The sequence below is a fragment of the Gavia stellata genome, chromosome 3 (genome assembly GCF_030936135.1).
Source record: "Gavia stellata isolate bGavSte3 chromosome 3, bGavSte3.hap2, whole genome shotgun sequence".
In the NCBI taxonomy this organism is placed as follows: domain Eukaryota; kingdom Metazoa; phylum Chordata; class Aves; order Gaviiformes; family Gaviidae; genus Gavia; species Gavia stellata.
In genome coordinates this window covers 103714324-104001956 of record NC_082596.1, presented here as the reverse complement: position 1 = coordinate 104001956, position 287633 = coordinate 103714324, and the positions used below count along the sequence as shown (strand labels likewise).

Here is a 287633-nt window from a genome sequence, read left to right as displayed (position 1 = left end):
TGAGCAAACTATAATTGTTGTTTCTTTCTTGGTTTTTTTTATTCTTTTTTTTAAATTAAATGTTGTGTAGAAGGTACAGGTGTTTTTGCAGCCTCTTTTTGTATGTCGTAGATGTTTCCTATTACTGTAACTGATAAAAAGGATCCTATAAGTAATGTATAAGATGCAAGTATTGAATCGGGATTGCCAGAATGTTTATTTCCATGTCTTTACAAGTTGAGTCTTTTCCCTCACCCATTTTTCCTAAACCTCCTTCCCTGGCTCCTGATTGTTGCACAATAGAAGCGTTTCTTCTCCGATTGCTGAGAAAGGCTTCGGGGAGGGGGGGAACACACAAATTTTCCACCCATCTACCTTTCCCTCACCAAGCGTGATTTGGAGTCGGACTGATTTAATGGTGTCATAAGAAATAATCTTTCCATATAATAATCATAGGGCTAATTTTGTTTCCTGCTCGGTTTTCCCAAGCAGCAATTACAGAACTAGTGGGACGCGGGTTTGACAGTCGCCTGCTGTCTCAAGTTTTGAGTAGCATTTAGTTTCACAACTCCTAGGGAGTGTTTATTTTAATTCAAAGCCTTGGCAAGGCTAAGGGCAGTGAGAAGGTATTAGCATGCCTGGAAAGTAAGGAAGGCGATGCCGATTTGCTTGGAAATTTCTTGCAATAAATATTATTGAACAAAGTGGGTGGGGTTTGGGTTTGGTTTGGGTTTTTTTAGAAATGGAGATTTTGGTCTCTCATGTTTGTTAGGGGAAACTTTCATGTGTCTCATGCAAATTGGAGATTGGATTTTTCTAGTCTCTAATTAAAGCAAAGAAATTAATCAACAAATTTAACAAAAGGTCTCAATAAAAGTACAGCTTCCAAAGGCGGAAGAAGTAATATCTCATGGTTTTATATGATTACTGTAAAAGCAAAATAATCTTCTTATCCCTTGTATAAAAGTAACCAAAAATTTCTGACTTGCTAATTCTAGAGATCAGGAACTTTGTCTTCCTGGGCTGTTTTCCAGCCTTGGGAATATGCTACTTCTCCTGTGAATTTTTGATAGTGTTATGCATATTTTGCGGAGAATTTATGCATTTCACATAAACCTTATTTTAAATATTTTTTAAACTCAAATAATATGACTACAGAAAAAAAAAATCCTCAATAACACGTAAGGAAAAGCGAACGGGAAATGTCATTTTTTAATGGTAGAGGGGGAATTTGGAACGATCATCTAGTGCTGGTAATACAGGCAGACATGGTTTGGTAGAACAAGAGGAAATGGCCTCAAGTTGCGCCAGGGGAGGTTCAGGCGGATATTAGGAAAAATGTCTTTCCTGAGAGAGCAGTGAAGCACTGGAAGAGGCTGCCCAGGGAGGTGGTGGAGTCACCATTGCTGGAGGTGTTCAAGGAACGTGTGGACGTGGCACTGCGGGACATGGTTTAATGGGCATGGTGGGGTTGGGGTGATGGTTGGACTGGATGATCTTACAGGTCTTTTCCAACCTTAATGACTCTGTGGTAGTGCCATATGATGGTACAGCAATGGAGATGAAGCGTCACTGTACAGATGTCACCAAGGGCGTAGGAATGGTAGACATCTCAAGTACAACTGAGAATGACATGAGACTTTTACAGCCCTACCAAACCTTTGAAGATCACTAGTGGTTCTAGCCCTGTTAGATGCACAAACTGGATGCCAACTGTCCAAACAGTTCTGCTTTCCAGATAGTCATTACAGCATATGTCATGCTTTTAGTCTTCTCTTCCTCTGGCTTACTGTGTATTTTGGCATACTGGGGCAAAGACCTTATATAAAAATAGTCTCAATAAATAAAAATTACTATGAAATATTTTATTCTGCAATTTTTATTTTTAGATAATGATCTTCCATCTCAAAAATACTGTAGAAGCTTCAAGAATGTCACTTGTGGTACCATGTTGTGTTTATTTTTTTATCATCATATTTACATATTTTAATGACCCAAAACTGTGTGATTAAATATAAGAATAGCTTTATACTATATTAATTTCACTTCGGCCAAGTAACCATAGACAAAAGTTTTAGGAGGGGTCATTACCAGAGTAATCTTTTGTGAGCTGACCGGGGGAAGCTAAGCGGTAGTGACCTCTTTTTTGCCTGATGTGCCCCATCATGGAAGGCTGAAGCCCCCACCCTTCAACTGGAGCTTTTCCAAACCAGAGGATGTGACAAGTTGGCAGAGGTGGATGCCAAGTGTCAAGTCTGTGACTGACACCCTGTAGTTTCTTACAAATGTGGCGTGAGCTCTGAAACCACTGATTTTGTTCATTCTGGCTTATTCCGGCTGGAGGCTAAGTCTGTCAAATTTGGAAGTGATGTTAGGTCTTAATGACTGGCTCTAGATAACAGTGAACGTGCCCGTTTGCCGGAACGTCTGCCTTCGTACACGAAGTGCGGGATAGCTGTATGAAATCTGGGGGGTTGGATTTATGTTTTTTTCTTTAGATTTTCTGATGCGTGGTGCAAACTCTTGCGTTGGCTTTTGAGAGTCGGTTCCATCCAGATACTGTGTTTTCTATCTTTCATATGAAGAGAAAAGTTTTTATCTTTTTTCGAGCTTGTATATTTAGTTGTGCTGGCAGAATCAGCTTGAAGGTGGAACCGGTGATTTCTTCCAGTATGACTAACCCTGATCTTTCTCCACAAACATTCCTTTAATTAACTAAACTGATGCTAACTTATGATTCATTCCCTTCCAAAAGAAAGATTTTGGGGTTGGGGTTTTTTTTTTTTTTTTGGTGGCCTTCTCATGGTATTTTTAGCTGCTTTGTGATATACTTCTTCTTTATTACAGGAACACTTACCCAGAATGAGATGATATTTAAGCGCCTCCACCTAGGTACAGTGTCCTATGGAACAGACACAATGGATGAAATTCAGAGTCATATTATAAACTCTTATTCACAGGTATCTCATTTCATAAATTATTTACCTTTAATATTGAGGGGGTTTTTTTAACAGCATTGAAGCATTGTTATTACGGATTATGTCTAGAAATTTGAGGTGCTATGAAAGTTCTTTCGTTTGTAGGTATCTCTTAACAGATACGGTGACAGGGAAAATGTGAGACAGTACGTAGTTCCCTCCTGATTCTGAAGTTCCTCGTAATACCCCCTTAAAGGAATTTACTTTTCTATTCCCCACTAACAGAAATCTGTGTTAACCTGTCTGGGCAGTGCAGTCTTTCTCCTGCCAAATCATCTAAGAGTAAGCTATTCATTACTGAGACTACAAATTACAAGTAAGTGTCCAGAACAAGGTGAACAGGAATTATATCTTTGAAGATACTCATCAAGGAAGGCTCCCTGTCTGTCTGTGGGTCAGTTGTGGGATGAAGGAGGAAGGAATTCTGCAAGCATCACTTGCATCTCCCATGTATGTAAACTATTTGGGTGCTTTCTGCAAACCTTTCGAAGCACACGATTCCACTCTGAGATTAGGAAGGATTTTTTTTACTTTCTTTTTGGTTTCTATTCTTTGAAAGAAAAAAGAAAAAAATTGACAAAAGGGGAAATAAATGATAGATTAACTAATATTTGCATATGTTGCATACAGTATGATAATAAAACTTTATACCAGAGTTCTTTTCCATAGTTCACTTGGATACGCAAGCATGACTGGCTGACCTAGTTAAGTTTGTAGACTGACCTCCTTGTCTGTGTCCTCATTTTCTCTTGTAAAAGGATTGTAGGATCAACAATTGATTTGAATCTTGCCTTGTGCTGTGTTTTCAACTATGGCTCCCTTCTCATTTGCTTAAAATAAAAATCAAAAAGTAGCTGTGTGACACCACCCTGGACTCAATTAATATCATGTAGCTTTTGGGAAGAGAGGCAGGAGGGAAAGCGGTGAATAAGCAATGTACGTTACAAGTTTTTAGTCTGCAACTTCAATTTCTGTATTATTTCCCATCTAAACAGATCAACAAATCCACTTCTTGAATTCCCTTTCCTTGGATAAATCTATTTCAGCTTAATTCTTAGTAGGTAGTGCCATGAATGGGAACTGAGATGCAATAATACGGCTTGGAAATGAGAGATGGAGCTCTTTTACCTAAAGATCAGCAGTCCAAATTTGGTTCAGAATGGATTCCTGAAAATAATTGCTACCTGACTATGTTTATAAAAATCACCCATAGTTTTGTTATAATGGGTTGTTTGGGTATTCACAGCAACAACAGTAGCAATAAATCATACTAACTGTTGGTCTTGAGCTGGCACCGAGGTCGGACGGAGTTTGATGCGTCTTCTAGAGGAGGCGTATTCATTAACACTGTTTTCGTATTTTGCGGTTAAATATGGTATCTGAAAAGAATTGCGTGATTCCTGGAATTCTTCCTTCCTTAAAGCTTTTACTAGTTTGCTGTAAAATGTAACGAGCGGTCCCCATGGTTAATTAAGCTTTTAATAACTGTAACGTATTTGGCACTGAAATTTTTAAAAGAAGTGAGAAATGTGAGGGAAGCTTCTTTTTGCTCAATTGTGGGAAAAGATTTCCGAAATCTAGGTTTGCTCTTAGTAGCTGATGAAAAGAACTTTCGTGGAACTTCCTTTTTTTTTTTTTTCCGCAGCTTCTCTATAACACTACTTGATGTTTAAATAATGCTTTAATTACGCGTGTGTTGGTAGCAACTCTTTGAAAACAGAAAAATGAAGGAGTCTCGGTAACAAAACAAGCGACTATTAAACAATTGTTTCAATCTGAAAAAGTATGGTGAGGTTTTTATTTAATCTATGGTAATAGAAGCTGCCAGTTAGCTAGGCAGTGGTTCTTGTGCAACATTGATTTTATCCCTTGTTTGTGTTCTGTTTTATTATTACAGTGGACCTACTAGACTATTGTCATCTTAATGTAACACACAAATCTATTATAACCTGATTATATTTCCCCACTGGAAGCATTTTGTGATAGAGGGCATAATCTTTAATGGAATTTGTGTGAAATTAAATTATACAAGCATCAATAAACATAACATAATTCAGAAGGAGTAAATCAGCTTAATTTATTTGCGGCTGTAATGGCATCAGCGTTAGCAGAATGCAAATGCAGAGGTTTAAAGCAGTAGCTGAAAAGCAGTGCCAGATGAGCAGAAAGTTAAACCCTTTATTAGACAACACTGTAATTTGATGGGCAGAATGTTCACGGTTCAGCAGATTGCAGTCAGGAGGAAAAAAAGCGTGGTTTCCGAAGAGATTTTTCTGAGTTACCCTGGAGTGAACAGAAGAGCCTTCGGTAGTACTGCTGATATATTTAATGTGCTGACTTAAAAAAAAAAAAAAAAAAAAAAACAAACAAAAAAAAACACCAAAAAAAAACCACAAACAAAAAACCACCAACAAACAAAAAAAACCCAAACCGAAAAAACCCGAATCCACTTATTTTCAACTAATTATAAACCTATAGTACTTTCTCTTAAAAGACTGTTTCAATCGTGTGCTTGAGCATTTCTGAAGGATAACTTAAAATAGTGCGAGTTTAGTGGTTATGCGACAGGAATGTGATCTTCAAATATGTGTCAAACTATTCTTTTGCGTGATTATTCCATTAGATTATTGCATTCTTGTAAGGACAAACAAATTTCAGCCTGCAGCAAAAGCGTACAAACTGCATTAGTTCACAGATAAGGTAGAGACTGTGTAGTTTATAAATTAAATCAGCAATATTTGTATTTTAATGACTCCTAATATTTATACTTGATACATGCTTTTGTTTGTACCAACGTGGCGGTCTTGAAAATACAGAGATTTAAGTGAAGATTTAAAAGAAAAGGTCGTTTTTAATTTAACGGCATCGGAGTTTCCAACCTCTGAATATACACGGGTGACGAGGAGACTAAAGACCACCAAAACACCACCCTCGCTATTTTGTTTTGGTGGTCCTGAACTCATCCAGTTGGTTGCTGGCTTAAATACTCTTGAAAAAAACAATTCATAGAATGTAAAGGGCGTTAAAAGACTATAGTGAGGGATCGCTGGGGAAGGTAAATTCTGAAGAGGGGAAGCAGGGTTTTCTGCAGAATCCACTCAGCCTGTTCACCCCCTTTACTGCACGCTTGGTGTCATTTCACGTTCTTCAGTTGTCTGCAGGCTCTGTTACTGAAATCTGCCTCCGAGTGCAAGGTGGTGAACCCACCGTCACGTATCGGTTTTACAGAAAAGTAGAGGAGGGTTTTTACGACTTACAAACTGAATGAGTTAACAGGAGGTTATATTAAATAAATAAATAAATCCTTATCATTTATCAGCCTTTGTAAAGGGAACAAGGGGATATATATATATTAGCATTCACGGTTTGTTTCCATTATCGGACTTTGGTTTACTGCTCATTGTGTTGGGTCTCCAAGGTGCACTCTCAGAACAGCGGGAACAGCACGAGTTCAACACCGTCCAGGAAACTTCAGTCGTCTGCACCCAAAGTCCGCAAGAGCGTCAGCAGTCGGATACACGAAGCAGTGAAGGCCATTGCACTGTGCCACAACGTGACCCCGGTGTATGAATCCCGGGCTGGGGTGTCTGGAGAAACAGAATACGCAGAGGTGGATCAGGACTTCAGCGATGAAAATCGAACTTACCAGGCTTCCAGCCCTGATGAGGTTAGTATGCAAGGGTGAAAAAATTACTATCTCATAAAGAACAGGATAAGCGAAGTTAAAAAGAGCAAAACTGTGAAAGAAGAGCGTTTTGGGCTGGGGTTTCTTTAAAATTAGCTGTAAGCTGGTTTTATTTCCTCTACAGCTGTAGGAAAGACCTGGTGTTTCTTAGTTACATAAAAGTGTTTTCAATTATTTGACTAAAAGGTGTGCGAAGTCAGTGCTTTGGGATCAGTGCTGTGTTGCAATTAAAGTTTAGGTGTATTCTCGAAACATTAATCCGTGTATGAATCATAGCGTATACATGCAAAAGGGAATATGAAATGGCTTTGAGTGATGGACAACCAGGTACGTTAACTAGAGCCACTATCAGTTAGTGGAATTTATAGATACTTAACAGGAAAAAAAAAACCACTCAAATACTCCTGTAGAAAAGCTTTTGAGCTTCAAACCCTAAGCATCTTCAGAATCTTCAGGGTTCAGTCAAAATTGCATCAAATTTAAAACCCCATTTCAATAAAAACGTGCATTTGACTTCCATTGAAATCCAAATTTTAAACAAATCCCACTGCTTTCAGTGGATTTGAGTTATTGTTCCGAGTAATCCTGTTTTGGTGCCTAAATTGATTGCCTAAAACTCAGTCTGAAAAGATATTAAGAGAGAGGCAAAGGTCAGCTTTCAAGATACCGCGAAGTAAGCGTAAAAAATAATTATAGCCCATTCGCTTTATAAAAACATGTACGTACTTGATACAGTGAATTAGAGTATTTTGAGGCTGATTTGGCTCTGAAAGTGAGCAGGTTGAGGGGTGTCTTGGTTTTAAAGACATTCTAGCAGTGTCTGAAGCGCGGATTGGTGGGGTAGCCATGGTAGCTTAATCATAATCAAAACAAGGTTGTTATAAGATGTGAAGAAGAGAATGTGTGTCTGAAAACCTGTATATATTTTTCTAGCTATGCAAGCTGATGTAATAAGAGATAATATTTCTTCCACAAAACTCATCTTGCCACAGCATAGCCTATTATTCTTGGTATGCATTTGGTTTACGTGTCTAAATCACCATACGTATTACTAACAAAACTTTAGCAAGTCGAATTGCAAGCTGTAATTGCTGAAAGTAACAAGTCTATAACGAGTATATTCAGGAATGCAAGAAATAAAATTAACTCTGTCTTCATGTAGTACCGAACTAGCAGGCATTACATGCATTTCAGATGCTGTAAACACAGTTCATAGTGTCAAAGGTTTGTAGAATATACGAAGTGGCTGGTATTCAGTGATTAAAAAGTGGCAGTCAGAACATTATTTTTAAAAATAAACTCTAGGCAGGACTTGAGATGCTGCTCTTTGGCTAAAATCAATAATCCATAATACTATATGTGGCGTTACATATGTATAATACTATATAATTAGTATTAATATAATACTATATGTGGGTTGATCTGCATTATGAATTGAGAATGCTGCAAGCGCATTTGTTTATGCCAGAGATACGCTGTAAATGTAGTTTGTTAGTGTAGTCGTATAATGTTTGACTCATGTTCTGCACACGTGTACGGCTTTTCATGTGCACGTATGTTCACATTCGCTAAATAGATCAGTGTAATGAGCCTGTGAGGTAGTACTAAATATGATGGAAGACTGCATGAGCTGCTATCTACCTATGAAGGTACGATGACAGCTACAGATTAAGTAAACATTCTGCTTTAACAGCCAAAGGTATTACGAAATCAGGTGAAGAGACGTGCAGCTGAGAGAGACAATGTGAGTTTTTTCTCCCACTTGCTCTTCTCTCCTTGTGGGCTTTTGTATATTCATTCAGTTGTTTGGAACCTGAAAATATTACCATAAAGAGCAATTCTCCTCCCCTATTGCTAAAGGAAAGAGCTGTAATGCTTGAGAATTATGCGAGTGGTGCCCTGGGAAGACAGTAGGGAATTTGACCTTGGAAAGAGGAAAGTTAAGTTGATACAGTGCTAATAGGACAGATCTGGGACTCAGCGTGGAAAGGGACGTGGAAGAGGAAATCAGCAACAAAGAAACTGCTGGTGCTTCAAGGAAGAGGAAGCACAGGTATCGTTTTAATAATGATGATTATTTTTTTATCATCTCGACTCATACATTCAAACTATATGACAGTGAAATGAAAAACTTACAGTTTAGAACAGACAGCATTAAATTTCCTTTTCATTCCTCAAAGATAACGCTTGAAACACTAGTAAAATTATCATATTGAACAAATATGCTTTAATATAATGAGAAATTGATGCTAAATGGAGTCTTATAAAAAGATGAAGCTACAAAAACATTTAAACAGCATAAAAATTGCAGCATGACAGCAAAAAGCCTGAGAGTTGAAAGACTAGCAGGTCTTTATCATAATTTTTTAAAGAGTTCTATCGATGCAATGTTTGCAAATCACTGGAGCCTAAGGAAAATAATGTAAATGGTTCATTATTTAGCTTATTGAACTTTCCTGCAGTTAGGTTGACGGATGATGCCAATGTTTCCCAATCACCAAAGTACCATTTTAAAAGCATTTTTTATTGAATAAAGTGCTTTGAATATTGCACCCTGGAGCTTTATTTAGGGAAATGGTTCAATTGATGCTTTCTGTTTAACCTCAGCACTGACCTATCACAACATACTTGGTTAATAAGCGACATTATCATTTAATAGACTTAACCAGTTTTATGCATTGTACTTTCTCAACATTACAACTCTGTTCTCTTAGATTTTATTTATGGATCTGGCTTGATGGCAGTCTTTTGAAAGAAGATGTTATTTGCACAGTTGTCGGTTGCATTGTATAATACTGCATGATACCACCAGAGCCTATAAAGAGCAGAGAACAACGTGTAAGTGTAAACTATTCTTCCATGTAGGAAGCTATAAGAAGCGGCTTAGCAATACGTTGACACACTATGCACCGAATGAATTGACTTGAGGAATTCATTTGAAATTCTTCACGTCTTTGTGTGTGTGTGCGCATCCATATACAGACAAAATATAACCATAACAAAGTATGCACATTTAGAAGTAGGTGCATTCATCATAAAAGATGTATTTATCTATTGTTAGAGTAACCTGAGATAAGTAACTGATTTTGTATTCATAATGCGAACCCTACTTATGCCAGGCTCTTTGTTTCTTATGATAAGTGATCAATATTTCATTTTCTCTGAAAGAGTGGAAAGTTTCATTTGTCTGTCACTTGTCCTCTACAGCTGTAGCATAGCAAACATTAAACATGCACTGAGAACCCACTGGAAAAAATGAAAACGGCTCCTACTTGGCCATCGTGGGCGTGCGTTCAGCTCATCTGGAGGAAGCCAGCTACCTTAATGTAATGAACAATCATGAAAGGATATAAGCTAAGTAGGTAAAGCAATGGAGTTCACAGGTCACAGACCCGAGCAATTCAGGGGCATGCTATGAACAGGAGCCTTTGAAGACCTTTGCTCCCCTTGGTCAGAAAAGATTGATCGGTCACGATTTTTAATGACCGCTTACTCTCATAAACCAGCTATTTATTGGTGATGCTTTGTCCTGCACTGTTATATTCTCAAGCATTTCTAATCGCGGGACTTTGAATATTTAAATACTACCTTAAAGTGCGGTCAGTTATCTAATTCCAACGTTTCTGTCCAGAGACAACAGAGTTGCTAAAATTAATTACAAGGATACAAAGCCAATCATTTAAAAACAGACAGGGAAATGATATGCCCTTAGTGAAGCAGCTTTTGTGTTTACAAAAGTGAAGCTGTAATGTATGAGACATGTTGTATTGTTTAATTCATTTTATTGTGTGTGCTTATTGAAGCGAGACTAATTGTGTTGTTTTGTCAATGTATTGTGAAAAGCAAATCACTCAGTAGCATAAAACCATCACTTTCATGACCTTCGAGACCCACAAAGAATAACTACTCCATAGCTTGTCTTGAATATTGATCGGCAGTTTTTTCACATGATCAAGCTGTATTTTTAAGTTAATAATTTTATTTTCATTACGAAGTTTCTCGATGAAAAGCGATGGACTGCAAGTGTTAGTTATCAAATCATTCTTTATAAATATAAACAAACCAGCGCTGATTGGAAACATATGCGAGTTGTTGTTGAACAACCCAAACAGAAACTGTTGGGAACGCTCGGGCAGTGGGAAAAAGAAATCTCGCTGTTTCTTCCCTGCTTCCAAACCAATAGCCTTAACTTCAAAATACCACATGTATAACCTCTGTATACCTTACCCGGCAGCCCGATTTTGAAAGTAGATCCAATTGTCTGAAGTGAAGATGCTCTTAAATACTCTGAAATGAATGAAGGTTGGGTACATGAGAATTCTTCTAAGCCGCAAAACTAGCTTACAAAGTTTCCATCCCTAGTCCTTCTTTCTCACCCTGCATGTTGCTCCCTCATATACGCCAAAACCTTCGAAGCCTTTATTTACGTGGGTCATTTTTCAGTTTAAGTGGTCAGGTTCATAGCATGGCTCCAGAAAAGCTGTCAGGACAACGTGGGGGGGGAACTCCCAAACTGCCAGACGGGGTGGAAAAGAACTGCCAACACCAGCCGCGAGGTGGTGGATCTTCTTCTTAAACCGATGTTAGCTCAAAAGGGAATAGTGTGTGGGGCAAGTGACAATTAGTTGGTCATCAGCTGTTGTGAGCAACACTTTGTAAACACTGAGCACTTAGATATTTCTGCTAGGGAGCAGCAATGGCAGGCTGGCCCGCACGGAAAGGGAAGCCAGGAGCTGGGCACAGTAGCCAGGCTGCTGGAGGCAGTGGCCACAGCAGTGAGGTGTCCAGCCCCGCGATATCCAAGCAAGGCGAAAAGAGCACGTCCCATGATGGAAACCAGAGACAGTCAAGAGTATAGATTGGTGTACAGGTCTGGGCTGGTGAGGCACGTCTGAATTCAAGCCAAGAAGTCAAATCATTACGTCAGGATCAGGTCCCGAGACAGAAACCAGCATTAGCCACAGTCTGGTGATTGCAAGGGAAGCTCACGGCAGTCAGGCCAGCCCAAAGCCAGGCGCTCGTGTCTGCCTGCCGGGGCCAGGTCAGCGGGGTGCGTGGCCAAGCGTGGGCATACCTGGAACGTGACCGCGGCGTGGCTCTTGGTGCCGAGCGTGAGAGCCAAGTGAAAAGGGGAAGGACAGCCTCTGTGGAGGCTTCTTCAAGCTGCTTCTTCATCACAGCTCTTAACAGTGAACCAGCCTTGAATGCCGCTGCTTAAATTCCTAGGAATGAGCATGCTCTCAGGGCTTTGACGGTTTCAGTCTAAATAGGGTTTTGAGTATTTTTTCAGAGAAATACATCGCTTTTCTGTCTTGGGTGATAAAAGGTTATGTTTGAGTCAAGTATATATCCAATCTCTGTTTCAATTTACCCAAACTAAGAGTGGGGTGGGTTGTTGGGTATTTTTTTTATTTCTGCTTTGTCTCTCAAAAGATTTTATTATAAAAAACAAAATTAGTGGATTAGGTTCCTAAAACCAGCTAAGTTCCAAACAGCCCAGAATTCAAAGGGAGCAGTAGTAGTATGATGATTTGTATGTTCCAGTCCTGATTGATGTAGTATCTGAAGTGAGCAAGAACAGCCTTAGGGCATTTTTTGGGGTCTTCTGCCAAGCAGTAACAGCCTTTTAGGATTGGTGCAGTAACTGAAGGTCTTCGGGATTCAGCAGGGTGCTTCAAATACCTCACTTTGTAGATTTATGTGCCCAAAGGGAAGGCGAGTTTCATTTTTTCAAGTGACCATACCAGCTTTTCTTTAACTGGGGCTTCTTCACGCCATCACGCTCCCAAGATGACAAGTACGGAGCAAAGGGACTCAGTGTTGCAATTCCCCAAAACAAAATTAGTTAAGACAGCTGGGCGATAATTGATCTTTCCTGTTGGTCCAGAGGAAGCTGAGGAAGATGTTCATCTGAGAGGGAGTGAGAGTGCCCTTCCTTGTGTGAGTTTTTCACCCTTATAGGGAATGGTCAAGAGAATTCAGAGATGGGCTTCCGTTGGGCTATGTAAGGAACATATACCGATATGTCTATATACTGATTGAATGGCCTAAAGCTGTCTAACACCACTCCAGGGAGAAGCAAACTCCTGTTATTTGATAGGATGGGGAGGTATTAACTCTTTCATCCTCAGAGTTGAAAGTAAATAAAGATATGGCTGTTCCTTTAAATGCTTTCTGTGGACAATCTGTTTCATCTTACATGTCAGCCTTAATTTTGACTATTGACGCGTGTGCTTAGATACTTGTAGCATTTTCTGCCACGTAATTATTTTCATCGAGGTTATTAAGTGAGAGTCATAGGCTAATAGAACTTATTGTAGAAGAGTTTTTTTCCTTAAAAAAATAAATGTTGGCACCATAGTTGAAAAAAAAATCATTTAGAATCACACAGAATCACTAAGGTTGGTAAAGACCTGTAAGACCATCAAGTCCAACCATCAACCCAACCCCACCATGCCCATTAAACCATGTCCCGCAGTGCCACATCCACATGTTCCTTGAACACCTCCAGGGATGGTGACTCCACCACCTCCCTGGGCAGCTTCTTCCAGTGCTTCACCACTCTCTCAGGAAAGAAATTTTTCCTAATATCCAGCCTGAACCTCCCCTGGCGCAACTTGAGGCCATTTCTTCTCGTTCTATCGCTTGTCACTTGGGAGAAGAGACCAACACCCACCTCACCACAACCCCCTTGTAACTAGTTAATGAAAAAAATTAAATATACCAAGGTTTTTGTGGCCTATCAGTTTACATGTTTTCTAAAGTTTTTAAAAATTGTTGATTATTACTTATTTTAGGTTAAAATCAGTCTAATGGTCTAACTAAATACATAGTTCTGAATCCACAACAGGAATAACGGGTTTGGGCTTTTTTCTGTGCTCGATATGGGGTTTATGAAGTCCTTAACTATTCATTTTCCTGACTCTAGTAGGCTTAGGTTTTGTGACTGATAAAATAGGTAACCGCATCGTTGTTACTTAACAACCTTCTGTACTTTATGGAACTTTCTAAAAGCTACCTGAGATATTTATAAGCTGCTTGTTTCGATTTAGTTCTGTAAATGAGTATTTCTAAACAAATGGGATTATTATGTCCCCAAAACATGGAATTAGTATGCAGGGCTGCCATGGTCTGTAACAACAGTGCTTCTGAGGTTTCCCCTCTTCACGCCCCTCTCGAGACACACACGCTGCTCAGGCAACTGAGCTAGACGTGCCGTCCCGCTCGGTGAAGCTACATCCACCTCCCGAGCCAGTGCTGCTGTAGGTTAGGTTGTGGGTTGCACAGTTCCTGCTTGAGTTGAGGGAGTATCCTTATGAAGTGTCTGAATTTGACTTTGACTGGAAATCCGTGCTGTAGTGATTGAAGAGTTTGATGTTTGGGGCTGTGAACTATGGAAGCTCTGAGGGTCGGGTGGCCTCTAGTGGAGAGACACTGCTGACGGTGGCAACCAGAGCTCAACAGTGAGCACGTGGTAAATAGAAACATCTGAAAGATTTTGGGTAAGAAGCACCAAACGAGGCGTTTCTCAGTAGCTTTTGTCAGATCTGTTGCGTTTCTGTTTCATAATGCAACTATTTGCTACCTTCCTTCCTAATTTGGAAGTTTCTACATTGAGCTTGTCACACGAGAGGTGGATAGCCATCTCTACCCTTTGGATTGCTACTGAGGAGGAAGACAACTAGCAAGTTAGAAACCGCAGAAGCTCTCTTTGACTCCACCTACCTTACCTGTCCTGGGAACACTACACAGTGAGTGCACAGCTGTGACTCAGTAGTGAGAGGACCCTGACTCTACCAATGTGCTTCTGGCTCCCAGGCAGCCAGTTTCCGAGCAAGGGAAGCTTGGTGATAAGCCAGACAAGATCCACAAAAAATTCACCTAAGTCCCTAACCTGGATTCAGGGAACTCGACACATTTCATCTGTGCGTGTTAGAAAATCAATGCTTATCGGCAAACAAATATTATAATTAGAATGGGTTTTCTTTAAAGCAGAATGGTTGCGTCACCAGCGAAGGCTTTTGTGCTTGTCCAACCTTTGATTGCTTTATCTGACTCCATCAAGTATGTCAAGCTCTGTAGAAGCCCCAGCGGCTGCGTTTACCTGGCATTCTAGGGGTTCTTGATGTATGCACACTAGATGGCAAGACCGTTTTAATGTAAGGTTTCAGAAAGGATGAAGAGAATATACTTGGAGAGGGGAAACCTCAAGAAGAGAGACGTACCTAGGAATCCTTTTTCTGAACTCCATATAGCCAGCCATTCAGTATATATTTACTTGTTACGATTTATAATTTAGATTTTCATGCCATTTGTGAAATACTATTTAAATTGTATATTCCAGAAGCTTCAGATATTTAATGGTAAGGTCTGGCTATATTTTCTGGATGCTGTTAAGATGTAGCTGCTCTGATTAATTCTGAATGACAAGAGTCAAACTTCATGTCTTGCTCTCAAGTTTGTTCAGTTGCCTTTTAGGCACCTGGATGACTCTTGAGCCTTACTGACTATTTCTGCTATGGTATTTACACTGATGGATTTAAAAATAAAAACAAGAAAATATGCAGTTGCGTGTAGGCCAGGTATAAGAATCCAAAATGACTGTGCTGCAAAATGCTCGTTCAAATGGTAGGTGAAGCCAAGCATAAACGAAATAATAAACAGATGTGAGTCACCAAATATAGAACACTTAAGTCCTAGCTGCAAAGGGACACAAGTGAGATGATAGGGTATTAGTAGAAAGATGCAATTTACAGGTCAGAATGTAATAGTAACCTTTCACTGTGAAAATTGAAAATTAACCTTGGGAGTATTGGATCATTTACAGCTTATATGGTACTTTCATTGGAGAAGAAAAATCTCTAAAAAGACTTCCTGTGATTTTCGAGATTTTGACATGGTGCTTTTCAAAGTGTATTCTTTTCTTTTCTGTAACTGCGTCTCGCTGTAGTTTCATTTGGTGATGCCTACACAGATGGCACTACTAGGGGTTCGCACAATTGGGTTTTTCCAATTTTAGGTTTTCGTAGAAGCTACGGTGATTTAATTGCCTTGGGTGAAATTCTTAGTGAGCATTAGTCATCATGTCTGTAGAATTTATTTAGGGATTTTACTATTTGCATGTCTTCTATCACACTGCTTGATTTTTATTTTTTTCATCTTACCTGAGATGACTAGCAGAGGCAGGTTCCATAAAAATCATGTGAACGTTTTAGTCATTTTAAAATCTGGTTTCCAATATTGATTAGCATTTGGAAAAACAAAAATAGAATTAAGGAGGAGATTTTTTCTTTTATCAGAAACTTCCCATTCAGATATGGAATACAGCTTGTATATAAATTAACAGTAAAGCAATTTTCCTAAAGTATTAATTTTTTGAAGGTACAAACCATATGGTGGTGGTGATAGAAAAATATGTAGTGTGTTATTTAAAGCATAACAGAGAAGAAAGTAGAAGCTAGCTGTCATGCACTTTAAAGCAGTAAAATTAAAAAAAAAGTGAACCTCTAATGCATGCGTTTCAGATGCCATGCAGCGGTAGCTAATAGTGATTATTGTATAATGTAGCATTTCTGCTTTGTAAAAGGGACTTGCACAAGCGTATTTGTGGGATGCAGTATTGTAAGCTTGGTTTCCATCTCGTTTAATATGGTGAGAACTCAGTTGTTGAAACAAAGTAATAAAATTATGTGAGTGAACAAAGTAAGTTAAAAATAAGATCCTTTGCTTATCTTTTTACTACACATTAGTGTCTCAACTTGCATGTAATTGTAGATCTAATAAAATGTTTTATATGGAAATATTCCCGAAATCTTTTACTTACATAGTGGTGTCATCGGTACAGAAATTGTATTCTGGTTTTGCATAATTTCTACTGGATGTCCTTTAAGTATCGTTGAATAGGTATCTGTTCTTTTTATTAGAACTGTTATTTCTGAACAATATATTCTAAATACCTCATTTGCAGGAGGACGTTCAAATAAGCTTTGATATCCTTCATGAGAATTTTTGTAAGCTTTCTGAAGGAAAATACTCATTTGATGCATGAAGATTTTGTACTCACGTCTACTGCTATTCACTTTTTTTTTCTTAGGTTCTTGGAAGAGCTTAGACTTTTACCCTAGCAACAGTTGTTTGACTTTAGCCTAATTTATCTAACGGTATAATAGACCTTTCACACTTAACCGTGTCTCTCCTTTCCTTTTTTTTTTCTTTCCATAGGTAGCTCTGGTGCAGTGGACAGAGAGTGTCGGTCTCACTCTGGTTAGCAGGGATTTGACCTCGGTGCAGCTGAAGACCCCGGGAGGACACATCCTGACCTACTACATTCTGCAGATCTTCCCCTTCACTTCCGAGAGCAAGCGCATGGGGATCATAGTTAGGGTAATTTGGGGGAGTGGTGTCTGGGTGTTGGTTTTTATTTCTCAAAAAATGTTTTTACTGAATGGTTATTTTTATAAAATTTAATAAAACTTGATGCTTCAGGGACTGCGTTTCACAAGATTTTCGAATGGAAGGTGTAGCTTTGTCACAGGTACGCATGAAATACTAGGCAAGCAATTGTAGAAAGATCAGGCTAACCTGACGTTACAGAGAGCTTTGTAAAGGACAAACTGTTCTTTTTCATGGGAACACGTTCATTTCACTACTCCACACTTAGCCTCTGATGCTGCAAGTTGCATTTAAGCTTTTGCTTTTAATTTGCCATTTCTTTCTTTCGTACAAAATATGTTGCCTCTTCAAGGGATAAATGAATGGCTGAAATTTCTTAGAATAGTAGTTAGCGTCTTTCTGTACTACTAGTGCTGCTGCTTTTCCAGACCCGGTATCGGTACCTGAATGGGCGTGCATACACAGCACAACCCACAGGGTCTAAGATTTCCAAGATACCTGCTTAGTTGTCTCCTAGATGCCCAGTTAGGAGCATAGTAATGATCACTGAAACCTCAGACGAAAGGAAGCCACAACACCATGCTAAAAGGAAGGTTTAAACCTCTGTGAATGTTAAGCCATCCACGCTACATACTTCTGCCTTCTCCCTACCTAAAATCAGACACTGTAGCAGAACGGCTTCAGACAGCGTTGTTAGATGGTTAGATCAGTGCCATGTCCCAGTTGAATAGGTGTCACACTCATGCCATTTTTTACTTGCCCATGAGGATGAGCCAGGCATGCCATCAGCCTTAGGCAAGGATACTTCAGGCAGAACATGTGCATGCTCAGGTCTGGAGAGACTTTGGCAAGTCTGTGTTTCATTAGGTGAGGTTGGCACCAAGAGCCTCTTCAACAGTGACATGTTCAGAGATATTCTAAGCAGCTTGCAGATCAGACTAATCCATTCCTTCTGCGACAGACCGTATCTCAGAAACTCCCGATTTGGAGTATATTTGCCTGCATGTGAATTCTCTGACTGTGCGATGAACGTTTCATCATTAAAGCATCTGTAACAAGCATTGACACTAAGTTATTTGTAAATTTTGAATTACTTAAGTATTTCAAAGATACAGAGCAAACTTTCTCTTGTGGGTTAGATAGTGTGTGCCACCAAAGAAACAAAATAGTAGCTAGAGGGGGCATAACAGTGATAATTTAAAATTTAGACAGGCAGTTTAGGGATGCTGAGAATCTGTTACGTTGACTTCACTGGGAACTGATCCTCTTATATGAGAAAGTAGGGAATACGCATGTCGATGGAATCAGAGATGTCGTTGGAAGTAGTAACGTCAAGTAGTAAAACTTGCCCAACTCTTGGCAAGGTTCTTTATCTTTGATAAATGATAATCCATTGACTACTTCAAAAGACAATCAGGCTATTGGTAGGTAGTTGTTTTGATGGTATAAACAGATATTATTTTCTTCCTCCATTTCTTTTGTAAAATTTTAGGATGAATCTTCAGGAGAAATTACATTTTACATGAAGGGTGCAGATGTTGCCATGTCCACTATAGTACAGTACAACGATTGGTTAGAAGAGGAGGTAAGAAACAAAATCAAAATTTATAGAAATTAAACTTTCGTAAAAACTAAAAATGTAAAATCAAAATAGCAGGTATTATTGGAATAGGTTTAAAGGAGAACCTGAGCCAATGCAGTAATGGGTTTTGAAGTTCAGTTACATATATCCTGAATGGGTTTTAAGGGATTAGAATTACTTCCAATTCTTGAATAACCCACAGGACAAGTGAAGCTGGTATTCATAGCAGAGCACGTTCCTACTTAAAACAAGGAAATTTGTTTTTCATTGACTGACCTTTCACATAAAACCTAATTACTTCTGGGAAGTATTCTGCTATAAACCTATTTATCCTGAAATGCCCTTGTTTTAGCAAATTCTGCAGTGAGGTATGATTATGAATTACGAAGTTTAATGAGGGTTGCAGCCAAATTGAAATAGTGTTTTGCCACATTTATTAAACTTAATGTAAAATAGCTAGTGACTGAATTTCAAAACTGAGAAATATTTTTTACTGTGTGGCTCTGGTAGCTACCAGCAATCATCTTATTTTGACCCTACATACAGACAATATGTTAATACAATGATTACACCATGTATGTTCATAATGGTATTGGCAATATGAATCAATATCTGCTGCAGGGCAGTTTGATTTATTCGGGGACATGAATAAATTAAACTCCCTCAAGACCTAGCAAAATGTCATAAAAATTACATTTGGCGATAATGATGCACAATTAATTGTAAAATACTTGTTTAATTTATTTAGCTTTATGAGGTCAAATCAATAAGTGTTTTGCACTGGACAGCCTTGTTTTTCATTAAGACGTGTTATTCCATGGCTATTTTTAATGTGTAGATATTTTTCTGATAAGATGTACGTTCAGTGGAAAAAGAAAACGTAGCTCTGTTACGTGCCTCAAAAATAGCTTTAATTAATTTTAAAGCTTCAACCTAAAAGAGATTTCCTTTAAGCTAGGGGAGGAAATTTAATTGATTTCCCAGCAGCATACCACGTAATTTGGGGGACCTGAAGTATAATTGCTTTTTATTCTGTTTGTGGCTTCTCCAAAATGATCCTAAGAGGCTAAGGAAACACCAAAAGTTACGGTGCAGATATCCCCTGTTAGCATATAGTATAAAACACGTACGTACAGTTGAATATTTGCTTAACTGTTCTGTGGTTTCATCCATTTAGTGTGGTAATATGGCCCGAGAAGGACTGCGTACGCTGGTCGTTGCCAAAAAATCGCTGACTGAAGAACAGTATCAAGATTTTGAGGTATGAACGGACAGAGGGATCTTGTGCTTCACCGTATTTAGTTACTTCAAGGGCAACGCTCCTCTTTTTTATTCTATTAAGGTGGCAAAAAAGATGATTCATATTTGAAATATTGCACACAAGCTATTAGAGATTTTGTCATTCGTTGGTGATTGTTCTGCAGTCATACGTAGGATACTGTTTTGCTTTATTATGTGACTGGACGGTGTTTTCCCAGAAGCTAGCATAGCGTTAATTCTGTAGCTTCAGCATGACCTAAAAAAAAAAAACCTACTTGTTCTCAAAGGTAAGGGCAGTTCCTGCTTAGACGCCTAATTCTTAGTAGCTCTTCAGAAGGCATTCTCTTGAGGTGATTGGTCAGAAAAAACCATGTATAACATTGGGTGTAAAGTAAAATTTGCTCTTTTAATCTTGTTCTTCATTAAAGATATTTAAAGACAAACATTTAGCCTAATGAATCCGTATTATAACTGATTGGTAGACTGAATGGATACTTGGAGTCATAGCAAACTCTAAGCGGTTTTGTGTTTGCGCAAACAGAGTCGATATAACCAAGCGAAGTTGAGCATACACGATAGAAACCTGAAGGTTGCTGCTGTTGTAGAGAGTTTGGAGCGAGAAATGGAATTGCTGTGTCTCACTGGAGTAGAAGATCAGCTGCAAGCAGATGTTAGACCAACTCTAGAGATGCTAAGAAATGCTGGAATAAAGGTACTAAACGTATACTGCTGACATAACAGGTTACCGTTTATTAGCATTTTTTAACAAGACATGAATTATATTTGTCTGGATTCAGGTTCATTCAAAGAAAGAAATACGCCAAGCCCTAAGCACACTCTGGGCATGAGCTAGCAGAAACAAACAAGTCATTGTGGTGGACAAGGGAACTTGACGCACAGGTTCCGTTGATCTTGCGCTTACTTCAGTAGGGAAGCTACCAATGGATAAACGTATGCGACTCCCAGTCGTTTATCCCCTGGCTGTCTACAGTGAACTGTCCTAGCTGGCTCTAAATGAGTTTGGCACACGATTCGTACGATAGCAACGTTTTCAGGCTTGGCACTCAGGAGAAGTCTCAGCAAAGATCAGAAGGTGAATTGTTTCAACTGGAATTCAGAAGTGCCCTTGCAGTTTGTTCAAGTCATGTTAAAGTGACCGTGTCGAAAGCTTTGCACAAGAGCTTGTGCTGTGTTTTGTTGGTAGGCAGGCTGTGCTAGACAGCTATCAATGGCACGTTTAGAAGTCGTGCATTTGTTTGAGAGAGGGTTTGAAGTAAAGGTAGGAGCAGTATCTGAGGGGAGTGGGCAAGATCATACGTTTTGCTTGAAGCAGAGTGTCAAACTGCACGGAGAAGGTGTGTTGACTTTGCATCGGTTAGACTGAATCAGATACAAGGGGTTTTTTAGCCTGAGAAGGAGGGTGAGTTATTTTGCGTTGCAGCAAACATGAGAAATCTCCCCTCACGTGAGAGAGGAGCGAGAATGCATGGAGCTCTGCCTTGGGGCAAATAATGAGCCAGTTGAGAATTTCTGGGTTAGAATTAGTGGGCAGACCAATGGGGACGACATTATGGTGAGGGTCTGCTACAGTCTGCCTGATCAAGAAGTAATAGAAGAGGAGGCCTTCTTCCGAGAACTGCAGGAAGCCTCACATTTGCACGTGCTGGTCCTCGTGCTGGACTTTAACCACCCCAATATCTGCTGGGAGGGCAACACAGGAGGGCAGAAGTAAACCAGGAGAATTTTGGAGTGCAATGACAGTAATTTCCTGACACAGGTGATGGAGGAGTCAGCAAGGAGAGATGCTCTACTAGTCCTCGTACTAACAAACAAGGAGAAATTCGTCAGGGATGTGAAAGTTGGTTGAGGGGACGGCCTTGGGCACCCACAGTAGTTACGAGAGGGTGAAGTTCAGCAGGCTCAGGAGGATCTTGCTAATGTCTCTAAATACCTGAAGGGAGGGTGCAAAGAGGACAGAGCCAGGCTCTTTTCAGTGGTGCCCAGTGAAAGCACAAGAGGCAACGGATGCAGACTGAAAGAAAGGAAGTTCCACTTGAATGTAAGAAGAAAATTTTTTACTGTGAGTGTGTTCAAACACCAGAGCAGGTCTTCCAGAGAGTTTGTGGAGTCTCCATCCTTGGTGTTGTTCAACACTGTCTTGACGTGGTCCCGAGCAGCCTGCTGTAGTTGACCCTGCTTTGAGCAGGGGAGTTGGACTAGATTATCTCCAGAGGCTCCTTCCCTTGTCTGCTGTTTTGTTATTCTGTTTTTAATTAATCCCTGTTCCCCAGAGGCTTTCAGGTGAATTAGCTGGTAATGCAGTGGTGTGCACAATTAGAAAAATATATGTATGGATTAAAGCCTTATGAGTACGTCAAATTTCTTTTCAGTACAGTGTGACTGGTGCAAAGTACTTATCTATTACTACTTAATGTTTAGTATTTTCTCATTTGCTCTCGATATTTTTTCTGTATGTGGTCACTTCTGACTGTTAGGTATATCCTGCTACAAATAGGTATAGAACAGTGTGACCATTTTCAGGTTTTGGGTTTTTTTTTTTTAATGATTAGTTCTAGGATTTCAGAGCGTTTAATTACAACCGACATTATAGTAGGCTGGAAATACGATAGTAGCTGTAGATAGGTCATAAAATTATAGATTACTCAGTTACTGATGAGAAAACATGAGTCTTTTGTCCATTCGTTGACCCACATGGACACTAATGAAAAGGGTCTTACCCGAGATGTACAGGAAAAGAGGGAGACAGAGGCTTAGAGTTTTAATAAAATTGCAACTGTTAACTTAGTAAGTACCCAGTAATAACTCCTGCAGCTTAAGTCATTCTTCCTGTGTGGTCTGTTCTGTTTGGTCTAGGGCTAATGGTATTTCATCCAGATGTCCTTCAGCTTTCTTGGTGTTAAGGGGCTGAGGGAGAGCAAGCTGTCTCACTTTAAGAATGGATGGATCCTCAACCTTATTCCTTAGACTTAAAGCCCAGTTCTGCGCGGGCAGGATCTCTTTGGGGCATTGGGACTGTAGCTCTTCCTCCAGGACATGCTGCCTCATCGCTTGGCTGCTGCTTGCTGATAGATTCTCACTGGGGTCGCAGACTGTTGTGTCGCATCGTTTTGCCGACAAATGTTATCTCTTGGTGTAGTCATCTGCATCCTCACTCTTTTTTGATCAACGTAGTATCGGGGCCATAGGCAGAGGCTTTTATGCTTTCCCTGCTCTTCAGCTATGCCAGCGCGTTTCCGCAGAGTTTCGCCTTGTTTTCATGTAAATTGAGACATTGGCCCTTGTGAGAAGGGAAGGGGAATGGAGCTGCCTGAAGTAAAAACAGTTCTTCTCTGCTTTGTATGTTACTGCAGTAAAAACAGCTCATTAATTTTAGTTAGAAACGCACATATCAGTATATTTTGTCTGGTAATCTAATCCCAAAAGGTACCAGAAAAAGGTTGGAGAGAGATGTCATTCAGATTTGGAGAACAGACGCGTTAATGTCCAATGGAGTAAACCTTTACATTATTTTGCAGATATGGATGTTAACAGGAGATAAACTGGAGACAGCAACTTGCATTGCGAAAAGTTCTCACTTAGTGTCTAGGACTCAAGACATTCACATTTTCAGACCTGTAAGTACTGTTCCAACTTCTTTGTTGGTTCATCGAAGGATGGCTAATAACCATGTTGCTTTATTTGATTAGTAGTTGGCTGCTTGTTGAAAATCGATGGGTTATGGTACCGAGTGTCATAATAATGGTCGAGAGAGTAGTACTTAGGTTGTTTTTCAAGGATGTAGAATTACAAAGCATCGCTTCTGTTTAAGGGTGCTTGTTTCTAGATTTGTTGATATGCTACAGCGATGTTCGTAGGCATGTTCGGGTGACCCAGGTTCAACATGTGTTTTACACTCTTCACTTACACAATGGACATAGTAAGATACCTTTGAATGATGGAGAGGGGTCTGTGGGAGCCAGTAGGAAAGCGTGTCCAGGATTTTAGGCTATCTGAATGTGGTTCTTGCTTGTTCTAGCATTTTCATTAATAGAACTCTTTAGACTCAAGCAGAATTAATCCTGAATTAAACTGTGATGCCGACATCGTTCGTCATCAACGATTTTTTTGTATGTCATGATATATATTTGCATTTTATTAACAGACTGTTTAAGATAATTATTAGAAAGGTAAACTGAATATCTTTTTCTATACATTTTGGTTATATTTGCATAGCATCAACTCTACTGAAGCCAAACAAAAATAGATTTTCCAGACCTTGATTGATGCTGTGTGATCAGACATAATATGTCTGTGTTTGTTCTAAATGAACCACTTGCACCTACAGAAATAATTATATGAATATAATTTACATGTAAATGTAGTTTCTTCTGAAGCATCGGAATGGTAAATTAGGCCCTGCAGACTACTATTTGCAATTAAATTATTAATGCTTCTGATAAAACTTCAGATCAATTTTTGTTGACCTTTCCATGTTGTAACACCACAAATTAAGTCTTCCTGAACAAAATCTATTTAGTTGAGTCAGATTTTTATTTTCATTACCTCGACTGGTAATAAGAGATCAGCATAAAACTGTGTTAACTTAGAGTAGGCAAAGTTTTAAATTAGTTAGAGAATGGATTCATACAGAGTTATTTCTGTGGCTGTATTTGTTGCAAAGAAATTACTCCTGGATTAATGTAAGAAAATACCAAGCACTCTAACACTTCTATTTTAGTTATAAAGTAGTAAATAAAAAATTATTTACTACTTTGGCTTCCCGAAAAGATGCTTTTTGGTTTTAACGCTCTTCCTTTTTACTCTTAGAAGCCTCAGCTTCTTTGTTTTGTAATAAAATTAACTGATACTTTGTTCTAGAGGTCTTTACAAATTACAAAAAAAACCCCAACTCTGTTAGGTGAAAGAACAGAGGGCAATTACTGCTCATCAGTGTGTGCCAAGTGCTGATATCTCTTCATCTCCGTAATGCAGAAAGATTATAAAGGGCCAATGCAATCCGGCGTTCCTAACAGTTGGCAGGCAAGGAGCTTTCTCTTTACATGGTTAACTGGGGGAAAGGAGGAAAAAAAATCTGAACTGGGGGCATGTGTATGGGGTTTTCTGTTTGCAGGTGCTTTGTAATGTTGCAGGTGCTTTTTAATGTGACACAAATTTTATGTGTAGTAGAGCCCATCTGGAGGGAGGAAGGTCTTTGGACTGCATCTGATTCTGGGTGGTAGTGGCCCAAAAACAAAACTTCACCTTCAGTGTAATTAAGAGTGGTATATTTTAAAAGTTACTTAATCAAAGTGCTGACCGAGCCCAAATTAGAAGTGTAATCAGAGTTTGTGTTTTATTCTGTGCTTGGAACTTTGTCTTGCATGATAGCTCTAAAATACATCGATCTTTTATTGGGAAAAAAACCCCAAAACTGCCAGTCTCCTCAAAATCTGATTATAATTTAAATTTTTCATGTTCTGTGTTCTTTGGTTCTTTGACCATTTTTTGCATTTCACAGCTGGGCCTTTCTGAAACAATAATTATGTAAATAAATAAAAAAAAAAATCTATGATGTAGTTCTTTTGTATTATGCCACTTGGTCCTGCTTGCATACTCATGCAAGATCCAAAAGGATTAGTAGTAGTGAGCATTTTTATGTGCCTTTTGAAATCCGTGTCTGCTTACCCAAACTGAAGGAACTATTAATATGAACATTTTGCATTATTCTAAGAACATATTTTCCCGGTTAATAAATAAAAATTTGGGGGGTTGTTAGGGTTTTTTTGTCTGTTTTTTCTCTAGCCCTGCCAAGATGGAAAGACTCAGGTCAGCTTGAACTTAAGGTATTTTAATGTCATTAATTCATGAGATTTCTAGCCCTGGTCTACTTTGGTGCGGAACCAGTTCAGCTGACTACGTAGGTTTTCCTTGTTTGAGGATTGCTTTTCTTTCACTCCGTAAGATTTGAGGCTTGTAGTCAAATGCCATGGGTGATGGGCTTGCACCGGGATAAAACACTTGTTGAAGAACCAAGGCCTTCTGGTATGACTTCTCAAAACCTGATTTAGTGAGGCAGGTTTTTTTTAAGAATGTAATAAAATCTTTTAAGTGAGTGCTTTTTATTGAAGGTTACCACTCGAGGAGAGGCTCACTTAGAACTAAATGCCTTTAGGAGGAAGCATGACTGTGCCTTGGTGATATCTGGGGACTCACTTGAGGTAAGAACTTGGTTTCTGTCAAATTACATTTATCTAGATGCTTATGTTCAGTAAGTAAAGTATCGGTGTCTTCATGCTCTTAAACTTTTTTTCAATATTTGCCCATACTTTAAGTTGTCCTTAGAGAGACTTTTGTTTTTCACTGGGTGCTCGTTAGAAGATAAATGTTGTAGGTGGGCAAATGTTATTGGTTCTGTTCTCCCCTGCTTGGTAACGGAACGGAATTTGTATGCGGCATGCTTTAATATCATCTCTTCTCTTAACCCCAAAGCATGTTGGCTCCCTAAACGACAGAGAACATCAGTTTAAAATAATAAAGCCACAGTCAGGAGAATGTGGCTTTATTCTTCCAGCAAGCAACGCTTCATAAAATAACTCTTTATACTGTGTTTTTGTGTTAGACTACATGTAGTAGTATTTAATCCTAAGTAAATGAGAGTGTACTTTTCTCCTTAGGTTTGTCTGAAGTATTATGAGCATGAATTTGTCGAGTTGGCTTGTCAGTGTCCTGCTGTAGTGTGCTGCCGATGTTCTCCCACCCAAAAAGCCCATATTGTGAAGCTGTTACAGCACCACACTGGAAAACGCACGTGTGCAATAGGTAACTGTTGGCACAATCTTCCTTTGCAGTAGCTAAAATCTGTAATGAACTTCAGCAGTAGATGGCACCATTGGGAAACAGTTGAAACAAAACCAAAGAGACTTCTTTATCCACGGCCAGGTATTATGTAGCTGTAGCAGAAAACGCCATTCCGTGAGAAGGGTGTGGATATCTTCTTTATTCCACAGGAAAAAGTCTTGATTGCTTGAAGTAATTAATCATAATCCATAGAATAATTGTAAGAATTTAAAGTTATATGAGAGGTTTCTAAAATACTGTAAGGCCAGGAGAGTAAAACCTCTGAAGAGCTGAATATTGCAGTGACATTTTCCAGGTGATGGAGGAAACGATGTCAGCATGATCCAAGCAGCAGACTGTGGAATCGGAATTGAAGGCAAGGTAATGTTAACAGTTTTATTGTCAAACCTATGCTACGTGGTAGTATAGTAACGTGGGGTCCGAAGTTTTGTTCTTAAACAGTAGTGAGTTGGTCATTTCTAATTAAAGCGTGCTGTAAGATGATAAAAATGCTTAGTCTTTGAACTAATATTTTCTTTGCTTCTATGTCCTCTGCTTTATCTTTTTAAATAGAAAAAGCAAAAACCACTCTAGTTATTTCTGTGTAGCATTTACCTGAAAGAAGCAGGATAGGCGATCTGTTACAGCCACTGCATCTTAGAATACGCACAGAAATTGTCCTTTCTGTCTCATTGCAGGGTCGATTTCTGACGCAGGAGCAAACTTGACTTTTAAAATCACTTACCACTTAGACTTTTGAAATTTGAAACACATCTTTTACACTGGGTTTCATACTTGGAATATTTTTATTTTCTTCTAGGAGGGAAAACAAGCTTCCCTAGCAGCTGACTTCTCTATCACACAGTTTAAACACATAGGCAGGCTGCTGATGGTACATGGTCGAAACAGTTACAAGAGATCAGCAGCACTTGGTCAATTTGTCATGCACCGAGGCCTTATTATTTCAACTATGCAGGTATTTAAAACTTTGTTTTCTGAATAGTTAAAAAGACTATGTCTGTCTTTGAAATGTCACAAAATCTTAATCAACCGGTATTGTTATTTTTTTCTTTATTCTAATGTTTGGTGGATAGAGTTATATTAAATATATATTTATCTGCTTTTTGTAGGCTGTATTTTCATCAGTCTTCTATTTTGCATCTGTTCCCTTGTACCAAGGATTCCTAATGGTAGGGTAAGTCAAAACCAACAGTTAACTATATCTGGTAATAAATACAGCAAACTAACTTGTTAAATAATGTCATGTAGTCGGCGTCTGCCGTGTTTGTCCTACATTTGTCATTGGTACCCTACCAAAACCTGGAACGAGTCTACGAAGAAAAAGTCTGCCCCACAGATTTCCGTTCGGGTGAACGTACGCGGGATTAGGAGCAGCCTGGTCTTGTTGCAGAAGGTGCTTTAGTAATGTGGTTCCCCAGGTCATACAGTTGAGGGACGTGCATATATTCGTGTTTGTCCCTGCTCTCTGCCCCTTCTGTCCTAAGAGCTTCCTTTTATACTCCTTGTAAACAATAACAACTTAAACCAATAGTAACTTAAATCAAGGTCTGATTACACCAGACTCTGCAGAGACAAGCAGTAGACCCCTCCAAAACATTTGTAAACAGTTGTGTTAAGTTCTAGGAAAGTACCTACCAAAATACACATCTGGCACGTGCGTGCTAGCATCCAAAGCCACTTACAGAGCTGTTAAGACTTCTGTTCGTCCATCTACCTATACCATGATGTCCGGAATATAGTGCTTGTTTTTTCTTCAATTTCCATGCCATCATCTGTGGATGAATTTAAACGTCAGGTCTTTGAACTGGTTGTCCAAAGTGCAAGTGCACAGGGAGTATGCTAACAGGCGATAAGCTTGGGTGATATATATATAGAAGAAAAAAATGTATTTACTGTTCTTGAATGTATAAAAGCTCTTTAACTTCTCATGACGGGCAGCTCTCAAAACACAAGAGCAGGTTGCATGTGTAAAGCTGTGTTGGTAAGCTGCTTCAGTACTGGGTAGAAGAAACAGTTTAATTCCACTTACGTAAAAAAAAAATAATTGAACTCAGTAGATCAGTTTAAAATCGTTTCATACAAAAGTGTCAATTTATGTGCTTTCTTTTCGCCTAGGTATGCAACCATATATACTATGTTTCCAGTCTTCTCTCTAGTATTGGATCAGGATGTGAAGCCAGAAATGGCATTGCTATATCCAGAACTTTATAAGGATCTCACAAAGGTATGCGTGTCCTCAGTGCTCAGATACGAACAAATGCCAAAATCTCCCGTGTGCAAAACTGGGAATTCTTGCAATCATTTTCTTAAGGTATTCCATGCAAGACAGATGCACAACTGATGTGATGCAGACTTTTGTACTATGAAAATAATCCATGGCACCAAATGTTCCACTCAGTTTTATTAATACATTTGTTAAGTCAAAAATGGTTGAGCTGAAATAATTCAAACATGAAGGTACGTTGATATAAAAGTTGCTTTCAGTCTGGCCCCGGGGTCTCTGATCTAGAGTTATTTATGCTTACTTTTGCACAGCTCCTTTTTCCTTTTTAACTGGTAAATTATAGATTTTTTTTTTTTTTTTTCCCCCTCTAACCCCCAGCAATTAATGCTGACCTCTCCCAAAGCTGACTTTAAATAACAGATACCGGTAACTGATAGATCTTAACTGAATCATCTGTTGTAGACACTGCTTTCTGCGTGCTTGCGCATACCTGCGAACAGTGAAAGTGTATAATTTCTTTACCAGCAAAAGTGAAACAAATCTCAAGATTCTGTTTTCGTAAGTTTTTTGAAAAATACTTCTGCTCCATCATAAACTGTCAGCTAGAAAAGTTATGATCCAAGGCAGAAGCAGATGGTCTTTTTAGGGATAGTAGATTCTTTGAAGATGTGCCTAAAAGTTCAAAAGCAGACTGTAGTCGAAGAGGCTCCAAACTTTTCAGAGCCTTTGCCTTTTTAATTGTACTAAGTTAGCTATTAGCTAGGGAGAATTTTTTCTCATCTCTTGGAGGTCTTGATTCTCTTTCTCCTCTTCAGAATCTTGAAAGTTGCTTTGTGAGGTTTCAGCCTATGATTAATCTCAGAAGAGCATGGCTTTATACCTGCTAAAGGCAGTTGTAAGCTCGCCGGTGGAAACCTGTTGATGGAACTTGGAAGCATCTTATTTCCAAAGATAGAAGTTAACCTGTACTCAGAAACTGCCCGGGATGGGTGGTAGGTGAATACAGGCTAAGTTATTTGTTTAGGCTTAAATGAAAGTTCTTGGAGATGCTGAATCACCGGCTTTCCCAGCTTATGTTGCACCTCTATGAATATTAAAAAAGTAGAACCCAAATAATTGTCTTCAGAAGAAAAAAAAAAAGAGAATGTGGAGAAGCAGGAGAGTACAGTTCAGCGCATTGTGTGGGGCAGATGATGATCAGTGAGCGATTATGGATGAGTAGTACAAAAAGATACTTACGTGCTATGTTTGACTTCGCTATTACAAGGTAATCTTGTTGCGAGCGTTTATTACAACACTTTATGATCATGCTGCCTTAGTCATGACACTCTGAAGCCTACGTATTTGTGCGCATCATTTTTCAAATTATGGACTCTAAATGCAAATCTCTACCAATGCTATTCAGCTGGTGTTACGTGGACTATAATTGCATTCCTAGGAATTGGTTTCTTTTCTGGGACATGCTAGTGATGAAAATGTTTTTTAGATTTTTAAAAGAACAAGATGTGTTGGCACAAGTCATTGACAGGCTCTTGCTCTGTTCAAGAAGAAGAGAAGATTAGCAAGGTTCAGAGAGACAGGAGTGGCCACGTACCCGGGCGGACACACCGATTCAGTGTTACTGTGGCTTCTACGGAGTTACAGCTAGAAAAGCTGATGGAAATTTGAAAGGAAGTACAAGTAAGAGGGCTCCCTGCTTTCCTGTGAAACTGGCTCTCAGCCTGTCGTGCAGCATTCCCCAAAGGCTCAGGAGTGACTTACCCCTTCTACTTCCATAAAGGTGAACCAAAACTCAAGCTCATTCTTACGTCACAAATCTCACTAATTGGGAGCTCTGGTGGAAGGTGGAAGCAGTGCCCGGTACTCAAAGGAGTAGGCAGGCATAGGAGAAGAAAAAAAAATAAAATCTAATGTTTCTTTGTGCCTGTACGAGATTTTTTTCCCATACGTGCAGTCCGTCACCAACATTCTAGACTATATACAGAATTATGAAAATGTCTTTAGCACCTTGCCATGAACTCTGTCTATCCAAGAAAATCTTTTAGCCTATACAGAAGTAATAGAAAAAGTTAATTCATCCCTTTCTGCAGCAGTGAAGCACGTTACTTTGTAAAGTGCTGATTCTTCCCTGTTCCAGAGTGATCACTTCCTTTGTGCCAAAATAGCCTTTTACCCTTTTAAATGCGTATCCTTTCAGCCCTGCAATTCTAACGTATTTCATCAGTCCCCTCACAGAACGCACGTGTGCAGCGTTTATTCTTTGAGTGACGCATATGTTTCAGGCCGTAACATTCACAATCACAAAAAGATTTAAAACGTATTTGGGAATAGTTACTTGCTGAAAACTTACAGTAGTCATGTGTTTCTTCTATGAAGGGAAGCGGATGGTTCATCCAACGTTTAGAAGTGACTAGGAACTACGGTTTTGCTTGAGGTGTAGCTCAGTAGGCACACAATGCTCATTTTCTTGAAGACTCCGTTTTACAAAACAGACCTAAAACCATTTTAAATAAAAAAGAAACTAATTTTACTGTAATTCTCCCTCTGAAAACCAGCCAGAGCATTGCAAGGTAAAGTATCTTTGCTGTTTAAGACCTTAACTGTCCTACCCCCAAATTTAGACTTTGTGCTATACAAGTTTGCGATGAAGAATCGTAAGAACAAGTAGAAGCTTTTTAGCCTACACCACTTCAAAGACAGCGTATTTTACTTTTCAAATGTCTCTCTAGTGGTTCATATATTTTTAGTAATTAATCAAGTAGATTTATTTTTTTTAAGTTGTGTTTAACTGTCCTCTCACTTGTTTCCCTTAGGGAAGATCTTTATCGTTTAAGACCTTCCTCATCTGGGTTTTAATCAGTATTTACCAAGGTAGGAGAGAGTCCTCATTTTACTGAACTGAGAATTTTTTGTCTGCTATTAGCAATAGAGTTTTTCAGCTGCAGGTTGAATTCCCAAAGCTTATCATTTCATCAGCAGTTATATATATTGCTTTCTCTTTATCTCGTCAATCGATATTCCTGTAGTGTGCCAGGCCTATTCAAAACACGGCGTGGATTGGTATTTTTATTGATGCATGTCGCATTAAAAAAAAGACACGTTTTTTAATTAAATGCTAATCCAGAAAAATTTTAATGAGTGCTTATCACATTGCATATATTTACACAGTAGTTTTCTTTCATGGAATAACAGAAGTACTGTTGGAGAAATCTGAATTATGTAATCAGTTAAAAGTAATTACACTTTCAACAATATCTCATTTATTTGTAGCACTTGACAAAATGAGGTTAATTACCAGTTCATCAGATCTATTGCACTGAAAGGTGTTTAATTTTCTAATAGTTTTATTTCTTTACAGCTTTACTTCGGTTGGTTTATTTCCCATGCACAAAATACAGTAAATATTACTTCTCTTCTTTTAGATCAACGTTGTTACCTTACAAAAAAAATTACCGGGCAAGTTTTCATAATATGCAATCAAATGTTCGGTGGGCAGTTGTAAAAACTGGTACGCTGAAATTCTGTTGCTCAGTGTATTATTACCTTTCTGTGCCTTTCCTAGGTGGTATTCTGATGTATGGAGCCCTGCTGCTTTTTGAATCCGAATTTGTACACGTCGTTGCCATTTCCTTCACCGCCCTAATCTTGACTGAGCTCTTGATGGTTGCACTGACCATACGAACGTGGCACTGGTTAATGGTGGTGGCTGAATTCCTCAGTCTTGGCTGCTATGTGGCCTCTCTTGCATTTCTAAATGAATACTTTGGTGAGTAATAGTACATGTATTTTAGCAAAGAACTGTTCTTTTTAATTATGGTATTTTTTATATTTTATTTTTAATATTTTTTTCGCTTTTTTTAACTAAGAATGGGTGATGTCGTGCTTTGTGAAATACAGCTTTCTCCATAAGAAATATGACTGAGTAGAAATTAGGTTTTAATTAATGTTGGGTTAAAATAGTCTCTTATCCTTTTCTCCTGGAGTTTGACAATCTTTATTCCTGTTAGTAGGATTTACCTAGATGATAAACTTTACTCAAACCACGCATGCTTTTCCCATCCTTGATCTGATCTTGACAGTCCAAACTGCATACCTTAGATTGGCTTTGAGACTTTCACTATTGAAATGGATAGGATTTTAAAAAATCAGGATCTTTCACCGAGTTGGTGAATTATTTTGTATGCCAGAGCAAGTGGACCTCATTAGCTCTAACCCACAAGCTTGAAAGAGCTGAGTATCTCTAGGGAGTGAGGCAAAGGCTATTGGATAGATACTTCATAGAAGAATCGTTGTTTCATAATTATATTAAGCTTATATTAAGCTTGCTGTGCTTTAAATTGCAGTATGCCAAACTGTGTCTTAAAGTTCCGATTGTTCATAGTTCACAAGATGAAAGAACACATTTTAGCTGCAAATCTTAGCAGTCAAGGATCTGAGCATCAGAAGAATACATTATTTCTTTTTATATCAAATTATCCTTCAGTAAAAACAACCGTCTCCGTCGTAGCGTGATTTTACAAATGTAACTTTTACAGAAATATAGATATAAGAATTTTGATTATACTGCACAAGGGGTAGAGTCCAGCTCCTTCTCTCTCTGTTTTCCAGGAGCTGATGAGTAAGGAGTTGCCCTTCTTCAGTTGTCGCTTCTCACAGCAGAGTTAAATGTTACATGGTAGTTTCTAGGAGTCTCATAGTTCTGCTTTCACTCTCTCATGTCCCAAGTGTTCAACACCAGGGTGGTGTATTTACACGATAGAATTATTTTTTTCATCAGTAAATGCTTCGCTGCCTGTGCCGGGTGTTCTGTTACTTCCCAGATTTCTCAAGAGTCGAATTTTAATGAAGAAACCACCCCGCTGGGCTTGGTACTTGCGTTGTACCTTATTTCAGGTTTGCCCCGGTACCTTTTCCTTTTCTCTGACACTGATGCACAGCCTCTTAGGTAGAGATTATTGGGTTGATTCCCGAATCTCCCCAGCCAGATTACAAATGAAAGGAAGAAGCAAGAACAGACCCGGGTGTTGGCTCTTTAGTCCAAACCTCCAGGAACTTCATAAAGCAGAACTTGCTGCTTCGCCTTTGTAAGTCTTTAGCGTTGGTGACAGCCAGTCCTTCCATCCTTTGTAGGGGTTGTTCGGTGCGAAACACCTTGTGGTGGAGTTCACAGATGTCTAAAAACTGCAGGGATTTTGTTTCTTGCAAACCTTTCTGTAAGGGGGAGCGCTTTACTCTCCTCGTGTATTTGCTGGACAGGTCCAAGCAACTGAGTAAGTAAATGGTTGCGTGGCTTCTTGCAGCCTGGGGACTTCACCTCTGTGCTTTTCATCATTAAGGGTACTGAAAAGGCTGCAATTTCATCGGCTTTTGTAAAGATGCGTGGTGTTAGTCTGAGAAAATGCGTTCCAGTTAGACTCACTTCTGCTTAATGCTTTACTCTTGTTTGATCTGTCACGTTATAACGGGGCGGGGAGGGAGCCTTTTTTTGTGCATATAAAGTAGTAGAAACCTAAGTTACGGTTTACAGTTCAAGATGTAGAACAACTTCCACCTGTCGGGGAAACCAATCCAGTCCAATAGTGCTCGACTTCATCGGCAAATAAACGGTTTCTTTCAATGATGTTACTTCTCAGCGTCATCTCCTCCTAAAGAAATGATATCATAAGTGTGACAGGGCACCCAAATTAGAAAGGCAAAAATATCCGATACTGCTCTCTACAGCTCTGACTCATGGAAGGAAATGGGTTTTTAGGTTTCAGTATTAATTGCACACAATGGCCTTATTAGGTCTGTCTCTGTGATATGTTACATAGGCTTTTGTATGCCTAAGCAGGCTTAGGCTATAGCTGTATGACAAGTTTATACATGGAAATCTAATATACGAAGTATTTTTAATGAGTAAAGTTGGAGCAGTAAAAGCATTTGGACTTGATGATCTTACAGGTCTTCTCCAACCGTAGTGATTCTGTGATTTCTTGACTACATTTTCTGAAGTGAATTTGCATTCACATTAAAACCGTTCTGATCAAGTTGTTTATACAGTAATTTATACCTTGAAGTCAAATGTAAGAAAACTGCCTGCCTACTTACAACCTCAAAACATGACCACGTATAAAATCTCTGTATTTTCAAAATGTCTTGGTTTAATTGTTGGATAAAATATTCTGATTGTCATGTGAAAGGCAATGATACTCTGGCTAATGCTACTAACATCTTTTTCACTTCTTTTTTGTGTAGCTAACCTGGTTGGGTTTTTTCACATAACTCTTGTATTTTCTGTAAATCTATCCTTTCATTTTCCTTCTCCCTCTTTGTGAAACAGGTATAGGCAGAGTGTCTTTTGGAGCTTTCTTAGGTAGGTGAAGTTTAACTTTTCTTGAAGTTTTTTTTTAAAGTCTTTAAAAATTAATTAAAGAGTAGTAAATCATTTAATATACACATTTATGAACAATGGAAAAAAGAAAAAAAAACAGTTCTCAGGTTACCTGGGTTCTGGGATCTCCCCGTAATGATTAAGTACGACCCAACCGTTGCAAATACGGTCAAAAAATTTCAGTAGCAAGTGTCAGGTGTCACCATCCTTGTTAATGTTTGTCACAAAAAAAATAGCTTTTTACTGTGGCTTGTGGCAATATCACTACATTGTTTTCCCTTTAAATTGTTGGGCTCTGATTTAAATTCTAAGGTTTTTAGAATCAGTCAGTCTAGTTGTTCTGACTGTTTCAGAGAAAAATAATCTGAATATGGACGAAAAGATCCAAAATGGTAGGAGAATTTCTGGTTGGGAACTTGTATTATAGTGGGTGAAAATCGTTCTTACTAGTAGAAAAATAAGCTGGTGTAACTTTTTATTGTGAGAAAGTTGCTTTTACACTGAGATTCTGTTTTCCCTATTTTGTGCTGCAAAACAGTGTAAGGAGCATAAAGGAACTCCGAAGTTCCTGTCTAAAGAAAATAGTTGGCAAAACCAAAATGTTGAGGTTAACTTTCTCTTTCTGTTGTTTTGTTGCCCCCCCCCCCTTTTTTTTTTTAATTTTGCATGGTCTTGAACAATAGCAGAAGCAAACAATTAGGAGAGTTTTATTGACTTTGCACTATGGAAGTTCCAGGTTCCATGTTATCAGCTCCCATTACTTATTTTCCCTTTTTCTTTCTGCAGATGTTGCCTTTATCACAACTGTGACCTTCCTGTGGAAAGTGTCAGCAATCACTGTTGTAAGCTGTCTTCCACTTTACATTCTCAAGTACTTGAAGCGCAAATTCTCTCCTCCAAGTTACTCCAAGCTTACCTCGTAGAAGTAGTTACATTCCTATGGTTTTTCACTCACGCCAGTCTGCAGATTGCACATTCACTGTGCTTTAGTGTCTATGGGTTTATGTTGGACTAAAGAAAATTAAAAAATTAAATTTAAAAAAAAAAATCAAGAGTGATAGTGAATAGAGCACAAAAAGAGGAGGAAACATCTGACAGGGACAATAACATGGAAGTACACTAACACAACTAAACTAAATTTTCTTCATGTTGATTTTTTTTTTTTTTACTTTCAGTTGCTATGATTATAAAATAAAACTGAATTACCTTTGAGTTGACAGTGCTTCTGAATGGTTTTATTGCTACTGTAAAGGATTTTTTCCTACTGTACTAATCTTCTGCAAGTTGAATTGAAACTTTCGTTATTTATTACATAACTTCCCTTCTTTAATTATTATATAACTTCCTAATTCAAGTCCTTTCCTTTAATGTTTCTATATGGAAAAGTTCATTCGTCCATACTTACTATAACAAACCTAATACCTGTGTCTGTATTAAGCGGCTAACTATTATTCCTGATCAGACATTGAGTAATATGCACTATTTGAATTCTGTACAGATGTCTGCATAGCACAGTATTATTCTAGGAGCTGTTGTCCTATTCTGTACTCTCCATTTCTGGCACCAGTAAATATTAACAGATCTGTGATGTTGACAGCAGTTCTTCAAATGCACATTACAGCCAGGTTGCACAAAAGCTGTTTAAAAATTAAGTGATAAATTCTGTACATAATTCCACTGCACCTATTGATCTGTACAGATATCAAAGACATGGCTGCTCAGTAAATATGTTTTAAAATTCTTATTCATTTTGTATTTGTAAAACTGCAAATAGTGTCAAAGTACATTTCTATATATGAGAAGTCCAGTAAACCTTGTATTAGCTAATATGTTTAAATTGCCTTGTAATCTGTTTACTTAGGTTACTCAGGTAAAAGAAAATAAGACGAACACACGAACATTATGGTAGGGAAATCGATCATCTTCCAAGTTGTAAATGTCATGGTTTTATAACTCAGTTTGGGTGCAGATTTGTTTAAAAAAAATCAAAACATTTTTGCTTGTTGTAAACTGTCGGAGTTGGGTATCTTGGCTGAGTTATGACGCTTTACAGCGGTTGAAGATTTGTTCCAGAAACTCGCATACTCTGATACAATCTTGAAGGGTCCAAGTCTTGCATACTCTACTGGAAAGTAGGACATATTATTTTGGTTTTCCATTGTGATATAACTTTGCTTTCTCAAGAAGTACGTACAAGGGATTTGGCATAGTCTATTAATCAGTGGAAAGGAACAGCGTAACTATCCATGCTTTATTTATTAAATACTTCTGTGTGTTTTTAAAAAACACTTAACACGGATGCCATTTTTACGTTTGACTGTATGCCTTTGCAACATAATTCCTTCTTTAGTCTCTTACAACTTTGCCCTTATGCCATTATTATCTTGGATGAGTAATATTTAAGCGATAAATATAACTACTTCCTGGGAGAGCAGAGGAAACTGCCGCAGAGCTGTTTGGACTCCACTCCATTAATTTTGGGTTTGAAAGTTTTTCTTACTAGCTATTTATCTGCTTTTTTTTTTTTTTTTAATTTTCCTTCCTCATTATAAAAGCAATAAAGCCTAATTTCTACCAAATATTATTAATGGTATATGTATTAAATGAGCTACGGAGGTAGTGTTTCTTTTAATTACCCAACATTGCAGCCTGGTTTGCTCCGTCCCTCTGTAAACTCACTTCTGTAAAACCCCCACACGATGTCACTGTTCCTGCACACTAGCAGAAGCCTTTCTTCATTATACGTGGCTTTTGGCAAGATACTCCTTGTTTCTATTTTTAGTTCAGTCCTGTGATATTTTTGTCGCTGGTTTGCTTTAATTTTCTATTCTCCCCCAAGGAGTGGTGTAATTACTTGGAATCAACTAAGAAAAGTCACCAGTTGTTCTGAAAACGTTGATGATGTTTTCCTCAGAATTTTTGTCTTGTACAGCGTGAGCTCGCAACCGCGTGTGTAAGATTCAGTAGATAAGCGAAAGCTTAGAGTTGGTCGTCCTTCATCTATACGTCACATCTTTGACATTAGGCAGAAAATGGGAAAAAAAACAGACTTTAAACGAGCGGTAGGAAAGAGATAGCGTTGCCGCAGTACAGCTGTATGAGATACAATCCTGTCCACGTGTACAGAATTTATAGTGGACGTGTATTACTCCTCAGCGTTAAGACTGCGACGTTGGTGTGCTAGCGAACGTATAGATCCTACACACAGATATAAGCCTTTCAAAAGTGGAGGCAATTCTCTAGAGCGCCTGCTTTCTTCGAGCGTTTTCGACGTACAGCGAAGGTCTAGTTTCAGCTAGCGCTGTATTTGAAGACTGCCTAAGTCTGATTCGGGTGGCTTACCGTGCTTTTGAGGTTCAGTCCCTGCTAAACTGCGTATTCCAGGGACGTTTGCTTTCCATTCGTTCAGCCCTGCAAAGGGCTCCCAAATCCCGGTGGTTTACGGGTCACAGTACCAATACAGAATTTAAGTTGTCGTAATACGACGTCTTTCAGTAGAAAGCTTGAACAATTGTGGCTTGATGGGCATGGTGCTGTGTGGTGTTGGGTGGGTTGGTTTTTGGTGTGTTGTGGTTTGTTTTTTGTGGTTGTTTTTTGTTTTTTGGTTTTTTTTTAAGGTTGGACTTGATGATCTTACAGGTCTTTTCCAACCTTAGTGATTCTGTGATTCTGTATTGTGGATTTCAGTACAAAGGAAGCGAAGTACCATCACAATCCCTGGCTCTTAAACCAGGCTGGAATGGTAACGAGTGTGGCGTGCAGGCGAGTAAGTTATTCCGTAAGAATCTCGCTCTGTTGTCATTTCGCGTCAGTATACGTCAGGAATAAGTCTGGAGCGCCAGATCAGCTTACGAAAACACAGATTTAGGCCTTGGATCTGCGAGTTACACCCAGAAGGAGCTCAGTTTTATTTGGTATTAAGTAAATGTTTACTTTTGTGAGCTGCTATGTCAGGGACGTATTTCTGAAATGGTAATCGTGTCTCTTTGAAAACGTATTTGGGGAAACAATTTCGGAATTGGGATAGGATGGAGGAGCCAGATGTGAACAGGAAATATGTCTTCACCAAAGTAACACACGTAACAATACTGACTGATTTGGACCGTGTTTAATAAGTATATGAGCCGAACATCTGCTGGATTTCCTATGTAGTTTGATGGAAGAACACAGGCAAAAGGAGAGATCCTGCGAAAAAGGAGTACTGGTAATTATTGCACTGGTTTCTTCTGCTGCTATTCTCAACTTACGTGTTCATGTAACTGCTGGAAAACATTTTACTACACAAGGTATTAGTTTGCAAATGGAAGCCAAAATTAAGTCCTTGCATACTTAACATTAAATCTGTACACTCTTCCATGAACGCGAGTGTTTACAACAGTGTTTTTTATGTTCAGGCTGAGCTTGCTGACACATACCATCAGAATTCAGCTGTGTGGTAGCTCCTGCTTTCTTCCTAAAATCTCTGAGTGGTTGTCCAAAAACATGCCATTGCTTTTGTACGTATGGAGGAAGCGTGTATTAGCTTCATGAGCAGCATCCCTTTGAGCCAACCTGTATCATAAATGTCCTCCTACCCTGTGTCCTCAAGAGAGTGCGAGCCTAAACATTTTTCAGTCTCCCTTTAAAACATGCCTGCAAGCGGGAACTCTGCAGTCGGGAGCCTTTTCAGCCCGGACCCCAGTTGTGCAGGTATTTAAGCAAGAATTTTTATATTCACGTGTGTAGTTATACAGCTGTTAGTCACGGGGGTCAACTTCTGTAGACAAGGAGGAGATGATTTCCCTACATACTGCTCTTCTGCCCCTTTGAGCAGTATAGCCTCCGTGCTCCTCTGCAACCTTCTTGCTCTCTCAAGGCATTCAGATTGCTTTGAGGAAGAACTGGCCCCAGATCTTCCGCTGGTGAGCTAGGCAGCGCGTTCCTGGGGTCATCCTCCATCCCTACGCTGATGTGCACCTCCGCCTCACTCACACGGGGTACGTTGGCAGGTTCCTTCGTCGCTGGAGGTTGGGGCTGTTCCTGCCTGAACCACCTTTGCGTATTTACCACAGGCAGGATGGTGAGTCAGGCCTGGGGAAGGGCTTACTGTTGAGATGACAGTACAGACTTCCTCAGAGGCTTTGGAGACGCGCTCTTAACCACGGCATTCTGGCGTGGCCTCTTCTCCCACTTCTGCAGAGCCCTGTATCCCCGGGGATTATATTGGCGAGGTAACTTGAAAGAGGTCTGCCTGCCTTTCACGCTTGCATCCCTTCACGCGTCCCAAAGTCTTAAGGAGGCTCCAACAGCCCCTGCAGGGTGCGGGAATTTGGTGCGGAGTATGTGCAAAGGGACAGTTGACTCTGGGCGGAGAGTGCTCCCTAAAACGGGATGGCCACAGGAGGAGGGGTGGCTCTTCGCTCTCCCAACTGGCGCAGAAGCTGTTCTTGCAGGTCCCGCTTACTCTGACATCCATTTGACTTTTACCTTCCATGGAGTTTCTCCTTATTTTTGCCTGCTGGAAAGGAAAGAATGGGGCCAGCAGTCTCTTGTAACACTTCATGTAATAACCTTTCTGTATCTAGGCTGTTATTATTATAACTCGATTGAAACTTGAAGTCAATCAAAAAAGCCCTTCAATACATTAGCCCCCTGTAGGGAGGAAAATCAGTGCGCCTCAACAAAGACAACGTGGATCGAACATTATATGTCAACACACGGGAGGCACAATATCTTTAACACTGTGTTAAAAAGCGTAGGAATTCCTTATGTAAACGAAACACACTTAAAGCGAGATAACTTCCCAACAAGTATTAACTACCCAACAGATGCCCTCAGCAGGGTTCACAGCTGTTACTCTGAGTGGGAATTTGCTCAGCCCATTGCTAACAAAATCCTTCTCAAAGAGGGAATTGCACCGAAAGACCTATTCGCTACTTCATCAACCAAATACATAGTTTTGATCAAAACATTTTACAGCAGAGGGTGTGAAAACCGGATGCCTTGAACAGGGTAACGAGAGCGCTCCCCAGTTGACTTGGCAAATTCTACTTTATTCTCTCGTTCCTGACCAGGTTTTAGCAAAACTGCAGCCAAGATTCCTCCTGGTTCTCGGCTCCTCCTGTCCTCCAGCGTGCTTTCAACTTGAGATCGTAATCGGCACTGGTGAACCTCTAAATTGCTCAGGAAAAAAGCAGGTTTGAGGAATACTTAGCCTTTTTGCATTACTGAGCTAGAAGAAAGATCATCATCTGCCTTGAGAAGAGGAGATACTATTTTCTATATCTATATGGTGCATGGTACGTATTTATGGCCCTGCCTTTATTTCTCTAGCAGTAAACTACGTTTATTTTCTCTCCTCTTGACAAAAGTAGTAAGAGTCAAAAGGCCTTTGGTTATAACGTTCTTGTAGCTTTAAGCAAGCAGCACACAAAACAGACTATTATAATTCTCATTTGTAGAATTACTTTCCATTGTTTCTCTATAATGTACACATGTAATTTTTTTCCATGGGCCCGCTGTGTTTTGCTCCGGGTTCTAAGCATGAATTTGATTTTGCAAAGTAAACACACGTTGCGTGGAAGCGAATTACAGAGAACCGCTTCAAAAGTCCGTTGAAAAGGAATTCCGGGGCTGGAAGGCTGGGGGATGCTCATGGACGAGCAGACCTGTAAGGGGTAATGTGCGTACATGCGTTTTGTATTTACCGCAATCATCTAGAGCCTATTTGAAGGACAGATCTGGGAATTCTCAGTCAAGATGTTCCCTTGGGGAAAACCTCTATGCCGCTTGTGCTCAGTAGAGGAAGATGAGCTGTTGTCTCCCCTGCGTGTAATCGCTGCTTGCTGCCTTCTCTCGCCGTTGAATTCCAAACTCGTTGCAGGAAGACAGCAACCGATGCGCGTCCCCCCCCCCCCCGCAGCTTCTGGTTCCCAGAGGACCTTCTCCCTTTGGCAGGATACTGACTCTTCCATGACAGTCCTTTGAATAGAAGAGTGTTGCTTATCTTGATCCCAGCTGAACGGGGTTTGTCCTAGTTGTAGGAGGTAATTTTTTCCATCTGAGTCTCATGAGCTAAATAGATGACACAGGTGTGGTCTAGTACCTATTTATCCCTGTCCAAAGGCGACTAAAGCAATCATAGGCAATCTGCAATTTAAAAACAACCAACCAACCAGACACACATGTACAATTCTATCAAATTCTAGGGAAGAGGTGAAGGAAAACAAGTTTTATTGGCTTTGAGACTTCTACCCTGTGGCTGCAGTGGTTTTGCCTTGCTGATGGGTACCTTTCAATTTTTGGCGTAAACTTCTTCGCTGTGAAAAAATGGTAAAATATTTCAAGTTACTACTACTAATAATAATCTAATTTTTAAAAATATCCTAGCTGGAGGCCTTCACGTTACCTTCCTACCTGTGCGTGGCTAGTTATAATTCTGCTAGGTCCTTTTACATTATTCTTGGTATTAGAATAGATGGAGGGGTGAGAGTTGAAAGCGATGTACGAGGACATCTGTGCATTTGTTAGGGATTGGATGTTACAGCGAAGGATGCCAAGATTTAAGAAATAAGTATCTTGAAGTGTTTTAAGCTTATGTATATTGTGTGAGCTTAGAAATAAAGGGGGGGGAAGCAATCTGCTGCTCACAGTGACTTAGGTTTGTGATGCCCTTAACGTGTGCAGACTTCAGAGCAAAAAACCCCACATGGAAATCTTATTAAAGAAAAAATTCGGTGACATTTTTGGAAAATAAGCCTTTTAAGACGACCCACACCTGAATGCCTGTTACTGCTGAGGGAAATCACATTTTTAACAAGCCATCTCAGGAACACAAGCCTGAAAGAACCAGTTTCAGAGAGCTCCGCTCTCAAGCCTGGCCCTGCTTGCATTAGAAGAGACTTTTCCCGACCAGGATGGGCTCTGCTGGTAACATCAAACGGGATCCCTGTGCCGCCTTGCGCGTGCATTGTCGCGTTAGCCTGAGGACAGCGATCGTACGAAGGGGCCTCCCTGCTCCGCTCCAGCTGTACCCACTTGCGTGTCGAGGGCCGCAGGTGTGAGCAGTCCCTGGCCAGAGCCCTTCTCCGGCCGTAGAAGCCATCAGCTTCTGCCTAAACTGGTTTGTAGCGCTGGAAGGGAAGCAGGGCAGAGAACAATAAGCTATCTCTGTATAAGGTGAAGCGGATTTCTTTTGGGGGGAGTGGGAAGAAAGCCAAGCTGCTGGTCGCGTAACCACGCTACTAGCTTACCATCTGTCCAAAAGCAATTACTTGGAAATGGCAGGTGAGGCGGGAGAACGAGGTGATAGCTCAGCGGTAACGCGGAGCCAGCCCGAGCCGCTGATCTAGCGCTCGGCAGCGTGAGAGTCTCTCTTCTTGACACGCAGGTAACTCACTCTGCCAGTTCGGACGTACCAGCACGGTGAGCGATGGAGTTCGCTGTTGGAGATTCAGGGAAAGGCTTCTTAAAGGCAAGCCTGCCCTAGAGGCAGCTACCGCGGGGCGTGGGAGCGGAGATGTCCGAAACTGCAGAACTTCGCGTGTTCTGGTCAGCCCCAGGCAATGCCTTCAGAGGCAGAAGGCTGGGGGAGAAAACGAAAGCATGTGGGGAAACTTAATTTTGCCTGAGACCCAACAGAACCATCCCCTTTACCCTCACCCCCCGCCCCAGCCCATACTGCGTTGCTCGGTGGGGTGGAAAACCCAGGCTGTGCCGTGCTGCGGGGTCAGAGCAGCTCGCCGCGGCTGCCGCCTCCCGTTCACCAGTGTGGCAGGAGTGGGGTTTTTACCCTTTGAAGGTGCTGAATTCCTGCTCTTTCTGCTTCACCCTGGACCCGGCTCCTTTGCCGCCTGCCGTGGTTAGCAGAGGGAGCTGGTGACTCCCAGTCCCTCGGGGGGAAAACCAGAAGGCTGCTTGCAGTTAATGGTGAAGGAGCCCTAAGCCAAGTCTGTGGGGCTTGTCTGTCTGGTCCTGCGCTACCCAACGCTCGGCAGGGAGGTAATCCCTTAAGCACGACGTGCTGCTTTGCCGTGGGTTGAAGCCAGACCCTGCAGTCACAGCAAGCCGCTTGGGGCCACCCTGGGGACATCGGGAGGTCCCCCTCATGAGCTGGTCTTCCTGCAAAGCCATCTTGTAGATCGTTTCATTGCCCTAGCCATTCCTCAGCACCTTCTTGTGTCCTGGTGTCCTCCTCCTCTGAGTAACCTGGGTGTCTAGGGCCTCTTTGAAATGGCAGCCTGCTGATCTCGTAGCCGTTGACTCAAGCATAGTCACATCTGCGCGCGGGTCAGGGCTGGTGACTGTAGTCAAGACTTCACTTCTTTGTGTTGTATTTATTCTAAAGATGGGACACAAATTCCATGAGAGGCAGACTCATCTGGTGATCATGTGAAGAGGGTGACTGAGCAGCTGCTCGTGGCTGAGCTGCTTTCGGGCAAGCTGAATTCAGCACGTGTGCTGCCAGGTCAGCTAAGGGAGAAGTTTTGGAGGGATGACACCAGATCAAGAGCCCTCCAGCAACTCAAAGAAAACATGAAAAACAAAGGCCTCTCTGTAGTCTTTCTTCTTACCTGCCAGTCCTGTTTGAGTCCCAGACGTCTCCCAGCTCTTCTACTTTGCATCCCTCCTTTTCTGGTTTGATACTTTTCCAAGGCATAAAAAATGTGGGAACTTTATTTCTTCTTAAGAGAAGGAAAAAAAACTGGAGCTGCTTGTGAGTCTGGAAGACGGCAGAGTTTGTCAGCTTCGTATTAGGCAAGTTTCAATGAGCATATCAAAACTCGAAGCAGGAACTAAGAACCTAAGAGACTTGAGGCGGCTGAAGGGGGAAGACTAATAATTTCCATGTTTTTGCCCATACAATAACTCCTGTTCCCGGTTGGAGGGGGTCTCCGCCAGAAGTGATTTTAAATGCTGCTATTTTTAAGATGTTTCCTTTATGAGTAGGAGCCTGGTTTCTAAAAAATGCAAAGTACTCACTGTACAAGCCCTCAGTCTCTTGACAGATCTCAAACTGGGCAACCCAAATGATCGGTCAGAAGGGACTAGAAAGAAAAGTATAGGAGCAACAAATAGATAATCGTTATTGGCATCGCATTATGGGCCCTGAGCAGGATGCTGGAGAAGATGAGGCAGGTTGTTCGGAGAGAGGGAAAGAGCCCCTTTATCCATTAATTAAGAGATCGTCAAGGGAGAAGGTTTTTCCATCACTGAGAATGGGTGGAAGCAAGGAAAGATGACAAGAATGGTGAGATGGGGCTAGAGCCCGCGTGTCAGGAGGAAGGTCCTAGGACCCTCCCCTAAGTGACCTGGGAGGAAAGCAATGGTACCTTTTTCTTACCAGGAGGCAGAACTTTCATCAAGGTGGTAAACCTGCTCACTTAAAATCTTGGGTATATGGGGGCTTGGTGGCGTCATGTACACAAAGTGTGAAGGAAGGGCTTCACTTTTAACCTGAGACTTGATCATCCCACTTTTGTTTGAGTGGCACTTCACCTCAGGGATTGCTTCACTTGTCTTTTAATTTTTTTCATGAAAATACAGCGTGATTTTTTGCTGTATTCAGGAGTGATCACTCTAGAAGTTCGTTGGTTAACTTCAGCGTAATTCCATACCAGTCGCTCAATTTTCTTCTCGTCCTCCCGATTACTGCAGTCTTATGCAAATACGTGCACTTCGGACTATCGGAAATACATCCACAGGGGCTTCTGTCCTGCTCAAAGCTCTGCCTTGGGACTGCTTGAACAGGTCCCACCTCCTGCTCTGCCCTCTTGCCTTGCCCCATGAGTCCCGCTGCCAGAGCCTGGCTATCTGTTCTTTGCTTTGCCTGTCTTCCAGCACGTGAACTGCTTGAACGCTTCTTGATAACCCTGGCGATGGAAAGCACGGCCGCACCGTCAGAGGTGATCGGCGTGGAACTTAATCGATAGAACTGAAGTTTCTTAGCATAGGCATTATGATTGAAATAGCGGTAAACTACTTCTAGGGAGTCAAAGGCGGCGAGAGAAAACGACTGTACAGCTCTCCATGCCAGCACGGTTTCACAGGCCACCCGCCCTTTTAACCCAGCCGGGAGCAGCACCTGCATCCCTTCCCTTCTAACTCAGTTTGAATGACTGAGGCCTTTGAATGACTGAGGTCAGAGTCAACATCAATTTTATTTCTATTTTATTTCTAAGGAGTTGCAGGAAGTTTCTTGTGAAAGCTGGTATTTTTACAGAAGCCAGGAGGGGGCGGTGGAAGCTAACAAATAAATGAAATCCCGCATCCCCTGTCATCATAACCAACGAAAAAATCCCCTCTTCCAAGGTACGCAGCGCCCCGTTGCCTAAAATTGTGTTTCAGTAGGATGGGAAAGAAAAGTTTCCTTAACGGCTTAGTCTTAAATCTCCCAGGCGAGACAGAAATCGCTGTCGGGGAAAGGATTTACTTCCAGTGCAGTCGTTGTCAAACACCATCGTCCCAAGGTCTGCTGCTGGGGATGCAGTCGCCACCTGACAGGCTGATTTATCAGTGCGGGCGTTGAAAGTTGGAGGGGTTTCCGAGCAGCCAACTAGGCTGGCTTCAAACAAAAGTCTCAGGCGTTCGGAGCCTTCCCCCTCTGAAGCAAGTTTGTGGTTTCTATTGAACTTTTAATGGGGTGAAGGGAGGAGAAAAAGCCCTTAAGAGAAAACTACCCCAGGTAGTGTTTACTGTGATAACCTATGGACAGCATTTCAGTAGCAGCAGAGAGAGCTGGGTCAGGACAGACTTCATGTCAAGGCCCTCCTTAATCACTTTTTGCCAGATTTGCCAGCCAGTAGTGCCGACCATCGGAAGCAACCCATTCCCGTGCTCCTAGCGGGGCACGATGTTTCACCTCAGCAAGACGGTTCCCCCCCAGCACCACTTCCGAACCATGTGGATGTACACGGGACTGCTGTGCCAGACTCAGCATTGTGGTTGGGTCCGTGAACCAACATCCTGGCAGCCCTTCCCCTGCCTACTCCTGCCCCGCTCCAGATCTTCGCACCAATGGTCCCGAAAGACCCTCGTCACTGAACTGGGAGCTCATGCTTTGGCCCCTCCATACTTATCCCAAGTGGATCTCTTACTACCCTCCCTTTACCCTCCTCTGATCTACCACTGCTACCAGCCTTAAACCCTAACTTGGCTCTTCATCCAAGCCAATCCCAGGATGTAAGAGGTGTCTTTTACTGGGCTTTGTACCCGGGCAGCAGTCACCCTGAACCACCTTCAGATCCCTCCTCAAGACAGATTTTCACCCTGCGCTCACCAAGTCCAGCCAGCCATGAACTCCAAATGGAGGAGATAGTTATGCGTGTGTGTGTGCGCGCACGGCACGTATGCCAATTTCTGGGGCCTCTTTCTGTCTAATCCCTTGGGTCATTCTATACCTGTTGGCATTCAGAGAGCAGTGACCAGAGCCTCCAGACGAGCTGCTCCGGAGCTCCATGCAGCCCTGGACCTCTGCAGCCCAGCAACAAGTGGAGGAGCTTTCCAGGGGTGGGAGCAGAGGCTATGTGTGGGTGGGAACAGCCTTTCTTTGTCCTGCTAGGGGTTGCTGGCCACCTCCGTAAAATCGGGTTGCTTCCACTTATTGGAGTGCAGCCAGCCAAACTTGGAGCCAAATCCCAGTCTTCCAGGCTTGACAGCTTTGACTCATGTAACTTGAGAAACACCAAGATAAGTATTTCATTGTGGCACAGCTCTTACGGACTGCTCAATACATCAGTGCTGGGCAGCAAGCAGGCAGCAGCCCTTCAGCAGTAAATGCAAGTGGATGTCATTGCAAAGACTCGCCTCTATCAGCAGAAGTCCCAAAGTGTCCCGTGAACCAACTTTCAGCCCTAGTCTTCGGTCTGTCTTTTCACACCTGCCTATCCCAAAATAAGCTTGGTGGATAGATCCAGCCTGCATCGGTAGGTCAGGGAGGTTGTTCTGCCATTGCTCTCCCTCTTAGCTTAACAAAGGCATTACTGTCCGCATGTACCTGTCTACGCCGCTTGTTTTCCCTCGCACCACACACATGTCTGTGAGGAGCCTCCTTCTCACACGCCACAGTTGAGAGGCTTCTTTAATTTTGTAATTTACTTAGTGTGCTTAAATAGCAACCTGAAAATAAATTTAATTGGACTCTTGGGAGGAAGGAAGTAGGGAGAGGAAAGTCCTAGAAGCAAAGAGGACGAGATTAATTCCCATCAGCTTCATGGTTTTATTTAACTGTTCCAGGCTTGCATTTGATGTATCTGCATTAACCTAAGGTGGAACAGTCCGTTGAGGAGACCTGAGCCACAGTGCAGACCCAGTGCCGGGTGTGAGGAGGTTGTGTGGTTTCATAACGCTCATAGTTTCACTGTTGCGCTGGAACACGGCTTAGAGCAATTGTGAGGTGCGTTCTGGCATTTTTCTTAACGGTGAGGAAAATGATTCTCTGGCTTTGCAGAGCTGTGAGTCTCACGTTTGAACTGCAAGGGCTGAGGTGTTCGTCCTGAAAAACTTTTGCACAGCCTTTGAAATGTTCTGCTCTGCAATGCGTGCCAAGCAACTGCAACGACCTTGCAGTTGGGTTGATGGTTGGACTTGATGATCTTATGGGTCTTTTCCAACCTTAATGATTCTCTGATTCTGTGACCGAACACATTTGCGTTTGAGACTTGACTGGGGGATCCTAGGTAGAAGTTTGACCCTACTAATGTTTGCAAATGTGTCTTGTTCTAGTTGCTAGTGAATTTGCACTCTCACATACAGCAACAGATGCAAGAGAAGAGATGGGGTTCTTCCTGAGACTTTCTGGTTCTGCATACTCATTTGGAAATCAATTTAATGCATTTTAATTGCCTATTTTTCTCCTTGGTTTTCTCTTTATGGCTACACACCAGCAAAAAATAATAAGGTAGAGTCTAGCCAGGCGGGCTGCTAATGAGGAAGCTTGACTCAAGAAGATTTTCATTTTCAGCATTTGTTCTTCAAGATATGGCTATTTCAGCATGCAGGGATGTCGCAAAACAGGAATGCTGCCGTGAGCTAATGGAACAAAGGCACTGGGCTCGGACGTTGTTTTGTCACTTGAAGAACTAAACACGTACATCCTTGACCAAACTATAGGAGTCTGGCAATCCGTTTCAGGATGCTGGTCGCCTCAGCTAAATCATCCCTACAAAGAAAACACCCATTGTGCATGGAATATGGTGTGGGAAGAATGAGGGAGATGATAAAATTCAAGCTGTGAAGAGGGAAAGGTATATGTTAAAAGCCCAATCTCTTGCCAGCCTTTCATGATCCCCCTGGTAAAAAGAAGCTTCTGGCTCTGCCACGCTGATCAAAGGGCTTCTCAGAAACCCCTCATCCATGGGACATTTCTGCGAAAAACAGGATTTAGCCAAGGTCCATGGCACCCCCGGACAGCCGGAGCAGGCAGGGTTGCACAAAGTTGGACTGGGAGTTGGGATCAAAGCCAGCCCACCACTGAGGTGCCCCCAACTCCGCAGCTGGCACGGTTCGGCCGTGACCTAGGTACCTCTGAGTACCGTATCTGGAACTTGCCATTGCTGTTGAAGTAGTACGCTGCAGGCAGCCGGAGACTTCTGCATTCAGCATCTCCATCACAACCCTTCATTTCCTATCATTTCATCTTTTAGGCTGAAAAGCTCCAAGTTTCGTCCCTGTCCAAGGCCACTGTCTTTGGAAAGACTGAGCAGCTCAATGTTCATTGAAAATAAGAGGGGAGGAGAGTATATGGCTTTACACCATTGGGCTGTAGTTCGTCATTACCTACTTTACGTGAAATGTAAGGGATGCTCCTCAATAGCGCATAGCCACGAGTGAGTGAATAAAACCTTGGCACCTCATTTCATCACCTGGCAAATATTTCCTTTCTCCCTCAGTACCTCTCATCCCCTGGGTTGTCCTATCATGCTGAAAGTACTGGGGAAAGGGGGAGCAGGGACTGGCGTTTGCAAGCATCTGGCACAAGGGGCCGTAGTCAAAATCGCTGCTAGAGTAGTCCAAATCCTATTCATAAAGTTTGTGAAGGTGAGGCCAGAAAAGTTGAAAGCGATGATTTTGTGTTTGCTGGAGTTTAACAAGGTTACTGACTCTGCAGCAGAAAATGAGGTCAGTAAAAAGTGTACAAGTATTGGAGTATCGATATGAGAAGGATCAACTTGGGTTAGAGAAGAGAGAAGTGCAATAAATAGGACCGTGCACACGAAGGGAGTGAGCAGGCCAGATCTCCCGGGGCTCGGTGCCGGGACTTGTTCTGCTGAAGACTTTTGTACAAATGAGCCCGAGGTTGGCGCGATACGCCGGGTGTCCAGATGCGGATGACCTCATGATAGGAGGGGAGGCTGCTGATAAATTTCAGGAATGCGCCAGACTCCAGGAGGATTTGGAGACGCTGGGGGAACAGGCTAATACAAGGGAATTCGATATTACACAATGGAAGGTTATTCGTTTAGGGAGAACCAACAGCACATTTAAATGCAAGTTTAATGAACTAGAGCAGGAGGAAACTAATGAAGGAAAAGACTCGGGCTGGTGCTGAGGAGCGGTAGGGATAGCAGCAGCCCGACAAGTAAATAATAGCGCAGCTGAGATTTTAGAAAAGAGGGCTCGTGCTGCAGCGGGGGAGTCCGGGACTTCACATTGGGTCACTCGTTTCACGTGGCAACCAGGGTGCTCTCAGCATTGAACTCCGAGTCCAAAACTGGCCGGTCCCTGATTACGGAGAGGGAGGCTACAAAGGGTACTTCACCACTGCCGGACCTGTTCTGCGCGTCAGGACGTGGAGCCTTGGATCCAAGAGATGTTACCGTAGCTCACGTCTTGGCGGAGACAGCTAAGGACATGTTTGGGCGCCTGGGGCACTTGGGTTGTGACCACAGCTCAACAACACATGCCGCCTTTGGTGTAAATCAGATCAGTCTAGGTCTCCTCTGGCTGCTGGGGGAGATGCACTCGGGGACCAAGTCGCGGCAGAGGGGAGAGGAGGAGAAGGAGTTACAGGGCCCCGTCGCTAAAAGCAGACCTCTCAGGGGATGTAGAGCTTACGGGCTTGTCAAGAGGGAAAGGAGCCCCTTTTGCAGTGGAAGAGACACGCGCAGCCTCTCCCAGCTCCTCACCATCACAGGCTCAGCCGCTGGCCCCTGGGCTGCCGGGCGAAGCAGCACTGCTGCACGTGCAGCCAGCCTGGGCCTCGCGTCCATCCTCCTGGGTCACCGCTTCCACAGAGCCTCCTGCAGATCCCCGCTCCTGCAGATGAAAGACGGACATCTGGAAAAAACTGCTTTGCGCTGCCTGAAAATGAAGGTGCGATGCCGCGCCTCGGAGGATGGATGAGGTGAAAGCCGTCATCCCCGTGGCGTGTAGGAACCGATACCTACCACGGGTCCCAGCCTCCCGCAGACATCGTAAATCTGACGTTTCCCTTCCCCTTGCCCTGGGGAAGGGTCTGCTCTGCTGCCAGCTTCAGTCCCTGCGTACCCAACCAGCCGTCCCTTCATTAGGTACTTTGGAGTGAGGCAAAAAACTCACTACCACCCTCCGTACCAGCAACTGGGGAAGTCTGAAAGCCGTGAAATATTTCCGGAGCTAAAATACGTTGCCTGTTAGAAAATTTTGTCACTGCTCCTTTGCAAGCCTGTCTACGCTGCACAAGCATAAAAATTTGCCAGTTCTTTAGTACTATTTTACAAACGGAGCATTATACATGCTCTTATTTTTTAACCACCCGCTGTATTGCAGGTTTCATTGGTAGCGTCCAGGAAGAAATGCAGAACATCAGTATTTTCACTTTTGATGGTTGTTTTGTCGTGGGAAGGGAGGACCTGGATCGCCGTGGTGCGAGCCCAGGGTCGCGCAGCAGAGCCGGGATTCAGCCCGCTGCTGGCACCCACCTCAGCCGGGACCAGCCGCAGAGAGAAGGTGCTGCGCGTTGACCCCCGCCAGCAGCGAGGGGCCCGCCCAGAGCGCAAGGCGCGTACCTGCCCGCGATCCGGGTTTGCGGAAGGGGCAAACCCGAAAAGAAACAGAGCGGCACCGACGCAGCGTGTATCATTATGAAATTATTCCTCTGAACTAACGCCTCGGTTTAATTCAGTCGCAGCTTTCTGTGTACGGGTCTGGTGTGGCTGTCTGATGTCTGTCTTGATTGTAAAACGGCGGTGTCTGAACGGGTGACTGTAGCTCCAAAAAGGTTTAAGGTCCTTTGCCTGCAGTTCCTGGCTGCGTTCCTAAACAGTCGTTTAAAAAGAGCCCACTAAATCAAAAGCCAGGTAAATCAACAGAGCTCTCAACGTCGTAATGAGGCCGGTTGTAAGGTAAATTACAACATTATTCAAGCGCACAAAATTCCTCCTCTGGCATTTGTCCTGCTAAGTGCAACGCACCTTGAAAGTGGTGAAATGATTTCTGGCAGCCCGTGAAAGAGGCTGTGTCTGGGGGATGGGAGGCTGAGCCCAGCCCCTGCCTTCGCATCGGCTTCGAACCCCGGCGGGGGCTCGGGGCAGCGGCTGGCCACCGCTCAGGTGTGCTCTGCGCCGTGTCCGAAAGGCTCGTGCGGGTGTTTTCAAAATGGTGCGGTACCGGCCAGAAACACCGGCCGTGTGCTCTCGCGCTTTCCAGCAAATCTTGTTACGATTTTGAAAGCAGGGGATTAGACAGACTTTAATTAGGGACTCGGTTAGGGATCTTGAGACTTATAAATCTTTTGTTACAATGAATGAAATTCTGAACAGATGCTGAGGCTTTTGAAGCTGCCAAGACCCAAAAGATGGGCGCGCAGGCCCTGAGGAGATGGCCATTCTTATATATGTTAGACATAAAAGGCTGTAATGGGTATAAGGGCAAGAAGCCCAAAACAGAAGACAATTTCTGTGCCGAGCATGGGTGGCTCCTTCTGATCCGTATCTTGGACTATGGGGTTCTGTGCATTTATTATAGGAAAATGCTTGATATTGGTAAACCTTGGAGACAGAGGTCCCCCCCGCCCAGCTTCCAAAACACTTTTGTGCCGACGAAGCTGTAAGATTCTCATTTTACAGGCCGCCGCGCGGAGAAACAATTTGTCCAAAGTCTTGCAAGCGGGTCGGGGTGCAAGTCAGGAGCAGCAGCCCTGCCTGCCTGCTGTGCCGTGCTGCTAACCTACATCCGCTGGTGAGGCGGGAACTGAGGTGTGGTGGTTGAATTCGAGGTTCCCTGAGAAATGTCGTAGCTCCCGTGCACAAAGCTCCACGCAAACCATCCCTCCCGGTCCGCTGCGGCCCAAAGAAAAGGAGAGAAAAGCAAAATGCGGGAGGGAATACACACGCTCACACGACTTAACATGAAACTAATCTAGTGAGCATGAATCAGACTCTTCGGTGATTTAAACATCCTGTATAAATAGTCCGCCGGTTTGGGGGTGTTTTTTTAAAGGATAGCGCTACATTTACATGCAAGAGCTGGGGACAAAGGGCAAATTTATGGCTTTGCTTGCCAAGATGAACAGAAGGGGTAAAAAGCGATCAAAAAGTGCCCATTCAGGCCTGCGGCATTTGGCTCCTTCCGCAGCAAAGGAGCGGTGCGTGCGGTTTGGCGGAAGCCCGTGTTGGACGGCCAAGCTGCGCCGGGAAAGCCAACACGGGCCCCAGGGGCGGCAGGCGGCTCCAGCGTTGGAGGGGTGCAGCCGAGCAAGCGCCGTGACGCGGGGCGGTGGGAAGTACGGCAGGGCTGTGCCGGCACTCCTCACCCACCCCGCGGCTGGGTGGGAAGAGGGAGGGAAGGCTCCTTTCCTACTCCTGCCCTCCTTCCTTTTACGATGCTTAGATGTTTTTCTTCTGGCGATTTCTCCAGTGATTGCCGTCAGGGCAGTGGAAAATCAGTGGGAACCCAGAAAGGCTGTGCCCTAAGACAGAGGCTCCGTGGCCTGCTCTGCTCCCCGCTGCGCCACGTCCCCTTCTTCCCAACCTCTCGCCCCGGTCCGGCCGCTTCCCACGAGGGAGAGCCATGCCACGCCACCTCCCACCAGCCTCGCCTCGGCACGCAGCCACGCGGACAAGTTTCTCGGCCTGACCCGTGCCACGCGCGCTGCCGTGCGCTCAGTCTCAGCCGAGGCGGAGAGGTAGAGCGGGGCAGCCAAACTCTCCCTGGCAGTTGAGCTAATGACTGGCTAAAAGCAGCAAGCGCGTTGTTTTCTAGCACAGCTGCCACAGCACGAGGGAAGGGGAGCACGGGCTCGCCCCCTCCTCCATGCTGCGGGACGCGTGGATGGAGAGGGACTGCCCGGGGAGCGCGTGCAAGTGGCTGTGGCGGAGATGCGCTGTGATAAAAGTGGGGCCAGGGGAAGCGCTCGCGTGGAAAGCCGGAGACGGCTGGCTGCATGGCGGTGAAGGGGGCCAAGACGCGGCCCGGCACAGCACCGGTGACGAGGGAGGGTTTCTTGCCGGGGTACGCGTCTGCTCCGGCCTGCGTACCCGGCTGAGGTCCCACCAGCTCTGCTGTGATTTACCCACGAGGGATTAGGGGTGCTCGGCGAGGGCCTGGCCTTGGGGGCGAGGAGCCCCGTGTCTGGTCTTAGCGGGCGAGCTGCCACGCAGGGAGAAGAGGGGTGCTGGGGAGTGAGACAGCGGGCGCAGCCGCATCTCCCCGGCGCGACTGCCGACCTCTCCCTGCGGGTGGGCTGTGGCGGGCAGCGCCGTCACCCTGCGGCCTGCTTGGGGTGAAGCTAAACGCGGAGACCTGCCTCTTGCATCTTGCACCTGGGAGGCAAAGTCCCGCAGGAGAGCTCGCCCTGCCTCAAAAGGCGAGGGGGATCCCCGTCCAGGTCCCCGCTGACCCAGCGCTGGAGTTCTGCTCCAAATACTCCCAGACGGGTTTTTTTTCTTTTGTTTTTTGGTTGTTTGGGGTTTTTTTTTCCTGCTTCTGTGGAGTTGTAGGTTTGTGTGTCGGAAAGTCCAAATTAGTTAAGACCAATTGTAGCCGTAGCAATTACGGGTAGGGTTTAGGCATGCGGTGGAGGAAAGCGAGGCAAACAACGCAGGGGCCGGCCGGGCGCGCGCGCGAAGAAAGGACTTGGCATCTGGGAAGCGGCTTTTAAAAACGGCCAGGGTGCGCTTGCTACAATAATCCACTGAAACAACAGCCGTCTAAAAATAAGGTTGTTTTCTGTACTAAGCTCCTTTTAACTCCGTTAGTCATCACCAGCTCCCAAAATAAGCTCCCTCCGACAGTCGCTCCTAGTAGCGGCTGTAAACAAACTGGGGGAGGCGGGAGGGAGGCGCGGGGGAAAGGGAAGAGGAGCAGCGGGCGGAGGCGGGGCGGCGGCCCCGGGGCGGTGGGGGCGGCGGGGCCGGGGCCGGAGCGGCGGGGCCGGGGCCGGGGCCGGGGGCGGGGGGCGGTCGCGGGCCCCGCGCTGTGCCGCCGCCGCCGGCCGCCTGCGCCGGCTGACGGGGCCTTGGAGCGGAGCCACGGTGGTCCGGGCAACGGCATTAAACAGGAGGAAACAGACGGGGGATTCCGTCATTTCAGCGGGGCGCGGGGGGGCGGGCAGGAAAGGAGAGTCCCGCCGAGGGGAGCGCGGCTCACCCCCGCCCCCCCCCCCCCGCTCCGGCCTCCCGGGAAGGCGCCGGGATCTCCCCCCTCCCCGTGCCCGCCCCCCCCCCCCCCGGCAGCCGCCCAGGCGCACACGCAGGACCGGGGGGGAACGGCCCCCCCGCCCCGCCGGTAGCGGCCGAGCGCCGCACCGGGGCCGCGCCGTCGGGTGGGGGGGGGCGGCGCTGCGGCACCGGCCCGCGCCCGCCCCGCAGCGCCCCCTGGCGGTGCCCCGGCGCGGCGGGGGCCCCGGCCCATCCCGCTCCGCGCCCGCCGTCGCTCCGCACCTCTGCGCGGGCGGCGGGCGCCGAGCTCCGCGTTCGCCACGTCCAGGCGGCCCACCCCGGGTGCCTGTGGGGAGACCTGAAGGTCGGGGACGATGCCGCAGGGGGTTGAGGGGTTTTCCCGCTTTTGTCCCGTTCAGTTTTCCTTGAAAGAAAAGCGTCGCCCCTTTGGGGGGGGGGTTAATTTTGGTTTGTCCCCACCCCAGGAGCCGGCTGGAGGGGGGGGGCTGCTCCTCACCGGGCGCACTCGTCGGTGGGGACCGTCTTCCCCCGTGATTTAGTGGAGGAGCTCGCCCCGAAAAATCAGCCGCGGCCTCCTGTTCCCCAGGAGGAGACAGGATTTCGTTTATATTGGGTTTATTTTCAACCACATATGGGTGTCAGGCACTAGATTTATGATTTTATTTTTTTTTTTTTCTCTCTCTTTATACACCAGATACGCTCAAAACCTCCGCACGCCGCCGTCCAATTCCAACAGGAAAGTATGGTCCCCTCCTGCCAGCTGTGGGGGCAGGGGGAGGCCGGAGGGGGAACGCGGGGGGGCCGGGGCTGGCAGGGGGGGGGGAGCGGCGCGGCCCCTCTCGGCAGCCCCCGCCCGTGCCGGGGTGTCCCGGCCGCGTCGGGGGTCGGGACGGGGCATCCCGGAGGTGGGAGGAGGAGCGGCTGTGGGTTGCAAACCTCTCCTTCCCCCCGCCACGGAGTGATGAGATACAACTGTGTTGCTGAGATATTTACAGAATAATAATAATAAATAATAATAATAAATCTGGAGCGACTGAAACCGAGTCCGCCGGGCCTGTTAGTAATTTAGCAGAATGGGATTTTCCTTTCTCTCGCCTGCCAGTTGATGCTCTTTTCCAAATTTCCACAGCGGGGGAAGCCTGCGACTCTTTACATAATGATTTCAGCATGTGAGGCTGCCTCGCTTCTCCCCCCCCCCCCCCCCCCCGCCTCCCTCTCTCCCCCGTCTCCCCTCCCTCCCCTCCCTCACTTCGCGACCCCGCCGCGCCGCCCGCTCCCCCGAGGAGGGCACCCGGCTCCCGCGGGGAAGCCCGCAGGCGGCGGCGGGGCCGGGGGTGGGAGGGCCGGGCGGCCGCCGGGCCCCGCGGAGGGGCGGTCGGGGCCCGTCGGTGCCCGTCGGTGCCCGCCTCCCGCTGGCCGCCCGCCGGCGGCGGGGCCGGGGCCCGGCTGACATCACGGGGCCGGGGCGGGGAGAGGGGCCGGGAGGGGAAGGGAGGTGGGGGGGGGGGGGTGTTTTCCAGCTTTAAAAAGGCGGCGCCGGGCGCGCAGCCCTGCGTCAGAGCGAGACTTCCCCGCTCCGCACACTCAGTCGCCCCCCGTCCCCCGCCTGCGGCACCCGGCGGGCGGGCAGCGCCCGCCGCCCCGTCCCGCCGCCGCGGCGCGGGCAGTGCCTCCGAAGTCCCCACGCACACCCGCCCTCCTCTCCATGCCCCGGCCCCGGGGGGGCGGCGGCGGCGGCGGCGGCGGCGAGCTCCTGTGCCTCCGCGGGCGCGGCCACCACGCCGGGGGCGGCGCGGCCCCGGTCCCCGGGGCGTGAAGGCGGGCGGGGGGGGCGCGGGGCAGGCGGCGAGGGGCCGGCAGCGGCCCGGGGCGCGGCGCCGGGGCTCCGCCGCCCCGCCGGGTGGATGCCAAGCGCTGCCCCGCCGACCGCCGCCGCCGCCGCCGCGCCGCCGTCGCGGGACGCAGCCAGCGGGAGAGAGAGGCCGGCGGCGGCCCCGCAGCGCGGCGCCCGCCCGCTCGGCAGCACCATGAAGGCGGCGGAGGAAGGTAACGGGCGGCGCTGCGGGCGGCGGGCGGGCGGGCGGGCGGCGTCCCCCGGTGTTTCCCCGCGGCGGCCCGGAGGCTCGCCGGCGGCCGCTTGCCAATGGGTGTCTCCTCCGCCTCTCGCACGGCGCCGCCTCGGCCGCCTCCCCCCGGGCCCGGGGCCGCTGCCGGGGCCAGCCCGGCCCGGCGGGGCAGCGGCTCCGCTCTTCGCCGCCCGCGCGCGGGGCTGCGAGGGCGCCCGGGGGTCCGGCCGGGGGGAAAGGCTGCGAAGCGGCGCGGGGATTCCCTCCCCAGACCCGGGGTTGATTTGGGGGGCCGTCCCTCGCTCGCGGGGAAAAATGAGGGAGCCTCCTCGAAAGAAGCGGGGCCCGGGCAGCGCCCGCCGCCGTACCGGCGGCCAGTCCTCCCCGGCGCACCGACAGCAGGCGGGCACGCCGCGGCCGGCTGCGGGGCTCCGCCGCCCCGGGTCCCCCGCGTCCCCCCTCCTCCTCCCCGGGGGTGCGGGCTGCCCTCCCGCCCCCCCCCACCGCCGGCCCGGCTCCGCGGCAGCGCTTTGCCCCGCGACCCCGGGTCTCTGTCGCGACTTCTGTCGATGCCCCCGTAGTAACCTCACCGCGCAAAGGGCGCTGAAAACACCGCGGCCAAGTTCCCGGGGAGGAGGACGGCGGGCGCGGGGCTTCGCGGCTGTCCGGGCTGTGCGGGGCCCGGACAGGGCTGTGCGGGGCTCGGGGAGGGCTGTGCGGGGCCCGGGGAGGGCTGTGCGGGGCCCGGACAGGGCTGTGCGGGGCTCGGGGAGAGCTGTGCGGGGCCCGGACAGGGCTGTGCGGGGCTCGGGGAGAGCTGTGCGGGGCCCGGGGAGGGCTGTGCGGGGCTCGGGCAGGGCTCTGCGGGGCCCGGGGAGGGCTCTGCGGGGCCCGGGGAGGGCTGTGCGGGGCTCGGGCAGGGCTGTGCGGGGCCCGGGCAGGGCTCTGCGGGGCTCGGGGAGGGCTCTGCGGGGCCCGGGGAGGGCTGTGCGGGGCTCGGGCAGGGCTGTGCGGGGCCCGGGGAGGGCTCTGCGGGGCCCGGGGAGGGCTGTGCGGGGCCCGGGGAGGGCTGTGCAGGGCTTGGGGAGGGCTGTGCGGGGCCCAGGGAGGGCTGTGCGGGGCTCGGGGAGAGCTGTGCGGGGCCCGGGGAGGGCTGTGCGGGGCCCGGGCAGGGCTCTGCGGGGCTCGGGGAGAGCTGTGCGGGGCCCGGGGAGGGCTGTGCAGGGCTTGGGGAGGGCTGTGCGGGGCCCAGGGAGGGCTGTGCGGGGCTCGGGGAGAGCTGTGCGGGGCCCGGGGAGGGCTGTGCGGGGCCCGGGCAGGGCTGTGCGGGGCCCGGGGAGGGCTCTGCGGGGCTCGGGGAGGGCTGTGCGGGGCTCGGGGAGGGCTCCGCCAGCCCGCGCATCGCGGAGGGAGAAAGCCGGGAAGGAGTGGGGAGAGCGGAGGGGGGGGGGGTCGCCTCCACGTCCGCCGTGTTTATTCCGCAGCGTGGGACAAGGGACTGCCTTCCCCGGGTCTGTCCCCGGAAAGCTGGACGGGCGCTCAGCACCCATCTTTTTTTTGGGGGGGAGGGGGTTTAACACTTTTTCACTGCGGGGGTTGACAGGACCCCACCGATGCAAAAGCTCCAAGCGCGGCTGGGACCGCTTTTGAAGGGTGCGAGCGCCTTTTTGGCTGAAAGTTAATTACAGTTTTGTTTAACAGCGTTGGCCTGCGGATCTTCCGCGGGCTCGGACCTCCGAGGGCTGCACGCCCGGCGTTTGCAGCGCTCTGGGCTCCGAGGGCACTGAATGAGCCAACTTGGAAAAATTAACACCCAGAGGCAGCGCACACAAAAAACTTACTGGAGCCTCTTAAAAAAAAAACAAAAAACAAAAAACAAAAAAATTGAATCCCCCCTTCTTTATGTCCCTGGCACTGCTGATGCCTGTGTTAAAATGTCGCCGGCCCTCGTCGATAGTTCTCTTCTCTCGTGATGGATTTTGTAAGGGACTCAGAAAATGAGGCCAGCCAGAAAGTGTGACCCAAGCCAGGGACCAGGCCGGGAGCGCTGCGAGGCAGGAGCGCTGCCTGCAAACCGAGGTGCCCCTCGCTTGCCAAACTCCCACGATCAAAGAAAAGACTCCATTTCTTCCTTAGCCCGGGAAGAAACTCCCGTGAAGTAGCCCAGCGGGAGGACCCCGCTTCTTCCTTGGGGTCCTGGTGAGGCACACCGGCCGTGCGCCTCGGAAAACGACCGTCCGGTAACGCCGTCGTGGGGTTCAGTCCCCCGCCGGGCTGTGGGGCCGCAGCTGGGGCTCAGTCCCTCGGCCGGGGCCCGGCTGGGGCCTGCGCTGCGACCAGGGGAGCGGGGACAACTCGGGCTGAGGACGGGGGGTGGCCCCGGGGTGGGTAGTGCCCTGGGGGTGGCCTCGCCGGGGGACGTCGGGGCCGCCCCCTCGCTCGTTGCGCTCTCCCCGGTTTAACGGCGCTGTTTTAAACCGGGTTATCAATTGGTACGACGCTGTTACTCTGTCCCCACACGCTGCATCACTTCGGTTTTACCTTTCCGTAGCGCGTCTTCCCTCTTTCTCCGAGGGAAGGGGGCCAGTCGAAATGTTTCGGGGACAACACCGCTATTTATGGCACTCGCGAGTCGAACCGTCCGTAAACAGTTCGGGACAACTCACCCGTCTCTCAGGTACCAGCCGCGGGAGAGGCAAAGGAGGGAGAGCAGCGGGAGCTCCTCCTCACCCCCGTCCCCGTCCCGCAGACGGGGAGCGGACGGCAGCCCGGCGCGGAGGGGCGGCAGGGGGGTGAGCCCGGGGAAACCGGGGGGCTGGGGGCCGGGGCGAGGCTGCTGCCCCGCCCGGATGCCCTGGGTGGGGGGCGGGAGGCGCGGCGGTCCCCGCCGTCGGGGCGGAGGCTGCGGGACGGGCGCGGGTAAAGCGGGAGGCTCGTCCCGACGGCGCGACCCCTCTCCCGGGCTGGGGCGGGCTGCGCCTGGCCTGTCCCGGCATCCCGGGGCGAGCACGGCCCCGGTAAGCCGGCAGCCGCCAGCGGAGGGGTTCCGCGGCTGCCCGGGCCTCTGGCAGGCTGGGGTGCCCCGGCACCCCGGGGAAGCGGCTGCAGGCGGGGGGACCGAGGGCAGCCCCGGGGCGGCCGCCTCCCCTCCGCCCCCCCAGCAGGCCCCGTCCCCTGCGGGGCAGAGCCCAGCCCCGCTGGCAGCACCCCGGGGCCGGGGGGTCCTGCGAGCCCCGGGGCTGCCCCGTCGGCCCCGGGGGGGCGGCCGGTGCCCGGCGGCTCCGGTGAGAGCCGAGGCTGGTCCCGGCGAGGAGGGGGAAAAAGCCTAACGGGCTCCCACGGAAAAAAATTGTCTTTTCCTGGCACTTTGTGACGGAGATTTCAGCCGTAAGCCTGGAAAATGGTATTCCCTGAGTTTGTAAGGGAGTACCATTTCCATAACCGCTTTTAAAAAAAGAAATAGTCCTTTTGAAATCCGGCCTGAAGCTCGGGGAGCTCAAGAGCCGGGGCGAGCCGAGCTGCCGGGGCGGGGAGCGCCTTTCCCCGGCGGAGACTTTCCAACGGGACGGTCTGACAGAGGCGCATTTCTGAGCGGAAACAAAAGTGTCTCGTTTATTTTTTTTCCTTAATCGATACTTAATCCGTACAAGCGGGAAGGGCGGCAGGGCTGGGGAGCGCCGTGCCTGCCCCGTCCCCGTCCTCCCCCTCGGGGCGCGGCCTCGGCCCCGGGACCTTTCCCTCCCCGGCGCACGGAGGCAGCCGGGAACATCACGAGTCCCGCTTTAAGGCGCTTTTTATAGCGGTTGGCACTAGTGGGTGCTGCAACGAAGTGAAATAAATAATTAATAAATGAAAAGCGAAGCCTCCCGGCTCGCTGGAGGCCCTCGGAGGAAGCCTCCGCGAAGAGGGGGGACACTCCGGTGTCCCGGGTGGGCAGGGCCGCCCCCCCCCACCCCGCTCCGTCCGCACCCCCGCGCCCCGAGGGCGGAAAGCGCCGCTGCCCGCCCCGCTCCGTGCGGCGGGAGCCCGGCACCTGCGGCGGCTGGTTACCGCCGGGCGGGAGCAGGTGAAGTCCCGGCTACCCCCGGCCTCCCCATCCCACCGCGGGGAGCCGTCGAGCCGGGGGTGTGGGGTCCCCCCCCCGGTGCCGGGTCCCCCGCGGACGGGCGCAGCCGCGGCCTCGGAGGGGCTCCCCGCGGCGCGGCAGACTGCGCTGCAGGGGCAGAGCCCCGGCGGGGGCGGGGGGGGGCCGGGCACGGCGGTTGTTTGCATCGACCCGGAAACATCAACAGCGGGAGGGAGGGCGGGTCAGAGGCGGCGGCAGCGAGATAGGCCGCCCGTCGGGGCCGGGGTCACGTTACCGCCCGCAGCGGCCGCCGTCCTGCGCCTTGCCGGGGCTTGCGCGCAGCCCGCCGCCGCCGCCGAGGGGGGCTCGGCCCGGGCCGCCGGCAGCAGGTGTCCGGGCGCGACGGGGCGGGCCCGACGGGGCGGGCCGGGGGCCGCGCCGCCTGCCTGCCTGTCTGCCTGCCGGGGGTCGCGGCGGGAGCCATGACGGGCGTGGAGGCCGAGCAGGAGTTTGACTTCGATTTCCTCTTCGAGTTCAAGCACAGCGATGAGGGCGGCGGCGGAGGTGGGTCGCGGCGGGGCGGCCGGGGCACCTCCGGGGGTGCTGGCGGAGGGATGCTGCGGGGAGCCCGGGACGGGGGACGGGGGGAGGTTTCCCCCCAGGGGAGCGCGGGCGGGGCGGGGGAACCGGCAGTCCCGCCCGGCGGGGTCGGCCCGGCCCCGGGCGGCGCTCGTCGGCTCGGCCGCGGTGGGAAGCGGCGAGCGGGGCCGCGGTGGCCGGTGCTCGGCCCTGCGGTGCCCTTGCAGCGGCAGCCGGACGAGCCTGCAAGGGGAGGCGGCTCGGGGGGCAGCCGGTGCCTCGTTTTTGGCAACTTGGGGATTGCTCGAGCTCTTCAAAGCCCCGCGTTGCCCGCTGGCGCGGCCGCCCCGTCCACCAACAGCCTGTGACCCGGCCGGCGGTCCTGGCGGGGGGCGACCCCCTGGCCCAGCCCTCACCCCCCCCAGAGCCCCCGGGGGTGGAAGTGGGGACCTGGGTCTTGCCCGTTTCAGAGATGAGCCGGTTCCAAAAGCGCTTCTGCCCCCCTCTCCTTTCCCCCCGTGAGCTGGAGCTCGTTAGGCTCAGGGTTTAGCTTGAAGGTCATCCGTAAATAAAAATAACGGGCCTGAATTTATCACGGGTCGCACCGTTCCCAACTCTGGTGTCTCGGTCTGGCTGCCTTTCTTTTTTTTTTTTATGACTTTTGACAATACTTGAGGTGGAAACAGGGCGACCAAGTCTGGAATTGACAGAGAGAGAGAGAAGGTTGTCATTTCCCAGTATGAGGTTGACTGCTACGGCGTCGGTGATAGCTGGTCGCCATAAAAAGCTCTCGTACGAGTAGATGATTTAAGGCAGCCTCGGAGTAAGGCTGTCTCTGTCTCTGCGCTTCATCCTTTGCCTTTAAGTTGAAGCAGGTTCCCAAATCCTTGCCTGCGGATCGCAGCCTGCCGGGATGCAGGTGAAGGCGTCGCGTTCCCCTTCCGAATGCTCCCCAGGTGCCCAGCTCTCTGGCACGTTGTCAGTCTGCAAATAGTTGTTAGGAGCTTCTCTGTTTTTAGAAAAAGGCAAAGAGTTTACCACCAAGCTTTTCAGATGAGTGTCCGAGTAATTAGACACCTGGGAAGCGGAGGGGCCTAAGCGAATTAAGTCTTAAAGTCCTAGTGAGGAAAGTACCTAATTCCATTAGGCAATTCTGAAAGCATGAATTTAAACCCAGCCCTAGACGTGGCTTCATCTTTCGAAATGTAAAATAGCCCTCACCCTCTCTGAAGCCTCTCTGAGCTGCAGGTGTTCAGCGTTCCTATTTAAAGAATGTAAATAAAAACTGATGGTGCCCAGTGCCTTGCAGGATCAGCCCGTTAATGATAGAAAGGAATAAAACCTTCGCTCTGTGAAATGAACCGGAGGGGGGAAAAATAAAAAACAATCTGAATTTTTTACGTTGTCACAAAGTGAAATGTGGTACGTGAAGATGCGCTCATAAATGAAGGTGTCTAATTTCTCGTCCTGGTTATACTTCATGTAAATGTGGGATTTGTTGGAACAGAACAGTTGCAGACCTGCACCGGTCTATCTGATACTGGGGTTTGGCTCGAGGTGTTAAAATACATATGGAAAGTGCCTTGGTAGTAAGCGCACAGGTCCTGGGGGCCACTATGGATCAGGGTCGTGACAGCGACTCCGTCTTAAAGCGTTACCTTCCGTTCGTCCCTGTCAGCGCTGTCAAAGCCCCCTGCCCAGCTGCGCTGCCCGGTGCCGTTTCACCTCCACCTCCCGTCCCTCCAGCCCGGCGTTTTATTTCTGCATGTCTAATTCACCCCGGCGAGGGAAGCGTCAGCGTCTTACAAATGCTGACTCTGTGTGTGCATTTGGTGAATTTTGTGAGTACGGGAGTTGTGGACAAGAATGTGCTTTTTCAGAAGTTGTAGCTGGTGGTTTGTAGCTCGCAAACCAAGGACTCGCTCCTGTTCCTAGTTCTGGCTTTGGGGCCTTTATATTTGGCGGGCATGTTTTCTACATGCCGCCTGAAAATTTAAGGTACCTAAATATATTTGGAAGGCTTTGGATATTGCTTCTTTCAATTTTGAGTACTATTGTGTGAGAAGTTGTAGGACACGTTATTGTTCTTGGCCCTTTAAAAGTGGACTTTGTAAAAATACGCGTGATAGTTCTAAAAGAGGCTATGCCTTGCCATGCGCATTAGGGGAACTCGTTGCTTGGAGCACTTGAGGCTGTCTTTTAATTTTATTTTTAAAAGAAAAAACCGGATTCCAAAGGCTGGTCTGAGCCTTTATATTACCTGTTCAGCCGGGGCAGCAGATCTCCAGCAGACTCCACTGTTTGAATTCCACCCTAGTCGTGCGTTAGATTTCAAGAGAGCTGCTGGGTTCACAGTACCTTTCACGCAGGTAATAATTATCTCTGCTATTTTGTTTGTTTACCTGTTTATTTTTCATAAAAGCTCTAAAGGCCCCGATTCTGCAGTCAGCAGATGCTGGCGTTGCACCCCGTCTTGCAAAGCCCACCTGGTGGGCGCAGAGCCGGGGCAGCCCGCGGAACCCGCCGTCCCCTGCCCGGGGCGTCCGGCTGCGCCGTCGGGAACGGCTGGAGGCGGCGCCCGGCTGTGCCATGTCACCGGCGTCGTCCACCCACGTGCTGGACCAGGAGGCTGTGGAAGGGCCCGTGGGGTGCACGTGGCAGAAGAGCCTAGCCCGTGTCCCGGCGGCAGCGTGGTGCCAGGGACATCACCTTCCTCTGGAGCCGGAGGAAGCAGTGAAGGGGTTGAAGGTGCCTTGAAGGCGCTGCTTAGAGCCTTTCCCTGAGCTAATTTCTGAAACGGAGAAAGTCTTACCGCTGTTGTACCGCTTTGGGCTTTTTTTTTTTTCCATGAAGAGTGGGAGGGAAGCGGTGGTGGTTGCGGTGACGCTGAGCGGCGTGGCCATGCGGCAGGGCAGCAACAAAAGGGGACTGATTTTGGAAGGAGGGCACTCTGACCCCCCCAGGCAGATCTGTGCCTCGCTGTGACCATCGCGGTTGGGTTATCCGTGTCGAAGTAGCACCTCTTTCTCCGTAGTTCCTGCCTGCCTTGTTTGAATAGAGTGTGAAGCTGCAGCATGTTTTGAATAATCCAGTTTTATTTGTGGCACGCTCCGGTGTAATTTAATGACCCTTCCTCAGTAAATGGCCGGTCTCTGGAGGCAGACTAGAGAGTGAGTTCGAAAAGGTGTTGTGGCTCATTGTTCCTGACATGACATACATCAGCTGAAACATCGCCGAGTTGCCGTGAAACTGCGACAGCACCTTAATTTTTCCTAAGTACCCTTTGCCTTGGAGTTATTGCCAGCGAGAAAGGCGAGCACGGGATCGCCGGAGGATGACACCAGAGAGGGCTGAGCTGATAAACAAAAGAAAGAGAATAGCTGGCTGCGCTGGTGTTACCAGCTCGGAGGCTCGTTTGCATCCGCAGCGCTCCCGGCGAGCGGGTCGCGTTGGGAATAACAGCTGTAATAATTAAGACAGCTTTTCCGTAGCTCCCTAGGGAAGGTGGGCAAGGGTGACTGCCAAGGGAGCTTGCCTCCGGGGAGGGGAGGGGACCAGCTCCCTGTGTGGACCAGCTGTGGCCAGGGAGGACGCAGAGTTTCCCTCTATCCTGCAGGAAAGTGCCGCTGCCGTAATAAACCTCGGGGAAGGCTGATGCGCTGCAGGCACAGCTTGGGGCTGGAGCTGGAGCTGGGTGCGTTTCCAGCCTGCTGAGAGGAACCTGCAGAGCAGCGTTACCCAGACTCAGAGTTCAGCGGCTGTTGACCCTGATAGAAAGGTTTTGTTGTCTTTTCCCAGGAAGGCAAGAGGTGCTGGTGTTAGGGGCTGTGGCCCACGTCTGCTGGTGATGCAGAGCCTCCCTCTAGCAGGAAGCACGGGGTGGATGAGTCCTGATCCCACCACTGCTCAGAGCACCAGGGCCACGTTGCCCTTGGTTGAGGGCTGCCCGTCTCCCCACGCGTGGCCCACCACTGTCTCCGGGTGGCAAAGAGAATCACAGAATCGTTAAGGTTGGAAAAGACCTGTAAGATCATCAAGTCCAACCATCAACCCAACACCACCATGCCCACTAAACCATGTCCCGCAATGCCATGTCCACACGTTCCTTGAACACCTCCAGTGAGGGTGACTCCAAAACTTCCCTGGGCAGCATGTTCCAAACTTCCAAAAGAAATTTTTCCTAATATCCAGCCTAAACCTCCCCTGGCACAACTTGAGGCCATTCCCTCTTGTCCTTTCGCTAGTCACTTGGGAGAAGAGACCAACACCCACCTCACCACAACCCCCTTTCAGGTAGTTGTAGAGAGCGATGAGGTCTCCCCTCAGCCTCCTCTTCTCCAGACTGAACAACCCCAGCTCCCTCAGCCGCTCCTCATCAGACTTGTGCTCCAGACCCCTCACCAGCTCCGTCGCCCTTCTCTGGACACGCTCCAGCACCTCAATGGCCTTCTTGGAGTGAGGGGCCCAAAACTGAACACAGCATTCGAGGTGCGGCCTCACCAGTGCCGAGTACAGGGGCACGATCCCCTCCCTACTCCTGCTGCCCACACCATTTCTGATACAGGCCAGGATGGCGTTGGCCTTCTTGGCCACCTGGGCACACTGCTGGCTCATATTCAGCCGGCTGTTGATCAACACCCCCAGGTCCTTTTCTGTGGGGCAGCTTTCCAGCTGCTCGTCCCCAAGCCTGGAGCGTTGCATGGGGTTGTTGTGACCCAAGTGCAGGACCTGACACTTGGCCTTGTTGAACCTCATACAGTTGGCCTGGGCCCATCCATCCAGCCTGTCCAGATCCCTCTGCAGAGCCTTCCTGCCCTCAAGTAGATCAACACTCCCGCCCAACTTGGTGTCATCTGCAAAGACGGAGAGACACATACGGAGCCCTGGGATGGGGGAGCAGGGCTGACGGAGTCCCTTCAGCAGGCCGACAGTGAGGCGAGGCAGGGATGGTCTCCGGGCCAGCTTTGAGATGCCGGTCCCCGTCACACACCAGGGGTGGAGGCACGCGAAGGGCCGATTATTCCCCTGCGCTGGGTCGGGGATCCCATCGGCGCAAGGCTGTGATGTGATCTGTCACCTTCCCTGTTTTCCACACTGACTGTGCAATTCTGCTGTTGTTTTCATACACCCGGAGCTGTAAAACGGTTAGACTGTTGGCCAAGAGTGCACTGCTGGCAGCGCTCGACGTGGCGCGCGCAACAACCAGCAATTTCAGTGGAATTTCAGCTGTCGCGGAGTAGTGAGACATCCATGTTTATCCTTCACCTGGCCTCTGCCAGTTGGGCTGGAGGATAAGTGGTCCCAGAAACCAGAGCAGGTCAATAGATCCGTCTTGTTCCAAAATCCTAGTTAACTGGAACCAGTTGGAAACTTGCTGTAATGGAAATTTCGGTTGTGTATAATTTTTTAACAGAATGCAGTCGATCACGTTCTTCGCTTTAGTCTGCCTCCACTTTTGGTTTTTGTCCGGTGTTTTTTGTGTATTCCAGTGTTTCAGGGAGGGAATTGGGCTCACTTAGGGAAAAGCACATCTCTTGAGCAGCCCTGCAGTCTCTGGCTGCTGAAGCAACGTTGTTTGAAGACTCGATTTTTTGCGCTGGAGGTTCACCTAAGAAGAGTGTCCTCGAGACAGACTCAGTCCGTGTACATCCCCCTCCCAAGATAGCTTGTCTCGCGCTGTTCAGTCAGTGGCATTTTCAAGGATGCTAGTCCACAGCTTCTCCCCTAGCGTGGCACGCCTGTGGGCCGGGTTGTTAAGGAGAGCTGTGCTTTTGTGTGTTGTGCCATGTCCCTTCCCTCCAGCTGGGTATGTTACTAAGTGAGTATATTTGTGCAGCACCTCATATCGTTCTTTTTTGTTTGTTTGTTTTCTCCAGAACACTATAATTATACATCTTCAAATGTAAATGCTGGCTTGCCTCTAAATGTGGCACATTCCTCATTGTCAACTCCATGTCATGGCCTTCAGACATCAAATCCCGTCATTTCAGTTGTCCCATCGACAAACCATCCTTCTGGATACGGAGGACACATCGACAGCGGGGCCTCCGAGTATTACCTGCCGCCAAACGTCAGACCTAACGGGGCTCCGGCGCTGGAGAGCCCTAGAATTGAGATCACTTCTTACATGGGACTTCATCATAACAACAACCAGTTTTTCCACGATGAGGTTGAGGACGCCATCCCAAATGCCAAGCGGTCACCTTCCACTGCCACTTTGAACTTACCGAACATTGAGGCGTACAGAGACCCGTCCTGCCTGAGTCCAGCGAGTAGCTTGTCTTCCAGAAGCTGCAACTCCGAAGCGTCTTCCTACGAGTCCAACTACTCGTATCCGTACACTTCACCCCAGACGTCTCCGTGGCAGTCCCCGTGCGTCTCTCCGAAGACCACCGACACAGAGGAGGGCTACCAGCGCAGCATGGTGGCCTGCACTTTGCTCAGTTCCCCGAGGCACTCTCCATCGACGTCTCCCAGGACGAGCATCACGGAGGAGAACTGGCTGGGGGCTCGCAACTCCAGGCCTCCGTCTCCCTGCAACAAGAGAAAGTACAGCCTCAACGGCCGGCAGACCTCCTACTCCCCACACCACTCCCCCACACCTTCTCCGCAAAACTCGCCGCGGGTGAGCGTCACGGATGAGACATGGCTGGGGAACACCAACCAGTACACCAGCTCCGCCATCGTCGCCGCCATCAACGCCCTCACCACTGACAGCACCATAGATATGAATGACGGGATTCCCATCAAGTCGAGGAAGACCGCCATCGACCACACCCCGTCCATGACTCTCAAAACCGAACCAGCTGGCGAGGATCACGGGACCATATCGCCAACTGCCGATTTGTCGCCGGAAGACTTCTCCAGCTTTCAGCACATCAGGAAAGGAAACTTCTGCGAGCAGTACCTGTCCGTGCCACAGCATCCCTACCAGTGGGCCAAACCAAAGTCTCTGTCTCCGACATCCTACATGAGGTAAGGAACCCCGACTTCGAGGGCAATCCTGATGGTATCTCTGTTGCATGCTTTTTTCCCCTCCTTCCCTTTCCTGCCTCTGCTTCCTGCCAAATCTGCTCATCCACTCATTCCGCTTAGCCGTATCTCGTGACGCTGCCTCTGTTGTTGGTGTGGCGTGACCACGAGTAAAGCCTTGAAAGGTTAAAGAGGCTGTTGTAGGAGCTGGCCGTGCGTGGGTTGTAACTGGTTATCTGCTTCCCAGGGGACGAGCCCCAGCCCGGGCAGTCTGGAAAGGGGGTATTCAGAAGCTCGTCAGGCAGCAGAACAATTTGGTGCCATCAAACCGGTGGCTTTACTTCACTAGTTCATCATATCTTAGTATGTTTTTATTGCAGGATAAGGAGATGGTCTCATTATTGTGGCTGTTACGGGGCCTTTTACATTTACGCTTTACAGACAGTGAATACGAACAGAATAGGGATATGGTTCCTTTGTACATGATTTCAGCTTTTACTTCACTTCATCTGAAAGCTGCCTATCTATCTTCTTTTCCTAACTGCGTTGGACAGTGATTTTCTCTTTTCCCCCTTCCCCACCATTGTTGTGTTTAAAGAAGAAAACCGTATTTGTCAGCTGATAATACTCAATATACCGGTCACATTTATTTATCGCAAGAGGACTCCGGGTAGGAAACACCACAGAATAGCCAGAACTTGAGTTACATCCATCGCTTTCTCTTTCGGTCTCAGTTACGATCTTTATTTTGAAGGCTGTATACGCAGAAGCACATGGTGCAGGAACAGAGTTTGGCTTTCCAAAAGTCTGCAGGCTGTTCCCAGTCCCTGGCTGTGATGGCCACCCCCTCTCCTCTTCCTCCCCAAGCACACCTGGCTTCTTGCTTTTGGCAGCAAAGCTGCCTTTCTCAAAACGAAAGAAGCGGGCCCGTAGCTGAAGTGTTTTAATGAGCGATACATTCCCTGGCTCTCAACCTTGCCAGTCTCGCTTTTCGCCAGCCAGCACCCCTCTGCCACGTGCTGTCTCCCAAAACTGAGATGGAGCGGTCCATGGCCCTTTGTGTTACAGCAGGTAGTGCTGTGGTCCCCTTCCTCATCGTTCTCCTCCTCCTCCTCTCAGCATTGCCCAAGCTCCTTGCGGGACCCTGGCTCAATTCAGCCCTGGGAGATGCAGCAACCCCTTTGGGTCTGGCCAAGCCATCCAGAGGTAGGCACTCGCTGCCTTTCGGAGCTGGGATAGAGACTTTTAACATCGGGCAAACCCTTCGGAGCCTTCCCGCGTACTTAAAAAGAGCCTTTTACGTTCTCCCACTGAAGTGCTAAGTAGCCCGCGTTCGTCAGAGAGGCCGGCCGTTGGCTTTTGCGGCGGGGGGCTGCTTTTTGCCGAAGACTTCAAGGGCGGTAATAGGACAGTTTGACCAAACAGGCTTTTATCTTTCCGTGGCAGCGAGCGGCCCGTAGTGCCGTCCGTCAGGAGGCACCCGGCATGCCTGCGCGCTAACACAAACAAGAAAGGTGAAGCGTACAAAACGGAGCCCCGCTACGTTGTGTATTTAACATTTTTTTCCACTGTTTTGGTCTTGTATAAAATATGTTTCCTGGTTCGCAATATGTTTCCATGTGATCTCATTAACTCGTGCTCTAGGGCAGTTGGAAGTTACTGTCGAAATGTGATTTTAAGTTATTTTACCAATCAGATACACTGACCGTGCTTCCTTCCACCAAAAATACCTCACGTTTTATGTATATGAAAGTGTTGGGCAAGTGAGCACGGACGTCAACAGGATCACAGCCTACGCAACAGAAACTATGTTATTTTAAGTCTTTCAAAAAAAATGGGTTAAGAATTTGTCACAACAGAACTGGATTTTTTTCCTGTTATGTTACACATCTGTTCTATTTCAAACGCGAGGGCTGGAGGGGTGGGTTCCAACAAACAACTCGGGCTCCAAAAGCTACCCGGTCATAATGATTTCGAGATAACCAGATTTGATTACCTCCTCTGTCTCTTCCTGAATACGCGGTACGATTTTCATCAAAAGCCAGCGTGCCTTGGAAAATCACTGACGCCTTTCCCTCCCTCTCCTGCGTTCCCATCTCTTTGGGGGCAGGAGGCAACAGGCTCAGGCGGACCGTCGGCCGGGTGCTGTCTCCTTTCCCGGGGTTTTATAGCGGGCATCAGTCTAAAAGAGAAACTGCTTTTTTGTATTGTTTCTAAAATTGATGATGTTTTTCATTTCTCGTAATTAAAGCTCAATCCGCTTTAGGCTTTTGAAGTCCCGCAGCAAGGGAATAATAACAGTATATAACACTAAGAGTATAATTATGCCTGCCTTAACAGAAACACCGTCTTTCTGACCCTCATGCTTCTCTTGCTTGCTCACGAGGACGGTGAGATCGGAGGCTCAGCCCAGTCCCCAGGCTGTGGGCTCTTCGGAGCAGGTTTGGGCTCACGCATCCCCCTCAAGGGCTACGAGCGTGTGACTCCTATTCCTGCATGGGACTGGGCAGGCAGGTGCTGAGGATGGCAGGATGGGGTCGGAGGACAGAGCCCGACTCCGCAGCCGGGGCTGAAGTTGCCCAGGGTAACCCGGGTCTGCTGGGGATTTGTCCGCGGTGCTTCGGTTGCAGCCCGGGGCCTCGCGCCAAATCTTTGGGGGTAGAAAATATTTACAGAAGCACAGAATCACAGAATCATTAAGGTTGGAAAAGACCTGTAAGACCATCAAGTCCAACCATCAACCCAACCCCACCATGCCCATTAAACCATGTCCCGCAGTGCCACATCCACACGTTCCTTGAACACCTCCAGGGATGGTGACTCCACCACCTCCCTGGGCAGCCTCTTCCAATGCTTCACCACTCTCTCAGCCAAGAAATTTTTCCTCATATCCAACTTGAACTTCCCCTGGTGCAACTTGAGGCCATTTCCTCTAGTCCTGTCACTAGTCACTTGGGAGAAGAGACCAACACCCACCTCACCACAACCCCCTTTCAGGTAGTTGGAGAGAGCGATGAGGTCTCCCCTCAGCCTCCTCTTCTCCAGACTGAACCACCCCAGCTCCCTCAGCCGCTCCTCATCAGACTTGTGCTCCAGACCCCTCAACAGCTTAGAGACCAAGCAGAGGTTTTCAGGGGAAGTTTTGGAACACACCCCGAGGTAGCGATGGGAATCGTACCTTTTCCAGACCAAAATGGGTTACCTAAATGTACCAGTCTGCCTCAAAAGCTACTGGAAGTAAATCGTTAGGCGGAAAGTCAAGAGATGGTCTTTGTGAAATTCTGCTTTAGCTGTTAGCTCCAAGTTCTTCTTTTATTTCGGTATTTAGGCATTGTGCTGCCTCACTCAAATGGAAGAAGTTTCTGTCTGTAGTCCCTCTCTTACAGTTGATGTAGCAAGTAGTTTAAAAAGAAGCGCTCACCAGGCAGTGACCGTATGAGCGGGTGATGCTCTGTGTTTCTCCAGCCCTTGCTCTCCCAGTTGCATTCCGTTCTGTGACACTTCTCCATCACTCCTCGGTGCTCTGTAATGTAGGATCTCCCATGGGCAAACACCTCAAAGCCAAAATGGAACTACAGCACTGGACTTCTGCCCTTGGGTAAGGGGGGCAGTCTTAGTGACTAGTTCAAAAAAAAAAAATCCCATTTTTATTTTTTAGCCGCTCATTAGCATGTCCCAAATCATCTTATGTTACAACAAAAATACAGGTGCTCATGAAAGTGCCGGATTTCTGAGTATCTTACACATTTTTAATTACTTCCTCTTTAGCCGCTGTATTTGACTAAACACAACCTGAAATTTCCTAGACACGGTTTCTTAACTCGTTGAAAAGTAATGCATTGTAGTTACTTCAAGTGTCATCAGTTTGATCCAAGAAGCGTGTTGGCCTGTAACACTTGAGTTTTCATTAAATGTAGTGTTTTGTGGGCAGAGGGGGAAGAGATATGGTTGGGTTTGGTGGTTGGGCGTATGGCATGTATGACGTCTACCACACCAAAAGGAGCTTCCAGGAATAGACACCCAGTTCCAGGTGGCTTATAAAAGCTCCCTACTGTATTTTCTTGTACAGTTTATTTTTTTTAACCGTTGAAAGCCACATTTTCTTTAGCTGCAGTCTCTCTTTCAACCTCAAAAACATACATGTATGTCCTTGATCTCACAGGCACGGGGTCATGGACTTTTACTTACGGAGGCTGTAGTTTGCACCCAGAGAATGTATGCCTGGGTACCTGTCTGCCAGTTGCAAAAGCACATTTGGCTTTTCGCTGCATCAATGGGCTTGTTTATTTTTTGTGGATTTTTTGGATTCCACTTTTGTGACTGTGACAGCGTTAAACTCAAGCGTGCAAAAATCATTCATGGAGGCCCCAAACCATATGATTTCCTTAAAAATGGTGATTTTAAAATGTTGTGTATTTTTTCCTTCTTTCTTCTGGTTTGTGGACCTTTCAGATGCTATTGATGCTTTTTTTTTTTTTAAAAAAAAAAAAGAACAGATGTTTTGATCCAGATCATGAGATAGAGGACAACCTTCCTTGGGAGAAGTTGAGTTTCTCAAGAAATTGGGGTTTTCTGAAGGTGGAAAGGGGAACCAGCTATCTTGAGATGAGATAGTCACCAGCGCAGGAGTGCCGGATTTGCTGACCTGTGCATTCACGGCAAACCCGTGTGTTTATGGCAAGCGAGAGGAAGTTCCTCAGACAAAGCAAAGGCAGGGCTGTCTGGGCAAGACCCCGTGAAATGGGGACTAGTGGCTGTGTGTCGGTGACCATCTCCTGGGACTCGTTAGTGTTAATTGCGGGGCGGGGGGGAGTGGACAGGGAAGAGCCCGCGATGCCTCTAACCTTTTTCTCTCTCCCGCTAGATTCGTGCTGGATGGGGATATTTAGATGCATCAACAAATTCGGTTTGCCACCCCGTAGCAGTGGCTTTTGGTTACGTGAGGTTGCTGTACCGTAAGGCTGAAGACTGCTTGGAAGCCTGTCTCAGTGAACTGATTCTTTGTTGGTTTGTTTGTTTGATGTAATCCTCGCCACGCTTTCTCCTGACTGTTCTTCAGTTCATTCAGAGGCCCCTGTGAGCATCTTATTAATGGCCTTCCTTCACCAGCTCGTTTTAGCACCACGTGATTCTAAATTCAGATGGAGCAGAGACGCGATGCCAGCCGCTTGTTATCTCCATTCCCGCGGCAATCATTTCTTGTTCTTTCTCGAAGCCAACAAATGCAAAATTTCCCATGCAAATCGACCCCCGAGTGTGAAATTTTAGGGCAGTGGCGTTAAGTATTATCTGGGAGTATGGCGACGACTCGCGTTTTCAGACTGTAGCGTGGGGAATTCCAGTGCGCCGCATGCGCTCCGCGGAGGAGCTACTTGCTCCGCACGCCGGCAAAATACGGCCAAGTCTGGGGTGGGATGCAGCATCTATTTTAACGGCTCGCAGCCAAATTGCTCGATTGTCAGGCAGGAAATTAAAAAGGGAGCAAAATCTACCCACATTAACTCATAGGTGAAATATAAGGCGGGTTTATTTTTCTGACCACAGTCAAGTTGGTGGACACGTAGGCATTATCGTTGTTTTCTTACTCTTCCAAAAAACACACGAGGATCTTTAACCGGCGCCCGCTTCGATGTGAGACGCGGGTAGTAAATAATAAATGGTAACCCTATTTGCATTTGGTGCGCCGTTGGAGCGGGGGCAAGCTAGCAGCTTGGTAAAAGTTTCAGCAGCCCTGTGGTTTCTCTAGTTTATGTTTTTGTTTCCAAAAGAAGACCGCCTGTTAGAAGAAATAGGTTTAGTGCAGGGCGCCTGGTCTCAGCCATGCTCCTTCTAAGTCCCTCGATTTGCTTCGGGCGCGGACACACGCTTGCCCTCCTGCTCTTCCAGGCAGCGGCTTGTGCCTGGTGGTGACTCCGTGCTGCGGTGCTTGGCCGAGGAGCAGGGTTAGTCCCTGCGCGAGGCCGGCGTTTGTTCTTGACACCTTTTGCACGGCAGGGACAAAAATGTTTGCAAATCTCTTTTTCAAGTGGCCCTGGGCATCTAGTAGCTTAGAAAGTGTAATGGTAATTTAATTCCTGAGTGCATAGCAGTCATGTGAAAATGGGGCTTAAGCACCTTTGCAAAGTTTAGGAGAAGTTTTTGGCTTTGTTTCCTCCCTGTCTATATTCCAGTGTGCTGCTTAGTATCTATCTTTTTTTTTTTTTTTTTTTTGGGAACTTGATAAATCTTTCTGCTAAAGGCAGAAGTCAGCCAGACTGGATAATCTGTTTTTGATTTAATCATAGTGTGTATCTGGTGTATGCAAAATAAATCACTATTCATCTGTTTTGTAATCTGATTTATGTAGGATGGAGTTAACATTGAGCGAGTTTTCTACGGCCTGACACCAGGCTTTGTGAACCCGCCTTGAAACAACCATCCCTCATCACAGCATTTGGGAGGACTACAGTTAGATTTATTACGGCGTAGAAAGGAATGGGACAGGTTTTCGGTTGGTGGAAAATTTGATCTGCGGGAACTACGCCGATGTCTATTTGGTAGGAAGGCTGCGTGAAGACCTTTTATTTCTCTTCTTGACCCCCGTGGAGGGGCTCTTCTCCCCTCCGCGTGATGCTGGCTGGGTGAGGTACTTCGGGCCTTTTCAAATTGATAAGGTTTATTTGCGGCAACCAGATCTGATTTTACCACTACACCATTTGCTTGGTGACTTTTTCCTTTAGCCACGTTTAGCTGCAGGAAATTAAGTGCATGATGAAGATAACCTAGCATAGGAAATAGCTCTGACAGCCCCAGCCCATGACACTGTTAAATGCATCACTCTGCTTCCTTTATCAGGAAAACTGCCATTAATTGTCAATTTATAATTGGGCAGGTGGTATTTTGGAATTTCGATGATAGATTGCAGGCTACCAGCAAAACTGTATTTTTATTTTCAGGCTTTAGTTGAGAACATGAATTTTACAACTTAATTATACTGACATTTTCAGATGCTGATTTGAAAGGGGTTTTTGTGGGTTTTTTCCTTTGTTTTTTAAAGAAATGTAATTAGTTATGGAACTATTGCTTCCATGTATCTTAAAAAAAAAATCCCTCTTCGCTTGAGGGCTACATGCTGCTGGTCAAAGTTGTCCTTTTTAATTAAGTGTTAAAAATTTCTAATCTGATAGTTGTTGTGTCCTCAGAAAAAAAAAAAAAAAAATCCATTCAGTGAGAATTTACTTAAAACCAGAAACATCTGTTTAAAAATGTGCGCTGATCATCACCAGGAGAGAGACAGCTGTTTTGCTCTGCTCTTTGTCATTTATCATTAGTCAACTATGGTTTATCCAGAATTTTTTTTTTTTTGTTGAGACTTTCTCAGACTCAAGTACGTGGACCTAATGTGCTAGGCAAAGAATAGCAGCTATATACAACGGCCAATTGCCGGTTAATTTTTTGCCGTCTCTCGGCTCTTTGTATGAGCATCTAGTAGTGGAGGAGCTGCTCCTCGCCCCCAAGGTGGGTCCAGGTCGTTTTGGGGGAGAGGCTTGCACAGGAGCTCCGAAGACGTAGCGTCCTGTCTCTAGCCAAGGCTGGGGCTCCCATGCTTGGGGGAGCAGTAGCCAAATTGAGGATTTGCCCCTGTCTTGCCTCTGCAGAGGGTGTCCCGCCGGCTCCTGCTGAGTCCAGATGTTCATGGAGCTGGGAGCCCTCAAAGAGGCAACATCTTTTGGATGAGCTCATTTGGGCTGAGCTGGGAGCTGGATGGCTACTTCCTTCACAGAATCATTAAGGTTGGAAAAGACCTGTAAGATCATCAAGTCCAACCACCAACCCAACCCCACCATGCCCACTAAACCATGTCCCGCAGTGCCATGTCCACACCTTCCTTGAACCCCTCCAGGGATGGTGACTCCACCACCTCCCTGGACAGCCTCTTCCAATGCTTCACCACTCTCTCAGGAAAGAAATTTTTCCTAATATCCAGACTGAACCTCCCCTGGCGCAACTTGAGGCCATTTCCTCTTGTCCTGTCGCTTGTCACTTGGGAGAAGAGACCAACACCCACCTCGCCACAACCCCCTTTCAGGTAGTTGCAGAGAGCGATGAGGTCTCCCCTCAGCCTCCTCTTCTCCAGACTGAACAACCCCAGCTCCCTCAGCTGCTCCTCACAAGACTTGTGCTCCAGACCCCTCACCAGCTCCGTCGCCCTTCTCTGGACATGCTCCAGCACCTCAATGTCCTTCTCTCCTCCTCTGTTATTTTTGAGGCTGCTCCACATCCTGAGGGCTGGAGAGAAGAGCAGCTGGAAGTTCGGAGCCTGGGACTCGCCAGCGAGCCGTGCTGGGGTCGCGGGGGGTGCCCGGGGAGTGAGGGTGGTCCTGGTCCTCACCCGGGGCTGGGACTTAGTGGCTGCAGCTGACCCCTGTGATGTACGTCGTGCGTGTCTACGGGCATTTAAATCACGTGGCTTGAATTTATAAGAGTGAAGAAAGGTAATGTAGAGAAACTTAGCACCACCTGAGGTCCTGTCAGTGTATCTGCACACGTGTGCTAGCAGATATGAGAAATTTGCCAGTGATAAAGGGCTGGATAAGCACTTAAAAAAAAAAAAAAAATAAAAAAAAGGCAAAGAAAAAAAAAGCCAGGGCAAGCGGTTAAAGTCTCTGTCCTGCAGCGGGAGACAGCAGGGATGCTTTGGGGGATGTGAGAGCTATAATGCCTGAGGAGCCGCAAGCGCACTGGGTTAGCGTGTGGATCGCTGGGACGGTAAAATGGAGTGTTCGGGCTCCAGCTGAATATGTGCTTGTAATATACGCATCCGGTGCGGAAGCTCTTCTGCATCCTTTCCCTCCCAGCCAGCTCATTTCGGCCGTGATTCACGCTGCTCGGGCTGTCCTTGCGCCAGGGCTATGGCAGGGAGGCGGGGAGCCGGTAAATCCCCCGCGGCCGGCCTCCTCGCGGGCTGGGGCCAGGGCTAATTAGCCCTTCGGCTTCTCGTCCGCGTGCTGCGGCGGGACGAGCCCTCTCGCCGTGGCGGGTAGCCCCCGGTCCGTGGCGACAACAGAAGGTCGAGGACCCTGATTTTCTGCGTGCTGGTTGTCTTCTCCAGGCTGATGGGAGGGATAATAGAAGTTTGATGTAAGAGGGCAGGGTAGTACCTTGCGGTTGTGCCGCTTAACTACTTGTAAAGGCTTTTGCGGGATACCTGGTACGGAGAATTCCCCAAAGGAAAGACTATACGCTAGACATAAAACTGGTGTTTTCACCGTGAAGCTTTTTGCTTCAATTTTAAGATCAATAAATTTGTTTCAGCCCTACTATTTCTACAGTGCTTGCTTGTTTCTTTTTTTTTTTTCTTTTTCTCAACCCAAAGCGTCAGCTTGGCATTTCTTACAGCCGAGCTCTCCTGACTATTTTCAAGCGTGGTTTTACACTGGAAGTGGGTTTCTAACAAGGACCCTTCCCCACCGTCACACGCTGTCGGGCCTCCTTGCTTGTCTGATGGTAACGAGTCCTTAATATTTTAGTTAATTGCGGAGTCAATACAGGGCCGGGAGAGCGAGCTGGGTTTTCTTGGGGCTTGCGCGTCATCGTTAGTAGGGTTTGTAAGCAAGTTCTGACTTCAGAGCTTGCTCCCTTGCAGTGCCTGAACCAGAAAGAGATTGGCTTCACTTTGAGACTCTCTGACGTGTTGTGTGTCGGGAAGGAAGCTGGGAAATGGCTTTTTTCCTTCTTTGTGCCCCCTGTAAACTCAGCAGATTTGTTGAAATCCATTAGATTCATTAAATGCAGAGCTCCTCCAGAGCTGGTTTGGCATTCACTTTCACAGCAGAAATCCTCGTCCTTAAATTCCTCTGCCTCTTTCTGCCTACCTTTCTCCTTTTGGTTCAAGAATCGATGTATTAAGATATTTGTAAGCTGTGTCTTAACATTTTTCCATCTTGTTTACAAATCGGATGGCATCTGGGCCATCAGATATGCTCAACCCATAAATCTTCGTAAAATAACCATTACCTTCTAAATTACTTGCGTTGTGGCATTATCCATACTGATGAAATGTTAAATGTAAGATGGTGAAGGATGAACTGCGAAACACGGTCTCTAAAGTAATAGTGCTGGATGCTTGTGGTTTGTCATAGTGTACTTGACGTTAATTTTTAATACGTTTTCCTTTCCATTATAGCCCATCCCTGCCTGCCCTTGATTGGCAGCTGCCATCTCACTCAGGACCTTATGAACTGCGTATTGAAGTGCAGCCGAAATCCCACCACCGAGCTCATTACGAGACGGAAGGCAGTCGAGGGGCTGTGAAGGCATCTGCGGGGGGCCACCCTATTGTGCAGGTACCAAAACGTGTAACGAGCAGCACAGGTTGTTTTATCTCGGCGCTCTGTGGTGAACACCCTTTCTTCTCCAAAACCAAAAAGTGACGGGAGATTTTCCCTGTCCTCAAAGATTACTGCACCTAAATGCGCCGTAAGAGCGTGTTTTAAACTGGACGGACCAAGCCTTTACTAAAAACAAGGCAAGAGCATCCACTTGCTCTTAGCCACGTGAATAGGGCTGCTCTGTCCGTGTACGACGTAGCAAGTGTTCAGCTGGCAAGCGGTGCCCGGGGACCTATCTGTGCAGTCAGATTCCAGACATGCAATTTATACTCAAATCAGCTGGGGACGTGCCTCAGTACACTTAGTCCTTAACTTGTGGTTGGATTAATCAGAGCTGTGAACATGTGTTGGAGGGCAGAGCCGTAGCAGCAACGTGGAAGTATGTCGCTGGTTTGGGTGTTGCAGTGAATGCTGAGCAAAGTTTTTTTGAGTTTCTGCTCAAAGAAGAAACTCTTTTCTTGAGTTTCTTCAAAAAATTGCCTTTTGAGTTTCTTCTGTTTAGTTCCTTAAGCCCTTCCAGCCACTCTGGAAAACATCTGAGGTCTGAATCTAGTTTTGTGAATTGTACCGGCCTCTTCAGTTACTGTATATAAAGCATTTAATTTAATAACGCTGTAAGCTGACCCTTAATTCATTTACATGACTGGTCTCATTCATTTTTAAAGGACGGGAGTGGGAAGAATAAGATTTGGTTGTTTAAAAGAAAAAAAAGAAAAAATCGCGGGACAGAGCCAGCTGTGCCTGCCCCTCCTCAGCTGCATTTTCCGCACCCAAAAGTTAAGCTCGCGGTGCCTTCTGCCGGGGTTGTGACCCCCTGGGCAACGGAGCCCAGGTTTTACCATTGCCCAGACGCCGTGGGACCCACGGGTGTCCGGGCACTGTCTGTGGGAGGGAGGGAGGCAGGCGCTGCCGCTGCCTGGGTTTAAGCCACGGCTCTTCCCGTAGGAGCAGCGGCTTGTCGAAAGACCGGATGGCTCAAGTCAATGTACAGACCGCACGTGCAGGGCTCGCGCGCGTTTATTTGCTGTAAAACCCTGGTAGCAAAGAGGTCGTTGGAAGGAACGATGCGCGTTTGAGATGACGTTGAGCAGGGAACGCCACCGCAGAATTGCGGTGGTGCTGCGGCGGCTGGAAGAGGAAAGCGAGGGGAGTTGTCAGCGACAACACAGTTCGCTCTTTAGCTCTGCCAAAACTCCTCAGTGACACGGGATTATGGAAGTGATCTGCTGAAAGACGAAAGGTTTTAGCAGAACGTTTGTGAATGATATTAAAGAGGGGTTTGTGGCAGAGACGCTTGATGACAATTAATACCTGCTCCGTTTGTGGCTTGATGCAAAGAAATGTAAATGGGGAGGCATCAATTCGCAGCGGCCAGCCTGGCGTTTAAAGTTTCCTACGTGCTTTTTGGAAAGACCGAATGTGATGCCAACATTTAATTGGACTAAATGCGTCCAGACATTTCCCCTCTCATCCCCTGTCCCAGTCTGTCGGGAGTGAGCGTGCTACTTCCAAACAAAAACAAGTGTCAGAAAAGAGGAGAGGAAACTGCGGAAGGGCATGAAGGGAGAGGGGAGGAAACAGCCAGTCCTAGCCCTGTCAATTGGCTCTACCGGTTTAATAAAGATTAATGTATTTTTCAGTCCTTTTATTACAACCTGAACATCCTTTTCTCCAAAAAGAACAGAAACCTAAAGAGGGCCAGAAAAAGCTTCTCCATGCTAATATTGCCATCCCAGCCAGAGTTATCTGTCTGAGGAAATACTTAAGAGCTTCTGACTTAGACCAGAGTTGGATGGATGGATGGATGAAAAGTACTTCCAAAAAGATAGAAAATACTTATGAATACTTTTTATAAGAGAAATAGTAAGTACTTATAAATAAAGAAGTACTTCAAAAACCAGAAGTACTTCTAAATAAGTGAAAGGACGAGGAGGAAATCTAAGGGGTAACTTCTGATAAATCGGTGACTGACAAAAGCTGTAAAATGCGCCTCTGAATCAACATATTTCCAGATGTTGCAGGGGTTCGGGTCGGGTTTGATTCAGTCCGCTATGTTACACAGAAAGGAGCCCAAGCTTTGAAGTTCACACCCAGGTGTTAGCTCAAACAGTATCTGAGTGTCTTCAGGTGAGAGATTTTGAATCAAGCTTTTCCCTCTAATATTTCCCGGTGTTTTCAATTGAGTTGACTCAGGGAAGCCCCTCATAAAACTGCTCCGACCTCTTGCACTACCCTTTTGCGTTATTGTTTTTGCCTCCCGTGGGCAGTCAGGTCTTTCTTATGTCGCTGCTTTGAGGGCGTTTGCTTAAATTCTGCTTTTCTTAAAGCTTTTCCCCTTTACCTTCGACAAGAGGAGAATGCAGAAGAGGTCTCTTCCTTCTCCATTTCAAACCCCATCTCGCTAGCATCCTGCTTCCCAAACCGGGAAATCTTCTCGCACTAATACCTCCGCATATCTATAGGGCGTGCTAAGGCAGAGGAGAAGTAAATCCAAAAAGCATCCGCTGCTCATGGCACGGTTCCCCAGCAAAATTGCCAGGAGGTTGCTTTCTCTGCAGCCGGGGTGTGTTTTATCTGTTTTTTTTTCCAGGCAACATTAGCTTCCTTGCTGCTGCTACATCTCTTCTCCTAGGAGGTGGAAGGGTCCGGGAATCAAAGTTTTCCGAGGCAAGCATGCTGGACGAGGGGAGCGGTGGTGTAGGAGGGCAGGAGTCTCTCGCGGGTGTGACATGAAGTCTGGGGCTGGAGACCAATTTTTCCCTCGGCTCCGGTGGCTCCTCCAGCCCGTTGACTTTTCTCTGGAGCTGGAGCGGGTCGCACGTAAAGCTGAAGAGCTTTGCACTGGGACCCAGCAGCACGCTCAACGCCCGCCGGTGTGTGAGATCACTCTCCTCTCCCAAACCTGAGCCTGGGAAAGGGCAGGCAGTGCTGAGCGTGGCGGGGTGCCGTGGGGTTGATGCTGACCCGCGGAAGGGGCAAGGGTGGTGGGTGCTGCCCGTGGCAGCAGAGTCTTGCCCCGACCTGGTGCTGGAAGGCGCCACTCGCTCCTTATCATCTCTCCATCATCTGCATGGGGCTTGATCACTTGGAGACTCCTGCGGGCGTATTTCGTGCCAGCAGGATTTCCTATGGCTTTCCTTCTGTGGGGTGCTGCACCCTCCCTTCTGCACTTAGCAATGATACGGTTTTGAGCGCTTCAAGTTGCCCGTGCGGGCTAATGAGCGCCGGTAACGCAATATTCCTCTCTCTCACATTTCGCCTTTGCCTGTTCGGGTGTTTGGCTGCTGTGGCAGCCCCAAGCTATCGCTGTTCTCGATTGCTAAACGTCTTGAGAGTGGGACGAGCCGGCACACCTAGCAAGCTAAAAATGTTGCAGAAGATTGGCAAGCGAGGGGTGCCGGGGAGCGGTGCTGGTGAGCTCACGGCTGGCACCGGCTTTTACCCCTTGGCTCGGGGAAGTATTTTGCGAGTTGTCGTTGCCTTCGGTGATTTCAGACTGGGGTACTCCCCGCTCTGAGTCAGAACGGGGCCGGTGCCCCAGCTGGCGTCGGGCGTTACGAAGCTGCCCGCCGTGCCGGGCGAGGGTGAAACCTGGGACCACTTTGGGGGGCGAAATCACGCCTGGCCCCTCCGCAGTTGCGGCTAGGGTGAGGATTTCTCTGAACGGAGCAAGGTGAAGTGAATGGGGACTTTAGGAAACCCACCGCGTTGGGTAGCTACAGCCACATTTTAAGTGAGGTGAATTAATTCAAGGGGTTTACATCCAGAACGTCTTAAAAATGTCCTCCATTTAGACCTATCTCCCATTCTTCATCTTAAAAGTGGTGGTAAGGACTTGCACAAGATGGGGGTTACATTCCAGTCAGCTGCAGGTAAGTAATCTGGCAGATAAAAGTTTGGGATCCCCGGGGAGGGATGGCACCAGATTATAAATACATGGTCTATAGATATTCTAATTAATAACTCATCTTTGGAATAAGTCAAGCACTTTGGCTGTCTGAGATGGAATTTTTACAAGCAGGGCGCGGTGTATCTGTGAGATAAAATCCAAATACTCAAGAATGTTTAATTAAAGGGTATGATTTACTCCCATAGAAGACTGGACTAAAGGGTGAAAGAAAATACTCAAATGCACAGAATAGTCTAGTAAGCACTTTCAAAAGTCATGATTATTACTCAGGTTTTTGACGCAAAATATGCCAGGAATTTTCTTCACGATCACTCTTGACGTGAGGTAGATAAATTGGTTAGAAAAAGGGAAGAAAAAGAGTTGCAGGGTTTTTCCTTTTTTATCTAGGTAACTGGTACTAGCCAGAATTTGTTTTCCTCTTGGAAAAATAAGTTAATACTGAAGATACAGTGAATGCTGCCTTGCCTTTTACTGTATCGCTTTGCAGTGAGATGGTAGAGGTTGTGTATGGCTTGTGCACTCCAATATAGAATTTAATCTGAGCCTGTGAACAGATGAATAGTCTGAACTCCCTCATTTTACAGGCAAAACACAATGATTTGTCTGCTGATTTACATAGTCAAAATGTTGTCTGTGCCAGGAGACTGGCTCACAAGAGTTGGCTTGCGTCATTTCTCAACAAGATCTCAAGTAGGCACTTTGGGTCTGATTTTCAAAGGCCTTGAGGCATATATTGGGATTTTTAAATCCCCTTATGACTAACAAGTGTCAGACTCTTCTCTGAAGGAATTGCTGTCTCAGTATTTCCGTACATCTCCGTGTGACCATAATTGGCCACCAACATGCCTCTGAGGTATTTGCCCACCCCGGTAACACATGGAGCGTGTTATCGTTTGCTTCCCAAGGATCCGTTGGTTTTGTTGCTTTCGGATAACGAGCCCAAGTAGTCCAGGTCCAGGTGCTGGCCACTGCAGGTGTCTATCAGAGTCCTTTCATCTTCCCGACCCAAGAGCTATGAATACCTTTTGCAAACCCCTTGGGGAGTAGAAAGCCTTGTCGATGAAACGGTTGTAACTTCAGGCGGCAGCAGTCGGTCCGGCGACCTGCGAATGCGTTCAGGTTGGGGCTTTATGTTTAACATCACAGTCTCCTATAGCACTTCTCATACGCACGGCCTCACAAATAGTTAACAGCGGGAGGTACCAGGGTTGTGCAGTTACACAGAAGGCAAGATGGGAGGAAGAGAGAAATGAAGAGCTAAAGGAAAAGCCTGGAAGGAGGTGTTCACCATTGATGACAGGAAGGAGATGAAGGGATAAGAAAGCGGAGAGGAAGGCTCTTCCAGACAGGACAAGAGGAAATGGCCTCAAGTTGCGCCAGGGGAGGTTCAGGCTGGATATTAGGAAAAATTTCTTTACTGGGAGAGTGGTGAAGCATTGGAACAGGCTGCCCAGGGAGGTGGTGGAGTCACCATCCCTGGAGGGGTTCAAGGAATGTGTGGACATGGCACTGTGGGACATGGTCTAGTGGGCATGGTGGTGTTAGTTGATGTTTGGGCTTGATGATCTTACAGGTCTTTTCCAACCTTAGTGATTCTCTGATAGAGTCCTTCGCAGCAATGCCCTGATGCTGCACAGCAAAAGCGAGCCCGTGGTTAATTTTTAAGTACGTAACACGGGACTTCTTATATACCTGCGGTGCGTGCGTAAGTGCTTTTCTTGGTAGGGTTCCCCCAGTGCTGCGAGCTTGTTTTAAGCAAGAGGGCTGCCACCATTGCTAGGTGAGCCAAGGGAGCTGGAAGGAAAACAGCCCCTGGTGGGTCCAGCTCATGGCCATCTGACACCTGACCAAGAGGAGTGGATGTGGAAAAAATGGTGTTGGTCGCTTTCCCCTTCCCTCTCTGGGTCTATCAGAGCAGAGAAGAGGGCATATTCTCATTAGTAAGCAGTGATTCAACTTGTCATGCCACAGTGGACTTCCTCTCTGTGCTGCTCTTAACTTCTCTTTAGAAGACAACGTCATCCTTTCATCCAGATGGAAATACAATCCTTTCTTATGGTGAGGATATAAAGACGTTGGCAAGCACCTGTTAGCCAGGTTGCAATTAATAGCACAAAGCCATGCAACCATGCAGCAAACCAGACAGGGAGCCTCCATTTTATAGCCTTGTTTTAGACAGCCGGTACTTCTTAAGAATAAATCTAAGCTGAATGGCTTTCTCACTTCTTGCATCTGTATAGTTAAAGCTAACCTCAAACTAGCAGACAGATAATCAAAACTGAAAAGGAGAATGATTTGGCAGATGTTTTTAAGGCTGCTGTTGCTTCTATAAATCCAACAAATGGAAGAAAGCCCATTGAAAGCTTTTTATCGCGGTTTTTCGTCGTTAGAAGATCGTATTTTGGGAAGGGGGGAGTTTCTCTTTTTTTTGGTATTTCGCATGAGGTTGGTCCCACAGGGCAGCTCCACGAGCACAGCCGTATAGATAGCTTATGGCCTCCCTGAGAAGAGCCAAGTCCAGAAGGGAACCGTTCTGGAAAGCACGCTGCTGTCAGCCGGTGAAGGCTTCACAACCCTGAAAAAGCAACTTCAGCTCTGATTTACGAGCAGTCCTGGGGACAGGCCTCTGCTCTTTGGCGCAACGGCCCTTTCCAAATGAAAAACGAAATTTCCACCAGCCAGCGCGTGGGGGATGGACTCCGCTCTCCTTTAAAAATGATACCTCGCCCACGCTCGGCCTGACGGACGCCGCAGTACATATCCCGGCTGTTAGGACGCCGAGATACTCAATCTGGCTTTCCAGCCCGAAGGATTTAGCCCAACATCCTACGTTTGCCTCCAGCTTGGACTCGCTGCCTGCCGGCTAAGCAGAAGTTGGTGGTGGCCTTGAGGGAGGAGGGGATGGAAAGCATTCCCACTCCTCCGGTGTTGCTGTCTCCGTTCCCTCGGGAAAAGGGGATGATGATATCAGCTCCCGGCTTTCCTCTTCCTTGGCCTCTCCCGGTTTCCCTTCTGCCTCGTCCTTTGCGACAAGGGAGTTGGTGGCATTGCTCTTGCCGTGTGGGGTATCTTCTAGCTGTCCTCTGGTGGGGGTTGATAAGGCGAAGACTTTCTAGGTTAGACCTAGGAAGGAAGCGGAGGAGTCATCTTTATCTCCACGGCTGCTCACAGAGCCATCCTTTCTGCTTCCCTTCTCGGGCTGGTTTTGGTGACCAGCAGCACACACGCACTGCGAGTCGAGAAACGATGTGATGGAAGTCGCTGCAAGACCGAGAAAGACAGAACATAAATGTAGTAGTCTTTCTTCTCTTAATCCTTGTTTACTTTGTCCTCAGGTCTCACGCTGCATCTTTTCACTTGGTGAATTTTTTGCAGTGCGGACAGAGTTTTTTCTGCACGCTGTCTGAAAGGGCGATTCATCATTATTTTGGAAGCATACCTCAAAATCGTGTATCACTTCTCTCCGGGGAGGAATCAGGACTCATCCTTGAGTATTTGAGTGCTGTGATTTTTTTGTCCTTCACATCGCTTTTGCCCCCTGCTTAATATTGCATCACTCCTGCTAAAAGTTGCAGACACCGTGTCTCTTGCTCTGTCTCCGAATTTTCTTTCTAGAAGTTGCCATTCCCCTTTCCCGCAAGCGATCAGGTCCCAAGCAAGATAAGAAAAATCCCCCGTGCCTTGTTTTTTCTACCTAACTAAATAAAGTGCAAGCGTGTCCGTGGGCTTGGGGAGTATCTGTCAGTGGGTGGTGTTCAGTGAAGATGGAAACAAACAAATTAATGTAATCAGCAGTTGAGATAGGTGATTTCTCTGCAGCGGTGCGCTAGGAAAATACCTGCACAAGCCGCAGCAGCCCGGCAAAGGCGTTTGCGGTACTGCTAGCGAGGCTGCTGCAAATGTGCTTACGGAGCTAAATGTTCCCAGTTCCTTCCTTTGTACTCTCTGTCAAGATCTGCCAGAGCTCGGGAGCCCATAGTGTGATCTGTTCTCTCTTCTATTTCTTTTTAAAGGAAGTATTAGAAAGAAACAGTTCAGCTTAAGTGATACAAGAAGAGAAAAACAACAGCCAGTGAGATTCCTGAGGGTTTTGGCACATTTGAAAGCTTAAAAAATGGTCATAATGTAAAAACAAAAATTGGCAATTGCTTAATTCATGCTCTAATGGACCTTTGTCTTTTGGGAACATTATTTGAATGCCTGAGCTATTCATGTTAACAAATGGCCCCTGCATCTGCATAGTGATCGCTCTCTCACAAGGAGAATTAGTGGTGGGGGTGGCGGGGGGGCCCAGTAAATCAGTGGTAGAAGCACCCTTCCACTGAAAACGCATGTGTCAGGGGGAACACCTGGAAGTGATGAGAAGCACAGAATCAGAAGGCTGCAGTTCTGCAGACCTCTCTGAGCTTCAGCAGCTCTTCTTCTGCCCTCCCGGCGTCCGAGAAGGAGCTGCAGATGCTTCTGGTTAGCCAAAAGAGGCTACCAGTAGTCACACAGAATCACAGAATCACTAAGGTTGGAAAAGACCTGTAAGATCATCAAGTCCAACCATCAACTAACACCACCATGCCCACTAAACCATGTCCCGCAAGGCTACAAATAGGTACCCACCTCTCTAAGGCAAAATACAACATGGGTAGACCTTTCGCTTGCCTCAAATTACCAGACCCAAGTTCCAAAAAAAAAAAACACCCAACCACCACCCAAACCAAACCACATTCAAAGCAGTATTGGGGCACTCCTGAAGTCAGGCAGCTTAGCCTGCTTAATTCAAGCACATGCTTAGGAGATTGCTGACTCCCAGTCAATTTAGCTGTTTTTAAGAGAACAAGACTGTGGATGGGTAAGGTGTTGAGGACTGGGTTTAAAATGGCTTTACAGGGAGGTTCAGAGGATACGTGAGGCTGTGGTCTGGGCGTGAACCACGGTTGTTACTTGACTTAGTTTTGGTTGCAGTTGAGAAGACCTACACCAAAGTTCCCAATCAGCAAATGTGCTCCAGACTTGTCAGATTATTGCACGTTGACATGCGCCCAAAAGCTGAAATGAAACACGGTTAAAATTAAAATGCAGCTTTACCAAAAGCCAGATGCTTCATTACGAGCTGAGCTAACCTACCTGCCAAATACTGCTAACCTGCATGAGGCAGGTGATTAATTTTTTACAAGTCTGCTTTGGCAACTAGACATCTGTCCTCTATTCCTAAAAGTAATATCTCAGGGCAAACTTTTTTTTTTTTTCTTCTTGGTACTCCAAATTACATAAAACATATATATCATGAAAATTATATTGTGCGCATTCTGTATGAAGATATACCAGGGGCCAGTTCATATTTCAGATCGCTTTCACACCCACGTAACTCCATTGGAACAATTTCTGGTTTTATACTTTCTAATTTTTATATGTTAGAAGAGTAAAAAAATCACATCCGTAGCATACCTTGTAATCTGGAATGTCAGTATATGTGGTTATAATATAGATTTTCCATTTTAATCAGTCATTGTTCCAACTAACATGCTGAATCAGTGGAAAATACGGTGTCAAATTACTCAGTTGCTCTCTCGAAGTACGTTGCAGCTTTCATTATGAGCAGGGGTTTATCATTTCTTTCCTTGTGAAGAATAGCTCGAGACCTTCTTTGATACGTGCCGTGAAAGGGAGATGATCCATTACAGCCTCTGCTATACACATATGTGTGAGTAAAATACGTCGCACGCTGTCGGTGCAGTGAAATCAAATCTACTTTCTCCTCCCTCCACATGTTTAAGAAATAATTTAGCAGGAGTTGCATATTTTCACTGAAACAGTTGAAACACACTAGTGATCAATTTACTTGCACGTGGTAAAAATAATACAGGTTGCAGACAGATTTGTAATACAGTTTTTAAACACCTGTTTTTAATGTTTCAGTACCCAATAAAGCGGAGGAACTCCTGCTTTTGGTTTGCATGCAGACGTTATGTACATTGGGATTTAAAAGTCTGCTGCCTAGGACTACCCATCGTCCTCCCCGGAAAGGGAGCTCCTCCCTTGCCACTTGCAATCCCTGTAAAAATATTGCTGGTCCGGTTCTGCGTAATATAAGGGAAAAAACGTAAAAGAGGTTGAGTAAAGTGATCTTTCTATTACAGTGCAACAGAGCGCTTAAGAACGTCCTTAAATTTTCATAAAGTGGGATTAAACGTTGAACACGTGCTTAAGTTTTCTACCGAGCGAGGATGCGTTGATCAACTGGCAATTAGTTGGGTCACTTATTGTCGCTCAGGTTGCTCAGCCGCAAAATCTGGATTAAGACACTTTCACTGCCATGCCACGGGTGTTACAAGAGATTGGGTGTCACACGCGAGCGTGTGGGGCTGCCTGAAAACGGCGTGAAAAAGGGGAGCAAGGTGCAGAATCTGTGCTCGGTTCTTGCAGACCTCTCCGCTGCTTTTCAGGAGATCCATTAAGTTTTCCCTCTTAAAGATGTGACGCGCTTTGGGCATCGGTTGCAGGTTGCCCGTGTGTTGCTGCTTCCTTCTGATGGCTTTCAGGTGAACGCTATTAACTGGATCCTCCTTTTCCTCTGCCTCCGGTCCCTTGGATTTTGGGATCCCTTAGGATGATTGCATCTTCTTTTTGTTCCGCCACCGTTATACCTGCACAGGTCTAATGGGCATGAAGTCCCTGAGTCTCTGAAGCTTTTACTGGATGCCTTGAGAGCAAGTCAGGCGTAATGATGCTAGAGCCAAGCTTCCCATCACCGTCCAGCATCTTCCCAGTGCTTTCCTCTGTCTTTGGGCAAACTGTACCTATCTTCATGTCATTTAAGTCTGTAATTTAGACCGGTCACTGAAGCCTGCTATATTTAGCTGATTCCTGTCCCTGTGCCTGCATCGAAATAGCGGGATCAGCTTATCATGCGTGTTCTGCACAGGACATAGACACCCGCGTTCGCTGTACTTAATAAGCCGCACCTTCCCGTCCCCTCGGCTCTCTGCCCGTGAAAGGACAGTGGGCAGCGTTCGGGAAGCCCGCAGCATATCGTGGCTGTGCAAGTAGATAAATAGCTAGAAGGGAGTGGGTCGGAAGAGAGATGGCGTTTTGTTTCTGGAGAGCTGCTCAGAGGCGAGCTGTGCGTGAAGCCCGGGCACAGCTCAGGCGCGAAGGGTTAGACCCGGGTTTTCATCCCCTTCCTAACGCCTTCACCCGAGGCTGCTGCCTGCTTGAGCACCGCAAGGAGAGAGACCTGAGCCCGAGATGGTTGTGGCATGTCAGGATTAAGAAGCTCAAGCAACGTTGCCTGTGCTTGCCCGGGGCCAGGACTACCAGCGCCGTGGCTCTCCCGCGTCTGCACGCGGGGACGTAACGCTTCGCTCAGGAGCGCGGGGCGGAGAAGGGATGCGAGCGACTCTTTTGGATGAGACCGACCGTTGCCAACGCGAGCACCGGCGGGCGGGGTGGCACGCACCGGCGGGGTGCTGGATGCGGCCGTGGGGCGAAGGGAAGGGTGCTGCGTGGGTGCTGCCTGGCGCAGCGGGCAGCATCGGGGCCGGCGGGGGGGCCGAGCTCCCGCCGCCAGCCTCCCTCCCTGCACATCCTGGCCTGGCATGTTGTTGTTATGATTGCTATGGAAATAATTTCAATATGTTTTGTAGTTCTGAGATGCTGTGTCTTGCATTGTTTGGCTGGAAAGCTGCTTGACTGGTTTCAGAGGGTGGCTGTACATGCACGAACGCTAGCTGGGTTTTTTTCGCGGTGGAAAGTAGGAGATTCGCAGCATGGTTTTAATTAGGATCGCTCATTTAGTCTTTCACTGCAGTGTGTTCTTTAGTTGAAAGATAATTTAATTTTCTTTGTTTTGGAAGATTTTCGTGCTTGTCTGTGTGAAACGTCTTTATTTACTGTGCCTCATTGTGCTTTGTGCATAGCTTTGATTGGGAGGAGAGTCAAAACCAAAAACTTCCCTGGGCTGTATTATTTTCCACCTGCTGTGGCTTTTAATACAGTCTCACTGCTATATATGTACCAAGTCCCTGCATTTCTAGGGGGAAAAACACCAGAGAAAATTGGCAAAGCATGCAGGGTTAGATTCAGCTGTAAAACTCTCATTGACTTGAAGAGGAATAGCACGTCTAAAAGTTGCGAAGCGCTGAAGAAGTGTGACGGGTATGGGTTTGGTTTTTCACCTTGGAGAAGTCCACAGAAGGTAAAGCTTGTTGAAAAAAAGGCAAAAGCCCCCCAAAATCCTGCCGCTCTTCGCAGAACTCTGTGTTACGATCTTGTAACACCTCCAGTGCTATGGAGACTGTTTGGTCCGATTCAAACACAATACAGCGCGGAGCAGTTGTGTTTATATGTATAACAATATTTAGGTAGTGCCTGTCATCTCAGAATAAAAAAAGCAACATAAAATGTGTAAATCTCTCCCCATATATGCAGGAATTCGTAAAATGGCTTGGAACATGCAGCTTCTTCAAAAAAAATTTATAGATGGCATTTATTCATCAATAATCCTTAATAATCACAGAATCATTAAGGTTGGAGAAGACCTTTAAGATCATCAAGCGCAACCATCCTGCAATAATTTTCCAAATGGCTTTCAAATTGATTTTCAACCGCTTCTCTTGGCGATGATGCTGTTTTCATTATGTGGGCCTTATGTGTCATAGCTCTTATTCTGCAATAATACAATATTCCTCAATATAGACTCAACTGTTGTTACTGAATAGAGGTTGTAGAGTGTTATTGGCTATAAAATGGCACACAGTGATAGAATTTTACACAAACTCCACCCGTAGCTGCAAACACGAGCTGCCGGGGACAAACAAATTTAGACCACAACTTGCAGGCACATGTGCTAGCATCTAGGTACACAAGTAATCTCAAGCACATGTCCCGAACACATCAAAGCCTCATTTTCTAATCCCTCCCGGTTGTGAGGAAAACCTTAAAATATGCGAAGTGACGTAGCCCCGCTGCTGGCTGCAAGGGCCCTCCTTGAAATGGAGGCAGGTTGGAGAGGTTTTGCGAAGAGCAGGAGGGTGCTGGCGCTGGGCTCTGGGGCTCTGCAGCTCTGCACGCGTAAACGAAGCCCCCGAAACCTTCAGCCCGAATAGATTTTACGTGGGGAGTTGCTCGAATCACGGGGCAGCGTTACCCTGGGAGCCTCGCTGTAATAGCATGTGTTTTTAGGAAAATTGCCTGATGAGTAAAAGCATTCTTCTGTTCCTCCAGTCTTGAGTAAAATAGCATAAATAAAATAAAGAAAAATATGATCCAATTTGGCCTCTAGCCTCGCGACTCTCCAGTTGTTAGTGAATGCTCCTTTCCCTTTTTGTATTAGAAAGGCCTGCAATATAAGTAAGTGTGAATTTAGCATAAAAATGAACATTAGCAAGAGCACTGCCTTTTTATTACGACCTTAACACGTGCTCAGGTGTTGAAGCAACAGCAAGGCTGCCCAAAATGCACCTGACGCGGCTCCAGACTTGCCCGTGTGCTGCGGAGCCGAGGTGGGGAACGCCGCGGGGGCCGGGGGGGTTGCTGCAGCCCTTGCAGCACCTCTCCTCTGAGAGGAGGGAGGGTTGTTAGTCCCATCTCAGGCACGGGGAGGGAGGCTGCCGGTGGAGCTGGTGACGTGTCCGTCTCCCAACCGCGACCACCCGCTGCCCACCCTGTGATGCGGCTGATGCCGGGTCCAGGGTACGGCCGGCCCCCAAAATCAGGGTGGAGAAGCCGAAGCGCTGACGTTAAGCTGTGGCGGAGCTGACTTTGACCTTTCCCTCTGGGAGAGAAAAGAGCTGCCAAGTACCACCGCTGGAGTTGATGGTCTCGTACCCCTGCTGTGAAAAGCTGTGGGCGACTGCCCGAAAGGCGTGACGGCGAAGCGCAAGGCGTTGTGTCTGTCGCGGGCTCTGGTCTTCTGACAGAAGCTCTGCTCCGTGTCTCTTCGGGCTAAGTGCAGTGTGTGCCTTTCTGGCAGCGCTGCCCTGGGTTTGTGGGACACTCCTGCTTTGAACTGTGGCCCAGGCTGGTTACAGGGGCAAGTCTACGTTTTGGGTTTATTTGGCTAACCATAGCTGTCTGCAGCTGAGCTAATTGCCTTGGTTGCTCTCTGTAATCAGGGGAAGGCTTGTTGGTATAGAATTTAGGGAGCTATTAATTTAATTCTGATGTGAACATCTGAAGCAGCTCAGGTAAGTCACACCTTCAGAGTGCACGTCTTGTTTTGCCGGCTGTGAAGGCAGCCAAGATGACTAGACCCTGTTGTTGCCCAGCCTGGAAGAGTTAAAGTCATGTTGTTGTCCAGCCTGGAAGAGTTAAAGTCATGTTGTTGTCCAGCCTGGAAGAGTTAAAGTCAGGTGGCGTGAATCACCTGGCTTTTCCCTGTTTCTTTTTGTCTTGATGCGTTGTGTGTAATTATGTGTAACTGGGCCCAGCAGGCTTTAAGATCTTAGCAGTTCGCCAGGACCGAGGTTTGCTTCGTAGTTTACACACCCAAGTAGGGCTTGAGTATGATGGGGAGGAGCGGCGCCTTTTAAGACTTTGGCGTTCCTATCGCTGGCTTGCGACTTGACCCGTGCCAGAGCCTCATGTTTGAAGTCAACAGGTTGGTAGAGACGCTGTCCTGGTTTGGGTGTAAAAACCCAGGTCCTGGTCACCAGTACTCATCGTACCTCCCTTCAGAGGAGAAAGCGTTACCCTCGGCGTCCTCCTCAAACCCCAGTCGTGCACTGACATCCTGCTCCGCTGACTGCAGCAAGGTGTCATCCATTTGCAGCAGCAAAGCTACTCTGTAAAGCTTTTATTGGCAAGTTCTGCCATTCGTATTTGCAACATTTTATTTGGCCGTCTTACTGGCTTTAAACGGGGTTGCGGTATTAGCTCGTCGGTATTTGGATGAAATTCTAGTGCAACAGCTGTTGCTAAATAATGTTACTCAACGTGACAATATTTAGAATGATTGATTGAAAATAGTCCGTATATGTTGAGAAAGTTTCTCTAAGAGTCTTTCATGCTTATTTCTTTTACTTGCTGTTAGAGATCACAGGCCGTTCGGTTCAAGGGGGTTGCGGTGAGGTGGGTGTTGGTCTCCTCTCCCAAGTGACAAGCAACAGGACAAGAGGAGATGGCCTCAAGTTGCGCCAGGGGAGGTTCAGGCTGGATATTAGGAAAAATGTCTTCACTGAAAGGGTTGTCAGACACTGGAAGGGGCTGCCCAGGGAGGTGGTGGAGTCACCATCCCTGGAGGTATTTAAAAGATGTGTTTAAAAGACACGGTTTAGTGGTGGGCTTGGCAGTGTTAGGTTTACGGTTGGACTCGAGGATCTTAAAGGTCTTTTCCAACCTAAATGGTTCTATGGTTCTATGGTTTTAGCCCTTGTGGGATGTTGGGCAGAGCTGCTGATGGTATGCTTGTTGGGCAGAGGGTATGGTCTGTTGCATCCTTTTTTTTTTGGGTAAAACAAGTGACGTCAACAAATGGCATCACCGTTGCTCTCAAACAACTCACAGCGTGGAATCCAATCTCTCTGGATTTTTCACAGTTTAATCAGACTGTCTTGGAGGTCAAAACCTTGAAGCCGAGCTATAAGATAGACCTGACCTATTTTTATTGCTGCATTAAGATGCTTTCCGTGGAAGGCACGCTCTCAGATAAAACTGCAGCGTAATCGGAGCTGTAGGACCAGGTGGATCAAAGGTGGCTTGTGGAAGGAGAGTAGGACCAGAAGTACGTAGTGGCCCGGCAAAACACGCTGCCCTTTTCTACTCTGAGACAGGAGTCACGGCTAGCACGTGCATGAGTCTTGTGCGTGTGATGACAGCACTTTCTGGGGGTCGAAACGATGGAAGCAGAACCTGTCTTGAGGAACACACACGTGCAGACAGCACTTTTCTGACTCCGAAGAGCGAGGGGGTTGCATTAATCTGCTTTATTCCCCAAGGAACGCGGGTGTAAATCGTGCGAGGATTGGAACCAGAGGGCTGGGAAGCGCTGTGTTTTCCGTAGTGAAGGAAGGGTTACCCGGCCACATGGCATGGTTACTGGCTTTTGTTTTATAAGAAGGCTGAAGCACAAATTGATTAAACATAGAGCAGGCTGGAAGTATGTAAAAACTTGTTATGAAATTTTCTCTGCTCTAATCAAGTCGTGTATCTGTGATGAAGCAAAAACTCTCTGGCAGAGCTGGAGATGGGAACTCGATCAAGCCTATGCCCAGCTCGCTACTCCTTCGGCCGCAAAGCCATCCTCGCTCTGCGCTTTTATAAAATGTCTTGAAATGCTTTCCTCCTTTTAAGTCATTTCCACGTAAAAAAAATACGGACAGCGGTGCTGTGAAATTTGGAAGCCATCGGTATTCGTGTGACTTGCGGAAGAAGCGAGGAGGTTTATTTCAGACCTTCAGACAGCCTCCCTTCCCGCTCCCTCCTTTCCCCAAACACAGAAAGCAGTCAAGGCTTGATTCACGGGCTGTCTGATTATAATAAGTCCCACTTGGGACATACAGATATATAGCGTGCTGGTGCAATACGGGCTTTGTCTGCCTCTGTCATTGAGTTTTCAGTTCCTGCTCTGTGCTGTGGCCTTTGACTCTGACGGCTCATTAAATAGCAAGGCGTTTTACATAAGAATTTTTTTGTCTTTTTAAAGGAGTTCTTGGCAAATCAGAGAAATTAAGAATTGGAAGTGTATTTATAGTAATTTTCATGGCAACAGAACAGTAAGTCCAATATTCGTATTATGAATATGGCTCAGTATTTATAGCTCTCCAAATATTTACAGAGATAAAGCCTTTAAACATAGCCCCAGCTTTCTGTCTTCAGTAGCGGTTTGAATAAATGTCATTGGGATAGGAGTTAAAATTTAGGGGGAAAGCAACCATTTCTGGTCTAATGCTGTCTCACTGGTGTCTATGAACCCCAGAGGGAGTTTGCCTGGAACTGTGTTGCCCCTGTCCCGTGTGAGCCCGTGTTCGTCTTGACGTGCAGGAGAAGCACCTCAAAAGCGTTGACCCTTAAGCTGGGCACCCCGTTGCCCTCAAATTTGGAGGGGTGGGAATTCAAAGCCAGGCAGTTACTGCAGCGCTAGCGAGCCACCGAGTGATAGCGCGGCATTCGGAGGGGTGGGGGTGTCTCGGGTTTGGAGAAGACGCCAATGGGCGTTGGCAGCGGCGCTGTGCCGCGGCTGGGATGGGCATCGGTGAGGGCATCACGCCCGTCCCTCTTGCGCTGACGGCACCTGACGCACGCCCGAGGATCCCGGGCCAGCCTGTGCTCACCCACAAATGGGAGCTTGCTGGATGTGAGCGATGCGTCAGCGGTGTGACGAAAGGCAGGTTCACAAGCATAAGCTTGCCCGGGGAATCTGCCTAAGAATATGTAATAAATTCCTGTTGCAGTGCTCCTGTCGTTATTTTTCTTTAACTCTTACATGACTGTGGGTATGATTGTCCAAACTGAAAGCTGTTACGGATGCTGAGGGCAAATGTTTATGAGTGGAAACTGAGTTACTTGAGGGGTTGGGTAGTTTCAGGGGGGGCACTGCCGCATTGGACTTCCCCCCAGACCCAGATTTTCAATCCGCGGTTTCCAGAGCCCCTCTTTCTGTTGTCAGTGTACGTTTACTCAAATGCCATTTGAAAGCCTCCCCACGCTTTAGCTTCGTATTGCTATGGGTCCTGTCCGAACGCGAACGCGCGCTGGCTGCTGGGGTGGAGAGCCCCTGAAGGTCACCCATGGTGGCCGTCCCGCAGGACAGGCCGTCCGGGGAAAGGAGGTCCTCCCGCGCGAGGGCCAGCGGCAGCCCCCCTCGGGGAAGCGCGGGGCTGTTCACGAAGAGGAAAGCTTCTTCGTTTAAGCGGACTGCCTGGCGTGGGTGCCACCTCCGTCCCTCCACGGGGGAACGGCTCTCCCCAGCCCTGTCCTGCAAGGAGGTTTTGGAAGGTCCCAGGGCTGCCCAGTTGGGTGATGCCCTCTCAGAGACGGGCCGGGGTGCGGAGAGGGCTGGCTGCCTCCCGTCACCTGGAAGTGGGGCTGGGGATCGTGAAGGGGCAGCTCGGATTGTGGGAAGGACATCTCTTCAGTCTCGGAGTAGAAAACGGCACCAGAGCAGTAAAGATTTCCCGGTGTCCCCGTGGATAAGGTGCTCAGGACCTACAAATTCATTCTGTTCGTAACTCCTTTTCTGATGGGCATCCCTCCTGTAAGTCTAACAATTCTAGGAGGAGCGTGAGGTGGGTTGGTTTCTAGGTACGTCTATTTTTGAGGAGGAAAATCCTTCCTAGAAGTAGGGAGCAGCGTCTTGTGGCTGTTCAGACAAGGAGATTTCATGGCTGTGCTGAAAGCCAGCAGCCACGAAGGCTGTTTTTCCCTGGATAGAAACCGAGATGACTTGTGAGCCAGTGACGGAGTGTACAGCATCTCTGTTACATTAAGATTAATAATTCCTCACAGCGTATTTGCAGCTGGAAGTTTTATATAGGTCTTTCTTCATCGTGATGTGAACAGCTGCTCTTTTGCTGCACTGTTGAATTAAAGTCCAAGTGGCAGCACTAGAAAGTGCCACATAAAACACACTCCTGCTGTTTTCCATTCACTCCTTCTCCCGTCCAGCTCTCACCCTCTGCCCAGGCTTAGCCCTTTGCAGGAGCAAGCCATTTGATTTTTATTTGCGGACCAGCTCTGACTACATTTGGATCTTAAAACAGAGTTTGAGTCAATCCAAGGAAAATCAGTTTGAGAAAGGAAAAATAAATCTTGAAAGCGGCACAAAAAAGCGTAGGAATTCCTGTTACGTTTTTATTTGAAGTAAGCGAAGGACTAAGGTGTAGGAGCATGTATGTTAAGTCACACAGGGTGTGAATGACACACTTTTCTTGGTTAACTGTGTCGGATAAAATTCAGCAGAAGCTACCACAGCCAGAGGGTCACCTCAGCTCCTAAGGAGGGGTGTTGTTTTCTGGTTTTTTTATTTTATTATTATTATGAAGTCTGTCTGCTCTGCTGTTTCAAGTGAGACGCTCCTCTTTTTTTGGCTTCTGCTCTCACCAGAGAACAGAGTGTGCAGGAGCATTCGTGTGGCCCAAGTTTAGCACCTCCGTTTTGAATCCACACTGCCAACTGGTCCGGAGCTGAGCTTTGCACCTCGTCCGAAAAATGGCACCCCTTATTGCGTGCCGGGTTGCCGGCAGAGGGAAGAGGTACCCAGTCAGGATGATGTGCCTCTCTCCTAGTCCTAGGAACGCTGTGGGCTGCAGCAGCTTGCGTCCTGCTGGGACAGAGACCTAAAAAGCGCAAAGGGCACGCGGGTGGTACGGCAGTGGCCGAAGGACGTACGCCTGCGGAGCGTGATGCTGAAGGTGGAGAGAAACAGCCAGAAAGAGACAGGGATGCTACGAGAGCCCGCGGCGAGGCAGGTGCCGCGGTGGCTTGTTGGTGCCCCGCGGACGCTACGCATCTGGCCAAATCGGCACGGCTCCGCGCCCCGCCGGGGTCCTGCATCTCTCAGTTTGGGGGCTGCCGGCTCCGTAGGGCGGAGTACAGCCGCCTGCGGGTTGCCTGCCGCTGCCCTGGGGCGCGCGGTGCTCCCCCTGATCTCCCGTGGGGCTGCCGGGCTTCTCCCGGTCACTTGGTATTAAGCCCTTTGGTTTGGGAGGGGAGGCTGAGTGGAGAGCCTCTGCCATCCCCCGCTCTGGGCACCTGAAGTGTATTTCTTCCACGAGCCTCCCCTAGCAAAGGAATTCGGAGTCGAAACGGGCCGGAGCAGGAATAGGAGGGGACTTTGCGACACTTTGCTTTGTGTCTTTTTTTTTTGCCCCCCGAGCCGTGGGTCACCGGCTCTCTGAGCCTTCAGCGGCAGGTCTGGCAGGGCAGTTTGGTGGCTGCCCAGGCGAAGGCCGGGCAGGATCTCTGCAGCGCACACCAGAATAGATGCCCGGGTCTCCTGACCTCCCCTCGGCGCCTTCGCTTCGCCTGACAGTCATTGCCCGCAAGACCAACTTTCCCCTCTTCCCCTGTAAACCCGTGATGCAACGGCTTACGTCTCCTGGTGCTTCTGCGTGGTAGCTAAAAGTAAATTCTTTTTATGAAAAATCAGATTGATGACCCTATTTTTATGCATGCTTGGTGCTCACAGCTGAAATCAATACTGGAAATGTTTGTGCGCTTTCTTTGTCGTTTAAACAGATTGATCTTCAATTTGGTTTTAAAAAATCAGGACACTGCGCACTCACTGATGTTATTTTTTGGAGGCTGTATATTAGGTACATTTTTAAAACATGACAATTTGTTTCATTTTATCATTCATCATGTGCAGGTACTGTGACAAAAAAAAAGACCTACTGCTTGAGAAAGTTGGCAATAAAGCTATTTGGTGTGTAGCTCCCAAAGCTCTGGCTTAAAGAGACAAGCAGCAATTACTATAAAAATTTTGCTCTTTTATAGATTTTATCCTGTTTGACCTTTTTGAAAGCATTGGAATAACATTCCAAAACATTGATGGGAAAAAAAGGGAAAGAAGCCCTCATTCCCCAGACTAGGTGTTTAGTCTCACTAATGATTCTCTCCAGACTGACTCAAGGTATTCCTTGAACAGTTCTAGAAACGCAGGTGGGACAGACGGACGTGTAAGGCATTGCTGTGCGTAAGCGCCGTGGTACCTGCTGCAAGCAGCGTGGCCATCAGCTACACGGTAGGGTAAGAAAATGTAGATACTGTCCTTCCTATTTTTAGAGGCATAAATGGGTGTATTTACTTGTTGTCTTTATTATGGACCAAAGTACAAAGAACAGACACACGCATTTGTAGACGCATGGCTGGTACGGACGTTACCTATGGATTTTGTTGGCATATCATTATCATTAAGGATGCGGCGCCTAGTAGCCCGGAGAGTCTCAAGCACAAGCTGCTGACTACTTTAGGGGGTCCCTGGTCGTGCCCCACTTTGTTGGTAGCGGAAACTCTGTCCTGAATGCGTTGGGATGGGCTAAATCCCCCGCTACAGTCATTTAACGTAGGTACGGAGTCAGAGTCTGGAGGAATGCACCTCTGTAGGGTTTTTGCAGTCTTTTCCCGCAACTCCCAATAAATACACTTAAAGGCTATTAGGTGGTGTAGCTCCTTTCTTTCCCGCCGGCGTGAGTGGGTGCGGGAGGTCTACCTGGCTGGTGTGTCCCGTCAGAACGGGACCATTCTTTCGGTGGCCCCCGGGAGCCTCTCCAGGCACAGAGGGCTCCTTGTTATGACAGGTAGCTTGCTGAGCATTTCGACAGATGCTTCAGCATGCCAAAAGCATAAAGCGCTTGGAAGGGAGCACGCGGAATATTTCAGCCGCGTTTCTTAAAATAAATGTCGTGGCTTAAATAATAGAAGTTTTCCTCACAGACTCTAGAATAACCATCGATGCTGAAATAGCGTTTGAGTTATTGGCTGCGACGTTTGCAAAAATTCCTCAAAATTCGGTAACTATAGTGAGGTTTGGGGAGGTTTTGCTTTTTTTTTTTCTAACGCACACGTTAAAGGCACCTCAGCTCCGTCTGCTCATCGTTTTTCAAGTCTGTTTAATTCTGATTGCCAGATTTCATAGATACGCACCAGGCGCACAGTTGGAATCCAGGCAGGCTGGGTATGCTCGTGTCTCTGATAAACCTCAGCTTATCATCGCTGTGGGACTGAATCAGGGAGTATCTTGGGGTCGAATGTCGGCTTCGAGGGGTGAAACGGCACTGCTCGCCTCACGCTTTGCTGGCCGCCGGAGGAAGACGCCCAGTGCTCAGCGCCGCGGCGCCAGGACGCGCGAAAACGTTCAGCCCCAATGCCGAGCGCGTCTGCCCGGGGAAAGGCTGGGATTCGCTTTGGCACCCCGCGCCAAGACGAGCAGCAATCTACTGGTGAGAATCAAGATGCGTTGGTGGGAGAGGGCGTTGTGAAAGCGATGACGGAGAGGTGTAGGAATCCCAGGGAAAGCTTGCTGCGGTGGAGCAGTCGCCCAGCTGGTGCAGCTTTTCCCTCGCTGTTGCGTAAGACGATGTAGGGTGACAAAGAGCGTAACTGTGATCGGTCCTGTCCTGGTGTTAATTAGCAGTGACTGCATCGCTTTTGATAGAATTAGGGGAGTGTAAAACAGGCCCACAATTAAGTCTGATTGTGATCTTAGCAGCTTCAGACAATATAAATGCAAATATCGTTTGAGACCGGTTCAAATATTTTTCACAGCGTTGCTCAAAAAGGTAAAGAGCAGAGTAGTCAGTGGTCGGTCAGAACAAGAGAATGTGACCTACTTTCATTTCAAAACCAAACCCACTGGCCACAGCAGTCTTATCTGCCTACTTGGGTTTTGCCTGCATTTTTCCTTTGTACTCAACCAGGCGACTGCTATATCCTCACCTTTATTTGGGAAGGAAAACGCGTTCCAAAACCTTGTGCACCTGATCCTTATTTGCAGTGAAGTCCTTTTACACTTTCACAGCAGGGGAAAGTACAGCTTTTTCCACTTGGATCTACGTACTGCCAAGCAAAGCACGCTTGGTAGGAAAGGCACATCCTTTATTATGAATGTCGTAGCTGAGAGCAGCCTTTGTCACCCGTACTCAGCCGCTGAGTTATTAAGAGAAGAGCTTCGGACAGTGTTGCACAGAGAAAAAGATAAAAATAGGGTGTCTGACGCATGCATCCCATGTCACACGCCAGGAAACAGAACCATTATACCACCGAGTACAGTATTCCAGAGCACGCGTGGAAAATATGCATGGATGTGAACGCGCGAGATCTTTCCTAACCAAGAAAAATACTCAGTCCCCCTTTTCCCCTTTCCCATTTTACATCTCTCTTGTTCGATATTCCCTTTCCCTGTTGACAAATCTAACAGCCCGGAGTACCACAGCTCTGCCCTTCCTGCCAGCGCTCCCCTCCTCGTCCTGCTGAACGATGTGACAGTAATCACGCTCGCCTTTATTTTGAGGGAGCCGCAGAATATTCTTGCTGCCCCCAGCTGAGAGTAAGCAAAATCTTGCCTGTTCTCCAGACAACTGCAGCACGCCAAAAACTCCCAAAGCTCAGCGCTGTCTGTCACAGAAATTGGGCGCTGGGTGCATAATCGGAAATTAGTCATCCGCAGTGTGTGCCCCTTTAAACGTTAATCCTTGCATCGTTTTCTATTATTGCTTCTGTTGGCATAGGCGATTCTGTGACGTAATATAAAAGTAAATAATATGATGCAATGGGTAAAACTCAAAGGGAAATACATATCGGAGATCAGATGCCTCCTACCGCAGAATATGAAATAAAACTTGCAGTGAATTGAGAGGGAGGATTTTGCCTCTTTTGAGGGCAGCAAAATCAACTGTGTGGTGATTACATTAGTCTTTCTGGATGTTTTTGACGCTTCCCAGCTCTTGAAAACTCATGTTCGTTCAGCGCTGTAGCCATTACTCGTCTTCAGGTGCAGACGTAGCTGTCAGGTGGGGAACGGATCCAAAGCAAAGCCCAGCAGGGCGGTACGACAGGGCCGTTAAAGAAAACAAACATAAATTCAGTTTGAAGATCACAAGCCTTAAAAAAATGAGGCAAAACGTGCATCTGAGATCTTTTTATTTATTTCCCAGCACGCGAACCCTTCTCGAGGGCAGGCAGGTACGCGAAGCTGAGGACTTTGGGTGTTCGGTTGCCTCCTGGTAGGAAATCTGTGGGAAAAGCACAAGCTGAGACTCAGCAGTAGGTTACGAGATACGGCAGCAGCCGAGTTCAGCTTTAAAGATAAAGCCTGAAATAGCAGAACCCAATGCAAGGCCAACATTTTTTGACCCCTTTGCTCGGATTCAGTAAAACATATGGGTACCTCGGTGTGCGATTTTGCTTTTGCTGAATTGAGGTTTGAGTTACTGGCTAGTCTATTTTTACCTTTTAAGCGGCCTCGTAACTCAATACGTGTTTGTTTTAATTTTACACTCTCCATAAAAAGCACCGTCCATGACGCGTTGGAGAAGTGACCGCTGGTAATTGCATAGACATTTAATCGGCCGGTGTGTCACACTGTTTTACTTTTCGCCCCTGCAAACCCGCCTGCCGCTCGCGATCAAAAATACCCCGCGATGCCCTGCGTCTCCTCCGTCACCTCGGCTTTGCTGCCGAGGCTCTGGAGATGCCGAGGCGGGGTGAGATCAGCCCGGGCCAAATCCAGGTCACTCCGCCAGCCCGGCTCGCTCGCGCCGGTGGCGGTAGTGAAGAGCCAGGACTGCGAGGCGGGGGGGACGGGGCGGTGATGGGTAGGACGGTGGCTTCCCCGTGGCCGCCGGCCGTGCCAGGAGCATGCTTGCGATGGCCCGCCGACATCTCGGGCTGCTTGTCCACCTATGGGGGTTAAAGCCAGAAAGCCCTCTTTTTGCAACGTAGCACTGATGGGGGTGTCAGGGGTCTCTCTGCATCATTTTGCCGATACCGCAGATTTTCAAACTGCTGCTGATGTGTTTTCAATTTGACAACGCTGATATGGAAACCCCCCCCCATATATCATATCGCAGCCGGCTCCGAGCTGTGTTCATGTCGTGTCTCAGCAACACAGAGCTGATAAAATACTGGAGTGCTGGAAATGAGCCTCCTCCTCCTGCCCCTCCATCCTCCCAGCATCCACGCGTGTTAGGTGAGGATGTAAAAATTGATACGCCGAATCAAATGAATTAAAAGGCTTCTTGGCTCTTGTGACCAAAGCGTGGGGTGAAAAATCTGCAGTACGCCCAATTAGTGATAGATGTGTCTAAGCACAACGTCCTTCCTTGCTCATGCGTTGGTCACTGTGGTACCTGAAACACGGGCGTTACGCATTCCTGTTGCCATCGGTGTGTTTGATAGCAGCGGGAAGGCTTCGTGCCTGTGTTTGCACTCGCCAGAATTTATCAGCGCTCAAGGAGCAAAAGTGACTCAAGATCTTTGTTCTTAATAGCATTCCCGCTGTCGGATGGTAAAATACCCTGGAGAGGTAGGTCTTACGTTATTACAAAGCTACAAATTACTTTTTAAGATTTAAGGAGAGTGAAAAGCAAGCAAAACACAAATATCAACAACATTTGATACGGGTTTCACCACTTGCTTTCAGCTTTATTTAGCTTTGGACTTGCACGCACCATAAATTAAAAATGTTGCATCTCACCAAATCAGCGGTCTAATTTTGATTTATCAGATTTAGTGATGGTGCAGGGATGGGGGATAACTCGTGCCCAAACCCACCTGAACCATTCGCAGAGGAAACTAAACGTACAACAAAGCGAGCAGGTTTGCGATGGGACAGCCCACCTTGCCCGCGCTCCTCTCTCCTATGGGTGCTGCGTCCTCCCTTCCCTTGGGACGGGGATTCGCAGCTAACTACAGCAAGATAACTATTTTCGTGAGACTCCTTTCCCAGCGTCAGGCGTCAGCGTTGAGCGGAGGTCGGGGCTGTCCCCAGGCAGCTCCACCCGTGGTCTCCTTCGCACCAGCGTGAACCCGGAGTAGTTTCTTCGGGAGATGGGGGGGGATGAGGTCAGGCTCTGCTCCTGCTCCGTCCTCAGCCTGTGGCAGAAATAACTCTTGCTGTCATCAGAGCGGTCACTGTAACGTGGATGAGGTTCAAGTCGGGCCCAGTAGCTTCAATGAGATTTTTGTGCGATTATAACAAGAATTTGACACACGTGGTGAGCTACTGGTCATGTATATGCGATCTGTCTCCGCGCTGCCCCAGGAGGCATTTACCAGCGTAAAAATCAGTTAATGAGGGGACGTGTCCCGAGCGGCAGCCTGCTGCTGCACGAGGGATGACCGGGGAAGCTCGGGGATGGATGAGCAAACTCCATCGGTTTTCCCTCCCTCGGTACTGGGAGAGAACATTGACTTCGTTGTGCTTTTTTGCTGAACGCCATGGCAGAATTTATGCAGAGTTTTCTGTGGATGTAGCGGGAGTGCTCAAAAGCTCACCCCGTCTAAAGTGCCTCAGGTCCTTTAGGATAATGAGACATTTTCTGAGTGCACCTTTTTATTGTACCAATATTACGTTACAGGAAAAATGGAAGGGGGGAACTTAACACATAGCACCTGTCACAAGTTCTCTCCTTGAATTAGGCTCTCCTGCTTATAAAAATTTAATTGATTCCCAGCAGTTTATGTGCGTGGTGCTCAGTGGGCGTTTTCTGTTCTCTTGCCAGCTACACGGTTACTTAGAAAGCGAGCCGCTCACGCTACAGCTGTTCATTGGGACTGCAGACGACCGCCTGCTGCGACCTCATGCTTTCTACCAGGTTCATCGAATCACCGGGAAGACCGTTTCCACCACCAGCCACGAAACAATACTTTCCAACACCAAAGTCCTGGAAATTCCACTTCTTCCAGAGAACAACATGAGAGCAATGTAAGACCCAGGCACCATATCTGACTCCCAGCAGTTTCCTCTTGGTTGCCCCACTTGATTTCTTCTGTGTTGGGTTTTTTGTTTTCTTTTTGGTACACGATTTTCCTTTTCCTATCTTTTTTTTTTTTAAAAAGTTTCTCTGTACTAGGAATTTTTCACCACTTTGCCGGGACAAATTGCCCCTAATCAGCTTAACAACAAAATGAACTTCACAAGTATTTATGACAACTGATTGCTTTCATTCTAGAGTTTCAGCCAACGTGCTTATTTGCCATTTAAAATAAGTATCTCAGTTACTAAGCTGTAAATATCTCCTACCTCAGCTCCTGCATTTAGTTTCTAAATATGACACCTCTTGCTCCTATACGCACTAGCACAAGGAATGGGGCCTATTAGAATTTATCTTTGGATGTCAAAGGAAACTCTTAGAGAGCGTTTCCAAGTCCCCTAGTGGGTTTTTGAGATGAATAAACCCAGTTATTTCTTTCGTAATAAAAATCAGCATTTTTCATGGCATTTGTTTAGAAGCAAACCTTCTAGAACGAAGAGGAGGAGTAAAGGTGATACAGCTTACAGATTGGAGTTATTAAACTGGGGTAAGTTTAGTCCTGTGCAGAAAAGCAGGCATGGATGTCTAAGGGTCTCTGAATTAGTAGGAGTCTGAGTGACAATTAAGTGCCCCGTAGGTCCATGACACACAGGTAGATGTCATTATAGGTTTATGTATAAGGGGGTCAAATATCCCTCTGTGTATGTGACATCCATGAGACCCTCCACGTTATTTAATCCCGTCCTCTCTGCCCACCTCATCCAAATGATCCTAGCCCTTATCTGAGTTGCCTCCCCCTCATTCCAATGATCCTGACCCTTATCTGAGGTGTCTGCCTTGGGAGGAATTTGTGTGCGCTTGCATGCATGTACATCTCGCGGTGTGTGTCTAGATGTGAATATATTCATATTTATGTATAGGTGCATGCACCTTTGTGTGTATTTATAGGGAGATAGATAAGTGGGTAGATAGAGAGAAAGCAAGCAAGAAGTCCTGGCCCCACCAAACCAAATACCACGGGAAAATCCCAGGGAGCTTACTAAAATCACAGTTTCACTCCTTGTTATTCATACAGTTTTCCGCACCTTAATGAAATGAAAAATGCTGTCAGACGCCTGAAGTCCTTCTGCATGTAGTGGTTATTAGAAGCTGGTTTGCAGTGTCATGTACAACATGTCCCGGAGTGCCTCGTGTAAATAGAAGAGCTAGAATGTGTTTAGCTGCATTGCCAGCCGGGCTTAGGGTGATCACTCAAGACCTGAGGACCTCTGTCAGTGCGTTGTGTTAAAAGTCCTGACAAGCCTGCAAAATTACTGGCCCCATTCGCTGTCGTCGTAAGCTGGCTCCACTGAGGTCAATGACTCCAGTGAGGTTACTGAAATTGCACCAATTTCACCACGCGGTATTTATTTGGTCCTTTATTTATCCACTTTGAATAACATTTTTGGCCATCTAGGAACATTATTATAATTTCAATCGTCTTTCTCCCTAGAATAAAGGTAGTTGCACAGTTTGGGAGCCAAGCTGAGTATTTTCGTGAGGTGTGTGCCAGATCGTAGTAGAGCTCTCTGAAGAACCACGAACAATGCTTTGGCGTGTATAAGCCTTACATGTCAGTAGTCTAAAACCTCATGTTGCACTAACAATGAAATGAAATTCGGAGCCAAGGACTTCCCTCACACATGCTTTGTGTGTTCAGGCCTTGATTCAGTGCAACGCTGGAGCTCATCTGCACGTCGGAACTTTTGCGCGTTTAGCTACTCCTGTTGACTTCAGATGTCAATGTCCGTGACTTTACAAGCCTGAATTTAAATGCTTTTTCTCCTCTGAACTTTATTGGCTCTGAACTAATTGTCATTAAGTACTTTTTATTCCTTTTGCAAGTGTTGCTATAGGGGAGACGATATTGAGAAGCGCACTGTTTCTTCCGTATCTTACGGATCTTTGTGTACAATTTTGACAGGGCTACAAATATTTCATAATTCTTATGGCTTCATCTGCTAATACGCATTGTTGAGAAGCTTTAATACTTTCATTAGTTTCTTTGATCGTATCAGCAAGGGCCTTTTTGTTATTCTGAAATCCATCCTTCAGAAAAAATGTAGATCAAAACCGTGCTGCCATAGTTCTTGTTTGCAGTTTGCTTCAGAACAGAGCTTCAAAGGACTTGGGGGGGAATGAAACCCTTTGAATGCAAAATAAAATTAAACTATGCATATTCAGTGTAATAAAATGTGTGCCAGAGACCAGTACCCAGAAGAAATTGCCATGTAGGCTTTGTAGTCGTGGCCAAAGCAGAGGTATTTTTGCAGTGGGTTTTTGAGTGCATATGTTTATGTATCTTTTGTTCTGGGAACTTCCTCTATTGAAATTTGCTTTGACAAAAATCCTGACTCGTAAACTCATCCAGGAGAAAACCAAAGGTAAAAAAAGGAGAGAGAGGTCAGAAATAGTAATAGTTCTGTCTGACGAAAAGCACGTTTTGCCCTAATGTGGAGGGAGGACTCTGAGTTTAGGGTTTTTCATGCAGAGCTTCAGCTCAACGCTCAGCTTGGGAGTATTTCCGACTCGTTCGAATACAAACACATTGACAGTAGAAGTGACCTCAGGGAGAGCTGTGCTCATTAATGAGCATTTTTAGGACTTCGCCCTAGAATAAAAATCGTGTCAGATTTTTCTCCAAATTAGCTGTAACAGGCGCAATCATAAGTAACCTTGCGTTCTAGCTTAGTAACGCTTTCTGCGCTACTGTCTCATCCCATTGACTTTTCTATTCCCGCGGTTTCTTTGGGCTTTGGTTAATCTGTAAGCGCCATCCTTACAGGGTGTGTTGGAGAGGAAGGACCTTTTAGATTTTCTTCCTCTGGGAACTGAAGTAACATCCTAAATTTGTGTGCTCAACAGCAGCTACTACCTGTTACTACAGATAGCCCCAGCTTAGCTACTTGTGGATGCAAGTACTAGGCTTAACAAAGTCTGCCGTGTTCAGCCTGGTCATTGGGTCGTGTCTGACTCAGATTTTTAAGAAGGATGTACAGCAGAGAGGGAAGATACTGCACCCTCGTGTCTTCCTGAAGTCCGCCTGAAATGAATTGAGTTGCTCTTTGTTTCCTTTTCGATAGCATCGACTGTGCTGGGATATTAAAGCTCCGAAACTCTGACATCGAGCTGCGCAAGGGGGAGACCGACATCGGTCGGAAGAACACACGCGTGCGGCTGGTCTTCAGGGTTCATATCCCACAGGCCAACGGCAGGACCCTCTCCTTGCAAGTAGCCTCCAACCCCATCGAGTGCTGTAAGTAGCAACAAACATCCTTCTCTTGCTGGGTATTGTGCCACCCCACACATCGTCTTTGTCCACTGACATGCTATACGTTGGGTTTGCTTTACCTGTCTAGTCGGTGAACCTTAATCTGCTTTCCAAAAGTACGTGGTTTATACTGAAGACAAAATACCCGTGTCTTAGAAAAAAATGTGTAGCTTTGTGCATCGATATCTACAGGAAAGAACGCACTTAAAACAAAAGTAGAGTGCACTTAAACTAACAGTAGACCTGGGAGTGACAAGGCTTTTTTTTTTGGTGACTCCCTATCATACAGGAAACTGCTGTAGGAGTTTTGGAAAACAGCTATCGTGTCCTAGTCACCCTCTGCCTCCCCATCATAGAGCAAAAACCAGCAAACAAAACCCCAGCCCCTTTGATGCGGAGCTAGCAGTACACTAGAGCTGACACGCTGGCGCAAGCTGCCTGCGGCTTCAGAAAACCTCCAGAAACCGGGTTTCCGCACCGGGGTCTCTTTGATTGAACAGACTGCTTTTTATCAGACACGCTGGGGCACCCTCCAAAGACACCTATTCTTGCTCCGTAAGCCTCGTCAGCATCCCACACACGCAACAAAACCTATTTGCTTCGTGTAGCTTTAACACTCCAGCGTGAGTGGTGGAAATTGAATTTCAGTCTAACTCCCATTGCTAATTTGGTCGGCTGGATGGACCGAAACAGTTTGTTAAGGTTTGGTTGGATTCCACAAAGTGGATCTTTGTGATGCCGACAGGGTAGGGAGTAACTTAACGTCCGGCGGGTATGTGGGGGGGTGAGCTCTGGGGGTGGGGAGCAGAGGGGATGGGGAGGAAGGCTTGCCCATCCCTACCCCCCTGCATGCTGGAGGGTCGTGTCCGGGCTTGACCCCGCGTCATTGCCAGGCTGGAGTCCCACGCAACGTGTCTGGCAGGTCCTGGAGCATGTCAGCGTTTGATCTCTTGGAGGCGTGGTGCTTTTTCAGGGATTGTTAATGGAGGGGCTGCAGGAAAGAGCATCCCTGCATTCCTCTTGCAAAAGCAGTGGCGTTGGTGACGGACTTGCAGACCAGCGACAGTACTCCATCCTTTTGCTTAGGGTAGAACCGCTGCCGCTCTGGTAGTCCAAGTCTGCAAGAGAGGCAGAGGTTGTAGGAAAGGATGGTGCTGTTAGACCAACAGTGATAGCTTCTCTCCTTCACAGTCAGTCATTTAAATAAAGAAATGAGCATTGGCAGCGGGAAGGGACTTTCATTAAGATAAGCCTACGTTATTTACGAAGAATAGCAGAGCCTCCTGACTTATAGCAGGTAGACTGGCATAAAGCCCTGTCTTCTGTCCAGAATATGTATGAGATGAATGATTTCCCCTTTGTTTCTTATTCAAGGGCAAGTTCTAGGCTAACAGGCAAAGCAAAAAATGTGGTACCTGCCTCCTGAAAGGAGCGGAAAACCGGAGAAAAAATAAGTGCTAGTGTTGTTTCCAGTGCAGAACATGGAATAAGCTGGTGCCAAAAACTTCGTGCACCTCTTAGTGCACGTGACGCCAGGAGGAACCATGTCATCTGGATAAAATGTCACGTCATCCCTTGAAGCACAGCCGCGCTCGCTCCGTGTCCCAGTTGGGGGGGATAAAATATGTGCCACCAGAATGCCGGGTTCCGTTTGCATGGATCCACGTGTGCTTTGGCACTCGGGTGCTGGTGGAAATACGCTCTCTAAACTGTGAAATTCTGCTGGATCGCGAGGCCCACGGCGGCGGCTGCTGCTGCTGCAAGGCAGTTTGCAGAATTGACAACACCGTGTTTAGCGACTGAAAGACATTTTGGTCACGGATGGTCATCTTGTCATGTGTGCCTTGTAAACACACGGCATATATGTTATAGGTAACATAAGAGAAAATTATTTTGACTAAATGGATTTCAATAAAAATACACTTTTTGATATTGTACAGATCAAGCTGAGTTTTAAAACAGCTTGTTCTTTGTGAGCCTTTTGAATCGGTGCTGCTGTGTTTGATAACCCTACTGTTTACGATCAAGGCGCTTGAAAACCAACCACGTGTCATGCGAACCCTCTGACCTTTCTTTGTTTCTATATCAAACGCAGCTTAGCTTAGGAGCGTAAGCATTAAGTTACTTAATAATGCAGTATTTACTTATTTTTGTGGTTGATTTTTTTTTTAATCTTCTTTATAACTCTCCAGCTCAGAGATCTGCCCAAGAACTGCCTCTGGTGGAGAAGCAAAGTACTGACAGCTTTCCTGTTATTGGAGGGAAAAAAATGATACTGACTGGCCATAACTTTCTGCAAGACTCCAAAGTCATCTTTGTGGAGAAAGCACCAGGTATGTCTTTGCAATCTAGACTCCGGTCTGCCTTTTTTCCCCTGTTTTAAAATCTCTGCCAAATGATGAAAGCATAACTACAGTAATGACATTTTCTTCTGTAAGTAATACGTTTTCCATGTCACTGGACAAAGCTGTGACAGTGATCTGAGCCATGCCGAATGCCGAGGTTTCACACTGCGGCAGGTGTAGTTACAGGTAGACAATAGCGACACTGAAAGTCGAAGATGGGCGTTTGTTTTTGTAGCAAACCACGGCTGTACCAGGTAGGACCTCTCGTGTCCAGAGAAGGGCGACGAAGCTGGTGAGGGGTCTGGAGCACAAGTCTTGTGAGGAGCGGCTGAGGGAGCTGGGGTTGTTCAGTCTGGAGAAGAGGAGGCTGAGGGGAGACCTCATCGCTCTCTACAACTACCTGAAAGGGGGTTGTGGTGAGGTGGGTGTTGGTCTCTTCTCCCAAGTGACTACCAACAGGACAAGAGGAAATGGCCTCAAGTTGCGGCAGGGGAGGTTCAGGCTGGATATTAGGAAAAATGTCTTTGCTGAGAGAGTGGTGAAGCACTGGAAGAGGCTGCCCAGGGAGGTGGTGGAGTCACCATCCCTGGAGGTGTTCAAGGAACGTGTGGACGTGGCACTGCGGGACATGGTTTAGTGGGCATGGTGGGGTTGGGTTGGTGGTTGGACTTGATGGTCTTACAGGTCTTTTCCAACCTTAATGATTCTGTGATTCTGTAACCTGTGAAGGGTGTTGGAAACCTCAGGTGGCATGTCCCTGTAAAACCTGCAAGGTGGTGCACCTTGTTAAACCTTTCAGTAATTTGTGGAAGAGGGAGCGGTGTTGCTGGTGATGCATATCTGCACGCGTGTCTCCTTCTGTGGCAGTCCGGACCAGCAGCATTCACAGTCCGCTGGCTGAGGAGGACTTGCAGCACACACGCGTTCATTCGAAGGAGATATTTCTGGTTTACCCTGAGGACTGGGGCAGGACCGCCGCCGGCTCCCCCCTTGCGCGGCGCTGCTCCTGCACTGCGTTGGTGGTGGGACTGGGCCTCCCAGGGAAGGGTCCCCAGCCAGGCGGAAGCAGGGCAGGTGGCATGGGGTGGGAGCTGGGGCTGAAGCAGGAGGTGTCTGGAGGAGCGGTGGGGTGTCTGCAGGAGCAGTGGGTCTCAGGGTGACGATGCATAACACAGGTGAATGCCCCCCCAGGCAAAGGCGGTGGGAGCGGAGCTGTGAGGCAAAGTCAGGCTCTGAAACGAGATCATTAAGGGTAGTTTTGAGTCTTGTTTTGGAAAGTGTTTCCGTGGCGCTGGCACAAGCTATGGATTCCTCAGCTGCCGGCTGAAACCCCCCCTGAACTTTAAACCGTCTTGGGCGCTCCTCAGGCCACCAGCGCTGGCTTTGACGCTGCGCCTGTTTAACCCTCCATGTCCACGAGGTTCCCGCGCCATTCCCCTGCCCACGGCCGCTGCCGGCAGCGCGGGACGGGATGGCGGGGCAAGCAGGGGAGGCTCTGGAGGCGAAGACATCCCAGTAGGCGCGAGCTCAGTGGGCTCTGGGGAAGAGCAGAAGACTTCCCTGAAGTTTCCCGGCGGAGTCCTGTGCTGGTGAGGTTTAAGTCACCAGAAGTGCGCCTGGGGCGGAGGTAACGCCCCGGCTCCCCGGCGAGAGCCGGTCAGCGCCGTTCCTGCATGTCAGCGCCGCGGTGGGGCTGTGGCTCTGAGATGAGCAGAACACCCTTCTTGTTTCTTAAGAAAATTTAAAAAAAAAAAGGAAAAAATGTGGTATTGCAATTAATTTTCTCTCCTCTTCCTTTATTGAGTTGGAAAAATTTTAAAGTATCATGTCCCAAAGGATTATGCTGCTCGCCCACCGGCAGGTACCAAAGTGTGGATTTGGACACTGTCTCCCTTGGCATTAAGTACAGCAAAAGCAGGGTGTTCGCTGCATAGCCTTAAATTACAAAAACGCAAAATGGGGCCAGCCTTGTACTTCTTAACCAGACAGGTACCTCCCTCGAGCAAAAGGAATTTGAGGCTGCACAAAGACAGCATATAGCTAGAGAATGATTTATATAAGCGACGTTTTTTAAACATTGCGAGAGATGAAGGAGCATATTGCTGCACACTGGGTGTGCTGGCGAGGAAGAAAATGATCAAAAGGCTTTGCCTGTCGCCCTGAAAAACTCCTGGGGTGTACTCCTTGGGTGCATGGGTGGGCGGGATGGACCAGCGTCTCTTCTACGTGAAAGCACCACCGGAGATCCCCCTGCACTCTTCCCCCTGGCATGGAGTTGGGGGGCAACGCTGCAGGAGTCAGTCAGTGAGCTGCCATCATTGAAGAGAAATCAAGATCATTGTGTCAGCATTGAAAGAGCTGATCTGAAACTGTCCTGCCTGGTTTTAATAGCGTCGTGGTAGATTTGTTGCGGTTGCAGGACAGTACTGCCTTGTGGAGGTACGCCGCAGGGGCTGAGCCTTTAAAGTTGAGAGCGTTCAGCATCTCCAGGAGCTGCGGTCGTGTCACTAGGAACGGCAGACAAAGAGCAAAGTTGCCAGCTGATCTGGGCTGAGCAATTTGTAGGACTTCTGTCATGAGTTGTGTGCTGGGTTGCCTAACAGCTCGATGCGTTGGAAACATGATGCGTCGCTGTCTTAGCGGCAAACTGCTCCGGCTCAGTTTTTGAGCAGAGTCACTGTGTTTAATGTCAAATGAACAAGCATTCCCAGCCTTCACTTTTGAAAATCAGCACGCGGTGTTTCTTTCCCTTTCAGCTCTTGAACGTTTATGAAAGTAGGGCAAGAGAGGGAACACCAGCATAGTTTCTCTGTCTCTTAAAAAGCTGGTTATGAACTTTTGTGATTAGCTGGAGACATTAATCAGTTTTGCTGCTGTTACTGCTTTTGTTTTTGAATTCGAAATGTTCATCACATTCCTGGTGGGTAGCAGCCAAACGCAGCCATTGCAAAGTGATAGATCACAGGAATCATTGCATTCATAAAAAGAACATATCTTTTATATAAAATTGAAATATTATATTACATGAGCTCACGTCTTCAGTCCTCACTCGGGCAGAGTCCCCAAGCAGGGAGGCAGTCTCCGGGAGCTCATCTAATTCACGCTAGTCTGCATACTTAATTGGTTAACGCAAAGAGTTTGAGAACACTTTTTGTTTGCCCCCCTTTTTTTTTTTTTCCCCTTCTGTCTGAATAATTCCTTTAAGTCTGCCTAGTGCATTGTGGTCCGCTGAGTGTTTTTCCAAGCATGAGTCCCAAGCTCTCCGTCTTCAGGGCTAGCCCTCAGCTGTTGTAGTCTCTGGAGGAATGGCATTATCCTGGCCTTGCGTGGGGAGTCTGTCTGAGCAGTGACTCATACAAGAGGGAATCCCTGAAGAATGATCAAATCAATCCTTCAGCAGGGAGGCAGCAGCTTGATGCTTTCAGCTTAACCCCTTACTGGCTGCTTTTTAGCCGCGAAGCGTAGGAAACAGAGCAAAATAGACTTTGCAGCCCTACCACTCCGTGTCTCACGGCGGAGGAAGGAGGCAGCCGAGGGATGAAGGCGCACTGAAAGGGCCGTGGGAGGAGCGCTGCGAGGACCCCCTCTGAAAGGAGGTCCCCTCCCCGTGTGGTCCAGCGCTCAGGCAGAAGGCACCCCTTTGGATAAATAATGAGTCTTTTCAGAAGTGGACTAAAATTTGCTCGAGCCTTTTACAGTACCATAAAAAAGTTCTCGTGTGTTGAAATGAGTCCTTATTTTACGGGATTTTGGTCAATGTTTTATTGCTTGCACATCAGACCATATTTTCCAGTGATGAACGATGGTATAAAGCAACCGTCCAAGAAGCCTAACGGTAGTAAAAATGTGAATGCTGAATGTGCTTTGAGAGGTTCACTCCTTTAAATTCAGAACTTCCTTAGACAGGGGAGTCCCACGATGACTTTGTGTCTTACAAATTACACTAACAGTTGTTTTTCTTATCTTCTTTCACTTTCTGTCTCTCTTTGTAGTCATGCTTTTCTCTTCCTGAGTTTCAAAAGGGTCTTGGGAGTCTGCGTGTCATGGTCTTGGGAGTCTGCGTGTCATGGTTGTTGGGTGCTAGGTTTTAGGACATCCAATACCAATCTGGTTTTCATCAGAATTAGTACTTTCTGAAATACAAAAAAGCCTGCCAACTTCTTACCAGCAAGGGCCCTTGATGTCTGTAGGCTGGTATTCGCTGTGCGTTTTAGTTACAAAAGTGGGTGAAATGAAGTTGATGTTTGTTAGCTATGGGAGGAGGTGTTTGGCTAGGAGGGACAAAATGTTTCCTGTCTAACACACGCATCTGCAAGAGCATGGATCGTAATCTGGAATTACAGTAAAAGGCACTGATTTATTTACTTATCTTTGAAAAACTTTTAATTTCATTTCTAGATTATAAGTGTAGCAGGCAACAAAAATCTTGAGGGAAGTTCAGAAAATGCAGAGGTGGTTGGAGAATATGTTTTAAGGACTATATATCTGTAACAGCTTCTGCAAACGCTGCGTATTTTCAAAGCTAGTTTTTTGAATATAATATGAGTTACTAAACACAAAGCAGCCCAAAAGCCTAACAGAAACGACCAGGTTGCTGGCTCCTAGTATATCAGGTTATGATTAGTGATCTATAAAACTGAGCGCGGTGAAAAAATCCTACTTTCTCTTTACTCGGTTCACAAAATGTTTCCTGTAACTGACGAGTGAAAGCTCACTGTTGAGACACAAAGCCAATATCCCAAGCACCAAAGCACAGGCCAGTTATGGGTATGTCTTCCTGGCACGCTTTAGGACACTGTAGAGTTGCCGAAGATATTTTGGGATATAGAAAGAGTCTCACACTAAGATCTGAAAGAGTTAATCTACCCTGAAAATTGCTCCTTGCTCAAAAATTGCTCCTCACTCCTGTAGCTAGAATGATTTTGGCACTGGAACTAGCTCAAGTATTTCTGGACTTCACACATTTGGCCAAGTCTAGACATACCTAAGAGATCAGGTTAAACTGACTGAAATCGTCATTATTAGCAAGTTGTGATCTATGGGAAGAAATGGATATTTGGTGTATTATTATTAATTATCATTCAGTTGAGTTTCCACTAGTTAAGTTAGAGCTCCAAACCCATTTCTTTGGTTTTGTTCTTAGTGACCAGAGCTCAAGGCAAGAGTTGTAAAGAGCGAAAAGGCAGAAATGTAACACCCAACTTCACTACAGGATTAGTTTCTCAAATAACACTGACTTTGAAATTCTGATTCTGGGCTGTTAATGTTGAGGGCCATTTTGTCCTGGTCAAAGGTCTGCCTTTGAGCTTCCTTCTGACAAATGCCCCTCCCTAAAGATGCATCACTCTCTTTGATGGACATTAATAGAGTTCACAATTTGTAACGCTGCATCTCTGAGTAACTCCAGGCTTAGCGACTTCAGTGGTTTTGAACACGGTGTTAATTACTCAGCCTTCAAACCAATAGGGATCCGAGCACCTACACACTCTGTAACCTAACTGCGTAATAGCCTCAGCTCTTGTGCCCAAAGCCTTTGAAACTCAAGTTCCTGAAAGACAGAGAAATAAACAGCACCTAAGCAACGTTTCCTCCAGGGATTTTTCTCTTTTTGAGTATTTTCAAACAGGTTTTTTTTCAGATTTAGGTATTGCTTCAAACTGTTCATTCTGCTGTTGTCTTTATTTTGCTACATGGATTTTTCTGTCAAAACTGTTCCCTGCTGGAACAGGTTTTGCTCTTAGAACATGAACGCGCTGCCGTGGCATGGTAATAGTTATAGTAGAGCAGATGAAAGATAGCTGGGTGAAATCACCAAATTTTTTGGTGTACATGCCAAAGGAAATCATGCTTTTCTGTAAGTATTTCAGATGGGAAAACGTACAGTTTGCCTCCCTTTAGACGTGTGGTCAGTCTCGGTCAGCTGAATGTTTGCACAAAGTAAATGTGATACGGAAAAGAAGGAAGCTGGGTGAATTTAAGTGTCCACTCAAGCATTTCACAGGTTTTGTGTTCCTCTCAAATTTCACTGTCTCTGTCAAAGATTAGAATCAATCAGTTGCTGCTTTAGGGTACAAATGTCAGTCTGAGAAATTCAATTCTATTTCCTGTATGTTGTGTGAGCAAAAGTTACCTTGTTGTATGGCGGGTAACTCGAGCGCGGTATTTTAGCTTCAGGAGAACTTATAAAAAGTTCTGGAAAATGATATGTTGGCGAAACGTTTGAGTGGCATGTGGATGGAACGGATGCATTGGGGAAGCATGTGGGCTTTTTGGTTTGACTCAGCTATACTTCGGAGCTCAGGGTTTGGAGTCTGTTTTGACGTGATGTGATGTGATGCGATGCGATGTGATGTGATGTGGAGACGGGTGACCTGAGTCTTGGCAGAGCTCCATTTGGTAAAAGATCTTACATTCTCAGAGATCTTTCCATTGCTCTTTCCATTGCCAATAGCAGTCACAGTTTGGGGGGCAACTGGCCAAAAAGGGGTCATGTTTCACACTGGTAATCATACTGTAGCTCACATAATAAATAAGCAAGTGGCAAAAACTCCCTTTCCCCCTCTGGTCAGATGGACAGATGCTCCATAATTTTGTCTTTATCTCTCTGTTTACCCAAGTTCAGGACACACGTTCCAGTTGGCAGTGAGCGGTTGCATGCTGACTCATGCGCAGTGAGGTTAAAAATTCTGGAAACTAGATAAACTGGAAACTTCAAAGGCATACAGGGAGCACGTGGGAGCACAGAGTTCATGTGAAGGTCACTTGAACCTATTTCCTAGAGATGTATTGATAGCTGAAGGGCTTTCTGGCCGCTGCCCAGAAATAGATATCCTTGGGCAAATAGTGTCATCAAATGGTGGAGTCATTTGATGGTGGAACCCTTTCACGCGCATGCAGGAGCAGTGATGTAGCTTGTAGGAAATGTAAGCATGTTTCAGTTTTTCCTGGCTGTTTAGTCCAGGGAATGGCGAAGACAGAGCGGGACAGCAGCCATGTGCATGAGACGGTATCAGCGGCAGCAAGCCTCATCCAGGGCGTTGCTCTCACAGTGAAGAACGAGATCAATCAATCACAGATACTTACTGTGGACAACAGAGGAATAAGGAATAACCATATGGTCTCTAGTTAAGAGTCACTTGTCTGAGTAATCCTGTAAAATTTTAATTGTCATAGAAATTGTGACTGAAGGCTTCAAGTTTATCCTTTCATGTCTTTGCCAGACTAAGTGGCTTCAAGCAGCTGTGTCTGTGCAATCAAAGCTTTGTCTCTGAACTTTCATAACTAGCACAAGATTTCAGATAGTTTTTACTGTTACTGTTCCAGTAGTAGGACACTCCGTCCAAACACACAGGAATTCACAGCCCTTACCAGAAAGCTGAGAGTCTAATGAAGCAATCAGTGCCTAAAGACGGTGGAGGGAAGGAGTGTGGTGGGTTGACCTTGGCTGGCAGTCAGGTACCCACCAAGCCGCTCTCTCACTCCCCCTCCGCAGCAGGACAGGGGGTAGAAAATAAGACGAAAAAGCTCCTGGGTCAAGATAAAGGTGGGGAGATTGCTTACCAGTTACTGTCACAGGCAAAACAGACTCCACCTGGGGAAAATAATTTATTGCCAATTCAAAATAGAGTAGGGTAGTGAGAAACAAAGGCAAAACTAAAAACCGCCTTTAGCCCCTCCTCCCTTCCCAAGCTCAACTTCACTCCTTCATTCCTGACTTCTGCGTCCTCCCCCCGAGCGGCGCAGGGGGACGGGGAGTGGGGGCTGCAGTCAGTCCATACCAGCTCCTCTCTGCCGCTCCTTCCTCCCCACGCCGTTCCGCTGCTCCAACGTGGGTCCCTCCCACATGAGACAGTCCTTCATGAACTGCCCCAGTGTGAGTCCTCTCCGTGAGGCTCAGTCCTTCAGGAAGGGTCCGCCACGGCCGCAGTTCCTGCCAGAAAACCTACTTCTGCCTGGGCTCCTCTTCACAGCTCCTGCCTGCTCCGGGAGCGTGGGCTCTGCAGGGTGGGTATCTGCTCCGGCGTCCTTGTCTCCGTGGACTGCATGGGGACAACCTCCCTCACCATGGTCTTCTCCATGGGCTGCAGGGGAATCTCTGCTCCGGCGCCTGGAGCACCTCCTCCTTCACTGACCTTGGTGCCTGCAGGGTTGTCTCTCTCACGTATTCTCTCTCCTCTCTCTCACAGCTGCTGCGCAGTGTTTTTTACCCCTTCTTAAATACGTTGTCAGAGAGGTGCCACCAGCTTTGCTGATGGGCTCAGCTTTGGCCAGCGGCAGGTCTGCCTTGGAGCCAGCTGGAGCTGGCACTCTCCATCATGGGGGCAGCTTCTGGCGTCTTCTCACAGAGACCACCCCTGCAGCCCCACCGCTACCAAAACCTTGCCATGTAAACCAATACAAGAGGATACCTCTTAAGTACTTAGTTTTTGGAGGGATTGTCTACATCTTTTGGAAAAGCACGGCTCCTTCTCTCCTGTTACTTCCCTGACATCATTAAGAGTTGGTTCATGTCTCAGGTGGGCATCGCAGGAAAAACGGGGAGTAGCTGAGGGAAGAGGAGCATGTTCCTTTTAGGTCTGTTGAGGGAGTAAGATTACACCTTCGAGAGCAATGTGGAAGAAAGTACAATGACATTTAAGAGAGGAATAGAGAGATAAGACATTTCCAAGGTGTGCCTTTTTGCAGGGAAGTTGCCTGATGTCAAGGCAAATAGTCAGAGGAGAGGAGGAGGGACCTCTTAAGATTGAGCCTGACCTTCTTGGACAAGAGAAACAAGAAGAGGGACACGAGGGGGACAATGAGATGGAAAAAATAAAAATGCCATTCAAAAGCTTACTGTTTAGACTCTGCTAGAGTCATGAGGGGTTGGCATAATGGGATGTCTCTGGAAGATGAGAAGTTGTGGCCATATAGATAAAATGAAGAGTTTGTGTCTTAAAAAATAATCAAGAAGGAAGAATTGAAAGCATATGGATCAAACTTATATCTTAAGGTAAGAAAGAAGTAGGAGTAGCTATAGTACAGGTGGTGGTGTTGGCATCAAGCACAGAAGAAGTAGAGGAAAAAAATTATTCATGGAAGGAAAATATGGAACTTGGTTTAAACTGGCTGTGAGGTTTGTTACGCGAATAGTCTCTGAGAAAATATGAGACAGATTAGACTGAAGAAGATGGACCAGGAATATTTGACTCAGTTTCAGCTGCGAAGTCACAGGTTCAGCCTACTGCAGGTTCCCAGAAGAAAGTAAAATTGTGAAGACCAGGAGATGACATGAATGTAACCGAAGACAGAGTGAGGCATTGTCATGACTGCTGGTGGGTGGCTGTGCTGGCTGTGCTTGGTTCGACCTGCCTGCTCTAGAGGGATTTTGCAGGGATGTCAAGCTGCAGTTTTACTTGGAAGTTGAGTGTCTCAGACTTGGAATTCCTGAGAGTTATTAAATAAACCCCTCAGACCAAGGGTAATTTGAATAGGGGGAGGTGCCAGAGAGCACAAATTGCATAACCAGCTTCCATTCTGCTGAAAATAGGATCTGGTGGATCATTCCAATGGTTTTGGCTCAAAATGAACCCTGATCAGTCAGTTGTCAGCACAGTGCCTCCTTTTAATTACCTGGACTAAAATTACAGTTCATTTGCAAACACTTGAACTCAGAATAACTAAGTCTGTTAGACATACTGTGGTAAAAGCAGCTAAAAAGGCTCACCATTTAGGCAAAGTGAGTCCCTCAGCTTTTGGCTTGCCCAGCTGAGCAATCAGAGAGGAAGCGCATGTCTGGCACAGATGCCCAAGTACTGTAAGATACAGTTTGTACTGGATTTTTATCACCTGGTTGCTGCGTGGCTTTTTTTATTGTTAATTTAAGGCAAAAAAGAAAAAGTAACTTGAGTGCATCATATGCGTGACAGACGCACCTAGGTCTACATAATATTCAGCTCAGTACTACAAAAATGTATAGCTGAAGGAATGGACAAAATCCATATGCTGTAAAAATGCTTATGAGGAGACACAAACAAATATAGCAGGTGTGGAAATACAAATAGGTCAGTTATGCATGAACCCTGCTGCACGTGGACTGATGCATGCCAGACGACGTGCCAGGGATGGGGAACGAAGCTCTGGGGAAGTCTCTGTAGCAGGACAGTAGGCGGTCAGGGGGGCAGAGAAGAACAGCTCGGGTCTTCCTGGCAAGGAAGGGAGAAATCAAGTAGGTGAAAATCAAACCAGCCGTGTGGTCTTAAAGCAAAAGTAGTGCAAGAGCAAAGGGGAGATGAAGGTGGCTGGAGAGGCAGGCGGGGACGAGGTGCGGGGCAGCAGGCAGGCCGTGGCGGCAGCGGCGGCAGGAGTTGGAGCTGCTCTGCACGGCACGTGCACTGCCGGGAGGCATCTCCCTCCTCGCAGAGCCCTAAGAGGCAGCGATCTCAGGAGGGTGAGGTGCCATTGAGGCAGTCGAAAGAACGGTCCTGGCCATTTACGCTGCAGATGATACTTATTGTCCGCTCCCTCTTTATTTCTGAATGTTTTCCTGCTCTCTTCCCTCCCCATCTTCCCTGTACGTCCCATGGCAGACTGCTTGGCTGGTGTTGGTTCATCCTTATAGCCTGTCCCTTGTAAATGTCTTTAAAACATACACCGATGTGTAAACATGGGCATAGACTCCCACCCACAGATTACTGGGCTTGCTGGCATCCAGCTGGGGGAATGTTGTTCGCAGCAAGACACCTGCAAGACCAGCCTAGAAGAGTGCCCCGGCTCCTTGTGGCATCCCCAGATCCAAAAGGCTGCTGCCTCTGGAGCGAAATCCGGCACTAGTACGCCCATGCCAATGCATATCCGCCGGCAGGTGAGACAGCGCCAGCGGGTCGTGCCCAGGACTGGCGTGGGGAGCGCTCTCCTCCAAGCAACGGAGCCGCCTCGTCGCCTCTCTCGTTGCCAGCCCAGGCGCAGACCTGGCCCAACCTGCCCTGCGCCTGGAAGCTGATAGCATCTCTGCACAAAACTGGATGACTCTTAAGTCTGAACGATGAGACTCTGCCTAAGTCTTCATTGTCTTCTCTGGCTGGAAACCCATCCTTTCCTTCCAGACCTGTTCGCAAGATCAGTCGTCTCAGCACCATGAGTGTACTTCCCAGGGAAAAGGGTTGGGGTGCAAATTGAAGACCTGCAAATCCTCCATTCCTAGGCGATTTGAATATGCATTAATGGGGCCAAATAGGAGGGTAGACAGCCTTTGCAGAGCACCTCAAAATTACGCTGTATACTCATTCTGCGTCGCATCTGTGCCTTGCCTGTTGTGGACACGTTAAAGTAATCTGGGATGTAATATAGGCATTATTGTTTAGGGTAATCTCACAGCGCGTTAATCAAGTAGCGGGTTCCTTTGGGAGGGTAGAGCTAGTTTCACCGTCTTCCTTGCAATATATGAATGTAAATACAGATTTACAGTCCAGCCAGTGCAGTCAAACTCTGTTGAGCCGCAGGCTGGAAGAGTATAAAATGTATACTGTGTACAGGCAGTGAAATCCTAGATAATGTCTATTCTTCTCATATCTCAAGTCAACACAGGACTACTAAAGAATATAGACTGTTTTAACCTCCTGTAGTAAAGGGAAATCACTTAAATATATCTGAACGCTCCCATTATGCCCATTTCATAGAGGCAAGGTTTAAGTGGTTGCCAGATGTTATACCCTCCTGAGTTTCCAGGCTTGGGGTTTTTTTGGTACCGTATATTCTTTCCCCTTTCTGCCGTCCATCGGTCTGTAAAGAAAGTTAGGCTGGTGGTTTGACTGTCGTGAGCTTGCGAACCCTGGGCACTACGCTTGCAGTTCCCTGGGGTACAAAGGTAAACCCAGCCCTGCAATCCCTGGGGGATCTATCCTGATGGGCAGCGAGGAGGGGAAGACGGTAGAAAAATTTCTTTGGAAAGTCTTTACAGCTCTTTGTGTTGTTCTTCCATGAAGAAAATCCGTATGCCGTGGTCTGCTAGGCTTTATGTGTGAATAACTGATGCCGCTAGATTTACACAGTGACTTTTTAGCGCTGCTTCTGTCTTAAAACAGGCCTCTACAGTGCCTTTTTATGTGGAAATCTTGTAGCTGGGTGTGGTGGGGAAGCCGTTCGGTGACTCATACTGCAGGGAATTCCCTGATGAATTAGAGTATTTTTACTTCTGGACTTGTGCGCAGTTTCCTTTAACGCCGGAGCGAGTGGCTGATAAGAGCAGACTACAAAGGCCCATTCACCGTTCAGCTGCCGCATGTTAAAAACGGGGTGTTTATGCTTTGCAAAGCTGAAAATCCACCCCACGTAACGCGGTAGGTTCGCGGTATTTTCATCATTAGCCATCCCAGGTGCTCCGAGTGTCACAGCACTGGGGAGAAAAAAAAAAAAAAGGCTGAAGTGGCCGGTGGTGAAGTGCACCCGAAGCGGGGATGGCTATAAATAACGGCGATCGGTCTGTAAATGTCAGGCTTCCTGACAAAACCCGGTGTCTTCAGCTGGCGGCAGCGCCGATGGCCACCTGTCAGTGCCGCACGGAGCCCGGGCGCAGTCGGAGAGCCCGTGCGAAACAGGGGGGTTTCTCGTCCCCCCGGCGCTGCCGCCCTCCTGCGCTGCCTCTTCGGAGGAGGAGGGATGCGAGGGTCCTTCCTCCAGCCCTTGGCACGGGTCCCTGGGTGAAGCCTGGGCTTTGTCGGGTCAACTGCTGTTGCTGGCACCGGGGAGCGGGGCGCTCCGCCGGGGACCCTGCAGGGTTTTTGCCCCGCGGTTCTGCGCGCGGATGTTTTGTTTTTATTTCCCCTTTGCAAAAAACCCCACAAAATAAAACAAATCCCGTATAATACCTCGCCACAACTTTTTAGCTATATAAAGAGATGTCTTTCTGTTCAAAATACTGCACTGTAAATCTTAAAAACGCCAAAACAAAGCCAGGTATTTGGTTTGGAGAAGACACTTCTTATTACTTGGTGAAAGTAAATAGCGAAATGAAAGGGGATGAAACGAGAGCTTTGGAAAAGCCGTTTTCTCCCTTCTCCCTTTTCCTCCCTGCCTCCTCCTCTCCTTCCTCCCCTGCCTCCGTCTCCCCCCCCTCCCCTTATAACAACTGCCCATTTGGGTATGGTAATTCCAGAGAGTAAACTTTAACGGGAATGCCTGAAATGTGTCTGCTTCAGCTTTGTGTTATGTCTGTAATTTGAATTATTTGCATTTTGGAAAGGTATAAATTGCTCTGGTGTACTTTGGTTGGCCGGCGGCCAGGAGGGAGTTGCCTCGGGCCCCGAACCAGGCGGGCTGCTGCAGATGTGGCAGGCGTACAATGGAAACTTTTGTGGTCGAGCAGCCCTCGCTCCTCCAGCACACGCTGACGGGAGGCGGCATCCCGCCCGCTCGCCAGCGTCCCCGGCGTACGGGCACTGGGGGCAAAACCGTTTTCACCGGTGCAGGCAGGTTGTCTTGATGCTTCAGGCTCCCACAAACCATTCCGGAGCCATTATTCCTTTCTCTCTCTCTTTTTCTTTTCTTTTCTTTTCTTTTTTTTTTTTTAATTTCAGCTGAACTGTATAAACCTGCAAAACATGTTTACTGTAAGAGGTTGACGTAGTGGTCTAAGGTTTCCCTCCTGGAGCTGATCCCAGTCCGTGGGCGTTGAGATTTCCCTCTTGGTTCACCAGACGTAATATGAGGAATTGTCTTTTTTTTTTTTTTTTTTGTCTCTGCTTCATAACAACTTTTCCTCCCTGTGTTTTCGTTAAATGAAATGTCACTAGCTGTTAATGAGTTGTCTATTCCCTACTTCTTCCCTCTCTTCCCCTTCCCCTCCGTTGCTGAGCTGCGATGGTCTGGACAGTCTCAAGGGAATTTCTTGGAGCGAAACCCGTATTGTTCTTATTAGCTTCCAAAGATGAGCCACGGTTCTGGATTTTTATTTTCCTAATAGTTTAGATTACAGCATTTAAAATATTTCTGAACAAACTCTCTTTGTCATCATAAAAATTTCAAAAGGGGATAAAGGCAGTGCTGCGTGAAGTAATTGAAAGATTAGCTAGAGATGGAGTCGCTTTGAATTTTACTGAAGCATCGGCAGGAAATAAAAAACAGAAACCCGAATCAGATCATTCGTCTTGCAAAGCAGAAATTAAACATAGCAAAAAACCTGAACTTCTGGTAATCCGTTTACAAAGGCAAATTGAACACATGTTAACTACTAGTCTGGACGTCTGTAGATTTTAAAAAAAAAACCACCCCACCAACAAACCCCTTACAAAGCAGAAGTTCCTAGACTTTGCAAAATGTGCGATAGTGTTGGTGGTGTGTTACTTTTACAACCGATTGAATTAATTGGGGGGGGCGGCGGAGGAAGGGAGGGCTACAGGGGCTCTATAGGGAGGGGTGGGAGGCAAAGGAGGCTGCTCCCCGGCAAGGGATGCGTCCTGGCTTGCCGAGTTTTGGTCGGTTTTTTTTTTCTACTGACAGCTCGGGGGAAGCATCTGTTGGATAAATTGTGAAGCGATCGCCAGTCCTCCCGAGAAGTCCGCTTCAATTCTGGCGCTCTCAAAAGGCATCGTTAAGGAGACTCGAGCGCGGTCTGGCTGCTCCTTCTCTCCCCCGCAGCCGAACGTGGCAGTACCAATTAAAGGGATCCCTTTTCCAGCGTCACAATTTAAAATGTAGGAAGAAACCAAGGGTAGATCTGCTAATTGTTTCCTACAGAAAGACCTGCCAAATCCGCCGCGCTCTTTGTGCTCCAGCTTTCACGTTGCGCTTCTTTCCATACGTTAAAAAGAAGGGAGTTTTGGACGTTAAAACAATTGCCAGGGCTAGTCCCTCAGCAGCATTCCTTTCACAGTAGGACAGCTGTACACAAAAATATTATTTACAGACATTTGTAATAAATCAGGCAGTTCTAAATGCGTCACCTCCATCCTGGCCATGAAAGCGAAGAGAGAAGAAAAAGTGCATTCACTCTTCTACCTTGCCGAGAGCTGTTTTTCTACGGCAGGCCCATGTCTATGTGTTGAAGTTCAAAATAGCCAATATTTGCATTTGCATGTCCCGATGCTGCAATAAATATACAAAAGAGATGACATAAAGTCTCATTTTCCCTTTCATTCCGGTGACATCTGACAATGGTGGGACTCATGAAGCTGCACGCGTCCCCGCTGCCCAACTTAGACAACAGTCTGCTTGTGGCCTTCCGTACACGTTTGTGTTTTTCTAGGCCTGCAGAATGGAAACCTTATGTTTTGTATTATTTTTCTAATTTCTTTGCTGTTGAGTTTTGAAGCCGCAAGGAAGAAAAAAAACCCTGTTATTGACCAGTGACTTATGTATCAGTGAGGCGCAGGAAAAATGACCAGACAAAACCAATTTCTTCCAAAAGGCGGGTCGCCAGAAAACATGATAGCTGTGGCTTCAATCTATGTTTGCTTGAAAACAGAAATACAGTATATTAGGAGGGCCCAACACACCACTAGAAGCAGCTCCAGAAAACTGTAGGTGGGACCGCTGTAGCTGAGCTAAACCTACTTTAAAATGGAGTCAAAAGCTATGTTTCCCAGCCTGTGGCCTTGCCTTTTGATCCAAGCAGCAGAATTATGACAAGCCAGACTAGGAGTATATTAAAATGAAATACTATGTGGCTGAGGAGCCTCCTTAATACTGCTTTTTTTGTTTTGTTTCATTTAATATTAATGTTGACTATGACTTACTGCATAGGTAGTGATCCAAAGGCATCATAGGTAGCAGTGTTTTTGTCTGAAAGTTTGGGAAACTAAGGTGTAGAACAGTTGCGTATTTTGTCCAAACTAATGGCAGGATAAACTCCCGGTGGCTTTCCCTCATGGCAGTATCCTGCGCTCTGGATTGTGGTTCCCCCCTTCACAAAAGCTAAGTGGACTCCCATCACGGGCTACCCAGATGGCCTCCATGGTTGGGCAACGCTTGGCCAATGCGTTTTGAGAGCTGGTTTTCATATATGCAGTGCCCCTTCAAAGAGATTGTTTTTTACAAAAGTCATTCTTCTGTAGGCTTGGGAGAGGAAAAAAGGATGGAACTAGATATCTTTTTCTTTTGTCTTTTAGATGGTCACCATGTGTGGGAAATGGAAGCCAAAACCGACAAAGAAATGTGCAAGCCAGTAAGTCTGCCTTAAATATTTTAACATCAAGATGAAAAATATATATTGCCTTCTCCAGCACTGTTGCTAAAGAGGGATTTCCAAGGCTTTGGCACTGTGTCTCCCCGCTGAAACAGAACAACTACTTAGGCCTCCCCTCCTGGAAATCTTTCTTTAATGGGAGTGTGGGGTAAAAAGCCTTCGCTGGAAGCTATCCCGAAAGCAGGAGAGACCGTTTGGAAAATATTTTTTCATTGTCCGGGATGGGCCAGCCCCGTCTGCTCATCTTCTGTCTTGCTGGGTCAGTTCTTCCCGCTGCTCCCAAAGCAATTTCTGATCATTTTCCTTGGCTTTTGTCTACCATCGGTAGAAGAAATGTGAGTCCCTTCCCAGGAGATCAGCCCCACGGTTGGAGAAGTGTGGCTCCCTCAGCCATGACTGTAAGTGGGAAATATGGCCACTATTCCACCGCTGCAGGAATATGCAACAGTTTGTGAGCTGCAAACCTGCTGGAGACATGCAGGCAAACAATTTAAAGACCTCTGCTGAATGCAAGCCAAATGCTAAGACGAGCGTTCCCTCTTACTCTTTCAAAAAGTGCCAAGGGAGGTTTTGATGGTCATAGCAGATTTCACTGTGCATTTGTGTAAGCTGATGCCCTAGCAGCTAAGTCGTTCCTTAGCCCCGTGCTGGAGCATTTGGTTTCTGACAGTGAAAGATCATCTACACGCTCTCCAGCCCTTCTTTCTGTAGGACTAGATGTTCTTGCAAGATCTCCCATCCACAGAAACCTGCGTGCTTAAAACTTCCCGCGTTGTGATATGAAAACACATTTCCCTGTGGAAAATGGAAAAATTTGAATAATCATATGCCTGTCCTGATTTTCCTTTCAAAGGAAGTTGTGTTAGGGTGAGGTATACTGGGGATGACCTGCCAGCCGAGAGGGTGTGCTTTCTCCTGCTGAGTTAGAGACCACGATTTGATTGTGGTCCCAGATTCTTGTCAGAGGCAGGAGGGATAGAGCCTTCTCCATACGCAGTATCGTACTTGCTGTCCAAACAGAAGAGGTGAAGCTAGCAATTTTGTAAAGACCTGACCAATGCTATAGTCTTATTTCCCTATTTCTGGAGGCCTTGGCACGGAGGACACGGAGGGTGGCGGGAGGCCATCCCTGCCCACGGAGCCCAGCAGTTCCCATGCCGGGAGTGTGTTCCTCCTTGTGAGCCTGGGTGCCGCCTTCTCGGGGTTAACACGTGAATACTATTGTACACCTCGACTGTCGTAGTCGTGCCTTGACTTTGTGATTTGTTGCTTTTGCAGAATTCGTTGGTGGTTGAGATACCACCTTTCCGCAATCAGAGAATTACCAGCCCTGTGCAGGTCAACTTCTATGTCTGCAACGGAAAGAGAAAGAGAAGCCAGTACCAGCTTTTCACTTATCTTCCTGCTAATGGTAACAAAATATATTCCTTACCTCTGCTAGTAGAAATGAGAGATAATGGTGATTACTTAGGAAGATACATAGCTCTTATAATTCTTTAGTAACCTGAGTAATCCGGAGGTATACCTGGTGCTATAAAATGAGAGTGAGAATCAAACCATGAGAGCTGCCTTTCCCTCTGCTGCCCACACAAGAGACCTTCTCTGCAGATCATTTACTTTTGTATTGGTGGCAGAGACCTGTTGGAACAAGGACTTTTTCAGCTTTTGGGAGCTGAAGAGCCCCAGCACAAGCTCACACGTGTAGCCACAAACTGTGAACGCGCTGAGCTCTCTGCTAAGTTGCTGTCAACCCTCGGTCTGACTTCGTGGCCCCAGAGGGTACATTGCATTTGAATAATACTTCTGAATTCACACCACAGCATTGTAAGCGTGCTGGGCTCTGAGCTGGAGGTGCTGTGGGGATTCTCCTTCCAGCCATCCTGCACCTCGCTGTCTCGTGCGGGGTGAACATAGCGCTCCAGGCTGATGCCGCTCTTGGGTAGCAGTGAAAAGCACAACGTGAATGGAGATCAAAGTGCTCCATGCAAAATGCTTCATGTATAGGAAATGTTCAGAAACACGTGTGCCGATTTATTTTGGACGCTTATATCGGTGGCTGGGAAGTGACAGTAAAGTACTCATGCTAGCCGAATTCCAAGCGGGCTTGTACGAAGATGTTAATAGCAAGTAAATTTAGATTTTTTTTTTTTTTTTTTTGAAATGGCTCTTCTTCTGAGAACACTTTTTTGGGGGAAGTAGGAAAAAAGGGTGGTTGTTTTGTTGTTGTTGTTTTGGAAGGAAGAAGAATTAGAAAAATGATGAGGTTCATGCTTTTTTGTAGACTTCCCAAGTGAAAATAGTCCTTCTGAGGGAATTCCCACAAAGCAATACTTGAGTCATGTCACACGGCTCGAAGAGACCTGCCAACTTTTTGCAGGTGAAATCCCGTAAGGTACCCATTTGGAATTTCACCTAGTTAGCTTGCATGCACTCCAGACTTTTATCAGGACTTTAATTTAAAATAAAAGCACAGGAAACCTGACATGGGCAACTGACTGCTTATTGCATATGTGCTGCGTAGCTATGCTTCACTGAATCAGCCTACTTATGCAAACTTCACCCCCAGTGGGTATGTCTGTGTATATTTAAAGACTGTTCATCTCTTAAATGGGAAAGGAAAAGCATTGTTGTTCTCTTGCACAACACTTTTCAGCAACAAAAATCTGTTGTCGAGGCCAACAGGTATTGCCTTGCCAACCAAGTTACACTCATAAGTTCAAATACATGCCTGGTGTTAACTGCTGTTTATTAAGCAGCATCTTTCCTCTCCAGCCTTTACATAGGCCATTTTTTACCATTTTATTCTAAACCATGGGAATAGTATTCACTGCTGCAAAGTTGGTTTATGCTGCCACCATTCTGAGTTTGAAACATTTGATGTTTCATTTGATGTGAAGCAATGGGAGTAGCTACCTAGTGACAGGCAACAGAGAACCAGCCTAGGCGTTATTCTGCAAAGACATCTTTAATTATGGTAATTGTTGAAAACATTGGCAATCTTGTTTGGTCTGCTGTACTGATTTAAATTCCTGTGAAATTTTTTCGTTTCAGTGTAGGGAAAGCTGAAAGAAAAAATATAACACCAGAATAGGGGAAAGGGAAAGGGAAGCAGGTATTGAGTAGTAACTATGCCTTCCCCTATTCCTGTTTGGTTCTCCACTCATGTTCTCTTAATATATACGTATATGTGCATGCAGGTAATTGGAAAACATCTTACATTCTTTGCAAACTGTCCCGTAACAGTGGTAAGAGTGAATGTGCTTCTGCAATCATCAGAATTAATAGCATAGTATGTTTTTACTATGCCTGTGTTGTAGCTGTAAGGTTTTGCCCTTGTGTTGCTGGTGGTTGTTTCCATTGTGCCTTTCAAAGATAGATACGATCACCTTGACTTCGTATTCAGAAACCATGCACGATGGCTGAATCAGTCATTTATGCCGCTGTATTTCTAGGAGTCATTTTAGGCTTTACTTGATTTCAGTCCCAAGATTCTTTTAATGTTTCAAGACATTGTAGAAAAGCAAAGTTTAGCTCATGAAGAAAAAAGTAGTTGAGTCGACAACCACTGTGTGATCAGTGTAAAAATACGTAAAGGAGATACGCACTGTTTTGGTCCAGGTAACGCTTTGTCTCTTGTTTAAACAAACCCCACAAACATAGAAGGTGTAGGTTTTTGAGAAGCAAACGTCAGAGTGATCATCAAGTGTAAGATGTGGTTATACACAAACCAGATGGTATCCTGTAAGCTGCTTCTCCTTCTCTGCTTTAGGACTAGTCAAAATGCTAACATTTCAGTGCCTACCATAATTTTGCAGGTATTTCTGCATGAGGGATCTTTGAAAAGCTGCGTGACGCACATTAGGCATACATTTTACAGCTCAACTGGACTGTGCCAAAGCAAAATACCGTACATGGACTAAAGCCTAAATATTGTGTGAGCCCGCTGGCCGTGCTCCTGGGGTGGGTGTGGGCACACGCAGACGTGCAAGCCGTGGGCTCGCAGTGCGGTTCCCACCCCGACCGCAGAGCAATAGGGTTTTTTTTTCCTGTAGCTCCTGTTTCTCCTCATTCCCTAGGGGAAAACAGCCAGTGGATCCAGGGACACGTGGCCTCACTCATCCCACCTCCCGTGGATGGTCCTATAGCGTCTCCATGGAGTACAGCTCTGTGACATGCAGCCAGCACAAGCTGCCCTCTCCAGCAGAGTGTTACGGTTTCGTCGCCGTAAGGTTTCTACCGCGCTGCGGAGATATGGCAGGATCGTACTTTTCCTCTGTGTTAGCTGAAGTGTTTTGTAGAGCAGGGACTTACTTGGTGAAGAAGAGTTCCTGCCTCAAAAGGAAAAAAAATGCCATAAAAATGAAAATATTACTGCTGTGTAAATGAAAAGTTTAAATAACAACACAAAACAGAAAGTAGAGGCTTCACAAATGAGAGCCAAGGTCTGGAAAACGGGCTTGCTTAAGTCTTTGGCTTGGGACAGACCGTAAACCTAAGTGCTCGTAATCCACTTATAATTGAAATTTTGATTTACTGTTCTGCTGAATTTGAGCAATCCCTGAATCCTGTATTAGCCTATATTGTACAGAAATGACTATAATGTCATTTTTTTTTTTAGTATTGCTTCAATATTACGCATCGCTGAGCAATTGCGTATCAGTTTTGTCCTGGAGCCTGCAGGCTGTAGGCTGTAGTCTCTTGAGACTTCTCCCCAGACATGCCTGGCACAGAAATATAAGTAGCTTCCGTACCATTCTGGCACAGGTGAATTGCCACAGCTCATAGGGTAAGTACTAATACGTTTTACATTGCCACATTCCATCAGAATGTGAGGAGGAAGGCGCAGGACCGGACGCTGCAGTCAGCAGCCTGAGCAAAGCACGATGAGCAGACGCTTGGATATTCGGCTTTTAAAGTCCCTCCATTGCTGCAGCTCTGTGCAGGAGTGCTCTGTGGCTCTGCTATGTGCAGCAGAACGTTTCGGAAAACCATTGGTGAACCCTGCATTTGTGAACCCTACCCTCTTGAAAAACGCTTGGTTTTCATTTCTGTTTATGACCACGTATCATTTTGCTTCTATGAATTTATTATACCGTTGACCCATATATGCATTTCAAACGGGAGGAGTAGTCTTCTGAAATCACTAGACGTAAGCAGTAGCATTTGAGGTATAAACTAACCTGGAGAGGCTGAAGAAGCACACAAGCAATCAGACACGTATGCTGTGGTTCCAAATCCTGTGCTTTCATCCACTAAGAAAGCTGACGGAGTTCTCCGGCTCAGAAGACTTTAAACAACACACTGAACGATAAGGATTAGATCTCTGTTTATTCAGATTTCTTTTAAGTAGGTACATCAAAATAGAGGAAACGTGTTCAAGAACTTATTTTTCACAGATAGGAGTGAATGCTCTCTATGATTTCTGTTATCTAATGAATATTGATATCAAGAATGGTGAACACAAGGTTTTTCTTTGAATTTTATTTAGACAAGTAGTGATATTTGACTAAGCAAAGACAGGCTAGTTTGTCTAGGAAGTATTTAATAAGATGGAAAAAGGAAAGTTGATGTGTTTCTTCTACTGGAATGAAAAATACGCTTTTGCAAAGAGTTGATGATAAAGTATTTCCGGTTTCTGTTTCTGTCAGGCTTCTTAATTTTCAAAGCGTTATTAAAAAATTGTTTCACTACTTCTAGTATTTATTAAAGTGGTGTTGATATGCTGGGCAACTTTTATTTTGAGACACGTTTCGCCACCCGTGTAGGGCCAGATTTCCAAGTGCACAGCCGTCACTCGTAGAGCCAGCTTTTCTGCAGTTTCTTTGCCTCCCTGCAGGCACCGGCACAAGCCCCCCGGGTGCTGAGCTCCTCTGAAAACCTGGCCACATAGACGAGCGACTTGGTGGGGACAGAGGTCCTCTGAATCTGCAGGTACAGAGCTGTGCTGAGAGCCTGCCTCTGGTGACTGGATGTGCCTTAGTATTGTTGGTCACAGCCCGGCGGTGCGAAAGGTGGGCCCGTGTGAACCTCATGAGGTTCAACAAGGCCAAGTGCAAGGTCCTGCGCGTGGGTCGGGCCAATCCCAAGCACAAATACAGGCTGGGTGGAGAATGAGAGCAGCCCTGAGGAGAAGGACTAGGGGGTGTTGGTTGATGAGACGCTCAACACGAGCCGGCAGCGCACGCTCGCAGCCCAGAAAGCCAACTGTGTCCTGGCTGCATCAGAAGAAGCGTGACCAGCAGGTCAAGGGAGGTGATTCTCCCCCTCTACCCTGCTCTTGTGAGACCCCACCTGGAGTACTGTGTTTAGCTCTGGGGCCCCCAACATAAAAAGGACATGGACCTGTTGGATTGAGGCCAGAGGAGGGCCACGAAGATGATCAGGGGGCTGGAGCACCTCTCCTATGAGGACAGGCTGAGGGAGTTGGGGTTGTTCAACCTGGAGAAGAGAAGGCTCTGGGGAGACCTTATGGTGCTTTATGGTACCTGGAGGGGCCTACAAGAAAGCTGGAGAAGGACTTTTTACAAGGGCATGTAGTGATAGGACAAGGGGTAATGGCTTTAAGCTGAAAAAGGGTGGCTTTAGACTAGATGTTAGGAAGAAATTCTTCACCGTGAGGATGGTGAGGCACTGGAAGAGGTTGCCCAGAGAAGCTGTGGATGCCCCAACCCTGGAAGTGTTCAAGGCCAGGTTGGACGGGGCTTTGAGCAACCTGATCTAGTGGAAGGTGTCCCTGCCCATGGCTGGGGGTTGGAACTAGGTGATCTTCAAGGTCCTTTCCAACCCAAACCATTCTATGATTCTGTGCAAGTGAAGCTCTTGGGGTGCTTCTGAAAAGTGAGCAGTGCCCACTGCGCGTTGCTGTCAGCATCCTCCTAACTTCCTGCCTCTGCTCTAAAATTATCTCCTGCCTGCCCCACAGAGGAGCACAATCAGCAGTTTTCTAGTGACTGCATTGAGCAGCCGTGCCTCTGTTTCACCTCGGCTCTTCCGCCCACAGCTCACTTTCTAAGTTAAAAGGCGACATCGGCCGCCTTAGCAGAAAACAATAAAATGAGGATGCAAAGCGTCGCCACTCTACTGCGACGCAGAGCACGGCTCTTGCTGATCATCTCCTGACACCTCTCACCTTCTGAGTATTTGTGGAATTGCCGTGCTTGAGGCTGGCAAAATTAGTAGCCTAGCCACATCTGCAAAATGGTGGTAATTTGGGGGCGGTTGGGGAAGCGGGGCCGAATTCAACGCCTGGGTCGTGAAAGGATCCTAACCTGCGGCATACGCAACATGACCGCGGCAGTGCCAGGGTGGGCTGCGCCTCGGCGGCACCTTGCAGCTGGAGGAAGGGGCATGAAGTCAGTAGGAGTGCGTTACGCCCAGGCCCACGTTAGGTCAGCGTCGCCTTCCCAGGGCCGTGAGCGAGGGGACCGAGCGTGGCTGAGCGTGGCCTGAAGCCTCGGACCTGCTGGAAGCATTTCCATCCAGCCCAGGGAGCAGCCGGTCTGCCGCGAAGCCTGCGCCGATCAGGGCAGGGCGACAGGAGGGACGGAGGGGGGGGAAGGTTGAACCCGGGGTATTTTTTTTTAATTTTAGGTGAAAATATGAATCACGGTTGCTCATTTTTACACCATGCGCTGTTACAGTTTATTTCATTTTGGCTGCTAGGCGGCTGATTACTTTTGACATTTAACAGAGTAACAAAATGCAGGCGAGATTCTGTCGGGAGTCCTGTTTCCATTTAAGAGGATCACAAAAATTCATCATCGCCGGGTGCATCAGCCCCTCAGCTCCCTTCCAGCAGCCGCGCGAGCTCTGCGGCGGGGCGGAGGAGACAGGCGTTACGCTCCCCAGCGTTACACCCTCGGGTGCTTTTGCTCCCAGTTGCTGGGTCCCCGCTAGAGCTGCCCACGCTTCATCCAGGTGACATCCCGTTCCAGCCATCGGCCGGAGCCTAGCCATCCACATCCGAGCTGCCGATGCAGTCGTCTCGATCTTTTAGAGGCCAAACTGCCTTGCTGCATGGTTCTCCATCTTCGTCTGGAAGGCCAAGAAGGAGCGTTACCTGTGTGATGTCCCTGCGACAGGCAGGGGTGGACGAGCGCTGTCTAGAAGCCCCCGCCTGTGTCGGACCAGCTCCATCGCAGCAGCAACGATCACCCACAGTACTTAACTTCCAGTGCATAAAGCTGTCTTTTGGCAGCACCTCCCTTTTCAAATATTCCCCTTCAGACGACGAAAGCCAGCCTGTGGTTTCAGTCACCGAACCCCTCTGCGGGAGCATTTCGAGGACCCTCTCCCTTACTTCCCAGGGATTTCGCATGCATATGTTAGCAAGCGTGGGGCTTTCGCATCTTCCAATTAGCTTAAAAGGTAAAACTTGTGTGAGGGAGACCGTGGTTTAGAATTACAGGGGCTGGATTACAGGAGACGCTTATTTTTGTTCTCCTCAAGCAGATGATCACCATAATTAATCTAGTCCAGTGATGGATCCTAAAGGGGATGCGGTGGTGGTGGCTGCTGGAGGTGACATGCACGGGCGAGGATGTGTTTTGCTGGCTGCGGGAGGGACAGCATCCGTCTCTGAAGACAAAGACCATGTCAGAGCCAAGATGGTCAGTGGGGTCCCAATCCCTCTCCGGAGAGGGCGGATCTGGGGGCAGGACTGGCGCAGTAAGGATGCTCGTCTGCCAGCCCATCCCTGCGGAGCTTCCTGCAGGACTGCCAGGATGAGGAGCATCGGGCTGCCCCGACACTGCTGCCTTGCGGGACCCCTGCCCGCAGCCCCCGCTTTCCTGTTCTCCTCCCCTCGTCGGGAGAGCAGGAGTCATGTCAGTGCCGGCGGTGTAGTGTTGTGCCGCATTGTCAAAAAAGACCTCACCCCAGCGAATTTTAACGTGTCTTGACAGAAATGACGTAGAAAGCCTCGGCCAGTGCAGCCTGGGTGTTGCGCAGTTAAACCTCCAGCTCAAGGCAACGATGGAGCCGGGTGCTGCGCCGTCGGAGCGACAGTGGAGCAGCCCAAGCGGGCATACCGCAGGACTGGATTTATCCTTTTCAGCATTGTAGGATTTCGTAAGGTGTTACGACGGAAAATGAATCGTGCCCTTTAAGAACTTTCCCCTTTTCTTTTGAAAGAAAGCTAACGCCTGTCTTCTGTACTATCACAACCCAAATGCCCTCCACCTACCTTCCACTCCTCCCCACCCGGTTTAACAGTGTGTGCACCGAGCTACCGTATAATCTTCTGTCTCATAAATACGCGTTGAATAACCTAATAGTTTAACAGCTGTTGAAAAGCATTTAGTAAATGAGTTAGCTGGAAAGGACTTTCTAATCAGATAATGGCACTGTCCGAGATTATAGGCTGAGATGTATGCGCAAGGCTTCCATCTACCTGGAGGCTATTGCATAAAACTGTACCTATGCATCTGATCCCATAAAAATATATACACGTAAACCCAAAGAGGGCAGGCAGGCATGCGTTAGAGGTAGCGCTCCTGATGAGCCGTACCAGTAGCAGTGAATTAGCAAGAGAGGCTGAGCTCAGATACTTGCGTAGATAAAAGCTGCAATCCCACGTGTGCTGCCTACAGCTGCTTGATAGCGTGAGGCTCCCTTTGTTTCCCAGTCACCGTGCTCTGGTTTTATTAACTAAAAAGGAAAGGCTTGATAGCAGCTTGACCTTTAAAAAATGTTTTGGTTGCCTTGGTGCCTAGGGAAAAATACCCAGTTTACGGACAGCATCTGCAGAGGCCCCGGTAGCGAGTGTCTCGGAGGATCCCTGGGGTTGAGCGCCCGTCCCTTGCCACTGAGGTTGCCACTGCTGCAGGTACGTCGGCAGGGCATTTCAGAAAGTCTTGCTCGGCCACTGCTGCTGCTCTGGTGTTAGAAAGCAAGGGGATTATAGTTTCTGAGGGCAGCCAGCCCATTGCCTTTCCCCAACACCAGGCTGCTCCAGAGTTAGAATGAGGGGCGAGGTCCTTGCTCCACTCAAGCTTGCTGGATCCAGCCGACGCTGCCGCAGCGGCCGGGATTTTGTCTTTGCACGAATCCAGAGTGGCTAAGCTGTACGTGGAGATGTGTCCGCATCCCTAACGGTGTCACCGGTCGGGCAGCAGCGGAGCAGCGGCAGCAGTTGGGATGACCTGCGCAGCGTCTTCTGAAGGAACGTCTGGTTCGTGGTGAAGAGGCTGCCTGGCTCGGAACTGACTGACGGGGGAGGATTTCGAAGGCACAAAGAGCATTTCAGAGGTCAGCTCAGTAGTGGAGACCTAGCCACCGAACTCCTCAACCCTCCTCAATAGTCTCATCCCAAAATCTTACCAATTATGAGACGTTTAGTCCAGAAGTTGAAGAAATGTGTGCGTGCACATGATGAAAAAAGTAGTGTTTTGATTTTCATAAGCTAAACCAAAATCTGTGTGCTGGTGCCAGGGAACTACATCATAGTCTGCACCGTGAAAGGTGGCTATTTTGTTTGATAGGTTCAATCAAACTTAAGGGTAAAATAAATACATTATAGTGCTGTAAATGTCTGCATTGATAATACTACATGGAAATGGGAATTTGTTAGTTTAATGTTAATCAGGATAAACATCTGTTTAATTTATATGATTATATTTTCTCAGTTCACATATTTTAATAGCACCCCCCAAAAAAAAGTTTAAAAACCCATCTGGATTGCTAAAGTGTAAAAGCAAACAGACTTGTTAGAATTGTCAAAAAATACATATAATTTATATTTAAGCACTTTCTGACTCCCTTTACTGAATGTGCATGATTTATTATTTTTCTTCAAGGTTTGATATATTAACTTTTTACCTGCTAGAAAGGCCTTTCATTTAAACATGGGCTTGCAGAACTGGCTGAAACATTTCTCCCAGATTCAGACCCACACAGAAGGACCATTGTCTTCCGCCCAGTGCCTCGGTATGATGTCATAACGTGGTCTCTCTGAGTAAGAAGCTTTGATTTATAGCCAGGGCTGCTGCCAACGTGCAGTTCTCAGAACTTCTTGTTAAATTAGATGACATAATGACATGAGCCCGGAGTCTAAGGCAGCATCGTTGAACCATTGAAAACCAATTAGCACAGATTAAGTTGCTTATCAGACTAATTTAGAGCTGTGAGCTCTGTCATATTTTAATATTCAAAATCGAGGACTGTTTAAAATCGTCTGTAGGCCGACCTAATGCATTGTGAAGTAACAGGCATTTAAAAATTCACCATACGCACCGAACTTCCGCTGATTTTTTCCTTTTTATGGCAAGGGTCTGACCCTTCAGCAGAGTAGTGTCTTTTAAACGAGTAACATCACTTTTGAGTCTGAGTGTATGTAAAAACTGCATCATCTTTTCTGTTTACAATTTCACAAATTCTGGCTTTGTTGCTGCAGTTTATTATTGGCAAATCTCAGCATACGACAAATTCAGGCACAATTTTTCATTCTAGCCAGCTGAGAGTCTACAAGGCTGGGTGCTATCTCAGCACCACGGAGCAGCTTTGAGACAGAATGCTTGTTGCCATTTGATACGGCTCTGCTGAATTTAAGAAATAGTCCGGTTTCTGCTAAAAATGCTCGCGGATTCTGAACAGCTGTAGGGCTTTCCAGTTAATTGCCAGTCCAGGCCTGTTGTGTGACTAGGAGTGTTTCTTTCAGCTGGCAGGTTTTTACCAAGTCATTTAATATTTGAAATATTTGAGCTAGAAGTTGGTCAGGCTAATACTGTTCTCTGTTAAATATTAATCCTGAGAAAATTAACTGTACTCTCGGTATCACATCGCATCTCCCTGTGTGAAATACTCACTTGTGCAAGTGAGCAACGGTGGAAATGGATACGGGTTATGGCAGCTAGCTTACCGTGCCTCCGCAGGGATGTGTTTGAGAATGAAACTCCGTTTTCTAGCTCGGGTCTGTAAAGATTTGCAGTTGATCAGGCATGACTCAATAGGTAAGTGGTAACGCTAGTCCACGGCTGGCCGGTGATCAGCCCTGGCTGCTCTGGAGGAGCCCACTGGGTTCCTGCCTGGGAGAAAATGGGGAAGGTGGGCAGGTACGGTTTGAGTCCTGAGCTCCTCTAAGTCAGCTATAGCTGCTCGCCCCAGCGGAGGGTCTCAGCCCCCCAAAAGTCAGTGAGACAGTGGGTAGGGTGTGTTAGGAACTGGTAGCCTTACGTCGTACAAGTGTTTTAACTTGTTTGAGTAATGCTGTAGATACCGTGATGGTAAGGGGGTAGCCGGTGAGTACGGGTCCAGGCTGTTCCTGCATTGCTTTTGGAAGGTGTGCCTTGAGGTACCCACAGCTCGTGCCTTGGGCCCTCTGCAGTCCTTTGCAAAGTCGAAGTAAATGGTTGCCCTTTTAAAGAATATAAGGGGGTTTACACCAACTTTTGACACATTCAAAGTATTTTCAGAACAACCAGGAGGTCAGACCCACAGCTCGTTTGAGCTGAGTTTGGAATTACAAACATTGGCAAAGATTTTGGCTTTTGTAACTCCGTTTGGTGAAGTTACGTAGGCTGGGGAGAAGGAAATACAGGATAGAGTGTCATAAATAACCTGTTAACTGGTGTAATGTAGCAATTTGTGGTATATCTGACCTCCACAAGTCAAGTAATATAGTTATTCATGTAAAACGCAAAAGTTGAGGTCTAGGCAGAAAGGGAAGCGTTAACATCTTACATTTCTGCTGACACACTCAGCTTTGCAGATCTGATTCCAGATCATCTGAGTCATTATCTTACCGCTCTCCACAGTTACCTGAGAGGGGGTTGTGGTGAGGTGGGTGTTGGTCTCTTCTCCCATGTAACTAGCGATAGAACGAGAGGAAATGGCTTCAAGTTGCATCAGGGGAGGTTTAGGCTGGATATTAGGAAAAATGTCTTTCCTGAGAGAGTGGTGAAGCACTGGAAGAGGCTGCCCAGGGAGGTGGTGGAGTCACCATCCCTGGAGGGGTTCAAGGAACGTGTGGACGTGGCACTGCGGGACATGGTTTAATGGGCATGGTGGGGTTGGGTTGATGGTTGGACTTGATGGTCTTACAGGTCTTTTCCAACCTTAATGGTTCTGTGATTCTGTGATTAGTAATGGTCTCTTCAGGAAAAAAAAAAAAATATCCTACAGAGCTTCCTTCTTCAAACTGGTACCCTGTGAAGACATTTCCACATTTTAAAGGGGAGTGAGTGGCTGCCATCCCAGCTTGGTAAGATCCGTACGTTCACTCTGCACAGTGCTAAGTTGCAATACAAATGGCAAAGTGCCGAAAAGTCAGATGCAGATCCCTTCACCATTTCAGCATTAATACTTTCTCCGTCTTTCAGTGTGGTACCTGTTCTAGTGATGAGATTAGTGTACCAACAAAACAGATGATATTTAGCAAGGGGAGACTTTTTTACTGTGTTGAAAAAACACATTAAAAAAGGTAATGGAGACAATTCAGTTGAACGAGTTCAGATACCTCTAAGCCTAAGTGCAGGTACTATCTGTCCATTTAAAGACAATTCGTTTCCCATTGCATGAAATAACTGATGCTCAGGAGGATCAGTTCAGAGCAATACGAGGGGACAATGTAAACATGTCAAATAAAATAGAAGCCCCACTTAATCTCATATTCCTCCTTCTTGTTTCCCTCTCTGGCTACCGACCTGCCGTCAGCAAACAAGCTACTGTGACTTACCCTCACTGGCCCTGTAATTATCACCAGTCTCTATTTTCCTTCAGCACTCTGAATTTATGGGCAGCCAGGAGTATCCTTGGTTGCTGTCACTGTCTCTAAGAGATTTTTTGGACTAACAGGTCTGGAATAGAGTCCCTTCCACCCATCCTTCGCCCAGTGCAGAGCAGGACTTACTGGTTATCCTCTGTTGGTTGCGGCAGGTGTATTTCAGTGCAACAACATATGAAAACAAGAGTCCCAACGTTCATGGCCACTAATCAGACTTCCAAACAGACCCCACGGCATTGCTTTTATAAAGAAAAAAATGTGAAGTGAAGTGACAAAAACGTGCCTGGTGAACCGAGTAGCAAAGATGTGCCATAGAAGAGCTACAGTGAAAAATCAGCCTGAGATCAGGAACCTGCCTTCTTTAAAGTCTCCAGCCTGCCTGCCACCAGGGCTATAGCCCTTCCCTAGGTTATAACAAGTCAGACAACTCCAGGGTTTATTGGAGTTGAATTGCCAGTGGTTGAGCTTGGAATTATTTAGCACAGGTGTTTCTATAACAGTGATATATTGGGAAAATTCAGTGTTCAACAACCATCATATTTCCAGCTGTGCTGTGGTTAGTGCTAGTACAGTGAACCTAATATAAAACATGTGAGAATATTTGCTAGCTCAGGAACTTGTTAAAGGTATTTTCTTACAATATCTGAGCTGCTATGTTTATCTAGGTGCATTTCTTTGGTCTTGCATTTTCATAAAGGGTGTGATATTGGTTTTATAAAGCTGTCACTGAACCTGGAATCTGCTTCTCTGCAACCAAATGCATTAGTAGCCCCGCTAGCCAGTGCGCAGCACACGAGCAGGTGAAAATAAGATTATGAGGAATCCAATGACAGTCCATTATCCTTAGCACATTCGTCTTGAGCAGCACCTGCGCATCTGTTACATATATAGACATGTTTTTACTAGGGGTGCTAGAAATCTTGAAACAAGTGTTGCAAGCATCTATATGTAAAAGAACATAAAAGGAGCAAAGTTAACAAGAGGCAAGGGGACTATAAAACAAGGGTAGTGAAGTGCATTCACCAGCAGCAAAATTTGTGAGTGTTAAAAGAGGTTTTATATGTACACATGCACACATGTGCATTTTTAGGGGTTCAAAAGACTCATGCACGAACATAGTAAATGGCTGGAGAATATGTAAGGGTGTTTGTAAAACACACGCGAATAAAAATGCAGTCAGAGACACTCAGGCAACACGCGTGTGCTCTGAGCTGAGTTGTGCAAAGATGTTTCATTAATAACTTTGTGCCACAATGGGTCAGTTATTCTGATATTCTGGAAGATGTTCTCTGGTGTCACCGCAAATTTCCAACAGCACCGTCAAGCGACGGCTGTTCCTGTGGATCCCTTTTTGGGAAAGAAGATAAACGCCACTGTGCATCCATACTCAATTGTTGTATGGATTGGAGTTGCATCTGGCTAGAAAAAATGCATCTACAGGCTAGCTTGGCCCTATTATTTATAATTTTCCTGATAGAAAAGGTGGGTGTCTTCTACCTATGCACTGCATATGTTGTGGGAGGAGCAGCAAAGGCACCTCTCTCTGATTTGAGAGAGAAAGCCGATGTGAAAAAGACACTTTGATTTGAGGAAGGATCTCTTCTCTGATTTGAGAAAGCGGCTCTACATTTGTCATGACTGAGTTGGTGCTCATAGACAGTCATTGTGTCCCTGTGCTGGTTGTATTTAGAGACATGGCTTGACAGCCCAATTAAAGCCTCTTTTGGGACAATGGGTAGAGCAAGCAGAGGTCTAGAATAGGAGTCAGTTTTTCTTGGTAGCCAGAGACTGAGTTAACATTTGTTAGGAGTTGGCATCAGCAGTTTGGATCCAACGGAGAATCACTGCAAGTTGGATGCAACTTACTGAATATTTTACTCCCATTGGCTGGTTAGTAAGATTAAACACAATCATGTAAAAACTAAATAAATCAAAGCCTGCTCTTTCAAAAATACCCTCATAATTGAAAACTTCTTGTACATAGTAGTTTGTCATGTATCTTTGCAGTTTTACTTTCACTGAACTCCGAAGGCCACATCTCTACCTTATTATGCTCCAGTTTACCGAATGTGCAGACATTTATCAAATGGGCCATCAGTAGCCGTAGAAATGCAGTAGTATATCCAAGTTAAAATTCTTGCTTTGATTACTACAAATCCATGGAGCCCTTGGGTCCAAAGCTTCCACTGAAGCACAGCTATTTGCAAATAGATTTTTATAGCACATTAGTGCTGGAGGAGAGTCCAAAGAAAATAGTCCTTTTCAATATTAGAACCAGCTGTGACTTTCTTGTGCTGATGACTCATTCATTTTTTTTTATAGGGTGGGAGAACTAGGCAAAAGACACACAGAGTCTTATTCAAGACGTTGTTTGTTTTGCAAAGGGTATCCTAGCCACAAGCCAACTTGATCATACCAATACGCAACTCATGTTTATTTAAAACTTTTTTTCTTTTAACAGTTCCAATTATAAAAACAGAACCCACAGATGACTATGAGCCTGCTCAAACCTGTGGACCAATGAACCAAGGCTTAAGCCCTCTCTCTAAACCATACTACAGCCAGCAGATCATGATGCCCCCTGATCCTGGTTCGTGCCTCGTGGCTGGCTTTGCCTCCTGTCAGCAGAGAAACGCCGTGATGTCACCCTCTCCCAACGCAAGCCCCAAGCTGCACGACCTTTCGTCCTCTCCTTACAAGTGCATCCCCAACCCGGGCCACAGTCACCTCGGACTTCAGCAGCCCGCTGGAGGTGTCCCCACCATACAGGAAGTGCCAAGGTCTATAGTTGTGCACCCAAGCTCCCCCGAGCAATCATCTCACATCATGCTGCAGCCGCAGGTGAGTCAACATCTGAGCAGTAGCTGTCCCCTTGGTTATCAACAAACACTTTATCCCAACAGTCCCTCTTCTCCAGTTCCATCTGTTACCCAAGAGCCAACCTATTTGCAGTCCTGCAGTCCAACTCACTCATCCATAATGGGTCAACAGCAGCAGCAACTGCCGAAGGTTCACAGAAATGAGTCTCCAACAACCCAACCACTGTCATTGCCAGAGTTGCATGAGGAAAGTAATCATAATTTGGCCCCTATTCCTGTAACGATCAAGCGAGAACCTGAGGAATTGGACCAGATGTACCTGGATGATGGTAAGTCTTCCGCAGCATAGGTTTGCGTTCAGCCATGTTGCTATATCAGTGAGTTCCCTTAACCCCCTCCTCCTTTTGAATCCTGGTGGAAAAAAGTTCAATTAACAGCCTGGTGGAATGGTGCGGACTTTTGCTTGGATTGTCTCTATATGGGAAAGGGCTTTTTAATTTCATTTGCAATAATGAAACCGTATTACCGAAGCATTAAATGCTGTTAGTTACCGTAAAGCTAGCTGCATGACCGATAGCGATGTTGCAATGATCTTAACCGTATGGTCGTGGCTTATGGCCATGCCAGTGACCTGTGGAACTGCAGTGAAAACATGCTTAACGTTGTCCCATCCATAATGCAGTGAAACGTCTGATGTGCAAATCTGTTCACTGGAACTAAAAAAACCCTGCTCTACTTCAGTTGAGAAGGTTCAAATTAAAAATGGAGGCACGTCTTTCAGCATAACTTTTCAGTCTAGTGGCATCTGACATTAAGACTACTTTTTCTTCCATTCTTATTGTGGACTTGCTGCTGGTTTTTTTGGGTTTTTTTTTTTTTTGCTTTTGTAAGATTCTATATGTATATGTATTCTACACGCACCACTGAAAAGTTAAAATGCTGTGATGAACTTGTCAGGCTCTAGTTTCCGAAGATTTATTAGTCGAACGTAATAAAAGGGATAATCTGGAATTTGATTATGTGACCTCACTGAACTGTGATTTAGCACTTGCTGCTAAGTATCCCAGTAGTATTCTGGACCCTCACCTTAATGCAGTACGTGATTTCCCTTCCAATAGCCACATAACTTTATATAACACACCACGCTATTTGAAGAAGAAACGCCTTTGAAATGGCTGCCTTGAAACTAATTGGTGCCAAGGTGAATGTGATTGTCTTTCAGGGCGAATTTAAAGACAATCCATTGCAGTGTTTTTAAAAAAAGGACATTTAGTCATTCTATTTTAAACAGCATGATACTCACTGAATCAGGATTACAAATGAATGTTTTGGAGCTTGAGTAGCAGCAGCCTTTTGCGTTTCAACTCTAGGAAAATTATTTTTCTCAACAGAAGTTATGATTGGTTACATGATAGAGAGGTCTAAGGAATTTTTCCTAATTAGGAGTTCAGTTCACTAAAGTTTTGCACAACTCATCTTTTGTGACAAGGTTTTCTTCCTGTAGCATGCGTTTTTAGCGCACATCTATGCTGTAAGGAGCAAGATTTCAACAAACCAAACAAGAAATGTACACAAGCTAAAACAAAAAGCCATGCTCAAATTTTGGTTTTGAGAGAAACCAGAAGTTATCTATGGAAGGAAGAGGATACAGATAAAATCTAAACCTAGTCTATAGCTGTCTTTCTAGATAAGCACAAGAAATGGGCAGTCTTTCTGCCTCACCTCTCCAAAATCCAGCAACCGCTTCTCTGACAGCACGTTGAAAGCTGCCTTTGGCTGGTGTCTGCTGGTGAGATGGGACTGCAGCTCAGGGATGAAGGGTGAAGCTCCTCAGCCATGTCTACTTCAGGTTTCTCCTGGAGGCACAGAGGAACTTTGCTACCACATGGTCCGAGAGAGATGTTTGTTTTTTCAGCAATGCTCATTCTCTCTGACAAAGCATAAATGGTTTTGTCTTTACCCCCATCTCTCTTCCATCCCCTCTTGTGGACACACACGCACACCAGTCCTCTGACAGATAATCAGAAGTAATTGTAGAAGCCACCATGTACATCTGCACTGATGCTTAAAGTTGACTTTGAAGATCTCTTCAGCTAGCCAAATCCAGATGTACTTCCCTTTGGCATCCGGCAGGCTATCAGAATCGTTCTGTGGCTGACCACAAGAGCTATAGACCAAGAAAGAATTCATAGACATAACAGTCATGGTAACAATATAGAACAGAAAAAACCTAACTTATGTAGTTCCAAAAAATTAAACACCACCGGTTCCCTCCAAGGGTGGTAATCAGAAATGGTAACCAGAGGAAGTCCCTTTTCTATGTCTAAACTGATATTTAGGTTTGTCTCAGGGGTCACACTGGTGGAGCGTAACCCACGTGGGCTGCCCTTTCCTATCTATGCCTTATCTCACTGCCTGAAGGAAAGGTCATCCACTCTATGTTTTGTCTCCACAAAATGAAGCCCTAGTAGAAATCAGGAGGGGACTACTACTGTCTTCTTATTTGTCTCAGTATTTGAGAGAGAAAATATGTGTCAGGGGGGCTAAAGGCTGGAAGCCTGTCTTGGGGGACTTGTGCTGGCCAAGACCGTCTGTTCAAACCACGTAGAGCCCCGGCATGCCTCAGCCACACAGCACAGGAGCACGAAGCTATGAGTCAGGCTGGAAGCCCCTTTAGGTCTATGCTATACGCATGTCATGGAGGCAGCCTCACCACCACCAGCGCGGACATTGGTTTCACGTTACATTTAATCTGATGTAACCGCAGGCTCCCATGGAAAGGGTGGCCTTGATCCATCTTGCCCTTAGCCACATGTTCTTGCTGCTTCCTTTGAGTCATATCAATTGATTATGGAGCAGCAGAGCAGGCTCATGGAAAATTAACCTGCCAAAAATAGCAAAACCCACGTAGTTTTCCACTGGGTCGGCTCATGGAACCACATCCCCCGGGTCCAATAGCTGTGTCCAGCCCACGAGAGGGGCAGGAAGCCTGTTGTTGCGGCTCAAGGAGAGCAGCGGGACCGCTCCGGGTGGCAGCAGCCCACCCATAGGCCAGAGTAAGTGTGACTTGAAGCCACATCTGATGTCACCTTATCCTCCCCAGCGACTATCTAATCAACTCATCCTGTCTCGGTAAAAAATCCCCTTCTCGTGCTCACCTACTAGTTACGGAAGGATGACATCTGGGCTGCCTCACGCAGTCTCAAAGGGCAGTTTGGCCACTACAGTGACTGCCTGGAAACCACCAGTAATCGCTGCTGGTGTCTCGGTAGATGCTGTTCACCGAGATCCGCATGGAAAAGGCAAAGCACTCCCCATATGCAGTGCCTTTGTGCCTGGTGCCATTTTATTCAGACAGAACTGTGGAATAAGGGAGAATGGTTCTGCAGAGTGCCTCATACCAAATAGGAGCAACTCATTTTTCATGTGCTTGATTTTTTTGGGAATAGGAACTTTTAAGCCCTCGCCATTGTTTCTTGTTAGTATCATCCATCCTTAAGTGATTTCGTTGTTGGAGGAGAGGGTGGGATAGCTGTGCTTCATGATCATACTCTGAAAACCAGAGTATCAAATCATACCCTTGAGTAAGGACAGTTGCTCCTCTTTTTTCAAAATAGATTGCTTCTCTACTTTTTTATGATTTGTTGTCTCACTGATTCAGTTCAGATCCCTTCATACAGCACAATTTAAACTTTTTTTCAGTATTGTTTCAATCTTTGCACCTGTGATCAGTATGAAAGGCAGAGAGAGGTCAGATGCACTTGACTGCTTTCCCTGCCTGCTACTCTAAGTATACCAACTCTTTCCCTCAGTAAAGTAATTTAAAGTAATTAAAGTAAAAATTAAAGTAATTTAAAAGTAATGAAATATTTTAATGACATTAAGAACTAAGTTCTCAAAGCATCACTCCATTAAAAAAGTGTATCTTCATGGTGTCTTGTAGCTATTTAATACCTCCAGTTTTACCTGAAAGTACTTATGAAGCGTGAGGCATAGACATCTAATACACTTACAGGACTATCAGAAAAACAAAATATCTAACTGGTTATGCCAGATGATATTTGGTAAAATTTTGCTTGCTTGTTGACCACCTTGGTGAGGTTTGGTGTATGTATCTAATATACATGTAGCAATCTTGGACCAGGTATAACCAGAAATTCTTAGGTATCAGCTTATGGGATCAAAGCAATATTCATTCTTTTTGATCTGGAGTATCTCCAAATATAGACTATCTATACTGCAGAGTATAGATGGAAAAAAACAGTCAGTGAGTTTATATAAATATATATCCTGTATATGACATTTTTCTGCTTTGGTAATGGTGGGCAGCTGAAGCGATATAAAGGGAGCACCCAAAGAGACTTCCATTTTGGCAAAGAAGTTTTGGTCTTGGCAGTCTTGTTTTAAATCAAAATCTACAGTAGCCACCTGGGCTACTCATTAAATGTGCTGTCCCTTTCAGTATGTGAATATATGATTCAACATGTAGAACGCATTGAAAACTCACCCCGTAAAGTGATACCTGATATATTATGGCTATGCTCTTGATATTGAAAGTGCTGGCTTGTATACCAGCACTTGTTTCAAATAATTCTGAGTTCAACCTCCTAACAAAGATTATGGCTGACTCCCTTTGCTGCTTTCACAGCGAGATTTGATTAAAAGAGGTTGAAATGTGACATCCATGCCTGCTTTTGGTCCTCTGCGGGAGCCCACGGTCCTTTGCAGCGGGAGAGGGGGTGTCTCCTGTCCTCCCCGCCAGAAGTTCTTGCAGCAACGTGTAGGGTGGTGGGGCACCCCGGCAGACCACGCCAGGGCTAACGCTGGCTCCACGTGCCGGTGCCATCCCTGCCTTAGACAGTGAAGGTTACGTGGCCTTCCCCTTTCAGATCTAACCTGGGAGTGGTGTGGGGTGGCGGGGTGGTGGAGCTCATGGACACCCTTAGACAGGCAGGCTTGAGGGACCTCTTTGGTACAAGTCCATGCAGTAATTGCTTTTAAGAGGAAGCATTTCATTTGGGGATCGATGAGTCTAATGCGCTGTACAGCCCTTTGAGGCGCGAAGTGGAATTGGCATTGCCCAAAGAGATGGCCGGTTTGGGGAAGCTACGAGCTGATGGGAACTCTTCCTGGTCCCTTGAACCAGTCGTTCTCTCCAGGGGATGTGAAACTTGACCTAATTTATATCTCACTTCTGAACGTGCTCCTCTCCCCGGCCCTCTAACTAGGACTTGGGTCAAAAGCTGTGCTAGTCTGCTCTTGAACTAATCCTGCTTCTTTTCTGTTGACCAGGGCAGCTCAGATAATTTTTCCAAATTTTAACTGCTTTTCTTTGCGGTAGAAGAAACCCTGAGCCAGAGGCAGTGGAGTGGGAGTTCACACAGCTTTCAGGATGTTCAGGCAGCTGGGAACTGGCCAGGATCACAATGGGAGATGCTAAAGGTGACTTGAAGTCACCTTCCTTATCCGCGTTTCCCTTTCCTGGACCTAGTGTAGCCTGGGTGGAACACAGAACTGAGCTCCAAATCTTTTATTTCACTGGGATGGAGAGAGTTCAATTAGGCACGCGAATGCCAAGAAACATTTTTTGGGTTGTAACTGGCACTCCCACAAGCTATTACATTTTTTACCTGCAGCAGAATGACACTCAGTTGTGAAATCGTTTCCTGCCGTTAGAAACATCAAAGAAGGTAGTTTTCATTACAGATGAAAATGAAGCTATTTCGAAAAAGCAAGGGGGAAACACATTGGTACCAACCGGAAAAAACGTATGACTTTATGTTCTCAGCAGATTTCAAGGTGTATTACACACGCTGTGATCCCATTTGGTATATATTAAAGCACAGAACTTGACAAAAGCAGTTTTTAACTGAAAGCAAAGCAGCATCCTGGAGGATTCTTTAATCAGGGTGTGCTTGAGCACTGAAGCTGAAGAAGATCTCGGCTTCTTCGAGCTTTGCCTGGGTTCTAATCTCAAGTTTTGAGATGCAGTCCCAGCCACGTTGAAATCGGCGGCACGCTCCCGTTGCCGGCAGCAGGGCCAGGGTTCCACCCGCCGTTGAAAAAACTGTTTCCCAGAACTCCCCGATTCCTGTGTAGGAGCCAGAACTGGAATAACAATATCTGAAAGACAGATCACTTTTCTGAAGCTTCGTATATTAATTCAGCCTCCTCCTCTCCACATGGACGTTTTCATAAAGGTCTCTGTCCTGGTCTTGACTTGATTGGATCTATAAATCTTTGTGTAGTAAGATGAAAATACATAGGCTGTAAACGAAGGTATCTGATGTTTAGATATGTGGCTAACAAAGTATCAGAACCACATCATCATCTTTTTTAAAACAAGGAGGCTTTTGTTCTAGTGATTGTCTTTGCACAGCTGTGAGTTTTATAGCACCAGGCCAATGAATGCCCTCATTGCGACTTTTATTTTACTCTGAAAAGGTAAATTGGGAGCATTAAGCCCCCAATAAGTATGTAAAAGTGGCAAAACCACAGGTAAAGTGTTACTGAAAGCTGCAGCCCTGCCAGCCATTTCATTTTAAACATGGCTCTTTTAAAAATAACTTTTGCAGTAAAAGCTGTAACTCCTGGATGTAATATGAGCTATTGCTAATGTCATTCCCATGAATTGCTTACAGTGTTGAACTGTTAGATGTCTGACAAGTCCATATATCTCCTATAGAGTATATATGAAGGTTTTTTGCCTCGAAACCATATGTTCTTTTTTTCACTCCTCTATATGCTTCAAACGCACGTGGTTTGGTGATATAGTTTATTTGAACAGGAACCATAGCAGACAGAATTATTCTTTTGCTGAAATGTATCCTTTTTCATACATCTCAGCTTCATGATTAAAGCGATTGGCTCTCGAGGCTTTAAGTTTAGTCTGCTGCTGCCACAATTATGCCTTTGAAAACTCCTGAGTGCACTCGGTGATTTCCAGTAGTCCAGATGTCATTAGAACAACACGCAGGTAGTCTGCAAAGTCCAGTAACACTGTCTACACTTCGGTCTGGCTTGGGCGAGCTTTTCCCTCCCTCCCTCTTGGCCAAGCCTCGCGGCTCTGGGAGAAAACAAATAGCTTTCCTCATGGAAAGTTTTACTTCATCTGGCGGGGTGCCTGAGCCTAGACCCTCCTCGTCTCTAATGATGATTGAAAGTGTACATGCTACTGTGATAAAACATGCTGAGTCGTTAACATTTGGGGCTTGGGTTGTACGCGATGAGTAAGGGAGGACTGAAGTAATGCGTTCGAGTCAGACCTTCGGTGGACTTGCACGTCTGGGTTTGAGGGGTATCCTGTTACGCGAAACCGCAGAGCCGCAGGATCGGGTTTTGCTGTTTCTAGCGGGTTTGCTGGATTGGCTCTCCCTGGAGGCCCACCAGAAGAAAACCCCGAGAAGAGCAGCGGACCAGGCGAGGTGTCACTCCTGGTCTTCTCCAGTCCCAGGAGTGCGGTTGCCCACAGAGCAGACCTGCCTGCCTCTTAGCTGCAGCATGCTGTGAAATCTGGCAGCGAACTTTGCTTTCTTCTAACATCAGCACTTCGATTTCCAGGGAGGTCCTTGAGTCTCTGGCTTCCAAGGAAGTGGTCGGCCCCTTCAGAGAAGTCCCGAGTGCCTCCACCCTCATTCAGCCATGGCAGACACTGCCGGAGGGAGCAGGAGGCTGGCCAAGCGGTGGGAAAGCTGCAGAAATCAGTGCTTTGCAATGTTTTGATACTCGAAGAGTATTTTTAGTGTCTCACACCCAGCACTTGCTTGATGTGCATCTGCACGCGCACCTTCGCGTTCAGCATTTTGAGTCGTTAAGCGTTCGGCTGCAGCCGCGTTGCACCCCCTCTTTTCGGCTAAGAGGCAGCTTCACGCTGCAGCCCTGCTAGTGGCTGCGCAGTTAGCCGGAGAAGAAGTCGCTTCTCACTCCCATGCCTGATTCATCCTCCTATTTCCAGAGTAATGGCTGTTGGCATTGCTGTTTCAAATGGTAAAGGTCTTGCGGGTTATTTTCTGCAAGTTTTCCTTGGCGATCGGGGGAGAAGAAGTTGCTGTATCTCAGCCTTGGTAACATTTACATCTGCTTTTAAGCCTGGAGGAGTGCCAAGGAAAATATGCGGCTTGCAGAAGCACAAGCTTCATGAGAAAGCTTTGTTCCGATGCGATTCATTTTAGGAATATGTTGTTTGTTTGAAACGTTTCTGCTGAGCTGTGCAGTGCTAGCCGGTCAGGTGGGGCCACGTGGCTCGTGTACGGCCTCCGTGCTCTCGTGTCCTGAACCCGTCCTGGCCTGGGGAAGTCGTTTTAGAGAACCCCTCTTCTCCGGGGAGCCGAGTATCACTCAGAACCCTGCTGCATCTCGGCAGAGCGGGGCTGAAGCGAGCCGCCGGCTCAGCCCAGCAAACACCTACGTGTCAGAGGAAGCGCTCTCATGAGTAAACTGCCCGACTTCACGTACGGCGCTCTTGGCTCGGCGCTTGCAAGCTGTCGTGTTGCTAGATCGCGGAGCGGTGAAGGGCCTGCCTCTGCTCCCGCTTGAGTCAATAACACCGTTCCCTTTGGGTTTGTTGGGAACGGGACCAGGCGTAGGGCTGGTAGTTAAAACGCATAATAGCCGCATTCATTGGAATCTGGTCGCTGATGGACAGGCGGAGAGGGAGTCTTTTCTAGCAGATTTCTGCGCGGCACAGTTGTTTCATCTGCGTCTGCCGGACAGCTGGGGGGCTCGGTCGTGGGCCTGATAGCGGCTTGACCATCGCTGTCGAGAGCGGGCTGCTTGATAACCTGGCTCCTGGTCTTTCCTCCTCTCCAAGGAGCTGACGCTGATTGCAGCCAAAGGGGGCACAGGCTTTCCACACCAGGCTTATCTCCAGGCTAGGAGGAAGCTTATGAAAAAAAGCAGACCCTCAAAATGTTCCCCTCCTCCCCTGTCACTGAGGAAGCCTGCAAAGTCTGGGCATTGAAAATACCTGGAAACAATTGGTGAGTAAGAAATACAGTAGGGAAACCATGGTCCTGTTCCTCCTTGGCCAGCTGGGCTGGGCTTGTCTGCAAACCAGGGAGCTGGGCCAGCCCTCTGCCTGCTTTACAGGCTTTGCTTTCTCCGTATGTCGCCTACGTTTTGCAGACTTTGAAGCCAACTGCAAGACAAATACAGGAAGGCCAAGTGAGCTGGTGCTGCAAGTGTGTCAAAATTCCCAAACTGTATGGTCCCTGAGCACATGAATTGCAATATGAGTGCTCGAACAGTCTTGAAAAGCTACAGGCTATCAAAGTCCGTAATTAGTGGATTAAATTCTTTGGCCCTTATGTCGTTACAGCTCATGTTATCCAAGCATCATGTATGCACAAGAACATTCCTCACTTGCCTCGCCTTTGCACAACTAAAGCATGATTTTTCTACTTAATTTTGGCCCTTCGGCAGCCATATGAGAGTGCAGAAGACAAGGTTTGACTCTTCATGTCTGTGCTGTCCAGATTGCTCTTGATGTTAGATTTCTGCGGGCGCTGGGGCTAAAGATTTTTTCCATTTCATAACTCTTGTGGTATCTTTGGGCTTGCAGAATAGGTATTGCAGTAGATACTACGAATCAATCTTGATATCCTGGGAGCAGCAGGCCATTCTTTTTCTAGTGCTTCAGGGAAAATACATGTTTCATTGCCACCTCATAAGCAAAATCTTCTGCAAATTACTTAAAAAGTAGAAAAAATGCTATTTTGGGTCACAAGAGATCACAAGAGAAGCCTCCAAAAGTACAAAAGTGAAGAATGTTTACTTTAACTTTTATTTCTATCCTGTTTATGCAAATCCATACACACATAAAGTATGTGTGTGCATATATATGTGTGCGCACATGCACAGACATATATGTAATGAGCTATAAGACTTAGTATACGAATTCTTTTGCTTCTTTGAAGTTGTGGTGGGCGAGAGTGATGTACATCTCCTCTACTCATGACTGACTTCTCTGAAAGTCCTGCAGGTGCCTGTTGGGTAAAACCTTTTAGAGACATGAAGTCCGGTGGAGAAGCCCATCCTGGGGAGCTTCTGTTGTGCACAGTTAAGTTTCTGAACTGAAATGCCTGTTGCAGCTCCGAAATCGGGCTCCATGCTGCTGCATGGCTCTGAGCTGCAGTTGCAACTGCTGCCGAACGTTTGTCAGGCACCTGAGCTTTTGCTATCCAGCTATTCTTTTGGAAGACCGAAGCAAGTGGTAAAGATGATCTCTTCTCTATTAGTTGGCTTTTTTTTCCCTGTGATAACTCTGCATTCCACCATGCTGCAGGCTGTGCTTGGACTCAGCTATTCACTCGAGGGCTTTCACCTCAGGGCATCTGCGTGAGCCATTAACAACTTCTCCAGGCGTCTTCTCCTTACAGTAATATGTCTCTGGGTCAGTAGTACTGAGAGATTCAAATGTGCTTCTCAATCTAAAATGTCTGTGTGTGAAATTGTCTTATAGAAAGCGGTCAACAGAGAAACCGGTCCTGATTTTTTTCAATTACGCACATTCTTGTTTGTTTTCTTTCTTCTGAGAAATTTCCCCGACTCATTAACTGTTAACCGTTGCGCGAGAGACGGTACAGAGCTGTCCCTCGGGCCCTAGCAGTCAAAGGCTAGAACTTCCTGAAGTTGCTAGAATTGTTGTAATGCAAATTCAGGTTTTGCAGAAAGATATAATGAGTCCAAGCTCTGCTTAGACGTACATCACCCCGGCACTGCATGAGGTCTCTTGGAAATGGGGCCCTGGAAGGGCTGCCAGTGATGGAGATGGCTGCTCTGCTCCCGTCCCTGAGTTCCTAGGTAATGGTGAAAGAGTTCTCGGGGATTTTTGCTTATTTTTTCTTCCACATAGAGAGTATGTTAGGATGAGGAAAGACCTCACTGCAAAAGAAGAAGAAGCAAAACTGATTCCAGGGCAGAAAGGGCCATCAACCACAGGGAGACTACGCTTTTTGCATCAGTGGACAAACACGGCAGCAATGGCCGCTTCAGAGAACCTTCCAGGAATTCTCTCCCCCTGTTTCCAGAAACCCAGGCTGGACCTTTACAGGCCAGCCAAGCACCGCTACAGTCTGTTTAAACCACAGACTCACGGTTGGACATACTGCATCAGATCACCGCTTGGTAGGAACCTGCAAACCTCCACTATTGCCGGACAAACTGCTGGTTTCTGCCCTGTTCGGCATATCGCCAGAATTGTAGAGATAAAGGTGACCATCTCCTTCGCAGAGGGTCTAGACTTAGCTTTTTGCAATCCAGTATCCCAGATATTTCACACCAGTTCAATGGTAAACTAAAGTCCTAAAGAGGAACCGGCAACGCTGAAGTCAAGGAAAGGTTTGCCGGAAGGACGCGCTGATGTGAAAGCATCTTCTTGCCCTATTTTTGTAGCTAGTTTATAAGTCCAGAGATCACTACAGCCCTTGGCTGAGCTGGTGTGTACTTGCTGGCAGGGTCACATCTGTGTGACGGGGCTCCGGGCCCCCCAGTCGAAGCAGGGCTCTGCATGGGGCTGCACCCTGGCAAGGATTTGGCACAGTTGGGGGATCGGGGCCCTCTGTGATAAGTGCAAGCAAGTGCATGTGGGTATATACATCTATAAATGTGTATATATTTTATATATATATATAAAAATATATTAAAAAATAGAAGCTTTCTCATGATGCTGTAGCATGGTTAGCAAGCATTTTAAAGTTTCAGACTTAGAGTATGGCTGCGAAACTACCTGGTGGTGTAATTAGAGTGAAAGAAGGCTTGAGAAAAAGAGAAATGAGAGGAAGGTTAAATATAACATCCCCATAAAAAAAAGATGAGCAAAGATGAATTTTGGAAGAAGAGGGGAAAGGGTGAGTGTGGGTGTGAGAGATAGGAGTTTGTCTAAAACTGAAATGGTACAAATGAGTGGTGAAAGCCCAGGATTTGACTGCCGTGGAAAAGTGTATCTAAAGAATACCTCACTTTGCCCCAGAATAATTTGAGTCTAGAGAAAAATGAGAGGAGATGATGAAATGAGCGATGCGCTCATTAAACTTATATATGCCTGAGGAGAGAGTGCATCTGAGCAGTAAGCTGAAGTCAGAGGAGCCCAGCTGTTTGTCTGTCTTGATCTGCAGTGAGATGGCCGCACGGCGTGGAGGTAGGAGGTGTCGGTGGCCCGGCCTCACTGGGGCAGGACCTTCAAATAACCCCGGGAGTTACTTCCATGCTCTATTGCCAAGTTTTCTACGGAGCGAGGAAGGGGCTTCAGTGCTGCCACTGGGTAGAGAACCCACAGAAACAGGGTAGAAAAGAAGGGGGTGGGAAGTGCCCTTTGAGTAAATACAGTCACATCACCTCAACTTAGTGAGAAATTTTCCCATCGGTTTTAAGACTTCTCTTGCAGTGTAAGAGGGCTTTCAATAAAAATGAGAAAAATCAGAAAATACTCTCCGTTGGCTCTTCCCTAATTAGAAATTGCCCAGAAAAAGTACTGCTAGAAGGAGTGGAAGCGATCAGCCTTTGACAAGGCAGAGGAGGATTTGTAAAAACTCGTTTTCAAGGTTATACGATTGAAGAATAAAACAGGAAATCCCCTTACTTTGCAACTTTCAAAAGATGGCATTCGAATTACGTTTAGGACGTGATCCAAATGCCATGAAAAAATTTTCCATCAATTTCGACGGCTGTTCTAAAACAGGATGTGTTAAATCAGGGGAAATAATAACAGAGTCACAAGTAAATTAACAGAAGATTCGCAACACATTATGAATCACTGTATTAAAGAATCAATTAGAGCCAGCTATTTACATAAAGGCAGAGTAGTAGCAAAAAAAAAAAATTTGAACGAGAAAAAATTAGAACATCTGCCAAAGTTTCCAAAGCTATATTTAATATTAACTTGGGAAAAGCACCTGGACTGAATGGTGTCTCATCAAAAATTTGTAAGTGTTTCCAGACCAAAATCACTCGGATACTCTTAAAAAAAAAATAAAATCATCTGCTCAACTAAAAGAGAAAACTCCTCTCTAAACCCTTCCCTACCACTGAATTTTCTTATGGGGAATGTCACCGTCTTAAACCAGAGAAGGAACAAAACGGGAGTGTTTGTGCGTGATCCAGTTCTTCGCTGGCTGATCTGGTACAGAGCCCCTGGCCTGCTGGCTGCTGCACGCGGGCTGCACCTTCTGCCCCAGCGAGCCGCTCTGCCCTCGTATAACGGTACAGTTACCTAACGGTGGGGTAGTCTTTATTATTATAAAGAATATTTCGGATTCAAGCACTCGGCACAGAGGAGAGTATGAAAAGCGAGCAGACTTTTGGTAGAGACGCCAGATTTCCTTCCAAGAAATCTACAAATGAATGGACCATTTCTTTGGTTGTTAGGTGAATATTCAGAAGAAAACACCCCTGCTTTTGAAATTTGAAGCAAACTTACTGTCTTTTTTTTTTTATTTTAGTCAGGAAGGTGGTAGGAGACAGGACTGTCTGTGTCTGATCGCATGAGTTGTGACCCTAAAACCATTTGGTCAGCCAGTTAGAGATCAGCCAACCGTATACCTGATGTTCCAGTGGCTGTATTTATGATTTCTCTGATGATGAAATCTAGACTTCTGCAACGGCCAACGTAATTTCTCTGCTGTCAGTTCAGACCTTGTTTCAGGGAGGAGCTGGCAGATGCTCGTGACGCCAGACGAGGCTGTATCATGCTTTCTGTTGTGCACGGTCCCCTGAGCCACACAGGCCACCGCCTCCCTGTGCCTATTTTCTGAAAAATGTCAGTGTTCCGAAAGTTGTCTGAAGACAGATATAAATTTCGTGCGAAAAACTTTCATTGAGGGGAAGCACCACTGCAAGGGGAAAACCCCACACCTTGACACGCTAAAATGGTTGCAAGAATTCTTCTTTAAGATGTCTAAGTAGGAATATTTCTCATAACGTGGAAGAGGCGTCTGGATTTTACATTGCTGCTGCAAAAGGAAAATCTTAGAGTGGGAGAACTTACCTTTGGTTATTCTTGATAGAGACAACTAGAGTAAGTCAGCATAGATCCATCTAGATGTAGTGCAGCTGCACTGATTTCTACCTGTTCAAACCCTTAACCCGTTTATTTGAGAAGGAATGTACTAGCTGCAGGGACGATTCTTCTAGCTACGCCCTTAACTTGAGATTACCCCACTCTTAAGTACAAGCAGACATTTCTGTGTATTCTGTGTATTTTCCTTTACAGGCTTCTATTTATATTATGTAGCTGTATCTCACATGCCAATGGAAATCAGGAAATTAATTTGTATGAATGGACTTCATAAATTTCATGATTTACCAGTAATGAAATCCTGGTTTGCAGAATGAGAAATAATAGGGCTTTTCCAAAATACCTTAATCCTTGGCTATGATTAGTGGCATAAAATGAACCATTCTTTCCTACGTGTCTAAAGTCCAAGCTGTGCTCCATGTAGCTATGTGATATTCTTTCCAGTCTCATGTCAGTAAATAATAGCAGTGCTGCTCTTTAGTCTGTCTCTGACCTTCGCTGTGCTCGCCTTTCTTGAACAAAAGCTGAGAATCGTGGCAGATTGATCTCCTTCTGTGATCTGATCTAGTCTAGTGTGAAAGGAAAGTTCATTAACCCTACTCCCAAATTCCTTAACCAGTTTACCATAAATGTACTACTCTGTAAGCATATGTAATACAGCACAGCCATAACAGTGCTTAAAAGAGGATTAGGCAATACCTCGTATTTTCTAACTATTCTACTTCTGCAGAAATACAAATTCACTATATTGTCAAGGGTGATTTTTTGGTAAAAAAAAATAATTTAACTAGTTTAGGTTTTATGAGTTTAGGCTAGAATATTGTCTAGTCTGTCTACACTTGGCCACTTTTTGTAATTCTAGTTCTTACTACCTGAGCATGAACCAAAGATGATTCATGTTTTAAGGAGCCTCATTTGGGGATGGGAAGAACCAAGTAGCTTAACATCATCTTGTTTTAACAATTAAAAATGGGCAGCTGAGCTGTGTTCTCAAGCAAAGGAAGGATATTTAGGCCTAGAGAAATGGTTTAGACTCTAGAATAAAGAAAAAACACATACTACTAAAACCCTGGGTATGGTTTTTCACTATTCCCTAGAAAGCGGGTAGGGCTCCAGGACCAAACTGTACCCACACACATATGCATTAAAGGCAACACACTGAAGTAAACACAGAAATGTGGTTGTCCTCTGTGAGTGGTAGGAATCAGAAGTAAGTCTGCTACCATCGGAGAAGTTGTGTATCGCAGAATCGCAGAATCATTAAAGTTGGAAAAGACCTATAAGATCATCAAGTCCAACCATCAACCCAACACCACCATGCCCACTAAACCGTGTCCCAAAATTCAGGCAAAATAAGAGAACAGATCTACTTGCCTTTTTTGCATAGCAACATTAAAACAGTTCAAATATTCTTTAGGGACTAATGAGCAAAATAGAGTGTTCACAATGCAGTGACAGATTCTTTCCTGCCAAGCCATCAGACCTATACCTTGTGCATTTGTAGACCACCTTTACGTATCTGCCTGTGTTTAATAAGGACTTGATGCAAAGCCCATTGAAGTGAATAGGAATTCTTCTGTTGTCTTCTGTGCTCTTTGGATCAGGCCCCAACTTACAATCACAGGAACCTATCACTTAATGCTCTTAAAAAAAGTCCTATGTTAAAAAAAAAAAAAACAAATGAAAATCTCTAATACTGTGTAAAAATTTAAGGGCCCAAAAGTTGATGTAGACACAAGTTATAGTTCCCAAAGTAAGTGTAAAGGTTTATATTACATTAATATATAAAGGTTAACGGCACATACAATAATCTGAAATACTGTCTGTAGTGTACATGCAGTGTGACTGCCTTGCAGGGTTTTAAGAACCCTCACTTCGGTTGTTCGGGTGTGCTGATATTGAAAGCAATGTTTGCGGTGGTTACAAGGCCTCGGCCAAAGGGATCTGAAGGAGCCCTACGTCCTTTCACGTTGAATAGTGGATAAGTACGTTTTGGGTGAATACACCGTGCCTGTTTCTGTCCCCCTTTATGCCAGTGGGAAAGAGAAATTTCTCTCTTGAAGTAGTTGTCGTATAGGTATGTAGGGTCCCTTTGTGCCGTTTTGGAGGTCTCTTGAGTTGCTGTACTCTTTCTTGTGTCTGTAACAAGACAATGACAACGCCGCGCCATGCGTTCTCTGCGGAAAATGGGATAATTTCAGCAACTTTCCATTTTCTGTAATGTTTTTGTCTGAAGCGGGGGACCTCCTTTATGTGTGCAGAGCTTTCTGTTGCAGCTCTCCACAGATAGCCGTGACAAAGAGAAAGCATGAAAGCTTCTAGGGCAGAACATTCATCCTCGCTTATCTGGCCCTCGGAGACATTAGCTAATCGAGGCACGATACTCCATACAATAGGACAAGTGCTGTAAAGCTACCTCTGTTATCCCAGCGAACATGGAGACTTATCATTCCCATGGCCATTTTACAGGATTTGTTTTCTTCTGACAGCAACATCCACAGCCTACAGTGCTATCGACTCCAACAATGAATCTGATGCTGGCTCTGTGCATTATCGGCTCCCTAATAACTGTCCTTTTTTTTTTTTTCTCTTTCCCACCCCATTTGTGAGAATTTGTCCCCTGGAGCTCTTCTCTATCAGGCCCCTGCAGCTGCTGTTATTTTAGATATGGCAGGAAGTAGGTACCGGAAAACAGCGAGAGCTCACGGCGCTCAGAAAAATCTAGAAATTCCTCTGATTTACCCCTGGCTCTGGCTCCAATCAAAGCCGGTTGAAAAAAAAAAAAAAACAAAAAACCCAAAAAAGGGAGGCGGGGGGTTGTTGGCGGGGGGAAAGGCCCAAGCTGACAACTGTGTCTGGGCTGCGTGTGTCAGGAAGAAGAGTTTTAGCCGTCCCCTTCTGCAGGCTAACGGGAAGATGCTCGACGCGGCCGTGCGAGCCGGGGAGCGCTTGGCTGGGAGCGGAGCTGTGGCCAGCACGTGGGCAGCCCCGCGTCAGCAGGCGCTGCTGCCGGCACCCTCCCTCGCCAGCCGAGAAAACCCCTTCTCGCCTCCCCGGGGACAGGGGTTTCTAAAAGCTTGTCCCTTTTTCACGCTCTCCCTTCTCGTGTCTGATGTGCGCCTAAAGCAGATCAGCTTACCCGGTCGTCCGGCGGGCTCTGTAAATGCTTTTAGCAGCCTTAGCAAAGGGCGCCAGCCAAAGGTACTGGTGGAAAGTCACTGGAGCAAGACACTTACATCACTACTACTACTATTATTATTATTACTACCGCTATTGTTATTATTGTTATTATAATTTTACAGCTCAGGTGGGATACTTCTTAATCTGCTAAGCAAAGACATTTTTAGCCCCTTTGAATACCTTTTAAATCAGCCTCACTCTAGAGGTGACTTCTAAAAGAAAAGAAAAAAAGAAGAAGCGATAAAGAAAAACACCTCCAAACCTTTCAGTTCAGCAAGCGGTTTCGAAAAAAAGACACCACCACCCCCATACACAAAGACATACACGGAAAAGATACTACCTTTAGAACTGGTTTTAATAAAGAAATCTTCCTCTTTGACACAGCAGATAAGGAGGAAGACGTCCGCCCACAGACATCTCACACCATTAGCAATCTAGTTAACATCTGTAAATGTTTTAGGGAAAGAAATTACACTTTGAGACATTTCTTTTTTAATTACAGGCTCCAGATGAGATTTGTTAGAGCAGGGAAATGTATCCCATAGCGACTGATGTCAATAGCAAGCGGTCCCTGAAGCCAGCCAGGATTGGGAAAGCCATGCTGTTTGCTGCTCTTGGCACTGCTCCCCGCTTTCACAATGTCAAACTTAGAACCGCCTTTATATGCACTTTCCATTTTTTTTTCCACAGTAGCTGTTGCCAGCAAGCTGTAAACTACCGTATATCACTCAGATTTAAGAACCTAAACTTTAAAACAAATTAAACTCTTGTTGACATTGTAATAAAAATCAGAATCGAACTGAACAGCTCAGTAAAACTGCACTTCAATTATTTTATGGATTTAAGATTGTTTTCTAGGATTCCCAGACTCCCAATACAGCAAAGTTATTTCCTCTTGGCAGATGTCTGGAAAAAAAAAATATCATTGAATGGATAAAATTATGTGGCAGACACTAGGTTGAAGCCTAAAGGGAGGAAATGGTGTCTCCCCAGCACCTGTAAATATTTGCTCTGTGTCTTGACCAGAAGAGCCTTTCGTCCGTACTTTGGAAAAAAAATTCAAGGTATTTATTTTGTGAGTTTTTAAGAAAATAGAATTTTCATCTGTCGAAACCCAGTTCCTAACTTGGTGTTTATGTGGTTTTGAATGAGAACGGCAAACAGGGGTCTGACCCACCCTTCAGAACCATGTCCAAATGCAGGTAAATGCAAGCAGTGCACGAGTGCTTCCAGTCACTAGCCTCTGCTTATCTTTCATCTCCCTACTTAGCAGTTAATGCTGGGTATTCTTTTTATAATTCTCTTTTTTTTTTTCCTATTCTGTAAAATGGAAACAGAGGTTTCCATCCGATTAATTGCCAGGTTTCCATTCTTTATAATGTTTCCTCTCAAAACAGTTTGGAATGAAAGTATTTCAGAAATGTGTGTAGACGGAAGCTGGTGGAGATGATAATTTGTTTCATGTAACTCTGTTTTACAAAAGGTGTGGTGCACGAGAAAGGCTGTTGCGTGGAGCAAACAACAATCAGCTTGCGCAGCCTTTCACCAAAACCTTTGTTGCGCTTAACTTTTTTTTCTTCCATCGCATCGGTGAAATGCCCTTTACTGTCCCTAAGGCCCCAGCCTGAAAAGTGTTGCGCTCCCAGGATCTTCGGTGAGAGCTGAGAACGCTTGCTGGGTGGCGTCCATGCCCCCGTCACAAGGATGCTTCTGAAGACTGAGCCAGCTGTTGCACATCTGCGTGCCCCCAGCTAGGTCCCGGGGTCTGCATGTTCTGGCTGCGCTCCCTGGGGAGTGGGGAGCCGCCTGTCCCTCCGAGCAACGTGGTGTTGTGTGGATTTTCCAAAGCCGCAGCGTTGGGCTCCGTGCGTTCGCCTCCTGATCTGAATTGGCTGGCTTGACCGGACTGAATCTCACGTAAGCAGCCAGTTTTCTTCATTGTAGCATCAATAAATTTTTTAAAGCTACTCTTGAATTACTGTTAAAGCTCTTCCACTCGTTTCGTTGCCTGGAGCACCTCTCAAAGTGCAGGCCAAATTCCTACTGGAGTTTGGATGTGCTGCCAGATCACAGCCTGGGCCGTGGAAGCACCCTGTCATTTCTCAGCTATCGAGAAGTGAGGGTTTTGGAGTCCAAGTACTCAAAAAGAGGCAGAAAAGAAGTCTGTCGCGCATTGCGAGTGGTTGTTTGGAAAACGTAATGCAAACATTTTGAATAAAAATTCAGGTCCTTGAGTGTGCTTGAGAGATGAGTGTTGTACGCCTGTTTCTCAAGTGCCTTTTTCCTAGTTCTCCAGTGCTGGCCGCAGGTTTGCCGCGCTTCATTCTTGGGGCAGAATAAATTTCCTCTCTAGTGGAGAGCACCGTGAGCTTCGGCACGGTTCTTGTGTCAAGCATTTTGCTGCCAGGGAGAAGGTTTCTTCTTCCCTGGGAGCCCGGCTGTGATTCTTACTGAATTTTTGCAGCCGTATCTGGTGTTTTTTCTGTTGACGTTGCTCTGTCAGTCCAGCCTAAGGAGCCATTCTGCAGCTTAACACAGCATGTGGGAGAGGGGAAAAGAGGAAAAGACATTTTGCCGTGTTGGCAGCTCTGTCGCACTGGGACCATGTACAAATAAGAGTATTCTTCCAGCTGCTCTAATTTGAGACGTTTGCTGTAAGGCGCTTTTAGCATCCGAGGAGTACTGGAGTCCAGCAACTGTCTGGACACGGTTGTTTTCACAGCTACGTCTTCTGTGCTGGGGAGAGCACCTAATAACACCCAGCTGGTGGTTTCCCCACCATGGCCCAGCTTGCATTGATATGTCTCCAGGGTGGCTCCACTCAATCAGCCTTTGGATCAAACCTTCCCAATCAAACTGGATGAGAGCTTTGTCACAAAAAGGTCTTTATGTAGTGCAGTTGGTGTGGTGCAAAACCAACACAAGAGTATCATTGACCACTGCCAGCGCTCTTCTCCAAGGAGCCGCGACGGAGAGGATGTGCATTCCTCTTTGTACTGCAGCATCCTTCAGCAGCAGATGCTGCTGTGGTTAAAATAAAACCCTATGGCATTACATACAGCTCGCATTATGGTGGTGGCCAGGTCATCATGCCACAAGCAAATTTACCGCAAGACGATTTGCCTGCATCGGTTTTTTTGCAGGGTGTTTACAGCCAGCAGTGCAAATTCCCAGAGCTAGCCCTGCTTCCGTGCCCGCTGCTGAAGATTAGCAGCCATGTTCCATCACCTAAGGATTTCCCCCAGCTAGCGCGACCTTTCCCAGCCTAGCCCTCAGCGGGCTGGTGGGTGGATTTCTTTTCCCTTATCAAACACGTTAAACATTTTATTAGCCCCACCCAGCCTTTCTCTTCCATCAAGCAGCATGTGGCCACTCACTGAGTCATCGCATGGCCATCATTTTATCTGCCTGAGCAGAAATCCTGAGAAATAGGGGTTAGCAAACAAAGCTCAGCCTTCACTGCAGCCTAGGTGGGAATGTGGCCCAACGGTAGTTGGCCCCCAAAGCAGCACACAGGCACATCGTGTATTGTATACGCGGCGGCGTCCTCGTGTTGTCCCTGCCTCAGTGCCCTCTTTGCTAGGTGATGTGAATAATAGCATTGATCTTTTCTGTTTAGCACACGCTTTGAGGCTGGCTGAGGAAAAGGGCTATAAAGGAAAGAGGTGATGAATGTGGTGATAACAGGGCAAATAGGGTCCATTTAAAAAAAACAACCTTCCTTGCTCAGAAACAGATCAGACAGACCCTGTTTTAACCTATCTCCAGGACACTTTTAGTGTCAAGACCCAATGTTACTCCTACTGAAGGCCATCAGACTTTGAGGCTGGTTGAGTGGAAGAAGAGCTGAGTCTCTTGGCCGTTCTCTGCCGTGGAAGGAAATGGGCACTCAGCAAATACTCCTTTGTGGCCCAAGGTGCTTCTTTCTTTCTTCCATTCATTATTTCTTTGCTTTATTTGATATGCCCAGCTGCACACGAGCTGGTTTTTTTATGAACAGCAGCGCAAGGTGGCTCATTTTGGAGGGTTCCAGATGATCACTGGGGGCCACGCTATTATTACATAAAGTCAATTAAAGAGCATACGTGCACATCCCATTGATTTGATTTAGAACTAACAAAAGGTTCAGTAATGTGCAATTACAAGAAACTTAATGACTCCTTTATATTGAATGCAACTTCTGTGGCACCTAATATGCTTTGATGAATTGCTCATTATGTGCAATGTTGGAAAAGCTTCTAAAAAGATTAATAATTGTATAATCGATAGAGAAATTCAGTCTTATTTGGCTTTTTTTAAACTCTGAAATCAGTAAGTCACAGAGATTATGAATCCTCTCTTGCTGCCCTTTTTCCTCCTGCACCCCCAGAATTATTTTTCCTACAGCTAAGCTGTCACTTTTCCAGCACGTGGCGAAACCCCTTCTTGCGTTACGTGGAAAGGTCTGGCCTGATACGGGATTGCCATGTGAGGTGCCAAGGCTGGTACCGGCTGCCGGCAGACATCGCCGGTGCCGGGCTGGATGCTTGCGTGTGAGAGGCTCCTTGGGTAGGGCAGGAGCTCCCCAAGGAGCAGCCTCCAGCATTGGGCTGAGGGCTTTGCAGCATGGTCCAGACCCGCTCCCCCTCTCCCGGTCACTGCCTGTAAGCTTGGGGAGCTGCCAGCCCTTGGGGCCATCAGGAGGGCTTTAACATTGCTTTTCTCGCCGTGGGGTACTTTGAGACCCGTGCCTCTCAAGCGTTGCCCACGCGGTGGTTGACTGCCAGTTGTGAGGTACAGCAAACCATGTGGGATGGGGTCAGGAATATGAGAGTAAACAGGAAAAAAGGAAGTTTCATTTCTGTAAGTCAGGGTTTAATAAATGCTGCCAGAGATGTCTGGAGGCTAAAAAAAAAGGCAAATGCAGAATTGCTTTAAATTTGTTTCGATTTTGAATCCACTCTCGTCATGTTTCAGGGCATGATTCATGAGTTTGAATGCCGGGGTCCGACGGCACTCTTCTACTGTTGGGCGCTAAACTGGAAAGTAAAAGTGATCGCCAGGATCACTTTGTATTACTGCGTTTCTTATGGCGCAGGCAAATTTCTGTTGTCTCTATCAGGGCGGTGGATGCTCTTTCTTATTCCTTCTTGACTGGTACCCGCAAAGCTTCCAGCAGTACCGACCTCGGGTTTTGGCTGCCTTAGGTAACATTTGCGTAGTTCTTCCTTCATGTGGAAATTTTGTGTAAAACATAAAATACGTCTGTTTTGTTGCCCTTACAGATGCTCTTAGGAATGTAAACACATAATTTTGATTAAAATGTGGTTTATTTGTCCATTGCCCAGCCCTACCCTGACGCGCGCGTGTGTGTGTCAAACACGGCTTGCATTGTACCGGGGCAGATCCTGCAGCCTCCGCGCAGCCCAAACCCCGGCTGCTCCAGGCAAGGTTGGGCTTAGGGAGGGCTACTGAAAATTCCTCTTGACTCTCTGATTCTTTGGTATAAAAGCTAAACCAGGTTGAGCGCAGCCACCCTCAGATTGAGAGTAAAAATGAGCTGAAGTTTAGGCCCCAGTGTGTTGGGAATGACTGTGGCTTTGCTGATTCCTGCCCTGATTCCCAACAGCCGGGGAATTCATCCCTAAGTGTTTGCAGAGCAAGAGAGGCGGGGCATTCCTGGATATGCATATGGGAGGGATGAAGAAAATCCAGACCCAGGAGTTTTGGTGCGATAGGATGGGACTCATTTAGTCTGGGCACCCAGTCAAGAGCCCCAGTTAAACGACTGCCACGCAGCGCTGTCATCGCACTGCAGCGAGGAACCTTTCCCATTAGCCCTCCGCGGCGCAGCCGCCGTGGGAGATTCTGGGGGATTCAGAGTTGTTGAGCTCGATAAGGCAGAGGGTAGAGCAGGTAGGAAAATGACTCCACGTTAACGGCTGTCATGCACAACAATACCGTCCGTCGTGCCAAGCCAATGTTCGTATGGGAGGATCATGTTTTATTAAAACCTGCTACTTATTGTCACTCACTTGCTCCACTGTCCTGTTCGCTGTCTCCAAAAATAGCATGCCCTGTGGTGGTGTCTCATTATGATTAAACAGATAAAAATAAGTTTAAGGTTTGAACACATCCAGGACACCTGAGGTAATACAAGATCTGAGTTCTTTATGGAACGTGTGAAGTTATATTTTCCATTGCTTCACAAGACTTGTTTTGTTTGGTTTTTAATTCAGTAAGCTTTAACGTGATCTATAGTTTCACATTACAGGCTGGCACCTCAGGAATTTGTATCGCTGTTTTTGGGGTTTTTTTCTTATTCACAGGACAATACTGACTAGCTTTGAAAAAAGAACTTCTCTAAGACAGCCCTATTTTTTTTCAGTGATTTAAGTAAAAATTCTATGTTCTTTGTTGCAGCTTTCATATGTCAGAAAGGAGTGCTGCTTATTGATAGTGAGGAAGTAGGTACCCTGATAAAAACTGTAGGATTTCACTCATGCGATGGAGTTTATACCAGGAATGTCACTTCTTTACCCTCTGTATATGTGTCTATATTTAGGCATTTTTCTCTTTAAATAAAATCTGTACATGGAGATAAGGGAAAACATTTTTTCCTTCTGTATTGCTGCTTCCTCTGCATTCGTTTGCGACTTTGAATTCCTCTTCATTGGTGATAATATGTGGCATTTCACCTGAAATGAAGGGCATATGAGAGCACAGGAGCCTGATGGAGCAAGATGTGGCATCGCTGGTGGAAAAATCCGAGGGCAGTAATTATGGACCGCAAAGTGAACGTCATACTACGAAGCATTACTACAGGTAGCATGGTGTCAGCGTCAACCTCATAGACTCACTCCAGAGTTATGTTTCCCTGTCCCCGTTCATATGCTGAATAGTGACAGTGTGGTCAGAGCTGTACCTGGCGGAGAGGAAAACACAGTCCCCGCTCCATGATGCTCGGAAGCAGTGAGCTGTTGCCAACAGTGGAAATTCAGAGCGCTTCGGGGTACACGCGCGCTGTGCAATGAGGTATGTGGCGAGATCCCTGACCTGGGAGTTGCTGTAGTTGTACCGACGTAAGGCTTGACCTGAGCTAGTAAATTCTGCTGGAGGGCAAAAACGATAAGCCCAACTGAGGCAGTTTTGCTTTCAGGACTGCTGCTCTTTTCTGAAGATTGCTCAAATGTGACACCTAGCCGTGCGGTTTGACCCGTGTCAAACATGGTCCAAACGTGGTATCCAAACGTGGTATCCAAACATGGCACCCCCTTGCTCGGGCAGTTGCACCCACCTGAAAGATGAAGCGTTGTTGTCCGGACGCAGCAGAATCCGGGCGTAATTTCACACGGGCTTTTCACACGTGTAGCTTGAAAGATGCAGCTGGTGTTACTTGTACTTTCCATGACACGAGCACCAGTCAGAGCAGGTTGCTTTTGTTCCTTTTCGGCAAGAGAGCATTACGGCATCTGAACCTCCTGCTTTGGTTCTGCTCCATGGTAGAGACGATGGTCCCCAGCAGTCGCAGGTGGACATGAAGTAACAAGCAAAGGTTGGTTAGTCAGCTGTGGAAAAAAGCTTGACATGACCCCGAAGGCCTAGATGTCTTGGGACATGCCGTGCAGCTCTTCCTATTGATAAGGAAATGAAAAACCATCCCGAAGGAACCGAGCTGACGCTGTCGCTGTTTATGCAGGAACGGGGACAGGTACATGTCCGGTGAGTCACAAGCTGTCAACTCGGCGCAAAACCTCTATCACGCCCCTTAAAAAAAAGAGTGGAGCGGAGAGCTGCGAAGCTCGCTTGTGAAAGAGAAGCGTGCAGTCAGAAAGGGGCACAACAGTAAATACAACCCACAGCTCCGCTACTCAGTCTCCGTGTAGGGACCTCTCTGGGCTGCTGCTGAAGTGGGCTGAAGTCAATGGAAGGATGGTCGTTGACTTCCGCAGCCTTCGGTGTGCTATATGTGAAGAGACAGCGGCTTAACCCAGCCAGAAACTGGGTTACCGCTAACAAAGTGAACAGAGGTGGGATATGTTTTCAAAAGTGCCATCGTTCCCTCCGAAAACTGTAGACTCAGCTCTTTACAACTGTGGGTCTGACCATGGCTCTCAGCTCACCTTCCATTTTTTCAGACTCTTGGGAACATTCACCTTTAGGAGTGTGAAGTCTTCCGAGCTCTCGTGTTCGTAGCCCCAAAGAGCTCCCCAGCTGTGGAAACCCCCTGCGTGTGCCTTCTCCCCACTCCCTGCACCACCGTAACTTCTTTGATCTGAGTGGGATCAGTATCTGAGCTGGAAGGCAGGACTTTTTGTCTCAGAAGAACAGGTATTTTATTAAAACAAAAGGCCACAATGTTATCCATATTAGTAGTCAGATACAAGGAAAGCAGAAGTCTGCAGAAATGTAAAGTTTTGCCAGTTGATGGAATCCATGTACAGCCACCAAATGTTAAAAATACTCCATTTCCTATGAAGTTCACATCTATATATGGAACCCACATTTGTTCAGATATATCTGGTTGTCCTGTTCCGTGCAGGAACCCAAACTGTTGCATCGGTAAGACACTGATTTTGCTAATTAGTAAAGCAGAAATTTCCATTGCAAGGGCATTTTAAAGCAAAATTAAATACAAGAAGAAAAAACTCCTTATTAAACTAAAATGTGGTGTAACAGCTCACCACATCCTGCTACCGTGGCATCTGCTGTTTAGCAAAGGAAAGGTTCCTCTTTCAGACTCCTTGACAGGTAGAGAGGTCACGTGTTACCTGCATTTCTCAGCACTATTATTTTTTTGACTTTGTCAGTGGAAAAGCTGAACGTGACAATGGAAAATACCAGTGAGGGAAGGCATTGTGGGGAACTGTAGGTGTTAGTTGTAAAAGCAACAGTGGCCGTCCCCTCCCCAAAGCCAGCAGAAAAACAGTGAAAAAAATCTGATGACAAAGGTGCTGTAAATCATTGTACTCAGCTGTTTGATCTGATAGGGATCAACCTGTTGCTTTAAGGGAAGTGTTGTGCTAATTTAGGCATTGAAAACTAAACTTCTTGCATGCTATTCCAGATCTGCTGCTGAACTGTATGTAGGGCCTCCAGCAAGCCAGGTAATTCTTTGGGTCTCATCTTGTCCTGTCTATAAAATGGGTCTTTTTCAGTACTAGGGTTATGGTGTTTTAAAAATGAATGTTAAGCCTTTCTTTGAAAAATGTTGCGCTCATTCAAAACACAACTACTCCTGGAATGGTACTGCAGACGTGAATGGATGCGTATCCAAGCAGCAGCAGAATCAAAGACCGGCATTTGCTTTAGGAATGAAACTCAAACCCAGGCCAAAGTACTGCTTGCACTGAAGGCTGCTGTTCGGTGGAGCACACACAATCCTCTTGTAGTAACAGGTTTGTAAGCCAAAGCTTGAGCATTCAAGACAACAACCAGCTGACTTGCCTCAATTATATAATAAATATTTTGTTAGAAAGGTGGGAACAAAGGGAGAAATACCAATTATTTTCTCTGCACGAGCAGTATATCTTACCTTTCTGGGGAGTTCTGCAGCGGTGCTAGAGGACTGAGTGGAGCCCTGAGGATTCCAAGGGGAAGGAGTGTGATGGATGACAAAGGAGATGGTGAACGGGGAACGATAAGCTCATTTGCATGACACACAAATGAAATTATCAAGAAACAAATTTAAACCAAAAAAAAGTACTTTTTCCACCAGCACATCCTTAAACAGTGGAACCTGTTGCTGCAGGAAACCGTGAAGGCCAAAACAGGTTCAGAGAGTTATTAGAAAACTTCATGGAAGAGAGTTCATCAGAGTTCACTAGAAACAAGGATGCAGACCTCCTCTTGCTCATGAAGCCCTCCAGCAGATAAAGGTGTACTGAGAAAGCATCACTGGAGGTGTGGCTGGTTCCTATGCTCTTTCCCAAAGAATTGGCTACTGGCCGTTATGGTAGATGCGGCACTGGTACGGACGGACATACAGGGTGCTTCAGCAGAGCTGTGCTTCCATAACAATTTTTGATTTGCTGTTGGGAAGGACAATCTTGGGTCAAACTACAACAAGAATATTTGATGGTTTCTTGCCAAAAGAAAAAAATCAGTTTTGGGTCAAACAAACCATTCCAAAACATTCCATTAGATCCAAAATAAAACATTTCCTAACATGCAACAAAAATGTTTGTATGTTTTGGAGTATTAAAAGAAGCAAATTTTCCAGAAATTTGAAATAAAAAATTTCCGATTGATGCTAAAGACATTTGAAACTATTTGCGAAGTGTAGTCCGTATTTTCATGTCATTTTGACCGACCCAAAGCTGCATTTTCCCCCCAGCAAATTTTCCCCCAGTGTCTGTTTCTCAGACCTGGAAGGAGAGAGGAGTGTCTTCATGGGAGTGCTAGACCATGCAGCTGGAGGTGGCGGGGAGCATCCTTCCAGCCGAACCCAGTGAGCATCACCCAGCGTGCTTCACGTCTGCTTGCTGCCTGGTTTCCCCCCGTTCCCACCCGCCGGAGGGTTTTCCTTCCAGCCTCAGGTGCCTTGGCGGGCAGCGAGGGAAAGCCCGCTCTCGGCACACTTCCCCTTTCAGCTCTCGTGTTTAGTGCTCTCTGCTAGCAGTCTGCCTCTGCAAGATCGGCTGCTTTGCTGGATTACGTATTGCCCCACCTGGGCCTTGTGCTGGCACCCTTGTCCCTCTCTGCAGGTTTTTTCCACTGCGTTATTGGGATTTTTTGCATTTTCAGCGCTGCGGTGGGTAAAGGGGAACAAGCGACAGCGAAATAGAGAGACCTGCGTCTGAGTCCGTGGGCTGCCATGGATGAGAGAGGTGTTGAACATCCTTTTGGCTATTTTGGCCCCGTTTGATTGTGAGATCTGGCGGCAAAGGGTGCACTGTGGTTGAGGGTCAGTTAGCGAGTCCGTGCTGACATTGTGTAGTGACTGTTGTTGAACAGCTCTCCGATGTTGTTCCACGAGGACGCCAGACTTGACTGCTGCTCATCAAGGTAGCAGAAGTCCACCTCTGTTAAGAAAGTAACGTATAATAAAAATGAGCAATGAAGCCGAAGGTCTAATCTCTATCCTGTGGGAGTCGATAACAAAATTACGAGTGATTTCAGCTGGGGACAGATTGGTTTGGCTGCTGAGAGCTGACCGAAGGACCGCAGCAGTCTCATGGGCTGAGCCAAGGGCAGGTGGTCTCCCAGCTGAAAGGATAAGAAGTCACATCATCCCCGGGGCAAGCCATGTGTCCTCCAGCGCTGAGTGACAGAGGGTTCAGCTGAGGGTACCCAGCGTGGCCGGAAAGTGCAGCCTCTGAGTGCCTAAGCCCATTTTCAAGATGGTCCTTTGGCTCTTAGACCCTCACGTCATCAAGTTGCTTCCAAAATACTTTTATAGGGGAAAATAGGGGAAATAATACTTTAATAGGGGAAAGCATGGGCTGGCGGGCTGGGGGATGTTACTTCTGAAAGTTTTACTGAATGAATCAAGCCAGAGTCCCTCAGCCTGTGCTATAGCATTAGTCTGAGATTCGAGATACCCGAGTGCTGATCATGACTGAGGTGGGGAGCTCCTCAGCTTTTCCACCTCCCTGTCCCCAGCTGTGAAATACTGGTGATACTTATGTTCACATTTTACTGTGAAGATTAGATATTTAATGTGTCTAAGCCCTACCTGTACAGAGACTGAGGATTGCCTTTGAGTAGTATCTTAATTTTATTTGGTGTAACAGAAACTTTGAGGGAAAGTTAGCAAAACTGTGACACCCCATATGAGGATTTATTTTCATTGTCAACGCTCAAGACCAAGATATCGCCGTGTGTTTTTGCTGCATACCCAATGTTGCTTTCAGAAGTTTATCAGAGAAACTCTCTTACAAAAGCATCATGGAAAAATCATCCCACAGAAGTGCGCCGTTTGCGTTCAAGGCAGAGACTCAGTCCCGAAAGCTGTCGGGAGCATGTAAATGGGGTAGCGCTTCTCGCCGCGTTCAGATGCATGCAGGGCGGTCTTTGTCACGGAGCAGGGCTGGCTGCTTGAATTTGTGTCTGCTCTTTGATAATATTAAAGATGAAGTCCACGGCACTCTCAAGAGAAAGAACTGCTTTGTCTTCACATCTCATTTCCATACCGCTCTTAGTTTGCTGCCATAAATAGGTAGTTACAAACACAACTGATATTTCCTTTCTGAAGTATGGTGTGCGTATCCATTGGTAGAAGTGGTTTTGGTGGCCAGGACCTGTGACACAAATCCTGACTGATTCATGGGCTGCAATTACTAAATGGGCAATAGGTCTGCAGAAAAAAAAAAAAAAGAAAAAAACACAGAAAAAAACCCCCAACTAATTGCTTCAGGAAGTTGGTTTTAGACAGGCTTGGTCTTTTCCAGTAAACACGTGAAGTTATCTGGATGGCTGTGAACAGCAGCCCATGGGGAAAGGAAAAACGTGGGCTTTTCCGTGGTGCTTCCATGACGTGGGCATGTGTTTCCCACTCCCAGCAATGTTAGGGAAACTCAGAAGCAGTGATAGCCCTACTGATGGCATTTTGTCTATCTTCATGTAAATCAGGTGGTGGCAGTTGCTGCGGGGAGGTGGGGTGGAAATAAAAGGGATGTTGTGTAGTCCACTGTAGATGGCCTTTGCCAGGTTCAGTCATTTCCCGTCCATCTGCCAAAAATCACAAGCTGATAAATGGACATAACTGGAGTGTGGGAAACCGGGTTGCTTGCTGATCGGCAGGGGAGGGGGAAAAGAATGAAAGAAGACTCGTGAATAAAGAAAACAACACTTTATCAGTGGAGATGCAGTCTGACTGGCTGATGCTGAGATAGCGGACCTTGTTTATTCTTTTCTCTGACTCCTACCAAGGGTTTTAACTTGCTCATCCCTCCCATCTGTCTGTGCGGATAGGAGTGAAGACTGTGTGTCCAGTGTGTTGGTCACCACGAAAGAAGGGTATATATTCACGTGTGTTACCAGCTCCAGGGAATGGGCGAGCACGCAGCAGTTTCATCTCTTCTTCTTCTTTTTTTTTTTTTCCCCTAGTATCATCCCACGGTGGAAAAAAATCAGCACGTGAAGTCGTATTCTATCTAGGGATTGCAGCTGCATGTACCCAGGTTCAGTGGCTGGCAGCTTTCTGCCATCAGCACCTACCACGGCTAACATACTTTCCGAACAGCTCTTTTTAAGGAAGGGGTAGATTATTCTAAAATTTCCTGTGGTTCTCTTTGCTTTACGTTTCCAAGCCGGTTCTAGAGCAAATGAAATGTTTTATCTGTAACTGATTTGAAATGTTAAATATGTTTGATGCAATCGAGGATCCAGGATGCTGCTGTTCTTGTGATGTCTGGTTTTACACAGTATTTAGCATGTTAATAACCTTGGTTAATCCTGCTGTTTTGCACTGTGATCAGCCTGCACTAGCTATCTCGTGACGTTTCACGTACTGTTCAGAGCTGTACTGAAGCCGTCAAGGCACGGATGCAAGTTTGGGGGGCTGTGTGCTGAAGAGACCTGCCTGCAGCGGCGGGATGCTAATCGATTCCTTTTCTCTTGTCTTCTTTCTTTGCAGTAAATGAAATTATAAGGAATGACCTTTCCAGTACCAATGTGCATTCATAGCTTTCAGTATGGGCCTAGTAGGAAATCCACACACACTTTGGACTTAGCTGGCGTGTCAGCTCGAGTAGAGAGATACCGAATGAACTGAAGACGTTGCCTGGTACCGCTCTGATCTTCCACCTTACTGAATGTCAGGAACTGAAGATTTACCTCTTGCTTACAAAGAAGTAGCTCCTCAACTTCAACTGACGAAACAGCTTCTTTAAAGAAAATCATCTCAAAAGAAAAAGGAGGGAGTACGCTCCGAGACGGCGCATTTCATGGGACAAAACTAGGAAACTCGGCAAAATCTGAGTGCTTCTTCCCAGTGCTAATCTTTTTGGCATGGCACCGCTGGAATACAGCCCTGGAAGTGCCTTATTTTACCAGGTTGTGGCATCAGGGCATTTTTAATAGCTTTGGATTTGCTACCCTTAAAAGTGTTGGTAGGTGCAGAAACTATAAAGCTTGCATTCTGGAGAGCGATATTGGAAAAAAAAGCGTAGGACTCTGCAGCAAAGTAGGGAGAGCAATCCCTGCTCCAGTAAGATGCGTTTATGAATTCCAGAATTTCTTCGGCTTTTCCTCTGCTGTAATGTACAGCCTATTGCCTTATTCTCAGTGCATTTCAAAAGCCTCCCGATTTGTCATCATCTCAGCTTTCTTTTGCATATTGTCTTTATTATGTGCTAATGAATCATAGGGTTGTTAGTAGTAGCATGTTAAGACTTTGATTTTAATCTGGCTTCAGTCATAGCACAAGTGAGTTGAATAGCACAAACTAAAAAAGGTTGACGGACAAAAAAAATTGAAATCTATCTATTACATGATAGATGAATGTGTATGCATGTACATACATACTAGTATATATGCATATATTTATATATGACAAATAATATAGATGATTGCCTAGTGAGGGCACTGAATTTAGCAATAATTTCAATTTCTGAGAATGCATTTCAGATCCACAACAACTATTTCAGCTACTTCTTTTGAGGGTTTGTTGCACCTAAAGCAGGTATGCATTTTCTTTCCTCATGCAGTTAAGCAAGCACTTTAGATAGGCAAGAAGGATGCATACAAGATACATGTTATTTACCAAATGACAACATATGAGTTATAGTAACTGTAAATACCATTATGGAAGAGTGTAAAATATTTGTTCAGTTATAATGTTATTATTCCGCAGAAGCCTTATAACTCTCTGCTACATGTATGAAAATGAATATTACCAAAAAAACCACAGAGGTTTAATATGCAGCGCTGTATAGTGTGTTTTCAGATTAGCTAATGTTTCTGGAGCTACAGGTAGGCATGTAGTGTAGCCTTTAACATTGTATTTTTTACAATCAGCCGCTTATTATATAACTAGCAACAACTTATTATTTCATATAACCAAAAAAAAAACCAACAAAAAACCCCACAAAAATAAAATAGCATGACTTAAATTAAAAATGTTTAACATTAATATTGTGCCTTAGGAATCTGTGCCCCCTCCTGGAAATACACCTGAACTACACCTCCCTGCTGGGGTGGCTCCTTACCCCTCATGCAATGAAGATTGAACAGGTTTCACAAAAAGGTGAAATCCTCCTAAGCGTTTTAAACCATTAGTCTGTATAATTATGTCTTACTTTCTTTAGGGAAAAAAAAAAAATGAAAGCCATATTTGTCATATTTGCACATTACTGTGAAGACATGAGAATATAATATGGCTATCTGTACATAATATGCTGTTATTGGTCATTATAATAGTCTGTTATTCCTCACCTGTTTAATCCCAGTTATTTACCCTGTATTTAGCATTGTAGACATTGCATGAAACATTTCTTATAGACTGCCATATGAAAAGTTAAAAAGCTTGACAGATGTCAGCTTGACTTGTAGCTAGAAAAGAGATCCAATAAAGCAAAATGTTTTGCTGGAAGCTAGTCTTAGAGTGGTTCGTTTTATGTTATCTTGACAAATCTTCCTTTCTGATATAAAATAAGCATTTTTACATTATATACATATATAAAAATATATATCTCCATCTCCTCTATTTGAAGCTGTTTGCATCCTGCTGCATTCTGCTAATATAACCATCTTAGTATAGAAGTAAAGTCTCTTGTCAACAGACTCTTCTTCATTTCCCCCCTGCATTTAAAGACGTTGCTGCCAAGGAGAGAAAATGATAGATTATATAATTCTCAGATTTTATTCTCTCAGTATTTCAGAAATGTCAACAAAGTGTGCGTGGAGGAATCTCTGGTTATGCCAAAGCATTTTTTTACTCATATACATAAATACCTTGGGTGAGGCTTTTACGATACAGGATGAGACACACACAGACACGCCCTCCACACGTTCACATTTCAGCAGTAATTTTAGCAAGGTTTTCAACTGTATGGTTTGGATATGTTGCACCTCCTTCATCCTTATTTTTATTTTCCTCTTTAAGCTATTTTGGAAAAAAAAACAAAACACCAACCAACCTGTTACTTTTAAGCCTGGATAATGGAAGATTATGCATCTCTTGTATATGTATTCATAAAATAAAAACGAAAGCAGAAATATTTCCCGTATGAGACTGCTATCTTGTTTTTGTATGTCTGTTATGCTTGTTGCTGTCAGTTTATGAAAATGGTTGTCATCAAACCTTTTTGAAAACAAAGCAAAACCAAAAAAGCCACAGCGCCCTGAACTTAGCGTAGTCCTTAGAGGTATGTTCAAAAAGACTTTTGCCGGGGATGATTCTGACTATTAAAAAGAGCCCTCTGGATGAATTTTAAGTGGTGAAACAAACTACGTTATTAATCATGCCACAAAGTACTTGCATCTGTATATATCGCTTGGACGACGGTTTCTTTTGCTCTCCCTGGAACTATTTCTGAAACGCGTGGGTTGCTAAGGGTAGGCTTCGGATCCACGGTCTTCAGTGCGGTAGATCCAAGAGACGTTTTAGTTAGCCTGGAGGCTTTTGTAGCCCTGCGAGGCAAGGGCTGCCCACAGACTGGCAGGAGGGGATGGCTTGCCACGAGATGCGTATGTGTGGATCTGATCTGTACGATGGGTCTTACCCCCTGAATCCCGTCCCCCTCCGCTGCTCTGCCCCGAAGGCGACGGGGCGACAGGAGGGTGTCCGCTTAGTGAGAGCTGGGCTGAACACGGGTCTGGGGTTCTAGTCGCCTCATCTGGTGGGGCGTTGGTGTGTACCAACACGTGACACCTGATGGGCCAAATCATGCAGAAACGCTGGGAAAACCCGAGCCGCTTCGATTTTTCTAGACCAAAGGCAAGTTATGAAGTAGGTAGGTACGACAGCATGCCTACCACAGCGGTCCTGATTTAGGTAAGCGTTTAAACACGTGTCAAAATTTTGTCAAGAAGGAGACACAAACACACATTTAAGCCTTTGTTGAATGAAGACCTTTCTCTGCCTTGGGTCTCTTGGCCTGTGAGTAGAGGGTGAGACACGCTGCTCACTGTCCCACCCAGCTTCCTTGGGGCTGCTACCGAATCCCTCGCAATTTAAGGAGAGGCAGATGCTCCAAGGCCACTGAACCCCAGATACGGCCCAGCTCTTTAGAGGTCGGTCAATCTCTTTCTCTGCTTCCCTGTCTGGAGGGTCGAAATAATGATATTTCTTCCTCATGTGGACAGCCGTATTGTTGGTGAGGTTCCTGGAAAAAGGAAGATACTGAAACTCAGTCACAAATTCCCTGTGTCTCCCAGAGACCGTGGCATCATTTTGTACCAAAGCAAAATGTCTGGGCACAAACTGAATTCATCCAAGCAACATACTTCGGTCATTGCACTACCTGGCTTCCTCTGAGCTTCCTTTCCCTCTCCCTTCCACACATCCCCTCCTCAAAGCACAGCAGACCGGAGCACGGCTACATTAACCACATCCTGACCAGACTTCTTTAGGCAAAAATAGCCTGTAGCAAACTCCTTTCATTCATAACCAAAGCAGAAGGTGAATCCCACACATCCATCTGGTACTGTTTGACTAAATAGCCTTGCTGGAGTCATGCCTTTGAGACTTTTCCTTTCCAGCTGAAAATGGCATATTTCAAGGAGTTAAATTTCTTGGACAGGGCTGTACTGCCTTGAAGCTAAGCTTTCCTTCACCATGTGTGTAATTTTATTGCGTTCATCACTGTAAGTCTATTGAATTTGTCTCAGTAAAAATAAAGCAAAATCCCTCTCATCAAGTATATTACAGAAGCGTGTTAAGGTCAATGCCATAAGATCTTCTCAGTTTCTGTAGCTTTTTTATAAACAAATGGTCTTATTTGATGTCATAAGCAGTGATTGGACTGTTCAGCAATCTAAAGCAAGTCCCATCTTCTGCACCTTTGCACACGCTTGCAGGTCAAGTGTTTTGCCTCTTTTAATTTGCCCATATTGTTTCCTCTTTCTCAGCAAGTTAGTGTTTTTCTTCTTTGAGCCTCTTTCCAAAAAACTAAAAAGGTTTTGATTCTCTTCAGGTAGCCAAATAATTTGTTCAGAGCAGATCAGTTACAGATTCTCATACTGTTGGCTTTAATTACAAGCCCTTCTGGAATCCAAAACCAGCTTTTTTTTTGCCAGAGAGACTGTATTTTTGGACTGTGTAAACTGGTGGAGCTTTAACAATTCAAATGCTTGCGTTTTCAGGATTTAAGGTGCCTGGTAGTATATCTGGCACTTGCCATTGCCCGTGGGCACATTAGCTTTTGTCATTTAAACTAAAAAGTTGCTGACTGTAGTGCTTCCTTAGCCACTTTCAGGGACAGGCAACCCACAAGCCACTCTTTGCAGATGTGGCAAATTCATCTTCAGTCGTTTTAGGAAATCCCTTTTTTTTTTTCGGCTCGGGGAAAGAGTTTCCAAAATGCCATCAGCATCGGTACCCAGCACCTCTTCTGAATTAGCTTCCTGCCTGCAGCTCCTGTACCCAGCCTGTTTCCAGCATCGCTGACGGAGGTCTTCAGAGTCGAAAATAACACAGAGCAAACAGTGACAGTGGGTATCGGCAGCAGAGCTGTCCTAGCCGAGCGCTTACACTCAGCCCGATGGCCGGTTCACTGACTTGATTTCACTGGTCCAAGCTGCTCTAGCAGCAGCAGCCGCCCAGCCGGGCAGTCGTGCACCGCACGCGGCTGTTTCAGGCATCTCCCTCGGCCATCGCTCCCCTCGCCAGGCTCGGGGGTGCCCTATACTTGCCGCTGGGGCCACCACGTGCCCGTGATGCTGAAGGTGTTTGTAAGCAAGCCCTTGGCTCCCGAATTGAGCCTGGGTTTGCCTCCGCTGGCGTCGCTCTCTTGGCTTCCCCACGGTGGTTTCTGCCAGCTCCAGGACGTCCTCAGACTGGTCGAGGACACGCTGGCCGAGTGGTAGTTTGCCTGCCACGCCAGGAGGTCCCAGGAGAACACACTCTGCCTTTTCAGACGCATTTTTAGGCCCTGCACTGGTGACGTTTACAAACCCGAATCTAGGGTGTGAAATCTCAAGAACACCCATTGTGGGGGGGGTCCTAAAATTCAGCGCAGTGTTGTTCCCATCCAGCCGGGGGATATTCCAGTGATACCAGTTTCATGGTACTGGGGAAGAGCAGAGACCTCTGGGCCTCACTGGAAAATATTTCAGTGCTTGGCAGGAATTTTTTAACTGCAAGGTTTGGGGTTTTTCTGGTCTGGTTTGTTTTGGTTTTTAATAAGAAAAATGACATTTCCTTCAGCATGAAAACTTTTGCTCTGCTTACTTTTTTTGTTTTTTAATTTTCTACTTAGAAAATACAAACCACATATTATTTTGGGTCAGGTTGATCCAAACTGCACCTTCTTTCCCCCTCACCCCCCTCCAACTCTCCGGGCTGGGCTGCTTTCCCAGACGATGGCTCCCCCTCCACCCAAGCAGAGCCGCACAGGCGTCACATGCATACGGCCTCTGCCCAATTTCTTGAATGGTTTCTTTGCAGGAAACTCCTCATGGATCTTTCCTGCCTCCCTGGCCTCCTTCCAGGGCTCCTGCCTGGGCCGAGCTGATCCAGCCCACTGCTCTCATCCTCTTGGCAATCTCTTCTTTTTATTTTTTTTTTTTTTACCGTAAGCTTCTTGTCTATTTTATCCTATAAAACAGATTGGCCCTAGTCGGATTTAGTCCATTTAGTCGTCACTAAATTGAGCACGCACCTTTTGGCATATTGAATGAGTTACTCCTGTGCTTTCCACCCACCCCACACCCAGGCAGCCACTCCTCTGGTTTTTAACCCCCTCTGCCGCGCTGGCATGCCAGGATGGCTCCCGTCCGGCATCGAGCTCCTTGCGAAGTACCCGGCAGCAAGAGACCGAGACGCCGGCTGCACGCGCAGAGGGGACAGAGTTCGTCGCTGGTGATACGGGGGCTTTAGCTCAAGGGAGCTCGTGAAGGACCTCGCCAGCCGAGCGCTCCCAGCTCCCACTGCCGGATGGGCAGCACCGGGGAAGGGGTGCCGAGCCTCTTGCTCTGACCCACATCATCCGTCCTGCCCTGCCCTCAACAAGGGGGGAGTGTGGGCCTGGCCGGGCGTGCGCTGAGAACAGCCACACTTCAGTGCACCTGTGGAAACAAACCCTGTGCCAGCGCGCCCCTGGGACGTGCCCCAGGGAGACTGCCCGTCACCCTCCTTCTGGCAGGTGCCAGTCAGAGCGATTAAAGTGGGTTTATGGTGGTTTCTCCATCCAGCAGCATGGGGGTGACAAGGGTGAAAGGGCTCCAGGGCCAAGGCTGCGCAGCAGCGGCGGTGCGTGGGAGGGAGTGAACTCTGCCTGACTCCCAGGATGAGTCTGCGCAGGTGGGTGTATGAAAACTCATCTTCTTTTCTCTTTAACTTTCCAACTGAACAGTGTGGGCTGGGCAGGGAAGCCATGGAGGGGGGGGACCCCCAGCATCATTTCCCTGTCCCTCCTTGGCTTCGGGAGCAAAACTGCCCTTTCAGCAGAGGAGTACCCCTGGGAACAGGGTGTTTTCGGGGTGCTCTGGTGCAGCCGCTCACATGACTCCCGCTGACCTCAGCCATGCAAATGACAAACTGAGCATCTACACGAAGACACGGGCCAGCATAGGAGCTTCTGGATCAGTTTTCCCTGCAGTGCACGTTGCCGTCAACGCTTTAGAAAGTCAATTTCAAGAGTGGCGAACAAGATCAGAAAACTCTCACTCTCAATTTAGAAAGTCAGTAGTTTCAGGGTTTAATCTGTAGAGCACGAGCACATGGGTGCGCACTGGAGGGACGAGACAGGAGCCAGGTGCTGCTCTCCTCGCAGCGCTACGTGCCCCCTGGAACACAGCGGTGAAGTACATGGCCCATACCGAGGGCCACCTTCATTGCAGATGATCACTTGACCATCCATGTGATGGTTCAATAGCAACCATCGTCTTGCTTCAATGTAAGGTAGCAGGCACCGGAGACCTCTGGCAATGCTCACAGGCACAGGGTGCTGGGGCATCTCTCATCTCTCGCAGTCATCCCAGCTTTCAGGGAGGGATGCTGCCTTTAGCAGATTAACCCCTTGGTATTGCTGCCAGCGACCAAGAGGTGCATGAACCCCTGCGTTAGCAGGATGTATCAATGAAGCAGGTCGCTATGTAGTAAAGAGCATAATAAAAGTTTAAATCCAGTAAAAAAATATAGGTCTACCCAACCACTTCTAAAATACATGGGTGTACCAAAAGATAAGTAGAAAAGTAAGACCTGTTGCTAAAAATAATAATGGAAAATGACTGCTACATTTGTGGTTCACGTGTACATGGCCTGAATGAGCTTTATAGACCTAAAGAGTTAAACAGAATGTTTGATTGCCTAAGAATGTTAAATAACTTCTTATATAACAAAATGTGTCCCTTAAAACATTTTTGTGGCTGAAGTATGCACATTTCTGGTGACCCAAGTCCCCTGTCTGAGCTCTAAAGCAGTGGTCAAGCGCAGTGACGGCACGTTGCTTATCAATGCTACCTACCAGTCCGGCGGTTGACCTAAAACCCCAACATTTCCTTTCCCCACAGCCAGGGTTGTGAAGTGTAGGATAACAAACACAGCATATGCCGTCTGCTGACGCACTTCAGTCCCGATGCAGATTACAGCACGGTCTTGCAGAGTATCGCTCCCGCCGGCTCTGCCGGGTGATGGAAAACACAGAAAGGCCTTTTCTTTCTAGGCAGATCTTTATCAGCTTAATGTGTCTGAACCGCTCTGGTCGAAAGGAAAGACACTGAGGCAGCCTGGCCCTGGGGTTTGTGGTTTTACACGCTAATGCTTTATCCGGATTCTTGTGGCTACCTCGGTGGGGTGTCCCCAGTTTGAGGGCACTTCTCAGAAGAGCAGAAGGGTACCCGTGTTTGCCTCCCAGTGCAGGGGACCTCTCCTGTCACGGACACACTGCCGAGGGCTGCTGAGCTGCTGCAGAACTGGCGTAGTCCCGGCAGCTGGTATGGTACTTGGTCAAAACCCCTTGGGATTTTTTTACCCAAGAAATCAAGATTTTAGTCTCTTTGGGCCATTCTTTAACGTGCTTGGAAAGGCTGACTGCACATAAAGGCTCTCTACTAAACCCAGTGAGTCGCGCAACGCAGCACTGGACTGTACGATGTGAAGGCTCTGAATACCTTTGTTTCTAAGAATTTTCGTGCTTCACAGCCATGCTTCATAACCATGACGAAGAACGAATTTAAGCCTCTGTGGTTACACATGCAGTTAATCTGGACCGATACTCAGCTGGAAGATAAACCCAGTCAGTGCCTGGGGTTCCTCTCTCCTCCTGTCTTCTCCCACCGCGGCCGCCTGTAGCTTGGCACGCAGACATACTTTGGCAAGGCACCACATCAACAGCTTCCCGAATTCACTGGCTGTCTTGTCAGCACCCCACGTGCTTTGCACACATCCTGGCGAGCTGCTGAGGGTCCAGCCACCCCCGGGCAACCACAAAGAGCAAGGGAGGGTTCGTACTTTGGGGGGTCCTGGGTGCTGTGGGCATTGAAACTGGACCTGCAGGGTTGGCAGTCACAGCATGACGCTGACCCTTGGTGGGCTTGATGAGCGCCCGGTTGCTTTGTAGCTTACTGAGCGTGGTAGCGTTAGAGGTCCAGGCCTGTGTACAGAAATCTTGCCCGCTGGATGCCGTTCCTCAGCACTGACCTTCCACATCAGGATGGGAAAAGAGCAGTGTTTTTCAGCTCTGAGTATCCACTTGACCTTACTCAATGGAGTGCAGTCCGTGCTCTTTAATAAGTGAAACCACACATCCCAGAGTTGCCATATTCTGTCTTATAATGCAAGTTGCCACTGGAGACTGTATCAGTACTATTTTCAGCTGATGGGAATTTTCCAATTTTTGTTTTCTTCTAGAAAATTTTGCATGGTAATGCCAAATGTTTAGGTACTGTGGGATTTTTTTCTTCCCACAAAACTATTTTTTCAATTAGTTAAAGAGTTAGCCAAAAAAAAATGGAACTTTGGACAAGGAAAAAAAAAAAATCTCTTTTCTCAGCTAGCTCCATTGTTCACATCTTTGATTATTTTCTTCTTTCTGCAGACCACAAATTTTGCCCAGTTAAAAGGAACTGGACTGATTTTGATTTTCTACAAGTATAACTGTAGTTACTCCTGAATTATGCCAGAGTAAGTGAGATCAGAATTGGGCTCAAAATCCTGCTTCTCCAGAGCTTTATGTTGTGCAAGAAACACTGAGGGGGTAAAGGGAGTAGAGGACAACCGGCTTATTGCAGTCAAAAAAAGGGTTAGTGCAGTAGCTACGCTACTCGCGCTGCACTTTGGCTGCCTTGCAGAATTAAAAAGCTCACGTGCCCCAGCCCCATCCTGGCTCTTTAGAGAAGGTGAAATTGCATCACTACTGTCCCAGCTGATTTCCAGGCTCCATCTGGCCGGGTAGTTGCTGATTATCGGCGCTGCGAGGCCCATCAGCCACCCGTCCTGACCTGGGACGTTCGGCTGAACTTGTGGGTCTGAGGTCATGCCTGCTCCCGCTGGCCTCCCAATCTGTTCCTCTTCCTTCAGCAGGTCAGCGACTTATCTGCATACCCCAGGGAGCACAGCAGTGGCAATCCCATAATTTCCTGCTTCTGGCTTCTGCTGGTTTGAATCCTGGAGAGACAAATCTGGAGGGAGAGACACCCTGTCTGCATACCGGCTCTCGGAGGGGTCTCGCTTCGGATGGTGCAAAGCGCTGGGGGATGTATGCAAGTGGGGAAACCAGAAGCACCCAGTGAGAGGCTTTGACACAGGCTGCAAGGCAGGCAACAGACGAGTGACACCTGGGCCACTCAGCAGACACTGAGCCAAGGAGACCTTACTGTACAGACTGTCACCAGGCTGTTGGAGACAGTGAAGCTCACTAGACTCAACAATCACAGAATCACAGAACCACGGAATCACTAAGGTTGGAAAAGACCTGTAAGATCATCAAGTCCAACCATCAACCCAACCCCACCATGCCCACTAAACCATGTCCCGCAGTGCCACGTCCGCACGTTCCTTGAACACCTCCAGGGATGGTGACTCCACCACCTCCCTGGGCAGCCTCTTCCAATGCTTCACCACTCTCTCAGGAAAGAAATTTTTCCTAAAATCCAGCCTGAACCTCCCCTGGCGCAACTTGAGGCCATTTCCTCTCGTCCTGTCGCGAGTCACTTGGGAGAAGAGACCAACACCCACCTCTCTGCAACCCCCTTTAGGTAATTGTAGAGAGCAAGAAGATAATGACCCAAATGATCTGGAATCAGACCTGCAAAGCTGAGCATGTTCCTAGACCAGCTGCTACCCAAAGCAGGTGTCCCTGCCACTTGCTCCTGCACACAAATGGGTGTACCTCCTTGGGGGTGCATCTCCTACCAGGAGGAATCGGGCCATTACTGGCTGCTGCCTTCTCCAGACATCAAGATCACTGCGATGGAGAGCCAGGCTCGGCTCTGTCTGATCCCGTGGCCTTCACTAGCTTTATTCCTACTCTGCTAATGCGTGCGGCTTGTGCTGCATGGAGCTGAGATGCTTCACAACCTAGCAACGATACATATTTACACAGCCTCAAAGAGTCCCAAAGTAATCCTTGTTGAGGCTTTACTCGCAGATAGAATAATGATAGAAGATGGAAAAAACAGAAAGGAACATGCCCCAAAATACATCTTGTTTTATTTTTGGTTTCTTTTTTCTTGTCGTTGCTGCTTATACCTGAGGTTGGTTTTGCTCATTATTTTAGGAAGATATTCTTTGTTAAGTTTCATATATAAATTTTTTTCAGTTATGCTGTGTAAAAATGGAAGTCAGCGCTGACTATCAATATTTAGGCATGAAGCAATTATTTTAGAAGGCCTGCAGCTACAGCACAATCCTTCCTCTGTGTAGTTTCCATCGTGATTTCAGATGGCAAAAGGAAGCTTCAGAAGGAGTTTTCTGTCCAGAGCTAGATTTAAAAGAAAAGGGGAGCAATGGCTGAAGTGGCTATGTAGTGAGGAAAATGGAAAAACTAGTATTCCAGCTTTGGTTGCGTACAATGTTTACCGCCGAATCGCTGAATGTGATGTATTGGTTTAACTCTCCTTTGCTCCCGTGTGGCTGAACTTTACGGATGTTACTGAAGCTCCGAGCAGTGCCTTTCTTCCCGGTGGTCTCGAGTCCTCCTTGCTCTACAGATGCAATTAAGCGCGGTGGATCTGAGCCGGCCCTGATGGAAATCCCTGCGGCTGCGGAGCCGTAACCCAAGCCAGAGTTTGCCCAGCTCACTTTGTGCTGCGCTAGACATGAACTGCGGCTCGCTGTGGAGCAACAGCCTCCAACCAAGATGCAACGCCACCAACAACAAAAGATGACTATATTCACACTAGGAGTTTTGCTTCACTTTAAATTGCCACCAGAGATTAATTTGTTTGGGTCTTTCTTGGCAAAATTTTCAGTATTCTCTTTTCGAACATGGGTATCTACATTATCTGTCTGGTCCTGCAGTTTATGGGCTCTATAATAATATGCACTGGCACTTCACCCTTCACTTAAAGCCCTAAGCAGAAGACCTGAATATTCTGTTTGAAAATTTCTCAGCCTTTCTCAGGATAGATTTAATAATTTAAAAAAAAAAAAAAAAAGAGAAGAAAGAAGCGGAGGAGGTTTTGGAAGGGCTATGTTACGCTAACAGTCATAAAGCAGGCTCTGAAAGCAAGGCAGTGTCTGCCACTGCCAAACAACCGCATTTCATTACTTTGGAACCACATTTTAGGGCTCAGGCAGCTTATTTAAATACATTTATAGTGCCCCACCGCTGCTGGCAGGCCTGCTGCAGCCTCACCTCGGGTCTCTGTCGTTTCTGTCTGGCTCTGCAGGGCAGCTCCCTTCCAGCCCTGTGCATTGGGCTGCTGCTCATCCCAAGGGATGCTGGAGCCTGCACGCACGAGGATGGCTTTGCCATCCCCTGGAGCAGAGGGGTAGGGATGCAGCAGGCATCCGCCAGCTGTTAATGCACAAATCTGTTGCTAAAGAAGGGGAGTGAGGAACAACTCCTGCAATTAGAAGCACAGAGGTGATTTTAAGTAGGTAAATTGCCAGAGCTGGTGATGTGCCAGAATGGAATTTGGCCAGGACACCACGGCTAACACCTGCACGGATACAAGAAATGCTGCCGGATCAATGACTTTGAGCCTCCTGCCTCCTGTGTTGCCTCAAAGCTCTCCCCTCGGGTGGCACAGCACCGAGGTGTAACCTCTGCTCTGCAGTTGACACCACAAACATCATCATTACGAACTGGTCCAGTGAAGACTCAGCCTGAAAACCGCAACCTAATGAACCTCCAGCCCCACACTGTGCAAAGGCTCTCAGCCCGGCACGGGCTTATCCGGGGATGGTGGAGAGTAGCGGAAAACCTCCCCTGCACGCTGCCAGGCGCAGCTATCAGGCCAGCTTGGTTCCTGTAACGTGTGAGCTCCGGCAAGAACGTAGGGAAAAAAAAAAAAAGAGCTGACCACAGGCAGATTTCTTCCTAACTGTGTCATTGGTGAATGCCGTAATTCCAAGCCGGAGGTGGGAGAATGGGTTTGTTTTCACAAGAAACCTGTCGATGGAGAAAAATTTGAGGAGAGTTTAGCAACTGACTGAGTTTTGGCAAATAATTTCAGCTGGAGAAAATAGCTAAAATAGTTGAAACTTGGGGGGGGGAGAAGTGGGAGAAGAGAAATTCTGAAAATCCATTATTTGTGCAGCTCTCCTCCAAAGAGCTTATATTATACTGCCCGCTACCAGCTGGCCCAAGATTTAGGTTGCCTAATATTTTCCGTTATAAAAGATTCTTTCAACATTTTTATTTTTTTAGAAGCTCTAACACCTCCATTGTTTGCAGCAGGCCCTTATAATTTGGCAGGGACAAAGCCCCTGGGCTAGAGAAGTGCCTTTTCTTTCATCCATGAAATTCCAGTCAGGTTTGGCTGGATGAAAAAAAAAAACCCTGTTAAAAATCACCATTTCCCTTCTCTCTCTTATGTGCCTCAGGAAAATATGCTGGCGGGCTGCCAGCATAGCAAGTGAACATGAACGTTCTCGTTAAATTGAGCCCAGGTTGTCACCAAAGCAGCCGTCCAGACTCTGCTGGGAATGTCTGGGGGCTTCCAGGGCAGCTGTAGCAGCAGGAGAAGAGTTGTGGGAGACCGAGCACCACCCTGAGGAGTTTCCCCGACAGGAGAAGGAGACAGAGAGGGGAAGGAGCTCCTCCTGCTCCTCCTGTCACTGATTTAAAAGACCTGGCAAGCCAGCCTCTGTGCCTTGGGGCTCCTGCCCCTACTTCTTAGGCTGGGAAGAGTAGAGCCAAGTTCTCGCTCAGCCAGCTGTGAAATAGCAACACTAAGCCACGCTCCTCTTTCTCCAGCACCTTGCTCTTCTCCTCAGAAACAGCAATCTTATCCTGCTCTACCCTAATATAATTAACCCTGCAGTCCTAATTGTATCAGTCTATTCTGCGATGCTGAACAGAAAATGGGTTTGGTGGTTGTCGGGTGGGTTTTTTTGCAGCACTGAAGAGGGGATAGTTGTCTTGGAAAAGTTTCTGGCCTGCAGGTTGGAATGGGACCAGCCCAGAAGACTGTGCAGGAAGAGACGAGAGCCCAGGAGCCAGACTTACTGGGAAGGCAGCTTCCAAACGGTGGTCAGGAAATAGAAATGGGACCATATGTACAGAAATGAGCCCAGAGAGCTAATAGGAGTGGAATGGGAAATAGGAAAATTTGGACATCATTGTGCGGGAGACCTGGTGAAGGCCTGGAAGATCTTAAATAGCAAATATAATCCACTCCTGGCAGAGGAGACTGTATTATGAAAGTCAACATCGAGTGGAATATAGCGAGATGAGCACTAAAGCAGAAAGGAACATAGAAGTATATCATTTGGTGGTCCCCCAGTCTAGTTTTTGGCCTCCATGAGTGACACTGGAAAGGATGGCATAAAGCTCTGCAGCCAGAAAATTCCTGCCATTTGTGAAACTCCTAGTTCAATCCTAAATAGCAAGAAAGTGGTTTATGCCGCAGAGTCTCAAGTTTTATAAGTCTGCCCAAATCTGTTCGTATTAACTGAAAATTGGATTGAAAGCCAAACATCAGAGTACACCACACAGAAAAAGTTCAGCTTGCCTGTGCAGATCTCTGCATTCCCATAGATGTGTAGCTGTCAGGTTAATCTAGCTGACTTCGCAGGGGAGGTGCTTATCCACGGAAAAGCTGGTAGTGCCCATTTAAGAAGTTTGGTTGTTGCCTGTAGACGACAGGGAGAGAAGAACAGAAGGTTGCCTTAGCTCTGTCATCCTGCCCCTGCTCTGTTGGCCATGTGTGCAAGGTTCAGGCATGGTCTGCCCCTTTGCTCCACCCGGAGATGGAGCTTTGATTCCCTTTTAGAACTAAAACTCCACTCTCACAACTGAATTCAAACAGAGTCAAACCTGTGCCCCTCAAGGGGAAGTGGCAGTTCAAAGATGGGTCTTAGTACTGCTTCCAATTTAAATAGAAGAGATTGTGCATTTTCCCCTTCAGCTGGATATTGTATTAATTAGCACGATAACTTCTGGTGTGCTACTAATAAACCCTACATTCAACGACTTTGGCAGTAAAAACCATCGAAGCAAACATCAGCAATTCTTGAAGACAGAATATAACTATGAGTACCTGAAGACTCTTTCTTTGGATTGCAGGAGTGGGATAACTTGTCAGGAATGAGTAAATTGGAATCAAATATGTCTAGAATTCAGACTAGCTAAAGGCGGAATAATCAAAACCATCAAAGCTTGGTGCATAATGGTTTGAGACAAGTGGTCCGGCAAATATTGTTCTAATGTCATCTTAACCACAAGGGCTGCTCAGATGTGTTTCTTGAAGACATTTAAGTTAGCAAAGAGTACTCATCATTAATCTTTTATAATGGCTTTTGGGAGCCACAGTTCATTTAAACATTTTACATTTTTATTACTTATGTATGCAGGGCAGCAATTAAAGCTGTCGTGGTCATATAATGAAGACTAATGAAAGCAAGACGAAGGCAGGTTTTCATTTTCTGTCAACCTAAATATCCATCTGCTTCTGCCATCTCCCTGCCCTCCCCCCCCCCCAAATAGTTTTTTTTTCTTTGCTTGAAAGCCAGCTCCCCGGTCCCTAGGCATTTAACCAAACACCTTCACAACTGTCCAGGATGAACTATGAAAACTAAGTGGTCCTTTCTTTTCTTACGTGGAAGAAGCATATCTCTTGGTAATCAGACAAGTACTGTAAAAGGCTCAGTCTTTCTCAATGCAAGTAAATGTGAGTGATGCAATAACAACATCTTTATGGTATGTTTTCTTGGCCACTGTGAAGTAATAGTTTTGGAGGGGAGACAGGAATTAGTCACCCCACCATTAGTCATTCTGCAGTGTAGCTTGATATTTGAGAGATCTGTATTTCAGAAATGCGGTTCTGCAACCATAGGTCCTATTTTCAAGTACTTTCTGCCTTCTCCCTCTTTTAATTGGGAAAAGCTTGTAGAAAGAAAAAACATTCACTCTATGCTTCCTGTGCTTCTGCCCTCCTGTGTCTCTATTTCATCTTCATACACACCTCGCTCTCCCTTTCTCAGGAGCTGTGACCAAAACCCCAGTTCGGGAAGTGCCTGCTGTCCACAGCAGCTTTCCCTCGCCGGGCTCGTTTCTGCTGCCGACAGAGCCTCCGTCCTAGCTTGTCTAAGGGAAAGCCCATGAGCCTGGCTAGATATCCTAATGCTAGTGCAGCAAAGGAGGGGTCAAACATGTAGGGCCAACGTTCCCTCACATGTGTCTCCAGTAGCCTGGGAGCACAAGAGGGGCCAGTGCTCGTCAGCACTCGGTGAGGTGCGGAGAGGCTCACGGCCGCTGCAGCTTGCGTGCCTGGGGGGACCTGTCTGGGGAGCAAGCCAGGAGCTGGGGCACCGGGAGACACCTCCTTCCCGAAGCATTTACTGCTTTGGGAATAGTAAAGGACAGAGGTAGCTGAACTAGAAGTCTCCTCTTTCGTAACAGTCAGAAACTTTGCTACAGAAAATCCGTTCCCTTTAACTGGAATTCTTCTGAGTCAAAAAGGCAATGCAGATGTTTCAAAGTGTTAATCATAAATATCAGGGGAGAGGGAACTTAATGGCAGAGCTCCCAATGAGTAACGACTTAATGTTTGGCCTCAAATATTTCAGCTGGTAAGATGTTGCATACTTCACTGATCTGTACACGGCAGCTCCACAGTTGTCTTAACCATTTCATTTTTGGAGTGAGTAGTTTCACTCTAGCCCGTGTGTCACAGACATTGTCCTACGCAGCAGGGTATGCACTAAGCACACGTTTGTCACAGGTCCAGGCACCTAGACTGGATCTAGTCCTCTCCTTATAAGATGGCTTGTTTCACTGAATCTCCCCACCACAGCAAGAACCTGGATCTTCTTTCCAGCCAACCTTCCTCCCAGCTCCTTGATATTTCTCCATTGCCAAACTCTTGTCTCCTGAATGTATTCCATGCATACCAAAGCCTGCTTGAAATTTGGCACCGAGAGCCTTTCATAATTCTGCTTGCACTGGTATAAATAGAGTTAATATCTTCTTGTTTCAGACACGTTGTTGTCATTATTACTTACCAGCCCAAACTCCAAACACAAAAATCAAATCTGGCAAAAGAAATACAGAGCGAGTCATGGGCCAAATTGATTTGACTTAAAACAGCATTGAAACAGATGAAATACTGTGTTTCATTTGGAAAAACAGCAGCTGTGTCTGTACAGTAACTACTGTGCTTCTCCAAAGGGTTTTTCCCACATGTGGGGCCAAACTTGGCCAAATGGAGCTTGGAGTTAGAAGGTAAAGCTCCCGTGAAATTCCTGGATCAAACTGTTTGAAGATGTAAACAGGGTTACTTGACTCGAAGTCAGCCGAAAGCGGCATGCGTTGCACCAAGGATTGGAATTTGGCGTAACGTCTCTGCTGATGGCAGTCAAGAACGGAGTAGAAAAACTCCAGCCCAGAGGACACCAGCTAAAGACAGAGCCTTGCTCCTCTACCCTTTCCTCTCCGGCTATAAAGAGATGCCAAGGTCTGTACTCCGCAGCAAAGCAATCATCGTAATTTGCAATGACTTAAAATCAAAATGTCAGCACCGAAGCGCAAGGAATTCTCTTTCTCCCCAGTCCCGGTGTGGGGTAGCTGTACTCAGCTGGCATCTTCCCACAGCCCAGCACAGTATAGGCCTCTCATACCAAATGAGTGCCAACACGCTACGATTACAAACCAAACTCCTTTCTGCTTTACTGGGGAGCACTGTTCGGTGCAAGCGTGCTGCATAGTCATTTTTTCACCAGTGATGTGGTTTAAAAGCTAAGCTAACCTGAAACAAAACTCTCTGAGCGGACCTAGCAGAATTGGTAGCTGCTCGTGAGACTCAGCAGGCAGTTTGGTTGTGCGGTGCTGTCCCTGGAAGCAATCCCCCCGGAGCAAGTGCGATGCCGGCTTGTTCGCAGTGACACCTATACAAACGCTACCAGGGTCGGAGCAAGCACTTCGATGTCATTGTAACAGAAGCCGCATCTGAAATGATTGTTATCTTAAATGTGTTTTACATTTTAAATCCTGATGCTTTCTCTGAGAATGGGATAGCTACAATAGCTTGTAGATCCCGAAGGTGACGTTTCATTTCTTTTCGCTCCGCTGGTGGGTTTTGCACCTCAAAGAGAAGGGGAGAAGCCAGTTTTCTGATGACACTCATAGACCTTGTTTCCCTTTACTCAACAGGGTATGCACGGCACGCCTGCGCTCCTGAAGTTGAACGCTGCGCTCCAGCCGTCATAGAGTCAAAAAAATGAGGCACATCCTTGAGGCAGCTCCGGTCCTTTTACACAGCAATGATGTGGGGGAGAAAATCAAGGCAGATGCAATTAGTGAAAATCAGAAACTGCAGTGCGGCTTCTCTCTCCGGCTGTGTTTGTGCAGGGCTCAGCACAAACAAAGCAGCCTCCCCTGAGCCTTGGATTCCTTACAGCCTAACAGAAGGAAGATCGCTACAAGCACCAGGTATTTCTGTTAGCGGGAAGCCTGGTAAATGCTCTTTCCGTGCCAGCAACACCTCCTGTTGGCAGGCTTACTTGGCAGGCTCCAGGCACTGAAGCAAACGTGCTCTCTGTTTCGCAAGAGTCACCAACGTGGGGCTTATCGCTGTCATGCCTCTCGAGAGGGAGTCTGAGGAGCCAGTTGTGGCCTTTCAATGTGAGGGAATGAAGTGGACAAAAAAAATGGAACTGCCTGAAAAAGAGTTGCCCCTTAGTTATGCCAAGCAATATGGAAATAATTTCACAGCGGGTTGTGTTTCACTTTTTTTTTTCATAATCTCACTATATTTTAAGTCTGGGTTTTGCTTTACATTTAATTTTTTTTCACAATCTCACTGTACAATAAAGGAACAGAGAGTCGGTACTGTGTAAAGAGGGAGAGCGGGGAGCGCAGGATGCAAAAAGCCTGGGAGAAGCAGCCAGTCAAGTGGCTGCTCGGTGATACCCGGAGGAATCACAGGATCATTCAGGCTGGAAGGGACCTTGGGAGGTCTCTAGCCCAACCTACTGCTCTCACCAGGGTCAGCCCTGAGATGGAGCTTACACCGTCTTCTGGGCTACCCCGAGCCCGGAGCAGGGAGAGGCAGGCTACCTGTCACAAAGCTGCTTCATGGGGAATAATCCATGGCGTACAAGACCAACCCATTGGGTGTGGGGACATACCCTTTCCTTCCTGGCTTTTCCAGGGGCTGGCATGCCGTGTGTGAAGAGGATTTAATACAGCCTACCAGTTTTCGAGTACAGAAAGGGAAGGGGAGTTGTTCCCCCGCACCGAGACCAGCCGGTGGTGGGCTGTGCTGCCTCTTACCTCACTCCTGGCCATGCCCTCTGAGGAGGACCCGGCCAAGATGGCAGTGGAAGATCGCATCAGCACTCTTCCTTCAAGCAGAAGTAAGAGCACGGAGGGCTTGTGCAGCCAGCAACACCCTTGGCGTGCCTGGATTATGATAACCAGGTCTTCTTTATACTAAACCCAGCTGGTGGCAAATGTTAGCACCACGCACATACCATTTTACCTTCAACTTGTTGCTGCCTCCTCTCCCTTTTAATGCATGAGTAAACAGAGTCACTTAAAACCCAGGAGCCTTGCCTGAGATCATCTATCCCGGCAGAAACGCAGGGCCCATACCCGGCAGCTGCTGGCTCTTCATCCTGTCTTCACATCGTTAGGCCATTCTGCTGTAAGCACATCCCTGCACGGAGCATCGCGGAGACCGGGGCGGCCATGGAAGTTATTCCAGGGGCGGTGCACAGGCTGGGACTGGCGATCCCGCAGCGTGGCATCCCTCCTCCACCTGGCCCGGATCCGGCCTGGCTCTCCTCTGCCCGACCTGCTCCTTTGCCAGCGGCTGCCCAAAGCCAACGGACCGGAGGGGTCACCCCAGTGCTGCTGCACCCAGAAATGGGTTATTGCTGCGATACACTAAGCTTTGCCTTAGAGTTTGTTTGGGAAGGGTGGGAAACGGCCACGCAGAAAAGAGACAGAGGCAAAAAAACCCTGGAAAAATAAACTGCAGACAGTATCTCATTGATACAGCCTCCGGGGCTGGCACTGTAATTCAGGCGGCACGCAGAGGAAGGAGGAAAGCCCTGGCCCTCAGAGTAGCCCATTGTTTTCACTGGTGCTGCCCGTGCTTCCCACCTCCAGGCATCACCGGAGCTGGCGGGGGTGCCTTCAGAAGGGCCACGAGGGCATTTTTGCTTCTGCTGCTTTGCCCACTCCCTCATTGCGGTGAGCCCAGGCTGCCACCCCCGCGCCGCTGCCGGGGTGCTGCTGAGGGAGACTCAGGACCGTGCTGCGACCGCATCCCTGCGTCCAGACCTTGCCCAAAGGGCTGGGCCGGCAGCCGCAGCCGCCCGAGCGGGGCCGTACGCTCAGCTGGCTCCTGCGCCTGTTGAGTCACCCCACTGGCTACTTCTTTCTTGTTGCTTTAGCTAAATCAGGCGATCTGCCCTGCCCTCTCAGGGCTGCTTGGCTGCTGCTGAGGAGTCTGGTCCGTGCCAGCCGGCGAGGGGCTTTTCTTGCTCTCGGGCTGGGGTTGCTGCAGTTGGGCGAACGAGCAAAGCGCACACGAAGAGAACCGCAGCCTTGTATATCTGTCACATAAAACTCAGAGCCCCCAGTCTGGCTCTTTATCAATTATTAGCCTGCTGCTAAAAGAAGAAAATAGATTTCATAAGTGTGTTTCTGTTCCACACACCAGACAGATAGTCTGGCTAAATGATTTACGGGTGTGAGTTAGTGCGTGTGTATGTGTATATGCGCATATGGTTCAAATCCTATAAAGCAGAGTCCTGCCTCTGTGTGTGTGTGTGTGTGAGTGTGTGTATTTAATGCTTTATATGGTACATCATTCCTTTTTCATGTGTGTCTGTCTGGTTTTCTTGGGCAGCGCCAGTTAAATTTCTTTTTTTCTTTTTCCTTTTTTTTTCATTTCACATGAATTGTGTGGTGGAAGCCAAGACCGTCTGCCAACTCTGCTGCCCCAAAAATAAAAGTTGACACTCTTCTCCTAGAAACAGTTATCTCCCCAGTGTAGTCATGGTCAGACACACCCACACCCATCCCTTTCTTGAAACTGAGGCCGAATTTAATAATGTGCTTGGCCGCTTTTATTTCTGACTTAAAATGTCAAAGATTGAAAGACCTTTTGTTGAGAATGCAGAGGATTTAAGTGATCCCAGGGCACGGCACTTACTATTGTAAGTGTGCACAAAGGAGCGGACTGCTCTCCTCTGCGCTGGCAGCTGGGAGCAGCGCTGCAGAAGCCAAGGGCAAAGGTGGAAGCCGTGATAGGAGAGTCACCCCCCCTCTCTCCAAGTTAAAACTCCTCTCTTCTCTCATCTGTGGTAAATGGGCTGGTACAATTTTGAAATTTCTTTGAATTTCTCATTTTGGTTTTTGAGGTTTGGGACTCCTCCTCTTTCCATGCCCCTTGTTTATTCAGAGAAAGTAAACAAACATTGATTTCACCCGGATGATAAGTGCCATAAACAGAGCCTGAGGAGGGAAAGCTGCTCGGCTGTGAAGCCAGTTCACGTCCCTGCCTACCAGAATAGCAGGGAGGGGTTGGTAAGAGTCGTGCAGGACACGTCGTCCACTCTTATGTTATACTCGCCCTGTGCAACTTGTTTTCTAAGTCACTTGGCAGAAAAGTAGCTATTCAGTGTTGCTGCTATAGGTGCTTTTAGAAAACGGTGCTTTTAGTAAGAGGTGGCAACAGCCCATGGAAATGTCCAGTTCAGATAGGAAAACATAACTTAGAAAATGAATGGACAATCTGTTTTCCCAAATCACGCCCATTTCCACCTGTACAATACCTAGACAGCAAGCGAGGTTCTTTTAAAGCAACAGTAAGCCGTGAATGCAAAGTGACTTTTACCACTGGTGTTGTGAAGAGCCATGACAAAATATATTCCTTCTTGGCTTGCAGAGACAAAATGTATTCCTTCTTGGTTTGCGGAACCCCCACAGTTATTTCTCTCAGTTTAGGTGTAGTAGTTTCAAGCTGCCATAATATGAAGGCTCTTAGGCTGTGCTAAACAGCTAATTCTAATTTTTCTCTCCATGAGTACAAGCAGTTGTACCTGGTTGGGTATTTTTAAGCTTCCAGGGTTGAATAGTTCTCACAGGAGTTGCTCCACATGGTCAGAGCTGCGAGTGGTTTGAAACCAGGGGTCAGATGGAAAAGGGCTGACGTGATGATTGAAGAATATTTTATGTTTTTCACCATCCAGGTGATTGCCAGCCGGGTGAGACCATTGGATATAGAAGTTACTGACAACAGAGATTTGTCTAAGTACCTGAGGAGGGTCTTTTGATCTTTCACGATGGCTATCTAGTGGGGTTGCTGGTTCACTGTCTTTGGAGAAAAGGAGGTATGTATTTAATTCTTTGGGGACAGCAATAAGTTCAGCATCAATTTTGGGATTTTTTTTCCCCAGTAAGCATGTGAGAACAAAGCTCCAGAGCAAAGAGATGTCTTTTGTTACCCTACAAAGCAATATTTTCAGCACTGTAGGTTCCATTGGAAGATTGGATGATTTAGCTCTTGCGCCTGTGCTCAGCCTTTGCAAAGGTAACATTAAGTGTGTTGGATTGTTATTACTTACGTTTTTTGCAAACAGGCAAAAATTGTGTTATGAATTTGTGAAAGTCAAAAACCAAGTTAGTCTTGGCACACCGAGAAACATGGATAAATTAACTTTCTCAATCATGGAAGAGTTGCGTATTTTGTACAAGAAGCAGCTTGGATTCAAGGCAGCTCTCTGCCTAACTGCCTGTTTTAAGGACTGGGTTGAACCGATCCACCTGAGTTGTAAATTATCAGATTCCATACATAGATTGTGAAAATCAAGAGAGATCCAAGCTGAGATGAATACTGCAGTTTGACTGCAGACCAAGCGTCCTTTTAGGCACGCATCTATGCTCTGAGCTGCTGTCTGAAAACGTCTTCTTTTTCGCTTTACAATAAACCTGGGCTTCTAACTGTGGTTCTGCATGGCACTTAGATGAGATTAGTCTGGAGGAAATGGTATGAGTAGTAGTCTGTGTGACTCTGCGTATGACTGTATAGCACAACGTCTTGCCTGTAATGGGTAATAGCTGCCCGTCTTTCCCATTTCTTTAATATCCTGTCCACATTTCATAGACTTTAAATAAGTAGCATTTTTGAAGGGGGGTGTTTTCTTCCTCAGAACATGTTTGTATTTAATGAAAGTGGTAAACACTGTGCTGAACGGGTCTGTTCATCATGGCTGGAGTGTACAACAGATATAATTAGGGAGACCGTCTTGAGTATTTAGAGCGTAAGGATCAGTAAGCAGAGTCTGAATCAAACTTTCAGTTTCTTGAGAGGGTTTCTGTGGCATTTTTCTGTGAAAGGTGTCCAATAGTGCTTTCCTTTGGAGGTATGACCAACAATCCGCATTTATATACCAACCCATCCGCATATTGATGTGGTTAGAAGGAGTATGGGCATTACATTTGAGTGCTAGCCCAACACCTACAAGACTTCAAGTTGGTTTCCTGCTCTGGGCAATCTCTGGCCATTTGATTACTCCCTCTGAACTGTTTCTGTCCATCAGAGGGCAACTGCATGAAATATGTTAAAGGCTGGGATTCTGAAGGTCAACCAGGTTGTCGTCTAACTTCTCAGCACCAAATGTTGAAGAGAGGCAAGTAGGCATGTGAATGTGGCATCCCCGTCTCTGAGGCAGGGAGCTAGGGCAGATAACCTGGCTGTGCCAGGAAGTCACAGTAAAATAGAAATCCTTGATGTTATAAGCTTGAGTCTTGTGGAAGGAACAGGCCGAGGCTAGTACTGGAGTCACAGAAATAGACTTGTACAGATAATAGTACCAATCAGCTGCAGTACCTCTTTAGGTGAAGGCAGGCCTCTTGGACCAGCTATCTACATGAAGGACATTGAGGTGCTGGAGCGTGTCCAGAGAAGGGCGATGAAGCTGGTGAGGGGTCTGGAGCACAAGTCTTGTGAGGAGCGGCTGAGGGAGCTGGGGTTGTTCAGTCTGGAGAAGAGGGGGCTGAGGGGAGACCTCATCGCTCTCTACCACTACCTGAAAGGGGGTTGCGGTGAGGTGGGTGTTGGTCTCTTCTCCCAAGTGACTAGCGACAGGACGAGAGGAAATGGCCTCAAGTTGTGCCAGGGGAGGTTCAGGCTGGATATTAGGAAAAATTTCTTTGCTGAGAGAGTGGTGAGACACTGGAATAAGCTGCCCAGGGAGGTGGTGGAGTCACCATCCCTGGAGGTGTTCAAGGAACGTGTGGATGAGGCATTGTGGGACATGGTTTAGTGGGCATGGTGGGGTTGGGTTGATGGTTGGACTTGATGATCTTACAGGTCTTTTCCAACCTTAGTGATTCTGTGATTCTGTAATCCTCCAGTAACTGAACCTGGCTTTCACTATGGGCTAGTGGTGAAAGATGATGAGTTACAAGCTTACCCTGAGCAGGAAAGTCCGTGCTATCAGTATAGTGAATTAGTTTTCCTTTGAGAGCTATATCGGAGGCAATGAGGTGAGTTCCCGTTTTGTGAGTTGCAATGTTCCCCATTAACTTCAGGAAGCCTTTATCTAAGCAATCAGGGAAGCCACAATAATCAAAGTAGAGCTAATGAATAGGGAAAGCCACAATACTTAGAACACAACTTGTTTAAAAGCAGTTTGAGTAGCGTGATGCTGAGCTAACCCTTCATCTCTGCGTACTTAGGAGATTGCTGAGCTGCATGCAGGGACTAAGAAACCACGCTGGTGGGTGGGGTGGTGCGGTGGAGAATTGCCATGAGCTGGAGCTGAGGTCAGCCCTAGCAGTGCCATGAGCACCTGCCTGCAAGAATGTGGGAATTCAACAGATACGGGCTATTATGAGACCCCAAGACCTGATACAAAGGGTAGCCGGAGGAAAGCTGGTAGCAGTGCACAATAATATGTTTTATTAATCCTGCAAACCCGAGGAACTGTCTAGGATAGAGACCAATTGCTGGTGTCTCTCTCCTGGCATTTTATCTATTAATAACTATTTACTTCCAGAGTGATATAAAGCACTCCTGTAATGAAAACTGATCAGCATGGAAGGAGAGACTGCTGCTGAGTTGTGATAGCATCTCTTTTAAGGAGGAACTGTCTCTCCAGTTTGCAAACGCTAAAGATGAAAGCTTTCCAGTGTGTGTACACCGTATGACAAGCTGTTTCATAGCTGGGATTCCCACTGAATGTATTTTCTGAGATGGGCAGGTACCTACCAAAGATGTAGCCTTGTGTTGGCTTCTCATGATGCCTCATGAAGTGGTTAGTGAACCTGAAATTTTAGATTCACTAACTAATCATGCAGTACATGGCTCTGGTGATCTGAATGAAGGACAGCATACGTGTGAGAAGCTGAAAAACATGGGTCACTTCACCACTAAAATCCAGTGACTGGGAGAAAAGCCACAGTAAATGCTGAAGCCATGCTGAGACAGAGAAAGAGAAGGAAATAAAAAGCTCTCAAAAAATAGCAGTACTTACACACTTACGTCACAAGGTGTATGTACAAACATATGTATGTGTGCGTATGTGTGTATATATCTTGGCAATAAAACTTTTTGCATGTGGAAGGTCTGCCTTGGAAACTATCAAATATCAATCTTTTCTGTGGAATATACCTGGAGAAAGGGAGAACTGCAACTTCCAAAAATTGACAGAAATTGTGTACGCATCTATATTTCTAAGGATGATTGTCCCCTAAAAGTCTGCATCAGGGTGCTGTGGAGTAAGAAGACTGTTTTTCTCCCCTTTTTATAACTATTTTGTACTCAGATAAATACAAAGCCAGTCTGCAGCTTTAACACAAAGCTGATACAAGATGAAATACTAACAAAAACTGATCAGACTGGTGTTTTTTTTAAAGTAAATAGGCACAGCACTTTGGGTTGCCATTTTTTATTGTTACTGCACAGTAAAATCCAGAAAAGTCTGCATTCACAATCAGAATTACTTTCTAATGGGGTTGAATGCTGTGGCCCCTGCAGTTGCACAGCACCAGGTCATCCCAGGTGCACGTTCCTTGTCTCTTAACAGCGTGGGCTATGTATGCAAGGCTGCAAGATGGACCTCCCTCTTAGTGATTTGTGTTTCAGCCATATTCAACATATTTTTTCTTCCCAGTTTCAATATTTTAATGAAATTTGGACTCACAGCAATAATCTCCATTTTAAAAAAAAAATATAAAAGGCAAAAAGTAGTAGAGAAATCTAATCCTGGATTATCCCACCTATTCCTGAGTTGTGCTATCAGGAGATCAGTGGGTGCCTTTTGCTAATCAAACAAATCTGAGTCATAAGAGCTCCCACTCACTCTCTTGCTGCTTTTTCTTTCTAGCATCCCTAATGTAAACAACAAAGGAGCACCTAAGTCACAGCAGGGTGTAAGTGCTGGGAGAGAACATCGCAGTGGAACAGGCATAGGAAAAGAAAATGCCCTTTTCTGAAGAATTCTAGTTTGGGATGTGATCCTTGTGCCTCTTAGATCAGCATGAATCAAGAGAAGAGGCTCTTAGCATCATAATGTTGTATGCTATTGCACAGAACTTCACGGGGATAAAAAAATCTTACACATTATCTATTTATTTGGGTCTATAATGGACACAAGGAGAGTGGTTGAGGGTATTTGGGAATTGTTGCTTCCTTTCAATGGATTGCTGGGAAGTAACAGGAATAAAGCTTTCCAAACTTTAAGTTAGCTTTGTCCCCTTGGGGACCCAGTAGGAATTTTATAAAAGGAGGGACGGTTAGTTTCCGTTTGTTTTCAAGAGAGAAAGAGAGAATTTAAAGAAAACCTAGGTGAGACTTGAAGCTCCCTGTTAAATGCAAGTGAAGTATCAAGGGCTACTGACCAGACTGAGCCTACTCCCATTATGGAACTGGTCTCCAACCAGCTACCATAGGTCAAGCCAGCTGCTGTGGTGGAGGCTGTGAGAGTCATGATTCACACAAAGAGAATGTGAAGTAAGTTGCTTATTCTTTACGAGTTTCACAATGGCAAAGAATGGGAACCAATGTACTGGCCAAGAAAACAGCCAACAATGGGTAAGAGTATAAACATGTAGGGCAGACGTATAGGGGGCAGGCAGCCAACAAAGAGGAAGGAAGAAGCTAAAATAAGCCGATGAATGAACAGACAGGAAATATTTAGCAGTGAAAGAGATAACGTGTGACTTGGAGGGAAATAAGAGGAAAGAGTTACAAGGTTAAATCTATAAAATAATACAGTGGTTATTTAGGGGAAAATTTTCTGATGTCTTGCTGCAAACAGAAGACAGAACAAAGAAGTACAGGGGAAGTGCCGTAAAAGTACCGGCAAACAGCCGGCAGCGGCACCTTGCCCCAGCAAGGACTAGCTAACCCCTCTTGAACTCTGGCTTATCTTGGGCGATCACCCTGCTGCTTTACACCTTCTCTCACTTGGCTTGCAAAATGCATGCAGTGTTTCTTGAGTCTTTTGAGCACTTCTTTGCTGCCTCATGTCTAAATCCTCTCCTGCCTATACTTTGTATAGGTCATACCCTGTGCTCTGTACTCTGCTTTGGGGTTCTGGCAGGGAGGGCTGCTGGAGCTGGTAGATTTGTGTTCAGGTGATGTTCACATAGAGGGGGACAGAATCAACTATCCCAGCCTTAGCGAAATTGAAAGGAGGTGAAAAAGCAGATGGGACCAACTGAGGAAAATACTGACTTGTTTCAAGCAGATCGGCCTGTTTCAACTGCATTAGCAGAGCACATCCAAAACCAGTTTGGTATCTCTTCTTGGGCTGGGAAGAAGTCTCTAAGCCCCTGGCATGTCTCCAGTCCTGCGCTTTCCTCCCCTATAGATGCTATAAGCTGGTGGAACCAACCCATAGGCCGGATTCAGGCAGATCAGAGAGAAAAAGAATAACCTGAAAGGCCTGTTTTTACAAGTTAGTAAATAAGGGAATGAACTTTTATAATGGAATCGAGCCCCAATTCTAGGTAAAATTGCATGTTATAAAGCCATATTTTGTTTAGACAACTTAATAGAAGAAACAGCTGGGTCTACACAGAATTCTATTATTTTAGCGTAAGGCGATTCATGCAAATACGGGAGGGGGTTGTCTCTGTATGATTGGCCTCCCCCCCCTCTTTCTGCATTCCTTCACATTGACTTGAGTTCCAGATTTGAATAAACTTGACCTCCTAAAATCTTTAAATTGCTAGGATCTGCATGTTGAATTTGTAGCATCCTGAAGTTAAGCAAGTTCCACATTGTTCTAGTTTTTTTGGATGTGGCTTTTTTGAACAGCTCTGCGATAACATTTTGGGGGGATACCAGAAAATCATCAGTCTGAGATAACTACTCATCCATCAAAGAGGAACATACGTTATGACACTAAGAAATAGGGGATGAAGATGCTCCAGGACAACTTCCCCATTCCAAATTAGAAATAAGGAAGTGGAAAAGGAAAACTTAATGACTTTGCTTTGCTCAGCATAATACCGTGATTTGAGTGCAGTGCCTGACTTTGCTCTCAGTTACCCTGCGAAGTTCAGTGTGATCACAGTGTAGAAGTGGTGGGATCAGAATAAGACCTGTATAGTTCTCACACACGTTCACATCTCACAAAGCCTTTTGCGTAGGACTGGCAGAGTGCTCAGTATTACCCAAGATACAAAGGCAGGCACTGATTTTTGGAGCTTACTGTTTAAATGCAAGTGGTTCTTTCTAGATTCTCTCTCCTAGATTAAAATGAAAACCTGGAATAAGATGTATGTGGCTATGGGAGCTTCTTCTAGTCTTGTGCTTTCTGATTGCCTAGGGAGAAATCCCTGGCCTGGCTACACAAGGTGCAGAAGGCCCGACATCTCTCCGAGACTGAATCTGGTTAGCCTGAGCAGTAAGAGCGATGAAGACTACCCCACAACCCAGCAAGCAAAAAATCAAGGTCTGTGGGGCTTCGTGGTCCTGAGGAAGGTGCTGATGCCTTTGCCAGTATGTCTTAACTGCTGCTGTAATGTACAACTGCCAGACTAAAGCTATCACAGATATGTCTATCCACGCTGCAATCACACCTTCTTTTTGTTGCATAGGCAAGCAGTTGGGTACCCTCTGTAAATGGTGGCTGTCTTCCAGCTAACAACGGCATCTGGACTCTCTGCAGGACTACCTGCTGAGGTGTCTCCTACAACATGCCACTTCTTTATTTACCCTTACTCCTGACTCTTGCCCTTCAGACAGAGCTTGGCAAGCAGCCCCGTGGCCGTTTTCTGCGCTGAACTTGTGCCAGAGGAAACACGCTTGGATAAGGACTGGGACATTTTGACCGAAAGCAAGGTTGTGAGTCCCAATGGATATGCTTTTTTTATGTGTTTGTTAGCATCGTTACTTTTCCTATTTTTGCAGTATAAAATAGTTTTCTGTCCTTGACTAATGCAGCGAGCTATTATTCATAAGCATTTCTTACAAGTCCCTAATTTGGTATGGAGGACATCAAAATTCCCTTCATCAAACTTTCTTCATTCCTTGGAAAACAATATAGCAAAAACTGTATGGCAAACACTTGAATGTATTTGAGGTAATGCTTTCTCATTTGCTTGGGTTTCTAAAAGTTAATTGTTAAAAAATGGGGCTTGATAGTAAATATGTTTTAATGATAGGTTGCTTTGAAAAAACAATTCACAACTGCCAGGCCAGCTTGGTCAATCCTTGCTTACATCTGGACAGTACTTCATGTAGCGGGGTGCCAGCTCAAGACCTCCAGATGCTCCTCTGAAGAAACAGTGCTAACGGTAGTTAGTTGCAGCATAAGAAGAACGATGCCAATCACCCGTTCGATGACTGACGACGTATTGGCATCAGAGATCAAAATGACTAATTTGTTCATGAATAGAATGAATAGAAGAGTCGCTATTTCCATTTTCTTTTTTCAGATCAAAGCTGTTCTTAAAATGTCTGAGCCCACAGCGTGCCAGTTTTTAAACTTTCATTTTCTTGTTTTCAATGAAAAGATTCAGCTAGCAGACCCTTGGCAACATCAGCCATGTTTATGGACAGCGTTATTTGTTTAAGAAATGGTGTCACTGCCGTACCTTGTGAAGTGATAATAAACATCCTGAACTTGTACACAGAAAAAGGTCGAAGATCAAATAGATTTCCTCATCAGGGAATTGTCCTGTAAAACACGATGATCCTGTTGTGTGGATGGTAACACAGGAGTTATGAACTGCAGATGATGATGACGTGGACTGGATTGAGAGATTTTGAAAGACATGTGTAGAGATGTTGGATCTTTCAAAGACAAGAAGGTTGTTGCCTTGTCACTGTGGCCCCCGGGTTTAGTCCTTCTTATGATAATGGGCTGAAAGGTGTGTGACATGAATACTTGCTACTGGGTCTACATCAGAAAGCAGTGGAACATTTCAGCTGGGTGACATATAATCTAAGCGAAGCTCTCCTCCGCCTTGCAGGATAAGAGCCACTTTCAGACAAAAGAAACTTAACCTCTAACAGTGTTATGAAGATGGCATTGACTATAACCATTAAACAACTAACGGCCAGTGCTGGGCTGTGTCTGTATGCATTCACTTCAGCGCTTGCTTCCCCTTTGCTGACTCGATTGCCTTCAGCTAGCTGTTGCTCAGACAGGGGGAACATGTAAAGTGAGACCAGCTGAGTGTGCAGACAGCATTGAGGCATTCCAGGGGAGCAGTTAACATTAGTGTCTTCATAAGATTTCCAAGTCCCAGTCAGCCTGGAGTTTGCATTTATTTTTGGGATGGAGTCAGCATTGGTTAGTTGGACAATTTCATTGTCGAATTAAATGGTAGTCCAAAGCAACATTAATATTACTCAGTCCTACCGCTCTGCTGACTGTTGTGTAGCCCACAAAATCTGAGGTTATGAGCTGCCTTGGCCTGTATCGGGAAAACTAATTTTTCAAATGAGACAAAAATGTTACTTGCCCTATTAAAAAAAAAAAAAAAAAGCAGCAGCCAGGATGTTTCTGTTTGGGTCTGCTTGGTGTTCATGCTGTCTTTTGCTGCTCTCTAATACTTGTTCATCTGGCATTCTCATTACATTGAGGCACCATCCTATGAATACCTACCAAGCGACAGCTATCTCCTCTGGAGCTGAAAATCAAAATTATTACATGATGCAACAGGTCAGTGTGATAAATGAGTAGAGGGAGTGGAAGAGAAATGATGAGGCTAGCAGTGACAGGATACAAAGCTATATAGACCGTATGTAAAATGTGCAACTTTGCAGTACGTGTTAGGTTTGTTTCTCTAAGATATAAAAAGAGGAAAAAGATTGATGGTGTCAGTAGTTCCTGCTGGCCACCTGCTTCACTGTTAGGTTGAAAAGATGAAGGTGCATTCCTTTTATACATCAGGGGACATTTTATGCTTTCTGTCACAAAGCATGCCGTGGTATTTTGCACAATTGCATTTTCTGTTTACTTATAAGAAAACCAACCTGAGAAAAAGAAGTCACAGACCCTTGAGCACTATGAGCCTGCTAATTTTGTAGTTAACAAATATCTACCACGTTCTTTTGCCTTTCCCTTATAAATATTTTCCAGAGGAGTGCTATCTCTTGACTGGACCATCTTGTGACCATTAATAGGGAACAGAGAAAACAGTGAGGAGTGCTGTGCTTGGATGAAAGCCTGCCAGAACCAGTAGTGCAGCAACACACAACATCCCTGCTCAGACTTTAAAGCAAACATCAGACTAAATAATCCATTTTTCAAGGTTGGGATAGCGGTGCAGCAGACAGTTACATGACAGAAGATGACAGAGCATATACACAAGTCCATAGAATATAATTCTCTGTGTGTGTGAGTGGGGCCGACACGGAGAGAGAGATCAGACTTAACCATTTTCTCAGTGAAACCTAACGATATGCCAGAACATAATTTTGCTTACATTTGCAGGGAGCAGGTGTCTGTCTTTCCAAAAAAAATGTAGGTCCTGGTGCTAAGAAGAGCAGGGAGCGGGAAGGAGGGATGAGGCAGGACCTCGTCCCCCTTCATCGCGGGGACTGCCAGCCACACCAACAGCAGGGACTAAGCCGGGTGTATGTAGCTTGAAGGGCACAACTCTCTGTTCCCCCAAGCCGGAGTGCCTCTGAAGCAGAGGACCACACCACACGCTCATCTTTTTCATTCAAGCAAAAAGGAGAAACGATACACAATCTGGCCAGCAAAATGGCTTCGGGGAATTGCTATGAAAAAAGCTGAAAAGTCTGATTTCTAATGTGAGAAGTTTGATCCCATCTTACACCAGTTAGGGTTAGACACCTCTAGATTTGCTTTCACGTAGGATTAGGGTTAGGGTTAGAATTTAGGGTTAGGTTTTAGGGTTAGGGTAGTTAGGGTTAGGGTTAGAGTTTAGTGTTAGTCTTAAGATTAGGGTTAGGCTTAGTTTTAGGATTAGAGGTAGGGTCATTAGTGTTAGGGTTAGGAGTTCAGGTTAGGGGTTAGGGTTAGGGCAATTAGGGTTAGGGTTAGGGCTCAGGGTTAGGGTTAGGCTTAGTTTTAGGATTAGAATTAGGGTTAGGCTTAGTTTTAGGATTAGAGTTAGGGTCATTAGTGTTAGGGTTAGGAGTTCAGGTTAGGGGTTGGGGTTAGGTTTAGGGCAATTAGGGTTAGGGTTAGGGCTCAGGGTTAGGGTTAGGCTTAGTTTTAGGATTAGAATTAGGGTTAGGCTTAGTTTTAGGGTTAGAGTTAGGGTCATTAGTGTTAGGGTTAGGAGTTCAGGTTAGGGGTTAGGGTTAGGGCAATTAGGGTTAGGGTTAGGGCTCAGGGTTAGGGTTAGGCTTAGTTTTAGGATTAGAATTAGGGTTAGGCTTAGTTTTAGGATTAGAGTTTGGGTCATTAGGGTTAGGGTTAGGAGCTGGGGTTAGGGGTTAGAGTTAGGTTTATTAGGATTAGGGTTAGGGGTTATGGTTACGGTTAGGGTTATAGTCATTAAGGTTAGCGTTAGGGTCAGGGTCAGGGTTTGAAGTTAGCCTTAGGGTTATTAGGATTAGGGTCAGGGTTTGAAGTTAGGTTTAGGGTTATTAGGATTAGGGTTAGGGTTATGGTTATTAGGGTTAGCGTTAAGGTTAGGGTTAGGGGTTAGGGTTATTAGGGTTATGTTCATTAGGGTTACGAGTTAGGGTTAGGGGTTATGGTTAGGCTTAGCATTATGTCTGTTAGGGGTAGGGTTAGGGTTAGTCACGGTCAGGGTTAGGGTTGGGCATTAGGGTTAGGGTTTGGTTAGGGTTAGGGTTAGGGTTAGGGTCAGGGTTTGTCAAGGTGATGGTTAGGGTAAAGTTTACGGTGATTAGAATTAGGGTTAGGAGTTACAATTAGGGGTTATGGTTAGGCTTAGGGTTATAGTTATTAATGTTAGGGTTAGATTAGGGTTATGGCTGAGTTTAGGGTAAATGTTAGGGTTAGGAGTTATGGTTAGGGTTAGGGTTAGTGTTATTAGGGTTACGGTTAGGAGTCAGGGTTAGGGGTTATGGTTAAAGTTAGGTTTATGGTTAGAGTCGGGTCATTAGAATTAGCGTTAGGGGTTATGTTTAGGGTTTGGGGTATAGTCATTAAGGTTAGGATTAGGATTAGGTGTTAATGTTAGGGTCATTAGGGTTAGGGTTAGGAGTTAGGCTTAGGGTTAGGGTTAGGCTTAGGGTTATAGGCATTAATGTTAGGGTTAGGGTCAGGGTTTAGGACTGTGCTTATGGTTAGGGTTTAGGGTTAGGGCTAGAGTTAGGGTTATAGTTGTTAAGGTTAGGGTTAGGGTTATTAGGTTTTGGGTTAGGGTTAGGGTTACGGTTATAGTTAGGACTGGGGTATAGTCATTAGGTTAGTGTTAGGGTTAGACGCCTGTAGAATTGCTTTCATTTTAGTTATGGTTTGGATTTAGGGTTTAGGATTAGGGTTAGAGTTTAGCGTTTGGGTAATTAGATTTAGGGCTCAGAGTTAGGTTTAAGGTTTCAGTTAGGTTTAGTGTTAGGCTTAGGGCTAGCATTAGGGCTAGGGGTTAGGGTTACGCTTAGTGTTATAGTCATTAAGGTTAGGGTTAGGGTTACATTTAGCGTTAGGTTTAAGGTTAGTGTTATTAGGTTTAGGCGTTAGGGTTATTATGTTTAGGGTTGGGGTTAGGGTTATAGTCATTAATGTTAGGGTTACGGTTGGGTTTACAGTTAGGGTTATTAGAGTTAGGGTTAAGGCTAGGGTTAGGGTTAGGGTTAGGGGTTAGGGTTAGGTTTAGGATTATGAGAGTTAGGGTTGAGGTTAACCTTTAGGGTTAGGATTTAGGGTTAGTGTTATAGACATTAAGGTTAGGGTTATCGTCATTATGGTTAGGGGTTAGTGTTAGGTTTAGGGTTATGGTTTTTAGTATTAGGGTTAGTTTTAAAGTTAGGATTAGGGTTACGTTTTATAGGTTTAGGGTTAAGAGGTTAGGGTTCAGCTTAGGGTTATAGTCATTAAGGTTAGGGTTGTGTTTATGGTTAGTGTTGGGGTTAGAGTTAAGTTTATGATCATGAGTGTTAAGGTTAGGATTAGGGTTAGAGACTTCTAGATTTGCTTGCACGTAGGACTGCTGAAGTTTCTGAACTCCTCTTTCATAACCTTATGTATCTTTGCACTACTGTAATTCTCTAAACGCTAATTTTTCTGTCCCTTCTAGACCTCCGTGACCTCCTTGTCATCTCCATTATCATCCCCTCTAATTTTAACATGGACCACACAGCACAGGCTGCATGAGTGCTGTTTTGTTCTTGTACGTTTATGTCCGAAGAAGAGCTGCCTGCTCTACATACGAACATGGGGTCCCTAAATCTTCCCATCAGGAGACAAATTTTTCAGAATCTGGGAAATTTATCAGCTTTTAACTGCTGTGGTGGCTTAGTCATTTGTTTTTGGTAGCACCTAACTGCCTCCGCATTAGAGCCTCCCTGTGTGAGGCACTGTACAAACGCGGAGTAAGAGGAGCTGCCCGTCCCGAAGAGCGGAGGAAATTGGGCAGAGAAAGGCCAGGTGCGGGAAGAAATGACACAGAGTGGTAAAACAACCGTCCCGCAGGCACACCGCTCCAGGGCAGCGCGAGGATTAAGGGCCGGCTGTCCTGACACCAGGGCTCTACCCGGCAGGCCGTGCTGCTGGGGCGACGGTAATGACCCTTGGAGAAGAAACTTCTGAACCTCCAGATGAAAGGAGCAGCTGTTTATCAGCAATACAGGACGTGGATCCAGCGCAGTGCTTTACCTCATGTGCCTGCTATTAATCTCTAATTAATCACAAGCTGTTAATTTCTTGTGCGCTTGGATGGATTCGTGTCCATGCATTGCAGAAGTCTTTCTCTTTACCTTTTTTTTGGAATCCTTCTTAAGAACGAAACCTTTGTGGTAGAAGCAACATCTTGTGCATAAAACAAAGCGGGCGGCTCAGAAGATGAAATGTTCACCCCCGGGATCTTCCCCCCACATATCGCAGCACACGTCCTCCTCGGAAGGGTTTCTCCTGGCACTCCACCTGAGGGGTTCTCTGTTTCCTGACCAAACACCACATGGAAAATTAAACTTCACAGAAAATATATATAAAATCCAACACCTCTCTATAACAAGCTATATGGAGTGGCCAGATATTAAGTCATTAATTCTTACCACTGTTTAACACACAGTGTATAATTACCACTATATAATACTGTACAGCACACGATTTTTTTAACATGCTGATCAAATTGTAATTTATTTCACTTTTTTTTTCCTTACCTATTGTGGGTCCTCCCTCCCATTTCCTTCTGACAATAGCTCTCCTCTCTCTCTCTCTCACTTGCTTTCTGTGCAGTAACATAGGTGTTACGCAGCCCTGTCCCAGCGGTGTGTACAAGATTTCCCTACGCTTACCAGAACTTGTACCTGGGACCAACTTAACTCGGAAGCACCGATACTGGTTTTCTGCCTCCGACCCCTGCCCTGGGCAGCCCTCCTACCTTCAGCCTAAGCACGGCCCTAAATCTTGCTCTGGGGGGGACAGAGGAATGGGCAATGTGGAAGAAAATATAAAAAAAAAAATGTTACTGCTTCTGTTTCTTCTTGCTGCAAAATCTCTTCACCTTTATGAGCTTGTGCATCTCTACATCTGTATGTATACAAATGCGTGTATGCATACATGTGCGTATGTATATACGTAGATGCATACACCTAGATACACATAGCTTTTTAAAGGTTACTGAGTACTGAGTCAATGCCCCCCATCCTCCTTCCCTGTTTTTAAAGCCATTTTTCAGGTTGATGAGGAACCTGACCACGCTGACACACGACACGGCGCTGAAGGGCATTCGGTGGATTTTCTGCCACAACGGGAGGATGGGAGCTGGCTACTTTTTTGTGCAGGGCTACTTCTGGAAAATAAAGGAAAACAACGGTGCCTCTGCGGGGAGGAGGAAGGGGGAACCTGGAGCAGAAAGAGCTCCGTGACTCGCCATGACTAGCACGTGCCGGTGCCGCTAGCTCTGGGTGGTCGGCACCCCATGCGCTGGGGGAAGGAGGGACGCCGGCCCCCAGAAGGAGACGGCTGCTGCAGGCCCCAGCGCCACTGCCTTTCATTTCGCTTTCACCCGAGACTCTCTCCAGCCTCCCTTTTTATGGCTTTATGTAAACTCTGGGGTCCTGCCGGATGAAAGTGCTCTCTGTTTCGCAGCGGAGCTGTGGCTTTTGGATTTTACAGCCCCAAAATTACTTCACGATGATCCAGAGCACACATCACAGCCCAGAAACCACACGGGAGCCGTGCTGGTAAAGGAAGCTGAGAGTTGCTGAAGTAGCCAGACTGAAATTTATAACCGTGACCTGGGCCTTGTCAGGCCTTTACGACACCGTGTAAAGTGAATTGCTGCTTAGTCACCAATTTGCTTGGCAAGATTGGCTGGATTAGGAAATACATAAAAGGTCAGACAGTAGGAGTTTGTCTAGACATCCTATTTTGGATTATATGCTCTACATGTTTCTGTGGCAACCCCTGCAAAACATTCATATTTTAGCAATATTTTTGAAGGCTCCTTTTCTGTAATGAGCTACCAAAGCTTTTGTGAGCAAAATTAACTTGTTTCTCCCTCGCCCGCGGCCCGGCGGCTGCCCAGCTACACCCTTTTAGGAAGCGACGGGGAGCCACCTCGGCCTGGCTTCCTCACGACGGCAGAGGCCATGCTGGCGGGGGCACCCGGCAAGCCAGGGAGGCCTGCGGACCTGCCGTCGGCGAAGGAGCCGAGAGACGGGGACTGCTTCTTCCCTACGGCTGCCAGACCACACTCCATCACGCGTCACCAGCCCAGGCTCCACGCTGAGCTTTCCAGCAGCGGAGGGATGGGGGGGGACACACGGAAGAAACAGGTTGTCTCAGGTACTCAGGTTCTCTCCTCGCAAGCAGCACGCCGAGGTCCGTGAATAAAAGACGCAGCGCCGTGGCTTGCCACCTGCAGCCGAGCCCACGAAGGATTTGAGCTGGGCTGCTGGGAGGTTTTAACAAAAACAAATGCAAAAAAAGCAAAGTATTGTCGCCAGAGAGGAAAACCAGCCAGCCAGGGAAAAATGGGCTCCGTAGCCAGGTTTGTTACTTCCGTGGCATTACTGTTATATACTCCCTTCCATCCCATCCCTCATGCAAGTGAAAAGAGGGAACAATTTCAAATTTAGATCTCTGGAATTCTTCCTCTCGGCTCTTAAACTGGGACCAAAAAAAAAAAAAAGAAAGAGAAAAAGTGAACTCCAGGAGTTTCAGTGACACTAATTGGATTTGGCTGGGCTTTCCAGGTTGAATCCAATAGATGCCAATTTAAACTAAATAGAACGTAGCAAGAAAGATTTTATGAAAACCAAGGGCAGATTTACTTTGTCTACTCAAGTAAAAATTAATGAATAAATAAACACTCCAGACAGCGCTTTTGACCAGGTTCATTAAAGTAAGCACATGCTTTAACTTTATGATTCCTATCATCTGATACCTAGAAAACCGGCTTTCAAATTCATTCCTGAAAGGGCTGGTATTTATTAGGACTGGTCAGTTTTCTTTCCTTTTCCTCGTAATTATCTTCTGGATAAATAGTACCGTGAAAGGGGTTTTGCATTGCTGTCTGCTGACATAGCCGGCACCTGGAGCCACGGCGGTGCTAATTCAGTGGTGCAGCAGACGTTCCTCTGAGAATATCATGCACCGTCCTTGGGCAGTGCTCTTCCTCACCCGTCCCCAAGCCCTTCAGAAAAGTGGGTATCATTATCCCCACTCTGCAGATGAGGAACAGCTGGAGGAAAGCAGGGCTTAGAGAAATAAGCAGACAGTTTTGAGAAGGTGTGGACTATTTGCAGCTTCCCTGACACTCTTGGGGTAGGAGTGCTGTTTCTGTCACCGCTGGCTTTTCGGACGTGTGTTGAGAAGGTGTGTAATTAGCTTACTTCCTAAATTAAACTGCAAAACACTGTACTGAATTATAGCTGGAGTAGCCTGAGTTGCTGAACCGAGCAAGATTTCTGAAGTAAGAGTAGAGAATAATAGCTGCTGTGCTGATACCCTTTGAATTTGAAACCTAGTGCTCCGGCACTTCCCAGGCAAAGCGAGACAACGCACATTCATAGTTGTCTCTGGCACAGGCAAAGGGATTGCACATGAATTTGGGGAGTGTAGCAACACCCCCAGGGCTGAGGGTGTGTGCGCTGATGTATGTACTTACATGTATCACATTCTACGCTCTAAAATAACCGCAGGCAGATGCGTATTTCATGGCCTACCTGTTCACCAAGGCTTCCCAGCTGACAGCCTATGAGTCAAATAATGTGAAACTGAAACGCGCAGTGGAAGGGAAGTTCCAGGTTTGACCAAGCAAACACCTCTCTGGTTCTAAATTGTTTTCAGCCAGCTTCCTTTGGTCATACTTCCTTGGTGATTTGCCTATAAAATGAGCTTTTATTTCATGTTTTGAAATACCGTGTTAATAAGAAGGCTATAGAACCACATCAGATATTTCTGAATTCCAGCACAAATCTGTTATCTATTATTATTATTACGCAAACAGCCCTGTTTAGGCAAAGGAGCGTTGCAATACAATTTGCCAAATGAGTAACAGGTCTCTGCCCTAAGGAGCTTGCAGTCTAAAGGCAATTTTGGCAAGGTTTTCAAAGGTGCTGCGTACCCACAGTTTACAGTGACTTCAATGAGAACCTGTGAGCACAATGACAACTTTGAAAATCATGCCAAATATAAATAATTACTTTTTTTTTTCCTTCTTTGATATCTGGAAGTCACTCGTAACTTTTTAATTACAAACATATTATCAAATTTTATTGTTTGACTTGCTTAGTCCCATCTCCCCCTTTCAAGACTGATCTTCATTTGGCTGATAGACATTTATCGTTTCTTTCCCTACTATGTAAAAGGAGCCTGATTGTCCTCCTAGGGATGGCCAGGACTATTTTTAAAAATAGTTTTCCTGGCAAGCTAATACCTTCAGAATGCTAAGGCAATACAATCTGTAGCAAAATATATCATTAAATTTAAAATTTAAGCAAGTTACATGCAGCTCCTCATGTTTTCCACTATTCATAAAGACAGCTGGATATGGAATATGCACTGTGTATTGTGGATGACCTCTGATCTCTCCTCACTCCCTAATGAGCAGTGCAACGCAGTATATATTACTAAAGTGGAGTAAAGGGAATTAGCAGATTATGCCTAGATTAAGAGGAAATTTTTTTTATTTTTCGGGGGACCTGGATGATGTTACTATCACTCTGCTATAGGAGTCCATATTCTTCACTCTTTTACTTTAAAACTAGGCTAAGAAATATCAGTATTTTTATGAAGTAGAAAAACAAGTGGGAAGATAAATCTATTGATGTGATCCAGGTGCTAAGCAGAACAGAAAAGCAATGTAGAACATGTGAAAGGCTTGAAAAATGAAGAAGAAAATGAATTCTGTGTACACAGGGGGGAAAGGTAATTTTAGTCATACCCAGTTCTCACTTAGTGCTTTTCTCTTGTGGATTTCAAACTACCTTAGTGAATCAGTGAGTACCACGACCCGATTTATGGGTGGAGAAACTGAGGAACAGACAGGGACTTTCACGTGCCCAAGGCTGCCCAGTATACCAGCTAGGAATAGCACCAACACCCTGCTGCTGCATCCACTAGACCGTATTAACTACGAATGCTGATTTAGCTGAAATCCATGAAAAAGCATTGTTAAATTACCACCAATATTGGCATGCAAACTAGAAAAGAAATTGGGTTTCTCTGACCCAAAATACACCGTGAGAACGGTCTGTTCCCTCTGACTGTGACGTCCTCACTCAAACCTGACGGGAGACTGGAAAAGGCAATGGGCTCTTTTGATGACCTGCTCAGCCTTTCCTCCTCTGGAGGTGAGCAGAGTCAAAGGGCCCTAGGGAGTTTCCGTTCCCCTTCAGGAAAACTGCTGGATTGTCCTCCTGCGAGTTTCCCGGTGCCTGGCATCCCACCAGAGCTACATTCTTTGGCAATCTCCTCTTCACCTTTGCAATGTCCACATACATGCATTAATAACGGTAACTATAGCTAAATATTATCTTATTTGGCAGCAGTTTTCTAGAAGATAAAACAAGAAATCTGCTGCTTTTGTTGATGTTACTTATCTCCCTTGCCAAGTCCTCACCTCCTTCTCTTCTCCTTTCTTGGGTCTTTTCCAATGTCTGTTTCCCCTCCACATAATTTTCCTTCTTGTTGAATATTGCACTGTATTAATACTTTCTCTTCCTACTTCCCTCTGCCTTTTCCCCTCTCCCACACTTTGTTTCTGTGAACAGAATGACCTCCATTCTTCTTCTGCATCTCTTTCCCACATTCCTCCTTTTCTATCTGGTTTGTCCCAGTCTCCTCAGCCAGAAACAGATCGATCGTGTCGGGAGGTTTGGGGAGTTTCAGAGCAAGTGCATGAACAGCAGTTGGTCAGCCCAAGCAAAACATCTGCATTCAGCAGTTTCTCAGCCTTTTTTCATCTACCTTCTGCTTAGTCTGAACATATGGAAGAAGGCCCAGCTGCCACCTCTGCTGGAGAGGTGCTCTGTAGTCATGAGGGATGAAGAGGCGATACAGCTATCCAGAAACTAGAGTGCCCGTGCCTTTTCACCCCGTTTGCCACAGCTGGAGCTCACCTCCACCTTCCTTAGAGGCTTAGAAAAAGGTTTTGGGCATGACCTAGAGTGGGGCTAACTCATATTTGCAACCACCCACAAATCAGGTAACTTCTTTGGCTAAACTGGAAAAGAACAGCAAGGTCAGCAATGTTATTTAATACAGTGAAGCAGATAAACTGATACAAAACTGCCTGTGTTTAAACACAGCTTTGGTGATGGTCTTCTGCCCGGTCAGTATCACAAAAGTATTTAATATTTAATGAAAAATATTACTCACAGAGAGGACACTTATGTTTTTAATTGCCCGGTCTGATTCAAAGGTATTAAGAACAAAATTTGTCCAATTGCCTGCCTTCGTACCTAGTTGTCAGTCCATGCAGAAGGGTGCATGTGGCACAGGATCTTGTGACTGCTGTGCAAGAGAATGATGACACCAGCATTGGAAACGGCATTCAAGGAATATAAGCACCTCAAAGCATGCCTGTTTTGCAGGCAGAGCCAATATGACCAGAGGATTCACCTGCTCCCCAGGACTGATGCCTCAAGCCCTGAGGCTCGTTTCCCCCCCAGAAGCAGCCACCATGGGAAGGATAGGGAGGCAGGTGGTGCTCCCTGAGCCACCGGCCTTTCAAGCACCATCCCATGCAGATGTGCTCTCAGCGGGGACAGATGCTTAAATTGCCTGCGGCCCTGCCTACCCTGACTCCCATCATCGCTACTGCCAGTGGAAAAGTTGTAGACCAAAAAAAGCTTCATGTAAATAGACTCTTGTTTGAAAGCTTAATGCCTTCAGCTGTTTCTAACTGAAGCATGTCAAGGTGTAGGAGGGAAGCCCTAATGGCTTATGGGGAGCTGGGAAACACCAACTTCCGTGAAATGCCTGTGGCCAGCTTTAAATGTTCTTAGAGGTTTTATTTTTAACTGTTTCAGTAAGTAAGAGATCTTGAGTGGTTGTTTGGAGGATACGTAAATGAAGTGTTGGTAATTTAATATCAGCTATGTACTTGGCCTCATAATTTTTCTCTTCTCTGTCTGTCAGTTCTTTGTCAAGCCACAGAAACCAAACTTTAATCGTTGTCTCTTCCTCAAAACAACGTGATTGCTTCTGCAGTTCTCTCCTTGACAAGCTGCCAACAGTGCATTATCATATACACAGGACTTTTAAAAGCTGCATATCATCACAAGCTGTCTTCTTGGTAAGAAATAGTGTAGCATTTGCTCTACTGAAACAGTAGTTAGCTGTGAGGTATAAATTTCTAGATGATGACTGCAGAGTTTGGATGGTGATGTAAGGGCTGCAGAGAAGGCAGTAACTCTCTGAGAATGCCTGCCCGGGACTCCTCATCACTGAGGAATGGCTAAATATACCATAAATTGCAGGCTGATTGGCTGGAGGAGACTTCAGCTCCTAATTATCTCCCGCGAACGCACGCACTGGAATGAGACATCTAACTGAGTTACTATGATGCATGGGCTATCCTCCAACCCACCCCCTCCCCAACTTTTTTACATTCTGTTCTTTAATAAAAATGCTTATTGTTTTTCTCCCCCTTCTCAACTTCGCCTTTTTCCATCCTCCTCTCTAACACTCCTGAATGGGTCTGCCTGCACCAAGTCATTAAACAGATCACTTCGCGGAAGGTTTCCAAAGGGAAATTGCCCATTCCCTTCATCTGATCAGGGAGGTGCAACTTTGGTCTTTGAAACTTTGTTCAAGCCAATAATACATCCATCCACCAACACATATACAGATTTAGTATCTGCTTCCTATTAAGGTCCTGCTAAGATGTAGGTCATCTGGACTGCTGCTTCTGCTGATACACTTCCATAGAGTTGAGCTATCTGTAGTGTGCTCAAAGGTTGCTTCTGTAGTAACCTCAGTGCAGTAGAAACATCAGTTTTCTTCCCATAAAGTGGTTCCATCAGTGGAATTATAGACAGCACTTCAGGTTTGCTGGATTTAGCTGTTATAAATCAAGTTAATTTGTCTCTTCTTAGAATTAGACAGGATATCCCCTTTCAGAGTCATGCTACTTTCAGTAATTAAAAAAAAAAACCTGAGCAGTTAACTATTGCTTTCAGTAGAGCAGAAGTTTGCTTGCTTTTCTATCTGAAATCTTGCCAATTAAGGTTTCCACTTAACAGTTAATCCCATTCATAATTAGTCTCAACAAAATCCTGGTATATCGTTCCTAGTCATCACACCACCAAAGTCATAGACTGGGATCCAGAAGATAAAAGTAACTGGGCTATGTAATAGATAACCACAGATAACTACAGTGCAGAGAAAGGAACGAGTGCACTTTGGAGTAGTGGATATCCAAGTAGCTGTAAGGATGTGGGCTGACAGCCACGCACACTTTGTCAGTCAGGCGATGGGGAGCTGCCTGCTGCCATCAATTCCCTGCTGCCGGACTCCAGGCTAGGCAGATAAAAGTCAGCTGGGCACGGCGCTGACTCCAGGGATGGCCTTGCAGACCACAAAGGACAGGGTTCCCCCCAGCTCAGACACTGAGGTAGTCCTTCCAGGCTCCCCAGTTCAGGAGCCCACTTTATGATGGTGAAGTGAAACTTATTTGGCAGTTTATCATCTTGAAGAATGTCTCTCTAATTGGATAAGGGCACAGCCTAAACTGACGAATTAAAACATGGTGCCTAATATTTAGTCAGTTAAAACAAATGATCTGAATTCTGCACCTGTTGCAAACATCTCTTGTTTAACAGGCTTAGTTTCCTAAGCCATGTTGTAGTATTGGAAATGTTACATCCAGCCATATTTATTACCAAGCCAAAAGCTAACCAGTGTTGCTGTCTCTTCATCCTCTGAAATCTTTCCATGTACATATTTATTCTGTCACTGTTGGAATATGTTGACATATGTTAACTAGTGAACCTTAGAAAGAATCAATTATATCAATAATTTCATGTACAAATACTTTCCAGGATCATCAAAATCAAGTTAATAGGTAATGAAATGTTGCCTCCATCATGACCACTCAGGCCTGAAGCCATGCGCTGGATCGTTCACCTCACCCATATTTGGCATTTGCATAACTGATATGAATTGATTCAGAAGCAGCATGAGATGGCTCCAGTTTCTTCAAGTGCCAATTTAGTACCTGTTTCCAGTAATGGAAACGTATGGTCAGTGGGGATGGAGGTAGCCTTATAGTTAGCGCACAGTCTCCAAGACCGCTTTGTGTCTTCAGTCCTTTCCTGTAACTCTCTTAGTTTGCAGGGGGGTGGTGGCGAGTCCGACAGCTCCAGGCCTCCATTGCACTGCTTGTGGGGCACTTGGACTCCAAAAATAACGCTGCAAAGGGCCTCAAGATATCAGGCAATGTGTCTTGAGGACATTCATTCCCCTGTTGTTCTTAAAAATATTACTGAGGTGAACAATGCCAGCTGAGAAAAGCCTCTGGGTTTTTTTGATCATAGCTGGCGGGCTCCACTAGCACTTATGCCTTAACATTTTTTGTTTTCCTGTTGTTTAAAAGGAATGTATAAGGCAAGGACCATTTTAGCATGCAGCTGGAGCTGTGGCTTCCAGGGTAGGGTGCAGTGAGTAAGGGCTGTTCCGGCACACATCCTACTTCTAAGGAGCTTCATTCGTGTGAACTGCTGCTGTTAATTTGCATTTGCAGGATCAAGGTCTTCATCAGTCTCCCAGTCATTTCACTTGGGTTTTCACAAGCGAGCAGGGGCATTTTATTTTAGAAGAGGAAAATACTGGTAATGGAAAGTGCAAAAAATTACTTCGAGGGCAGGGTTTTACCACCCGAAAAGGCCTTGGCTCATTTCTTCTTCTTCTTCTTCTTTTTTTTTTTAACTAAATGAGAAAGTAGAAAAAGTTGTTCCTTTGAGTATACTTTATCTTGATGGTTGGCTTTCCACAGAAATTCTCTGCTTTGTTTCATGGTTTTATCTGTGGTTTTGAATGAGTGAAGGAGCAAGGGTTAAAAAAAGTGCTTGGGTTTGAGAAGGGTATAAGGCCAAAAATTGTTTTTGCCAGATGTCTGCATTCAGTGATATTTTTTTAACAGAGTTAGTATATTTTCTTGAAAAATAGGATGTAGCTCCACTAGACTCTTTACACTAAAATATTTCAAACCCATTTCACCTAAGAATTCACTGGTTATATATACTTTTAATAAAATGAGCCAATAGGAATGGCCACTGATTTATGGTAGATTGGTTTTGAGTCCTAGCTGTGACATGGGTAAGTGGGAAATACTTTGGGAAGGGCTGAGTTAGTTTTCCAAGACAATCTGAAAGAATGAGTTCTGGTATTGCTGCTTCCCAGTTATTCACTTATGACCTGGTGAGTGTGACTAGGATGGCACACATAGTGGGAGGAGACAAGGCATTCTTGCCTCATTCCTCTTAAATCAAGAGGTAAGGTGGGAGGGATTTCGAGTTGTTATCACCAAGGCATAGTTTGCTGGAAAAACATTTTTATCCATGATCTAAACTCAGAGCCAAAATTAAAAACTTCTGAAGTAAAGAACAAAAAAACCCCTCGGGATCCTATCAAATGTCTTCTTGGAACCAAGACTGCGAATTAGGCTTCTATTCTGTTCCACTGAAGGTAATGAATAATATTTAATAACCTCCTTATGTTATTGTTGGCCCGCCTCTGGAGGGGTTACCCTGACTGGTCAGTGTGGATAATGGATGTCAGAAATGGTGCTAGGCTATTTGTATATAACTTGGCGAAGATTTTACCATCCCCGTTCAAGAGTGATATGGGTCTTTATGAAGTGTACGATTTTACAGCTTCTTTGGGAAAATGGTCATTGTTGCTGCATTTAGGACAGATAGAAGAAATAATTTGGAAGGCTGTCTATGAGGTGCACACAGGGGATAAGCCGTTTCTTTAACTGGCAGAGTAGCCTAATCTGGATAGATTTCCCCAAATTAAGATGGGGTTTCATGTCAGAGGGGTTGGCCACTGCCCCACCAGCAAGGCTGCAAAGCCTCAGCCTGCCCTTCAGCCCTTCCTCTCATCTCCTGACACCCTATCCGCTGACCATTGGTTATTCAGGAGCCAGTGGGTAGAGCCATGGGTGTACAGAAGAGCATTAGCCGAGTGCTCAGTCCCAAACAATTGAAGATCACTCATTTGGCACCTGTGCAACCAAAACTCTCAACGCTCCCTCTCTCTGAACAAATAAATAAACTCAATATCAAGTACCCCACCTCTGCTACTGAAATGGTTGCCGGTGACATAACCAAATGGCAATGTAAACCTCCAAGCAAATTTCAACCTCAGTTACCCCTCTTCTGAAAATTTATTTTTATTGACAGCAAACCAAAATAAAGCTGTTCAAGTTAAAACAAAATGTCATAATGATTAGCTGGCATATCCCATATTTTTCTTTTTTCTTCTGTTTTCTGCAAGTGAGTAAATGCATAGATTCTTTGGATAGCCCAAATGGTGTTTCTTGTCTCACTACGGAGTTTCTGGGCAGCACATGTGAGGATACGGATCATTCCTGTTCCTTTGAACACTTTCATCCTTTGATTTAGGACTACTTTCTGATTTTTTTTTAATCAAAAGGTACTGAAAAGAGATAGCAAACTGTAACTGTTTTGCCCTGGTTTAGAGGGGACTTCTTATTTCTGCACTGGGGCCTGCTGATCTGTCGTCATATCTCCACAAGACTGAAACTTTGTTTTTCACCTAAATCCTCGAGAAGATTCTCTGCATTTCATCGTGTTACATTTTACTTATGTTGACATAAAAAAATCTGCTGTTTCAGCTCCCTGGTTTTCGCTACAAGGAGAAGGAAGCACCATTTCAAGACTCTCTCCTGCCAGTGCTCCATGTATTTCCCTCCGAGAATCACCCAGCCTTGCAGCTAACAGAGGAACTTCTCAGGGGTCACGTTTTTTTGTCCTTTTTATTCTAAGCGGAATTTACACCAGATTTTGCTATTTTTGTTGTTGAGCAGCCACAGCTCTCCAGAGCAGTCCTCACCGCCCCGCTGGTCACTCAGGTGCCGTGGGCTCTGAAGCCAAAGCGACGAAAGTTGCTGCTTTCTGCAAAAAGTTCGGTTGATTGTTTTGGTCAGGTAGGGTCAGTCAGAGCTAAGCACTTTCCCAGCAAGCGTTACGGGCCCTGTAGTCACAATATTTAAACCCTTAGAGGTGCAGCTATCCACGTATCTCACAAAGCACACGTACAAGTTCGCTGTTGCTCCAAATATCATGTGCAAGTTTGTTGTTGCTCCAAATATCACTGGGAACCACACAGAAAGATCCAGCTGAGCCCAGGGCTTTTCAGCCCATTTAGTAACTGGCATTTTTATGCCCATCAGGTAGAATGGATACCTGACAAGGATATAGCACTGTGGGGTTTTTATCCAGGAGAGAAAAGCCTTTTCCATAGATATTTGCTTAGCGCTCACTGGCCACATTGTCAGAGCTACCTGTGTTGGGCAGGCAGCTCCCCCGACTCTCCCCGTCCCAGTGCCACTTTCATCCCCACATGGCCTCCCGCTTCCCTCCGCTGCCCTACCACAGCCCTCGCGCTGCAGGCGGCAGGGAGCCAACGGGTCTTCCCTGAACCCCTGAACCCCTCTTTGATGTCCAACCGCCCCGCCGGCCACGGGGCTCCTTCCAGCCTGCCGCACGCCGTTCTCTGCATCTGCCAGCCTCCCCTGCCTCTGTGGGCAAAGGAGAAAGGGAAAATAAGAGGGTGTGAATGACTAGACAGATAATGGCATTAGAAATTCCCTTCTGGCAGTGCATTAAATCTTCCTTAAAAGCTTTGGAGAGCTTCCTGAAAATATGAGTGCTAAAATGTGTGGCAGGGATGTCAAACCTCAGGCCAGCGAGCCGCCATGGATCGCCCAGGCCAGGTCACTGAGCCCGCATCTTTCTCTCAGCCAATCTCTTTCCCCACAGTTGCTCAAAAGTAGAGCGGGAAGAGGCTTAACAAAGTGCTTTGGAAGTCATTCGCTGCCAGCGGCCACCTTTGCCATGGTACGGTAGCCCCTCTGCTGTGATGTGATTAATATACACGTGGTCCTTCTGACCCGTGCTTATTTGGTGCAGAAAAGGGCTCCAGGCTGTAGCCATAAGGGGCAACATCGCTTGCCACAAAAGCCGCATGGATGTCACTGGTGTATGGCTTGCCCTTGAGTATCTAAGGCTAGAGCTACTTTTTCTGTGAAGTGACAGCAATGGAATAAATGCCCCATATCAAAAAAGTCTTCTACTCTTGCAGCTGTAAAATCACACTGCAGTTTACAGAACAGAGACTACTACCATCTCTTGGTATCATGGTAGTGCTCGAGGGATGTGCTCATACACATGCTGAGTAAGAAAGACCGTTCCTCAGCCACAAAGCTTAAACCATCAGCACTTGAGAAGGTAAAACAGGAGACCAAAACAAACAACTAGGCAAGGACTAGAGAATGGAGAAACAAAACCCAGTTGATTAGAAAAACAAAACTGTAATTCACAAACCAGCTCAGGGTTTAACCTTTCTGCTTTCCTGACGGTAACAACTTCGAGGTGCACAAATGTGGCAATCGGTTCTTGCATTGCAAGAGCGATGGGTCTGGCGGGGCAGCCGCAGTTCCTGAACGCGCTGTGTCTGGGATGCCTGTGGGGATGGCAAGGAGGCACCCTGGAAATCCCCCATCGCTGCTGCGGCAGTGCTGAGCACAGAGCACTACCCTTTACCCTTTCGGTCTTGCAAACTCATTTCACAAAGAACTTCCTTGCAAGACTGCGCCATGCTGACGGCACTCCGTCCAGGGAGCTCCCTGCTGCTGTAACCCTTGCCAAAGAGGCGGCTCTTGCAACTTGGTTTAAGCACTGACCCTTCCTTTGCCGACCTTCCTTTTCTGGTCTCTAGATAATTCTTCTGGCTTAAGTTACACCGAGTCAGCCCCCAGCATCCCAGATGTGTATAGGGGCGGCGCAGCGCAGTTTGTTACACAGCTCAGTGGACTGCACAACCTGGGAGACCTAATTCATAGCTGTTCTTTGGCTACACCCTTATGTTCAAAACACAGGAATCAGGTCTTGAAAAATCATGGGACTCACTTAATGATCGTGAGATTTAATAAAAACAAACATGGGCTTCTATTTGTTTGCTTTTTAAAATTATTTCACTTTTATACTTCTAGGTGGCTCTCAGATCAGTGTTCAAAGCTCTTCTCCATACCCATGAGGGCTGCAAGCAGATGTAAATCCGGGACCTGGAGTTTTAATTAAAAAAATTGAATACGGAGAGATTTGCGGTTAAATCAGGAGCACTGGCAGCCTTGAAACCACAACAATTTACATTGCTTCACACACCCCAGCTTCACAGCAGTGCTACCTAGTGCCATCTTCAGACCTGGGAAAAGAAAGCTAGGCTGGAATTGGCACCTCTGTTTGGTGTCCCTGTTAAAGGCTGCAAGCCAGATCACGCTACTCCCAGATCCCCTGAACGTGCGATGCTGTTCAGAGATTTCTTTCTGACAAGTGTACTTTTCTGGCCCAATACTTATTGTCTCTGCAGTGTGAAGAACTCATCTAATACCTAAAATGCCATGAACACTGGTGTGATTCTGGGAGACCTTGTTCCAAATAGGGTATAGGAAGAGTAAAATTAATTTGCTTTTGTAGCTTTGCAGGGTGGAGGTGGGCAAGGGTTGTAGTAATATGACAATATAAAAATGATGTTTTGAAGTGAAGGTCTTGCCTCTCTTTGGACGGACGTCTCTACCCAGAGAAACCGAGAGCACTGGAAGTCTCAGTGATCTGGATCCCTCACGGGAGTAAGACAGGCTGGCTTATGAATCTTACTCCTGAGGTTTTGTGCAAGTGAAAATTCATCCAGGTCTTCAAATACAGCCTAATTGGAAGGTGGAATTTATGTAAAGCAACTGAATTTGGTCAGACAAGTTTCCTGGAAATTAGAAATGAGTTCAGACTGCACCACTGCAAGCCAATTTTTAAACAGTTCAAACTTTAGCCTAGTTGATCATCTTCTCTTCTTCCCCCTTCCTGCCAATCCATTACAGATTTGGCCTCTGCAAGTGCTTTATTAAAGATAGGAGAAAACTGCAAAATGCACATTTGGAACCCGTTTGGGCTTTTGGAAACCCTGCTGTACTGAAATCCTTAAACTCTCCTTGCTGAATACTTTTCACAAATTTGAGGGTTCTGATGTCGGCCTAAGCCTGGAGTTTGGTGACACAAAAATATAAGACCTTTGCTTCATTCAGTCTTTGCTGTTAAAGTCTTGTGAACAACAGGCAGACCCAGAACTCCTTCCCCTAAAATAGCAAATTTTGTATATTTTGAAGTTTGTGGAGTGATGCAGAAACTATAGGTGAAAAAATCATTTTTAAGTACAGCCCTAATGTGGGTACAAAGACTGTGATTAATCCACATGAGGAAAGCAACCTAATTTGAAGTGCGGGGTTTGGGGTTTTTTTCCCTGTGGTCATTTCCATAATTGGCTAGAAAATCAGCGCTGATCAAGGAATGTTTTTATTTGTTTTAACTATGTCCTACTTAATGGAGATGTAATAATTCAAAACAATTACATTAAGGTAATTGTATTTTAATAAACACAAGCTTGGCGCTTCAGACTGGAAATAGAACCTGTACCCTGAGCCAATTAGGAGCTGTGAAATGAATAGGAGACAGTTGATTACAGTTTGTGGAGTGCATTTATTAAACCAGTAACAAATAATCTATTAATCTTTCTCTAAACATCAACAACATAAAAGAGTTCCTCACCTCAAAGTCAGTTGCATTAAATGATTTCACGCGAACAAAATGAGATGCCAGAAGTTTGCATGTCGGGATATGATTTATAGCATGAATTAGCTGCTTTTGTGTGATGAAGGGTATAATTAAACTCCAGTGGCAGCGTGTGGCTGTAGCGAATGGCTTGGCAGAGAGCTGATCTTTGGAAGCCGGCTCACCGGGAAAAGGGTTTGTGTTGCTGGTGGCACCGGCAGGTCAGCGGGACAGCCTGGTCCCTGGGCAGGCTCCTTCCTACCTTTGTCATGAACAAAGGAAACGCGCGGGATTACCAGGAGCGAGGCAAGCCAGAAGGTACTGTACATGCCCAGCAAGCAAAACACAATAGCCTTTGTAAAAACAGAAACATTTCACAAAAGCTTTCTGACCGAGACTGTAGAAGTACTGCAGGTGAAAAATGTAAAAGGAAGCAGTCAACTCAAAAATGGCGTTACTTTCTGAGTATGTTATACTTGTGATGCTGGTGTTACCAAACTGGATGATACAGGGAACGGCTTGTGTGTTTTCCTTTGGCTTGCTTTCCAGCTCAGCCCATTTTCTGCAGCCGGGTCTCCCGGTTCTCCCTGTTGCTTTTACTTCTGATGCAGCAAAGGAGAGGAAAAGCATTTTAAAAGCTGTCATAAGCTGAATCTGTAGACTACACAGAGAAACGGGAAAGGCCAGAGGCGCTTGGCATAGGTGTCATTTCAGAAACTGCTTGTCATGTTCCCTTTCTGTTGGGCAGGACCTCTAAATAGCCAGGGGTCATCTAGCGGGGCCCCACGCCGAAGCCCCCAGCGTCTGTCGGAGCAGCAGTGTACACAGATAGCCAAGGGTTGCACGTAAAGCTATCAAATGCGCTTATCTGCAATCTACCTGCTCAAGTAGGTGATTTCTTCATTCATTTAACACCGTTCAAGGACACACGGCTGCTATTGCCATTGGTATTTTCAAGATTTCATATGGATTGCTTTTAGTTCAATAAGACAAATGATCTCTTTCATATGGCAGGCAAAACCAAATAGCTTAAGTTTGCTGGTGGTGAATCACAAGCTTCTGATTTATTTGAGAAAAAAATGAAACAACCTAATATTTTATCGGTCTGATGTACCAATAGAAAAATTGCTGGCTCTGTATATGCAAGCCAATACATTTTCACTGGTAGCATCATTGCAAGTGACGGAGTTAAACTTCAAATTCCCTATGTAAGTAACTTTCATAGATATACTGGTTCTCTGTCTTCACTTTTTCCTTCTCTAAATCCACATACTTCTGCCTGTTTGATTTTCCTTTACTCTCTAATGCCGCAGGGTTTTTAATGCCTTAGTTAACAATCTTAGCACCTTTTTAGGGTGTCTCTATATATATTGTCCAAAGGAGTGTTTCAGCAGATAGGAAGCTGATTTGTAATAATCAAGATTATGGACTGTAATAATTTACGTCATTTATCCATTAACTGGATTCAGTATATCATAGAGGTCATCAGGGCATTTGTTTTTTGGCTATGTGCACCATTGAATACAACAGGGGCTGCTGGAAGAGCAGTCAGGGATCCAGCAGGTCATCTCGACAGGCACAAACACTGGTTTACGCTTGAAAGGGTAGTAAGCGAAGCTGAAGAGCTACATCATGTTTGTTTGACTCTAGGAAAAAGGCATGACAGGTACTGCTTAGTTGAAAACCTAGATTTTCACAGAATCACAGAATCACTAAGGTTGGAAAAGACCTGTAAGATCACCAAGTCCAACCATCAACCCAATACCACCATGCCCACTAAACCATGTCCCACAATGCCTCGTCCACACCTTCCTTGAACACCTACAGGGATGGTGACTCCACCACCTCCCTGGGCAGCTTATTCCAGTGTCTCACCACTCTCTCAATAAAGAAATTTTTCCTAATATCCAGCCTAAACCTCCCCTGGTGCAACTTGAGGCCATTTCCTCTTGTCCTGTCACTCGTCACTTGGGAGAAGAGACCAACACCCACCTCACCACAACCCCCTTTCAGGTAGTTGCAGAGAGCGATGAGGTCTCCCCTCAGCCTCCTCTTCTCCAGACTGAACAACCCCAGCTCCCTCAGCCGCTCCTCATTTTGAAAGATTGCTGAATACTTAGAAAACCTCTTTTACAAGATGGAGGTGGAGGCAGCTGCTGAGGAGTTTTAGAGGGACAAGCTGACACATCTTGCGGAGTGATTTGGGGTCCTCTCTAGGGACCGATAACGCTCCAGGAAAAGGCAGACGTGCATGTAGACTGTACTGATACGTTGTTACGTATCGCGCTTCTCTCTGGTGTTTTTGTTTTTAAATAACTCTGGTTCAGAAAGTCAGTTTGGTTTCCTGACTGCCACTGTCACAGCACCTAAAACCACAGACACCGAAGGTAAGTCAGACTTGCTGAGGCAGTCACACGTAATGAGAAAGGGGTACAAGCCGTGGCCTTGCCTGACGCCAGCTCAAGGGAACAGGCGTTCCCTTGAACGTCTGAGCAGATGCAGCTGGAAGGCAGGAAGGATAAGAGGTGCAGTTAGCCCAGGAGCTGTGACCAAGGCTCGCTTAATCATAGCCTCAAGTTACTAGCTGACCGGCTTCTGGTATGAGCTGCTGGTGCCTCGTACGAGGAAATGGTTTTGTTAAAAATGGTGGGTTTGAATGAGTAGCCAAAAACTCCATAACACGGTTTCCAAAAGAGCTGATCTGAGAGCAAGAGAGAGAAGGTTTCATTATCAAAATTGTTGTGTGTGGTTTCCATCTCTCTTTTTTAGGTATCTGTCATCATTTATTGGTTAAGACTTAATACCTAAAAGAGAGTATAACTCGGCACTCGTTGCCAGAGCTCCAAAAGCAAACACAACTGCTATTTTTTTAACCACAGACAGCAGATCCTTCAGAGCACTTTCCCCAGCACCCTCCTCTCCCCAGCACCCCTTCTGCAGTGGGGCAGCTGAGTATCTCCTAGCCTAACGCATGGAAACATAGAACAGAGGGCAAGAGTGGTTTTAAAAATACACCTTTAAAGATTGCGGGTTTTTTGCCCTTGCACAAAGGTTCTAATGCATTTTAATCGGACAGCTACACAGACACTTTAGCTCAACAAAATTTTGAATGGCATGGTAAGGCTGTAGGCAATCAGAATTTTACTTCTAGGTCTGTGCCACCAGTGGTAAGGAACTTAGTGCAGCTTGATTTTAAACAGTCCCCAGTCCCCTCTGACTGCAAAATAAGCTAAAAAGAAGTCCACTCACAGTTTCTGCTATCCTGCAAGTTCAAACCATGTGGTTGAGAGTTCTGGAGTCTCATTTGTTTTTTACTAGCTCACGTGGTTTTCTTCCAGCAACTTAAAGAGGAATTCTTAGCACCCAAAACTGCTAATATCTGACCAAAAAAAAGCTCCAAACCAACCCAGAGACAACCAGAATCAATGGCTGCTTTCCCAAATACAGCCCTTTATTTCTCAGCAGCTTAAGTTCGTCATAGTGACAAGGTATAAAAATCTCACTCTGCCTTCTGGGATGTTGAATAGCAAATCATTCAGGTGGTGAGTTGTGCAGACTCTGCAGTGATGAATGCAATAATTGACCATACCCATTTACTGTTAGTATTGTGCTGCATCTCATTTTGGTTCGAGAAATTCTGACACTTTATCTTAATTTGGACTGGTCTTTTTTTGCCACTTTACTACTCTTACCATTTACATCAAGTGGATACTATGCTCTCTCCCTGCAGTCCAGACAATTAGTACAGTGCTATATATTTTGCATTTAATTGAATTCCATATACCTCTAACAAGGCTGCTGATCTCATCCCAGTGCAGTAACCTCCTTGATATGAAAAGTCATTGGAAGAATGTTTTCTGCCCGAGAGCTGTACATATATATGAGCTGCTGCAACCAATTAAAACATTAAGGAACCTACAGTTGAATAAATAGCAGTGAAAATATAAGAAGAACAGAGTGGTAGTTTTCAGCCAGTTTTACAGAAAGTCAATAGGTATCCAGCGGTCCAATTACAGGAAATGGTTTTGCAGTATGAAATAAAATTATAAGAAATAGAGAAGTAAATGAGAATGTTATAGTAACCTAGCATGCTTTTGGTCCTGGCATAATGAATTAATTAAGAAGAATCAGTATAAAGTAGTAAAGATGAAATTCTGCTGTGAGTTGCACCTCTTTAAATCTGGCATAATTTCATAGACTTCACAGAAATCACACTGGCTATAAAAGTGAGAAACACGGAAAACTCTCACCCTGACAAGCCAAAATTTATCAAGACCTAAGGTCCACCTCCCCCTGCCTCTTTAGTGCAGTTCAGGGGCCGGTTCGGAAGCCAATGCCCCCAGTTCACAGCAAGCAGCAAAATAAAGATGTGGCACTGCGGGACATGGTTTAGTGGGCATGGTGGTGTTGGGTTGGTGTTTGGACTTGATGATCTTATAGGTCTTTTCCAACCCTAATGATTCTGTGATTCTGTGTGATAAAGAGCAGCATTTTATTCTCACTCAGCTACTTTGGGGTGTCTGAGCAATGAAGCAGCTTCGTTCTTTAGCTGTGTGTTTCCAAAAGAGTGAAGAGGAAGTCTGGTGTTCCTCTCCCAGATTCATTTCAGGCCATATAGTCTCCCTGGCTTTATGCTTCTGCTCTTTCCTCGGTTTTCTTGCAGACAACCTGCCAGCAAGCCCTGTCTGCAGCATGCATGGGACAGCAGCGTCACCCTGCCCCGTCTACCTGCTGTTTGCCTCATCAGCACCCGCAAGCGCTGTTTGCTCTTTCGTCTCCGAGCGGCACACCTCTAGTGCTGCCAAGTATGCTTGGTAAAACCTACTGAGCCGTTCATTTAAATACTTGTTAAACAGGAAACTGCTGCTGGAAAGTAGAGCGCTGTTTTATATTTAAACAAATAGTGGGAACAGGCATGAGTGTCATTTTCTGATGTAGTGGAAAATTTGAATGACTTGCACTATCCCACAAGTATCCCCTTGAAAACAAACCTGAAAGGCTGTTAAGGACCCTGCTCAAATCTCTAAGCTTTTGCATTGGTAACAGCAGTGAAAGGGTTAACTTGCACAGTTCTCTCACTGCAAACGTAGGCGTTAAGGAAAAGTGATGCACACAATGGTGTAGCATTGGTGTTTCCCTTGTGATTGAAGGAAAGTAGCTATTAAAGTCAACCATGCTTATTTTTGGCTGATGCGGAGCCCCTTTCAGCCCGAACACTCCTAAGGAGTGTACTTAAGGTCAAGAAAGTTGCATATTTTTTGAGTGAAGTAAACAAGGGCAGTGAAAAATGTTGGTGTGTTGAGTACCTCCTTATATTAGCTGTGGAATATTAAGGCTTAAGATTTTGATTTAGCCTCTGTCTCCTGCAAAGTTGGGCATCGATATTGTCAGGGATGGCGGCGAGGTCAGCTGCAGCTGTGGTGTCTCCAGAAAGTTTGAGGCATCAAGGGGGATGCCAGGTTACAGAGGTGTGGGAAGCTCCGAGATGCAGCCGAAGTGCGCGTGGGGGTCATTTGGGCCTTCAGATGTTCTGGGAGGGCGTCGCTTTCCACCTGGGGTTTTTGCCAGCTCTTTCTGTTCTGCAGGAGGTTTTTGACTCCTCTGGTCTCCTTGCTTATGTGTTGATAGGCCATCCGTCCGTAGAAAGTGCATGAACTCTTGGAAGAAAGCAGACCTTGGAAGAGAAGACTCTTGGAAGAAAGCAGACCTTTTTCTCCTCTGTCATCCAGTAACGGTGTCATCGCAGTGACACAGTGTCTCTTTTACCCAACTTACTTGTTGAGGCTTACTCCTCAACAGTGATGGTCGCAGTAGTTTACACAGCCGACAGCGCCTGCCGAACTTCATGGCATAGCCAGGAGAGCTTTCCTGAGAACGCGCTTGGAGACATGCATTAGGCTATCACAGAGACACGTATTAAGGTCAAAGTGGGAGAGCCTTACATTTTTCCCAAGCAGCCAAAATGGTCAGCGGCTCTAGTCAGCTTCCCAGATGTATCACAATATTTTTCTAGTTGTCATCACACTTCATTCTTCATGCTCTCCTATTTGCTTCTCTCACTTCGTGTTGACAAGTGCCATGTAAACTATCTTACTATTAATAGAAAAAATATATTATATTTATATATTCATAATGCATATATTGTATAATTTATACAATTAGCATTTGAATTCTTGTTTATAATTTATGCTCCACAAATGAAGATGGTTATTGATGGTCCAATGCCAAGAAAATACTTTCAATTCTAATCATTTTCTCGTGACTTTTTCTAATAATTTTCTTTTTGAGCTTAGGGATGCACTGGCATTACAATATTTTGGAAGGATGCCCTTTTTCTTCACTCTTAAAAGTACTCTCCATCTAATATTTCATATATTCTTGTCTGCTGGTGTGTTAGACTGAGCTCAGAAATGCATTGCAAACTACAGGCTGAGTTATTTCTCCCATGAATGCTTTAAAGCACAAAAAATGTTTTTCTGATCTTGAAAATCTGGCCTGAAAAGCATGCAAAATGCTTCTCCGCGCAGTGGGTAAGATGTTACAAAAGCTCGTCCGTGGCCAGGTAGTGTCTGTGGCTGCTGGCAGCATGCTTCCTCCCAGCAGCCCAAGCAAGCGTGGATCCCTTTCCCCCGCGGAGCCCACCCTGATCCCAAGACAGGCGGGTGAGGTAATGCAGCTGCATTTCATGACTGTGACCCAAGAGGGTGGTGGGTTTTTTGGTTTTTTTTAGTAAGATTTTGCCAAAACAGAAAGTCAGAATTAGCGCGTACAAAACACATCTAAACAATGGAACACATACAAATTAGAGTACCCACCCACAACGCCTAATACATAACCAGTGAGTCATGCCCGGAGCCCAGTGTGAGAAATCTGTGTAGGTGGGTTTTATTTAGTTTTCTTTTTGATTGCAGTTGTGCTTCTCTCTAGCTAATAATTATTGCACTCTGAACTAATAAACGTAAGGATCTGAGCTTTCCAGCACGTCCAAGTGGTAAATATTTCATTTGTTAGACTTCAAATTTGATCCCTGTGGAAATGCAAATGAATTACGTCTTAGGACCCTAAACCCCTTGCTGCACATCTGAGTTCAGGGATTAAAAGTGAGACACTAAACCACTGGGATGAACCCAGTCCGAGGTAGTAGTGACCAAAACAGTCGCCGTTAGCAAGTTATTCAATCACCTATGCAAAATGTGAAATGAAATGAACAGCGATAGTCTCCTGGGGATAAAAGGACACATCAAAAACATCACCGGCAGTACTGGCTTCTTTCTTATTAGGCTCGGCAAAGATGCCAAAGGTTTCAAAGGTGTGGAGCCTGAGCCGCCTTCTCACGCCCAGCGATGGTCCCTCCAGGTCAGGGCTGGCGCTCACAGGCAGGGCAGCACCGGGAAGCGCGTGATGCCGCTCCCTCCTCTCTGATCGGCCTCTGATAAACAGGGAGAAGCCCAGTCCGTGGGGACGTAAACTTGGCACTTTTCCTGAGTGCTGCACTTGGGAAACCAGAATAATGAAAGAGCGCATAGAAGCCTAAGTTGTTTGTAAATGCAATTTGACTTTTAGCGATTTCATTTTAATTGTTCTGAGAAACAGATTTTTCTAAGCTCCACAACAATGTATATTTTCACATTATTTAAAACAAGTTCATTTTCTAACCAGCCTCTGAGGGCCTCAAAAAGTTTCTGTGCTGTAATTGCCGCTGGGTGTCTTAATGCCACAGACATCTGAGGTTTTCCAGAACATCTAAGTGGACACCAGCTGTAATTTAGTAGCATGAGTATTGCTTGACGTCATTGTTGCAGCAGAAGTTGTAAGAAAGCAATGTAATTCTAAGGTGAGATTTTTTTTTAAGTGCTCATTGCTAGCCTGATTCTGCCACCTCTACTTATTTTTGTTGCCAGCACCAATGGGAAAGTAATTACAATTTTTTAGGACAGTGAGGCACTTTTGAAATCCTGTCCTTAATTTACTGCTTCTACAGTGCTTCCACTTCATTTTTCCCCTTTCTTCTTTACTTCTAATGTTTCCACATCCAGTCCCTCCATCTCTACTTCAGTATCATCCTTGCCTTTGATCCTAATATCTCCTCTTTTTTCTTACTGTGTCTCGGGTATTCTCCCAGGGTTGTTTTCCTATTGCACTCATTATTGTCCACAGACAATAAGGTGACTCACTGTGACCCATCCTCACGTTGTGACAAGCCACAAACATCAATACTTCCCCCCCTCGGTTGGAGCCTCCTTCTTTTCACATCCTCACTTACCCTTACATTTCTGATCTTATTTAATTGTTTATCTGACTGTTAACAAAGTCATAAAATGCAATGCATAACAAAGAATATTTAATTCTAAAGTCATTCTAAAAGTACAGTTTCTTTCTCAACCACCACTTATTCCAGGAAACTTCAGTGAATGGATAGACTTGCTCATGTCTACAGTTGCAGCAATTCAGTATTCAATGAGATCAGGCTGAGTCCAGTGTTTTCTGACCTATGGAAATGCTCACGCAAGATCCACAGACAGTGTTTAGGACCCCCGCAGTTCATGTTTAAGGTCTTGGTGAGAATAGACGGGCTTATCTGCTGGTATGGCAAATGCTGAATGGTATGAGTCACTTAGACCCCTGACACACTGCAAAAATGCACTTTAGAGGGAAACCTTTATTCAGGCTCTTGGATTCGTGCAGCTTTCCTTTCTTCCATCCTGAATAGGAACACAGCCAAGGCTGACTAGTGTTTCCACGCAGAGTCTCCTTAAGTCACGGTCTAGACTCAGCAGTTTTGGAATGGACTGTAAATTACCCTCTACTACCCAGCCCCAAGCAGACACCACAGCAAAGAACTTGGACGCTGGGACTTTTAGTTCCCAACGAGATTTTGGTATTCCAGAAGGATTAAAATTCTTCCAAAGTGGATGTCTTGCATAGCCATAGCTCTGTGCATCCTCAAACATTTTTCCAGAGCATATGAGTTCAATGGAAATCTGATAACTCATTACAAGCTATGGAAGCTCCTTTTCATTTGGACACCTCTCACAGCCAGTCTAAACCACTTTCTTCAAATAGCAAATGCATTTTCTTCCCTCATTCCACTCAAGTGTTGTATGTTTCTCAGTCTTCTCTCGGAGAGAATTGTCACTTGAAGGAAGATAAACACTTGGCAGCTTTTTCTCAAGCCATGATAGACAGCACTTCTGTGCGCTCATGCAGCTTGTTTACTCATGACCTGCTACGCTCCGCACATTCAGAGCTCTGCCTGTTGTAAAAGCAGAAAAATAATATCCCTCTTGTACCGAAAACTTGTTTGTGTTTTTTTTTTTTTTTTTAACTATTATTTGCTTGGAGAGGAGAAAACGCTAATGCTGCCTGGAAATCAGAAAGGCGTAGAACCAAAAAAACCTCCTATGACTACATATGCCAGATGCAGTCCAGAAGTAGCTCCATTATTATTAGTTGTCCTCTCAGTAACCTCTCCCTCTTGTGCATAGAGGAGTGCTTGCAGGCACCTGCTTCTCTGAGAACAGCAGGTAATTTAGCCTCCGTGGTAGTTATGAGAAGCTCCTCAGCCACTAAGTGGGACTTACAGTCCCCAGAGTCAATCTTATCTGGAGCATAGTTCTCCTTAATATAAGATGATAAGTTGAATGCATGGTGTATTAGACAGAAGAAAAGAAAAAAGTACCTTTTCCCCCACATCTGATGTTTTCCAACTGACCACAGGAGCAAATACAGGGAATAGGGCTCAATGAGATTATGGAGTGCTACCAGACTGTTCCAGTGAAGTGTTTTCCAGATGTGCTGAACAAGACTTTCATTGCCACGAGCTGATTATACAGAGCTCAGCAGGTTGTTAAGGTTCAGACACTACAAACACAAAAGTTAATAATGGCAGTTTTGCCGTTGATGTACAGGGAAACAGGGTAGGTCCCACATTTCCAGACCACGTTCTGCTTTCATCCTGCCCAGCAACATTGCTGGGGTTTGGAAGTGGTATGTCACCTGAATAACACTCGGCCTGGGTCCAGCCTCCAGGGACGGAATACCTCCCATGCTGGTGTAACATCGCACATACCAACACTAGAGAGGCACAGAGCCCCAAGCCCCGTAGCGTGGGTCTCACTGATGTGGCATAGCTCCTCAAAACAGCGGCCAGCTAAAAGGAAATAAGCAGCACCGAGTGCTTGTCTGCACTGCAGTGTCTGAAAATGAGGTGTGCGGAAAAGGAGCCACGGTTTTAGTAATGTCACTGGTGATTGAAGCCCTCTCCGTGGACAAATACAGCTGGACCATCCATATACGTTTTCAGTCTATCCTCTCCCAAACCATCCTCTGATCTCTTGCACCCTCCAAGCCTCTTGGCCTTTCTTGTATGCTGCTCTTCATTCCTGTTCTCCCCTGTTACTTTAACCTTCCCAAACACTGCCTGTTCCCACTGTGATGGCTGCTGGAAGGGACCAGCACATCTTTCTCACCCTTTCTTCATCAATGCCCCTTTTTCTCCCCGGCCAGCTGGCAGGTTTGGCTGTGGGACCACCAAATACTTCCCACACCAGTTCCCTGGCAGCAGAATAGACGTCACTCAGCTGTTTCAGCCATTCTAACATTTTGCTAGAGGAAATCCTCTACTCCACCATTGTACTCCGTCACTTTCTGCGGCAGCTTGGTGTCACTTCTAGTTAGTTAGTTTTTTTAAATCGCATGAGGTCTCTCAACCAAAGTATTATTATTTAAGTGAAGTAGATTTTCAAAAGGTGGGGACATAAAGTCTAAAGTCAAGTATCATTACTCTGCAGTCCGTCACTGTTTAGCGTTTAGGGCTTCTAGGTAGCATAGTCAGTACTAGTCAGGCCAGTGGGGTTATTCAGTTTGTGTCTCCCTGGGGCTGTTTTTAGAAGGACCTGAGTCAAAGCCCCAATCACAGGATCAAGGCAGTGATCTGTCATTCCTGATGTTCAAGGTCAGCATCTGAGCTGGATGACTGGCATCGTCAGCTACAAAAAAAAACCCCATATATTCCAGAAGACTTCCGTAAAACAAGATGATGCTGTTCCTGGTGATCCCTGCTAAGGAGAGGATGCTACCTCCTTGTTGTGCTTCTTCCCACCATCCTGCAGAAGTCTTTCATTCCACCAGTGCCAAGGGACAGTCTCAGCTCCTAAATGCTAGCAAAGGTTAATAAATACATGTTGACAGCAATGCTCAAGCACATTAATTCAGTGAGGTCACCCCTTTGGAGTGTCCAAACCCGTTGCCTCTCCTGAAAGAAAACTATATGGAAATTCTGAGAGAAATGTCCTTGATTTTTCAACCTGCTAGCCCTACCTGAGAGCAATTGAAATCCCTAATTTAGCCCTGACAGAAGAAAACTGGAGTTAGGCCTTAGGGCTTAATATGGCACCTGTGCAGGTCTACAAAAAAAGTTAGTGCCCCTTATAATGTTCCTCCAACCGTGAGCAACCAGGCTCAGGCTTGGCTAGTCCTGTGCAGAGGAACCCCCTACTTCTCTGGTCGTCTTCCTGAGTCCAGCCAGGAGATGTTTATTATGAGATGCAGAAAAGGTTGGCATGAGGGAAAGTCTCTGTTTCACATCCATAGGAAGACTATCCAGGGCCACTGAGACAGCTAGACCTTGTAGGAGAGAAGGATTGACATTTCCCATCTCCAGGGCAAGAATGGGACTAAATAAAGAAAAGGCACAAACGGAGGTGGGATCGCTCAGTGAAAAATTTGGTGTCCATTGTCAGTCAAGTGCAGACTACGAGAAAAATCTGGTCAGCGTTGTGGTCCCAAATTAAACATTTCACATCGGGCTACCTGAGCCAGCTACATTTACCCCTATCATGCTTCCACTGCATGAGGTGGCCTACCTCGTTTTTTTCCTTGTCTCTTAGGACATCTCAGAAATTTTAGAAAATACAGTATCTTCTCGGTTTTTTTACTGATAAAAATATTTTTCTCCTGTTGCAAATTAACTAAACTTCCTGCCATCTCTCCTACAACCCAAGTTAAAATATGAAAAAAATCACAGATACTTCCTGGAAATTTTAGCTCATAATTTGCTCTGAGCTGCATTTTGTTCTCCATTGGCTACTTCAATGTCATTTCTTCTAGATCATGCCTCTCAGGTGGTGGTGAAACGTCTTGGACAAAACACCCTGAAAGTTGCATTCTTATCTATTTTAATTTTTTTCTTTTTTTGCTTGTTTTCATGGCTGCTACTTTTCAAAATGATTATTCTTCTAAAATGATGGGGAGAAACAACAACTTGGGTAACCACTGAGAACTGGAAGCTTCCTACCTGGACAGAGCTCCCATTCCTCATATTCAATGGAACTTTATTTAATCATGAAATATAGGCTCAGGCATGCAAAGAAATGTAAATATGGGCTTGATTCTGCAATTAGGGCAAAACTCACATTGGCCTGAGATGAATTTTCACCTACTGAAAAGCTGTAGGGTTTTATTCTGTGTGTAAAACACACACATCAGCCCTTTCTTACTCCCATTTAATTGAAGCTAACACAGTGGTCTGAGTTCCTTTTATCTGCCCGTTCCTTCACTGGAATTCAGATTTTTATATATTTTTCAACGGAAATACTTTAGACCACGCTAGGTAGACCTCCAATATTTTATTGATCCTATAAGAAGTATCTATCTCGGAGATGTTTTGCTTGTTAGAACTATAATCAGATAAAGCAGCACCGTATAGAAACAATTCCTAAATAAAAAAGAATGGGTGGTGCCCTGTTTGGCATCCGTGCAGCAAGTGATGTGTGATTTATTATTAGTGAGACAAGTACAAGAGGAGATAGTCATCCCAAGGAGTCTTGGGCTATGGGCTCTGTCGTGCGTTTTACTTGCTGCTGCTCCTACGTTCTGGAAGGGTGTGCAACCTCAAGTCCTGGAGGCATTTTGCTTGCCCTATGATGAGGTGAACAAAGTGCCCCAGGAATGTGGAGCAGAGAGTTTCTTCCTGCCACAGCCTTGCTCAGAGTGGTTTTCTCTCAAAAATTGGTAACCAGCACTTCATGTTAGTGCGACTGCATGCAAGGAGAAGCATGGAAGTGGGCTTTCTGTGCTGTATTATTTCCTTCTGTGCGCCGTATAGGAGAATGCAGTCCATCCCCACATTAGATAAAGTGGGCTTATTAAAATTCCTACTGATTTTAATGGGATGTGGATCAGGCATGGGAGGCACAAGGATCCGGAACTAGCAGTAATGTGATCATGCATTTTTAGTTTGTGTTTGTGTGCATGTGTGTAAATACGAGTGAGCAGAGAGGACTGTTACCAGCAGCAGATGAGCTCAAGCTTTACTGACAGATGAAATATAGAAGTAGAATCCTGTGGCGATGAGTGTTATTGAAAGAGTCTAAGACAGGCAGAATGAAAGAGAACACAAATGTAGAAAAACAAAGTCTTGGTCTGTGCGATTACTGCATATGTGTTAAGAACAACCACAGAGAGCTGGAGACCGGAGCTGACCCAAAGCTGAGGAGCAGAAAACACAGAGGCATGGGCAAATGCCATAAATCACTCTGACGGACCTATCATTAGATCTGTAGGAAAGACCACCTAGAAGGCCAGAGGGAGGGACTCACCAAGGCTGCGTCTTCTGCTGGAAAGCATTATGGCTGGAGATATGCTGTTTGCTGTAGAACTGCAGCTATTTTGAACACTAATAATAGTGTTTCTTTCCAGTTAGTATAAAGTGGGAATTGTTTCCCATGTGATAGTAGAACCATTTCATTTACTAGACTGGCCTGTCATAACCCAAGAGCAAAGAGTTATGAGGTCATTTCATTATCACTTCAGTATTAAACTATCTTGATGAGCCAGTAAAAAATTATTACATGTGTTTTCTCACAGCTTGAAAACATCATGTCTATTTTCTTTTCACGGAGTTGTTATGACCTCCAGTACAGATAAGAATTTTCCCCGTTGGGGATAAAACAGCTTTGTTAAATCACGTATCTCAGCAGCATTTAAATAGGGCATTTTGGCTGAGAGAAAGAGAGAGATATTCTGCCTTTTCTCCCAGTGGCAAAGAGTGTATCTGACAAAAATGTAATCCTCTTTTCCTTCCTGTGTTTCAAAAAGACATCTATTGTCAGCTCAGTTTGTTTATTTACTTATTTCACTGGGAGAAGGAATCATTTATTAAAAAGTTCACTTGGGAAAACTGAATGTATTGTAACTTGTTTACAAATGGTCTATTGACAACCAGCCATGCTTAAATTTCATGAATCATCCTAATATGCCATAGATGACATACTAGAATGTGCGAGGAGGCTATCAAACATGGGCTACTGTTGGTCTTTCTTCTTGAGGTGGTTGATAAACTTTGTGTTGGTTTCTCATGATTCTTGAAGGTGGACTAAGCCCGCTTATGGACATCTTGCCTCCCTCTCAGGAAGAGAACAAACTGCAAAATGCAGCCAAGGGAGTGTCAAACTGAATGTTAATCCAATGTTTGAAAAGTTTAATGAGATTCCTTGTGTGGGGGTCATTCTTGATGCCCACCAATAAAGTACTCCAGGCTGGGCTTTACACGGTTAAGCTGAGTGATGCTCAACATGGGTGCATAGTGAAGGATGAGGCAGAGCTGACTATTTCCAGCATCCTCATGTGTGCATTACTCAGCAATGGCCTGTCCTAGAGTCTCGTGCTAATTCTGACCTGAAAGAAAGGGTAAGGTGATGTATGCTGGCTTTCTGAAGCATCAGACTATCAGTTTCATGGTCAGTTTTTCACTCTACTAACTTCTCCATTTCCCGATTCAAAAAGGAAACACATGTGACATATGCATCCAGCAGTTTTGTCTAGCAGTACCAAGTATAATGAAATTTTAAGGACAGTGCTTTGTAACATGGAGATACTACTTTTATATTTCTTTCACCACAGGTATTGAGGGCTCCATTCAATACTGAACATAAACATCCCAGCTGGTGCTGAGCCCTGTGGTGCTGCAGTTCAAGTGCTAATACTGTCACACCTAGCTTATTTAAATCTAACTCAGGTGCTGCTACCAGACATCCACAGAGAGGTTGAGTTACTGGCAGTTTTTCATGCAGGAATAGAACTGCGTCGTGCAATCTATAACAATCCAGTTAACATCAGTATTGCTTTTGCCACTGGCTTCTGCTAAAACTGTGACTCTGGATTAGATGAAAAATCTTGTCAATAGGCTAAGAAAGAAACAATAGACACTCTGAAGAGTTGACTAAAACAATTTCCAGTTTAAAAAGACAAATCAATATGTGAAGTAACTTCTGGGTTTGTCCCTCAGTGCTTAGTGTAATGTTAGTATAATGTTGGAAAAGAATGGGCAACAGGCACTAGCTAGGAAGCTGCAATACCACAAAAGAGAGAACAGGAAAGGCTGTTTCGGCCTGGAGATCAGTGGACCAGGATGGTTTCTCTTCATCTCTGCCACTAATCTATTGCGTGACCCTAAACAAGTCACTTCTCTGCGCTATCTGCTTGAAAAAAGAACTGATAAAAGCCTCATTTCAGACATATAGAAATGCATTTAAAGGAGCTCTGTAGGCAACAATGATCATGTCTTTCAAGTTTTTTAAAACTGCTATCCAGTTTGCTGCTATGCAAGCTTAGTTTTGTCAATCTCAAGCAGTGAAAAGCACCATTTCTATTTGACCAAAGGTGAAAAAGTTTTCTCATGAAAGTCCTTGAACTTAATCAGGAGTTATTTTTTCCATTTCATATTAGTATTGCTTTAAAGTAAATGGTAGGTTTTGTTTTTTCCATGGTTTGTATCCATCCCTCGTTATCAAAGCAATAATCTGAGCTGGGAAAGGACTGCTCTGATTTGGGCAACCTATAAGGCTTTTCCATAGCATGTGATTCCTTGAATCAGATGAAACCCTCCTGTTGTTCCATGAAAGCTGTACCTAAAGTCATAGTCTGCACATGACAAATCCCCTGTCATACGGACAATGGTTCAGTTTTTCCTCTGAGTTTCACAGATGCTGGGAAAATAGGCTCAACCTATTTGGCACATTTGAGGGCAACAGGATCTCCATGTCACAGAACCACAGAATCACAGAATCACAGAATTATTAAGGTTGGAAAAGACCTGTAAGACCATCAAGTCCAACCACCAACCCAACACCACCATGCCCACTAAACCATGTCCCACAGTGCCACGTCCACACGTTCCTTGAACACCTCCAGCGATGGTGACTCCAACACCTCCCTGGGCAGCCTCTTCCAATGCTTCACCACTCTCTCAGGAAAGATATTTTTCCTAATAACCAGCCTGAACCTCCCCTGACACAACTTGAGGCCATTTCCTCTTGTCCTGTCGCTAGTCACTTTAAGGTAATTGTAGAGAGCGATGAGGTCTCCCCTCAGCCTCCTCTTCTCCAGACTGAACAACCCCAGCTCCCTCAGCCGCTCCTCACAAGACTTGTGCTCCAGACCCCTCACCAGCTTCGTCGCCCTTCTCTGGACACACTCCAGCACCTCAATGTCCTTCTTGGAGTGAGGGGCCCAAAACTGAACACATCTGCCCCATGCCATTGGCAGTTATCCTCGGGGTTGAATGCACCTGACCTGTGCAGGAATAGTGCCTCTCCATTGACATCGGGCCTGTATCTGCCCAGAAAGGAGCTCTTTGGACACCAAGTCGAACCACTCCTCTCTTAACCCTTTAATAAATTCATCAGTCCAAAATGGTCTTTGGCAGTTGCAAAATGGTAGTGCGATGCCTGGGCTGTAACTTTGGAGCAAAGGAGGGGAGAGTGGTATTAGGAAGTGAATGCCCATCAGTTTTAATAGCAGGGAAGCAGTTAAAACACCAGCGTTTTAAAACATTTATTTCAGAGAGCAGTTGTTGCAGGGGTTTTCTACCCCAGAGAATATCTGTTGCCAGCCGCCACTTCCTACGTGTATGAAGTTAAGCTGAAATTGTCCACAGTTGTGAAACTGCGTGTTAATGTCAGCAGGTAAAAGGAAAAAAAAAAAAAAGAAAAGGACTATGGAGACTCCGCTCCTGGCTGCAGGGGCCGTCTGAGCTGCCAGCCACAGAGCAGCTTGGGCAAACTGAATTCAGCATGTGCTCCTCACCACTTCACCTGCACTCAGCCCATCACAGTCCTCTTCTGCTGGACCACCTCTAACATCCCAGACCTCAAAACAGCACCGAACAGCAAGCTCTTCTTTCCTCCAATCAGTCTGTTGCAAGAAATGTCGTCATTTTAACCAGGTACAAAATTTTCCTTCTCAAAATAATAGCGACTCGAGATTTGGGCTGGGCAGCACTGAAGCTGGGAGAATGACCAAGCTATGATCTGCCATCTAGAAATGAATACTAGACAGTGAAAAATAACTCTAGCAAGTAGCTAGCAAAGCACCTCTTTCTCCATAAACATAAAGCATTTTATTCTATTCCTAGACTAGGCTTCAATATCATAGAGAGAAAAAACAACTTTTTTTCCTCTTTCGCTCTCAGAAGGTCTGTTTTATGGCACGTGTGCCACCTTTGCTTCCTGGATGTTTGACACACCACGTTAACCCTACAGCTCCATTTTCAACTCCGGGAAGCCGAAGAGACACACGGTGAGGTGGCGTTTGGGCGTAGTGGACTTTCCTGCCTAAACTATTTGTGGCTCCAGCATTCTCGAACCGCGTGGGCTTTCCCCAGCTCCTGCCGGGAGCCTTTACACCATCCCTTCCTGGCTCTGCACTCACCGCTTCTGGTCCCTTCCTTCACCCACACCCCTCTGTCATTTATATATGCTGTGGGGCTGGCAGCTGAAAGCGTTTATTGCTGATGTTTATCTTTGTGTACTGATTGTTGTTCTCCCCTCATGTAATTTTATTGTTTTTCTATGCTTAACGCCTGTTATTTGTTGGCAAAGGAGAGCTACTGAAAGAGCAACAAAAAGTACCCTAGCAGAGCGCAGTGAAAAGAGGGGTTGGACGGAGCCTCTTGTTTACACTCAGCGGACAATGGCTTGCAGTAATTTGAAGTGCGGCATTTTTCCCGTTGCTCTTTTTCAAAAGCACGTCTTGGCAAGGAGCTGGACGCTATTGCGGCGGCCGCTCTGGGCCACGGGGCAAGCGGGGCCCCTGTGACAGCGGCAGCAGCGGCAGCGGTCAGCGGGAGCGGGGCGGCCGGTGGTGGCAACACCCCCCCAGCACTCCTAGCGCATGCTATTTGGTTAATGTTTTAACACATGGGTTTGCTCGCTACTTACTTGCATGCATAAGAATGGCTCGGATTCAGAAATCAGTTCCCGACAATTTTTTCTTGAGGTCTGACCTCCAGAAGGTCATCAATGCCAAAAAAGAGAGAAACTGAGGGCAAAGGACAGCGCCTGACAGAATAGGAAAACGTACTGCCACATGGTTGAGACTGGTGTTTCTGATAAGGAATGACAGACACAAAACCTCATTGCGGATTTTCATTTGAAAAGCTATAGGGCGCAATGTTTGGACCCAAACCTGGTCTTCCTTGAAGTTGAGAGGCAGTTGGTTTAAGAGCATCTTTGATGTCTAAAGCCTCATTGATGTTCCGTTCAAAAATTTTGGTTTAATCTCATCACTGCTGATCGCTCCAGCCATAACCAGTAAATCCTGTCAGCATATATATGCTTAACTGCAAACAGATACGCTGACCCACAGTTTGCAGCAAAAGCATCAGAGCGCATTGCAGGTTTGACACATTAGTAGATCAGAGTTTATTGCAGAAGTGGTGGAAGACAGAAAAAGAAAGTTAGAAAAGGGTACTGGAAATTATTATGCAGTGACAGACAGTGTTAAACTACTTTGTTTCCTGTTCACACCATGAGCTTTAGCCTGCTGCCGATGTAAACATTGGGGCATATCCTTAGGTGATGGACACAAAGGGATGGAAATCAGACAGTTATACCAATGAAGATGATGCATTTCCAGTAAAATTCCTGATCTTGTTTTCTGTTCACTGGAAAGAAAATTTCAGAATGAGAGGTAACACCACCACAGCAGAGCGTACTGAACCTTAAAGTTGTCAATAGCAGCTTAGCTGTCTAGAAAAGTCTTGCCCTGGCTCATCCCACAATTTCCTGCTCTGGTTAGGCTTTTTATTTTCCAACATTTTTACTCGTCAGCTTTATTCTGAATCCCTGACCCAGCCAGCTGCGCTTGTAGAGAATGAACCAGAAGCCCTGAAAGAGCTTATTCCCCCTTAACAAGGCATTTAAGTGTAGGGTTGATGTTGATATTGATATTAGTAACTTCATGGGTAACAGTACATCGACTTAAGGAGTCTTGGCCATGATTCAGCAACATATCCCTATTCAGCAAGACATTTAAGCATGTACTTTAAATTCTATGGACTTCAATAAGATTTAAGCCTGTACTTAGGAACCTAAACATTTAGATAGGGTTTTTTTCCTTCTTTTCACAGCAGGAATGACTTACATAGACTTTTAGTAATTTAAGATGGAAAAGACTGTCTAGTTCATCACAGTCCATCCCCACGCAGGCATGCGAGAGATTAAACGGGTTGGTGACACAGAGCAAAGATCTAAGTGAACTCACCTTTATTTCACTGCGCTCCAGGGGCAGGAGTCTGAAGCATCTCTCCCTGAGTCTTCAAGTCATCTCTTCATCATCCAAACACCCCATTTATCAGAAGGCTTCATGTGTCTCCCAAGACCTTGATATAAGCAGAATTTTATTGTCAAAGCCATTTGAAGTTGAAGAGAAGCCATTTCTCACTTTTTTAATAAATAGAGATACTGTTTATATGAATAAAAGTGAAAAGTACTTTCCCTAGATACTTTTGAAGCTTCCAAAAATAGTCCTAACTCTCAGCCAAAGTTACTGTTGCTGAGCTTCCCCAGGAGAGCATCAGTACATGGTATGGCTGTGTGAAATATTCTCACTGCCAGTTAAACTGGTGAGAAATCACGTTTTGGTGGTTTTGTAATAAAACAAAATATTTTGTGGCCTGGCCTTTCATTCTTGGCTTATTTCTAAAGAAACAAAAGGCTGTTTCCATAGCTACAAAAATAGGGAAACATCTCTGTAAAAAATTAGGCTGCAGTCTAAAACTGAGAAATTTCACAGTTTTGCCCGTAGTTAAGCAGTGATCTGATCTGCAAATAGAGAACCTTGTTCCATTTGCAGTAAAACACTGTACTGTTTGAAAGACTTGCTTTCCTCTTGATCAGACAGGAGATGTGTAGGTGGGCAGTTTTCACACGAGTTTCTGCAGAAGCACACTCTGTCACAGGACCTAATCCTGCAAGGTGCAGAGTCCTCCCAGGTCCCAGTGGTGTCAGGAGGAGGAGAGGTCATGCAGAAAATAATTTTTTTGCATTTTTTCACTTTTTTATTCTTTTGGTTTGTATCAGAAAGAGCTGGATTTTGGACTTGCTTTTGCATTCCTTACCTACCTGAATAATCCCATAGGGCAACCAGATAACAGAGGAAAAGTTGCAGTAATGCTTCTTTTACTCTTGACATAGCGATCACTGTGAATAGGAGAGCCATTCGGACAAACGCTAAGGACCAGGGGGTGTAGTCAGTGATACTTGCTTATTATTTTCTGTAATGGAGAGACTATCTACAAGCTAAGCAGTCTTTAAGGCTGGGTATGTATAATGTGGAAAAATATTAAGGAAATCAATACGGTAAAGAAGGAGGTCTGCCGGGCACCGGTATCACTGCTTTATGAATGCGTGCTCGCCTGCGAATACTTAACTATTTGTTAAGCAGGAATTTTCAAAATCACACAGAATCACAGAATCACTAAGGTTGGAAAAGACCTGTAAGATGTTTAACACATTCTAGCGTTTTAAAGCGTGTCTTTACCGTAGTGATGTATGCTTCTACGAATTTGTAAGAAGCACAAAAGTTATCAAATTATAGCACCTTCATGAAGCCTCAGAGCACTGCAAAGAACAGCGGTGGTTCCCCTTTAGAGGGAATCTGTGACTATTTTTTCACAGATGTGACGGTTGCTTACAGACGAATAAGGGCTGCGTACTTCTTGAGCCTTCTCAACAGACAGCCTGAGATGATGGGAACCATCTCCTCCAAACCATCCAAAGACCTTGTGAAATAATTTCACACTTCAATTCTGCTTCATTATAAATGGGATTTTCTTACAGCTGCATCATCATAACTTGGTACATGCTTCATCATAACTTGGTACTGCATCATCATAACTTGGTACATGCTTCAGCATGCAACTGCCACTGCACTTCGCTCGTCATGGAAGAAAAGCCCCATTTAGGGAGCAGAAATCTCCATTATTGCTATCAGTTCCTCCTTGTACAATGGCCTGAGAACTGTTTTTAACTCTATTGCTACTTCATATTCAGGACTGTCCTTCAGTAACATGCATCGGTGCATTTTCTATTAGCACTGTGGATGGTGAAGTCTAGTATTATAGCTGGGGCCATTTACACAATTCATTTACTCCCAACATACAGATGCTTGAATGTTCGGCCGTTTCTAGCACCCAAGAGAAAACACTGCGTTATAACTGGACTTCACGTTAACTAGCTTAGGTCCTGTTTTTCCACAGGCCAGGTTTGGAACAAGCACTCGGCGCTCGTCTCTTGTGTCCCGTTGACTTGATACAGACATTTCTCATTGAAGCACAGTAATTAGATTTGCTCTTTAGTACTTCGTAAGGTAAAACAGAGGTTCTGCTTAGATGGATATGTCAAGCCTGCAAGTGCAGTAAGCCTGCATCTCAGGTGTTAACTGCAAGTGTATTTTAATCTATTTCAGATACTGCGGTTTTATTTATAAAGTGTGGTGAAACCAGGTACACCTATACTAAGCTTTGGAATCAGCTCATCAAAGAGAAAAGTCAGTTCACCCCTCAGATCATCTTTCTCCAAATTCTTAAGAAAAAAATACAAGCTCAAGCACACATCTGGCAGTTCAGTGCAGTGCATTGCTGAGCCAAGGTGGCTTTGGCAAACCATGCCCCACCGGCAGTCTTGGCTATCAGCTGAGCTCCCACCCAGATGCCTCTGCTGACGGCTGTCCTGTCTTTGAGGAGAGCCCGCACCCGGAGTTTTAAAGGTCAGCACCAATACCATGAATCCTGCCGGCAGCCAACGCGGCTCAGAGAGCACCGATGTTACGTGCTGCCAACTTAAGCTCTGATTAATACATGACTGCTGCATTCCTGACTTGCTTCAGGCTCTGAATGATCTCAAGCGATAGCCTAAAGCAAAGCACATTACGGGAGGCTAATCTTGAGGTGACAAGACTGTGAAGAAGCATAGCGAGTTCCATTTAGAAAGATTTTTTTCTTATTCCAGGTGGATCACAAATTGTGGGAGGGAAATTAAGATGTGTACTCGCCTTTGGAACTGCAGGCATGTGCGAGTGACGGCTGTTGCGTGCATTGAAGTGATTTGATGTTAGACGTTCTGGGGATGAAACGAGTTATCATTTCTTTTTCCTACAACTGCTGTGAGTTGGCTCTGACTGCCTGTACGTACCTAGTTTCTTCCCTTTCCTTTTCAACTGTCAAAGGGATTCTGATTCCCACCCCGGACAGCTAGTGAATGTTCTGTTTCATCTTTCCTGTCTGCAAGATGGATGCACAGAGCTTTTGTTTGGGTCTCGATAGCAGATTGCTGCTATTGTTCCAGACAGTTAGAATAGACACTCAGAAAATAACATATTAAGTCCACTCTAATAGACTTGCATGGTGCCCACAGCAGTAGATGAGTTGTGTATAGAAATGTGCATCTTATTGTTACAGGCAGCTTTTTTGGAATATAATGTCCCACTAATGTTGGCTCAACTCCCATATTCATCAAAGGCCCCTGACTTTTACAAGGTAAATGGGGATTTAAATTCTAGGAAGCAATTTGCTGTGTTGCATGGAAATTAATGAAAATCTTGCTGCTTCAACAGTGGTAGACAGAATGGTGGAAAAATATTTAGCTCTGGGACTAATTAATAAACCAAGGGATTTTAATGCATGGGGTAGAACTGAGCCAGAGATTAATTTGGCCCACATTACATGTACTTTGTATAACGAAAGATATTAAGCTCCGTTATAATGCAGTGTTGTAGGATTCCTACACATTCAATACCCGGCTGCACCAGTTTCCAGTTGCTCAAAATTGAGCCTTTTTCAGAGGTGGTGGCAGAGGTATGGTGTGTTACTTTTGCTTTGTATTGAGTTTTGTCTGTGGTTTTATTTTCCTCTATAACATAACTCTTTATGACCAGAATCTTCTATCCTTTCTAATGATGAGCAGTATTTTGCCTTATTGCTTTCAACAGAGCATTACACACAGGTGATGCTTCAAGACTGTATAGGTGACAGAATCTAGTCCTTAAACAGGAACTCCAGTTATGATTAACTTAAATGTTTGTAGAAAAATCTGCAAAATGCCCAACTGTTGCCAAGGGTCTTTGCCTTGTTAGAAGTGAGCCAGTAGGAAAGAAACATGCCTGTTTGCTCTAGAGACCCCAGTGGCAACACACCCTAGCCAGGCTGGAAAAGAAGGAGAGGAACAGAGGCAGAAGAGGCAAAAGTCAGTTTTCACAAAAGCAAAAGATGATGCCAAAGATTAAGTACAGCAATATAGCTGTTGCATGGCATTAGGTAAGACCCTTTGGTTATGACTGTTAGTCACAAACTATGGGCGTACTGTGAAATTATCCGCGGTGTGTTTTGACTTGGGCCAACTAACATTCTCTCAGACAATTCGTAGGCATGTTTTTGGGTATAAACACAGACTAGGAATCATTCCCAGTAGGTAATTTGAAAGCGGCCACCCTGTTTTGGCTGAAGTCTTTCATCATCTGTATGGACCCAGAATGTGTTGTGCCAGTCATTTCAGTGTCAGGAAATGGGCAATGGCCCGTTTTATTATCATTTTCTATTAATATAGAATTATTGCACACTAGTTATTCTATGTCTATACTAATAGGGTGATAAGTATCGACATAGCCTCAGAGACCAGCCTGCCTCACTTCATTCATTCTGTAATATATGGATAGTATTGTTTGTCTACCCACCCACCTAACAAGGATGCTGTAAGAATTTATGCTTTATTAATGGTAAAGCATTGAGAACTTGGGGACGGGAGGACGGGACACACATTAAATAGAACTTAGTACTTTTCATCTAACTTTGGCATTGCTTATAAGTACACTAAGAGCAGCATTTCCTGCCTAGCACCCAGTTATTTTTGTTTTCTGATACTGGGTGAAGGGGAAGAGCCCTGCTTAAACTTATTAGGCCCTCTAAATGAGACGTAATTTGTTTAAGAATTAGCCTTTTTACTCTGCTGGACAACTGCTACAAACTGCGGGACTGTCTCCAAAGCAAGGGTGTGGTATAGTGAGTTTGCCTTCATGAGGGATGTAACACGTAGGCCGTGGGCAGAGCGACAGGCACATACATATCCCAACGTACAGTAAGACCTGCTCATGTAAAGGTCACATAACAAATATTAGCTATACAAAATAACAAGTTGGCTATCAACTGTCCCTAGGGTCGACATTCTCCAAGACCTTACGAAATCAAGTTGGCAGGGTATGAAAGGTACGTTGTTGCTCCCACACGTCTCATGCAAAGCTTCAGGAAATTGCATTCATGTGCCTTACACCAACACACACAAATGAGGTTCACTTTTTCAGTGCAAGGACACTCAGAGAGACATATTAAAGAACTGCTTTCCTCATCCACTCTGAGATTTCACGGTATTGAGTATGAGGAGCGGCTGAGGGAGCTGGGGTTGTTCAGTCTGGAGAAGAGGAGGCTGAGGGGAGACCTCATCGCTCTCTACAACTACCTGAAAGGGGGTTGTGGTGAGGTGGGTGTTGGTCTCTTCTCCCAAGTGACGAGTGACAGGACAAGAGGAAATGGCCTCAAGTTGCGCCAGGGGAGGTTCAGGCTGGATAATAGGAAAAATGTCTTTCCTGAGAGAGTGGTGAAGCATTGGAAGAGGCTGCCCAGGGAGGTGGTGGAGTCACCATCACTGGAGGTGTTCAAGGAACATGTGGACATGGCACTGTGGGACATGGTTTAATGGGCATGGTGGTGTTAGTTGATGGTTGGACTTGATGATCTTACAGGTCTTTTCCAACCTTAGTGATTCTGTGATTCTGTGATGCTGTGATTTTGTATTGTCTGGAACAGCAAAACCAAGAATATTGGAAAAACACCAGGAAGAAGAAGAAGAGGAGAGGGCTGCTGAAGATGAGAGAAATAGAAGAGGAGCGAGGCAGCAGGTCAGCCTGTGCAGACAGGTCCCGGAGAAAAGCCCTGGTGTTGCCCTGTGTCAGAGGACCGGGCCTCTCAGGAAAAAGAAGGCAGGAGGAGCTCTAACAGGAGCACGGTGTGTGCCCGTGCCTTGTGTGCAAGTTGGGGGAGAAAATACAAGATGTTAACGCTCTAGAAAAGGCACCTCAATTTCCTAGTATTGGTGGAGTGCTTAAATGTGCTGTGGCCTTTGCATTATTTTTTTTTTTCTTTACAACATCTTATATCTACCTCTAGTAGGGCTTAAAGGAAGAGCAAGACGAACATTTCCCCTTGCCCACCCCCACAGATATCACAGATTGCAAGAGGAAGAGTCCCTTGTGCAGAATAGATTATGTAGAGTAGAAGAGACAGGCAGTCTGTTGTGCATCCCTTCTTTCATCAGTTCAGAGAATTAATGCTTCCATTAATTCAGTAATCATAATTTAACAAATCCCCTAATGCTGATGCCTTGCTTACGTTTTTATTTTGTTCTTTTAAGCTAACCTCTTCAGGTAACTTTGATGGTCCAGCAGATGAGTCGTGTATATTTCACCACTGGAAAGCACTGTCTGGAAGTTATTAATGGTATGAACTTGCTCAGCCTTGGTGGTTTTTTTTCTTTTGCACTGAAGCAGACACAGCATCCTTATATTGCCAGTGATGATACTCAGGTAAGGAGCAGCAACAAACCAGTGAAGCAGGGAGGAGAGACTAACTTGAACTGCACCAGCTTAGTTGGTGATGCACATACACTTACACTGCGTGAAAAAAGGGGTCTTTGCCATGTGAAGCTAATTTAGCATATGGTTAGCATAGACCCAACTGAAATCGCTGTCCCAGTCCAAGGACTACTTATGCATGGGAGAAGTTTAGGTCTGGAACTGTGCTTTAATGCTGAGGTGGGGACAGCTGGCAGAGGTAGATGTGGAGTGCGACCTGTTCCTCTGCTGATGCTTGGAGATCTCTATGCACTAGAGATGAAGTCCTAGCAATCTAAACGAACACTCAAATTCAGTGATGGGTTCCGACACAGAGCGTAGGTGAAATCTGTGGCTTAGAGGCCACATGAGATGATGATAATTGTTCCATTTACCCGTCAAGAATCTATTAACTGTAAAATTTTACAGTGCCTAGAAATGCTCTAGGGGATGGATTTGTCATGAAGACTCTGTCTAATGCACATGAAGTAACACGCACCTCCTGTTGCTGCCGTATGTTGATTGCTTAGCTCAATCTATTGACTTGCCTGTGTTCTAACAGAGCGCTCTCCCTTACCAGTGCATGCAAGCCGGGACAGCCAGGCTCAGAAATTATGTGTTTTGTGGCAGTGGTTTTGTTGTTTGTCTTTTTTTTAGGGATGCTAATTTAGAAGGAAAAAATCTTGCTGATTCCAACACTGGGTTTCCAGTCTCAGGCAGGCACCTGGGGAACAAGCTAAAGAAACTGGTTTATAATTGTCACCTGCTGATGGCAAAGCTATGAAACGAAGGGACGGTGCTGGGTGTCCAGCCAGCTGCTAACTACAGCCACGCTGAAAAGGCTGAACCACAAGAGCCAGACCTAATTTGCACACCGAAGGAGGCCACTGAGAATGGACTGAAGGGAAGTTGAGAAAACAAAACGCTATGGTTTCATTTCACAGCCTCATTGTAAACGAAGCCTAAGAAGTCACTGCTGAAAGTTAGCTTTGCCTGCTGAATTTTTTCTTGTCAAACCGAGGGCGATGTAGCACGGGGCCTGAGTGACAGGAAGAGGAAGGTTTGAAAGATGACTCACTACCTTGTTTGCGAGCAGAGGCGAGCACTCGGTAATTATGGGGAATATGAAATTAATACCTAGACAGCCTCGTTGCTGCCTTTTAATAATAAATAAAGTACTTCTTCTGGTGGCATAACACAGTGTGTTTGAATCAGCTGTCCTATGAGGAGTCTATGCTTTTCCCTGGTGTTGGAAAGACGCTGCATAATCATCACATAGCAATACGTGTTCTGAGCTTCTGTGTTTCCTGCTCGTAATAGACACAAAAAGGAACAATCAGGGCTAATTATGACTGCTAGTAAAGAAGGGATTCATGCCTTAAGGCCTCTGAGTGCTTAGCTCAAATATAATTAAAAGCAAGAGTTTAAAGCAAAAAAGCATCCTGGTCCAGTAAGCAGAATGATCATAAATTTATCCTGTCCATCTAGGTAGATAAAACCTTTCCAGAGTATCTGAATATGCTTAAAATAAACCCCTAGTAACTCTACAACACACTTAAATACCCTTGGTCTCTAGCTCCAAGCAGTTCATAGGGAAGGAGGAAGGAGTCTGCTGCTTGTACATGTATGTGGAAAAAGCACAGTTAAAAATCACTGGAAGTCAACTGTGTAGCTTCAGACTCCTGTCTTCTCAGGGTGATACCGTGCCAGCGCTGGCTCATCTTTCAAGTCAGCTGATCTTAATCACCACAGTAAGAGGCAGGTCAACAGGCAACACCATGGGTTTGCCCGAAGTTGTTTTCAGTTTTGCATGCTAAAATGGTTCTGAACTGTGTTTGCTGGCAACACTATTAGCAGCAAGTACTTAGCGCAGCTCTCCAAGCAGTGCCGGTGTTCCTGATTCCTGGCCAGCGTGCCGCACGCCGTCATCCGGCCACGCTCCACACCACCCGTGGTCTGCAATGCCAGCCCCACACGCACAGCATTACAGCACTCTACATTGCAATAATACTGGATGTGAACTCCTGTGATGAGAGGTAAACCTGGAATAAAGGCCGTGTCTTCCAACGTTTTCAAGTTGAAAGAAGCAGTTTCTGACCATACCTGAAATTTGTTCCCATATTCAATTGGTAGATAGGGGAAACAAGACAAAGACAACTGTTTTGAACCCTGGAAACATCCTTGTGTCAAACCACTTGCAGCAGGAGGGATGCCATCATACCAGTGACAGCCTTTAGACATGCTCCTCCTTAAGCCATTCCTCAGATTCATCTGGTTGAATTCAACCGCTTGACCGCCACAGCCGGGTCTTGGGCAGGTGGCAGAATGCTACAAAGAGGAATTGGTCCTGTCCAGCTAATCCATGCAGTCAGGTCATCAATATCTCATAGTCATCAAAAGCTACCTAACAGATATGGTATTACCTTTATTGCAAGTTGGTTGGGTCTCAAAGTTATCGCAGTCATCAACTGTTCTGCGCTAGACTGTGGTCTGAAAACAAAGAAGCCCACAAGATCTTTTGTCCAGATGCTTCCGGAATTATTTACCTTCTGCTTCCTGACTGCAAAAGTAATCCATAGTTAGCTCCTGCGAACCTGGTCACGATTTGTAGAGTAAAAAGTGACAACGGGCATAGTTTAGACAATCTGACCTTCTACCCTATCTGAAGGAAACACGGTTTGACAGAATTTACCCACCCACTGAAATATGTATTTAAATTTCCAAAATGCTCGCTGAACACTAGAGACTTTGTAAAAGTGCTTAACCGCGACCTTTAATCTGTGTGCCTGCACTGTCAGAGGACTTGCCTCCCATGGCTGACATCTTGAGGTCTTTTCCAATACTATGGAGGGTTTGGTGCAATACTGTGAACGCATTTCCTAGGAAAAATCTCTTTTCTGGTTCTTCCAAAGTTCTTTTCAAGGGTCTGCCAGAAATTCTTGAGAAAATTAGATGGTGATATAGAGAGATTGTCAAATAGCGTTATCTATGTTGTACTTACCTGTACTGGGCCTAGACAAAAAGTTAGCCTTCAGAGCTGTCAGCTTTAGTCATTAGAACATTTTTTAGAGAAAACTAATGTACTGGGGTAAAACATTTGGAAGAAAGGCCTATGTTTCTCGCAGATAATCAATGTGTTTGCTGGCTTATGTGTGTATCTTCATTTCCTGTGATTATTGTGCACATTAAACACTGTAAAACTACACACCTAAATAACCGTCTGCATGGCTAATCTCTTTGTCTGATGAATACAGTTTCAGATCTAACTCTTCTGCATATAGAAATGTTTCCCTTAGAATGTACCTTCCCAAACCACTTTAGACACCTCCATAGACTAACCCGTGACACAGATGTCATTTTGGTTACTCTTCATAAAACTTAAACGGTAGTCATGATGATAAGGGGTTTCTATGACTGATGTGCTTATTAGAGCTTTCTTTTTTTAATTAAAAAATCTCAATAAAAATGGTGTTTAAAAACCACCAGGGACTTTCCTTGTCTGAGTATTGTAGCTTCTCTTACAAAGACATTTCAGCAACCACATAGAAAGCTATTTAAAGAAAAAAAGGAAACAGCACGTTTAAAGCAAGATGAAAATAAGCGTGATTGATCTGAACTTCTCTTTTTTTAATTCAAAAGTTTGTCCTTCCCATATTGTTCAGGAAAATGCGCCCGTGTGCAAAAGTGTATGATGCCTAATTGGTTCTGAAAGCAGAGTTCATCTGTAAATACTTCAGTGGGAGAAGACAATGACAAATCTCCCCCGTTACTCATCAGGATAGAGCTCTTGATGATTGTCAGTGCACAGTTTCCTGAGCTATTGCAATTCTGCTGGTTAAAGCCATATTTCCAGAGTACCAGGTATCTGTTTCTGTGCTTAATTTAGTACAGAGTATTTAGAGCTAATGGATAAGTTAAGTCTGAGAGTGCATTTTCTCCTGCTGGCATTTACACTAGACCAGAAAAGGTGGGGGGAGGGAAGCAGAAAAAGGAAACCTTAACCTTTTAATATTTAAAAGCAATATTTTAAAAGCAAAATTAGGGAAACACAGTTAACAAAAATAACCAGGGGAATATAACATTTAAAATGAAGTAAAGGAAGCAGATTTAGTAATATCTTTCAAAGACAGTGTAAAGTCAAGAGAGTTGCAGTATGTATCTCAGAATTGCATTTTTGTGGTAATATTTTTTAATAGGTTTCCTTATGGCTTGGTCTCTCTCTTTTCCCCTAAAATTCACCATATGGGAAAGAGTCAGGGTAGTATAAGGGCAATGGCAGATAAAGATTAGACCCATAAAGTATTAAGTTCAACTCAATCAAAAATTTTTGTTGGATCCAAACTCTTTGTCTGTCTAAAGATAGTTCTTGCATCCAAACACTTTCTCCCAAATCTCTCTTGAGTGGCATAACTTGGGGGTGATATAGGTACCAAGGGGTTGGTTTCTTTCCATCTTTACTGTTGGAAATGTTCCGTTTCATATAAATTATTAACTACTACTGGTCTAGAAATTGAAGAGGAGGGAAGAGAGCAGGGAGAGAGAAGACACCCTGACTCTAGCCCATTAGTTGGGAAATACAGCAGAGTTCAGAGTTCAAATATCTTCTCAAATAAGTACTTAATTATTGATATTAAGTGAAGCACCCCTCACAGGAGAGGATGAGAGAGATTTATCCCATATTAGCCAGTAGCCTGGTCACTCAGGCAGTCACCTAGAATGCAAGAGACCAAGTTCAACTCCCTGTTTGAGACTAAAGGTATGAAACTGGGAGGGAGGGTTCACATTCAGGTACCTAAGATAGGAGACTAAATTAGGCTCTAAGGGCTCTAAGTTAGGGCTAAATTAGGAATACCTAGGTTAGCAGGTACCCTTGAGAAGCTCAGCTGTTGGCCTGTTTTAAGATGGGTCTTGGTGTTGATAGAATGAGAGGAAATGGCCTCAAGTTGCACCAGGGGAGGTTCAGGCTGGATATGAGGAAAAACTTCTTTCCTGAGAGAGTGGTGAAGCATTGGAAGAGGCTGCCCAGGGAGGTGTTGGAGTCACCATCCCTGGAGGTGTTCAACGAATGTGTGGACGTGGCACTTCAAGACATGGTTTAGTGGGCATGGTGGTGTTGGGTTGGTGGTTGGACTTGGTGATCTTACAGGTCTTTTCCAACCGTAGTGATTCTGTGATTCTGTGGTTCTGTGATTCTGTTTTCCTGAACTCTTAATAACTAAGAAAAGGTGATTTAGACAAATATTTTGCGCAGTACTGGAAACCCACTTTTTAAAACATGCTTCATGAAATATATGCAACATTAAGAATGCTTAAATAAATAGCTACTATCTAGTCTGCAAAAAAATAAAGGTTCAATGGGTCAGACAATTCTCCTGCAACTGACATCTATGAATGCTCTTCTGGGTATTCCCCTGGCATGAGGAAGTAACTGTCATCTTGCTACTAAGGATGTAGTCATACTACTCATCGACCACAAGGAATGAGTGTAAGACACCACTTGGGTACCTACATGAGGAATCTTTGTCTGGAACAACAGCTGGAGATATATATATGTGTGTGTGTCTGTGTGCATGTTTTTTCCCAGTGATTACAGAGTAAACATCCACTAAGAATTAGAAACTTGCTGAAGTACTTCCAAGACATCGTACTTAACATATGCAATAGGTGTAGAAAATAATTCAGCCTACTGCTTGCAGATTTGAACCTGTGAATATTTATCAGGAAAGTCTGTTCACTGGCTAATTACATTCTGCAAAATGCTGTTAAAACATTCTTTATAATGTAGGTAAAATGTAAAAGTGGGGTGTGTAATGAATTTCTGTTTACCTCCCAGCACTGAAACAAATGACAGGTACAAAAACCTCTTACCTTTCTCCTCAATATGTTTGAAATTTAAGGTTAATGTAAAGAATCAGATTGCTATTGGAAGGAGACAAGAGATATACATGTTTCAGCTGATGCACGCTTGCACATGAGAAGAAAGATGAGCCAATGATAGGGAAGGGAATGAAGCTATTAGTGGATTGTCAAAGGAATGGAAGTGCTGGAGAAGAGGTTTTGGAATTAGGAGACTGATAAACATAAGTTCTAGTCAGAAAATTTGGAGAATGTATTCCCCACTGGAAAACTGACATCTTTCAGCAGAGAAGTGATAACTTCGAAACTGTGATATATAAATGTGTATCTGCAGTATCTCATTATAGGCCAGAAGTCCCACCTGCCTGAGCAAGTCCCCCCATCAGCCCGCACCTCCCGTGGCACAGTATGGCTGTCCCCAGCATCAGCATGACTCCTGCAGCCCGATGGGAGGTGAAGCCAGGGTGGGACACTTGTTCATAGAAGAGAGCGGGGAAACCAAGTCACTGCATTACGTTTTCTAAGCAGTACAACTGTGCCACAGTTAAATGAAATAATTTTGGCTTGAATACACTGCTGAAATGTTGCATTTCCTTACATTTTCAGGCATATTTCCTTATATTTTCAGGCATTCTCTTTTTCAGTTACAGTCAACATTTTCCGTGGTAAGTAGATACTCTTCTCAGGTCTATGCTGCACATGCACAAGATAAAAAACTCAATCTTCCACTGAAAACAAATCTGAAAATTTTCAAGCAACAATCAGATTTAAAAACGATATTTGATAGTAAATTATGAAGTAATTATGAAGCACTTCTATTTTTCAAATAATTTCTGAAACTGCAGTTAAGCAGTTAGCAGGCTTCCTGAGGAGTTGGATCAATGACAGTTCTTGACTTTGTAAAAAGCAGCAATCTCCACGATGGATCCTTAAGGTTAGTCAGTGAAACCGACTTTCTCTCTGATTATCTTTCAACCTGCCTGGCACTGACGGAGCGAAGACAAGCCAGAATGTGGCCTCCAAAGGTCTTCAGTAATCCGTGTGCTTAACCCTTAGGCATCACTCTAGTTACTTTGGAACAATCTTGAAAAAATGGTACAGAAAAGGCAAACCTCCTTTTGTTCCATTGACTCAAGCATTTGTACATATGTCACCTCGACACTGACTACTGCAAATTTGTCATTGGATCATTTCATCTGATACTTGTTGTTCATTGTTTGGAGCTTTGAAAGTCTCGGTGAGAAAAACCTTTAGCGCAGAAGTAAGCCTTGCCATTGAATCGGTTCACGCCGCATGGTGTGTTTTGCAAAGATGTGGCTAATGTGGGGGTGGCAGGAAGGAGGCTTTGCTATTTGTTTCTTTAATTTCTTACACGGTTCCATCAGAAAAGCCATCTTGCTCTAAAGTTTCCCCTGATGTTAATCTCCTAATAGCTTGGTTTCCCTCCACCCCATTGATTCATTGGTCCAATCTTTCCTCAGATTTGAACAAAGAGGGAAAAAAAAGTGTTTTCCCATCTGCAATAGAAATTCCTATGCTGGTTCTCTGCCTTTTGCTATCAGAGGCCTACGGGTTAATACTTGATAAAAGGGAAGAGGTAGGTATTTGTCTCTCGCCTGGAGAGAAATTCTTCGCCTCTTTGCCAGGGAAAACATCTGATCCTGTTGCAATGATTTTTCTTTTAATTGGAATGCAAAGATCTTATCTTTTTATTACTCCTTTATTGTTGAGAACCACTCCACTTGCTCACTTTCCACAAATGTCCAGCTTATATATACAACCAGGGAAGCAGTTCATTTTTCCTCCTTTTTAGCTTTAATCATTTGCCTAACAACTGAATTGTGCCAGAGTGGTTCATATATCCCTTCCCGTGCTGCCGTCTCTTTCTCAGATGCCTGGTCTGTGTCTGTCTCTCTCTAATTTCCAGGCACAGATCGGCCCGGTGACTACCTCTTGCTCTAATAACTGCCTGAGGTGTGGGAGACCACTTTATGGGAATTCAGTCACACGGGCCTATGCAAAAATAACAGTAAATGAGAAATTTGCAGTGAAAGGGAAACGTTGCGTGCAAGTCATACGCCCACCACTCTCTTAATTTAGTTTTCTTTGTGGCTTTGCGTCGCCATACGTTCTGTAATGTCAGATCAGTGCGTGGGGAAGCGACGGCCTCGTGGATAGAGCTGCGGCGCAGGAAATCTGGGGTTTATTCTCAGCTCTGCCCGGCTCCCGCAGATGCACGGCTCGACCTGCCTGCTCGCCAGCAACCACGGGGAGCCTCGCCAACAGCCGCCCGCCCTGCTGCTCCGCGTGGTTGCTGCAGCTGAAGGATGCTCCCGGAGAGCGGCTGTGGGCACCTCCAGAGCCTCAGGGCTCCCACAGCAGCTCAACTGGGTACAGAGCAGGAGGCATTCGGGGCCTTCTTGTAACCGGGACAGCCACAGATGGCTTAACGCTGCCTCTTTCTATGTGAGATAGCCCCCCCTCCTCCTAATACCCATTTTCTGTCGATTCTGACACGTGTGTGAGCATGTGCTTGTGTACAGGCAATACCACTTGGTCTGTTGCTCTTTGATTTTTGCCGCTCTTTGAGACCCCTCTCCCACCACCGTAGGTCCTCAGCCGGTATCTGAAGTCTCCGTGCCCACTGTGTCTCCTGCCCTCCTCCCTTCTCTTTCTTCCTCCTTCCCATATTCCTCTTCCCTTTGCACATTTTCGGTTCCGGTTTTGACCACCTCTTCCCCTCCCCTCTGCAGCCCCAAGCAGCCTCTGCCACAGGAAAGCATTTGGAGAGAGGCACGGCAAAGTGCGCGCACGTGGATGAACTCGCGTGCAAAAAGGTACCTTCCAAAGGTGGACAGCTGGGCTCCAGCTCCGGTAATTAACGGCACCGGAGGCAACAGGTAGCCTTTGCCCATGGCTGTGGCCTGCCTCCATCACCACTGCTCGGTCTCTGCACCCTTCTGACCTGGGGGGCCTGATGCCGTTGGCTCATCTGTGCTCCGGATAAGTAGGCTGCAGCCCCCCGCCACGCTACTGGTCTGGTCTCTGTCATATTGCAAACTCTCCAGAAGAAGAATAACTACTTCCACATGGGCTTGCAGGACAACAAGTGATCCCTAGTGGGACCCCCATCCTCACGGGGATTCACAAGGAGGCTGTCCCATTCCCCTTCAGCCCCTGCTCCCCCACACCAGCCCACAGTGGTGGGTGCTCACGCTGTGGGTCACACGCTGCAGAATGGCTCCCTGTTTCCCCGCTCGTACTGCGGCTGCTGCCGCTGGCTGCTGTGGAAATATATATCATCACCGTCGGGAACCAAAATACTTCCCTGTGCCACGGGGTTTTTGTGGAGCTTAATTCCTTACAGGCTGTGTGACATGCTCAGGGCCTGCGCCGCTGTGAACTTGCCGTGTCTCTGTCTTGGGATACTGCATGCTGAAATGTATGAGAATATTAGCGGTAGCGTTAAAGGATTGTTTTCGAAGGGTTATTGCGGGTGCACACACGCATGTACTCTTCACGACTACGTGTTACTGTTTTCTGTGTATGAAAGAAGAAACCCAAATTATATCATGTCTGGAAAAGAAGGGGAAAGCTTTTGTGTAGTTTAGAGTGAATAGGTAAATGTTTTTTCTCAGTTCTATTCAGACAATGTAGAATGTAGCCACATCTCACACTAAATAGGCATTTTTGTCCACTTTTCAGTTATCACTACACCGTTAGAAGAGAGGGAGAGGAAGGTACATGTCCTGAAAAAAAAAGAAAAATATTCTTCTTTTTAGACAAAAAGGAGATTTACCTGAAGTTACCCTGCAAAGAAAAATATCCAATTTGAGAAATGTTACTGATCTGGGCTGACGGCTAAGAGTGACACTCGGTGTAAGAGCAGCACTTCTCTCAGGTATAGCTAAGACTGCTGGGAGCTACTAGCTATGGAAAATGCGTTTTTCCTCCTGTAAGGCTTCCCGTGTAGGCTCCTGCTACATACAGGCTGGTTCTGTATCAGATCGTGTCAGTCATCCCAGAAACCTTCTGAAACATAAAACTGCCCTTTGTCGGGAAGGGGAGAAAGCAGAAGCAAGAGCTGCTCTGCTGTGTTTATGTGGAGCCTTTGTTACACCTTCAGCAGCACTGCTGAACTGTATGTTTTGTTTATCTGTCAGTGCACTACTGGGACTACTAAACACATGTACATAAGCTTTAAAAAAGTAGCAACACTGACAGAGAGCTGCCACCTGAAGAATCTTTTAACTTTTGCTTATCAGACTATCACACCATCTGTCTCCAGCAGCAGTCTGAGCAAATAGGTGAACGTTGCCCATGCCCCAGTTGTGCCTCACAGAGCTTTTGCTCGCTGAGGAGAGGAGCGGCAGAGTTCAGAGCTGAGAGTGCCCAGCATTCACTTCTCTCCATTCAAACCGCGACCCTAACAGCCCTCCTCGCTCAGCCACTGGGATGATGTGGAAGGGACCAAGCGACAGGGCTGCCAGTCCCAAGGATTAAAAATCATAAAGCAGGTCACCAGTGTTCAAAGCATTACCCTAAAGATGATGGATTTACAAATTAAATGTGCCTTCATGTTGTTGAGCCAGAGAGTTCGTATTTTCAACTCCTCTGTTGAACTGTGACGTTTTTTAGTGACAGACAATGTTGTCACATAATCATAGTAGCTGTGGAATTACGACAGTTGTCAATACGGCGTTCAGTCTCCCGGAGCTCACCTGTGTAGCCTTTTTGTAGAGATTCAGCTGTGCAGTCAGTGCAATTCATTAGCACGGACACATGTATCAGTAAGAAGTCGAGTGTATGGGCGTGTTTCAGCAGCAGTTCAAAGCAGGACGCGTTGTTGAAATCCTGCGTTGCCCTTGGCATTAATATAGCCCTGATGATACTTTATTGCATCCTGACAAAAATGTCGCGGAGCAAGCTACGCCGTCAGCATTTCACAGTGAATGCCAAACCAGAAAACAGCACCTGCGATGGCAAGCCAGTCGAATCAACAACCAGCGGGGCCCAGGCCTGAAAGCTTTCTTCAGCTCTGCCATCAGATTAACCAGCCTGGGCACGAGGTGCAGCTGGAAGGATGATCCCAGGCTCCCTGCTGCCTCCTCTTACTGGTGCTAGCACCCGAGCTGCAAGCCAGACACAGGGACTAATCAGATTAAAAACTAACTGTTTGGTTTTGTCAGGTACATTTCCAGACAAACCAAATTCCCTGCTTTGCCTTGCAAAAAGAAAATGGGAGCGTGAAGCTGGAGACAGAGGAGGAAGGCTGAACTAAGCTTTTGGCAACCCCGGGCGGCTCTGTCGGCAGAACGCGCTTTGGGACCACCGCAGCAGGGAGCGTGCCCGCGCGCACCCGCCAAAGATGCAATTTTAGGACACTAGCTCCCTGAATTCAAAAGCCACTTAGAATACATCATCTAAATGATCTTTGCAATATAAGTTGTATACTGGTGGGGGGGAAAAGAAAGAGGTGTAAATTAAATGCACAGTCAGCGTAGGAACAAAGCTGAGGCGCATTTCTGAAATGTGGCGTTTACGGCAACAGCTCACGTGCAGCAGCAGCAGCATTGTTTTCTTATTGGTTCTGTGTTTTCATAATCCAGCTCTATTTGAAAGGAAACTAGTACATCTTTGTTTTCAAAATGGAAAAAAAGCACTACTGGTTTTAATTTTCTGTCTAACTCCGCTGTCACACGCACAAGGCACGTACACATACAATAGAAACAGAGGCTGAAAATTAAAATCTTGCACTGCCATCCGGTGGTGAATGTTAGGAAAACATGAGGATACGCAGTTACCCTCTCTGAAACGTGGAGGCTTCGCAGCAGAGTTAGCGACAGCTCAACGACCAAGAGTTACGCCGGGTGTTACCCCAGCAAGCAGAGAGTAGAACCTCAAATGCCATTATTTCTCATTATTCCTCCTGCAATGCAGCATCTTCTACAGACCTTGCGGAAGACACGCAGTCCATCCCCAAGGATATAGGTTCTTTTAAGAGAAAATATTCTGGGTGAGCAAATAGCGAATAGCATCTACGATATGGCAGGCCAAGGTAAGCACAGACGGGCTGGAGGGGAGTCCTCGGGAATCACTGGGAACTTGACACAGTTTCTAAAAGGCAGCCTGGGGGGTGCTTTGGGGGTTGACTTTGGCCTATGAAAAGTATAGTGAAGTTCACTTGTAAATAGGTCATAAATTCCTGCTCACTGGCTAAATGGATTTTTTTCCAGTGAATCACCACTAGGCTTACAAAGAAAAAAAGGGACAAGCCAAAAGGGCACCAAGTCAGCCAACAAGGGAAAGAGAGAAAAGGAGATGTCATGCACATAGTGTGCAAAATATGCAGTTGAAAAGTAAAATGTTTACCAGAAAGTCTTAATCATAATTGAATTCAGTGTGAGGATGGTTCTGACTTGTGCTATCACACCTGAAGCTTGTTTTTCTACTAGACTTTTTTTTTTTGCTACTATAAAAATGTGTATTTAGTATACTGAACATTGCCCCCCCGGACACATAACCTATTCACTTGCATTTCTAAGACAGAAGCATTTTTGTCAAACTGAGATGCATACAATACATACATCTGTCCCAAAACCAGTGATGGAGTACCCCAGTATACTGTGGCTTCTTACTACATCTCCTTCGGGACCATTCTTGTAAACGACTGACATGCTAGGACTGTGCTAACTGAGAGCTGCCCTCTCCACCTGCGTGATGCATCAAAAGCTCTAAGAAGCTGGCACCTGGAGCAGAGAGGATGCTGATTGAGGTTCCTTCATGGATCACAGTTAAGAGCTTCTCTCCCTTGCTTTAAAACCGCTCATCATGAGGGTGAGTCCAAATTTTGCCTTCATGAGAGCAGAATACAAAAATGTCTCTTCCCCCCGCCCCCAAAATATTCCTGAAATAATGGAAAAGAAAAATCTCAGCACCATCCATACAGCACGTTTTCAGATAAAGTAAAAGGGGAAAAAGGATTTAGCTCTCAGTTTGTGCCGACGCCCACATTGTTTCTGCGTGTCTCAATGGATGGTTATGGGTTTCTTAGTAATGCGTATGGAACTCCACTTTCACCAGTTCAGACGCTCACAACTAACGCTACTGCCATAATTTAGGGTTTGTAAGATCAGCTTATGAAGCTACCGCGCTTGTCTCTTATGCTAACACAGTATATGGTATGTCTTCTTTGATCGTTTATGCGGTTGTACCATCTTCCCCCTTCCACCTCAGATGTACTTGTTTTCATCTCTGCTTTGAAAAAAAAAATGGTGCTTGCCTCACCCTGCTCTCACATGCTAATGACTTCTGTCTTCAGGCACGTCTTTCCTCAGCAAGGCACCAGACCAAATGATTTTTTTGTTGTCACTTCTATCAGCAGCTCCCTTCTTGATCACTTCTGATTCTGCTTATCTTCTTCGCAGTGCTATGATTTTTCTCTTTGATTAAAAATCAATGCTGACAGCTTCTTCCTTTCCTCCCTACATTCCCGCTTGGTTTTCTGAACTTTTCCTGATCCACCATATGCAGGAAAGTATTACCTTAAATCCTCTTCTGAACTTGAATCTTACCTGTTATATTTTACCTGTGCAGATGAAACAACACACTTTTCATTTCCCAGTTGAGTGGGGTTTTCCCCGTTGCTCTAAATAGATTTATTTTTTTCCCCCAGTTAAATAAGTGGTGTCATAGTCAGTATTTGCAACATCATTTCTCCTTATGGACCACTCTGCGGCACTCTGCTTGAAGGAGACTACGGAGAACCACGAGTCCTCGCAGGCCTGGGGAGCGGTCCGGCTCTGCCACCTGGCCGGGACAGCGCCCAGCACCACCCACCCACCCTGTTGCCAAGGGGTGTCCAACACCCCCATTTTTACCTTGGGCTGGAAGCTCATGGCAGTGGGAAGGGGAAGGGTAAAATGGAAGGGGCAAAAGTTTTGGTCTGATCAAAACTTTTTTTTTTTAAAAAGTTTTGATCAGACCAAAACTTTTGCCCCTTCCATTTTAAAAAAAAAAAAGTTTTGGTCTTATCAAAACTTTTTTAAAAAAAAAAGTTTTGGTCTTCCATAAAGGGGAGGGCAGGGTAAAAAGTTTTGGTCTGAATAAACTTTTCGCACAAGCCTGATAAGAAAAGCACGCATTTCATTATGGCAGGGCTTTTTGGCTGTTTGCTGGTTTTCATTTTCCAGGGGAGGTGAGGGGAAAAAAGTTTCCCATCTGTGGATTACCGGACAGCAAAGTGTCTTCCTTAATCACCCTCCCTGGACTCACCAGCCCCAAGAGTCTGCAGAGCACGGGTCAGAAATCACCGCTCTAAAGATCTGCAGCCACAAACAGTTTCAGTTAGAAAAATTGCCCGTCCTGTCTGGTCGATGGCCCAGTCTAGAGCTTCAATGAACCTCTGTTGTGACGGCACAGGAATCTCTGTCATCAGCTTCTCTTCTGAAATGAAAATGTTTAGACATGTTCTCCTTCTGCAGAGGAGGGAAGGGATGTTAAGTTGTACGCATCCCTGCGAAGGAAAAGGAGAAGTGTTGATTCATGCTTCCGAGTCATGCATTTCAAAAATATGTGGGCTTCAAGATGTGAAGCGTGACTGTGAAGGCAGCGTGGGAGTAGCCCCAACAAAGTAAATAATGGTTTACTTTATGAGTAAGGACAACTACCTGTAGGGTTTTCAAGGGCAGAACCAAAAGGATGGGTCTCTGCTGGGGTATGTATGGGCAGCCAGCCGCACTCGTGAAGGTGTGCATGTGAGAATCTCTTGTGCAGCTGATCTGGCATGAGCCACCTTGTGTACTGCTATACAGAAAAACATCCACGCAAAGGTATTTGCACTGCTGAAAATACACCTGTGCAGATCCATCAGTGCAAAACTAACCCCACCCGTAGAGAAGGAGCTGCGGGGAAAATGTAACCAACTTTCACAAATGATTTCTTTTTTTATATCCTTTTCTTTCAGGTTGCCCAAGAAAAACAAAAATTGAGAAGCTAAATTAGTCTCTGCTATATTTCCACTGAGGAGCAGAGAGCTTTGCCAAAGATATTTGCTGGAAAAAAAAGATCCTCTGCTAACAGAGCATGAAGTTCGCATTTTCAAACACAAAGAGCCAGGTGATGGAAAAGTTGGCGACAGCGCAATTTAAACTGCCTGCTAATTGATTATTGCGATGTTAAGAATTTGCATCGTCTCCTTTTGAAGGCAACTGACAACATGTGTGATAGTTCAGTGCGAGTGGGATCAAGCCCCAGATATGCACTTTATGGTATTCCGTGTGTTAAAGTCATTCCCCAAGTTGCTTCTGTAAAAGCCAGCAGAAACCCTGGCAGAAGGTCCTTGGCTGAGAAGTCAAGAGTCTAGAAACAGGAAAGGATTGCCACAATGGAAACTACCCAAACCTCTTTTACACGGGGAGCTCACGTACAGCAAAAGCTGCTCTAGTTTCTGATGGTAAGTCCTGCCGGCTTTTGAGGAGGGTAAAGCTTGCCTTCCTACTGGAAACACTCAAAAAAACCAGGGTGAGGTTATTTCGCTTCCCCAAGTGAAATCCATCACTGGTTATCAGAGTGGATCCAATGAGGTATCCGAGCACGGAAGAGCTGTGAGAGCTTTCAAATGTCTCTGTATTTTGTTGTAATATTTAAATGTGATACCGCCTTGCAGACTTCTTGCACTGAGGAATTATATATAAATAGCTATAAACTCCCTGCCATGGGGACTGGCCCATCTGTGACTCTTGAACAACTCTCGCATCACTTCTGAGTAGTTCAGATACAGCTCTCATAATAACATTACGTCATGTAATTGGCAACGGGGCTGTCTAGCACCAGGACGGCTGGTTCATTCGAATCCCCAGCCACAGGGGAAAGCCGAGAGTGACTTTGCCCAGCCACCCTGCACCGCAGCTGCACGCCCCGGCTTCGGGCTGGAGCGAGGTCCATGGGTCGCTGGTGAGCTGCTGTCACGTCCTGCCTGCAAACCACCCCACAGCTCTCCCGGGAGCGGTGAGGTGTATAGTGTGCGCTTTGTGGCTCTTGCCCATTTGCAGATGTCTGTAGGCTGCGTGTAGACTTTGGGAGGTTGGCCACCTTGTGCTCTACAGCCTCCCGAAAACTGCTATGGAACAGGTATTAGTGTGGATTAGGTATGCTCTGACATGCTTACAGCATCAAAGTCATCAGTCTGAATAGGAAAATACTCAGCCAAGTCACCTTTAAGAGGCATTATGTAACGCATTTTGAATTTTCATTAAAGCTAGAACACCCAAAGCAGGGTAACATGTATCTTATTTTAAAAGAAGTTTTAGCTAAGCATGTTTCAACCTTAAGTAAATAAACTGCAGATTATCTCCTTTACCTTCTTGGAAGTCAGCTGTACTAAATGCACGTATTTTTAAAAATCTATCACTTTCAAGAAATGCTTCCCCACAAGGCTGTTTCTACCACCCCCGTGCTTTCACTCGACAGTTATACAAAGCTGATATCTACAGCATATGCTTTTGTTCATGCTACTTATTCAAATATAAAGGCATGGTTAAATTCTGATGTCCTTTTTGAGGGGAAGACTGGGGAAAACATCTGCCTCTTGATGGAAGCCATCTGGTATAACCAGACATGAAGTCAAGCATTTTAACACAGATTGTTCCTCAAAATTATACTTACTTAAGAGAATTACAGATTCTTCCCCTAATGTTCTCATTGCATACCATCTCAGGGATTTTCCCTTGCACCTACCTAGGATTGATAGGTGCAATTATATTGTAAAGCTTTGTCTCAGTGCAATCGAAGTAACCAGAAACAATAATAATATTTATGTAGATTTCTGATGTTATTCTCCCAGCTGAGCTTTTCATCTGCACAATTACAGTGCAGAGAAAATCACAAAATAATAGTTTCTGTGGAAGGAGGGGCTGCAGAGGCTTTCTGAGACCAGCAGAACTGTAGAAGCCGCAGCACACCTTCGGTTTGTTCCAGAGATAAGAGTTACCACATCAGGGTTGGTAAGGTGAGGTCAGCTCTTCTTACCTCATCCCTTACCTGTAACATCGCCAATTCTAGCCCTGCGTGGCCGAGCAGTGTCGAACTTCAGTCACTCAATTCTTACATGCATCAAACTGGATGGTGAGGGATCAAATATTGTCTATCCTTGCCTATCTAAGGAGGTCTGGTAGGACAGATATGATGTTGAAATATATAAAAGCTGTGTGGTAGGCCAGCTTTCAAGAAAATGGCAGGTGTTCAGAAAGCTGCATGACCTTAAATGTACATCTTTGGGTGAAGGCGATTAGCAGGCAAAAGGAAAACAGAGTAACCATCGGCTTGAGGTATTTGTAGGGCAAACAAAGCCATATCATTTTTATGACATGGTTCTGCTCTGCTGCCAAGACTATCATCTCCACATACAATAAGGGGACATTCAGTACCAACAAATACAGTTTGTTTAACTGAGCTAATCATCAAACACAGGGCAAGATTACCCTTAGGGAATCTGGAGAAAATTTTCAGTCTTTTCTGGTTTCTTTAAAGAGGTTATTTCCTATGGCAAAAATGAAAAAAAAAAAAAAAGATAGCACATGAACATAAAGCTGGGCCCTGGTGCTTCTACGCTGGGAGGGCCCTGTCACTGGTTACCCACTCACTAGTGGTTTGCCCAGGGGTCAATACTGGGGTCGATACTGTTTAACATCTTCATTAATGACCTTGACAATGAGTGCACGTTCAACAAGTTTGCAGGTGATACAAAGCTGGGAGGAGTGGGTGACAGGCCAAATGGTTGTCCTGCCGCCCAGAAGGACTTTGACAGCCGAGAAGAGAGAACCTCATGAAGTTCAAGAAAAGGAAATGCCAAGTCCTTCCTCTGGGGAGGAACAACCACTCACTCTTGTCAGTGGTGCCCTGTGAAAGGATAAGAGGCAACAGGCACAAACTGAAATACAGGAAATTCTACTTAAACACAAGAAAAAGCTTTCTTCACGGTGAGGTTGGTTGAACACTGGCATGGGTTGCTCAGAGAGGCTGTAGAGTCTCCATCCTTGGAGATATTCAAAAGCCAACTGGCCATGGCCCTGAGCAACCTGCTAGTTGTCCTGCTTTGGGTTGAGGGATTGGGATTAGATGATGTCTGGAGGTCCCTTCCCACCTCAGCTATCGTTTCAGTCTTTTCTTGACTATCATGACTACCACTCTTGATGGAACAGGGTTTTGCTAGACTTGGAAGTCTATAGAAGTTTTAACAATAGGGAAATTCCTGATGAATTCTCCTGCTCTGTGAGGCTCTCTCTCCTCCTTTGCACTCTTGAGGCAGGCCTCAGCCTGCTGCCCCTGAGCAGAACGTTATCAATCCACCCCATAAAAGAAAGAAGCCTCGGTGTGAGCTAAAAACACTGTTCAGCTGAGAGTTGAGGAGAAATGCTGCAAATCGGCACTTCCTGGTGGAGCTCCACAGTGGCCTCGTCAGTGGGCACTGGTGGTGTAAACCTCAGTTTTCATTTGCAAAAGGACGTGGACATGTTTCTTCAGTGCTGATCATTTTTATTTCAGATTAAGAAATAGCAAATAGAGCAACATCTGTAGTAGAGAGATACTACCAGTCTCCCCAGTGAGAACTGTGCAGCCTTGTAAAGGAAGAAGTAGTATGCAAAAAGGAAACGACACACCTTTTATGATGTAGCTTCACTGCACGCACACAACATTAAAAGAATATTATTAAGAATAACACACTCTAGGGAACATAAGAATTAAGGCTGCTAGTCAAAATACAAAGAACAGCTGGGGCTCACTTAGCTAACATTCCATATTCATTTTAAATCCAATGTTCAGTTTGTGGCCTTATCCTCTACTTATTTCCCACTGTTCAAACCCCGTTAATTGCTATAACAACAAAATTCCTTATAAGTAAATCCCTCCAATAAGGGCAAGGCGGTATTGCCCCCTCCTCACATGCCCCAGGACAGAGTATATACACGAACACTTTCTTAAAACTATGGCTGAAGACATTTGCCTTGGACCCAACCAGAACTCTGGAGCAGAAAGAGAATGAGTAAATACCAGTATTCTCCTAAGCAGTGTCCAAGTGCCTTCACCATGAAACTGAACCATTCCTCTTGCAGTTCCTTAATCTCATTCATAACATACCTTCCAACTTCTCTAGCAAATCAGTGGGGGACTATACAGTCAACAGCTTCATTACATAACCTTGAGCCTTCCCAAAAAGCAGCTCCCTTCACTTCATTGTACGAGAAAGGGATCCTGAAAAATTATGTCATTATGCAATGTGTCGTTATGCCTGTGTACAAGGAGCTGATAAAAGATGCATGGCAACTTCCATTCAGGAATTTCCCTGTCTCTGGTTGTTGGTGATGGCGGCTGCCTCACAACCCAGTCTCATCATGGAGTTCACAGCAATGCTTTGCAGGCCAAATTCCCAGCCAGTCCACAGTGTTCTTGTTTTAACGTATCTCTACCGACATGTTAGGAGGAGAAACCTCAGGAGAACCTGCTCTTTAGAGACTGCCTGTAGACTGTGCGCTACCAGGCTTCTCCCTGCCAAAATCCTCACTGCTGGCCAGTCAAACACGCTCTGGAAAGGACCTCTTGTGAAGGCCCTTGTGCCTGCTGCTCCGAGTTCCTAGGTCCAGACACGTTAACTCTGGGAGTGCCAACGAGGAACAAAGATTTGGTGTAATTGCTAGGCAAGTACTAGAGATGCTGAGGTAGTCGTGCATTCCCAGGCATGCTTACAGCACCTCATCCCTCCTTGGCACACCGCACGAGGCTTGGCACGCTGCACGAGGCCTCCCTCCTTGGCATGGGGCTGAAGGGATTACTCTGTAAGGGGGCTGCGGCGGGTGGGAAGCATGCCCACGGCCTCTTTTGATGGAGATGCATGCCCAGCCCTAGGAACACCTCAGACCTCAGCTCTGCTCAGCCCCGCTGGCCCTGTGGAGAACCGCGGGGACGTCCCTGCCAGGGTTTGCCGGTGCTCGGACTTCTCTGCCTCCGAGCTCAGGTCTGCCGGCCGCCCCCTGCTCCCCCTCCCTGCCCTCCCAACGCACCGCGGCACGGGTACGGGTACGGGTACGGGTACGGGTACGGGTACGGGTACGGGCCATAGGCCTGCGGCCTCGGCCTCCGCCCTGGGGAGGCGACCGCTACGCCAGGCAGCGGCGCGCCCCCTTCCCGCCCCGCCCCTCCGGCCCGGGGGCAGAGCGCACGGCAGCGCGGAGCCGCCGCGGGCTCCGCAGGGGCTGGGCCTCAGGGCGCAGCTCGGCGGCCAGAGCCCCGCCGCCGCCGCCCGCCTTCCCGCTCCCCGGCCGGCGGGGGAGAACTACAGCGCCCAGCGTGCCCCGCGCGCCCCACCCCTTGGGCGGGGCCTCGCCGCGCGCGCGGGGCACGCTGGGACTGGTAGGCCGCCTCGCGCGCCGCCTGCCGGGAGCCGTAGTTCTGGCGCGCGCGCCCCAGGCGCGGGGGCAGGTGAGGGCGCGCGCGGAGCCGGAAACGTGCTTGGAGCGGGGGAGGGGCGCGGCGCTTTCCCTCCGCCGAAGCGGGACGGCGCGGGCGGGGGCCGCCTCCCCCCCCACACCCCGCCCCGCCTCGCCCCCCGTCCTCGCCTCGGCCCCGCCCGCCCCCGCCGCCTCCGCGGGGAGAGCTGGGCGCTCCTGTGCCTTTAAGGCCGGCCGGACGCCCGGCGGCCGGCGCCTGCGCAGAGGGGCCGTGACCTCGCTGCCTGTCGGCGCCACCGGTGACTGTTGGGGCGCCCCCCCCCCCCCCCCCCCCGGCGGCAGCGCCAGGCTCGGGCCCCACTGCCGGGCCAGCGGCGCGGGCGTTGCCATAGCGACACCCCCCCCCCCGGCCGGGACGATGGAGGGGCCGGCGGAGAGGGGCGGCGGGCCCGGCGCGGAGGGCCCGGCGGGGGTGATCACGGAGATCCGGGCGCCGGGCCCGCGGCCGCTGCGGCTGCTGGAGTGGAAGGTGTCGGTGGGGGCGGCGGTGCAGATCGGGTCGGTGCTGGCGCTGTGCGCCCCGCTGCCGCCCGCCCCGCGCCCCGCCGCCGGCCCCGCCGCCCCTCCGCCGGCCGTCAGCGGCGCCAGCACCCGGCCGCAGCGGGCCGGCCCCGAGCGCAAGCTGAAGGCGGAGCGGCCCGGCGTGGTGCGGGAGCTGTGTGCGCGGCCCGGACAGGTCATCGCGCCCGGGTGAGTGCGGGAGGGGGGGGGCGCGGCCCGGGGCGCCTGTCCCGGGACGTGGGGTTCGCGCTTCTTCTGCGGAGGCCGGGCCCCGCTCCCCCGCCCGCCCGGCGGGGCGCCCGGAAGGACGGCGGCTTGCCCCCGGGCGCGGCGGGGAGCGGGTACCCGTTGGGGCCGTTGCGGCCTGTGCGACCGGCGCTCCCCGTCCCCTCCGTGCCGGCGCGGGGCGGGGGGAAGGCGGCCCTGCTGTCCCCTCCGCTCCCAGCCATGGCGGGCGGCGCGTAGCGGGAGCCTCGTCCCGTCCTTCAGCTCCGCTTCCCCTCCACGGCGGTTAGCGTGGGTCGTAAAGCCGCGCCGCGCTCCGGTCTGGCTCTCACAGGCGGCGGGGAAAGGCCCTTCCTCCGCGGCTCCGCGCTGGGTCACGAAGCAGCCGTGCGAGGAGGAGGAGGAGGAGGAGGAAGAGGTGGGGGGGGCGACCGGGGGGGTGCGAGAGCCCGTTCACAGCCGAGTCCTTCGCCCTGAGCTGAGCGGCCCCTTCGGGGTTCTCTGAAAACTGCTCTGACTGGCAAAACTACTTGGAAATACTTCTTTTTTTTTTTTTTTTTTTCCAGTTCGGCGGTTCACTGTTAGGTTGGTGCAAAACTCAGGTAGCAAAGGGATCATTTCCTGCTTCATGGGAGGAATTTTAATGGGAATCGGTGCTGCGGCAAGACGGTTTTAAATTACTAGATACCGTACGTATAATATTGGCAGCCTAAATGCTTTTAATACTGCAGCTGCTTTAATGTATAAGGCTTCACAGATACAAACGAGATGCTGTAATTTGAACTTTCCGAAGAGCAAGGGATTACATGAGAGAGATCTTCCATAGTTTAACAATGGCTTTGTCTCCATGAGACTTGGATGTTGGTCGGCTTTTAAATGGCTAATAGTTAGATAGGGCCGCTCAGATTTCTAGGCTAAATTGGGCTAATAGCTCGCTTCCCCATACTTCAAGCAGATTTTTTTTTTTTTCTCAACAGGAAGCCATTGAAACACTCTCCTTCCTCTGTTTTATGACAGCAAGTTATTTTCTTTTATTGCAGGTCTCTTGATTTTTGGGTGGGTGCAGCCAGGCCTAAACTTTCTTGATTGAAAATCACCAGTATATGCAAAACATCTGTGGATGGGGGTGCTCTCAAAGGTTCAGGAAAAAACAATCGGATTCTTTTTTTATCAGTCAGTAATATAAGGTGCTACAGAGGAGATATAAGCTCTGTTTTTCTTGCTACAGAGAGTATTATTCTTTCTGAGATAAGACTGTGGCTTTCCTTTCGTGCCATATCAGCGTTCTGCTATTGCATCTGGTGCAACATGGGCAATCTTGTATATCTGATTTAGAACAAAGGTACCATAAATGCTAGGTCAGGCTAAAAACATCTTAAAAATACAGACTGAAATTTTAAAATACCATCTGCATGACAAAATTCATCTTGATAGTGCTGAGTAGAAGGGGAGATAACTTTATGTTGTTGTCTTTTCATTATGTCTGCTGAGCACTTGGGAGGAAAACCAAAATAAAAAACATTTTAAATGGTAAATCTAAACAATTTAAAATATGCTGGGTCTGATGTAGCAGCGTTTTAGGTTTAGCTTTGCCCAATATAAAGTTTAGGACTTGAATGCACTAATTTTTATACAATGCTTTTATTGGCTATGTCTAGTCTTGATTCACGTGATTAATTATTAGCAAGTCCTTGCTTTGAGGCAATTAGAAAATAAATACTCTTCTTTATTACTGCTGTTCTTGGCTTCTAAAACATTCTTATCTTATACTGCTAAAAAGCTAGTTCTTAATATTGACCATTGCTAGACATTATGCTTCTGCAATCATGACTTTTCAGCGTGCGTTCTCTGTTGCGTGCTGTAATGGTATGTATGGGGTGAAGGTAAAAGGGAAGCTCAAGTGAAGAGGTAGAAGCAGCATGACCTAAGGGTAGTAGAGCCGGTCATTGGTCGGAGACATAACTGCATTTCTTTGGTCACTTAGAAGTTTTTTTTTGGTGAGCATTTAATCTCTTGCCTGGGGCTTCCCATCTTGTGGAGTGGAAATAGTAACATTTCGCTACCTATCAGCAATATTTATATATGTTAAGGTTGTGTGATATGAAAATACAGATGTGGTTAAGGTAGGTAACATAGCTGAAATTAATTCAGCATCTCCAGAAGATACACTTTTTTTTTTAATCCAAACTATCCAGCGTGGTAGGTGCCATTTGCTGCTTTCAAAAAAGTGGGTTGGGTCAGTTTAGCCCCAAATTCTCTATAAACCAAAGATATGTGCAAATATTTGTCAGGCACTTAAACACTGTAGAAATAACATTTCTATTCTGAATGCTTTTCCTTTTCATTAGAACATGAGCACGTAAGTTGACTAAACCTTTTTATTTGAGGATAAATAATGTGACTGGCTAAGGTTTTTCTACGTCAATTTGGTCATCGTTATTTCTGAAAAAAACCGACACCTTTTAGCACAAGTCTCTCCCTCTTATGAAGAAACATTTCTAAGTTTTGGTTATTTTTCTTTTATATCAGGCAGAGGATGAAATCTTCTGGTATATAGAAGTAATTTTCCACATATATAGCACTGAATTTTCTTGTAGTTTGATTCCCCGCTTTTTAGCATTGGCAGTGGTGTAAGCTGCCCACGGGGGAGAGGATGGCGTGGGGTGGGGGTGCCAGCCCGAGGCAGGCAGGAGGTGGCTTTTGCTTATACTAGCAGAGGTAGGCTTCCATCAAATACCAAAATATGACTGGGGAGAGGAAGGTGTTTGACCTGTTAGGACTGTAAATAGCAGGGATGACAGACAGCACGCAGTTAATGAAAGCTCTTTGATGTCAATGAAGCATAATTTATTTGTTGCTCCTGCCGCCCATAGAAAATGTCAAAAACTGCTGCACTCCTCTGTGTATTATTAATGCCGGTTACTCCTCAAGGTTCATCGTTCTGGAGCTGCTATAGGTATGTCAGGATTCTGGGTTGGGTCAGTATTTTGTTTTATGTGAAAATTTACATATATGAAACAAATGTCCCCTTTCAGGCCCTACTGAAGGGATAGACTGCGAAAAGACTGTTGTTTCCTTCATGTTAGTAGAGTCTTCCAAAATATTTATTACCTGTATGTTTAAACTGGGTATCTTTGTGTCTTACTACATAGCTTTAATAGCTAAAACTTGCATTCTTCTACAGAACAGAGTATATGAGTGTTGTAATAAAAATCTTGTTTAAGCCTATCTGGATTCTAGTGAAGCAAAACTTGTGTTTTTTCTTTTTGGAGAAGGTAGCAGGAAAGAGGTGGGAGTTTGTTCTCTAAAAGTGTAGATTTTTGTGTTGTTACTTGGCATTTTTTTTGTATGAAAAACTCGGTTATGTATTTAAAAAATATATCTTCCTTTGGTTTTCTAATGTCACAGAGCCTCGGGGCCTAGCTTACCACCCAAGATGAAGACACTTAACCCTGGACCCCAGTACCTTTCATCTTACAGTCTTCAAGGGGAATAAAATGCTGATGAATTACAGTTTATTTTGCAGTGATGACACTTCTAATAAACTAGAGGAAAAACAACTTGCTGTTTCAGTTAGACACAAATGTTTTCATAATATCCTGTCAAATATTTAATGAGCTTGTTAGAGTCTACAAAAAATCCTCATTGCCAAACACTGAGGATTGTTGAATAACACTTGACAATCTCAGCTTACTAAATCTCTCACCTGATTCCTTTTTAGTCTTGGATTCATTCCATCATTTTTTTTATAGCAAGTTTTTGTATGCATGTTTCCGACCTGTTTCCTGTGTATCTCTTCTCCCCCCTGCTCCCCCTTCCCATGATATACTGTGATACTAAGGGAAGCCTGCTTTGTAATGCATCTGTCTTGTGTTTGGTTGAATTTGATACTGAAAAAGATCCAAGCTCTAAATGAGAGGTTTCCGTCCTTCCTTGCCCTCTTTTTCTCCTGTTCCTAGTTCTGTGGCACCTAACAAGTCGGGAGCTCACGCTATAGCTAATAGCGCTGAATGGGAGACTACAAAGTCTCTTTCCTTTACATGACCATCTGTTTTCATAAAACTTGTAGGAACTTCCATATCTAAGAGGATCAAGCTGCTCAGTCAGGTTTGGTTGGAAACGGGCATCAGGGTCAGAAGTTACTGGCGGCATGGTTGTAGCAGCCTTGTGTCTGCAGTTCTTCTCGGTGCTGCTTCCTTAGGCCATGGTTTCACGATTGCTTCAGGCTAATACGAGAGTTGGCTGGAAGGGATGCTCACACTTCTGTGTGCCTCCAGCTTCCGTTGAGTTAGGTGTTGGAAATCATGTAGCTAACCATGGCTTGGTCTTTCTTTTTTTTTTTCCTTTCCATCTTTCCCACCCAGCCTCCTGTGCAATGGTCCAGGCTGATCAATTCCCTCACTTTGCTCCGTTGCTGCAACAGGAGTGTAGTGTAGGGAAAGGGAAGGTGATTTATCCTTTCAGCCTGTATTTAGGTCAGATCAAAGTGGTTGTGCAAATGCCAGTAGAGTCATTAGGGGGATAAATGACATGTTGACACCAGGAAATAATGTTATTGAGGTTGTATATGTCCCATATAGCATTTTGTATAATAGTCTTTAGTAACACATTACTCTTATCCTTACAAGGTTTCTCCCAAACCAGGGGATTTTCTGCTGAGTTCTTACTAGAAGTTTCTCGTCTCACGTGATCTCAAGGACTTTGCCACTGTATGTCAGCGTACACAGAATCCCATGGGCCAGCAGACCAAGAGAGATAGCTTATGGGACTATTTTATGCATCCTGTTGTAGAACTACAAGCTGGTTATAGCTCTCTGTAAAAAATGTGTATGTTTGTAGAGGTCTATACTGGAAATTGATTTTGCTTTCACCCAAATTGTAATGGATTTTTATTTAATTGCTGTCTAGTTTCTGTACTGTAGTTTTGAGCTTTACTTCAATGCTAGAGTTGTTTAGAAAACCACTGTTTTTTTCAAAGGCAAGCGCGCGTGTTATTTCTTCTCTGAAACTGCTGCATAGCTTTCTTTAATCATGAAACAGATAGTCTTCTGAAGAGAAAATGTATGGACAAAAATTCTGACTGGAGGACTGGAATAGGACCTTTAATTTTTGTGCTGCATGATACCTAGCTGTTTGAACTGGAAAGGATTGGAAAGGTTTGAGGAAGGGAGAGAGAGAGACAAGACTTTTGCCTTGAATTGTCTTAAAAGTTTCTATCTTGACCTAAGATTTTTTTTTTTCCTTTGAGAAACCTTAGTAGTACAACTTACATGCCTGCCTGGACCTTCCTGATTTGATGACTGCGTGTTTGGTGGTACTTTAAGGCCTGACCCTAGTAGGGATCCCATCCATTCGGATTTTCGGGGTCAGTCTCACCCAGTGGAAGACTCCCCTTAGGTAATTCGATAACCCACCATTTGAACTCACTAAATACAAATGAATACGGGGTGATGGTGTTGCAAATTCTTAAATGTTACCAAAAGTATATAAAGATGATTCCAGCTGGGACTTTCTAGCCTGAAGGTTCAGTAAAGAGCTACCAGCCTTTCATTTTGGGATCTCATTTTGAGAATGATAATAGACAATTCATTGCAAGCTGTCACTTAAAGAATATTCTTATGAATATCTGTTTTGTGTAGTTAAAAATGTTAATTAAAGGTTAATCTAAGGTCTTCTAGCACATGCGGATATTTGAATTTGCAGCAGTTGACTTTTAAAGTGTCTAGGGGAGCATAAAATGACTTACTGGAAAGCGGGTGGTATTGCATTACAGGTTACAGTTCAAGGATCTTGATGATACATTTTGTCTAGGTTTTGTTTTGCTGAACCTAGACCTAGAGAATTGGAAATCTCACCCTTGGACTGTAGTGGAAGGATAGATACTGTCAATAACAGGGGAGTCTTACCAGTCTGCAAAAGACTTTGGAAGATGGAAAGGTTCCCCCTGTTTTTGGTGTGGACAAGAAAGTGCTGTCATATGTAATGTGTATTGTGAAACTTGGGTGAGAATTTCTAACCATATTTTGTAGGATGTTACATGTTTTCCTTCAGAGTTTGTATCCCTACTTCTAATGAAGAAGTGCTGCTTGTCCAAAAGGATGAACCATTGTTTCCAGTCAGTAAAAATACTGCTGTTGGCCTCGGACTAGCTGTTGATGAAAAGGAATTAGCCAGAGTGAAATACATATGCCATGTGTGAAAGCCCATGGTATCTTTTCTGATGTTTTCTGAAACACTGGTCCTATTGAAAGAAAGGAAAAAAAAAAAAGCCAATATAAACCCCTAGTTTTTAAACAAAGAGGAAAGGTTTTGTCCTCTTTCCAGTGCAATGGGAAATGAATTTTTATTTAGTCATCCGATGGGACTGAAATGATTTAGAGCTAGGGTAACCGGCCTGATACTGGATGATTTATACAAGATACCATTCATCAAAACCATCTAGATCCAGAAGGACTTTTTTACTTTGTGCATTACTGTGTAAAGGGTAGCAGTATACATGTAGATTACTTCTTACAAACTCATCAATTTTTTTATAGTATGTCCTTTTTTAAGGAAAGGCTGGGATATTGCCAGGCCACTGTTTCACTAATAATATTAAAAAAAACCCAAAACCATTGCCTTTCTACAAATGTTTGGAGCAAAACTGTAGAATAAGGCAGTGATTGAGACATTTAGAGTAGAACTGAATGATGCCCATTTGCTTGCATTGTAGTGCTTCCTGGTTCCAAAATTACATCTCAAACTTTGCAGCGTTCGGCTGGCGTGTAAGGCGAAAGGTCTCGGTCCAAGCTTAGCAGAGCGAACTGCGGGAATCCCCGCTCGCGGGAGAGAGGGTGGGTGAGCGGTTCTAGCTGAGGAAGGCATCGCTAAACAAGAAGGGAACTTAATTAGCTTTCCAGGTAACTTTACAGCTATGTATAATACTTCCCTTTTATATGCCGAGCAGCCTTCTAAACTGTTGCGCTTTGCTTTCGGAGCGCGTGTCGGGATTCTGGGCTCACGTGATGCTGTTGGGTGTCCCGACAGCGTGCAGCGTCACGTGGCTGTTGCCAAACGTGGAGCTGCTGCTCTTTGGTTTGAATGCTGCTGCGTAATTTATGACGGTCTTATTTGTAATTGCTTTTAAGGGTGTTAAGAGTTATTAAATTTTCCTATGGAAGTGCATTCATTTGGCTTACAGCAAGTCCCAGAGGAAAACGCATGCAGGAGGCAGTATTGCCGCAGTATCCAAAAGGGAAAGGAGGCGAGGAAGCTGTTAGGTTTGAGGATTTTGCATCCTGCAGTAAGCCTCTTCCCGTTTTATTCGTTGTCTGGAAGTAACGAAGGGACTGCGATTGCCGAAGTGTCTTGTTCTAATGGAGAAGGTGATGAAACGTTTGGAGAAGGTGTAATGTTCTCTGTTAATAGCTGCAGCTTTCTAAGGCAGAGGGGGAGAGATCAGAGGATCCTCCCAGATTTCTTAGGCACAGGAAGAAGCAAAAAACACATATATAGCTTTGCTGCCAGCTGTGTGTGTGTCAAACTGTCTCTTTCTCAGTCATCTTTCTTTGCTTTGGTGTGCAGGCTGTTTTGGTGTTCATCTGTGGCTGTTTCTCTAGATGTGGGCCTGCAGGTGCAGAAGGCAAACCAAATCTGTTCAGGTAGTCGCAGGTGATCTTGGCTGGGGGTAGGAGGAATGCAGTGGTGAGTTGGTCTGAGATAAGGGGAAATTATGTGCCTTTACCTGAAGGAGAGGTGGGGGATTTGGGAGGGTATACACCTGAAAAGAACAAAAAGGAGTCAAGAGATGGGATTAGTCCAAGACTGTTGTCACCTGGCTTTGCAGCAGTTCAGCTGTGACTACCATTCTTTAGTAACTGATGTGAAAGTTGAAGTGTGGTTTGAGAAAACTGCAGTTTTATGTTAATTATTGTTCTGTCAATTAGAAGGATGTACAGTCACCACTCTGCCACTTCACCTTTTTGGATAAATGCCAATTAGGTTGGCAGCGTTCATCATATACATGTGTATATACATGCCATGTATAGATTTGGATGACTTGGAATTTTGCTCCTGCTGTCAGATGGGTGTTACTGAACCAATGAACTTGTCTTGAAGTGTGTGTGCTAAAAAGCTACACTTAGTGGTTTAGAAAATGGAAGCTTTGTAAAAACGTTTCCTTTGAGAGCTGTAAGTAGATTTTCTTAGGAGCTGGACCATGCCTCATTCTTCCCTTGCCAGCTTTTTTTCAGTGAAGTAGCTTAATTTTTTTTAAACCCGTATCACTTACTGCTTTTGCCCTGTGATTCTTATACAAGCAGGTGCTGATGGCAGCGGATTCATGAAATGCTAAGAGAGGGGAAACCATAAAAAATGAACTGCCTTCTTCAGTATAACAATGAAAATCCTGGGGTTTCGTATTAAAACCACAGGTACGGCTCACTGTTTTTAAACTGGGACACGTTCTTAAAGCTACTATGTTTTAACTCTTTCAGAACATCTTTTATACCCTGCATAATTCTTACTTTTCTAAGATGTGTTATGTGGTAGAAGGAAGCTGGCTATGATTCACGTTGTATTTCCAGCTGTAACTGGCATTAGTTAGACTATTGCCCTGATGTTTGGGTGTAAAATTTGCAAATACATCTTAGAGATGCTGTCAGCAGTTTGAAGTCCCATGAGGCTTTTCCAATAATGTTTCCGTCATTGGCGTAAACTTCTGATGTTACGTGTAGTCAAGGAGTCAAAGGACATGCGTTCACTTTGATTTTACTGTTACTGCTTCAAGTGATAGTCATCTCTTCAGTTAAGAAAACGTAACCTGCCTGTGAACAGAAGTAATTTTCCAATCTTTCTGGCCCTGCGCTATTAGATTCCTCAACTCCCAACCGGAGTTGTGCTGCAGGTATTTGAGAAGTGCTGCGTGACTGCTAACAGTGCAGTTGGAGAGAGGTGGCAATGGAAACGCAAATGCACAAAACAGTAATGTCAATAGTTGACAATAATGATGCAGGGGGATGGACTGCAGAACCGTTTGCTGCTTCAGTGAATTACTGAGACGTGACAGCCTATTTTTTTCTGGTATTGTTAGAAGTACCACTTATTACTAAAGAAACAAGTTAGAAAGACGTGAGCCCTTAACTATGTACTTTTGAATTCATTCTACATGAACTTCATTGTTCTGAGGGTGTTCTATGTAAAGGTATGGAGAATTATATTCTTACCTTTACATTTTTCATAAAAAAAAGTCATTTTGAATTCTCCCAAATAAAACCATTTTAGTTAAAAATGTTCTAAATAACATAAAAAACTGTTCTAAATAATCTCTGAAAGATTTACTAGATCTTATGTAAAGGGCACTGCAAACTGTTTTGCCTTTTTTTGGTACCTTTTTGTTGTACATTGTTAACTTTTAACAGTGGCTTTTTGAACCATGCAAGAAGATGCCCATAGATGTGTGGGAGAGGGTTATCTCCTTCCTTGTAATGCCGAACTCTTCTCCAGAAATAAATGGAAATGCTTCTTAAAGGCTTGCAAATCATGGAAATAGACTGACTTCATGCTTAAGATGTCTTTTGGATCATAAACAAAATCCAGAATCTCTGGGCCTAAGTTTCTCTTGGCATTCATGACCTGCGTCTAAACCTGAACAGATATCTTGCCTGAAGAGTAAAAGAAAAATGACTTTTCAGCTTTTCTGTTCCAAAATATTTTGAAGTTCACATGCATTTTAACTCATAATTGTGGATAGTTTGTGCTTAACAGAAAAAAAAAAAAATCTCAAGGCCCACAATTTCCCCATTAGCTTTGGAGAGTTGAGATGATGCCTTGAAGCGTGAACTATGCTTTCTATGAGCTACTGCTCATGGCACTTGTTATTATATAGTTGTTGTAATTACAAATGTGTCTTTACCCTGATGTCTGCATCATGCTACGATAGGGCATGGGGTTTTGGTTTTTTGGGTTTTGTCAGAATGGCTGACTTGATTGGGTGAGGCCTTTGTGGCTCACGCGTATTTGAAATCCAGCCTTCTCTGCTTGCTTGTCCTTGAGTGCAAGTCAATTGGCTTCTGTAGAGACCTGATGAGACGAGTTTCTTGCAACATCTGGAAGAGGCTGTAGGTTGCCCGTAGCAGCAAGGGCTGTCTGTACTTGTCATCCTTGGTATTTTTAATCAATTATTCAAGGACTCTCTGTGCTTCTTCACAGATATTGATGAGGGTTAAATAAATAAATCTGATGGTTAAATATCTAAGGAATGACTTACTCTTACATGGTGATTTCAAGGTGATTAAGGCTTTGAAAAGTCCATGCTACAAAACTGGAGTCCTGTGTAACAGAGGCTGTGGTGTGATGTAAATTGGGCTTGAGGGCTCTTTGTAATGGTTCTAAATGCTGCAGCCGCATACCACAAAATGTTGTTCTGGTATAAGCTAACAAAAATGTCAGTGTTACACAGATTTGAGTAAATTAAACTGTAGAAGCAGGCTTTAAGTTGAATCAGACTTCATGTGTCTGCCACTCTAGTCTTAGGACAGCTAAAAGATTGTGTACTTGTATTTGTTCTAGATCAGATGGTTGATTCAATAGTAGTTGGTATGAATAATCCTTGATCTGAGGTGTGTACTGTGGGGAGAAAATGTGAGTTGTTGAAACTGCCTCTGTCCTCCCCCAGTCTTAGCCCTGTTTGTAAAAACATTTGCATCCTTGATCTTTTCCTACCACTCACCCTTTCTGGACTCCTCTATCAACTGCTTTGACTCTCTAAACCCAGCAGCAAACCTGGATAGGGCTGGTCAGTTCTCCTACTTCCCAAGCTACTGAACTAGTCCTGTCTGAAGTGCCGAAGGAGAGGGTGGGCTTTCAGGGAAAACAGAGGGGGGGTGGGAAAAAAGAAAGTAAGCTATTGCCTTTCTTTGGCAGCAACCCATTGGAGCAGTTGCCTCTCTGGAAGTGGAGCCAAGCTGTAATAGAAGGCCATGGCTAACGTACGCTCAAGTTAGGTTATCACAGTTATTCAGAACTAGTCTATCTGTTACTATGTTATGCTGGGTACCCTTAAGGTACAGCTTTTCATCGTTTTCCTCAGTAAAGCTGTCTCATGGCCATTGTACTCATGTGCTGCAGCTGGCCGACCTGCCCGGCTGCGGGTAGGTGTTTTCCTCCATGGTAAGCTAGCTCAAGAAGTTCTTGCTCCTGTCCTCCTGTAACTCCTGCACTTGCTGCCGTCGTTCTTCGCTGCTGGAAGCGTTGGATCGTGATGAAAAACCAGATTCAAAAAATGATAAAACCTTTAGGGGCTGCTTTTTGTTTGTGGAGGGTTCACTTCAGTGATCCAGTCAACTGGTTGCTACAACTGAGTAGCAGCAAATTGCAGCATAGATAGAACTTCATGTGCTGGCTTTCCCACTGCAATTAGCCTGCTGGCGACCACAGCCATGGTTGCGCTTGATACAAAGTTCTTACATTTGGAGTCAGCACTAATGACCAGGCCTTAGAATTATCAAAGGCATTGACTTCCTCTGTTAAGAAAAGCAAAATGCTTGTATTGGATTTCATGGAAGCTTTCCTGTTTGGTTTTTTTTTTTCCTTTGCCACGCTGCTGATTGAAAGCAGATATCATTAAAAGACTTGATTTAGAAACAGTCAAAATGTGGAAGTGCTGGGAGAGCAGTGATGGGCTTATGGTCATCTGCAACCTAAGGCTGTTAGTGAATGTCTGTCCCTATCCATGATCATTGCAACAAAAATACAATTTTGCTATAATGGCACACCTAATGTCTCTGTTTCTTATTGACTAGCACATCTGGAAAGAATGTGAATGAGATCCTAGAGTGGGTTTCTTATTTACTTGTTAAAGTTTCGCTTAAATCCAATTGTATTTTGTTACTTAAAAGAAACCATGTGGGCAGATTGCTGTCCTGTTGCAGCCCTTTGGCTATGGGGGTGGGTGTTGGAATGATCTACCCCCTCCACAGCCACCCCCCCCAAAAAACATGTGCCTTTCATAGCCCAGCAGCTCTTCCCCAGTGCTTGGCTCACTTGTACAGTTGTGACAGTTTGTGAAACAGGAAAAAGATTTTGCAGCTTTTGTGGCAGTTTTCCTTGGAACATTATTGTTGAAGTAGCCGATGAGCTCTGCTTCTCACCAAGTGGGTCCTGGAGAAGTTTGGAGAAGAAAGAGGAAGATGCTGTTAATGCTGCCAGCAGTAGAATGTATTGTAATTCTTCAGATTTGAGGGGGGGGTCCTGTTTCTTCTCTCCAGAAATGGAGTAGGGAGTGGCTCTGTTCTTCAAGCAGGTCTCGCTCATGACCCAGAGAAGAGAACAAGCAGAAACCTGAACCCCTCTTTGGTGTATGCAGCCATTTTAAAATAGACATGCACACTTTGATTCAGCTTGCTCTTGTCTGATAATTGTCTTGGATCTTGGCCATTATAATTTGAAGATCCTTCACTTCAACAGTAAAAGGAGTGTTTCCAGTTCTGAAATTCACAAAAGTAATTTTACTTGAGTTCCATGATTGTTCTTCCACAGTATATTCCTTTTTAGTACTTAAAGCATATGTGCTAAAATTTAAATGAGTAAAATATTTAAGTATGCTTAAGCCTTAGTAGAGTTCATGCCTTCTTTCTGCAGCATTAAGTAGTACGTGGGTTGTTTGGGTTTTTCCCCTGGAAGAAGTCTGCTCGAGATCCTGACAGTTGTACTTGAAGCTTGACCAGCTTGGTTGTATGGTGCTCAGGAGTTTGCTGATGCTCTGGAGTTCTTCCTCTGTCCTTTGGGTTAAACGTCATCGCAGAGAATGGTATGACAGAGGGCTTGGTATCATGTGCTTTTTATCTCGAGCAAGCATCGTAAAATTAGGCTTCCTGGTCGTATTTTAAATGTGCAGGGGCAGAACTGATATTTAGTGGTGCTGTTTGGTATGCAGTAAGGTAGAGAGGTGCTGTTAAGGAACAATATCGATGAATAATTTAGAACTCTTAATTTTCTTGTCAGAATCTCTGCTCTGTTAAAATTAAAAGGATGAGATGATGTGTACCTGTACATGAACGGAAACTCTTGCATGTCCTAATTTGAATCGTACCTCAGCTCAGGTGTATACCAGCTCCTCCTGTCGCATTCCTGGAGTGTGACATTACCTCAGATGCAAAGTAGAGGATGCCTGAAGATATTTTGGCTTCTAAGCTGGCGTCAAAAGAGTTTTTTCACGAACTATTGAAAACCAATTCAACTGGGGTAAAAACTTGGTCATTGTAAACTCTTACGCACATTTCTATAGGTCGTATTGTGGGAGGTTTTTGGCCTTTTAGGTGTCTGTGTAATTTCAGGTTCATACACTGGGCAATTCGACAGTCCTTAGTTTGAGTTGGTAGCCTGAAAAGAAGAAACTTGGTGATGAAGCAAGGTAAAAGACAGCAAGACAGACATATTGTCAAAGGGAGGGGGGAGAAGAAGAGTCAGATGAACTAATGCATACATAGGGGGATGAGTGGAGAACTAAATAATCAGTGACTTGCCAGTAGTGAAGGGCCACAAAAATAGCTTGTCTGTTGTGTAGTTCTTGTACAAAACCAAGACTGACTATTTATTATTTCTTTGAAATACATACCGTGTTTAAAAAAGATCTAAAATGCTCACCCAGGAAGAAGAGGTATACAGATGCATGTAAGCAGATGATGACTGCCAGTGAGAAGGAAATAGAGCTGCACTTTCATAAGTGGGAATACTGGTCGTATGATGGCTTGTGAAGACTTTTCTTTATATAAACCTGACCTGAACCTAGTTTTTACTCTCAAAGAGGAAAAAATCCTCAGCATGGGCATCAACTGCCGTTTTGTTAGTAGAGTCATCGGTCTTCTGGTCATTGAGAAATGAGTGACATGCTGGAAGTAAGCAGTTGCAGGCATCATTTGGAAAGTGGATTTCCTTTTGGAATTCCCAAATGCTTAGTAGTCAAATACATGAATGAGAGATTTGAGCATGTGAAACTGTTTTTCTCCTGGTGCTGCCTGCTTATTGCAATGAAGATTTGAAGCCAAAGAGAAAACACTATAACCAGCTTGTGAAAGAGCTTGGATTTTGGTTTTTTTTTAGCTGCTTGACTTTTTTGGTTTTCTAGAATCTAGACCAGCTCATGGTCACAGAGTTGGGGAAATTTTGTAGTGGCTGAACTATATCTAATTATTAGAGTTTAAAAAAAAAAAAGCTTAGTCTGAAAGAACAGTTCCTTCA

The 287633-nt window shown here is 45.9% G+C and overlaps 2 protein-coding genes across 3 annotated transcripts in view; both read left to right on the top strand.

The window, feature by feature from the left end:
- Positions 1 to 36444, top strand: part of ATP9B (ATPase phospholipid transporting 9B (putative)) — a 174262-nt gene extending 137818 nt beyond the window's left edge. The window contains exons 14-30 of the mRNA XM_059815461.1: positions 2827 to 2939; positions 6376 to 6624; positions 16864 to 17025; positions 18527 to 18619; positions 19794 to 19877; positions 20418 to 20588; positions 23413 to 23511; positions 26005 to 26094; positions 26551 to 26695; positions 27030 to 27094; positions 27534 to 27689; positions 27844 to 27908; positions 28850 to 28958; positions 31772 to 31829; positions 32521 to 32724; positions 35281 to 35313; positions 36118 to 36444. Of these exons, the coding sequence (XP_059671444.1) occupies positions 2827 to 2939; positions 6376 to 6624; positions 16864 to 17025; positions 18527 to 18619; positions 19794 to 19877; positions 20418 to 20588; positions 23413 to 23511; positions 26005 to 26094; positions 26551 to 26695; positions 27030 to 27094; positions 27534 to 27689; positions 27844 to 27908; positions 28850 to 28958; positions 31772 to 31829; positions 32521 to 32724; positions 35281 to 35313; positions 36118 to 36254 (2033 nt within the window). The 3' untranslated portion in view covers positions 36255 to 36444. The remainder of the gene's footprint in view (positions 1 to 2826; positions 2940 to 6375; positions 6625 to 16863; positions 17026 to 18526; positions 18620 to 19793; positions 19878 to 20417; positions 20589 to 23412; positions 23512 to 26004; positions 26095 to 26550; positions 26696 to 27029; positions 27095 to 27533; positions 27690 to 27843; positions 27909 to 28849; positions 28959 to 31771; positions 31830 to 32520; positions 32725 to 35280; positions 35314 to 36117) is intronic.
- Positions 36445 to 57811: 21367 nt separating this feature from the next.
- NFATC1 (nuclear factor of activated T cells 1) lies at positions 57812 to 177901 on the top strand. 2 transcript variants are annotated; one of them, XM_059815460.1, is made up of 11 exons: positions 62522 to 62606; positions 68489 to 69593; positions 79756 to 79915; positions 106022 to 106224; positions 109396 to 109568; positions 111776 to 111916; positions 128011 to 128066; positions 129366 to 129498; positions 144269 to 144648; positions 144760 to 144955; positions 175376 to 177901. In XM_059815460.1, the coding sequence occupies exons 1-11, from the start codon at positions 62522 to 62524 to the stop codon at positions 175423 to 175425; spliced, it is 2682 nt and encodes an 893-aa protein (XP_059671443.1). In that variant the 3' UTR covers positions 175426 to 177901. The 2 variants fall into 2 exon arrangements, with proteins under 2 accessions (XP_059671442.1, XP_059671443.1); XM_059815459.1 differs by lacking the exon at positions 62522 to 62606 and adding an exon at positions 57812 to 57953 and having other exon boundaries at positions 68495 to 69593; positions 144269 to 144955.
- The last annotated feature ends 109732 nt before the right edge of the window (positions 177902 to 287633 follow it).

Coding starts and splice junctions, on each gene's coding strand:
- NFATC1 (XM_059815459.1), top strand. CDS start 57,812: ATGCCAAGCGCTGCCCCGCCGACCGCCGCCGCCGCCGCCGCGCCGCCG. Junction 79,916..106,021: donor GGGGCCACCCTATTGTGCAG/GTACCAAAACGT, acceptor TTCTCTTGCCAG/CTACACGGTTACTTAGAAAG. Junction 111,917..128,010: donor CTTTGTGGAGAAAGCACCAG/GTATGTCTTTGC, acceptor TTTGTCTTTTAG/ATGGTCACCATGTGTGGGAA.